Source organism: Nuphar pumila, chromosome 4, assembly GCF_984573655.1.
Source record: "Nuphar pumila chromosome 4, dmNupPumi1.hap1.1, whole genome shotgun sequence".
Lineage (NCBI taxonomy): Eukaryota > Viridiplantae > Streptophyta > Magnoliopsida > Nymphaeales > Nymphaeaceae > Nuphar > Nuphar pumila.
Genome location: NC_143252.1, coordinates 25,110,520 through 25,398,877, shown reverse-complemented (window position 1 = coordinate 25,398,877; position 288,358 = coordinate 25,110,520). Strand labels below are relative to the sequence as shown.

The 288,358-nt window shown below is 37.1% G+C and overlaps 5 protein-coding genes and 1 pseudogene across 9 annotated transcripts in view; 4 read left to right on the top strand and 2 right to left on the bottom strand.

Moving 5' to 3' along the window:
- Positions 1-15,862: 15,862 nt before the first annotated feature.
- On the top strand, positions 15,863-18,139 carry LOC149839688 (ABC transporter G family member 6 pseudogene; annotated as a pseudogene).
- Positions 18,140-37,610: 19,471 nt separating this feature from the next.
- On the bottom strand, positions 37,611-39,449 carry LOC149839687 (ABC transporter G family member 2-like). The gene is made up of 3 exons (XM_090004912.1): positions 39,327-39,449; positions 39,014-39,070; positions 37,611-38,449 (listed from the first exon to the last, which is right to left on the bottom strand). The coding sequence occupies exons 1-3, from the start codon at positions 39,447-39,449 to the stop codon at positions 37,661-37,663; spliced, it is 969 nt and encodes a 322-aa protein (XP_089861038.1). The 3' UTR covers positions 37,611-37,660.
- Positions 39,450-79,677: 40,228 nt separating this feature from the next.
- On the bottom strand, positions 79,678-80,338 carry LOC149839686 (histone H4). The gene has a single exon (XM_090002748.1). It carries the CDS (start codon positions 80,225-80,227, stop codon positions 79,916-79,918), a length of 312 nt encoding a protein of 103 aa, XP_089858874.1. The 5' UTR covers positions 80,228-80,338; the 3' UTR covers positions 79,678-79,915.
- Positions 80,339-91,993: 11,655 nt separating this feature from the next.
- Positions 91,994-199,566, top strand: LOC149839685 (SET domain-containing protein). 3 transcript variants are annotated; one of them, XM_090002746.1, is made up of 16 exons: positions 91,995-92,209; positions 92,323-92,432; positions 93,273-93,336; positions 93,420-93,530; positions 93,634-93,693; positions 101,370-101,477; positions 126,192-126,261; positions 152,942-152,983; positions 153,108-153,151; positions 153,245-153,325; positions 153,451-153,486; positions 159,214-159,297; positions 190,056-190,189; positions 198,614-198,696; positions 198,771-198,919; positions 199,213-199,566. In XM_090002746.1, exons 1-16 carry the CDS (start codon positions 92,123-92,125, stop codon positions 199,381-199,383), a joined length of 1,434 nt encoding a protein of 477 aa, XP_089858872.1. In that variant the 5' UTR covers positions 91,995-92,122; the 3' UTR covers positions 199,384-199,566. The 3 variants fall into 3 exon arrangements, 2 of the variants coding, with proteins under 2 accessions (XP_089858872.1, XP_089858873.1); XM_090002747.1 differs by lacking the exon at positions 152,942-152,983; XR_016431342.1 differs by lacking the exons at positions 190,056-190,189; positions 199,213-199,566 and having other exon boundaries at positions 91,994-92,209; positions 198,771-198,908.
- A 38,935-nt stretch (positions 199,567-238,501) lies between these two features.
- On the top strand, positions 238,502-259,727 carry LOC149839684 (uncharacterized). 3 transcript variants are annotated; one of them, XM_090002742.1, is made up of 8 exons: positions 238,502-238,576; positions 249,304-249,418; positions 250,586-250,625; positions 250,816-250,911; positions 254,553-254,749; positions 254,834-254,929; positions 257,161-257,613; positions 259,552-259,727. In XM_090002742.1, the coding sequence occupies exons 2-8, from the start codon at positions 249,309-249,311 to the stop codon at positions 259,583-259,585; spliced, it is 1,026 nt and encodes a 341-aa protein (XP_089858868.1). In that variant the 5' UTR covers positions 238,502-238,576; positions 249,304-249,308; the 3' UTR covers positions 259,586-259,727. The 3 variants fall into 3 exon arrangements, with proteins under 3 accessions (XP_089858868.1, XP_089858869.1, XP_089858867.1); XM_090002743.1 differs by lacking the exon at positions 238,502-238,576 and adding an exon at positions 238,577-238,691 and having other exon boundaries at positions 257,170-257,613; XM_090002741.1 differs by lacking the exon at positions 238,502-238,576 and adding an exon at positions 238,577-238,691.
- Positions 259,728-285,825: 26,098 nt separating this feature from the next.
- Positions 285,826-288,358, top strand: part of LOC149839683 (uncharacterized) — a 6,847-nt gene continuing 4,314 nt past the window's right edge. The window contains exon 1 of the mRNA XM_090004201.1: positions 285,826-285,998. The gene's annotated coding sequence lies outside the window, so the exon portion shown is untranslated. The remainder of the gene's footprint in view (positions 285,999-288,358) is intronic.

Here is a 288,358-nt window from a genome sequence, read left to right as displayed (position 1 = left end):
AGAAGAACATCAAAAAGTAAATGAGGAACTTCAAGAACATTTAGAAGGAGAAACACACATAATAGCTGATGATTCTATCAATATTTATGACCCTCAATAAAGTTACAAGATTTATTAGTTGAAAGAGACCCAATTAAAAAAAATAAAAGAAAATTTTCTCTTGATAAAGACTATAGACATTTTTCTATGTTCCATTATTACTCAGAATTACCAAACGGAGAAAAACATGATAGAAAATAGTTAATTTTTTTGAAAGATGTTGATAAAGTTTTTTATTTTTGTTGTAAGTTATTCACATTAAAACCTAATAAAATTCAATTAGCTAATAAAGGAAGTAAAGATTAGAAGAACCTTAGTAGAATATTAAAAGTCATGAAACATCAAGTGAACACATTACTAACATGAATGCTTAGGTTGAGTTAGACAAAAGATTATTACAAAAAAAGATAATTGACAAAAGTATTAAAGAAGAAATCAATAGAGAAAAAGAATATTGGAAAAAAGTTTTGGTAAGGATTATTGTCGTTGTTAAGACTCTTGTAAAAAATAATCTTGCATTTCGTGGACGTAATGAGAAGATATATAAAGAAATAAATAATTTTTTTTATGTTTAATTGAAATGATAGCAGAATTTGATCCAACAATGAAAGAACATATGAGGCATATTAAAAATAATGAAATACAAAATCATTATCTTTAACATAACATACAAAATGAATTAATATTATTGTAGCTAATAGTGTTAAAAATGTTATTATTTTAAAAATTAAAAAAGCAAAATATTTTCAATAATACTTGATTGTACACCCAATGTGAGTTATCACGAACAAATGATACTTATTTTAAGACGTGTTGATATTTTCACTATTTCAATACAAATAGAAGAGTTCTTTTAAGATTTTTTAGATGTTGATGACACATTTGGACAAGGTTTTTTTAATAAACTAATAAATATAATAAATAGTCATGGACATGATATTAATATTATACGAGGACAAAGTTATGACAATGGATCTAATAGGAAGGGAAAACACAAATTTAACTTAATACTTAATGATATGGATAATTCTTGTCTTAAAGCTATGTTTTTTTGTTTTTGAATTAGCCAACGTAGTTTTTTGCTTATTTTCTTCTTCTACAAAATGATGAAAACTTTTAAAAGATATATTCTTTCATTTGTAAGTCTTAAACCGTTGTCCACAACACGATGAAAAAGTTGGGTTGAAAGTGTTAAAGCAATAGTATACCAAACACCATACATAAGTGATGCATTATTTAAATTATTAGAAATTATTGAAGATACTAAAATAAGAAGTAAAGCAGAAAGTTTAGCTACACACATGATCATGCACATATTTTGTATTTTATTCATGCTATTTTATGCATGATTCAGTAAAAAATTGCATTAAACACTCATTCTTATCAATGTTTTCGAGAAATTGCTTTGAAATTAAAAATATGGTAAATTTGCATATTTCAAGTTGTTCCCTGCATTTTTCATAGTTTTAATTAGTTTAGGACTTTTGTTATTCATAGTTTAATTTGTTTAGGAGTTTCAAATGGTAGTTTACTGTATTTAGAAGTATCATTTTCTAAAACACATTTTTTCCTAAAAACGTGCTTATTTAAAATTTTTGAAAATTAATTAGCTTTTTAGAAAAATCGTGTGGCACCCTAATTTTAGAGTATAAAATAAAATTTTTAAGGAGAGAAGCACATTTTTCCCTGTTGAGAAAATGCAGGCCTCTTCTCCCTCTTCTATTCTCTTCCCCCTCCTCGTTCCAATCGGTTCTCCCTCGTTCTCTTCCTTGCTTCTAACCTTTTTCTGGTACCAGTTCTTCTTACCTCCTCTTGACGGAGGCACGTGTAGCTCAAAGGTAAGACCACTTTCTTTTTCTCAATTCCTTTATCGGAAACAGATCGTGAGGTACATTTTTTCTCTCACGTTTCTCCATAGTTTTTAGTTAGATTAACGTTTCATTGCATAAAGCATAGTATATTCATTGCATATTAGTTACATTTAGATAGTTGTAGAGTAGCTTTTTTTTATGATCTTCATGATTTTTAACTAGTTTAGATTCATATTTAATATAGATTTAATTTACATTAGGTTTTTGGTTATTCGTTATTTATTAGATTAGTTAATCAGTTTTTTTATTAGCCAATTTAGAGTTTTTGCAGTTTTTTTGAATCTTTTAATGTGCATCAAGTAGATCTTATTTTTCTTTGCTTAAATTCAGTCTTAAGTTAGTTTATTTATGGTTCCACACATGCATTTGATCCTTCATTAATGTTAAATTAGTTTTTAGTTAGATTAAGAAAAACTGATAGAAAATAGATTAGTGTTTTCATTCTTTTTTATTTATTTTAATTCACCTGCATGAATTAGATTTAGTTTCTGTCATCCTCTATCAGTTAGATGATTATTTTGTTTAATTCCTAAAGTTTTTAATTCATTAATTAGATTAGATTAAAATTTATATTAGTCGAATTCTATTTTTTGTGCATCGATATTCATTAATTAGTTTAGATAATTTACTTTAGTTATTTACTAAGTCTAGAATTAGATTAGTTAGTGCAAATTTATTTCGTTGTGTTAGTTCAGCCAGATAGCTTAATTTCAATCTTGACTTTTAATTTTGTTTAGATTAGAGAATTCGAAAGATATTAACCAGTTCTTTTCTATTCTTTTTAATTTATCATAGTTTAGATAATTGTTATGTTCATTGTCAATTTAAAGTGTTGTACAACATCTTTGTTATTTGTTTGTTAGTGAGTATATCAAGTAAATTCTAATACTTGTGAGTCAGTTATAGTTTTCTTGTCTTCTAGTTAGTTCATTATTTTCATGTTAGTAAGTTAGCAAAGTATTATTTCATTGATGCTTGTTATTTTAGTTAGCATTCTTTTAATTAACATTGACCATATAGTTTAGCTAGTTTTGCTTCAGATTTTTTTAATGAATTATTTAGATACCATACAGTAAGTTGTTAGTCAGTTATTTTATGTGCTTAGTCAATGTGTTAGTTTTAATTCAAATCTTGATTTTTGGGTGGTGTATTTTCCTGATTTCTTGGATAGATTAATATTAGTTGTTGCAAATTACTTTCTTAAATGTTAGTTAGTTAGTTTGTTATATTTTGTCATTTAATGATTTAGTTTGTTACATGTAATTAGTTAGTTATATTATCGGTGGAGCACTCTTTGTCATTGTCTGTTCGTGAGAAATTGTTGAAGTACCAAAAAAATTAGCATTCTGTCTATTGTTCATCATGATATGAGGGTAAAAACGTTGAATTAATTAGACAAAGAATAGTGATTTACAGCAGAGATAATGATGACAATGTCAAACTGAGTAGAATAACAATTTATAATAGAAATCAGATAAAAGAGTAACGATTTACAATAGAAATCAAATAAAAGAGTAGCAATTTATAGTAGAAATCAGATAAGAGAGTAGTGATTTAAAGTAAAAATCAATTCAAATAGTAACAATTTATAATAGAAATCAGATAAGAGAGTAACGATTTACAGTAGAAATCAGATAAGTGAGTAGCGATTTACAGTAGAAATCAAATCAAAGAGTAGTGATTTACAGTAAAAATTAAATCAAAGAGTACCAATTTACAGTATAAATTAAATTAGAGAGTAGCGATTTACAGTAAAAATCAGATAAGTAAATAGCGATTTACAGTAGAAATTAAATCAGAGAGTAGCGATTTATAATAAAAATCAGATAAAAGAATAACGATTTACAGTAAAAATCAGATCAGAGAGTAGCGATTTACAATAAAAATCAAATCAAAGAGTAACGATTTACAATAGAAATCAGATCAAAGAGTAGCGATTTACAGTAAAAATCAAATCAGTGAATAGAGATTTACAGTACAAATCAGATTTTTACTATAAATCGCTATTCTCTGATTTAATTTCTACTGTAAATCGCTACTTCTTGATCTGATTTCTCTGCAAATCGCTACTCTTTGATTTGATTTCTACTGTAAATCGCTACTCTTTGATTTGATTTCTACTGTAAATCGCTATTCTTATATTTGATTTTACTGTAAATCGCTACTCTCTGATTTGATTTCTACTGTAAATCACTTTTTTCAATAGAGAGAGAATAAAAAAAATCATGGCCGCTCAAAGAGAAATCTTATTACTCTTTTCAACAGTTACAAGAGAGAAAGAAAAGAAAGAATTTATACAAGGCAAGAGCGAGAACCCTAAACCTAAACAAGTTGGGTTTGATCCATAAGAAACCGAGTCTCAAACATAAGCCCAAAAAAAATTCTTCCGGGGGACCCGCGCCGAAGGGAACCCCCGGACCCCCCTTCCTGCAAGGGTTAAAACTTTGAATCAGGCTCCACAACTCATCAGGCAAGAATGAGAATGCGACCATGTGTTGTAACACAAGCTAAAAACAAAGGCAAAACATGCAAATCTATTTACGAGAAGCGGGAGAACATTTTCATCCAACACATATCTATCTTATCAGAGGACATTTTCGTCAAAAGCATATCTACCTTTTTTATATGTTATTTTATTATAAAGTCATCTTGGGCAACATTGGCATATGAATTATCGCGGGTCCCAAGATATTCCTCCGTACACACAGGAACACGTGAATTTGTGTTTCAGGGAGAACACACACCACCCTCCCCATTGTACCTGATTCAGGCTCTCACATGATGGGGCTGAACAAACCGGCCCATCATCTGGGCCCCCACGTTTTCACATGAAAACACGTTCTTAGGTCTCCTTAGAAAATCATTTTTGGAAAATGATGCGTGGGACTTTTTACATGCATGGGGATCATTTTTCACATGGTTAAAGTGTCTTTTCTTCTCGTATTCTCTCTAATCTCCTTAGACTTTGCTATATGGTTTACCATTTCTTTGAGTGATATGCATGACAATTGTAACTTATACGTAAGTGGTACAGATTAATCGTGGCGCCAACTTTCAAGATGGGATCGTGGAACTTTCCCATATAAAGATGACGATGGTGGTGATGATAAGAATCATCAGCTTGTAGTATTAGGGAGTTGGGCAGGCACCTTTATCACACCTTCTTTGAACAACAAAACATCTTATTAATAATTAAGATAGCAGCCACCTTACTTTTTCATATTAATTAGTTTCTTTGTTGGTTTCTCTGGTTTTTCTTGTTCAAACCATTAGAAAGAATTTAGTGGTGCAACGGAGAGGCCGATCCTGTCAAACGCTGGGTGAGATTAGCAATGTCATCCAGGGTTTACAACCACAAACCCACCCATCTTTACTGTAGCTCAGTATAAGTGGGACCCACAGATGGGTGGGGTTTGTGGTTGTGAACACTGAGTGACATTACTAATCTCATCCAACGATTCACAGGATCCGCTCTCATGTCCGGCCTTTGGTCCATGCATGATCGTTCCATGCTAGGTGACAAATCACGATCAACCCTAACTAAGAAGGCAGAGCCCCTGTGGGCCAGCATAACTTGCTTCTATTGTCACAACTCCCAAATTTTCCAAAGTCATGTGAGAAGTTATAACATCATCTGATAGGGTGGGAAGGTAGCACCTCCTTTCCACCAGACTATTGAATTATCCTTTTTTGGTTTCTTCTATTTGTCCATGAATGAGAAGTGTTTGAGATAAGCATGCACGTACATATGCACCCAAACATACAACTACTTGGCTCATTTAACAGAACTTTCAATTTTGATTGGCAGGCAAGAGGACCCCAGGAGAGGCATCCAAGAATTTGATTGGCATTGGCACAGTTTCTACATAATATAGAAAATTAAAGTTTTGCTTTTTCACATGATGTGATGAATATTTTAGCTCAACTAAGAAATTTTCACACCGAAGGGGGGTCATTGTGGGTGGGCCTTGGCTGCTAGACGGAAGAGAAGTTCAAATATCATAGGAGAGGAGGAAGAGAAGTTCTATTACGTGTTTCTTCCTTGACCAGATTGCATGGCCCATCCACACACATGATCTCACGGTTGAGATCATCCTGTACCAGACTGAAACTGTCACATGATATGAATGGTATCATGTGGGACAGGGTTTGTGGTTGTAAACGCTGGGTGACATTGCTAATCTCAGCCAGCGTTTGACAGGATACACTCTCCTGGACAGTGGTTAGTGATTGGTGTTTTTTTCTTGGCTTAGCAAAAAAAATCAAATTATGTTGCATCAATTATAATTATGCAAATGTTTCTTTCAAATTTTTTTGTGCAAATATGAACTCAATCATCCATGTTCAAATGGGAAAAGAAAATTTCAAGAGAAGAATCCTAACAGATCAAGTATATTTATATGACCAAGCAAATCTGCCAAAACAAAAGTTGTTTGATTGTCATATAATTTTAGAGATAAAAAAGGAGGAATTTGATTTTGGTTAAAAAAGACATAATTTAGACAATTGAACAAGCTTTCAAACACATTAAAAGTTATTGAATTCTGATATAAAGTTGCAAAGTTATAGTTTTTGCAAGCTAACTATGTGAAGTACTATATGAGTTCGTGTTAGAATCTGACCCAAATATATGTATAGGATTCAAGAACAAATTTGAATAAATAATATACATAAATTAATAATAATATCAATAGAAAGATAAAGAAATAACATATCTTTCACTAGCTAAAGCGCTTAAATATATGTTGATTGAAAAATAAATAAAGAAATAATGATTGGGGCTACATCAACTTATTTTAACTTGAACCACAATCAAAAGATAATCGAATTCAAACTTTTGTCTACCCTAGGTTTAGGAGTATGCTGAATGGGGCAAACTTAGGCTTACCTCTTGGCTAGATGGAACAAGGCTACCTAGAAAGATTTCTCAATTGCTCTTCATTAGAGTGAGACCCGCTATTTATGGAGTATGGGGGCTTCAGTCTCCCATTAGGAAAAAGAGTATTGGTTGATGCCAACCTCCAACTACACTTTCCCAAAATGTGGGAAAGGGGTCCAACTTAGGTAGTATTTTTTATTTTTTAAATTATGCTTTTAGTAAGTTTTAGATTTAGTTAGGATCTAGTTAAGGTGAAACTCCAGTCAATCCAATTGACCTCCTTCCTATTTTAGTTTTGATAATCAGTTGGGTCTTATTTTGGCAGTAAGAGAGTGTATGTGTTTCATAGTTTGAATTTTACTTTTTGGATTGGAGTTGAACCCAAACCCTTGCCAAGCACTATAAATAGTGGCATGGGTCCCTTTGTTTTGTTTTTATGCACTGAATTATGAAATAAAACTTATAACTTGCTTTCTCCTCTCTTTTCCTCTCTCTCTCTCTCTAGCTATATATATATATATATATATATATATATATATATATATATATATATATGATGTCCCTACCCCTTGATGTCATCTTTTATTCCGTTCTTTCTCCTAGGCCAGGGTTGAGGACCCAGTCCCAGTTGGTTCTGTCGTCCCACAGCTAGGCTTGCCACTGAGTGACATTTGTTTGATGTGAACACGCAAATTTGCATCCGTGTATAAGCAATGTAACCAGAACTAGTATAAGCACTTCACAACTTCTCACAGACAATTTGATCATGTGACGAGCAAATAAGGGTATGTGCATCCTGAGCTTAAATATTGTGTTTCCCATATCAGCCTAAATCTACCATAGCTGGGAATCTTCAGCCAAACTGAATCAGATCTTTCTGTGAAATTTCATGACTGGGTAAGAGTGCTACCTAAGGAGATTTTTGGATGCAGTAGCATCCAAGTACAGCGTTTATAAATAATTTATCCAACTACAATAATTTAAATGTTCTTTTACTCACAAATCCACAATACAGATCTATTTTTCAGTAATACATCAAACTCTGAAATGGACATGTGCCATTTCATGGGATAGGGTCAATTTTTTTTGGGGTGCAATGACGTTGCACCACTAAATTCTTTCTAATGGTTTAAACAAAAAAAAAATGAAGAAACCAACAAAGAAACTAATTAATAGGAAAAACTCTTTTTTTGAGGTAGTTAATACGAAAAAGTAAGGTGGCTGCTATCTTAATTATTAATAAGATATTCTGCTGTTCAAAGAAGGTGTGATAAAGGTGCCTGCCTAACTCCCTAATACTACACGCTGATTCTTATCAATACCACCAGATTTTTTTTTTTGAAAGAAAATTATAGGACTAGGTTTCAGAAGATATGGGAAAGTTCCACGTTCGTTCTGATTGACATGTAATATTTTTTAATTATTTTTTAACCGATTCAGAAATATTCACTTGATTCACTTGAGTATCGGGCCGAATTCACCTGAAAATCGTTGGCCAAACGATACAGGGCAGATACCGATACTGACAACATTGTGTATGAACGTTTTTCATGTGAAAAATCGTGGGGCCCACATGATGGAACGTTTGTTCGGCCCATCTAAGAGAGAACCCTTCAGGCGCAATGTGATTGCACTAAAAAAAAAAAGATGGGATAGGTATCCGTGGGATGGTGGGAAACTGATCATTTTCATATGGGAAAACAGGCCTTCTTTCCACGATTTGGGGTGAAACAAACGTGCCCTTAATTATTGATATTAAGGGCTTCTTGTTGCTCTTCCATTCAGCTATTGAGCCCACATGCTCATGGGCTTGGGCTAGTCGTGTCACTTGTGGGCTCGGTCTTTTCTGTCCACCAACACAGGCAAAAATGGCTTGTTTGGTCCATTATAACTAGTTATTCCGTCTCTGCTGCCGTTTAGTTGTTCCACAGTGGGTGAGTATATGGGGCCGTTTTTGGTACACCAGAGTCCGGACCCCAAGCAACTTCTGGGACAAAATGGGGACATGTTTTGCAAGCAGGTATATAAGTGAGGCTTGTTTGAGTCTCACTCTGTGTCGGCTGGCCTCTTTGAGATTTGAGGCCACAAACTAGGGCCTCCTATTTTAGAGGGGCCTCCAAATTTTGGAGTGCACTTAGGATAGACACCGACTCCTTAAACCCCATTCGCTTCCTCTCACTTAATTTTCGCCCAACACAGCCCTCCGACCTCCCCCCTCACAAACAAAACCGACGGCAGCCTTCCCACCCTCTATTTATTTCACACAGCTTGTGAAATACTTGTAAAAATTTTGACAATTATTTTAATAAATAAAGATAATGTTTATGTCTCATTTAATAATTTTTATTCATTCAATTATGCATTAGGATTAGAATTAATTGAGTATATTAATTTAAAGGTTTATCTGAATTGAATGATAATTTTAACTAGAGTTATATTGAGTTTTGAAATTAACTCAGAGTTAAATTCATGCAAATTAGAATTTAAATGAATTTTGATTTGGATTTAATTACAAATGAATTTGAAATTATATCCGAATTAGGTTTAAAAACCATTTGGATTAGGTATGAAATCCAAGATTTAAAATAAATCTAAAATTCAAATTGAAAATTAGGAAATTTATTAAATTCACTAAAACCTAATTAATTAACTATTTAAGGAAGTTTATTAAATTCACAAAAATAATATGTCATTTTGATAGTATTAGCCGTCTTGATTTAAGCATAGACAAATGTTGATTTAGGTATATCATAAGTCCTAATCTAAGTTTTCTTTTCTTTTCTTATTGAATCTAGAGTAGTTTAGGATTACATTTGGTTTAGACCAGGCCGTAGCAAGTTTTAAGTTTTTGATTTGCCATCGTTTTGTTTTGATCCATTAGCTAATGTTTTTAGTTTTTTGTTTTTTTCGCCGATATGCATCATTTTTCCTAGAATAGCCTAAATTAATTTCTGTTTAGTTTTTTTTTTGTTAGACAAGCAGTTAGTTTTATTCCAGAATTCATTTTGTTTAGATTAAACGGTAGTTGTGTGGTTTCTAGAATCTTTGTTTTGAATCAAATTAATTAATGTAGCCGATTTTGGCTGTTTGCATTAACCGCATAGTTCTGTGTGAATAACTAGTGACATCATGTTTTACATTTATCAGTTAAATAATAGTTCTTTTGTTCCAGAAAATTTTATTTTCAGAAGATAAGGTAGAAATAGTTGCTTTATACAATTATCGTTTTTCTTAGTGTCTTCATTCAAATTGCACCTCATACTGCCTCCTATTTTATGAGAAAAGTGACAATTATTTTAATGAGATATTAACGTGTTTTTACTTTAGACCATTTTTTAAAATGTCAAAGGAACCGACATTTTTGAACCACTGAACGCTTGGCTTGCATTTTGGGAGCTCCATTATAAAGATTTTCCTTTTTATATACCACTAAACTCTTGGCTTTGAATCGTAAGCCACGGTTGATAAACACCTGAATAAGTAATATTTACCATGCATTTTTATATTATTGATTAAAAAATTAAAAACGAAATCTCGTCCTCGTGTTCTATTTTCTGAAAACTTTTTTTATTTGAGACTCGAACTGGCGTCGCCTGTATTCTTTTGTGACAGGAAGGGGAGGTGTAGGGCCCCTCTCTTAATGGAGGGGCGGCTACTGCATGGCTTGGAGCTGAGCACGTGTTCTGCCCGATAATTGGATCTGGTCTCTTTCAAGAAAATGAATAAAACATGACCAAGTCATCTTTGAGCGATAATTGTCATATATATATCTTGTTCTTGAAAATTTGTGGACGGGAAAATTTTCACATTGTTTTCAACAGTCTAGTTTTTTGGGGAAAACATTGAAAATGTATACATATCAAGATATTTTCAGTAATAAATTCACTATATTTTTCAAAATCTAATGAATATCTGCTTGACTAGGCTATCCTTCGGCCCAGCCCTTTCTATACAACCAGCACTAGCAGCTTCTTCTTCTCCCTCCACAATTTTATTTACTGTTTTCAAATGGGTAGCTTTCACAACACAAATGGAAGTTTCAAGCCATTAGTGTTGGGAAACTATGTTTTGATGATATATGATAAATATGATATACTTTCATGATGTGTATATATGATGCATGATAAATACATGATATGCTTTCATGAGATATGATAAATATGATATGCTTTCATATGTGAAACTGAATATGTTATATTATGACTGGATATGATGTGCTATGTATTTAACGAGTATTTGATGCAAGGTTATTTCACTTAAGAAGAGTGAAGACAACTTGATCAAGTACAACTATTTGATGCAATCATACTACTTTGAAGAAAAAGCTTGAGCACGTGTTCTGCCCGATAATTGGATCTGATCTCTTTCAAGAAAATGAATAAAACATGACTAAGTCATCTTTGAGCGATAATTGTCATATATATATCTTGTTCTTGAAAATTTGTGGACGGGAAAATTTTCACATTGTTTTCAACAGTCTAGTTTTTTGGGGAAAACATTGAAAATGTATACATATCAAGATATTTTCGGTAATAAATTCACTATATTTTTCAAAATCTAATGAATATCTGCTTGACTAGGCTATCCTTCGCCCCCAGCCCTTTCTATACAACCAGCACTGGCAGCTTCTTCTTCTTCCTCCACAATTTTATTTACTGTTTTCAAATGGGCAGCTTTCACAACACAAATGAAAGTTTCAAGCCATTAGATGCAGAGAAATTTCGAGAACAAGCACGACAGATCGTGGATTTTATTGCAAACTATTACAAGGAGATTGAGAGCTATCCTGTGTGTAGCCAAGTTGAACCCGGCTACCTCCGCAGACGCTTGCCGGCGTCCTTAGCCTAATAAACTAATAGTTACTTTTGTACATGTTTGTTCACGTCCCATATATGAATGTTACAAGTATGATTGTGGAATATATGTCCTTTTGTATTTACAATACTTGGGATTAGGCGAACCAAAAAATGAGGGTTGAACTTGCAGCAATGAAAGCTGATAAAAAGTTTAAATCAGATAATGCACTTGTGCTTGTGGATGAAAGCTGATGAAGGAGACCATTGCACTTGTGGCAATGAAAGTTGATGAAGAGTTCTATCATGTATATGCATTTGTTTATGAATGAATTGTATGTATAATAGGGAATGAATTTATTTGATTCTTGTTTTAGAGGAAAAGAAATTGTATATATAACAAGAAATGAAGTTGTTTGATTCTTGTTTTTTAGTAAAATGAATTGTTTGTATAATAGATGATTGATTTCTTTACATGTTGTGTGTGTAATATGTGATTGTTTTATTTATAGAATAAATTATGTATATAATAGGGAATGAAGTAGTTTGATCTTGTTTTTCGTTTGATATGTATTTGAGAATGTAACAGGTAATTGCTTTGTTTATGAGAATGAACTGTGTATAATGTATATATAACAGAGAATGAACATGAGTTTCGCAAGGTATATGTGAATTTCACAACCGGTGATGTTTTGCATCAAAAAGGAATTTTGCAAGGTACATTCAAATGTTAGTTTATTTTTTTTAATCATAAAGGGATTTCGTAAGGTACGTGCAAAAATTTGTGAAAGTACAATATTGCAAAAAAAATTATTATCATCGAACGGGTATTGCTAAATTTCTTTTTTCTGGTGAAAATTCTTATTTGCTAGAAACATTCATGAGAGATTTGCCATAAAAATCGTTGGAAGGGGCTAAAATTTGAGATTTGCAAAAACAGAGCAGTTCGATGCAAAAAAGTAGTTGAGAAACGAAGCATCATTCTTTCATAAAATAGAGTCGTTTATACATTGGATTCATTCTTTCATAAAAGGAAGAACTGGTATAAGCACTTCACAACTTCTCATGGACAATTTGATCATGTGATGAGCAAATAAGTACGTGCATCCTTAAACATTGTGTTTCCCATATCAGCATAAATCTACCGCAGCTGGGAATCTTTAGCCAGCCAAACTGAAGCTGAATCGATCAGATCTTTATGTGAAATTTCAAGACAGGGTAAGACTGCTGCTAATCGAGAAGATTGTTGGATGCAGTAACATCCAAGTGCAAAGTTTATAAATAATTTATCCAACTACAATAGTTTAAATGTTTTTTTTACTTACAAATCCACTATACAGATCTAATTTCCTGTGGTTATAGCATCCATATCGATCAATATAACAACAAGAGTAATCCATCAAACTCTGAAATGGACATGTGCCATTTCATGGGATAGAGTCACAAATTTTTTTGGTGCAATGAGGTTGCACCACTAAATTCCTTCTAATGGTTTAAACAAAAATAAAAAACGGAGAAACCACCAAAGAAACTAATTAATAAGAAGAAGTCATTTTTTGAGGCAGTTGATTTGAAAAACCAAGGTGGTTCCTATCTTACTCATTAATAAGATGTTCCGTTGTTCAAAGAAAGCGTGATAAAGGTGCCTGCCTAACTCCCTAATACTACACGTTGATTTTTATCACTACCACCATCGTCATCCTTTGAACCTACGACTCGATATTTTTTTTTTTTTTTTGTGAAAGAAAATTATAGGACTAGGTTTCAGAAGATATGGGAAAGTTCCACGTTCGTTCTGATTGACATGTAATATTTTTTAATTATTTTTTAACCGATTCAGAAATATTCACTTGAGTATCGGGCAGAATTCACCTGAAAATCGTTGGCCAAACGATACAGGGCAGATACCGCCGATAATGACAACATTGTGTATGAACGTTTTTCATGTGAAAAATCGTGGGGCCCACATGATGGAACGTTTGTTCGGCCCATCTAAGAGAGAACCCTTCAGGAGCAATGTGATTGCACTAAAAAAAAAAGATGGGATAGGTATCCGTGGGGTGGTGGGAAACTGACCATTTTCATATGGGAAAACAGGCCTTCTTTCCACGATTTGGGGTGAAACAAACGTGCCCTTAATTATTGATATTAGAAACCCACCTCTGCTTCTGCATAGGATGTTGAGAGAATTCCAGGTCATGGTTCCTAATTTCTTGGTATCACCAACTCCTTTTTCTATTTTGTGGGGTTGAAATCATATTGGGGCCCTTCACTTTTAGGCTTTGGTTCAGGCTGACCCTTTGGTTGGTTACTATTGACTCCAACATTTACGACTACGGCTCCGTATAATTGGCTCCATGTTGCTTTTTTTTTTTAAAAGGGCAAGCTGGGTTTTTGCACCAGAACAACAGATGCCCCATGTGGCAGATGGATTCGATCCTGGGCATTCAGCTTCACACAGGACCCCGCTTACCACATGGATTCGATCGGTGGTGGCTTCTTGTTGCTCTTCCATTCAGCTATTGAGCCCACATGCTCATGGGCTTGGGCTAGTCGTGTCACGTGTGGGCTCGGTCTTGTCTATCCACCAACACAGGCAAAAATGGCTGGTTTGGTCCATTTTAACTAGTTATTCTGTCTCTGTTGTTCCACAGTGGGTGAGTATATGGGGCCATCTTCGGGACACCAGAGTCTCGACCCCAAGCAATTTCTTGGGACAAAATGGGGACTTGTTTTGCAAGCATGTATAAGTGAGGCTTGTTTGAGTCTCACTCAGTGCCGGATGGCCTCTTTGAGATTTGAGGCCACAAACTAGGGCCTCCAAATTTTGGAGTAGGATAGACACCAGACACCGACTCCTTAAACCCCATTCAATTCCTCTCACTTTTGGGCTCAAGAATATTGTATATCACTGCATCTTTGATGGAGAAAAAACAGTACACTCTATGTTGTTTTCCTAATTTTTCTTATCCTACTCATACCATGTAATCGATCGTGGATTATGAGATTCATCGACTTTATTTATGTTGATAGAGAGAAAACACATATATCCAGCTATCACATTTCATTAGAGTTCTTAGCCTTCATCATGGTTTTTGTTCTCTATGATGAGAATGGGTTGCGGATTTCATTTTCAATGCCACCTATACTATAAATGCTCTTATTGAAAAAACTCGTCATCCGTTGATTTTTTGTCGTTGAAGCACTATCGATTTTCTCATTGTCTATGCTTAGACTTGAAAAAATAGCCATAAGTTTAATTCACTCGTTTGGCGACTACAAAAACCTTAGATTTTTTGAAACCCTGGATTTGCTTTTATGCTATATGCTCGTAAGAAATTCTACAAGAAAAAGTAGTTTCACAATACCTTATGTGATACTCGTCCACAATTTCACAATTATCGGACCCACAAATTTTATGATTTTTGCATGTGACAGCATGAAACTCGTTATGAGTTTTGCAAATTATGTATTAAGTGGGTGTATTATTTTAGCATCATGACATGTGAAAATCAAAATTTGGCACGAGGAAGGTCGCGTGCAGTCACGTATAGCGCTCGTTCACTTAGGGCACGTTTGTTACATGCACTAGTGTGGAAAGACGTTTTGTGTGAAACGCATCAAGACAAAGGGGTGCAATATGGAAAACGTTGCGTATATCACCGATCACCAATCAAATTCTAAGCAATGCATTTAATCAAATAACTAATAAACATGCGGTTGTTATTATTATGAACGCCAAAAAAATAGAAAAGGAAAACGATTTGATCAATTTTCAAGAAAATTGGTGAAAGACTGATTCTATTCAAATCGACCAATATATACCTGAGATGATTGATATGGAAAAGTTGGATTCGTAATTTTTAAAGAGTTTTTTTTTTTTTTAAATATGATTTTGTGTGTTGTAATTGTTTCTTGGAAAAGGATGAGTTTTTTTTTTTACAAGAAAAGGGAGTTTCGTCTTTCCTTTTAGCTTTCAACTCAACACCACATTGAACGTGAACACCAATTTTTATTTTTTTGAAAAACCAAGGGAAGCCAAATTAGGAATGAATTTTGAAGAGTTTTCAACCGTAAGATTTTTTCGGTCGTCGATTGATGGCTAACGGGGTGACATCATCTTCGGTCGTCGTTGAATTGTTGAGTTTAACGGTGGTGGCTTGAAAGCTAAAAAGTTGGAAACTTCAAAGTGACGCCGCCGTTAGTTCCCGCCCCTTCTCTGTTGCAATCCCTCTCATGGATTAAGTATAAATACCACCCTTCCCCTCACTCCTCTCCCATCGCTACTACCTCCCACTGCTCTCTTCTGCTTCTACCATTTGCATATCCAGATGAATCCTTTGCCTTTCTCCGGCCAAAATGACGATGAAGACGGCGACCTCGAGGCTGCCACCGGCATCGGAAGCAGCCATCACGAGGGCCCGACGTTCGGCGAGCTCCTCCAGCACGTCGGGGACGCCCGCGCTGGCGAAACCCTAACGGAAAACTCGCCGGAGCAGCGTGTCCTCCAGATGGAGGAGCGCATGCAGGCTGTCCCTTTCGTTCTGTCCTTCGCCGATCTGACCTACAGCGTCCGCATCCGGCAGAGGATGTTCTCCGGAGGATTCCGCAAGACCCTTCCATCGACGACAGCGGAATCCTTCGAGGCGACGGACAAGTTCTCGGAGACGAGGACTCTCCTGAACGGGATTTCCGGTGAGGCGAGGGACGGGGAGATCCTGGCTGTGCTTGGGGCGAGCGGATCCGGAAAGTCGACGCTGATCGACGCCCTGGCGAACAGGATCGCGAGGGAAAGCCTGAAGGGCGCCGTGACTCTCAACGGCGAGGCGGTCGACGGGAGGCTCATGCGGTCCGTTTCGGCCTACGTGAGGCAGGACGACCTCCTTTTCCCGATGCTCACAGTCGAGGAGACGCTCAACTTCTCGGCTGAGTTCAGGCTCCCCAGGACCCTCTCCAAGGCCAAGAAGCGAGCCCGGGTACAGGCCCTCATTGATCAACTGGGCTTGCGCCGCGCAGCGAAGACGATCATCGGTGACGAGGGCCACCGGGGCGTCTCGGGAGGAGAGAGGCGTCGGGTCTCTATCGGTATCGACATCATTCACGACCCGATCCTCCTCTTCCTCGACGAGCCCACATCCGGCCTCGACTCCACCAGCGCCTTCATGGTCGTGAAGGTCCTCCAGAGGATAGCTCGCACCGGCAGCATCGTTATCATGTCCATCCACCAGCCGAGCTACCGGATCGTCGGCCTCCTCGACCGAATGATCTTCCTCTCCCGTGGGAGCACCGTCTACAGTGGCACTCCGGCCAACCTCCCGATCTTTTTGGAGGAGTTCGGCCACCCCGTGCCGGAAAAAGAGAACCAGACCGAGTTCGCCCTCGACCTCATCCGCGAGCTCGAGGTGACTCCCGGAGGGATCAAGGGCCTAGCTGGTTTTCACAACTCCTGGAAGGCCACCCGGTTCGTTCGATCGCCGCTCCCTGACCAGCAGGGCCTGACGCTCAAGGACGCCATCAGCGCGAGCATCTCTCGCGGGAAGCTCGTCTACGGAAGCGCCGCAGACGGCGGTGGGAGCTCGGATTCGATGCCGGAGTTCGCGAACCCGTTCTGGAAGGAGACGGCCATCCTCACGAAGCGGTCAGTGACGAACACTCGCCGGATGCCGGAACTCTTCTTCATACGCCTCGCGGTTGTGATGGTCACCGGGTTCATCCTCGGTACCATCTTCTGGCGACTCGACAACTCACCCAAGGGAGTCAAGGAGCGGCTCGGCTTCTTCGCATTCGCCATGTCTACGACATTCTACACCTGCGCGGACGCGCTCCCGGTGTTCCTGCAGGAAAGATACATCTTCATGAGGGAGACCTCCTACAACGCCTACCGCCGCTCCTCTTACGTCCTATCCAACGCCATCGCCACCACCCCTCCCTTGGTCCTCCTCTCCCTCGCCTTCGCGGTCATCACCTTCTGGTCCGTGGGGCTCGCCGGCGGCGCTGAGGCCTTTTTCTATTTCTTCTTCATAACATTCGCCTCCTTCTGGGCCGGCAGCGGGTTCGTCACCTTCATCTCCGGCGTAATCTCCCACGTCATGCTGGGCTACACTGTGGTGGTAGCCGTCCTAGCCTACTTTCTCCTCTTCAGCGGTTTCTTCATCAACCGGGATCGGATCCCGCCCTACTGGATATGGTTCCACTACCTCTCTCTGGTGAAGTATCCCTACGAGGGGGTACTGCAGAACGAGTTCAACCACCCGTCCAGGTGCTTCTCGACGGGGGCACAAATGTTTGATAACACGCCGCTGAAGGGACTGAGCGACGACATGAAGGCCGGGTTGCTCAAGGCACTCAATGGGTCGCTGGGTTTGAACGTGACGATGACGACGTGCGTGACGAAGGGGTCGGACATACTCAAGGACCAGAGCATCACGCAATTGAGCAAGTGGGACTGCTTCTGGGTAACCGTGGCATGGGGGTTCTTGTTCAGGCTCATGTTCTACGTCGCCTTGTTGCTTGGTAGCAAAAACAAGCGTAAGTGAGGAGCAGTGGAGCCCGCCCGATGCTAGCGGTGGTGGTGTTTAATTTTTTAATTTTTTAAATTTTCTTCATTTTTTCAAAGATAATTTTGGGTTTTTTCTTTTTTTATAATTTGAATTGTGTTGGGTTGGCGGGTGGAAGAAATGACACAAAATGTCTATGATCTTGATCTGCCCATTTCTTTATTAGTTTTGCAGCTTTGTGTAGAAATGCATTTGTTAATTCCGTCTGATCAGTTCTTGACAAAGTTATATACAAAGAATGTCTTTCCTCGACCTTGGAAAGCGATAGAGTGTGATGTCTGAGACTGTTGTCCTGTCACAATCTCGAATGTAGTATGTCCCGACGATTCACTTTTTTGAAGATTGTAACAGTATTGAGCGATAGCCAATAAATTCGTCCAATTTTTTTTATTTGCACTTACAAAGTACCTAAAATATTCTTCTAGCATCTAATTAATACGTTCAGTCTGACCGTCTGTCTGCGTGTGGAAACTGGTAGAAAAGTGTACTTCTGATCTTAGTAACTGAAAGACTTCTCTCCAAAATTTACCTGTGAACCGGGCATCCCGATCGCTGATAATGCTCTATGAAATGCCCCAATATTTTACGACATGATTTACAAAGAGTTGAGCTGTATCTTCTGCTGAACAATTGTTAGAACCAGGTACAAAAGTCACGTATTTTGAGAATCTATCAACTACAACAAAGATGATATTGTGCCCCTCAACTTTTGGCAGACTGACCACAAAATCCATAGAAATGCTCTCCCAAGGTCGGCTTGGGACGGGAAGAGGCTCTAATAGACCTGCAGTCTTCTGATTATTGGCAAATCAAACAAGTACGTACGTAACCATCTACGTCATCACGCATTTGAAGCCAGTAATAAACTCGCTCCATCAATGCCAATGTCCTTTCTTGCCCCGAATGTCCTGCCCAGGGAGAGTCATGACACTCCTTCAATATCTCCTGACGTAAGGATCCCCATCAGAGTACATATACTCGATTCCCAATTGTTATCAGCAATCCTTCTTGTTCCCAAAATCGTCTTGTCTTAATTCCTTCTTTTACCAAAGAGAAAAGATGTGCCATGGGGTCTTCTCGTAAGCTTTCTCGAATTATGTTGAGAGGGTTGCTCCGTGGTTCAGTACTCCCACTTTTATCTCTAATCAAAGCCGTCAATCCAACCTTCCTGCTCAATTCATCTGCTACTACATTGGACCTTTCCGACTTGTACTCTAGAATCGTATCAAATTCAGCTAAGAACTCTTGTCACCGAGCTTGTTTAGGACTGAGCTTTTTCTGTGTTTGAGTGTGTAACATTTTGTAGCAGATATATTTTTAATTTTTTGGTTGTTTATATTGAAAAACATTTCACTTTCACTTTTAATCTTGAAGGAAGCCTTACAAGTGATTGAGTTTTACAAGTACACGAACAGGGATGGCAGTGGACCGGGGCAGGGTGGGGAACAAGGTCTTCACCTGTGCTCTGTCTCAAAATCCTACCCTCTATCTTTGCACGGGTTTTTATTTTAACCTTCCTTCTCGGTCCAAACAAGGCAAGATGGGGGACTTCATTTCTCTTCAGTCCACAGCCATCTCTAAAGAAGGATCGTGGATGGGGGCGGAGTGGGGCAAGGAAGGGATCCCGGATGGAGGCGAGGTGGGAAAAAGCCTAAGTCCATCTCAGCAAAGATTTTTTATTTTTACTTTCATCCCCCATTTCATGTCCAAACCAGACAAGGCAATGCTTTCATTTCGTGGAATTTTGGGTGCAATGACATTGCACCACTAAATTCTTTCTAATAGTTTAAAAAAAAAAAAAACCGGAAAAACCAACAAAGAAACTAATTAATACGAAAAAGTCTGTTTTTTTTTTGAGGTAGTAGATATGAAAAAGTAAGGTGGCTCCTATCTTAACTCCCAAATACTACACGTTGATCCCCATCACCATCCTTCGGATGATAAGGGAAAGTTCCACCATCCCATCTTGAAAAATGGTAAACCAAATATCTGAACTTACGTGTAAGTTACAATTATCCTATATTGCATGTCACGCAAAGAAATCGTAAACCAAATAGCAAAATCTAAGGAGATTAGAGAGTATGACCAGACACTTTCACCATGTGAGAAATGATCCCATATCAGAATTGAATAGCATATCAGAATTTTATAGGTCCAATGTCAGAGGGGGTGGGTGGCATCCGGATCCATAATTCAGTCAAGTGTTTGGAGTAAGATCCGCATCCAAAATTAGATCCGCTTATTAAAATTTGGAGTCTGAACTGAATCAACCCAAACCCAAATACATATCTGCACAGATATAAAAGTGACATTCAATTGGGATTTAGTCGTTATTAAATCAACATAATAGATTCAAAATTGCATTCAAATTTCAGTTTTGGATGAAACATGGATAGCACTGGATCTAGATTTAGTTAGCATAAGATAGCTAAACAGATACATCTTTTACATATTTTTGGATTTCAATGTAGAATCTCAATTTTTAGATTATGACATATGATATACCTAAATCAAGATTTGTCTATGCTTAAATCAAGACGGCTAATACTATCAAAATGACATATTATTTTTTCTTTTTTTTTATTTTCAGATGCAAAACACAAAATAAACTAGATGAATATGTAGATGTTATGATGATCTACTAAAAATATATGCGATGCAATGTGTTATGCTATGCAAAACTTAAATCTACGGTGAAAAAAGGGAGAGAAATAAATGACCTATCACGGATCGTCTCTGACAGATAGATTGAGAAGAGAAGATGGTTGATCCAGCTGCATTCACGCTGCCCCGACGAAAAGGAAGAAGTTGCCGATAACAAAAGGGTTCGAAGCTTGAAGAAAAAGAAGAAGAAGAAGAAGGGGAAAACAAGGAGATAAAGAAATCGGTAAAAGAGCGAGAGAGAAAGAGAGGCAAGAAGCAAGAAAAGCTTGAGGCTGCTCCAAAAACGTGTTTTCAGCCCTCTTAATCCTATTTATAAGCCTAATTAGGCTAAAAACTAGATTTTCAAAAGAGATACGGTAAATTTCTAATAATTTCAAAAAGGTCTCTTATTGAAAAATGAGTTTTTCAAAAGGTTTTTTTTTCCTAAAACTAATTAGAAACAATTAATTAAGTTCTAATCTAATCTAATCTAAATTATGAATTAAAAAAGTTCTATCAAATAAAAATACCAAAAAACATAGGGCCGAAGCAAAAAATATAGTTTTTCCCAAAAAATGAGTTTCAAAGCAAATACTCCAAAATTTTACAAGTATTTCACAAGCTGTGTGAAATAAATAGAGGGTGGGAAGGCTGCCATCGGTTTTGTTTGTGACGGGGGAGGTCGGAGGGCTGTGTTGGGCAAAAAGTGAGAGGAAGTGAATGGGGTTTAAGGAGTCGGTGTCTATCGTAAGTGAACTCCAAAATTTGGAGGCTCCTCCAAAATATATAGGATGCCCTAGGCAGTAGCCTCAAATCTCAAAGAGGCCAGCCGGCATTGAGTGAGACTCAAACAAGCCTCGCTTATACCTGCTTGCAAAACATGCCCCCATTTTGTCCCAGAAGTTGCCTAGGGTTTGGACTCTGGTGTCCCGAAAACGGCCCCATATACTCACCCAGTGTGGAAGAACTAAACAGCAGAGACTGAATAACTAGATATAATGGACCAAACCAGCCATTTTTGCCTGTGTTGGTGGACAGAAAAGACCGAGCCTACATGTGACACGACTGGCCCAAGCCCAAGAGCATGTGGGCTCAATAGCTGAATGGAAGAGCAAGAAGAAGCCACCACCGAGATGGTATCCCATGTGGTAAGCGGGGTCCCGTGTGAAGCTGAAGGCCCAAGATCGAATCTCTCCGCCACATGGGGCAGCTGTTGTTCTGGTAGGGGGGTCCGCCTAAGCAACAAGAAGCCAATTAAACGGAGCCGTAATCGTGAATGTTGGAGTCAATAGTAACCAGCAAAAGGTCAGCCTGAACCAAAGCCTAAAAGTGAAGGGCCCCATATGATTTCAACCCCAAAAAATAGAAAAAGGAGTTGGTGATACCAAGAATTTGGGAACCATGACCTGGGAGAACATCCTATGCAGAAGCAGAGGTGGGTCACACCTCCTTTCTAATATCAATAATTAAGGGCACGTTTGTTTCACCCCAAATCGTGGAAAGAAGACCTGTTTTCCCATATGAAAATGGTCAGTTTCCCACCATCCGAACAAACGTTCCATCATGTGGGCCCCACCATTTTTCACATGAAAAACGTTCATACCCAATGTTGACAGTATCGGTATCTGCCCTGTATCGTTTGGCCAACGATTTTCAGGTGAATGGCCGATGTGATACTCAAGTGAATAGTTCTGAATCGGTCAAAAAAATAATTCAAAAATATTAAATGTCAATCAGAACACGACACATGTTAAAACTATTAAAATAAAAAAAAATTAAGTATTTTTTTTTTACATTTATTAAAAAATAGCTGATTCAGGGGGTGAAGCATATTGATTTTCTACCGATAAGATACGTACTAACAACATTGTTCGTACCTCTCCTCAGAAAATCATTTTTGGAAAATGCTGCGTAGGACTTTGGGGATCATTTTTCACATGGGGAAATTGTCTTTTCTTATCGTATTCTCTCTAATCTCCTTAGACTTTGCTATTTGGTTTACCATTTCTCTGCGTGACATGCGTAAGTGGTACAGATTAATCGCGGCGACAACTTTCCCATATCTTATGAAACCTAATCCTATATTTTTCTTTAAAAAAAGAAAGAAAGAAAAGAAACATAGTCGTAGGTTCAAAGGATGACATTGGTGGCAATGATAAGAATCAACGTGTAGTATTAGGGAGTTAGGCAGGCACTTTTATCACACCTTCTTTGAACAACGGAACATCTTATTAATAATTAAGATAGGAGCCACCTTACTTTTTCATATCTACTACGTTAAAAAATGACTTTTTCCTATTAATTAGTTTCTTTGTTGGTTTCTTCATTTTTTTTTTGTTTAAACCATTAGAAAGAATTTAGTGGTGCAACGTAATTACACCCAAAAAAAAATTTATCCACCCTCTTGGATTAGCTTACTTAATTAGTTAATTAATTAAGTTTTAGTGAATTTACTAAATTCCCTAATTTCCAATTTGGATTTTAGATTTATTTTAAATCTTGGATTTCAAACCTAATTTGGATCTAATTTCACATACTAAATCCAAATTCATTTATAATTAAATCAAAATCCAAATCCAAATTCTAATTTGCATAAATGTTGATAGCCCTAAGGCATAAAGGAAGCATTCAGGAATATGTGACGACATTTTCAGCAGTGATGCTTGAAATAGAAGACATGTCAAAAATGAATCACATTTACTTCTTTAAAAGAGGTCTAAAGGTTTGGTCTCAACAAGAGTTGACTCGGATGAAACCGACAGACCTTGTAAGTGCGATGGCGATAGCTGAACAAACAGTTGAGTTCCCTAATCGAAGGGGACCTCAAGCATGGCCACCCCCCAGGGAGGATCGGGGTAATGCTACAGGAGGCTGAGGGGGAAATCAATATCGACCCCCCCCCCCCCCCAAGTCCAAAGAAATCAGCCCCAAGCACGACAGGAGGGACTTTTGGGAAACAGACCAGTACATCTGAACCTTCGGTGCTGGTATTATAGTGGAAATCACTTTGCGAGGGATTGTCCCAACCAAAATCAAGGAAATGCGGGACGAAGGGCGGCTAATGTTATCAAGATTGAAGAGACCCCCGCGGAAGAGAAAGCCAAAATGGGGGCCTTACAGAGGGTAAATGCTCTAGAGGGGTCCACCTCTGTAGTACCCCTGGTTAAGATGGAATTAATGTACTTGACGGTGACTATCAATGGCAGGACTACTAATGCGATGGTTGATACAGGAGCCACACATAACTTCATGGCCCAAGAGGAAGCTCAAAGATTGAGCTTGCAATGAGATAAAAAAACCAGTCGTATGAAGGCCGTGAACTCAGAGGTGTGACCCATCTTCGAAGTAGCCTAGAACGTACAAGTTGGGGCTGAACAAAAGACTGGCAGAACGGATTTCTCTATTACTCCGTTGGACGATTTCAAAGTAATCTTGGGGATGGAGTTCCTACGGGCAAGTAAGGTTGTGCCCATGCCCCACTTGGACGTCCTCAGCTTTATGAGTGAAGAGTCAACTTGCATGATCTCTACTGCGACATCGAGAATGTCGAACATCCACATGGTCTCTGTATTGCAAATAAAACAGTGTCTCACTACAAGAAAATAGGTGATTAGCGACAGAATTATTCTGTCGCTAGTTAGCGACGGATTAACGAGAGAAACACATCCGTCGCTATAATCAATGAAATTTACGAAAATAGCGACAAAATATATCTCGTTGCAAAATCCGTCGATAATTAGCGACGGATTTTGCGAGGAAATATTTTGTCGTAATGGACGCACCATTTAGCGACGTCTTTTGCGGCGGAACATTTTCTGTCGCTATTTAGCGACGGAATTGGCGACAAAATATATTCTGTCGCTATGTTCGTAAATTTAATTTACGGTGACTTAGGGACGGAATTAATCCGTCGCTAAGCCGTCGTGAATTGTCGATAAACCTAATCTCAGACCTCTTTTCCTTTTCTTCTTTCACTGCTCCCGCTCCCGTCGTTCGCCCGCTCCCACCGTTCGCCACCGCCCAAAGACAGGTATTAAGGGGGTCCCCCCCCCCCCTCCCCCCCGCGCGTTTTTTGGCTGGGAGTCGACCCCCTGCCGGAACAGCAGGGGGTCAACCCCCTGCCTAAAAACGTATGTTTCACATTAAAAACTCTCATAACAACTGCAAATGCGTAAAATTTTTTAAAAATGGCATCATGGTATCAATGCTTTGAACTAAGACCATCCCTCCATAGAAACAATGACGGAATTCACATCTAATAACATGGTAATAGTTTCACATAAGGGTGTGAATTGAAAAGGGTAAACATATTAGGAAAAAAAAAAACATCATTTCCAATATGTTTAATCCACCTTGTCCATTTGGAGTTTATTGACCCAAGATTGGTCACTGGTGCAACCTGGAATCATCCCTTGGATAATTGAGCTAGCTTCATGGTTATCAAAAGACAGAGAAATGCAACCATCATTATCAAGAAAAATTAATTAGGAACATTTGCCTAAAGTAAAATCTATGAAAAATTTTCCACAATAACTGCTAAAAAAATTATTTAAAAAAAAGAGAGAAAGGAGGGACGGAAAAAGAAGTTCGACCACCAAGTCCTCAAGTTGGTGTACAGTCTGGATTGCCTAGAATGTGTTAGAGTGGAAATCTGTTGCCTGTATGCATAGTCTTGCGGCATCCAACTAATGAATGTAGAAAATATGCTTTCGTAAAGGAGTCGAGCTCGCGTTCGACCATTCAGGCTCGCATTCTCCAAAGATAGCCACAAACCCCTCAAAGTTCTTCGCCATGAAAACCACACAAAGCAGAGTCTCACACCACGAAGTCAATCGAAGCACACCCACATTTCCAACATGTTTGTGCCCAAGTAAAATGTGTGTGTCAAAGTGAAATAACCAATCTACACCATGGTACACACTACAGACACCAGCAAACAGAACCAAAAAATGTAAACAGTGTAATTCTGATCGAGCTATCCTCTCAATGTGTGCCAAAGTGAAGTACCATCAACGCTACTATAATGCCCAAAACACAAACTGAAATTTACAAAAACGTTGATTAACAGATTCAAAATCAACCATGTTACACCAATAGAAATCGTAAAAGCTATCTATCTCATACATCAACCCAAGAAGTAAGGAAATAGAAAAGATGGTAAACACACAATATTGAGCATAGGCTTGTTGAATTACATTCTCGAGCATCGGGAAAATTAAAGAACACGTTAAGACCCATTTACAAACCACATAAATTACTTGGGTCGGAAGATTTACATGAATTCTGATGATCGGCATTCTTGAAACGCCATCGAGAGAGACCCTTTCCCTATTCCAAGACAGGAAATTATGTTCAGAACTTGAATTAAAACCAATCATTTGAATGTATTGCAATACTAGATGCAAATTATTTGAATGTATTGTAATACTTGATGCAAATTATTTGAATGTATTGTATAACATATGTTATTTGTTAGAATATGGTTCATGGAGGTTATAGTGGTCGTTCATCCAGTAGTAGCCAGGCCCAACCTTCATCTTCACGGGCTCCTGTGATAGGTATATCATTTAACTAATTGGATGCTTGATTAGTTGAAATGCGCATTTTGAGAATTTCTAACATATTTTTTTACAGATGATGTTTCGCCTGTACACGACCCACCTACACCAGTTGATCACACAATGAGCCAACATAGGAAGCAGGGTCTTCTGAGTCTGGCACAAGAAGACTCATTCGAATAGTGTATATCGATAATCGCCCGTAAGTATTTCATTTTCAATTATTGCATATCTTATAAATATTTTATATTGATATTTACTGTGTACCAATTCATGTGCAACACAAGGTTTGAGCCACAAGAAGTAGTACGCGAGATTAGGAATTCACTTCTTCAACATCTACCAGGATCAGTTGCTCAATGGAAAGAGTATCCAAAAGAGGTGATAGATAGATTGTGGTTCTCATTCACGGTATACAATTGTTTTTTATAGTTAATGTGTTTCCTATTTAAATTTTTTTTAGTCATGTCTACTAACTTTTTAAAAATATTTGTAGGCTTCGAATCGCTTCACAACTACGGTGGAGGAAAATGATGCAAGGAAGGTGTGACAGAAGGTGACTGTCAATCGATTTACAGGCATGCTGCACAATATAAAGACTGCAGCAAAAAAAACATCTGGCGAAATAGATGATCCACTACAGTAGAAGGGCCATGGCCCTATTACTATCAGGAGAGATTATTGGGATGGAATGTGCGATAAGTAGGCGGGTGTTATCATCGCAAAATTTTTACTTTTTGTGAGTCAAACTGACCTTTGAAAAAGTTTTTGAAAATAACTCACCTCTGTTTTAAAATGCGGGATAATTCCGAAGAATGGGACTCGCCTGTCGGTACGAGGTTCAACCGTTCTTGGCGCCTTTACCAGGGGTAATTGAACCAAGGATCAATCTACTGCTTTGCTCTGTTCAACTTGTCTAAACCATATTCTAATTCCTAAATGCACAAAGAATCAGGCATGTGCTATGAATTTCTGAAAATGCATATTTGAAAACATGATGTTTGCTTTGAATAACTGAAGTACTTGGAAAGGATATCACATGGAAAATCGTGAATTAGGGTTGAGATGCTGTATTTGAGAAAAGTAAAAATCAATTTTTGAAGAAATGTAAGGATTTTGTGAAAATCGATTTTGAGAAATATGAAAAAAAACTTTGGAAAACTTGATTTCTTTGAATTCAAACTTTGAAATTGAAAATATAACTTAGAAAATCGAATTTGGAACTTGGGAAATACTTGAAATATCATTGGCAAATCCATATTTTGAGAAAATCGATTTTTGAGTAAGACTTAGGAAATTTTTAAGAAAATGAACTTCTTTGAATTGAGATTTGAATTGAAATTGGCAAATGCATGAAATGAATGAATATGGATTTGAGGAATTGAGAAATACTTTTAAGTATTTTTGAAAAATGCAGTGCATTTTGAAATTAGCCTAAGAGTGTAGGCTGAATGTGGCTAATATGAAGATCATAAATCTGGGTATGATTCATATTCTGACTATGGCCATGAATACGAATTCCACCAAGTTTATAAACTTCATAAAAGCTAGTGTATGTTCCATTCGTGTAGACCATAGTGAATTTATAGAATGTGCATGAATGATACATTCATCAGGCATTTAATATTGGCAGAATTAAACTATATGCAATGTATCCTATTCTATGCAGGAAATATAAATACTTATTCCAAAGTTAATTTAATTTACATCACTATTGAAATTTAAATACATAAAAGTAAAGTCTTCAATATCCCTGCAAAACTAGAAAACTTTGTTAGTGATGATATGTTGGCTTTTCTAGATTTATCCAGTAATATCTAGAAATTGCTGGATTTTGCTAGATATAAGCCTTTTTGTCATGATTCCCTTAAATCAAAATGATAAAGTATGAAATAAAATTGAATAAATTAGGAAGATAAGATATGAAATTTTGAAATTGGGGTCAAAATGACCAAAATACCCCTAATAACAAGACTATGGCCTTTAAATTAGGGTTTTCATAAAGATATTTGATAAAATGCAAGTTTTGAAATTCAAATGAGAATAAATCAAACTAGATATGATGTGAAAAGATTAAAAATATGAAAATTAGGGTTAGGGATTTCGAAATTTAGGTCAAATGACCAAATTGCCCCAGATAGCAAGACTATGGCCCTAAAATCAGGGTTTTCTGAAATAGATTTTGGTAAAAACTTGGGTTTTAAGGACTAAATGAAGTCAAATGAACATCATATTTAACCTAAAGTATCGTAATATGATTATGAATATTATTAAATCCTAAAAATATATGCTTATGCACGAAAATCCAAAAATATCACAAATTTTGTGATTTTTGCAGTGTTTTGGAATTCTTCTGGTGCCCTGTTTTGCAATTCAAGTCATTCAAGCATCAAACGGATTCTAAAAATCCTAAAAATTGGTACCTTCACTTGTGATAACCCTAATATCAAATTATAATTATAAAAATATTTTTTTGGCATTAAATTAATCCAAAAATAACATCAAACCCTAAAAATATGCTATTTTTGACCTAGTTCACCAACCAGTCTCAGTCCAAGACCCGAACCAGGGGTCAAACCTCCATGAAAATCTATGAACTTTTACAGAGAACAAATAGACAAGAAAACAAAACTTTTCCTTTTTACAGATCTGAAAAAGCCTTTAAAACCAGGGAGATACCTATTTGACAATCCAGACTTGAATATATTGATTTTAACTTTGGTCCTGACTGATACTTTCAATTGAAAATTCCAGGATAAATAGCAGTATTCATTAAAAATATCTGATATTTTGACAGTGAATAGCTAACAGAAAAATAACAATACTCACTTTTTACAGATCATGAATCGGATCTGTAGTTTGGGATTTATAAACAACACAAGTCTGGTTATGGTTTTGGTAAACCCTAACGAGTTTTAAATTGAAAATCAGAGTTTCTGACAGAAGAAAAATATTAACAGCAGTAAAAAATTTTGAAAATTTCACAGTAGATAGATCTAATCAATATGAATCCATGGCACTTTACAGATCTAAAATCGGATATAGGATGAGAAAAATATCATCACAACAAGTTACCTTCTTGATTTTAACAACGATTTTAAAGATTTAAAAATTCGACTTGATGTCTGATTTTTTTGACAGGGTTCCCGAAGTCCAAAATCTCTGATTTTTTTACAGTAGTTCAATAACATATGCATGCATCACATATAAAAAAATCAAAAATAAACAACAAGGATTTAAATCTGAAACAGCATGCTCTTTTCTGTTCTAAACTAAAAACACACAGAAATCTAAGAAACTTGAGAAAATATGCATTAACTAATGAAAAACAATAAAATAAACCATAAAACAGTAAATAAAAATTATTTCTATGCTGGAAAACGTAAAATAAATATGAATAAACAGATAAATAAATAAAAACTCAGGAATCAATGGCTGGAATTTGCTTTCACCTTTGAAATCATGGATTTAACCCATTTAACAGGTAAATCTCACGTTTCGTCGGTTAAGAACATGAAAAATGTACCTCTCATCGATTCTAATGGATTAGAATCCTTGAAATCACCCTCAAACTGAGTTAGATCATCTTCTTGGGTCGATTTTGGGGTTCTTGGATGAAATCCATGGTTAAATCCATGAACACAAGAGTTTCCATGGTGAAATCTATTGAAAAATCATAAAAACTAATAAAATAATAATAAAATAATATTAAATAAACTCACCTTGGGGCTGCAGCTGCAAAGGAGGAAGGTGGAGGTGCTGGAGAGGAGAGAGAGTCCACGAAAATTTGAGAGAAAAGGAGCCCTATTTGACCTCTTGAAGTCCCCTATTTATAGGTTTTCAAAAGTCACTTAATTAGGGTTAATTAAGGAGTTTTATTTTTTAGAACTCTTTCTAATAAATCCATTAAAGGTGGCAACGATTTTTTGGAGAATTATAGCCTAGGTGGGACTCTAATTAATCCCTAATTAAACCCTAGAAAGTCCAAATGTGTCACCACCTAGTATGGAGCCACATTTGGTTTTTAAAACTTGAATTTAAAACCTTTAAAAACCAATGGTTTAAAACTTAAATAAAATGGATTTTTAAAATTGATTTTGACTCCTCTAAACCCCTAACCTAACTAGGACAATGACTAACCCTAGTCTAACCTTGACTTCTTCAAATGTGGCGCCACCCCGAGTGGGGCCCACTTGAATTTTCAAAAACGATTTTAAAGCTTGAAATTGAAGGAGTTTTCAAAAGAGATTCAAAAGTAGACTTGAAATTAAAAGTTTTAAAATGGCACAGAGTTCCAACTGGGTCAGAATTCCTCTGGATATGGCGCCAACTGAGTGGACCCCACATCAGAGTTTTGAAAATTTGAAATAAATACTGAAAATGGCTTTGAAAAGGAGTTAAAATCAATAGTTGAAATTCAAAGATTTTTGAAAATAGAGTCTCAAGCGAACTGGACTTTGGGCTAGAGTCCTGGATTTTTAGGACTCTGTGATTTTGGTTTTTAAAAGGCAAATAAAGAAATTTTTGAAAAGATTTCATCGAAAATGGTGAAACAAGTCAGAAAATACAGTCAGGGTTAGACTCCTAACTCGATCAGAACTCTAAATTAGAGTCCTGGATTAACTGGACTCTACAAAATGACCTAAATTTTGAAAATAAATGGAAATAAATAAAAAATGGAAATGACAACGGACTTCAAAACAAACTCCTGACTGGACTAGTACTCTGGGACAGAGTCCTGATCGGACTGAAACTCTAGATTTTTTTTGGTATTTTTCTGAAAAACAAATGAAAGAACTTGTCAAAACAGTGAAAACAATAACGAATATTGAAATAAAACAGAGTTCTGATTCAACTGAGACTCTAAGGACAGAGTCCTGATTGAACTAGGACTTTTAATTTTTGGATTTTCTAAGAAATCAAATGAGAGAATTTTAAAAAACAGTTAAAAACAGGATGAAGTTGAAGTTTTGGTTCAGAGTTCTGATCTGATTAGGACTCTAAGAAAGAGTTCTGATTCGATCAGAACTCTAAGCATTTTGGTTTTTCTGGTAGGCAAATAATGAAATTTGGGCAAAGCTTTTGAAAACCAGTGAAAATGAAGCGAGAACATCAATTTTGGATAGAGTCCTACTTCGATCAGGACTCTGGAGTAGAGTCCTGATTTGATCAGGACTCTGGGCTAAAACCTCAGAATTTTGAAATTCTTTGATAAAAGTGTAATAGTTTTGGTAGATTGAAAGATTTTTAAAAGATTCTTTCGAAATTGAAATCAGGATCAGAGTCCTGATCCAACTAGGACTCTCTGAACAGAGTCCTGTTTTGACTAAAATTCTAAGTTTCTGACTCATTTTGAAAGATTTTAAAAGATTTGATTGAAAATAGATAAAATAATTGTAAAAGATTAGAGTCCCAATCCAATTGAAACTCCGAAGAAGAGTCTTGATCCGACTGGACTCTTGAAGAAGAGTCCTGATCAAACTAGGACTCTGAAATTTTGGCCAAAACAGAAGATTTTGAAAGGTTTTCTTCAAAAACGGGTAAAAAGGTAGTAAAAAGTAGAATTCTGATCCGACTGGACTCTGGAAAAAGAGTCTTAATCCAACTAGGACTCTAAAATTTTTGAGATTTTTGATAAGTAAAGGAATCCAGAAGCGACACCACCTAAATGGGCCTCATCTGAGAATTGAAATCAATTGAAATTGAGTTTGAAATGAATCCAGATTGTTTTCTGAGAAAATATTTCGAAATGTAAGGTCCCGAGGGTTGAAAAATGACAGAATGTTGAATAAAAACCCAGGTTTTGAAATTGATTTCGAAAGAAAAAGTTTTAAAACTCAAATCTGGATTAAATATTTTGAAAACATGAGTGTTGGATCTCGAAAATGAGATGGGATGACATGCAGTGATATGCAATGCGATGAAATGATATGCAAAATATATGCAGTGATATGCAATTACATATGAAATGGAGAAACACTGGATGAGGGTGAAAATTTGGGGTGTTTACAGCGGGGAATGCATTTCGAAATCGCTATACAAAGGCTGCACAAAATTGAGCAAAAATGCCAAAGCTCATCTACACACAGGTGGATTTAAGACATTTGGGAGTCACCTGAAGAAAATGGTAACTCATCAATATATAATATTAATTTTATAAGTATTGTTGCAAACTTGATAACTAAATCTTTTATCATTTAACTTCGCAAGAAGCAGAAAAAGGAGGCATTATACCATATAAGGATGTGTTTGTTGAAACACATAAACGGAAGACCACAGGAGACTTCGTATCAAAGAAGGCGAGAACGACAATGGTATGCATTTATTCTATTAATAATCATTGCAATATGCAAGTTATCATAATGTTATCATTAATTATTAATGCATACTTTAAACATTATTTTGTAGGAGGCATATGAGCAATAGATGGTAGAGCGATATGGCGATGACGCTACTCAGCATCTATCATTTGATCTTGCAGCTTAGGTGAGTGCATCAGATGAACCCAAAAAGGGTCGTGTGTTCGGGTTTGGGAGTAATATGAACACTTCACATGTTATTGCTTCTTCCAGTTACGGCTCACAGACTTCTTCCACCGACATAAGCTCCAAGCAGCAACCTATTCTTTCCGGTAAAGATGTACGCCAGATCGTTAATGACACAATGCATGACTACTTTCATGAAACCGCGTCGATGTTCTCCGAGCTGAGTTCAATAGTTTTTTGCTGAACAGAGGAACTTCGATTGCAGATCCCTCTCAGGTATGAAAGTTTCATATGCCTTAGAGCATAGTAGAATCACATATAGAGTTTTTTTTACTGCCTTAGAACACATATGAGCATGCTATAATCACATATTCAGTTTTTTGACTGCCATAGAACACATATGAGCATGATAGAATCACATATAAAGTTTTTTTGACTGCCTTAGAACACATATGAGCATGCTATAATCACGTATTCAATTTTTTAACTGCCTTAGAACACATATGAGCATGCTATAATCACACATTCAATTTTTTGACTGTCTTAAAACACATATGAGCATGCTAGAATCACATATAGAGTTTTTTTACTGCCTTAGAACACATATCATTCAGGATAGAATCACATATAAAGTTTTTTGCTTTGCCTGCCTTAGAGCACATATGAGCATGATAGAATCACATATAGAGTTTTTCTGACTGCCTTAGAACACATATGAGCATGCTATAATCACATATTCAATTTTTTGACTGCACAAGAAGACACATATGAGCATGATCGAATCACATATATAGCTTTTTTCCTGCCTTAAAGCACATATGAGCATGGTAGAATCACATATAGAGTTTTTCTAGCTGCCTTAGAACACATATGAGCATGATCGAATCACATATATAACTTTTTGCCTGCCTTAGAGCACATATAAGCATAGTAGAATCACATATAGAGTTTTTTGCCTGCCTTAGAGCACATATGAGCATGCTATAATCACATATAAAGTTTTTTGCCTGCCTTAGAGCACATATGAGCATAATAGAATCACATATAAAGTTTTTTTGACTGCCTTATAACACATATGAGCATGCTATAATCATGTATTCAGTTTTTTAACTGCCTTAGAACACATATGAGCATGCTATAATCACACATTCAGTTTTTTGACTGCCTTATCACACATATGAGCATGATAGAATCACATATAGAGTTTTTTTGACTGCCTTAGAACACATATGAGCATGCTATAATCACATATTCAATTTTTTGACTGCCTTAGAATACATATGAGCATGATCAAATCACATATTTAGCTTTTTGCCTGTCTTAGAGCACATATGAGCATGATAGAATCACATATAGAGTTTTTTTCTAGCTACCTTAGAAGACATATGAACATGATATAATCACATATAGAGTTTTTTTACTGTCTTAGAACACATATCATTCATGATAGAATCATATATAGAGTTTTTTGCCTGCCTTAGAGCACATATGAGCATGATAGAATCACATATAAATTTTTTTACTGCCTTAGAATACATATGAGCACATGATAGAATCACATATAGTGTATAATTTATTTCAATATATTTTGTTTATCAATACTGACTCTTCTTTTCTTGTGTAGGTTGCTAGCGATAATCAGCGTAGCAGAGCTGAAGGGACAGATCAAGGCAATGAATAAGAAGATGCACAAAATCTTGGCGATGATTAGATTAATGTGTTGAAGAAGTTCTATTTTTTTTGTTTCGAAATTGTAATTATTGAATTGTAAATAATTAAACTTGTTAATTTTAAAGTGGAACAATTAATTATTGTAGATTCCTTTTATATGAAATTTTATGTGTACTTTGTTTTTTATTTACAGGAAATATAAATTGTACAAGAAATATAAATTGTAGCATTCTCGATATTTAATTTTCAAATAAAATTTTTTTATTTTTTTTCTTATTCGCGACGGATTATTGACGGATATATCCGTCGCTATTCATATAATTTAGTGATGGATGTAAATCTATCGCCAAGCCGAGGTCGCAGTTTAGTACCAACGGATTTGCGACGGAATCCGTCGTTCGTTATTTCATCGCAATTAGCGATGAAACTGGCGACAAATTTATTCTGTCGGCAGTTAGCGTTGAAAAATTTGCGACGTAAGTTGTTCGTCGCCTCTTCGTCGCTAAGCCGGTTAGCGACATATTAACGACGAAATGAGGTTGTCGCTAATCCACTGCTTTGTTGTGGTGTCTCCAATGAGGCGATCAAACATTTCTAGTAGCAGTGCGAGAAGAAACAAAGGGGAAACCCCCCGAAGATATATCGTATCCTATTGTTACGATATTAAAAGAGTTCCAAGAAATTTTGCCCCAGGAGTTACCAAGAAAATTGCCATCACGAAGGGAAGTAGACCATCAAATAGAGTTGGTACCGACTGCAAAGCCTCTTGCAATGGTACCATATAGAATGGCCCCGCCCAAACTGATAGAGCTTATTAGACAACTGGATGATATGTTGGCTGCTGGCATTATCCAACCATCAAATGCTCCTTTCGGAGCTTCCATGCTCTTTCAGACCAAACATGATGGGTCCAAGAGACTATGTGTGGATTATAGGGGACTCAATAAACTGACTGTCAAGAATAAGTCTCCCTTGCCCCTAATTACTGATCTGTTTGACCAGTTAGGGGAAGCTCGAGTTTCTCAAAATTAGATCTGCGATCGGGATATTGGCATGTCAGAGTTGTGGAAGAAGACGAGGCCAAGACGACATGTGTTACTCGATATGGTGCTTTTAAATTTTTAGTGATGCCCTTGGGTTTAATGAATGCCCCTGCAACTTTCTCTATACTGATAAACCAGATATTCTATCCATATCTTGACCATTTTGGTGTCGTGTATTTGGATGATATTGTTGTTTATAGTCGAAACATGGAGGAACATATGCGACATTTGCGCATGGTATTTCAGATTCTAAAGGAAAAGAGAGAAGTGTATGTTTGGCCAAGAAGAAATCAATTTTTTGGGTCATGTGGTTGGAAAGGTCTATCTAAGGATGGATAGTCAGAAGGTAAAAGCAATTCAGGATTGGGAAATCCCAACCAAGGTTCTTGAGCTACGGTCCTTTTTGGGCCTAGCAAATTACTACCGTCGGCTTGTTGAGGGATATTCAACCATTGCGGTACCTCTAACAGAGTTGCTGAGGAAGGACAGAAGTTGAGATTGGCAAAAGGAATGTCAGAAGGCATTCAAGACTCTTAAGAATGCCATGACAAAAGAACCAGACTTACAACTACCAAACCAACAAAAACATTTGAAGTATATGCAGATGCGTCAGACTTTGCCATTGGAGGTGTATTGATGCAAGAGGGTCATCCAATCACCTTCGAGAGTCAAAATCTGAATAGCGTTGAACGACGATACACAGTCCACGAAAGAAAAATGACTGCCATCGTGCATTGCTTACGCACGTGGAGGCATTACTTAATGTGATCGATATTTGTTGTCTACACTGACAATGTTGCCGTGAGCTATTTTCAAACACAGAAAAAGCTCAGTCCTAAACAAGCTCGGTGACAAGAGTTCTTAGCTGAATTTGATACGATTCTAGAGTACAAGCCGGAAAGGTCCAATGTAGTAGCAGATGAATTGAGCAGGAAGGTTGGATTGGCGGCTTTGATTAGAGATAAAAGTGGGAGTACTGAACCACGGAGCAACCCTCTCAACATAATTCGAGAAAGCTTACGAGAAGACCCCATGGCACATCTTTTCTCTTTGGTAAAAGAAGGAATTAAGACAAGACGATTTTGGGAACAAGAAGGATTGCTGATAACAATTGGGAATCGAGTATATGTACTCTGATGGGGATGCTTACGTCAGGAGATATTGAAGGAGTGTCATGACTCTCTCTGGGCAGGACATTCGGGGCAAGAAAGGACATTGGCATTGATGGAGCGAGTTTATTACTGGCTTCAAATGCGTGATGACGTAGATGGTTACGTACGTACTTGTTTGATTTGCCAATAATCAGAAGACTGCAGGTCTATTAGAGCCTCTTCCCGTCCCAAGCCGACCTTGGGAGAGCATTTCTATGGATTTTGTGGTCAGTCTGCCAAAAGTTGAGGGGCACAATATCATCTTTGTTGTAGTTGATAGATTCTCAAAATACGTGACTTTTGTACCTGGTTCTAACAATTGTTCAGCAGAAGATACAGCTCAACTCTTTGTAAATCATGTCGTAAAATATTGGGGCGTTTCATAGAGCATTATCAGCGATCGGGATGCCCGGTTCACAGGTAAATTTTGGAGAGAAGTCTTTCAGTTACTAAGATCAGAAGTACACTTTTCTACCAGTTTTCACAAGCAGACAGACGGTCAGACTGAACGTATTAATTAGATGCTAGAAGAATATTTTAGGTACTTTGTAAGTACAAATAAAAAAAATTGGACGAATTTATTGGCTATCGCTCAATAGTGTTACAATCTTCAAAAGAGTGAATCGTCGGGACATACTACATTCGAGATTGTGACAGGACAACAGTCTCAGACATCACACTCTATCGCTTTCCAAGGTCGAGGAAGGACATTTTTTGTATATAACTTTGTCAAGAACTGATCAGACGGAATTAACAAAGGCATTTCTACACAAAGCTGCAAAACTAATAAAGAAATGGGCAGATCAAGATCATAGACATTTTGTGTCATTTCTTCCACCCGCCAACCCAACACAATTCAAATTATAAAAAAAGAAAAAACCCAAAATTATCTTTGAAAAAATGAAAAAAATTTAAAAAATGAAAAAATTAAACACCACCACCACTAGCATCGGGCGGGCTCCACTGCTCCTCACTTACGCTTGTTTTTGCTACCAAGCAACAAGGCGACGTAGAACATGAGCCTGAACAAGAACCCCCATGCCACGGTTACCCAGAAGCAGTCCCACTTGCTCAATTGCGTGATGCTCTGGTCCTTGAGTATGTCCGACCCCTTCGTCACGCACGTCGTCATCGTCACGTTCAAACCCAGCGACCCATTGAGTGCCTTGAGCAACCCGGCCTTCATGTCGTCGCTCAGTCCCTTCAGCGGCGTGTTATCAAACATTTGTGCCCCCGTCGAGAAGCACCTGGACGGGTGGTTGAACTCGTTCTGCAGTACCCCCTCGTAGGGATACTTCACCAGAGAGAGGTAGTGGAACCATATCCAGTAGGGCGGGATCCGATCCCGGTTGATGAAGAAACCGCTGAAGAGGAGAAAGTAGGCTAGGACGGCTACCACCACAGTGTAGCCCAGCATGACGTGGGAGATTACGCCGGAGATGAAGGTGACGAACCCGCTGCCGGCCCAGAAGGAGGCGAATGTTATGAAGAAGAAATAGAAAAAGGCCTCGGCGCCGCCGGCGAGCCCCACGGACCAGAAGGTGATGACCGCGAAGGCGAGGGAGAGGAGGACCAAGGGAGGGGTGGTGGCGATGGCGTTGGATAGGACGTAAGAGGAGCGGCGGTAGGCGTTGTAGGAGGTCTCCCTCATGATGCTTCGTTTCTCAACTACTTTTTTGCATCCAAATGCTCTGTTTTTGCAAATCTCAAATTTTAGCCCCTTCCAACTATTTTTATGGCAAATCTCTCGTGAATGTTTCTAGCAAATAAGAAATTTCACCAGAAAAAAGAAATTTAGCAATACCCGTTCGATGATAATAATTTTTTTTGCAATATTGTACTTTCACAAATTTTTGCACGTACCTTACGAAATCCCTTTATGATTAAAAAAAATAAACTAACATTTGAATGTACCTTGCGAAATTCCTTTTTGATGCAAAACATCACCGGTTGTGAAATTCACATATACCTTGCGAAACTCATGTTCATTCTCTGTTATATATACATTATACACAGTTCATTCTCATAAACAAAGCAATTACCTGTTACATTCTCAAATACATATCAAACGAAAAACAAGATCAAACTACTTCATTCCCTATTATATACATAATTTATTCTATAAATAAAACAATCACATATTACACACACAACATGTAAAGAAATCAATCATCTATTATACAAACAATTCATTTTACTAAAAAACAAGAATCAAACAACTTCATTTCTTGTTATATATACAATTTCTTTTCCTCTAAAACAAGAATCAAATAAATTCATTCCCTATTATACATACAATTCATTCATAAACAAATGCATATACATGATAGAACTCTTCATCAACTTTCATTGCCACAAGTGCAATGGTCTCCTTCATCAGCTTTCATCCACAAGCACAAGTGCATTATCTGATTTAAACTTTTTATCAGCTTTCATTGCTGCAAGTTCAACCCTCATTTTTTGGTTCGCCTAATCCCAAGTATTGTAAATACAAAAGGACATATATTCCACAATCATACTTGTAACATTCATATATGGGACGTGAACAAACATGTACAAAAGTAACTATTAGTTTATTAGGCTAAGGACGCCGGCAAGCGTCTGCGGAGGTAGCCGGGTTCAACTTGGCTACACACAGGATAGCTCTCAATCTCCTTGTAATAGTTTGCAATAAAATCCACGATCTGTCGTGCTTGTTCTCGGAATTTCTCTGCATCTAATGGCTTGAAACTTTCATTTGTGTTGTGAAAGCTGCCCATTTGAAAACAGTAAATAAAATTGTGGAGGAAGAAGAAGAAGCTGCCAGTGCTGGTTGTATAGAAAGGGCTGGGGGCGAAGGATAGCCTAGTCAAGCAGATATTCATTAGATTTTGAAAAATATAGTGAATTTATTACCGAAAATATCTTGATATGTATACATTTTCAATGTTTTCCCCAAAAAACTAGACTGTTGAAAACAATGTGAAAATTTTCCCGTCCACAAATTTTCAAGAACAAGATATATATATGACAATTATCGCACAAAGATGACTTAGTCATGTTTTATTCATTTTCTTGAAAGAGATCAGATCCAATTATCGGGCAGAACACGTGCTCAAGCTTTTTCTTCAAAGTAGTATGATTGCATCAAATAGTTGTACTTGATCAAGTTGTCTTCACTCTTCTTAAGTGAAATAACCTTGCATCAAATACTCGTTAAATACATAGCACATCATATCCAGTCATAATATAACATATTCAGTTTCACATATGAAAGCATATCATATTTATCATATCTCATGAAAGCATATCATGTATTTATCATGCATCATATATACACATCATGAAAGTATATCATATTTATCATATATCATCAAAACATAGTTTCCCAACACTAATGGCTTGAAACTTCCATTTGTGTTGTGAAAGCTACCCATTTGAAAACAGTAAATAAAATTGTGGAGGGAGAAGAAGAAGCTGCTAGTGCTGGTTGTATAGAAAGGGCTGGGCCGATGGATAGCCTAGTCAAGCAGATATTCATTAGATTTTGAAAAATATAGTGAATTTATTACTGAAAATATCTTGATATGTATACATTCTCAATGTTTTCCCCAAAAAACTAGACTGTTGAAAACAATGTGAAAATTTTCCCGTCCACAAATTTTCAAGAACAAGATATATATATGACAATTATCGCTCAAAGATGACTTGGTCATGTTTTATTCATTTTCTTGAAAGAGACCAGATCCAATTATCGGGCAGAACACGTGCTCAGCTCCAAGCCATGCAGTAGCCGCCCCTCCATTAAGAGAGGGGCCCTACACCTCCCCTTCCTGTCACAAAAGAATACAGGCGACGCCAGTTCGAGTCTCAAATAAAAAAAGTTTTCAGAAAATAGAACACGAGGACGAGATTTCGTTTTTAATTTTTTAATCAATAATATAAAAATGCATGGTAAATATTACTTATTCAGGTGTTTATCAACCGTGGCTTACGATTCAAAGCCAAGAGTTTAGTGGTATATAAAAAGGAAAATCTTTATAATGGAGCTCCCAAAATGCAAGCCAAGCGTTCAGTGGTTCAAAAATGTCGGTTCCTTTGACATTTTAAAAAATGGTCTAAAGTAAAAACACGTTAATATCTCATTAAAATAATTGTCACTTTTCTCATAAAATAGGAGGCAGTATGAGGTGCAATTTGAATGAAGACACTAAGAAAAACGATAATTGTATAAAGCAACTATTTCTACCTGAAAATAAAATTTTCTGAACTATTATTTAACTGATAAATGTAAAACATGATGTCACTAGCTATTCACACAGAACTATGCGGTTAATGCAAACAGCCAAAATCGGCTACATTTAAAACAAAGATTCTAGAAATCACACAACTACCGTTTAATCTAAACAAAATGAATTCTGGAATAAAACTAACTGCTTGTCTAACAAAAAAAAAAAAAACTAAACAGAAATTAATTTAGGCTATTCTAGGAAAAATGATGCATATCGGCGAAAAAAACAAAAAACATTAGCTAATGGATCAAAACAAAACGATGGCAAATCAAAAACTTAAAACTTGCTACGGCCTGAACCAAATCTAATCCTAAACTACTCTAGATTCAATAAGAAAAGAAAAAAAACTTAGAATAGGACTTATGATATACCTAAATCAAGATTTATCTATGCTTAAATCAAGACGGCTAATTAATACTATCAAAATGACATTATTTTTGTGAATTTAATAAACTTACTTAAATAGTTAATTAATTAGGTTTTAGTGAATTTAATAAATTTCCTAATTTTCAATTTGAATTTTAGATTTATTTTAAATCTTGGATTTCATACCTAATCCAAATGGTTTTTAAACCTAATTCAGATATAATTTCAAATTCATTTGTAATTAAATCCAAATCAAAATTCATTTAAATTCTAATTTGCATGAATTTAACTCCGAGTTAATTTCAAATCTCAATATAATTCTAGTTAAAATTATCATTCAATTGAGATAAACCTTTAAATTAATATACTCAATTAATTCTAATCCTAATGCATAATTGAATGAATAAAAATTATTAAATGAGACATAAACATTATCTTTATTTATTAAAATAGTTGTCAAAATTTTTACAAGTGTTTCACAAGCTGTGTGAAATAAATAGAGGGTGGGAAGGCTGACGTCGGTTTTGTTTGTGAGGGGGGAGGTCGGAGGGCTGTGTTGGGCGAAAATTAAGTGAGAGGAAGCGAATGGGGTTTAAGGAGTCGGTGTCTATCCTAAGTGCACTCCAAAATTTGGAGGCCCCTCTAAAATAGGAGGCCCTAGTTTGTGGCCTCAAATCTCAAAGAGGCCAGCCGGCACTGAGTGAGACTCAAACAAGCCTCACTTATATACTTGCTTGCAAAACATGTCCCCATTTTGTCCCAGAAATTGCTTGGGGTCCGGACTCTGGTGTACCGAAAACGGCCCCATATACTCACCCACTGTGGAACAACTAAACAGCAGCAGAGACGGAATAACTGGTTATAATGGACCAAACAAGCCATTTTTGCCTGTGTTGGTGGACAGAAAAGACCGAGCCCACAAGTGACACGACTAGCCCAAGCCCATGAGCATGTGGGCTCAATAGCTGAATGGAAGAGCAACAAGAAGCCCTTAATATCAATAATTAAGGGCACGTTTGTTTCACCCCAAATCGTGGAAAGAAGGCCTGTTTTCCCATATGAAAATGGTCAGTTTCCCACCATCCCACGGATACCTATCCCATCTTTTTTTTTTTAGTGCAATCACATTGCGCCTGAAGGGTTCTCTCTTAGATGGGCCGAACAAACTTTCCATCATGTGGGCCCCACGATTTTTCACATGAAAAACGTTCATACACAATGTTGTCAGTATCGGTATCTGCCCTGTATCGTTTGGCCAACGATTTTCAGGTGAATTCGGCCCGATACTCAAGTGAATCAAGTGAATATTTCTGAATCGGTTAAAAAATAATTAAAAAATATTACATGTCAATCAGAACGAACGTGGAACTTTCCCATATCTTCTGAAACCTAGTCCTATAATTTTCTTTCAAAAAAAAAAATCTGGTGGTATTGATAAGAATCAGCGTGTAGTATTAGGGAGTTAGGCAGGCACCTTTATCACACCTTCTTTGAACAGCAGAATATCTTATTAATAATTAAGATAGCAGCCACCTTACTTTTTCATATTAACTACCTCAAAAAAAGAGTTTTTCCTATTAATTAGTTTCTTTGTTGGTTTCTTCATTTTTTTTTTGTTTAAACCATTAGAAAGAATTTAGTGGTGCAACGTCATTGCACCCCAAAAAAAATTGACCCTATCCCATGAAATGGCACATGTCCATTTCAGAGTTTGATGTATTACTGAAAAATAGATCTGTATTGTGGATTTGTGAGTAAAAGAACATTTAAATTATTGTAGTTGGATAAATTATTTATAAACGCTGTACTTGGATGTTACTGCATCCAACAATCTCCTTAGGTAGCACTCTTACCCAGTCATGAAATTTCACAGAAAGATCTGATCGATTCAACTTCAGTTTGGCTGAAGATTCCCAGCTATGGTAGATTTAGGCTGATATGGGAAACACAATATTTAAGCTCAGGATGCACATACCCTTATTTGCTCGTCACATGATCAAATTGTCTGTGAGAAGTTGTGAAGTGCTTATACTAGTTCTGGTTACATTGCTTATACACGGATGCAAATTTGCGTGTTCACATCAAACAAATGTCACTCAGTGGCAAGCCTAGCTGTGGGACGACAGAACCAACTGGGACTGGGTCCTCAACCCTGGCCTAGGAGAAAGAACGGAATAAAAGATGACATCAAGGGGTAGGGACATCATATATATATATATATATATATAGCTAGAGAGAGAGAGAGAGGAAAAGAGAGGAGAAAGCAAGTTATAAGTTTTATTTCATAATTCAGTGCATAAAAACAAAACAAAGGGACCCATGCCACTATTTATAGTGCTTGGCAAGGGTTTGGGTTCAACTCCAATCCAAAAAGTAAAATTCAAACTATGAAACATATACACTCTCTTACTGCCAAAATAAGACCCAACTGATTATCAAAACTAGAATAGGAAGGAGGTCAATTGGATTGACTGGAGTTTCACCTTAACTAGATCCTAACTAAATCTAAAACTTACTAAAAGCATAATTTAAAAAATAAAAAATACTACCTAAGTTGGACCCCTTTCCCACATTTTGGGAAAGTGTAGTTGGAGGTTGGCATCAACCAATACTCTTTTTCCTAATGGGAGACTGAAGCCCCCATACTCCATAAATAGCGGGTCTCACTCTAATGAAGAGCAATTGAGAAATCTTTCTAGGTAGCCTTGTTCCATCTAGCCAAGAGGTAAGCCTAAGTTTGCCCCATTCAGCATACTCCTAAACCTAGGGTAGACAAAAGTTTGAATTCGATTATCTTTTGATTGTGGTTCAAGTTAAAATAAGTTGATGTAGCCCCAATCATTATTTCTTTATTTATTTTTCAATCAACATATATTTAAGCGCTTTAGCTAGTGAAAGATATGTTATTTCTTTATCTTTCTATTGATATTATTATTAATTTATGTATATTATTTATTCAAATTTGTTCTTGAATCCTATACATATATTTGGGTCAGATTCTAACACGAACTCATATAGTACTTCACATAGTTAGCTTGCAAAAACTATAACTTTGCAACTTTATATCAGAATTCAATAACTTTTAATGTGTTTGAAAGCTTGTTCAATTGTCTAAATTATGTCTTTTTTAACCAAAATCAAATTCCTCCTTTTTTATCTCTAAAATTATATGACAATCAAACAACTTTTGTTTTGGCAGATTTGCTTGGTCATATAAATATACTTGATCTTATTTCTGATCTTAACTAAAATCATGTCGATGATTTTTTATTATAATTATATTTTTTTTAATTGCATGTAATTTGATTCATCTAGACATGCTTAGATATTTTTATTGATTATTTATGATCTTATATACTAATTTAGAACATTGAATTGGTCATGAAGATTTTATTTACATATTTAAAATAACATATCATATAGATCATGTATAAAAGTATATAGATTCTCTCATTACCAGGGGCGGAGCCACGTAGTAGCCAGGGTGGGTCACTCTGACCCAAAAATTCTCAACAAGGGCTTCAGGCCAAGGTGAAAGTGCACTCCTTAACCCAAACAGTGTGCCCTATGTGCTTCTATACTGTACGGTAATAAAATGTGTTCACGTTCAATGTGGTGTTGAGTTGAAAGCTAAAAGGAAAGACGAAACTCCCTTTTCTTGTAAAAAAAAAAACTCATCCTTTTCCAAGAAACAATTACAACACACAAAATTATATTTAAAAAAAAAAAACTCTTTAAAAATTACGAATCCAACTTTTCCATATCAATCATCTCAGGTATATATTGGTCGATTTGAATAGAATCAGTCTTTCACCAATTTTCTTGAAAATTGATCAAATCGTTTTCCTTTTCTATTTTTTTGGCGTTCATAATAACAACAACCATGTTTATTAGTTATTTGATTAAATGCATTGTTTAGAATTTGATTGGACCTTGTAAGTCATGTTTTACTTTATCTATAAGCCCTAAATATCGGTGATATAGGCAACGTTTTCCATATTGCACCCCTGCCCCACTTCGCCCTTTGTCTTGATGCGTTTCACACAAAACGTCTTTCCACACTAGTGCATGTAACAAACGTGCCCCAAGTGAACGAGCGCTATACGTGACTGCATGAGACCTTCCTCGTGCTAAAGTTTGTGGCCTCAAATCTCAAAGAGGCCAGCCGGCACTGAGTGAGACTCAAACAAGCCTCACTTATTCCTGCTTGCAAAACATGTTCCCATTTTGTCCCAGAAATTGCTTGGAGTCGAGACTCTGGTGTCCCGATGATGGCCCCGTATACTCACCGGCCCACTGTGGAACAACAGAGACAGAATAACTAGTTATAATGGACCAAACCAGCCATTTTTGCCTGTGTTGGTGGACAGACAATACCGAAACCACACGTGACACGACTAGCCCAAGCCCATGAGCATGTGGGCTCAATAGTTGAATGGAAGAGCAACAAGAAGCCACCACCGAGGTGGTATCCCATGTGGTAAGCGGGGTCCTGTGTGAAGCTGAATGCCCAGTATCGAATCCATCTGCCACATGGGGCATCTGTTGTTCTGGTAAGGGTCCGCCTAACCCCAGCTTGCCCTTTTTTTTTTTTTAAAAAGCACCAAGAAGCCAATTATATGGAGCCGTAGTCGTAAATGTTGGAGTCAATAGTAACCAACCAAAAGGTCAGCCTGAACCAAAGCCTAAAAGTGAACGTTTTTTTTTTTAGTGCAATCACATTGCACCCGAAGGGTTCGCTCTTAGATGGGCCGAACAAACGTTCCATCATGTGGGCCCCACGATTTTCACATGAAAAACGTTCATACACAATGTTGTCAGTATCGGTATCTACCCTGTATCGTTTGGCCAACGATTTTCAGGTGAATTCGGCCCCATACTCAAGTGAATAGTTCTGAATCGGTTAAATAATAATTAAAAAATATTACATGTCAATCAGAACGTAGAACTTTCCCATATCTTCTGAAACCTAGTCCTATAATTTTCTTTCACAAAAAAAAAAATAAATATCTAGTCGTAGGTTCAAAGGATGACGATGGTGGTAGTGATAAGAATCAACGTGTAGTATTAGGGAGTTAGGCAGGCACCTTTTATCACACCTTCTTTGAACAGCAGAATATCTTATTAATAATTAAGATAGCAGCCACCTTACTTTTTCATATTAACTACCTCAAAAAAAGACTTTTTCCTATTAATTAGTTTCTTTGTTGGTTTCTCCATTTTTTTTTTGTTTAAACCATTAGAAAGAATTTAATGGTGCAACGTCAATGCACCCCAAAAAAAATTGTGACTCTATCCCATGAAATGGCACATGTCCATTTCAGAGTTTGATGGATTACTCTTGTTGTTATATTGATCGATATGGATGCTATAACCACAGGAAATTAGATCTGTATAGTGGATTTGTAAGTAAAAAAAACATTTAAACTATTGTAGTTGGATAAATTATTTATAAACTTTGCACTTGGATGTTACTGCATCCAACAATCTTCTCGAGTAGCAGCGGTCTTACCCTGTCTTGAAATTTCACATAAAGATCTGATCGATTCAGCTTCAGTTTGGCTGGCTAAAGATTCCCAGCTGTTGTAGATTTATGCTGATATGGGAAACACAATGTTTAAGGATGCACATACCCTTATTTGCTCATCACATGATCAAAATTGTCCATGAGAAGTTGTGAAGTGCTTATACCAGTTCTGGTTACATTGCTTATACACAGATGCAGATTTCCGTGTTCACATCAGACAGATGTCACTCAGTGGTAAGCCTGGCTGAGGGACGACCTGAACCAATTGGGGCTGGGTCATCAAGCCTAGCCTAGGAGAAAGAACAGAATAAAAGATGATGCCGGGGTTAGGTACGTTAGAGAGAAAAGAGAGGAGGAAGCAAGTTATAAGTTCTATTTCATAATTCAGTGGATAAAAACAAAACAAGGGAACCCCGTGCCACTATTTATAGTGCTTGGCATGGGTTTGGGTTCAACTACAATCCAAAAAGTAAAATTCAAACCATGAAATACATACACTCTCTAACTGTCAAAATAAGACCTAACTGACTGTCAAAACTAAAATATTCAGGAGGTCAGTTGGACTGACTAGAGTTCCTCCCTAACTAAATCTAAAACTTACCAAAAGCATAATATAAAAAATAAAAAATACTACCCAAGTTCGACCCCTTTCCCACATTTGGGGAGTGGGCTGTCCATGTCTTTTGTTGCACTTAATCAGCTCTCCCTCATGTGATTGTCAGGACCCAACTTCAAGGAGGGTCATTTCTGACATACCCAGACGTGAGGGAGGCCTGGGCAAGAGTCCTAGGAGGTACGACGACAGCAGGGAGGGAGAAAATTGTTCCCTAATGGCTAGCATCCTGCACAGGGTAGGGGTGTCTGGAGGAAGAATATTGAACCCTCAAAAATTGGAAAATCACAAGCAAGAATGAAGAATAGAGATTTCACTCACTAAACTTCATTAAAGAATAAAGCAAGAACAAACACATATAGTGTAGGCTATCTCACCGTCTAAAAAGAATTTAGAGTCTTAAGAAAGTAGAGAGTCTAAAAGAGAAATAGAGTCCAAGAAATAGGAATCCAGAAGAATGTGATGTCCTCCAATCCCTGTGTAGCTATGCTTCTGGGCAGATTTGCGTTTGGATTGTGGGAATCGGGTCTTCCTCTTGGATGAACTAGGGTTTAAACTCGCCTTGTCCTCAAAGCAAAAACCCTGAAAAGTGAGTCAAGATTCGGTCCTCTTCTTCCCACATTGCCCTAGGCTTCACGGCCCTTATAAGAGACTTGTGACTTGTTTATATATGTTTCCAAGAGTTACAATTTGTAGAGAATTCTGCAAATACAAGGAGTGTCATTTGCATAAAGAGTTATTTTGATTACAAACAAGCTTCGGTGTGAGTCTTTTTTGCAGTTTTCTCTAAGTGAAGGAGTCATTGTTTTAAACAACTACCAAGGTAATGATTTATTTATTTTTGCATTCCATTAAATCGTAGAACATGAGGTCTATGTTATTTTACTCTATTTTGTCAAATGATGCATTTATAAAGATATTATTGACTTTTGCATTAACTATAACAATTCAGTAATAAACATGTAGATTATTATTATTATTGATTGGGTTTGTGTTATATGTTCTTTTTCATTATACAAATGGATAATATAATATAACTATGCATATGTCTTTATGATCTATTCCTAAAATAAATTATTTATCAACTAGTTTAATTATTGATAAAAATTGTTTTGTATTTATATTGTGCACAAATAAGATACTCTGAGATTATCCATTTAGTAGCAATTGCAATTGGATCAACACCAATGAAAATTTTATATAAAGTAAATTAGATAATTGTCAAAATAGATTTTTCATCATTCAATTATACTTTATATGTTATGATGCCTTATAAATATACAAATCAATTATTTATTTAGATCAAACTTAATAATTAATTATTTATACTCTTACTTGATTTTGTTTCTCCTTTTTATCTTATTAGATATTTTGGAATTAAAAAATGATCTTTATGTAAATTTGGTTTCTTAGTTTCTTTTTTTATAACCCTCATTGGTGTTTCTACATATGTATGATGAGATAAAAATGGATCTTGTCTCGAATAATAAATTAATATATTTATTTGAGAAATAAATAACTCAAATATTAAATATTGCAAATTTACAATATTAAATTTGTATATCACTAAGAATCATGTTGGTTAGTTATAAATCATCAAATGATTATATTATATGAAAGTTTGTTAGTGCAGTTTTTTATGTGAATATGATAATATGATAAATTAAATTGTGTTATATAGTAACAAGATCCTCAATTATTTATATTTTTATCATGTTTCAATCCAACTTCTTATCAAGATGATGAGATAATTTAGATAATTTTATTTATCTCAAAATTTGAAATAATTTCTTGCATATAAAAATATGCACTAGTACTTTCTCTTAAATTATAAAATTATAAAAACCTCATGTTAAAATTTTTGAACGTTTATAGATGTCGTGATTATATTTGATATAATTTCAAGAAAAAAATAAGAGGTTTATAAATTTTACAAGTTTATTATGTAGAATATAATGAATTATTTGAATTTAGAGCTATCTATGTTTTAGTAAGAATTTGCATATACAATTCTATAAAATGTTTAGTTGCATGATTAATAATATGTACTTGAGATAATGAGAGCTTATATTGATCTACAAGTTATTTTTATGGCTATTCTTAAACTTAAATAAGAGTTTGTTAGTCTATATTTTTTACTTAATAACAAAGAGTAGTTGATGCAATGAAAGATGTTTGCAATCATATCAACAGAATCATATATGAGTATTTAATATGTTAAAAGGATGTATTTTGGCTTATATGTGTTAAAACATAAAAGTAATTATTACATTGACAAATATAAGTAAACTCGTTAATTAAGCCAATAATTATGATGAGACATTCTTCGAGAATAAATTTTATTTTTTCTTAAATTTTATCATTCAATGATCTCAAATTCTATACAATGCATATTGAAACTATTTTTTTAAGGTAATTAATATATATATATATATATATATATATATATATATATATATATATATATTTATTTATATATTATAACTAATAGTTGTTGAAACTATTCAACAAGCACACAAGGTATGCAACTTAATTCTTTTGGATAAAACAAACATTGGTATATAAATTTTTGTAGCGCTTTTGTTTTTTGTGGATTATTATATGAACCTATATAAATATTGTATATACCACAAAGTTAGTGCAAGTAATATCATATATTTTCTCTTTAATTAGATGCATTGTAATTGGTCATTTGAGTTCTACTAATGAGACAAAAGAATTGTTTTTAAATTATTACTTACTTTTATAAAAACTTTGATAAAGATTATTATTTCCTTGTGTTAAAATTTTTAATTTTTTTATCCCAAAGAAGCTACTTGAGTTGGGATGGAATAAATATGGCATGACAATTTTGAAATTCTCATAATGCATTAACAATAAAAGTTGTAATCTTAGTGATGAGATAAGGTAGAAAATCAAGAGGAAAGATAACTGCAAACATAAGTTTCATATGTCAATGTCACATGTTATATCATTTTTTTTAATGTTAGTGAGTACGGTTAGTCAGTAGATCTCATCAATTGATATTCAAGTAATGTATAGTCATAGCATTTGACTGCAATAAAGTTCTAATGCATTAAAGATATCATGTCATATATTTTGTATATAAGACCTAAAATCTTTTCTTATATGGCTATATAAATAACAATGGTAAAGTTATTGAGATAAGTCATTCAATTTTTTTATTATATATATTTTGTATAGTCAAGGCACATATCCTTGCAAAATGTAATATTGTTTTATCCACTATAAGAATAAAAAATCATGCATTCTTGAAATTATGAAATAATCTATTGCATGGATTGAGAACCACATGATTGGTATGAATATGGGATATATTTGTATGCATCATTTTTTTATGATGATTCATGTGGGATTTGCTTTGATAAGAAAAATATGTGAATATCATCAAGTTTAAAGAATGTCACAAGTTTGAAACTTGCAGGTGCATGTTCTTTATTGCAACAATAAAGTTGGGCACGTGCCTCAATGGACAACAAGATTTTGTAATTTTTTTCTAATAAATTTGTGAATCGGCAATGTGGTATTTATGAAAATTTGTGATTGCATATCAAAACATATGAGATTCCATTATTTATTAATTAGATTTATGAAGGACAAGTTGCCCTAATTTCTTTTAGTGTTAAAGTATTGATTACAACTTTATTGACTATATTAATTGGCACATGTTTTTTCACATGTATGTGAAATTATGCTTTTTTTAAAAAATTGTTTAAGCCAAATGGGAGATATTGGATATTTTATATAGCCTTGCATAAATTTTTAATGAAATCTATGGATAATCAAATATGGCCTTGATTATATTCATTGATGATGCATGAAATGCATATCATTTCTTTATAAAATTCATGCATTTTTATGTGTTTTTAAGGTTTATAACCCATGTTTTGATGTATTTAGATACAAAGAGGTCGCAGTTCGAATTTCACTCAAATCAGAGTTAAATTGAGGAAAATAATACATTTTTAGGGTTTTGGGTCAGTTTTCAAGGTAGACTGGATCCAGTTCTGACCCAAGAGCTTTAATTTGGATCTTGGACTGGACCCAAACCGTAAATATCCATAAACCCACGTGATCCAAAGAGTTTTCTATATTTTTTTCAGAAAAGCACCTCTTTCTAATGCATTTAGGTAGTTGTAGGTAAATAATACATAGTTTTAACTTGTAATTAGAATTAAGTTTACAATTAGGTAGTTTTTAGAAATAGGAACTAATTTAGCATATAAATAGTGTTAGAAAATTAGGGGTCAACATTTTTGGAATTTGGAAAACTCACCCCTCTCTCTCTCCTTTTCTCTCTCTCTTCTTTCTCACCATCTCTCACACGCCCCTCACTACGAGCATGTGTCTTTCCTTCTCCTTCTTTAATTCATCATTGTGTCTGTATTCTTTGATGCATGTTGTGTTTTCTCTTTTGCAGGGCTGCAGACAACGTGGGAGTTTCGCCTCGGTGGTGTGTTGTCTACACCAACGCGGTTGGTCGTCTCTCTCTCCATACGGCTCTCCTCATCTTCTTTGAACCATCTTCAAATCGGCTTCCAAGTGGGCGTAGCAACACAAAGAGGGGCTGCAATGCATCGAAGAATGTGCTGAGCATGCAGACCATCTCCATCAACCGCTCTTTCTCCCCCCTCACTCGTCGAACGGCCCTAGAGGTTAGACTTCTTCTTCCATGCTTCTTCTAGTTAGATTGAGTCTACCCCTAGTTGTGTCGAGTCATACCCCATGTCAACTTTTGATTTTCTGATTTTTTTTTTATAGCAGGTGAACATGTTAAAAATCATGATTTGTGTAGATTCTAAGATCAAGTCTCATGTGCATTTAGAGTGTCATGTATTAGATTGTTCATTTTTGGCCAACTTGCAAAATCGGCTACACATAGTCTAGCCGGTTTTGACATTTTTTAATTCTTAGGGTTCTGCTTTTTTTTCGCAGGTAACAGTAGGTTACATAGGTTATTTTAACAGTACAGAGTCATGTTTAGTCATGGGTCAGTTTAAATAAAATTATAATTTCGATTGGCTTGGTTTTGATAGTTAAAAATTAGTTTTTATTTGTACTTGTAAAAATCGTGTTTTAGGGGACTGACATCTTCTCCAAGAAGACGGCAGCCATTAGAGGTTCAACAAGGTCTGAGTATAGTTTTGGTAGGTATTTAGTTAGGGAAATTTACTTAGAGTAGTCTAGGTTCATTGCATTGTGATTAATAGGTTAGTCAAAGTTTGGTTAATTTAGAGTTAGGTTTTTAATTATAGCCATTGGCGATTTTTCTTTTTGGCATTCCAACTTTGCCCACATCTTAGTTAATATAGATATTCTATAGACTAGATTTAATGTAGTTAGTTTAGTATCCTTCTGGGATTTTCGAAATTACATGAAAAGCATATGTGTTAATGCATAAAAGTGACAATTTTGGTCACTTAGTGGGGTTTCTAAATTTTGGGAGTTTTGTTTTAGAAAGTCAAACTCATTTTTGAAAACCCAGCCAAGAGGATCTTCTCCTCTTTTCAATTTAGGCAATAGATTTGAATTTCAAATCTATTTCTAAAGTCTTCTTGAATTATTTTAGAAAGAATTTCAAACTTTTTTACCAAGTCAAATCATGTGGGCCCTCCAAGGCTAACGATTTTGGCACTAGAAGGTAAGTACCCCTTAGGCAAGAGTGTGTGAACCCCACCTCATTCTAATTTCACCATTTTGTATTAATGCCTTCCTTTGTTAAATAACTTAGCTTAGTATAGTGCTTACATATTTTCATTAACTATTTTAGGAAAAGTTTGACCCATGAATTAGGTTTTCAAAATTCGTGTAGTGTGCCTTTTTTTAGGTTTTTAATTTAGTTTCTAACTTTATATTAGGTTAGATTTGTATTTTGAATTACTTTTTTTAAATTTCCCTAGTCTAGTTGATCTACTTTTATTTATTGTTATGGGTTAACCAAAACCATGTAGGAGTCCAATTAGGTAAGTCTAATCTTTGTTATGTAGTGATTAACCCTAGTGGGGTCCACTAGGAGGCATGAATGCCAAGGTCAAAGTCAACTCAATAATTGCCCCCTTAGACCCTAAGTAGCGAAATTAACCTTCGTTAGTTGTAAATTAGTATTTAACTTTAAGTTAAATTAATTTTCATTTTCCTTTTCCAAGTTAAGTTAAATAGTTTGTTTACATGAAGTTAGGTATAATAGGTTAGTTAATTTCATTAATTTAGACATTCTAACTCATATTTGTGTTTTAGTTTAAGTTAGTTTAGTAATCGTGTGTATTTTAGCTTTGCTTAAAGTTAATTCCTTGATTCCTCAAAGTAACTTAGGTTGTATTTTATTTTGTTATAGATTTTTAGCTTAATTAAATTCTGTTTATGGTGTTTAGCAGAGGATCTTGACTGTTTAGTCTGTTATTGCATGTGTTTAAAGCTAATAGTGCTTAGATTGAATGCTTACATATGAATAGTGCATTGAAGTTTCAAACCGAATTTTGCAGCAACTTGCAGTGGTCATTTTATGTGCATTTTTTTTTAGTTTTTCTGAAAAACTGGTTCTATTCTCTTCATTGGTGTGTTTTGCAACAACTTTAGTTTTTCCAAACCGGGTCTGCTGCGTGTGCCTTTGCTCCACGGCTCTGAATGGTCGGTGGTGGAGTGGGTTCGTTTTTGGAAACCTTGAACCAGCTTGATAGAAGTCCTTTTTTTTTGCCGCACCCTTAGCATTCTTAGCAACCCTCGAGCTGTAGCCCATGGGGCTGCAAGCGCGCTTGAACGGGATCCAATATCCCAACGATTACATTAGTGTTTTTGACTATTTACAACTGGTGTGATATTGTGTACTTGCGACCCGGATTCCAATGACCCGGCAAAGTCATAAATGATGACTTATCACGACATAGACGAGGATCATGGGAATTGCTTAAAGTAATTATGTAGTTCGTACATGGTAGAGGTTATCCCCATCGATGCGACGTAACTGGACTCCCACTTGGATGGATGGGTCCAGTTTTGCATAGAACGCGAGGTGCCTATAAGTGGTAGCCTTTTAAATGTCTTAAATAAAGTAAGGTTGTCCTTGCATAAGTAAGAACCAATGGCGCTTGCCAAATGAAATAAATATAATGTTAGCAATTCCCTTGTCGTATGAAATTGACATTGTGACCCTTTGTTTAGGATTTTTGTAAAATTAAGGTCCTTACGATAGTGAGAAGTTGATAGCACTTCTCTTGTTGTATATGGCACGGCTCAACTACGTGTTTATATACGTAATCATCATAAGTTAAGGGTTGCAAAGTATGGTAACGAATTACATAATATATTGATAACCCATCAGTATGGGTAATGCGAATGTCTGCTCTTGTGCGTACGCTTGGGTGGCATAGAACACCATATATACATATATATTCGCAAAATGAATACCTTGTTAAATACCTTCAAGTGAATGAGGTTTTACTTAAGTATGAAACCCCTGGCATATGTCATCGAATTGATGCTATCATCATATTCATTGTATTTGGATGCATGATTCAGTTTGACAAAGGTTAGTGTACCTTTCCCTACGTATGAAGGGAGTTTGAGGCACCCTTATGTATAGTCGCAGTCTTATGAGACTTATGCGACTGTTAGAACTCCTTGGCTAGTCTTGTTGCAAGCAATGGCCCCACTTAGCGAGATGAGCTCGCGTGTAGTTGTGATGCATGGTTTATGGCCTAGCACAGCCTCTGAGTCACGCTTTACCATGACAAATGCTTCTAATTGTCTCATCATAGCGTGCAATGTTGGCATTGTCGCTTGACTAGTTCTCGCACTTGTGACACGGTGCACATACGTGTCCATGTGTATCTGTACACAATTCACGAAATTACATCAATAACTTTATGTTTTGTGATGCATACCTCTTCTTGTTGTTGTGACCGTCAGTGGTGGCTCTTTCTGGGCCAAACCTACCTGGCCGAAGGGATTCGGTCCCAGTAGTGTGCGGGATATGGGAAAGTACAGCTTGTTGTTCGTCTCTATCCTCTTCTTCAGTTGAACCCTTATGGGGTGTTACCACCTCATCGCGGGTGTTGCCGCAGTTCGGCAGCACAGCCCAAACCGGGCATGCGTGTGTACGCTTAGTGTCTTTTTCATCAGTGTGGTTGGTAAGGTTGCCGATCGGTTTGGAAAACTGCTCCAACCCAGTTGTTGGTTTTACCTCCCTTTAGTCTCGTTTCCATTTTATAGAGAGCTCCGGACTGCAGCCTATAGGGTTGTAGTAGTGTCTGCGAGATAGGTTCCGATGAACCTGCTACCTAGGTCTAAACCGTTATCCAGACCAGCGGGCCACTTGGATTGTAGCAGTATCACTTTTATAGTATTGGAGGCTTTGTTCCCGAGTTGTGCAGCTACAGTACTTGGGCTGCTTTCTAGCTGGATGGTGTTGCGGGTTTTAGGCAAGAGTTTGGCCTTGTTACAACCAGTATGGGTTGTTGCTGCTGCAGTTTCGCTGCAGCAAGTTTTCGGGCTTCGTCCTGGTAGTTTCGTAGTCCTCTGCACGAGAAAACTAGTTGCCTAGCTGTACCTTCCCCATTGCACGACATAGTTGCCACTTTACTCGTTTATAACGACTGTCTCTGTCGCCGCCTTGATAGCAATTATATGTAGTTAAATATGTATTTTGTCACGCGTGCAATGTCACACTAAATGCTTTGGAGTTAGTGCCCTCCTCTTGTGTGGTTAACCACTGGTTTAACCCGTTAACGCTTGTGTACGATGTGATTCAGTGTAAACCATGTGTTTTTCTGTCTCGCATGAGATTAGATCATCTGAATGCTTTGGTTCGATGATTCGAACAATGTGTCTTCTCCTATGTGTTCATGACACTTGGCTATTACACACTTTTCAAGGTACTTGTCCCTCATTGTGTAGTTATGGGATTCATGAGATTTGAGTGTTTGTACGACGATACCTTGTGTATCCATGTCGTAGATCTCCTTAGCTAGTTACTTTCGGGCTATAGACCCTCTTTGCGAGATGAGCTCGCTTATGTTAAAGATACATGTTTTGTATGCTTGTGCACACCACTTTATCTGTTCGAAAGTTGCTTTGCCATGGCCAAATGTTTCTAACTGTCTCGTCGCGAGGCACGTTGTTCTGCAACGTTGAATTAGTTGGTTTGTGTATTTGTCGTATTTTGCACATGCCTGACTACTCACACTTGAGATTTACTTGCTTAGTTCGTACTATTACATTAAACTATAATGCATGCTCACACTTGATTGTTCAGTACACACTCGTACTGTTTTGTCTTGCTTGTGGATATGCGAGTGCCATTGCTAATGTTTAGAGACAATGCTTTGTATAATGGAATTATGATGAAATATCATATGCATATGAATGTGTATTTGCTTGTACATTTAATTGTCTCTCAGAGATAATATATGCTTCTGTACTTATATTTGTGCAAATGATAGTAATCATGTGATACTTCTATACTTTTCACTCGGCACATTCTGACACGGTTATTGAGTAGTGTGTACCCTGTGGAGGTACATTGCTTGAGGCTTTGGTAGGCGCACCACGTGCCCTTACCTCATGAAATGAAGAGACTGAACACCATAGGGTATGAATAATGATATGACTTGATATGGGCTCAGTTGGAGTCCCCGGGCAGTGGCCCTTGTGTTGTGTGGACTCTTGTGTGATATACCCTAAATAAGAAATAAATAATATGGTGTTATGACTGCTTTCACGAGCAGTGTGCTTTGTTGGCCGCGTGAGGCTAAGCACGTGAATGGGCAGGCCAAGTCCTCATTTTGCGTACCCTGCGGGGACCACGAGGCAAATTCCTCGTTTTGAGGTATGATTGAACACGAGCCTTAAGAAAGATAAACCTGCTTCGCCCCATTCACAAAACGGTTCACCTTGGGAGAGGGTGGATGGTACATCCCTGAGTGACTTGTCATTACTACGACACGTGTTTTGACAGAAGCCGTAGCGCCCTTTGGCCTCCAGTCACTCAGAGTTAGGGAGGTCGATGTTACCTTTTTAGGACCTCACTACTGCAGTAGTATGGATTGCAATCATTGCCTATGTGAGTACTTCTCCTAGCCATGTGCTGCTCGCATGAGGTTGAACTCGGTCTGTAGCTCCTCCGGTTACCACACTAGAACGTGAATAACAGACACCGGGTGCATGTCTTACAGAATGCGAGGTTTCCTTCGCGTACCCGAAGGAGTAATCACAAGAACTTAAAGACTAACCAATCAGCTGACTTACTGTAGTTGATACTTACTTGTTCTGTAGTCTGTGTTTCAGTTGCCTTTCTTGTTAGGTTGTTACTTTGGTTTCCTTGTTGTTCAGTACTTGGTACAGTTTGTTACTGTTGTGAGTGCCTGTCTTACAGTTATTTCAGCTATTACTATAGTTCCTTCTTCTTAGTGTTCGTTACTGTTCAGTTTGATGTTCTAGTTACTCGTTGTACGGTTGCTCTAGTTGCTTGTTCGTTTCCAACACTCGTTACAATTACTACAGCTTGTTACCTTTCGTTTGGCTTGTACTTGCTTTTTCGCACTTACCTGACATCGTTCACAGTACATTGGTAATTTATGTTCTTTGATGCATACTTTACTAGTTGATATGGATTGTGAAATGCATTAGCGTAGTTACTGCTCATGAATTTCGGTTAGTTACTTCCACTTATAGTTTTATACTCTTGCTCATGTTGTAACTGCTTAATTATTGTAATGTGCATGTTATGTATTGTCATGAATAGCTCTGCTTCGTCTTCCACACTTTGGTATATTATGTTGGGTTTGTCTCACCAGCTCGAAAGAGTACTGACCCCGTTTCATGGGGATACATGTCGCTTAGGCGTGCAATGGAGCTCGATGTGCTGCAGCAAACTCTGGACCCACACTTCTGACACTTGCTGGATCTTGGCAGTTTTGGTTTTTGTATAAGAGAAATGAGATTTGTACACCTTGTAAATGTATTTAATAAAAAGGTTGTTTCCTTTTTTGTTGTTCTCTGTAGCCCGCCCAGAGTTTCCATTTGGTTTACGTATACTGTGTTTTTCGCTGTTCTCTGGTTAAACCTTTTTTTTAAAAAAAAAATCCCTAAAAAATCCAAAGGATTTTCCGAGTAGAAATTTTGGGGTGCCTCTCTCTCTCTCTTTCTCTCTCTCTCTCTCTCTCTCTCTCTCTCTAAGTCAGATTTTAACAGATTCTGATCCGATGGACACATATGTCAATTAAAATGAGGCCCATTTAACAAATGGGTCAAATTTAGAACAAGAAATGTTAGATTTTAGTCAAATCCAAGTTAGAATTGGGTAAATAAACTTATTCAAAACATGGTCTGATCCAACCCATTTTATATATTTTTGAAATGGCCAATATACTTGACCCATTTTTTTATAGGTCCAATGTCATAAGGGGGTGGGTCGCATCTGGATCCATAATTCTGTCATGTGTTCGGAGTAAGATCCACATCCAGAATTGGATCCACTTATTAAAATATGGAGTCAAAATTGAATTAACCCAAACCCAAATGGTCTGCAACTCTATTCGATATATTTGCACACATGTAAAAGGGACATTCAATTCGGATGTAGTCCTTATTAAATCTAACATAATTAATTCAAAATTACATTAAGATTTCATATTTGGATTAGAAACGGATAGCACTGGACCTAGATTCATTTGGCATAAGATAGATAAACAGATACATCTTCTACATATATTTGGATTCCAATGTGGAACCTCAAATTGAATTTGAATTTCATTATTAATCGAATGTTTCTTTTTTTACTAGATTTAAATTCAGTTACACACACAAACATATATAGTTAATATGATATTAAACTAGTTGTATTTAACATTAGATAGATTCAGCCTTTTAAAAATAACTAAAATACTCTTAAAATAATGATACTTTTATAAATGCATAGCTACTTTTTGGGCATTACAGGTCTTTTGAACTTGAAGGGAATTAAAAAGTCAAATACCATTTCTAAAAAAGTAACTTTATCAATCCATCAAAATCTACCTTTTTGAGCTAAAAAATTAACCACATATTTTAAAGAATATCACATTTTACTAATATTATAGTTATTTTAATATGGTTGAATTCATCTAATGTTAAATGCAACTAATTTAGTGTTAGATATATACACTGCAAAGGTTACTATGTGAAATTGCCGGCCCTAGCTTTGAATCATAGATTCATCCCTACTCATTACTATGATTATTTTAAATAAATAAAAATAAAAATGAGATGTGATTATTTATCATAAACAAAAAAATGAAATTCTAAACTTAGGGTATGTTTGGCTGATCTTTTCAAAAATAGAACAAAATCTCATGAGAATTGAAATCCCATGAGATTCAAAATCATATGATTTGGAATCTCATGTGATTTCTTTTTTCATGTTTGTTTAGTGCGAGAGGCGAATTTCATTTGCCTGAGATTCCACCTCTAAAAAATTGCACACACATACACACACACACACATTTCTTCCAATCAAAATATCGTCCATCGCTACTTGAGTCCACTCCCAAGTGTCGGAGCTCCTCTATCTACCTCTTGATCTCCTCTTTTACTAGCCCGAGATGAAATCCAGCTCCACTAAAAAACCCACTCTAGCTGATCTCACACCAAAGGAGGGCTCCCACACCTCTCGAACCTCCAGGTTTTTGTGATCGGCATATTTCATACTATATAGGATATACTATATCAAATGAGATGGTATGGGCTGGTTGACCCCCATGGGTTTCAACCTTTCCATAATTCAAGACATAAAACTTGCGTGCTTGGCAAGCAAGTTTGACTAGTTATGCTTAAATTTTATTTTATTTTTCTTTTTTTTTTGTCTTTCTTTCTTTCCTTTTCTCATTTCATCTTCCCTTCTCCTTAATTGTTTCATCCTTCACATCCTAGAAGTCTCTAGGATGGGACACCCCCTTCTCTTGGGAGGCATTCTTATAGATTAGGCAAGTTTTGACTTTATATTCTCACTTTGATTTTTGGTAACTTTTAAAACCTTCTGATTTTAAAGTGTTAAATTCATTTTTACCTTTTTAAAGTTGAAAAGAAGGTGCCACATAAGATGGGATGGCCTATCTATGGACTCCTACCTATTCATTCAATTGAATTGTATTTTTCATTACAAATAAATTAATTCTTTAATTAATTACATTTAGTATTTTAGATTTAAATTCTTTCAAAAACTAGAATTTAGATTTAAATGAAATGACTCTAAATGCAACTCAAATTATTTTCAAATGTTGGTGAATGTCTCTAAACCAAAAATTCAGCTAGTTTAAATTATATTTTTTTTTCTAACAAAATCCCAATTCTTCAAAAATGACTTTCGAAAGAAAATTTTCACTAGGGTCGATAGGACCCATTGGCGTTTGAGTGTATTTCCTTTATATATTTTTTTCCAAAGTATTACATAATATATAGTTTAATACTTAGTATGTATTAGCATTATTAATTTATCACATATAAAGACATTTGTGAAAATTAACAAAAAATTATGAGTATTACATTCTACTTTTCAAAAATTGTTTCACCCCAACCGCTCATCAGATCAAGATGATCTTGGTAGAGTTGAAAAGCTAACGTCGTGATCTATCTCTATCTGTTTTGTTATTTTTCTAGATTTTTGTCGCAGGTGGTTGTAAAATATCATAGAACGGACGAAAAAGGCATAGCCTCGCCTCTTCCTCTTGTTTTAGAAACGTTGTCGGGGTTGTATCTTAGTGATCGTTCATTGGTTTCCAGAGAATCTGATGTTATTGGAAAGATATTTATGTCTAGTTTCTTTGATGTTTTCTGTGTTTTTTCAGAATCTTTTATTTTTTAGGTTTAAACATTCTCTGGAAGATAGATTGTTCAATTATTTTGGTTTCTAATGCATGCTTCTATTCTGGTTTTGGAACTCTAGAGAGGTTTTCGGTTCTGACTCAAAATAGAAAATTTGGAGGCTTGTGTCTTAGCTTTCCAATGACTGCAAAAATGCAAGTTTTTAATATCGAATCGGAGAGATTCAAATCTACGAACAGAGATTAATTTGCAAAAAAGAGACATTTGAGAGAAATTTTGCATATATTTAGAAAGTCCGTATGTGCGAAGGGTAAAAAGGACTTTTTAAAATCAGATATTTATGATTTTGTACATGAAGAGAATAGTGAAAATTGTGGAGCATTTCGGGAAGCACGTATTTTTTGTCATACAATACGATAATTTTTCATTATTTTCTCCCCTTTTTACTCTCTTGAGGTTTTTAGTCGTTTAGTAGTAATTGCATCAAAAAAGAAAATTTTGCTTTTCCTCTTCTTTTATTAGATGCTATGGAAATAGTGATCCCTCTCTCTCTCTCTACTTTGTGTTTGGCGGAATTTGAATTCCCATTGAAATTGAGAGAAGAGTTGCTTTAAGCACCTAGCATATGTAACTAATTAATTTGGGCGCTTCATCAACCCTTTCTGGAATATGGAAATATTCAGCCATAACTAAACTAATTTTGTTAACGATAAAATGAGATGTATGTTTGGTAAAATCATGATAATTTACCATGATAAGAAGACTTGCCCCCGTGGGCATCAAACAAGTCCCCTATACAGGTGTTTTCAGAGCTAACCTCCAGCCGACAGGAGGAACACGAAAAACCCTTTCGCAGACCTATAATTTTGCCAACTTCATCGTAACTTCAATCCGACTTCACCGTTGTGTATGCCATGGTCCTTTGTGCCGACGAACTTTTGATCTCAGCCGTAAACGACTTCAAATACATGGTAGAATATCACATCAAAGATTTGTGCACACACTTTAAGCATCTTGTGCATGCAATTGCACATGATGTCGTTTGTGCCACTCACCACATCACACCGCATGTGCGCGCACGGTGCAGCATGCTATCCCACACTAAGCCTGAGACAACGTGCACCATGCCAAGTGCCTTACTCGCATCACGCATGGGTGCCATGTGTGTCGAACACATGCGGCAGTGGCATGCGCTATGTGCGGCACCTCGTGCAGGTGCCTTGTACGCCGGAAGTGTGCGGCAATGGCACACACTGCACATGTGCTGCACACGGACGCACCACCTGCGCGTGGTGCGTATGCCACGCAGTGCACAGTGCACATGTTGTGGGAATCTCTACAACGAGCAAGCGGATGACTCAGTAGACTGCCCAGGCCAGCATGGATGATATTGTCCCCTCCACTTGCTTATTTCTCTTCCAGTTAGTTTAGAAACTATTTCTGGTTTCCTGCTAGCAGTTGTAAAACCACTCTTGGTGTCTATATAAACCAAGAGTGGCACCATTTCTTGGATATAGAATTGAAATCAGAAATCGAATTTGGCTCTCTTTTCCTTTTTGGTTGATCTCTTTGATCAGAGGATTGTGATCACTTGATCACGTCCACATAGGCCTAGATAATCGATTTACACAGTTGGTCTGGTAAGGATTTGCAATTATTGACAGCTGACCATCGGATGTCGTGTAATAGGTGCACACCCGATGAGTGGAGAGAGGATTAGAGCTAAGCACAATAGTGTTCCTTGCTGTAGTAACTAGTTCGTTCCAAAGCAACATGTTGATCTGAAATTCACGATAAATCTGAGCAAGGAAGCGGTCAACCGAAGCTCACATTGCAACAACTGAGTTATTCTAACGGCTAGATCGATTCAATTGTTGTAGTATTGCATGCAAGATCAGTAGAATTTGCAATTTTAAGCATGCTAGAGGTTACTACAGTCGATCTATGTCTGTTACTGCCGTGAATGCAGATTGATCTAGTTGATCTACCTAATTCACAGCATTAGCTGTTAATTCTGGCCATTCAGTGGTACTCCAGTTCACAGGTGCTCATTTTCGACCAATTTTTGGTGTGCTAGGGAATATCAGACCCTTGATCATTCTCTTTGAGTGTCGGATCACACGGATCACGCTCTTGGATCTCATATTCGAGCGATCTGAAAATAGGCAAAAGATTGGGACCATTGTGCACAGGCTAATGGCCGGCCCATCCGGCCATCGTCGTGCCATTTCTAGTTTGCCTCCAGCAAATCTGTCGGCGCTATTGCTCTATCCATCGGCAACTAGGAATGCACATGAGTCGAGCTTGGCATGTTCAAAATCGGTTTGCCAACGTAAAATGGTTCTCAGGCTTGGCTCAAGCTTGGTCCAAGCCTGAACCACTGGGATTCAGGCTCGCTTGTGTCAAGCTCGGGCCGAGCTTTGCTCGAGTTCGGCCTGAGCGTGAACAGAGCTGGTCCGGGCCCATGTTATCATCGCAAAATTTTACTTTTACAAGTCAAACTGACCTTTGAAAAAGATTTTAAAAATAACTTACCTCCGTTTTAAAATGCGGGAAAATTCTGAAGAATGAGACTCGCCTGTCGGTACGAGATTCAACTGTTCCTGGCGCCATAACCAAGGGTAATCGAACCAATAATCAATCTTATGCTTTGCTTTGCTCAACTTGTCTAAATCGATGTTCTATTCCTAAATACACAAAGAATCAGGCATGTGCTATGACTTAGAAAAATTCAGATTGAAAACATGATGTGTGCTTCGAAGATTTGGAAAATATCAGAAAAAAGTGGACACTTTGAAAATCATGAATTATATTGAGAAAGTATTTTTAAGAGAAGAAATCTGATGTTTTGAGAAAATCAATTTCAGAATGAAACTTTGGGTAATTTTTGAGAAAATCGATTTCTTTGATTTTAACCTCTGAAATTAGAAAATAATGGAGCTTGGAAAATCATGGATTGGATTTAGAGAAGCATTTAAAAAGGGAAACTATTCTGAGAAAATCGATTTCTTAAGAAAACTTGGATAATTTTGAGAAAATCGATTTTGAGGAAAAACTGAAATAACTTTGTGAAAATCGATTTCTCTGAAATGGATTTGTGAAATAACCCAACAAGGAGAGGCGTGTGGCCCTATGAAATCTTTTTATGATGTCATCTAAACCAAAATGATTCACGAATGCAATTTGAGAAAATATGTTTTGAAGAATTTGAAGAAAATAATTGATAAAACAATTTGTGTCTTATAAAATTTAGATAAAATAAACTCAACACATATTTCTGACTATGGCCACGAATATGTATTGAATATAGTTCATTTGATAAGAGAAAAATACTTAGAAAAGTTTTGAAAATGTGTCATGATTTCTAAAAATAGCCTAAGAGTTTAGGTCATTTGTGGCTTAAAAGAAGATGATAAATTTGGATATTATTTGTATTCTGACTATGGCCACAAATACAAACTCAATCGAGTTTATTAACTCCTTAGAAGTGAGTGCACGTGACATTCGTGTAGACCATTGTAAATTCGAATATGCATTAATCATCATCCATCACACGATTAATATTATCGAAAATAAGTTATATGCAATGCAACCCTACTCTAAGTAGGAAAGTAAATTCTTATTCTAAATTTTTAATTTAATTTACATCAATAATTGAAAGAAAATAAAAAAATAAATTCTTAATCTTTGCTGTAAAATTAACAAATAAGTTAGTAGCAAAAATGTCAGCTTTTCAGGATTTATCCAACAATATCAGAAATTGAGAGATTTATCCAGATATAAGCCTTTTCCTATGCTTTTCTAAAATAAACATAATAAATGATGATGCATAACTAAATAAATAATAAAAATAAATAACTTTGAAATTCAGAATTTTGGAAAAAATAACTAAAATACCCTTAAATTTTGACTTTTATTATAAAACAAGATTTTTCAGAAAAGATTTTTGTAAAATGCTTAATCTGGGGATCAAACAGATTAAAAACAAATCCAAATCGGGTGGAGAGAACCCTTATATGATTATGAAGATGATCAAACCCTAAAAATATAAAATGTTTCATGAAAAAATCAAAATATTAGAAAAAAAATAAATTTTGCCCGTATTTTAGTTGAATCAGAACTCCACGGACATCATGTTTTTATAAAATAACTAAATAATGCATCAAATGAATTTCAAAATTTGTAAAAATGAAAATGGACACTTCTAATTACTCTAAAATTAAAATGTAATCAAAAAATATAATTTGGGGGATTATTTTGATATAAAAAATAAATAAAAAGATGAAAATATACGATTTTACCCGCGGTCACATACCTATCACAGTGTCAGTCCTGAATCATATATCAAACAGCTATTAAAATTTATGAAATTTTACACAAAAAAATTAGACAAATTAATGAAGATATCCTTTTATACAGATTTGGAATATGATCTTCGGTTAGGGAGATACGATTTCAGCAATACGTACCTGATTTTGATCTATGCTTACTGATGCAAAACAGACAGACCCAGTTTTGAGCTCAGAGAAACATAGAAAACTAATATCAAAATTTATAAAATTTTACAAAGGCAAACTAGAAATCATAAGGAGAAGAACCTTTTTACGGATCGAAAAAACGATCTTCGGTGAGGGAGAAATCATTTCGGCAAGTTGAACCATTATTCGAATCAAGATTTTTACTCAAGAAATATAGGTTCTGATTACGAGCTTCAAGAAAATAGAATTCGATGATGAAAATTTATAAAAATTACAGCATAGAAAATAGACAAACAGATAGATCAGTGGTTTTTTATGGATCGTTGATACGATCTTCGGTTAGGAAAAAATTATTTTGGCAAGTTGACCTAAGCCCTTAATCGGGTCTATCAGTCCAAGAAACACAAGTACTGTTGTTGGATCAAAGAAACAGAGAAATCATGAGGAGTACACTATTTTTTATGGATCATTGATCTGATCTTTGATGAGGGAGATATGACCTCAGAAAGATGCTCGTGGATTTTCATAGCGTTTTCCTGACTTAGAAAACAGGTTCCGACTTTGATTTTTAAAAATAGGGTTACAGAAATCTAAAAATCCCAATTTTTTTATTGAAAACCGTAGGAACATGCATGATTTCACCATAAATATTTCAGATTTTATTAACAAATATAAACTGGCAAAATATTTACATTAACAAATGACCAGATTTATAAATAGTGAATCTAAAACCTTAGAATAAAATAAAATTGATTATTCATGCTAAAAACATAAAAAAAATGTGTAAATAATGCAATGAATCATGATTTGATGCTTGAACAACTAAAATAAACATAAATACGATAAAATAAACAAAAAAATCAGAGAGGCATGGCTGAGATTTTGATTTAGCCATTAAAAGAGGGATTTGACCTATAATAAGGTTGAATCTCGATCTTTCAGGTATTTAACATAATAAACGAATTTCCAATGATTTTAACGGATCAAAAATGTAAAAATAATCATGGATGAACAGTAGATGATCATCTTGAATCGTGGAGCATGAGTCGTGAACGAAAAAAAAATATGCAACATATAGGGGGGCGGCAATGGTGGAAATACCTAAAAAATGAAAATAAAAATAAAAAAAAAGGAAGAGGGGAAGCTCACCTTGGTTGATGGAGGGAGAAGGAGGCTTGCTTGAGGGAGAGAGATGGCTGGAGAGAGGATAAGAGATGACTTGGTTGACCCCTCTTGTGCCCCTTTTATAAATTTTTTTGAACTCTTAATTAGAGAGTTCCATTTTGTCGGAACTCTACTAATTAACTAAGGGATAATTCAAAAGGGGGGGGGGCGATTTCTACATGGAAGAGTCCTAATTGAAATCCTAACTAATCAACCCTAATGGACTCCTAATTGACCTTGAAAAAACTCAAATGTGGCACCACCTCTGTGGGCCCACATTTGGTTTTTAAAACTTTAATTAAAAGTTAAAAACAAGGTTTAAAAATACTAAAGTGAAAATGGAGTTTTAAAATTGATTTTGACTTTTTCAAAACTTTTAATCTAACTTGAATACTAACTAAACCCTAAACTAACCTAAATATCCTCAAATGTGGCACCACCTACTGGAGCCCCATTTGATTTTTCAGAAAATGATTTTTAAAACTTGAAAATAAAGGAGTTAAAAATGATTTTCCAAAAAACTTCAGGACACCTAGACTTACTAATATTTTTGTACTTTTAAAATGTGCAACACATGAAAATAAAATGGAATTTGATAAGAAAAAAAATTAGGGTTTGCACCCCTGCAGGGTGGGCCCCACATGAAGAAAGTTGATAAAAATCAGAATTTGATTTAGAAATCTAGTTTAAAACAAATCCAGATCATTTTTCTAAGAAAAATATTTTTGAAATAAGGAATGTAAAGCCCTGGGGGTTGGACAAATGGCAAATGTCGGTTTAAAACCCAGGTTTTTTAAATTGATTTCAAAATAAGGTTTTAAAACTCGAGTGTGGATTTGAAATTTTGGAAAGCCGGAGTGTTGGATCTCGAGAATGACATGCAATAACATGCAATGCAATAAAATGACATGAAATGACAAGAAATAATATGAAATAACATGAAATGATATAAAATGATACAAAATGATTACAAAATGTAAACCTTGAGCGAGGGATTTGAAGTCCCGAACCCCTGGCAGAAACAAAGAATTGAACATTCTTGTTCGGGGATAAAACTTGAGGATTGAACATCAGACCTGATACTAGATTCGATCCAAATGGGAATTGAGTCTCGAATATAACTAAAATTTTTAAGAAGGGAACTGATCCGAGCTCCGATTAATTGTTATACTAGCTTAGGAAATGACAAAATGATATTTCAGACAAAATGATCTGAGAAATGATTTTGCCCCTGCAGGGCATGGAATGACACTGGAAACGAGGCTTGAACTGGTCTCGACTGGTTTACACTAAACCCTAGGGTTTCTAAACTCAGAGAAACTAAAATAACATTGACTCAACCAAATTTTTAGACTGAATGATTGAGAAATAGTACAATTCTCAGATAAATAATGAGAAATACACACTGGAGTGAAATGGACTAAAAAATTGCACTGGGTTTGAGCTAAAATAAAGGTCAATAATACTAAGATGAACTAAATCTGAAGCTCAAACACTAGCTCAACTAACTGGATTTAGCTCAATTTCAACTAAAATGGGCTAAAGTGGACTCTCACACTATGGAAAATGGATTTGAACTGAAAGCGAGTCACTTGAACTTCTCATGAGCTCAAGTTAGACTCAATAGAATAGAGTCGACTGACTCAGAAACAATTGGCTACAATTCAAGCAAAAAATGAACTCATTTCTTGGGAAATGGACTGATTTTAGCCAAAATGGTCAAAAATGAACAGTGTTTGCTCATCGTGAGTTCAAGGGAGCTAGAAATTATTGACATTCTAACTGTTCTGAACTTTAAATTGAGCTTGGTCGACTCTAACTGTGTGGGATCTAAGGTGTCCTAGAGGTAAAATAGTAGTTTTACTCACAAAAAGGGGTGAAATGGCACCTAAATGAGGACAGACTTAGTACTAGACTCCTAAGGAGACTGGCATCTGCTGAAAGGGGTGTATGAGGATGAATGAGGAAAATTTGGGTTGTTTACAGCTCAGTCCGGACTTGGAGAGAGAGCTTCTCTCTCATGGATGTTATGAAGAAAATGATTTTGCACTTATCGATAAAAAGGACCAAACGGTCATCACATTAGCTGGGAACCCCAAAGAGACACATATCAAAGAGAAAAGAAAAATGAAATTTGAAAACGAAAATTGATTCCCTAAATTGAAAAATGTAAGACAAGACACGAAATCAACCACTAAAACCAAAAAAAAAATGTGGGTTAAAGAAAATGAGAAGATACTCCAATTGCAGAAGTACATGGCAGGGATTGTAAGTGAAGCTATCATAATTATCGATTATGATGATTGGACTCGAGCTCTGCTTCTCATCTAATTCCCCCAACCCTAATTGCGTTCACTCTGGTGACGGAACCCGCACGCGCCACCAAAAAACCCCTCGCCTTGACATCGGTCGATCATAATGGCAAATTTGGAGAATGGATAAGCAAGAGAATAAGGCAAAAAATGATGACATCGTAAACAAAGACAAAAGCGGTGATCTGAGCCCAAGAGATAGGGAAACGGGGAGAGACAAAAAATAGAGAGAGAGTCGAGAGAAGGAAGGGGGTCTCAAAGTCGAGCCCAAGAGACGGGAGAGTCTTAGAGACTCAGAGAGAGAGAAGGAGGTCGAGGGCCTCGAGCCTCGAGGTGGGGCAGGGGCGTTAAGGCGGGGTGGGGGGCCAAGGTGGGACTGGGGTCTCAAGTTGAGACTGGGTGGACAATTTTTTTAAATATATAATATATTTTATATTTTATATTATATAAAATATATAAGCCAAGCCTTGTCGAGCTTACTGAGCCTTATCAAGCTTGGTAGTCCAATCAAGCTCAACACATTTACTCAATCGAGCCATAGAGCTCAATTCAAGCTCGGCTCATTTATGGGATGAACCAAGCCCGAGTTGAGCTTTACCGAGTTAAGTCCTAGTTAGCTCGGCTCGTTGTGCATCCCTACCAGCAACCTACCTGTTGCCAATATGTTGAAAGCAATTGCATTCAGAAGAGGTTTTCTGAGAGTAAGATCATTGATGCACCCCCCTTGTGCAGCATACATAGGCACATAGCAGGCACTCTGTGCGTGCACGACTTCCTATGCTCATGGCACATTCACAGACCACCTGTGGTAGTGGCCTTTGGAGGCTTCAATCCCTGTACAGTAGCTCATCAAAGTTTAATATATCATTGATAGCCTTCACACTGATGGTGATTCCACCTCCGTGTCACCATCATTAACGCCACAGTAGCGCACCATAGCCCAAGAGTACCTTTAGCTAGGCTGACAACTCGACGAGCCTGCAGCACACTGCTGCAGACATGGTGACAATACCACACATAGGGAGCCACCTCCTATGCACAGCAGAGGAGACACCAGAAGCAGGCATGCATCACACTACAACATGCAATCGAGCACAACACAACGTGCGAACACAAGAGCACACAACAAATCATTAGGTGGCATCATAGCGCATATGTGTGCGCACTTGGGCACAGCCCACCCACATGCTTAGGCGTGTAGCAAGATGACAGAACCACATTCTTGTGCGCACTGGAGGAGTTTTCCTCATGTGTTTGGATTCATTTTTGGTATTTTGTTGGATTGTTGTATATTTGGCATGTGTGTCTGTTTTAGGCCCAATAGAGGCTTCTAAGTAGGGTTTGAAGGCCTAAATTTTTATGCTTATACCCTAGTTCAAGTGCTAGACAAAACACCCCCTTTATATTTTGATTTTTGGGATGCCAAGCCTTGCAGCAAGGTTGAACCTATTCTGCACATACCCCATGTACCTAGGACATGAGCGCATGCATGGAAAGACTTTAGCCAAATTGGTTTTACTCTTACTGAGCAGTCTGCTAGCACGCGCTTAGAGCAGTCTGCTAGCACGCGCTTAGAGCCAATAAAAATTATGCACAGTCCTCGATGGCCCATACTAGGTGGTATCAAAGTCAATGATGGCTTGACCTCTCATTATGACAATGAGAGGGTGACACATGCTCAACTCGATGATTCAATTACCGAAATCCTAAGAAAAATGGCCCAAACGGACCAAGTGATGAATGGGCACATGGATAGATTAGAAACCCTCATGGCACAACTCACAAAAAATGTTAATAACTTAGTAGAGCAGGGCAATGAGAGGAATATGCCAAGGGGATCAAGGGAGACAGTCGTGTGGCACCCTAGGCAAGATGATGCCTCGGTGCAAAGGGAACCCACATGGAAATTTGAGGAAGAGCATAGAGTTTTCCATGGGAGAAAGATGAGAGTGAAACTCCCCACATTTAGAGGAGATGGGCCTAGGGAGTGGTTGTACAAGGCCCATCATTCTGTTGATGAGGTTATCTCCAAGCTCGAAGGGAGCGCCTTGAGATGGTTTCATTGGTTAGAACTAACGAGGGAGAAGCCAATATGGGTACAATTTCAAGAAAGGTTTATTGAAAGATTTGGACCCTCTACCACGGCATGACTCTTAACAATTAAAGCAAAAAAAGACTCTTGAAGACTACCAAACGGAGTTTGAGGAGTTTTGATTTATGTTTTATCATGTGGACCAAAACACCTTGTTTGGTTCTTATGTTGGTGGCCTCAAAGACGAGATGAGGACTCAGGTGTTAGCCTTAAGTGCACATACCCCAAGTGAGGCCTACAAAGTGGCCAAACTCTTTGAGGAGAAACAAAAGATAAGGTGGGTTATTCAAAAGAATTTTTGCTCCAAGAGAGCTTTCAAAAGTTAAAGGTTCCCTCCAATGTTTGAGAAGAATGTTGGGCCTCCCAGGCCCAAAATTGAATACATTTTTCAAGGGAAAATAGAAGAGAAAAAAAAGAAAGCAGAGTATTACAAAATCAGGGATAACTGGCATCTGGGCCACAAGTGTTAAGGCTTAAGAATCCTCTAAATTGTTGATGAGGATGAGTGTGAATAATTTGAATAAGAGAGTGAATTGGCTACTAAAAAAGAGAGTGAAGCATGTGTGGAATGCCATGCTATGTCGAAGATATTTGGTCTTCATTCCATGAAATTAGAATGCAAATTGAATGGGTATAAGGTATTCATACTAATTGATACTAGAGTTAATCATAACTTCATCCAAGGAGAAGTGGCTATATGCTTGAGTTGTAAAATCAAAGAACATCCTATGTCTAAAGTTGTCATCGGTGATGGTGGATGCCTTCAATGCATCCAAATATACCAAGATGCCCCCATATCCCTCCAAAAGGCCAAATTCCAAGTTGATCTTTACCTTCCCATCAAAGGCGTCGAGGTCATACTTAGGATGAGTTGGTTAAGAAGTTTGGCAAGGGTCTCGTGAGATTTCGATGCCATGGAAATGGCACTTCATAAAGAGGATGGGCTGGTCACTTTGAGAGCACATGGGTCCAAAATTGAGAATAAGGTTGACCAAAAAGAGGCTCTTAAGCTTTTAAGAGTACTCAATGCACAACCCTATGCATGATTCACAAGGTCAATGAACCTCATGAGGATGGCCACGGGAAAGACATCCATCCAGCTATGGCATAAGTCTTGGGCGAATTCGATGTGGTCTTTTAAGAACACAAGGGACTTCTTCCCCAATGGTCCTAAGACCATCACTTACCGTTGGCACCCAATGTCAAACCCGTAAACGAGCCATTGTACAGGTATGAGGTTCACAAAAAGTGGCTATAGAGAAAATGGCCAAGGAGATGCTAAAAAGTAGCATAATTAGACCAAGTTCGAGTCTCTCCTCACTGGTATTGCTTGTAAAAAAATGATAATTCTTGAAGATTCTACAGACTATCAGACACTCAATTCTTATAATAAAAGAATTGCTTGATGAATTACATGGGGCTAAGTACTTCACAAATTTAGACTTGTGGGCAAGTCATCACCAAATCCGCATGGCCGAAGAGGACATTTTCAAAACAACTTTTAATATACACGATGGACAATATGAGTTATTGGTTATGCCATTTGGACTTACAAATGCCCTAACAACTTTTCAACAGGCCATGTGATATTTTTAGGCCCTTACTGTAAAAAATTGTCATAGAAATAAGGAGTTATTCATCTTAAGATAGCACACTTTGTTTGCCAAAAGGTCCAAGTGCAACTTTGACCTTAGCCAAGTGATGTATTTGGGGACACATAGTCTCCCACAAGGGCGTGGAACCAGACCTAGATAAAATTCATTAAATTATGAAATGGCCTGAGCCCAAAACATTGAAGTCATTGAGAGGCTTCCTTGGTTTGACAGGATGTTACTGAAGGTTTATTCAAGATTATGGCACTATTGTTGCACCACTCACCACTCTCGTACAAAATGATGTCTTTACATGGACCCTCAAGGCACAAAAGGCCTTTGAAAGGCTTAAGCAATCTATAACAAGTGTTCCCGTGTTAGTTCGACCAGATTTTTTCAAGTCATTTATGATTGAGACAGATGTCAACGACTATGGAGTAAGGGTTGTCCTCATACAAGAGGAGCACCCAATCATCTTTACGAGCAATGCAATTACAAGAAGAGTGAACACCCTTAGTGTATGATAGGGAGATGTTAGTAATCATATTGGCCATTGAAAAATGAAGGCCATACATATTGGAGAGAAACTTTATAGTTCAAACTGACCACAAACTCCTAAATTATCTCCTAAAGCAAAGGGTGACTGTAACAAGCTAGCAAAGGTCGATTGTTAAAATTACAAAACTACTATTTTGACTTGCAGTACAAAAAGGGGGTTAGTAATCGTTGTCTATATTGGGGTTAGTGACAAATGAAAAGGTACCCAACGAGACCCTTGAAGGCAAAGGGTACAAAGGTGGTGAGTTGATGGATCCCCACTGGCTGCACACACAAGCATTGCTTGTGTGTGGCATGCATGCGCACACGCTATGCACAGCTCTAGAGTGAGTGGTCAAATGACTCAGCCGACCGCCCATGTAATGCCCCAAAATTGTAACCCAAAAATACAAGATTTTTTTTTTAAAAAAGAAGTGAATGAATGCCAGGACTGATTCACAGTCCTGCTCCAACCAGACTAAGCTGTAGGGAGTCACCTTGTGTACAAGCGCTAGTGTTTAATCATCCACTAGAACTGAGTTCACGAAGGAGACATCAAAGACAAAACTCTTTTGTCAAAAAGAAATACAAAAAATACAGTAGAAAACAATTTTCATATTGAACTTGGGTCCAAGTTCAACTCGTGATTCGGTTCCAACTTAAGAACCTGAATCTGAAACTCTCAAACATAAAAAATACATACAGTTCATAAGTCAATTTAAAATCATTTATCAATTTAAATAAATTATTTTTAAACAATTGTCAAGACCAATCAATAAGTTTTTTTATTCAACTAATCTTATATCGAAAATTGTTGGTTCTTCGTCACTACCCATAGCATTCCATTATCGCTCCAACTAATTCATTATCTAAAAAATTATAATATAGGAGTTGGACTCATCAAGTCTCAGTAGAAACACGATAACAACGCATGTATATACAAAGATATATATTTCAAAACATAAGTAATGTAGCATCGTATCTTAAAGCATTCTAATGAAAAAATTTAATCATTAAATTTATGCATTCTACTGGGCAATTAGTGTGACATGTTATAAAACATAAACATATCCATGATTAAGCATTTAAATTATTAAGGAATAAATCAAACAAACATCGACCTTAGAGAATATTAAAATACATAAACTCATTCAGATATGCTTGAAATCACCAATGCATAATGCATAAGGTAGCTTTTATCTTCCACACTACTACTGACTTTTAAATACATAAACATATTACTTGCAATCAATTTAAGTTTTCGCATGAATCCCTCTGTGGGTACTATCACGGGTAAATACTAAAGTTCAAGACAATACCAAAGGTATTTTCACCCACACACAATTTATATTTTATTAACCTGGTATGCACATGTTCCTCAGGACGACATCGAGCATCATCACTCAAATCAATCAAGGGCATCATCACTCAAATCAATCAAGGGCATCATCACCATACTTGGCATCATCAAGCATCATCGCCTTATTTAATCAAGAGCATCATCACCCAAAATCAGTCAAGGGCATCATCACCCAAGTCGTTCAAAGGGCATTATCACACAAGTATCATTATTCAGTTCAAACATGTACATCACCATGCATCATTATTCAGTTTAGAGCATATATATCACCATGCATCATTATTCATTTTAAAACATGCACATCATGCATCATTATTTATTTTAAAATATGCATAATTTGATTACCCTCGCTCGAACACGGCCATACTCATCATGTGCCAATATGTAAAATTATGCATATGCATCATAACAAATAATTTAAATAATACAATCACATAATTTTCACAAAAAATAATGCACTAGCACACAACCTCAATAGGCTCACATGTTGCTCCCCAACATGTCATATATCGCATTCGTGTATTCATGGCACCATATTGGTTCTTTTAAACTGCAACCTCATTCATGAGTATCAACTAGTATATGCAAGCATTTTATGTCTTATAGCACTACACAACAACATATAATATCAAGTTGTATATCATAACATCATGTTGCATACTAACATATCATATTGCATATCAACACATTATGTTGTATATTAACACAGCATACAACTCATTAAAGCATTATTATAGGATAACATTCATGATATGTTCACACGTGATGGGACTGCCACACAGCCTCAATAAGCTCACACACAGTATGTTAACAGGTTGTGTACCCATCTGGTTCACTTCTGGAACCAAACCATGTCCAATTAATTCACTTATGAAATCATGACATGCAAGAAAACATAAGTTCCAAATTCAAAATTGTCTAGACAGAATTTCTCAGTTAGTAGAAATTTTGTCATAACCTGAATAAAATGAATTAAATCTAAGATTTTTACTGTAGATGCACACATTTTAATTGTCTATAGGCCAAAACCTAAACCCAAATTCATTCTGGAAAAGAGAATAAAATTTTTGCAAGTGTAACTTGTTTTTTTTTTCACAAAACAATTTTGTTCGGTTCGGTCTTTCCGAAGAACCATCAACCATGCATTCCACAGAATGAAATAAATTCTAAAATTTTTATTGCAATTAGATTGGTGTGTCTGACACAAGTTAAAAAAAAAAATAGAACTAAACTTCTTACCAGCAGAGAATTAAAAACCACGCAATACAATCTATTTTTGTTCTTTGACACATTATATTTCAGAAATTTCATGTTCTTGGCCAAACTTCTTTGATTTTTAATTTTTAAATTGTAATGAATCAGTTTGTAAGATTTTTATCATGTGTTCTTCAATATACAAACTAATACACATAAAAATTTCAATCATAAATCTTTAATAATTTAGGTGTAATAAATTTTATAAAAACATGCAGCATACAAAGATTTTTTGTTGAGACAGAAAATTTGTGTAGAGTTGCAAAGGTCGTATCTTTCAACCCGCAACTCAATTGAACCCAAATTTTTTTCTAGGATTGCTTTCATATGTCAACATCTCCAAAAAAATTTAAGATTTATGGATTCACTGTTTTGGAGAACCAGATTTATTTTTAAGGCCGGTCAAAACAAAAATATAGGACAGCAAGCCGTTTTCAAGAAACACAAAGAAATTCATGTTCTTCATCAAAAATATCAAGAACATGCATCTTGCATGATAGATCGGTAGAATTCACAGTTGTAAGCATGCTACAGGTTACTGCAGTCGATCTATGTGTGTTACTTTCATGAATCTAGTTTGATCTAGCCAATCTATCAAATTCACAGACAGTCATAAATTCTGGTCATCAGGTGGTACTCCAACTCACACAAGCTCATTTTTGGCCAATTTTCATCATGCTAGGGATGACCAGACCCTTGATTGTTCCCTATGAGTGTCTGATCACAAGGATCACACTCTTGGATCTTAGATTCGAGCAATCTGAGAACATGCAGAAGATCGGAAACCCCATGCACAAGCCAACACCCATCCAGCTATTGTGACATTTTCGATCTGTCATCGACAAATACATCGGCAACGCCCTGAGGAGGTTTTCCTACAATGAGATCGTCAGTGCACCCCCTTGCACAACGTGCATAAAAAATGGGCATTCCAGTTTGAATCTCCATAGGTTTGTCGCTCACCCACTACAACAAAAAGTAGCTATAGCTGCTATAGCCTTGTGTAAATGCCACTGAAACAAACAATGGCAGTTCACCACTTGCTGTCGATGTTGGAAACAGTGGCAGTTTTACTATCTACAGCCGCAAGTACAACTGACAAGAATGATTACCTATGGGACATCATATGATGCAACAAAGGAAGCTACATCACAAGGACACAACTAAAAGAATATGGGACACACCATTTTTGTGTAAATTTTCACTAAAAAATAATATACAAGGTGACACGACATGGAGTATGATGAAGTATCCCTGTAACATAGAAAGTTTTCAAATGCTACATATCTTGATTTCAGATTGGGAGCCAGACCTCCGTATGGCAAAATCAGATTTAAGGTTTGGGCATTTGAAATTTCAGAGGGTATACAATAATCTTTTGGTTTAACATGCCAAACTCAAAGCCTGAGAAGTGGCACAATCTTAATATCAATTATGAGTTTTATAACAGCTGGTTATCAGGTTATGTAATTCTTACTTAGCCAACAATCAGGTGTAGAAGCCCATTGCAGCTGATGTCAGATATTTGCAAAACAACAAAAACAACCCAGTATATGTGACAAAACACACCTGCAAAATCATGTTTGTCTAAAGGTAAATCATTCACCAACAAAAAAATGACAAAATGTAAACTAATCCCAGCATATTTGCAACCAATAAGATTAAGAACATAAGTAGGCATAAGACAACGTTCATGCTGTAGTGGCCAAGGAAGCCAACAGAAGCGCAATATAATTCCTTGCCTGAGGAACGCTGGATAATTTAACACCAAGATTCAACAAAAAATGGAGAGAAGGCATTAAATCTAGCGGCCCTCTGCCTTCCAGACTATTACACGCTAATCTGATGATTCTGATGAGATCTCTAAGATAGGATTCCAGATGAATCTGGGAGTTAGAGAAAGCGAGTTGGATGATTCTTTCACAATTCTGCCATTCTTTGTCTCATGGTTGTTGAGCTATTAATCCATCCTGCCCAAAGGAGTCGTCCAGTATGGTCACGAACAGTGTAGCCAATCTGACAATGATGACAGTAAATGCTATATATATCTTGATCCAATCTCTGTTCAAAGGTATTCAAAGATCAAAATTTCTCCATTTACTAACAATAGGACTTTAGATATGCTGAACTCTAGGGAATATCTGTTTGCAGCAGACATTAGGGCAGAAACATTGTTGACCCCATTTTATAAGCTTTTCTGTGAAACTCAACCTGGGTATATGTGCTATTTCTCAAACAAGGCGCCGACTTTTATACAAATTTCTTGGGTGATCCAAGTAACAAAAATGTGATGGGACTTATGCTCTTTGCATAAACAACTTGGACTAGGGAATGAAAATCCTAGCCGATGCAATGATGTAATCAGTCATGCAGACTAGCCTTGCTATGTAATCAGTCATGCTCCCTATCTTTGCTATGTAATCAGTTCCTGAAGTGCAAAAAGAAGAGTGAAGGCAATGGCAATGGATAAAAGGAGAAGCAAAGCTCGGGAAATAAGACTGCAAATCTCAGCATGGCCCAACGCGTGGCATAAAACACCATTTTTCCCCATCCCTCATGGTGACGCATTTACGCAACATTTAACATCAAAATTTAAAAGGGAAATTGATCAACCCAATAGGACCAATAACGATGAACAAGAGTAGAACGGAAAGGGCCCTACGAGAACAGAACGGTGTTGCCCCTCAATGGCTTCTCAGGATATACATGAAAGCATATCATTCTTTTCCACGAAAAAGGCGAAAACGGGAGATACACAAATGATGACCAAGCAAGAGGTTAAATTATTGAGAAATATCTATTGAAGTCCAATCACCTCCAGTTTTCAATACAGATGCCTTCCGAGAGACCGTTTAGAAAAACCTGCACGCATAAAGATAAACTCTCCGAGAAGAAAGACAAAAGGACACTGAATTTCCTCCTAGAAAGCATAAGGGAATCAAATGATACCAATGCCATGAAGCAAAACCACATTCTAGCTTGTTTTTCCCACTTAAAGGTCAAAATAAACTTTTGTCCTTCATCTAAACAATCACGTGTTTGTTTATAGCAGGATATTCATCACAAATAAGCGCCCAATGATTTAATTATTATTATATTCCAATACAAAAAGCCAGCAAAAAGTATTAGAAAAGATTAACACATCAATGTTTTTATGATGTGAAACCCTAATCACTAAAAATTACATGCACAAAGGAGGCCAATGCCATCAACTGCAGTGAGAAATGCATCATTTGTATGCCGCATACTGCCATCCCTCTCTACAGCCATAAAGGTCACTACCTATGTAGATCAATCGCAATTTCTCAAAAAAGAAGCCTAAGGCAAACAATTTTGGATTGAAACAAGAACTCCAAGAACAAAAGGTGAGGTGGATTATCTGGACGAAAAGTTCCACAAGGTTAACAATGGAAATCCAATGTCATTTACATATTGCAGGAACAACCACCATTTTATATAAAATGCACATTCGGTTCATGGAAGTTAAAAAAGCAAACAATAAAAATCGTACATATTTGATAATCACGGTGTCCACGCCCCGCAATCCCACATCAACATATAACATGGAAACACGAAACCAATAGAAATGCAAACAAAAAAACAAGATTTTGTTTCATCAAAATGATGAAATGCCATATCAATTTCAAAGTACTCTGTGATGAAACAGAGCATCACCAAACCCAAACACCAAAAGCTTTACATTTAACTAAAAAATAAGGGAAAACCAGAGAGAGAAAAATCTAACCCCCAACATCAATTCCATCCCCGATGTCCAAAACCCCTAGATTCTCTACAAATAACATTTTTTTTCTTTCTTGATAGCAAGACTTTTGAGTCAGAAACATTAACCGCCAAACCCGTAGAGCGTCCTACCCTGCCTCTTGAGGGCATAGACGACGTCCATGGCGGTGACGGTCTTCCGACGTGCGTGCTCCGTATAGGTCACGGCGTCCCGGATGACGTTCTCCAGGAAGATCTTGAGCACGCCTCTGGTCTCCTCGTAGATGAGCCCGCTGATACGCTTAACGCCACCACGACGAGCAAGGCGACGGATGGCGGGCTTCGTGATCCCCTGGATGTTGTCGCGGAGCACCTTCCTGTGGCGCTTGGCGCCTCCCTTGCCGAGCCCCTTGCCTCCCTTGCCCCGGCCGGACATCCTCGAGACGAAGGAACCCTAGATTGCTGAAGAAAGCCCCAACAGAGAAGAAAGAAGAAGATAAGACTTTAGAAGACGATTGGCGATTTTTTCAAACGACGAATGCAAAGGGAAAATGGTGAGATGCTCGGTATTTTATACCTGTCTTGGGGGATATTGATCCGCGTCGAGGGTTTTGGAGAGACGGAGGCCGTCAATTAGCTAGCGATGGACGTTCCTTGTTACGTTTGAGTGACGAGGATCGATGACGTGGGATGTTGAAATGGTGTTGGTCGCTTGTGTGTTTGAAAGAAAAGTATTTGCCTTTGTTTCGATTGAATAATAAATTGTATTTTGGCTGTTGAATTTCATGGTCTCTAAGACCGGTATCTACGAGTGTTTTAGTTTATTATGAAAGTTAGCTTCAAATATCAATATCAAATTAAATCTAAAAAACAAAAATATTTTAAATTTAAATAATTTGAAAAAATAAAAATTAACATTTTTTATATATAAATACATTAATTGGTATCATAATTATGAAAGTTTAACAAAAAAGTGTCTTTTATACCAAAATATAAATCTCAAATTGAATCCTAAGTATGAAAAATGTTTTAAATTTTGGGTTATTTGAGAAAAAATAAGAATTTATATTTTTATAAAAAAATACAAAAATCATAAATAAATCATAAACTCTTAGAATGCAAGAAAATAAACCAAAAAAACTTAAACTACAAGAAAAATAAACTATAAAATTAAAAAGTTCATAAATAAATTATAAATTAAATATAAAAAACCTTAATTTAAATTCTAATCAAACAAAATAAAAGAAAAACAACCTTAATCAAATACAAGAATAGCCCTAATCAAATTAACTATAAGAAGCCCTAATAAAAAAATATGATTCAAAGACCTAATTAAAGAAAAAATATCTTAATCAAATTAAATATCAAAAACTCTAATTAAAAATATTTTATTTAAAACCCTAAACAATCAAATCAATGAACCCTAATTAAAAATAATTGATTCAAAGCTTTAATCAAAGAAGAAGAAGAAGAAGAAAAACCAATAGAAAGGGGAAGAGAGAGCAGGCCTTTCACTGTTGTCATCAGCTTCTTAGTCCTGCCACTTAGAGAGAGGGGGAGAATGGAGGGTCGGGTTAGACCCCCCTTTGCCCGATTTTTTTTAAAGTGGTGTTACTCTCGTTCCATTCTCAATGTAACATGGGGTCGTTCCAGTGTCCAAAGTTTGATTATCGCAACATCTCACACAAAGTGAGATCAAACACTCTTATAGGCAAGGTGAATGGAGTTACACAAACAAACATAACACAGGCTAAATGAGTTTTTCAAGTGTATTTTTTCTAAATTTGATCATATGAATGTGAACTTTGCACTTGGTTTTATAAGAATCAGCTTTTGGAACATTCAATTCCCCTACATGAATGGATTTTTATGAGGTTTCAAAGATCAACGATCTAAAATCTTTGTAAATTTTTGAGGTTCCAAATATCATCTTTTTCAGTGAAAACATATAATACCGGTCTTTCCTTGTAAATTAATCATGCTGAACACACCTACGAAATCAGAATCACAAAAAAAATAATGAAAATGTCGAAAACGTCGAAAATGTCGAAAATATGGGTTCCTCCCTTCCAAAATTGTTTGCAAACTAAGAAAAGTAGGAACTAGTATGACCTTTGCTAGTTTTAGTTTCACATTTTAGTTGCCACCAGGTGTGCTAATTACTAAATCTTGCATCATTAACACTTCCAATGGTTGAATTTCATTTCATTTACAATGGTAAAAACTACATCCCATGACCACAAAAGTGGAGAATCCTTAATGAATTATATGGTTTTAATCCATTGGAGCTCAACCAAGCTGCATCGTGGAATCCACGGCTCCCAATGAAATTGTCAAAACGTGGAATTAAGATGGGTTTTGGCAACACCAACACCCACCTTATTTCCTCAAATCAGAACAATCCTCAGGAGGAAGTTTTTGCCAAAACCAATTTGTGAAGCATCTCAAGTGCTTCTTTTGATACATCCAGCAGCCACGTTTAGGAAACACTTAACATGAATGATAAAAAGTGGAGTTAAAATGGGTTTAATAGTGAGCTAAGAAATAACTTTCTTAATGGTTGTGGGTTTGATAGAAGTGCTGGCAGTGACCGTGGGTGGGCTGGAGGTGGGTTTACATTAACAAGTGATTGAAGAGGTCATGTTTGAGTAATGTGTCTTTGTCTTGCAAAATAAGACATGGAACCACTTAGAGTTCAACTCCATGTAACTAAGGAAACCCCAAATAGAGTTATTCTCCTATTTTACCAAGGAAACCTCATCGAGGAATTTTCTCATTGTTTTGGAAACTTAGTGTGAAATATCTATATAAAGAGGTATAAAAGGGTAGTTTCAAGGTGTGACTTTTAAGAGAAGTTCTTTGAGGGTTCTTGTTCACAAGGGTGAAGGGTTGCTTGTTCACATTGCAACGAGGGGGTAGAAAGAAGGTGTGCAGACTTGTAGGGTCGAGGTAATCTGTATTGGCTGCATATTAGTGTATTTCTTCTTGTTCTTGAGAGCTATGTAACATCACATATTTGTTCATTTCAATAAAGATTTTTATCGCACTCTCTCCTTGGATACAAACAGTTTTGCCGGACCACATAAATTTGATGTCTTGTGTGTTTGATTATTTTTTTGTTCTTTCATTGCATCGTATATTTACATGCTTCTTGCACCCTCAAACTGATTTCAGAGCAAGTCCTGATCTTAGAGCTTGTTCATGATGGCAATGAAAGGATCAAGCATGAAGTATGATATTGAAAGTTTATTGGGAACATGAACTTTAGGTTATGGTAACATAAAATGAAAAAACTTTTGACTCAATAAGAGATGGTTCAATCTATCTACGAGAAAAGTAAGAAATCCAAGGTTATGTCTAGTGATGATTGGGATGACATGTGAAAGCACAGTTAGTGCTATTCAACTTAATCTTGTGAATGATGTCCTTTGTAATGTCATGAATAAAGACTTTGTTACAAACATATGGTTGAAATTAGAGAGCTTATACATGACAAAATTGTTGACTAATAAGCTTTATTTGAAAAAACAAATATATATTCTTCAGATGGTGGAAGGCTCAAAATTATAGACTCAAAATTGTAGAATCACTTCGAATGCCTTCAATAGGATCTTGACTCAGTTGTTTAGACTTGAAGTAAAGATTGAAGAAGAATATTAAGTTTTGTTACTTTTTGCCTTTATTCCTCCATCTTATAATTACTTGGTGATCACTCGCTTATTTGAGAAGGAGACTCTTGAGTTGAATTAGGTTATTGCAACTCTTTTATTGAATGAGATAATAAAAAAGTTTGGCACTAACTGACCTCAAAGAGAAGTGCTTCTAGTAAGAAGTAATTTAGGTTAAGAAAGAGATAGATCGAAGTCACGGGGTCCTGAAAATAGGAACCAGCCAGTAGCACTCTTACTATTACTACAAGAAAGAGTGATTGCAAGAAGTGCAAAGTGGACATCGAGAAGAAAGAAAAAAAGGCAAGAGATTAAAACAGGCAAGTGTGACAGTCGGCATAAATGAAGGTGATGGTACATATCTTCTTTCAATTTCTGGAGGTATGAATCAATTCTCATATCACTAAATTTTGGATTTTGGATGCTTATACCATATATGCCCGCATAGATATTGGTTTGATACCTATCAAGATTATGATGATGGTTTTGTTCTTATAAATAATGATGTTGTGTGTAAGATCACAATAATATGAACATTAAAAATCATGATATTTGGTGGGTGATAAGAACCTTGACTAATGTGAGATATGTGCCTGAACTTAAGAAAAGTTTAAACTATTTGGGTGCTTTAGATGTAAGTGATTGAAGGTTTTCATCAATAGATAACATTCTTAAGGTAACTAAAGGAGCTTTGACAGTTATAAAAGCCCAATTGACAAAGAACTTATACATGTTGATAGGGAACACGGTTTCAGGTAGAGCAGTTGTGACCATCAATAAAAAGGCTAGTGCAAATCAGACCACTCTTTGGCATATGCGGCTAGGGCCTAAGATCTGAGCCCTCAGAAGGCCATTTCATACTTACCTGATGTGAGATATGTGTTTGAACTTAAGAAAAGTTTAATCTCTTTGGGTGCTTTAGATGTAAGTGATTGTAGACTTGCAACAATAGATGGAATTCTTAAAGTAACTAAAGGATCTTTGACAGTCATGAAAGACCAGTTGACATGGAACTTGTACATATTGATAAAAAAAATAGTTTTCGTTGGAGCAATTGTGACCATCAATGATGAGGTCAATGCAAATTGAATCACATTTTGGCATATACAGCTAGGGCATATGAGTGAAAGAGGTATAATGGAACTTTATAAAAGAAACTTGTTGAAGGTGTTAAGTCATGCAAACTAGATTTCTAAAAATATTGTGTGTTGGGAAAGCAATATAGGGTGGCTTTCAAAATTGCAAATCATACAAGGCATGGTATCTTAGATTATGCATACAAATGCATAGAGGTATGCACCAATTAAATCTAATGATGGGGTTGCATATTTTAATACCTTTATAGATGACTACTCAAAAAAAGTTTGGGTCTACTTCATAAATAATAAAGCAAAGGCATTCTTAAAATTCAAGCAATGAAAGGCAAAGAGGTAGAAACACGGATAGAAAAAAAGATAAAATACTTGAGGTCAGATAATGGATGGGAGTATAAGTCTAATAAGTTTATGGAGTTATGTAGAAATGAGAGAATCACTCATCACTTTACCACACTAGAGACACCTCGACATAATGGTTTGACAAAATGGATGAACAAGACTCTTATAGAAAGGGCTCACAAAATTAAATTGAATGCAAGATTAGAGAAAAGCTGTTGGGCAAAGGCAGTTAACATGATTTACTTTATTATCAATAGGTCATCATCTAAAAGAATTGATTGCAAGACTTTAGAGGAGATATAGAGTGGTAAGACAACTGATTATTCTATTTTGAAAGTCTTTGGATGTTCTGCTTATGTTCATGTGCATAGTGGACAACGTTCCAACTAGGGATGGCAGTGGGGCGGGGCGGAGCGGGGGACAAGGTCTCCACCTCCGCCCCGCCTCAAGATTTTATCCTCCACCCCCGCCCCGCCTCTCTGGCGGGGATGGATTTTATCCTCCACCCCCGCTTTCATCCCCGTTTCATGTTCTCCATCCCCGGTTCAAATGGGGATGAGGCGGGGCGGGGCGGGGATATTGCGGGGAAAAGTGGTCGGGGCGGGGATGAGGCGAGGATCGTGGCGAGGACGGGGCGGGGCGGGGAAAAGTGCGTGTCCATCCCCGCCTCCACCCCCAGACGGGGATGGATTTTAACCTTCGTCCCTGCCTCCATCCCCATTTCATACCCTTCATCCCCGGTCCAAACAGGGCGAGGCGGGGCGGAGCCTCGCTTTCCCTCGGTCCACTGCCATCCCTAGTTCCAACTTAGATGCTAAGTCTAAACAATGCATCTTTCTTGGATATGAGAAAGGGGTGAAGGGTTACATGTTATGAGATCCTAATTCCCAAAAAAGTCTTATTAAGTAGTGATGTTGTGTTTAATGAGTAGCATATGGTGAAAGCAAATAAGAAGGATTACATGCAATAGAAAGATGCTGAAAAAAACTAGCAGTTGAGGTAAAGGTGGATGAGATTATTCCACCAACACGAAAATATGTGATTTCTTTTCAAGAAGCTCCTATCACGATTCAAGAGCAAGAACAACCCTATAGCTTGGCAAGGGATAGGAAAAGATGGATCCATAAAGTTTCAGTAATGTATGGTTTTGAAAATATTATTTCTTTTGCACTAACTATTGATGTAGGTGATCTATCATGCTATAAAGATGTTATCAACTCAAATGATAGTAATAAGTGAATGATAGTTATAATAGAAGAGCTGGAGTCACTCTATAGGAATAAAACTTATGACTTGGTGGAGTTACTCAATGGCAAAAAAGCTATAGATGCAAATGGGTGTTCAAAAAGAAAAATGTTGCATTAGAAAAATATGGTAAAAAGTTCAAACCTCGACCGGTAGTGAAGGGATTCTCACAGAGAGAAAGAATCAATTATAATGAAATCTTTTCACCAATTGTGAAACACATCGATTCAGATGTTGTTGACGATGATTGTCATGCATGATTTTGAGTCAGAGCAGCTTTATGTGAAGACTACATTTCTTCACAGATACCTAGATGAAAAAATCTATATGCAACAACCTGAGGGTTTTTAAGAGTTAGGCAAAAAGAGCCTTGTTTGCAAGTTAAAGAAATTACTTATGGGTTGAATAAATCTCATCGATAGTGGTATAAGCATTTTGACTCTTACATGATTAAGGTTGGGTATACTCTGAGTGATTATGACAATTGTGTTTATTTTTGAGTTATTGATGATGATTCATATACTATTCTGATGTTATATGTGAATGATATGCTAATTGCTGCCAAAAGCATGATTGAAGTTGATAGGTTAAAGTCCACCTTGAGTCAGGAGATTGATATAAAGGATCTTGGTACTGCAAAGAACATCCTTGGCATGAAGATTCATAGAGATAGAAAGGTCAACAAGTTATAGGTTTCACAAAAAAAGTGCGTTGAAAAGGTACTTGAAAGATTCAACATGGAAAAAGTGAAACATATAAGTACTCCTTTTGTTACACATTTCCGGTTAATGAACACTTGTGTCCTAGCATAAAGGAAGAAGCATACATGTCTAAGGTATCATACGCAAATAGTGTGTTGTATTATGTATGCCATGGTTTATAGTATGCCTAATATTGCACATGTTGTGAGTGTAGTTAGTAAGTATGCGAGGAATTCAGGAAATGAGCATTGTAATATTGTAAGACCTATAAATTTTTTATAATTATTTAAATCAATAAAGGAGAATTTTATTTTAATTTTTATTAAATATAATCGAAAGCAAAAGAGATTTTGAAATAATAAATTTGTATAAATTTCAAGGTTTTAATGTATTTCACTTGAAATTGAATCCCACGAGAAATTAAAATTTGAAGATAATTTAGAATTTATTCTAATTCAGATTTAGATCTAATTAAATCTATTTGGATTTGAACCTTGGATAGATATGAAATCTATTCTAAAATTGGATATGCATTTGTATCTAATTCAAATATAATTGAGTTCAATATGGATCTAAGAACAAATAGGAAACTTAGATTAAGGTTTTGATTAATATCTTATAATAAAATAATATATTTTATAAATATAGTAGGTAGGATCCCAAGGGTGGCTCCCCCCCTCCCTTGTGGGCCCTCCTACCAAAACAAAAATTTCTAAAAAACTAACCTAATATATTTACTTAGTACATTGCCATAAATTAAAGACTTTCTTTATGTGTTTCCATAACTTGAAAATAAAACAAATAAGGAAAAAAAATCAAACAAATATGGTATGTGAGGGTCGCCCCTACGGTGGACCACTCCCATCTAAAAGAGATAAGACTCTACCTTTTTAGGGTCTAGGTAAATGAAAAAGGGAAGATCAACCCTCTTTCTCTCTATGGAATGGAAAAAAAATATAAGAAGTAAGAAACTTGAATACCTACCTTATGGGAGGAGGGGGCACCAAAAGGGAAAGAAGGCACACCCCTCTCTCCCTTCCCATTTCATATGAGGCCCTACTTAGTAGGGAGACTCAAACGCCATTCTTTCTCTATCTCAATCTCTCTCACTCTGACTCTATCAATTCTCAGCCTCTCTCTCACTTCTCTTCTATTTTCGCTCTCAGTTACCTCCACACGACAAAGGTGAAAAAGAAAAACTCCATTGTCAGAGTTTGTTTTGGCTGGAGGAGAGTACACACTCGAGGGTCGACCAATTGTGCTTGGTGTTGCCAAACAACCGATCTGTTTACAAGGTAGGATCTTGGACCTTGGTATATGAATAATGGGCCAACATATAGGACTATGCTTGAACACATGTTATTATGCATATCGATCCACCTTAAATGGTGAGATTGATAGCATAACACATGTTGCCGATTCACGCAAATATGTGTGTACTACTGAACGAATAAAAATAAATAAATAAATAAGTCTAGATATTAGTTTATCATACATACATTGATGCAAACGATTATGTACGTGAATGAGTCATGTATCCTTGTTTAAATTAGATTTCTGAAGAAAAAAAAACATATACCTTATATAAAGTATTATGTAGATCTAGGATATTCCGGTTATGAGTTAGAGAAAGAAAAAATGTTCATGCATCCTACATGATTCATTCTTTGTATTTAGATTAAAAAAGATCCATGTATATGTGATTTCAGTTCCATGTAGTGTTCATGTCATTTTGACTACACAAACACTCATTCACAACTTGCACGATTCCGTAAGATTTTTCATGTATTAGTTGTTAAAAAATATATATAGATATTCATGGACTGATTATGCTCATTTATTTTCTGTTATGTTGAGAAGAAAAAAATGTTAGTGTGGTGTGTGGGTGTGTTTGGGAATAGGTAGGGGTCTCTCTAATCCTAATCCACACTCATCTGATTTTTTTTGGTGTGATGTCAATCAGTCTAGACCTGATTGGTCAGACTGATCTAATATGGCTAGGTTATGCTTGACCTCGACCTAAGTGCATCATGGCATGCCACACCCTGTTGGGAACTGTTGCTGCTCACTGCACTTTATAAGGCACAGGGGGCTCGGTTCGGCCGAACCCCCATCATGTTGCGCTCTTGTGTGCACTACAGGGCACCACAGTGCAAAACATGTCACATCGAACCCTGCTGGGCACTGATGGCTGGGGTCAGCTACTGCACCCCAAGCAGGTGCAACTAGCTGGGGTCAGCCCAACCCTAGCTTGCCGCTTCCTCTGATCGGGCCACCAACAACTGTTGTTATGCCACGAGCCATGACAAGTGGTGGGTTATGGGCCTGCTAGAGGTTTGTTGCATTCTAATTAAGGTTCATATATATATATATATATATATATATATATATATATATATATACACACACACACACACAAATAGATAAAAAAATATGTAATCGATAACGTGCATTACCCATTGTTGGCATAATACGCACATCCATGATGGGTGCACGGTAGGACCAAGGGTGGTTTGCCGCAAACAATTTAATATATATATGTTTGTGTGTGTGTGTGGAGTATATATTTTTTTATATCACTTATTTTTGTTGCAAGATTCTTGTAGAAAAATAAAATAATATATTTGAAATGGAATGCTCATTACATGTATGGATTGGTTGCATGATTGAATCCTTAAAAGAGTTTTCGTGCACTCAACCAGGTAGTTGTTTCATTTGGAAACTTGATAAAATGATAAAAGAATGTTTATTTCATTGTTATGGCCATTATGTTGTTGGAATAAGTGTGCATATGCATGTTTTCACAAAAATACAAATTGTATTGCATGCATATAAAAAGAATGCTACGCTATTATTGAGGTTTGCAAAAGAATGAGATATCAACAATGCTATTTTTTCACATGCAATTTTGGTATGTCATTAACATACGAATGTCATGACCATGTCTAATGTATGGACCGCCTCTTGTTCAATGAATGTTTTTGATATTTGCATAGTATAGAAATTGCAGGGTCATGATTATGCAAAAGCTTGAAACTGAGCATGTGGTTTCGCAGAACACTCGTGGTGCCACACAAGTACTTGTAAAATTTTGTATGTGTGACATACCATGAATGTATCATGATGTCATGGTGTGATACGTGCATCTGGTTGATTTCTCGATACTAGGCATGCGATTGAAAAAAAACAACATGGTACGATATGTATGCCCAAGTAATAAAATTTAATATTTGAATGCACACATAACCTAAATTAATGTTTGGTTGGTTTAAAGATACTCAGGCTTTCTTTCGATGTTCAATTGGTTTAAATGCACAATGAGTTTCACAATATGAGTTATCTTAATGTATCAAAAATAAATGATTTGACTACCACACTCATGTAGTTTGTTGCTTCTGCCATGGAGGCATGCATGTTGTGTACCCTGGAGAGGTACTTGAGCTCTCATAGTCTTGGATGCTTAATGGGGCAAGTACATGTGAGAATTCATATTGAAATTTATGTACAAAAAAAACCCTAAAAAGATTGATACCCATCAGCTACCTTAGACCGGATAAATGGTATAAACTTTGTTGAGATGTTATGTTTTTGTACTACGAGCGGCAATGACTCGATGGTCCTCAACTCGCAAAGTTAGAAGACCTAAACTACCAAATTTTATCATAGATGAGTATGTTTTGTGCCTTCGGCAGAAGTCAAATGCATCCTGTTTAGCTCAGCCTTTAGGGGTTTTCTCTCGATTATTATACCACCCATTTAGAAATCCATTTCAGATAGTCATTCGGGGTAATAAAACACTTGAGCATAATAAAATCTCATGTGGTATCATCTATCTCAACATAATTGAATTGTAGGTACCCACACAAGATTAATCAAGTGAAACATAAATTTTGTATGTACAACTTTACTTTACTGTAATTGGTTGTTTATGCATATTTTATTGCCCGTTCGGGTATGCTCTGAGACATGTTCTGTGTTTATTTTTCAAATATTGGTGAATGCTTAACATATAATTTTGTGATATTGCAAGAACTCATTTTTGAAATAAATATGATGTCTTAAATTGTTATAATTTTAAATATTGCATACTCTTGTGTGATGGCACATTATTTTTGTGACTTATGAAATGTTTCTTCTTGAGACTTGTGAAGCCTGGCTTATATTTACTATAAAATTTATAGGTCAAGAATGACAAAGCAGGAGCGGCTGCAGGATGTCACGTTTGGTGTCATGGAGTCTATATTTTCTTGAGATTTTGGGACACTACTCAATTATCATTTAAATAAAATTTAAATTCATTTTGATAAACTCAGTGTAAGGATTAATTTTAAATTTGTATGTTGAGTGACATTTAATTTCTATAAATTAATGTTTCGATGCTAACACCTGTAACTCGCCCAAGATTTAAATCTATTTAGTTAATATATTTTCGTTGTGCTTATTTCAAAAAACTAATTGCTGAAAATTTGGGTTAAAAAATTGAGGCATTACAAATGCAGTTAAATTAAATTCTCTATATTTAAGGGACATTACAGATGTTGGTATTCTTCAGATAAATGAATTTGTTCCAACACACATAAAAAGTACATAACTCAATACAGTGAACTGCTACTTAACTCTAGAATTCTGACAACATAGATAAGAACAATACAAATAAACAACAAACAACGTTCGTCTCAAGCACTAGAAAAATACGGTGAAAACTACAACAAATTTGTTGAACCACTATGTGGTAGAAGGCAGCGTGCGACTTGAATGACATGATCGGCTTTGGATTTTTGACATCCATCATCTTCAATGAAGATGCTCTTGGTTCGACTGGCTGTGTAAGCATTTTACCGTAAGAGGAGTAGTTATGAACCCTGTAGACCATCCCCACTAAGGTGGTGAAGGAAAGACCCCGATTGGTGAAAAAAAATCCACCTGTATGCCACCGGTATAGCCTGTCCAATTCGTAAAAAGTAATCTTGACCAGACTCAAGGGGTTTGGCGTAGTGAGATGGGGTCTAAGTCTTACCCGAACGAGACACTGTGGAAAAAAAAGTCTTACCCGCATGAGGATACCCGATCCGCCCTCGTCGTATCGTAACAGCACCAGCTTAGCGTTATCGTCGGGGGCAAACGGCCGCGTCTATCCGCCGGCCGTTCATCTTTAGGGCAAAATTCGAATGACTTTCCCTCGCTAAACTCTGGCCGGAATACACGGCGAAGACGCCGGAGGAAGTGATCGGAAAGAGAGCAACCGATCGATTAGCGAAGGCAAACCCAAGACTTCCCGGCTATGTGGCCGGTGGGAAAAATCTTCCTGTCCCTGCCCCGCCCTGCTTTTGTTTCTCTCAGAACCCTAAATTCGTTCTCGCTTGCTCACGTAGGGCTTCCCCTTATCTTCCCTTTCCCCGATTTCTAGAGTTTTTTTCCCGTTTTCTTTTTGGGTTTGTTTTCCATGGCATTGACGTGATGATGGCTGTTGCATAATTGTAGCAGGAATCGCCGTGCTCATCCATAGACGATGAGATCTTGCCGTGGTTGCGAAGGAAGTCGGGCTTCGAGATCTCCTCGTCGCTAAAGATCGGGCGTTCGGAATATGGAAGGTTTTTTCCCTCCCCACTTTTCTCATGTCACGAATTTTGTTAAATAAACTACTGTATACAGACTTTTTATAGTGCTTAACTGGATAAGGATCATTACAGACAGGATCGCTGTAATGTGATGTAGGGATCAGGAAGATTGTCCCCGAAACCCACAATTTGCTACCAGAACTCAATTGTCTAGAAATAGCTAAAACAACTAAAAATAACTAGAGATTCTATTGTATAAAAAAGCAAGAAGTAACAAGAAATAAAGAATATATGCAGATTATCTCACAACTCAGATTGAAGTCTTACACCTTTCATCTATTTGTAGCTGAGGAATTCTAATCTTAATGAGCTTAAACTTTCTATCTTTGATTAACATTTGAACCAAGGAAAACTTATCTTAATTTTAGGTATGGATCAGGGAATAGTTAAGTGTCCGTTGTGTGGAGCTTTGAAAAATTAGCTGCACAGTATAAGAATGAGGAAGAAAGGAAATATAAGAAAGAGGGTAACCGACCCCTTTTTTGTCATTATTTATTATTTTCGTTTTGTATATTTGAACTTGTTTAATTTACTTTCAGTGAGAAACTTAAGAGAATTGAAAGTTCTGAAAATATTCCAAGAAATTTACAATTGAAAAGATGCCATCTTTAAGTTGTCTGACCATGGTTGTTACCTAAAGCAGAAAAGTCAGTAACTTCATAAGACTTGCTATATTTATAGATATGATGGCATGGAACATTGATTAACACTCACATATTCATAAGGTTATTCTACTTGCGAGTGTGCATTTTCCTCCCTATCATTCGAGCAATATTTGATATGAGAATCTTATGTTTCAGGTCTTTCTTGCAGGTCACTGTTTGCTTCCAGGTTCATAGAAGAAGGAGAGTGCATCCTGAAGATTCCTTATAGTGCTGTAAGCTATCTTCCAAATTGTGAATGCTTCATTAACTAAGCTGAATGTGTAGAGGTTAATAGATGATCATTTGTTTTCTGCAGCAGATTATGCCCGATAAAGTATTTCCAGGGTTTGAATCTCTAGTGGGTGATGGTATTAGCAATATTGGAAGACTTGCTTTAATTCTTTTGGCTGAAGAAAAACTGGGTTGGGTATCTTATTCTTTTTCTCTCATGCCTGCAGTGGATATGTAAATTGTTTTTTTCCTGCTTGTGCTGATTTAAAGGCTCGAGCTCATATATTACTTTTTGACAGGCATCGGAATGGGCACCGTATATTGCTTGTCTCCCTCGAATGGGTGAGCTGCATTGCACGGTATGGTCGAAGCAAATCAAAGCTGAAATGTTATGCATTCTTATAAATGTCTAAGGGTTTATTACTTGGAGACGTGATATTAAGCGCCCGTCATTTTTCTGCACTTTTTTGTCGATGGCAGGTGGGATGGAAATTCCTCTTCTAGTGTTAGGGTTGTTAAAGAGATTGATTAGCTGGTCTAAATTCATTATGATTTATGGTCTCTATCTTTTATGCTTGACACCATGCATGTGTTTTATAAAACTGTGCATTCTAATCTTTGTGAACTAGGATAGCTTGTCATCTGTTCAGGCACCTTTCTAGTGCTATTAACCTCATCCCCTTGTGCTGCAACTCTTGAGAAGGAAACAAGAAAACATCATTACCATCTATAAATGATTAAGGATCACAAACTTGTGGAAGTAAGCTTGCTGAACATGTCATGAAAAATTCACCAAATATTGCTAACTTCACTAACCTAATCAGCACAACAGCAATTCTTTTAACGGTTTAACTAAATGAGATGTTAGTATGCCCCTTATTGCAGCATGCATGAGAATAACTGTGAGATTCATTGGTTGCAAACCTGGGTCTATGTGCTGATTAGATTAATGTTTTGGTTTGCTGATAAGTGGGTCAATAATTTATGACTTGAGAAATGTCAGTGAGTTGTATAAAATTTCTCTTGATGCCATTGTAATGAAACAATGAAGAATACAATGAAAGGCCACTAAGGGCATACAAGAATGAGAAACAATGTGCACAAGCTCTAGTCCACCAAGGGACAATACACAAGCCACTTAATGGCAAATACAAAGGTTTAAAATACACACTAAAGCCACCAATGGGCTAGCACAAGAGAGCACATCGATTAAAAATAAGTCTTTATTCATCATAAAATGCTTAAGAAAAGCATACATAAAATAGAGACAAGAGGTCCCTTTTATAGACAAAGCAAAAGGGCTAAGAGAGCCTGTTAAAATATATACATATTTATATATGTATATATATTGACTTGTTTATGTATATGTATACATTTATATGTACATATATTATGCTTACATGCTTTGTAATTAGTAATGTCCTATAGGGGCATTTTGTCATTCCCTTATTATGTAATAGGAGCTGTTCATTATGGGGCAGCATTTTACTTTTTATTTTTATTTTATTTTACTGTTATTTTTGTATTTTGGCCCTTTCACATTTGTGAAAGTGCATTCTTGTAAATGGCCCTTAGAGCAGCCTTGTAAAGGCCTATTTAAAGAGGCCTTTTGCCTCTCTTTGGTATTCTTGTCTCAAGCATTTTTAATATAAAATATTTTCTTATATTTTGTGTGTTCTCTCTCTCTAATACTCTTTGTGAGTTATTTGTGCTAGCCTTTGTGACTTATTGTATTTTGCCCATTAGAGCCTTTTGTGTTTGTGCACTCTTTGTAGCCCATTAGCGGCATTGTACTTGTGCAATTTGGTTTCATTACATGGTATTAGAGCACCTAGGTGCTTACCCCTTGGGCCTTATTGTTTGAAGTGCTTGTGAAGGTTGTTCTCCTCAAATAAATCTCTTTTCTTCATCTCTCTTCTCGATCTTTCTCATTATGGCCGACAAAGATGCAAAGATTGTTTTTCCATTTAAATTAAATGAAACCAACTATATGTTGTGGATGACCGCTATGGAGAACAACATCAAAGGAAAAAATCTTTGGGGCTATGTGAGTGACAATTTCCGAGCCACCATTAAAACTCACAAAAAAGGAAGGAGGTCAAGAGAGCTCTAAATGAAGAAGAGAAGGAAATGGCTATCCAAGAGTATCAATTCAAAATGGGAGATTGTGAAAGTAAACATGCTAAGATATTGGCCTGGTTTAATCTTACAAAACTTAGAAAAGCCAACAAAGCTTGGATTTTTATGAAAGATATGTTCACTCAAAAAGACCTTGCTAGGCATTTCTTCTTGCAAGAAAAAATAAGATCTACAAAGCAAGGCGATATGTATATTCGTGACTACTTTAGTACCTTATCCCTATTCTGGGATGAACTTGCTCTTCTTGAACCTCAATAGGAAGGAGGAGCTATTGAGATGAGGCAACATCAAATAGAGAGAGAACAATTCTTTCAATTTCTTCACAACTGCCATCCTCAATTTGAGCAAGATCTTTACTCCATAGAACCTCTCCTCCTCCTCTAAATGAAGCACTTGCAAAACTTTGCCCAAAAGAGACTCTTCTTTCAATGAAAAAGGAAGTTGATGAAGTATATGCGGTTTCTAGATCGGGGAACAACATAAAAGCATATATGCCTCCTTGCTTTGGGAGAAATAACTATGGTGGATGAAGAAAAATTATATGCCACTTTTGCAATGTGTCAGGACATATCAAACCCAATTGTCCCAAGCTTAAGAAGAAAGTTACTTCTGTTGGAGAGAAGCCATTCAAAGCAAATAAAGAATCAAAGATGGATAAAGAGATTAAAGAATTCATCACTCAACTTACAAAAGCTCTCGAACAATTTATAAAGAACAACTCCTCTTCCCCATCCACTTCTGGTGTTGCAGTCTCACCACTTTCAGGTATGTCTTCTTGGATACTTGATTCAAATGCTTCTTTTCATATGACTCTGAATGTCTCTCCTCTATCCAAACAAAGCACCAACTCTTTTAAATCCTTTATTTCTATCGCCGATGGTACATAAATCTTGAAAAAGTTTTGAGCAAATCAAAAGAATTTTTTGTTCAAAAACTTAGAATTATTTCAAAACTTAACTTAAACATTTTCTCGGTTTCTCAAATATTCGATCATGGTTGTAGAGTCTTTTTTTCACATACGGATTGCTTTGTGCAGGATCTCCTGTTCGAGAAGCTGATTGGGCAAGGCTATAAGAGAGAAGACCTCTATTATATGATTTTTTCGTCTTTACATTCCAAATCCTTTTGTAATCATGTTTAATCTAACGATGCTATCACTTGATACAAAAGACTTTATCATCCAAGTGCCTCTAAATTGTATATCTTTTTATTTTTGAAAAAAAAGTATAATGAAAAGAAATTTACTTGCAATGATTATATTCTTGGAAGAATGCATTCTTATCCTTTTCGTAATAGTAACTTTGTTTGTAAAAAACCTTTTGAATTGGTGCATTCAGATGTATGGGAAACGACACCGGTCATGTCAAAAGGAGGTTATTCCTACTATATTGTTTTTGTTGATGATTATATTAGGCATACTTGGGTGTACTTCCTTAGGTTCAAATCTGATGTCTTTTCCATCTTTAAAGAATTTCATATCCTTATCAAAAACCAATTTCAAACTAATATATCCATTTTTAGATCCGATTCGGGTGGTGAATATATGTAAAATGAGTTTCAAAATTATTTTAAACAAAATAGAATTATTCACCAAAGATTTTGTACAAAAACTTTCCAACAAAATGGTTTTGCGGAAAGAAAACATAGGCACATTGTTGAAACAATTAGGACCCTTCTCATTTCCAAAAATGTTCCTAAATGTTTTTGGGCCAAAGTTGCTCTTACCGCTAAATATCTTATCAATAGAATGCCTTCTTCTCTAAAATATTTTACCTTTTAAAAAATTGTTTAAGTTATCCCCACATTCAAAAGATTAAGGGTATTTCAGGGCAAATGTTTTGTTCTTTTCCAAAGGATAAACTTTCACCAAAAACTCTTGAATGTGCTTTCATAGGGTATGATGAAAATAAAAAAGGATATAGATATTATGATTTCAAAAATGACAAACTATACATTTTAAGAAATATGACATTTCTAAAAAATCAAAATGGATTTGATCAAAATGAGCCTAAGGAGAAAGTTGATTACTCTTTTATTTTTGACTTATTACTATTGAATCAAATGTAGAAGAAATCACAACAACAATGGAGGACAATAACTTGGAGAAAACTTCATTAGTTTGGATTTAGGTTGACAACTTATTAAAAAGGGGGGTCGACCCCCATAAAGCCCACCACAAGACAAAAGGTAATGGAGTAGTTGGCATATGCTAGTTTGCAGTATTACCCCTAATATGGAATATATGTACAAAAAGATACATTGGAGGGTATTACATATAATGGAAATATGGCATTTCCTCAATACTCCTTGAGGTGATGAGAACACAATCAACCCAAACTTGAACATGAATAATTGGAAAGCCTTCAACGGTAAATTTTTCGTAAAACAATCAGCTATCTAGTTCTGAGTTCCAATGTGTGCCAAGGATATAACTCCATCCAGATATGCCGATGAGTAAAGTGACAATCTATCTTAATGTGCTTAGTCCTCTTATGAAATTCTGGATTTTTGGCGATATAGATAGCACTCCGATTGTTGTAATGCAAAGTAGTTGTCGTGACTATGTTTACTCCCATGTCCTGCAAAAACTACCTCGACCAAACGATTTATGTAGTCACTTGAGCCATTGCATGATATTCTGCCTCAGTAGTGGATAAAACAATCCTTTGTTGCTTCCTGGTCCTCCATGATATTAATCAAGGTTGCTAAAGGAGTCGATGTGAGGTGAAGCGTTATAACCTCGATGAAGCGAGGCGTAAGTATCAAGGCGTTGAAGCTCAAGTATCACAACAATGAGTAGCGCAAGATAAGAAAAAACAACTATATAATAAACTAAAAAATAATTCTTTTTGAAATCGACATATCGCGCTTCAAATCCTTCGAAATTGAGTGCGCGACGATGACCACCTTACTGGTCACTCTATGAGCGATGCAAGTATGCACAAAGCTCTTCGAAATGAATATGCCCGATCAAAATAGCTCAAGTCTATCAATTGATTATAAGTAGGGGTGTCAATGGGTCAGGTTTGGTTCAGACTCAGGTGAAACCAGATTTGGACCAGATTTTCGGGTATGGTATCACATCCGGACTTGGGTCTACTATAAGAGAAACCATACCTGGATCCAATAAGAACTACATGAACCATACTTGGTAAAATAATATTTTTTTATCATTTTTATATTAAAAAATTATGGGTCTTAATCGGAACTCGGGTCGGGTCCGAGTTTGATATAAAATTTCACAAACTATACCCGGGTCCATGTATTAATCAGACCTTTGGGTTTGATCCTGGTGGTATATCTTGTAATTTTTTAAATTTTTTTTAAGCTCAAAAATATAATTTTAAATTAAATATTTATATTTAATATGATAAAATTATGGAAAATACTTAAACATTGGCTGGCGTCAACATGGGTCAGGGCATGGTCCAGCGCCCATCAACAAGATCTCTATATGATATGATTTTTTTTGAATTTATTTACTTTTAACGATTAAATTTGAGCGAAATAGATCTAAGACCATAGTTAGATCCGTTTTGCAACATAGATCTCGTAGGAGATCTGTTTTATCGAAATCGGATATCAGTTGGTTCAAAAAATGCATTTTGCTAAATTCACCGACTTCTATTTTTGGGTCTTTTTCAGTTTGGATCAGACTCGACTCGCTCCATTAGACCAATGCTAATATGGATCTGGACCCAGTCTAGGATCCATATTGATTAGTATCTGGTCTAGGTTGAGATCCAATTGGAATTAGATATGGATTTGGATCATGGGTCCAACCCATCCATACACTTTTTAAAAACTAATATGAATTTAAAACTTTAAAAACATGAATTTAAAGATAAAGGTGTAAAAGTCTCTATAAAAAGAGACTTTGTGTATAAACACAAAGCTTGAAAGTTTGAAACACAAAGAGTGCACGAAGGCACAAAGGAGAACACTCACAAGTGCACAAAAGCACGAATACACATGCACAAAGGCATGAAAAAACATAATCTTCACTATATGAAATCCCAAAAGGGGCTTTACAAAAGCATGAGAAAAGCTCAAGGGGGTCACCCCTATTTATACTACAATGGAGCAATGGGGGGGGCTCCAATACATATGTTGGAGCCCCTCCAACGGTTAGAAAAGTAACCGTTGGAGGGTGATCCTACCTATGTGTTGGAGGCCCCCCATGTGACATCTCATTAAATGAGAAGAAAAGGACAAAAAAAAGGAGAAATACAAAAAGTAAATAAAAAAACAAATACAACATATTCTCAAATTAGAATATGCGTAAAACATATGAATTTACATAAATACCTTTATCGGGTTTGAGATATATATTTATATATATATACCTAGATAGATACATATACATATATATTATATATATATATGTATATGTATCTTTCTATATATATATGAATATATATATAAAAGAGACAATATTTTAACACCCTCCCTCAAACTTGCCTCCTCCATTGAGCAGGGATCTGCTAGGTCAAGGACTTTCGATCGTCGTTGTAGGAGTTGCATTGTGAAAATGGAGCGTACCTCGAACACCAAATCCTTGAAAAAAAAGAGTTTGGTGGTGGGAACCACTGAAACTTGAAAAGACACAAAATACTAACAATATGTCACCGTTAGTCAAATCCAAACGTATAAAATACAGAAATAAACAAAATATGTATAAGAAAAAATGTTGCACAAGCACTAGTCCACCAAGGGACAATACACAAGCCACTTAATGGCAAATACACAAGTTCAAAGTACACACTAAAGCCACCAATGGGCTAGCATGATAGCACAACAATTAAAAATAAGTCCTTATTCACCATGAAATGCTTAGGAAAAACATATATAAAGTAGGGACAAGAGATCCCTTTTATAGACAAAGCAAAACGGCTAAGAGAGCCTAATAGAGCCTAATAGAGCCAGAGCTCTCAACAACTATATGGTCTTTTGACCATAAAACCCCTTATCTTAAAATGAATGACAAAAGGGGAAAAATTAAAGAAAAATAAAAAAGTCAAATCTGCCCCTAATGGGCTGGACCTGTTACAATTATACAAAAAGAACAAAATGCCCCTAGATGGCATAACCTATTACAAAACATGATATACATACTTATATATATGTATATGCTCATATATATAACATATCTATACATCTTAACAGTTATATGCCATATTTAATTGGTTATGCTCTTGGATTATCTGCTCTAATCAATTTTATGTGCATGTTGAGAGAATTTGAAGATGAGGCATATAGCTTCTGGCTGCAGGACACATAAGTTTTTGTTTACATCACTTGCTACCAGGCATTTGAGATTTTGCATCCTCCTATTTCTTGAAAGTTGAAAAGACTGTTTTAGTTGCACTTATTTCTTTTTCACTTCTTTTTTGCATGTTATTAGACAAAACTGCTCTCTGAAATGAGTGAGAAGGCTGCAAATGATATAGTTCATGAATTCAAGGCTTTGGCTGTTGATATGAAATTTCCTTTGTATTATTTCTTTTATCTGTTACAGTGTTTTCTTGCTGAAGGTTTTCCAACCCCTTGAACTCATATATATTCTTGATTTTGTTCTATTCTCTTGTTAAAGTTTTTTTATTTTTTTATTTTACAAGTTTGCTGCACATGTAAAACCTCCTAATGCTGATGCATAGAACTTGTCTTTGGTGTCCATCCAGTTCTTTCATCTTTGATGCGAAGTAACACCAATTTTATCTTAGTTACATTTGGGCTTTCTGAACAAGTGCTTTTTGTGTGTACGTGTGAATTTATGTTAGATAATGAATTGTGCTTGAACTTTTTTTTTTTTTTCGATTGGCAGCTGTACATGAAATTAAATCAATTAACTCAGCATTCCAGTTAATATTTTCATTGAGATGTGTAATTCTTTCAGATCTTTTGGAATAAGCAAGAACTGGAGTTGCTTCAACCAAGTTCCATATTTCACGAAAGTGTACAGCATCAAGATTCCATTAAGAAGGAATTTTTAGCACTGGCATCGGTATGTACTTGTGGATGGATCTATACATTTGTGTCCTTTATAACTATAGTTATGCACTTGTAAATATTCACAGTTATTCTATCAGAATTAATAGTTACCACACCATTGTGGTTTCTGTGAGCAGTTGATCACCACAAAATATAGAATCTTCTAACTAAAGATTTGAAAAGTTATCTAAGGTGTATTAAGTTCACGGTAGGAGATTGTTAATCTATTCAACCCTTGAGTTTGGATGGACTGTTGTTATGCAGGGAAAATATGCTTCCATGCTTTAGACTAAAACATTAAATAGTTTAACTTATTACCTCAATAAGTCATTTGCAAATAGCTCATCATTTTTTGTTGGTTGGAGTTGAACATGTAGAGGATATTTAGCTTGTTCATATATATATATATATATATATATATATATATCTGTGTGTGTGTGTGTATACACTGTTGGAATATTAGAAAGATGTTGGGTTAATCAAGTCCTTTTATCCTTTTGTTTTGTTCCTTGTCTTTTGTATGACTTTTTCTTTAAGAGGTTTTTTGTCTTTTGTATATAAGTTATTTTTATTTTTTTCCTTTTGTTGTGCTGCTACCCACTAAAGGCATTTTCATGCTAGCAATTAGAGCTACCTAACGGTTAATCGTCTTCACTCATTTGTATTTATATGGGACTTAGTCCCTTTTGTACATTATGCATTTATCATTAATAAAATCATTATTTTTTATGTGTCTGCCCTTGTGTGTGTCCTTAGTGGCTTGCTCATTGCCTTTGTTGGCTTGTGAGTTTTCCCTTTTGTGGGTTTGTGATGTTTTGTATTCTTAAGCCTATTTCATTATATGGTATCAGTTCCATTGGATCTTGATCCTTGGTGGACTAGCTCGTGATAGGTGGCATTATTTTCCCTTCCATTGTTAATCGAGTGCTCGTGGTGACAAATATTGTGTTCATGCATCTTTCTGTTAAGATGTATGTAACCTTTCCCTATGTTATTGTATTTGGCTTGTATATACCAAAGTACACCTAAGTGTACTCTAGGCATTTTCTTTCTTTCTTTTTATGTGTATTATTCTACATTTAATTTGAGTTGCATTCAAGGTATACTTTGGGTATACCTTTTAGGTATTCTAGGATAAGTATACTTATTGTACACTTATAGGCTAGATTAAGGTTCTTTTTCTACATTTTTATTTTTTGTATTTTTGCTTTTTTACATTTATTATTTTATTGGTTTTTGTAAGCTGGCCCAGCTAGATGTTGGGTCAAACTAGCCTTTAGACTTTTCTAACGGTTAGTATGTGGCTGTTTGTATATATATGAGGCTTATGCCTCATTATGCTTCTTGAGAGAGGATGAATGTACATATTGTGTGTGTATGGGAGTGTTTTTTAGTGAGGTTCATGTGTAATTGTTTATTTTATTATATATAAACAAATATTTATTTTATTTGATGGTATTCTTGTGAATGTCTAAATATGTTATTTCTTTTCCATGGTTAAATGAATTATGATTATGCTTCTGTTCCTCTTTATTTGTCTTTCATTTGTGTTTGGGGTTCCATGCCACTTCGCGACATGGTATATGTAACGCCCCCAAAATCCCAGACTTGTAACTTTTTAAATTTTTTTTGAAAGCCTTGTAATCATTCTTTTATTAGAGTTTTAAATAATAATTCAGCAGAAAATGATATTTTTGAAATAACAAGTCAACAGACCTTGGGGCGCATTACTTGCGAAACCTTTTCTTTACACAACAGATTTGAAACTCCATACCAGTGTTGTGAAAAGCGTTGAGGCGTAGCGAGACGCTCCACCAAAATCTGAGGCGAGGCGTAAGCCTCGAGGCGCAAAGCGTAAGCCTCAAATTTTTTTTTAAACTTAAAAAAACTATAAAAAATTATCAAAGTTTTGGTGGGGAATATAAAAACTTGTCAACATAATACCATATACCACTGTTTTTTGATATTTTTGATTTTTTTAATAACTGGGAAAACCCGCCTTATTAACTGTGTTCTTTCAACGTTAGCATAAAACCCTGGGTCCCCCTTGCCCACCTGGATGTGCACCCAGCTTCAGCTTTGCTGGGGGCATCCTTTGCCTCAAGGTCGAAATTGGGTGTACTGCTCGATGGGCAAGGGGGACCTCAAGGGTTTTACCAAGTGGAGAGCTGCAAATGTGCAGTCGGTGATTTGGAAAGGGGGGAGGGGGGTGTGGTTTCCTGTGGCCTAGCCAAAAAGAAAAATGCCTTTGGTGCATATTAACAAGGAGAATGCTAGCAGACATCTCGGATCTTGTTGGTTGTTGATTTAAAATGAATGTTGGCTCTGAAAACCAGCCATCTTCTTTTGGCAATTTGGTCACGATATTGAAGCCTTCAAGCCTCTTTATGTGGTTTCTGCTTACCACTGTATATGTTTTCTCCGCAAGCTAGATTTTAGGCCAAGAAACACCAATGGGGACAAAGTTTGCTTACCACTGTATATGCCTGTGACAAAGTCTGCTTTATTGTACAGAAGCGTCCATTTAAACCCAGGTTTTCCTCGGGTGTGAAGCAACAATTCCACAGTCCTTTTAGCAAGTTTTAAATTCTGCCTACTGTTGTAGGCTGAGTATTGTCACCTGAGCTGCGTGTGCTATCGTTGTTAACAAAAAAAAAGAAAAAGAAAAGAACATCTCTAAGATGATTGAGGACATGTATTGCATTAAAGCTTTTTCGTGTCTGCTGGAGAGATTGAAGAGAGGGGTCGGGGTTACCTGGTGTCTGGCAAGGGTTGCTGGCGTCGCAGCTACTTCTGGCGAGAAGGAGGCCGAGAAGGGAGAGTGTGAGAGACAAGAGAGAGGGACTGTGAGAGACAAGAGAGAGGGAGAGACTGACAGAGAGAGGGCGAGAGGGGATGCGAGAGAGAAATTAGGGCTCCCGACCCTTATTAGGGCCGGGGGTGACATGTTAATGTTGGTCAAATGAGGGCTTTGACCCTCATTTGACCAACAAAATAAGGCGTGCACGCCTCACGGTGAGGTGCGCCTCGCCTCAAGGCGCATGAGGCGTACGCCTCCATGCTTTTACGTTTTACAACCGTGCTTCAAGGCACAAAGGCCCTTGCCTTGAGGTGAGGCGCGCTTTTTGCACCTTGAGGCGCGTTTTTAACAATACTGGTATCGACCTAATCATCACTTGTACCCATAAAAAATAGGTAGATGCACAAGTAACAATTTAGAACAAAACTAACAGATGCTTTATTTCATACATGATATGCAATTTAACATAAGTAAAAATAAGCATGTTAATCTTGTTTCTGTATCGTTCCAATATTATCAGATGTCTCTGAAGAGTGTGCAAAATGCGCATAATTCAGAACCCAAACTAATACATGCATCGTTCCTTTCATGGTGTGCAAGTCAAAATAAGTCAAATGAACATGATAACTTTGTTTTGATATTAGTTGTTCTGAGGGTACGCGAAGGAGCGAAACATAGAAACAACTGAGATTTTTCAGGGTTTTGTTATGCTATGTATTTTTTATACCCCAAACAGCTAGTTGAGTCCGTTCCTAAGCATGGGTTTCGTGTTCGAGTATGTCTATTCTGATTTTTTCTGTTTTTATATATTATGTTTCAGTAAAAGCATGAATACATGTTCTATTAAGGTCTGTAATGAATTTTATGTTTGTAACTTAGTATATGACTGTAATATGTTTTTTCTGTTTTTACATGTCATTTTTCTCTAAGTGCATGTTTCAATAAAAGGATGATTCTATTAAGATTGACATATGAGACTTTAGTAAAATGTGATGATTTAGTTACGCTGAACTATTATTCCTGTCAGATATGACATTTTAGTATGACTTGGATGTGAACTTAATGTTAAGACTTTAATTAATTTTAAATTATTTAGCTTTTATCTATATTGACAATTGTGTGGTTTGTTTATTCAATTCTTAATTTTTTGAGTAGGTTATGCAATATAACAATTTTACAGTGTTCGATGACATGTTATTTTTTATCTATTGCTTATTGTTGATTGATTTTATATTGCATATATGTTTGTTATTAATTTTAGCAATTTATTTGCATATTTTGCATATTTTTTAATTTTTTAAATTGGGGTCCCATCTAGTCCTTGACTAGTCTTTTTAGGGGCTCACTGCCTAGGCACTGCCTACCCATTTTGACTACTTAGATTTCATCATATAGCTGTAATGGAATCAAAGAACAAAAAAATGCAACCACCACCAAGGGCAAAGTACACAAGCCCCTAAGGTTAAATAAAAAAGAATCACAATATTACAAAACCCACAAAGGGCAAGATCACATTGACCACTAAGGGTACACACCAAGAGCATAAAAATATAAATTTTATTAATGAAAATGCTTAAGAGAAGCATACTAAAAAGAGGGTGGAAACCCCATATATATACACAAGAGATTAGAGGAGAGAGCGAGCTCAACTAGCCAGCGGTTGGGCTAGTTGGGACTAGCCCAAGGCTAGAACATAAATGACAAAATGCCCTTCTATGGCATGTTTGTCCTAGGAGATAAAATACATATCTTATCCCTAAAATACAGTCTAACTTAAAAATACATGTATATATATACATGTAAATGTATATATACACATTACAAATAAAGTATATATATATATATATATATATATATATATATATATATATTTAACACCCCCTTTAAACTGACGTGAAAATCACTAACCGTTTGCTAAAAAGAAAGAAAAAATGAGGCGATGACAATGCTTTGGTGAAGAAGTTAACAAGTTTATATTCGGATGTCACATAAAGTAGCTCAATAGTCCCTTTGATAAATTCTTCCCGAACATGCTTTGTAGGCTTGTGGAAGGTGTGATTGCTCACAATGTAAATGATACTCTTGTTGTCGCAACACATCTTCAATAGAGTAGAGATGTTTACACCCGTATCTTTTAAAAGACTTCTTAACCATACGATCTCCATGGTCATGGTCTCTATTGCTCGAGAAAAGCAACACCTTTTGTTGCTTTTTATACCTCTAAGAAAGACACAATAACTTGTAGAAATACAATAATTAAGATTTTCCTCCAAATCAAAATCAGTATAAGCAATTAAATTCAAGGATGAAGAAGATGATAGAAAAAGCCCTTTAGTTATAGTGCCCTTTCAGTATCTGACAATTCTCATTACAATACTCATGTGCACCGTTGTGGGCGAATGCTGGAATTGACTTGCATTGTGAACAACATGGGCTATGTATAGTCTAGTGATCAATAATTACGTGAGAGATCCAATCAACTAATGATAAGGAGTAGGGTGTTCTAAAAGAGTGCCATCAATGGCCTTCATCTTGTCATTGATGACTTCAGGAATATCTACAATCTTATCATTTGACAAACCTCACTTAATAATAATATTAAATGCCAACTTCATTTGAGATAACACATATTCTCTTGGGGAATAGACAACCTCAATTCCTAGAAAATATCTTAGAAAACCAAGATCAGACATATCAAATGCCCTTTTTATCATTTCCAATGATAATCATATCATCTGCATATAACAATAAAATTATTATACCAGCGTTTACATTCTTAACAAAAAGAGTAGTGTCAGTATAGCAAGAAACAAGTCCAATATCAATCATTACCTTGCTAAAGCGATCATACCAAACCTTGGGAGCCTCTTTAAGACCATACAAAGCTTTCTGAAGCTTAAAGACCTTATCTTTCTCAATGTCATACCCGGGAGGAGGATCCGTAAACACTTCTTCACTAAGGTCATCATTGAGAAATGCATTCTTAACATCTAACTGATAAATGAGCCATTGTTTAATAGAAAATGGCTATAAGGGTCCTAACACTAGTCATCCTAGCAACTAGGGCAAAGGTTTCATAGTCAATCCCATATTCTTGTGAGTAGCCTTTGGCAAAACCTAGCTTTATACCTTTCTAGTAAGTTATCACTTTTGATTTTAACTTTAAATACCCACCTACAACCTATGACCTTTTTTCCAAATGACAAAGTTACAATTTCCAAGGTGTTAGCTTTATGAAAGACATCTAGCTCTAATTTCATTGCATCTATCCAATGATGATGGTTCTTTGCTTCACTATAGTTTGAGGGTTTATGGTAAGCATGGGTGGCCATTAAATAATCTCGAAAAAAGACTTCTAGGATATAAACCTAAGAGGTGGTCTAGGAGTTCATTGTGATTTTCTAAGGTGACCTTTCTAAAGGAGTAGGTTCTTCTATGGGAGAAGGTTCTTCTAATGATTGACCTTGTCAATATTTTTCAAGAGCACATGGATGATCCTTATTCTCATGCCAGGTGTAGACACAAAGATCATGAGATGTCTCATAATTGAAGTTATCAAGAGAATCATTGCTAACCATATCATTAAAAATATCATTATCAAGGCTTTCATCATTATCAAAATCATTTAAAGTAGATACTTCACTTCTTTCCTTAGGTAAGAGATTAAATAAGAAAGAATAATCTACTTCCTCCTTAGGTTTATTTATATCCAATCCATTTTCCTCTTCCAAAAAAGTGACATTTCTAGAAACCTATAATTTATCATTTTTCAAGTCATAACATCTATATCCTTTTTTATTTTCTCCATAACCGATAAAAGCACATTCAATCACTTTTGGTGAGATTTTATTATTCCCTTGAAAAAAAAAACAAGGCACTTACACAAAAAACTCTTAATCTTTTAAAACGAGGGGTTATGTTAAACAATTTTTTCATAGGTGTGAAATGTTCTTGAGTGAAGAGGAAGTCATCCTATTTATTAAGGAGATAGCAGTAAGCACGACTTCGACCCCAAAAAAATTCGAGACATTTTTTGAACTAAGGTTCTAGTTGTTTCAATTATGTGATTGTTTTCTTTCTGCAAGGCCGTTTTGTTGGAACATTTTTTGACAAGATCTTTAATACAAAAATTCGTTTTGTTTTAAATAGTTTTAAAAATCATGACATATATTCTCCACCCGAATTAGAACGAAGGATAGAAATATTGGTTTGAAATTGATTTTTAACTAACATGTGAAATTCTTTAAAATGAGAGAAAATATCTGATTTAAATCTAAGTATATCAATACATATCTAGAATAATCATCAATAAAAATAACATAATATAAATGCCCTCCTTTTGACATGACGGGAGAGGGTCCCCATACGTCTAAGTGCACTAACTTAAAGGGTCTTTTGGAAATAAAAATGCTATTTGTAAAGGAAAGACTGTATTTTTTCAAGAATGCAATCATTACAAATAAATCTTTTTTCATTATAATTTTTTTTCAAAGAAGGAAAGAAATACAACTTTCAAGAATGTAATCATTACAAATAAATCCTTTTTCAAGAATGCAATCATTACAACTTTGAAGTTACAAAAGGATTTATAAGAGACAAAAAATTCATGTAATAGAGATTTCCTTTCCTATGGTCTTCCCCGATCAGCTTTCCTGACTGGATATCATGCACAGAGCAACCCTTAGATGAGAAGGAGATTTTACAACCATGGTTTGAAATTTGAGAAACTGAAAAAAAAATTAAACTTAATTTTGGGAACAAAAAAATCTTTAGTGTCCTTCAAAACCTTTTCTAAATTTTCAATGCCTTTGATTTTTAAAGAAGTTCCATCCGTGGTTGAAACAAAAGATGAGTAGGAGTTGGTGTACTTTTTAGATAGAAGAGATGCATTAGGTGTCATATGAAAGGAAACACCTGAGTCAAGTATCCAAGAATACATACCGAGAGGAGAAGAGGATGAAACCATGACACCGGATGTAGAAGAAGTGTTCGACTTCAAAAATTGTTGTAGAGCCTCTGCCAATTGAGCGATGGATAGGTCCTCAAGATAACCTCCTTTCGAGTTTGCATCATCACTCAGTTTGGTAGGTTTCTCTCTAACTAAATCCACTTTTCTCTTTAGCTTAGGGCAATCCGGTTTGATATGCCCCAACTCATTGCAAAAATGGCAAATGATTTTCGTCACTCCATTGTTTTGCCTTCCAAAGTGTGGAGATTTGGAGGTCTTCAAGTTGTTCCCTGATCTTGACATTGCGTGCACTTCATCCCCTTCCTTAGTCATGACAAGTCGAGTTTTTTCTCAGCAAATTTTTGTAAGTTCCTCATTTAGAGGAGGCATAAAAGATCTATGAAGGATGCCCGAACTTGCTTAAATTTTTGGGCGAAGACCATGAAGAAATTGAAAAAAGTATTCTTTTACATTTGTCTTGACTCCTTGCCTTAGTTCAATAGTGTCTCCTTCCCATTGAGGTTCAAAAAGAGCAAGCTCATCCCACAAAGGGGATAAGGCACTATAGTAATCACATATACTCATGTCTCCTTGATTAGTTTTTCCAAATCCTCTCTTGCAAAAAATATTGGCGGGCAAGGTCCTTTTTAGTGTACATACCCTTCAAGAATATCCATGCTTCACTTGCCTTTTTAAATTTGGCAAGGTTAACATAAATCTTTAGTTCTACATTATTCACGAACCATGCCAAGATTTTAGCATGTTCACTTTCCCAATCCTCTATTTTTTATTGATATTCACGAATCAATGGTTTTGACTTGGTCACCTTCCATTTATGTGGGCTTCAGTTGGGGTTCGGGAGTAGTTCCACTTCCATATCCCCATAACTTGCCCTTAAGGTGGTTTTTCATTGTCGTGGCCCACATCAAGTAGTTTGAGCCATTTAACTTGAAGGAAAGCTCGATCTTTGATTCTCCTTCGGCCATGGTGATGATGGACACAAGAATATTTCACACGAACCGAGAAAGAATAGTCAAGAACAAAGTTACCATACTAGGAAGCGGAAGCGGGAAACAAAACGAGAAGCGGAAGTAAAAAGCAAGATATTTTAAAATTTATAAGCTGGAAGCGAGGAATCAATTTAAAAGCAAAATAAGAATAAAAGAGAAAGTGATATGAGATCAAATGGGAAGCAAAATACAAATCAAAGGAGAAAGAAATAAAAACTAAAATAAAAATGATTATTCTTAAACTTTGTGATTTCTTAGTGTAAGAATTAAATTCTTCTCAAAATCTAAAAATGGTGGTTGGCAATTTAAAGAAAGTACATGAGAAGTGAGGGGGAAGTGTGAAAGGAAGCACATGGAAAACATAAAAAGAAGCATGAGAGAAGTGTATAGGAATCATGTAGGGAAGTAGGGAAGAAACGTGTGGAAAACATAGGAGAAGGGTGGGAGAATCGAGATTCCTATCAAGTTTCGAACGCGGGGAGTTTCATGCTTCCAAAGCGAGTTTTGGGGTAGTGCACTTCCCACCTATCTATGAAGCTTCCGGTAACTCTGGTCAAGAGCACACACCAAGATGAGTCACTCTTTAAAAAACAAAGCAAATAGGACCAAAAAATCCTATTGGCGCTGATACCATGTAATGGAATCAAAGAGCACAAAAATACAGCAGCCTCCAGGGGCACAAGCCACTAAGGCTAAATAAAAAAGAATCACAATATTTCAAAATCCACAAAGGGCAGGCGCACATAGGCCACTAAGGGCACACATCAAGAGCATAAAAAATATAAATTTTATTAATAAAAATGCTTAAGAGAAGCATACTAAAAAGAGGGGGGAAACCCCATATATATACACAAGCAAGTAGAGGAGAGAGTGAGCTCAACTAGCCCGTTGGACTAGCCCAACGGCTAGAACATAAAGGACACAAATGCCTTTCTATGACATTTTGTTTTCTAAAAGATAAAATACATTTAAAAGAAAAAAATAAAATAAAAATACATTTTATCCCTAAAATACAATCTAACATGATAGCACCTTGATGAATATCTTTCTCAAACATAACAAGGCCACCAGGGAATGATTTCCATAAATCCACTATGAATGCATTGATGGAGAACTTATTTTTCATTATTAATTAGCATCATTGGGTTGTTTCAGTAGTAATTTGATATAATTGAATGCACCATTTATAAGTAGTCACTCTTACTGGTTTAGCATATGTTGTGTCTATGGAACTGATGTTCAAAATTCATTTTAATATGTAATTGTTTGGTACAAGTGATGTAAATCCATACACATACATATATGTACCGTCTGAAATGTTACAGATTTGGACACAGAAATCAGCTTTTTCTAGTTAAGAGGAGAGCGGAAGCACCCCCCTACTGTAGTCCTTGTTCAGATATGTGATATCTGTCTTTTGGCTTGATGTATAATGCTTCACCTATCGTCTAACTAATTTTTCGTTATTGCCGAATGCTTGAGCATATGAAATGCAGTAGTCCCCAAGAATGATATTTTTAGTTTAGGGTTTCTGTCTGAGATATCTGATTTTTCTAGTATCTTTAAAATATCTAGGCTAGCTTTTAAGTAATCATTGTATTCCAAGGCTCATCAGGTATTCACATGATTGGTTATATCACTTCATGTTGAAGTAAAAGCCCTGACTCCTAAAGTTGGATTCAGTTGACCGTCAGTCCTCCATTCTTGCTGTGGACTTGACTACATCTTTGTGTCATGAACTGACTGATAATGCTTTAGAGAGCCACTTATGGGGCAAGAGAATACTTGAGAATATGACCTCTTATGGGTTAACACAAGTAAACACAAGAATAAGCCACTTAAGGGCTGAAAACACTCATAAAAAATAAACAATGTTATTAGGGAACAACTCTTTTGAGTTACATACGTAGGGAGAGGGGGCAGACCCCTTTATATACATGTGAAAGCTCATAGAGAGCCGTTGGGCAGGGTCCAATGACTCCCTACCTAATTCTCAAAAATCCCATCTAGGCTGGGAATAATTACAATAAAAAAATAAAAAAAGAAATGAAAATACACTTATTTTGAATATATATGTGAAAAGACACAGTTACCCCCAAACTATATATGTATAAAAATACATATATGTTTACATTAACACTCCTCCTCAAACTTACGGTGGGATCACCGAAAGTTTATCTAATAAGAAATAAAACCTTGGGGAAGACAAGGATTTTGTGAAGAAGTCTGCAAGCTTTGACAGTGAAATGGTCTTCAAAAATTATTCTCTAACGTACTGACAATCCATCTCTATGTGTTTAGTGCGCTCATGAAAAATATGATTTCAGCAATATAAATGACACTCTTATTGTCACAGCATAGTTTCAATGGTCCTGTCACAATCACTCCCATATCCTTAAGCAAACACTTCAACCATACAATTTCAGTTATAGTAGTAGCCATGACTCAATATTCGGTTTTTGTAGAGGATAGAGATACCTTATGTTGCTTCTTACATTTTCAAGATACCAAAGAATCTCTTGCAAAAACACAGAAACCAGTAATTGAGAGTCGTTCATTAGGGTCTCCCCCCCAATCAGAGTCAAAGTATGCAATTAAATTAAGAGCAGAAGAAGAAGATAAGAATAATCCTTTAGAAGTTGAATTTTTCAAGTATCTACCAATATGCATCAGAACACTTATGTAAGACTCAAGTTTTTGTTTAAAAAAAAAAGTATTTATTTGGATCCATGTTAGATCTGGGTCACAGACCCCCCCCCCCCCCCCCGTATTCTATTTAAAACACCCAAAATCCCCCGACTCCCTTTCCCTCGTCAGAACCCCGACACCCTCCTCGGACCCCGACACCCCTTGCCAGAGACCTCAACCCTGAACCCTCCCTCGCCTGGAACTCTCGCACGCCGACTCACCCGAGCCTCCTGCTCCTCGACTCTCTCTTTCACCCCCTTGCCTTTTTCTTCCTCTCGTCGGCGCACCCTGTCCCAACGACGTCTCTCTCCCTCGTCAGAGGAGGTATGTTCCCTCCCCCCCTCATATTCTTCTTCCTCTCTCCTTTTTGGCAGTAGCGACACCGCCTCAATGCTGCTACCCTGCCTGAGCGGTGGCACCACTCGGGTGTTTAGTGAGCATGGTAATGATACATGAATCTGATCCGTGGATTGTACTTGTCGATACATGTACATAATTCTGAGTATGTATATGAACCAGACCAACAATGGTAAATTTACTTCATAGTTGATTTGAGTATATGAAATTGATTATGTACATACATCTGATTAGATTATGTATTCTTTTTAAGATGATACATAAATATGATCCTAAATGGATCCGTTTGCAATTGTGCATGTCATACACATGAACCCGAAACTAATTTAATGTTTGCATGACTGATCATATGCATGTTTAGTTGGTTATATACATGGAATTGATCATGAATGGTATGGCCTGCAAGCATCTATTTGAATGCGTATGTACTTGGCTTAATGTGCATTTATTTTGTGTGTTTTGAATATATATTGTGAACATGTTTAAAAATCATGTGTTGCATGTTCACTGAAATTTTACAACTTTGTATAAATCACTGTTGAGATATGTTGGTGGTCAGATGTGAACCACTACGGGCCGTGTAGACTAGGAGCATGTGTTGCTCCAGTGTTGTTGATTTTATTTATGCATTGCAAAATTTATTTTTGAAAATTATTGGTTTTCCAAATTTAATTACACAGTTAAATTGTAAGGGTCGGGACCCAAAATTGTATGTTTTGCATGTAAATTTGCAAAATGGTTCTTGCCTAAAAAACTTGAAATTTGTTTTGAAATGGTAAAAGAGATCAAACAATGTAATTAATCTCTTCCTTGATGTCCATTCAACAATGTGAGAATCTTAAATAATGATCATCGAGACCGTAAAAATACTAAAACTTCATGTGTGATTGTGCCCATGAATCCGATATGGTGGTTCACCTCCCGACTACAGTTTTAAGGAGATTCAGATACTTTACTTAGGGGTGTTGTTGTTGACTCAGCAGTAGTTATTGGTATATCAAGAAAGTGACGTTAATGGTTGAGGATTTTCATTCATGTTCCGACATTAAGTGAGGATTGCTAATGTTTTGATGGAAGGTGAGGATTCCTGATATCGGTTGATGAAAAAGTTTGGAACCCAGTTATAAAATATAAATTGTGTGTTAAGCTACAATTGAGAACCTAACTTGGACTTCAGGATTTGTGCTTGTTTTGAATATCCATGAGTTTAAAGAAAAGTAAAAATTAAATTTGTGTACATTTAAGTAGGTATATGCATGCAAAAACAACTTTGATAAATAACTTAATAAGGTATTCATGCACGTGTATTGAATCATGCATATTTTACTGGTCAACATTAGTTCGTGCATCTATGTATTTTTGGCTTTGCATAATATTTTAACTCTTCATGATATTTGGTTAAATGCTTGAATGGTAAAATGATTATGATTAGTTATATAGCTTGTGATATTTCTCTAAAACTTATGCATGAATTTGTTTATGCTATTTCTTTTACTGTTTGGATTTTTAGAGGAATTCGTATGAGGACTTCAGTTCTTACCCGCTAACTTAAAACTGATTTACAGACGTAGATGCTCAATGATGTCCTGTACTCGCTAGCTGGAGACTACGAGTGTTGTGACCAGTGGCTTTGTTATGATAGGATGGCATGATTTGATATAGACGATTTTGATATTTCAGACCTTTGACTTAATATTTATTTAATTAATAAAGTGTGATTTATTATTTCAGTTGATTCAATGCACGGTATGGTTTGTGGTTTGGTATATTAAATCTGTGATGTGCCCTGGATCCTTGGGAGTGTTTTCTGCACTTGTTTAAAAAACAATTTCCACTATTTTTGCAAAGATCGGTTGGGGTCGTTATATTCATTGCAAGTTATTTTATCAATATATTCATTTTGTAAAACATTGTTTTCAAGAAAAAATTCTAAAAACTTGTATTCATTTTCATCTTTTGGTGTAGTAATGTCAAAATCATTTTCTTGTTTTAAAAATGTTTTGGTGTGGTAATGTCGTTATATTCATTGCAAAATTTTTCCTCTTCCCTTTTTTAAGGGGAATAAAAGATAAAAAAGAAGAGAGAAAAGAAAAGAAAGAAGAGAGAAAAACTCTTTTGCAAGGTCTCATTTGACCAAAGAAACGTTTTGAAAATCACTCGCCTCTGTTTTAAAATATTTGCGGGAAAATGGAGATACGAGATTCGCTCGTCGGTACGAGATTTAATCGTTCGTGACGCCTTTACCAGGGGTAATCGAACCAATGATCGAATTTATGCCTTTTGCTTTGCTAAAATATTATTTAGGAATTTATTCTAAGTCTAAAATGCACAAAGAATCATGTTTGTGTGAATGCAAATGCATAAATATATGCTTTGAGAAAGTATTGAGCTAACTATTGTAGCCCCTTTCCCCTTAACTCCAATGACTGGTGAGGCTGGATCATTGCCCGTGGGGTGGTTGTTAACAACCTGTCCATTGGAGTTTTGTACCGCTCTGTCCTCTCCCTTGATAGACAACCAGAAGCGAATGGGTGCGTTAGGGGTTACTTAACTAACGACCCATCCTATGCTGTGGTCTTTAAACCACTCGAGCATCTTGCCTGTAAAGGCGAATGTGAGGCCATTTATGTGACTACAACATTGTGCATTCACTATTCGAGGTCGCACGACCGTCTCATCCGATCATCGCAGTACTAGACGTGTCGTGCACGACTACAAGTACTCTAGGATGAAGGAGGTATAGCTCCTCAATAGAAGTCTCAACAGGAGTGTTTCACAAAGATGTAAAGTTTATCAACTTTACTTTATCTTTTGAAACAGCAGTACCTTATGCCAACATTATTCATATGATTATCTTGAATCTCATCCGCTATCGGGGTATCTACATGTCTCGCATGACTCGATACCGGCCTCGATAGACAGGATATAAGTTTCTCAATAGAACACCCGCTAAGAAGTTCGCTCGAACCCCCAATTCAGGATCACCCAAGATATGCCAAAAAGGCGAGCAGAACCAACCAGTCACATCCTTCCAAATGCTTCGATTTGGAGCAGTCTTTGATGCTTTTGCGCAACTCCCTAAAATCTCAAGTCGACTCTGCAGGACTGCGCACACAAAGAGCTAGGATCCTTGCGAGGTATCCCTCTCCTTAGACGAAGGTGCATCACCAGCTTCCAACTGAACTCTTGTTGCAAGAGGGAGTGATAGATGTCTCTTGCATCCTCCACGAGGATGCCTCAAACACGTATGCAATGAGCGAAAACCTGAGCGTCATCTGCAATAGCAAGGCAGTAACAACACATGCAAAAGCAAGAGCCTGGCGCAAAGCGCGACGACAAAGTAAAGACTGTAAGCAGGAGTGCAACGCAGAACCTTTACGCAATGCGCGACGACAAGTAAAGACTGTAAGCAGGAGTGCAACGTAAAACCTTTGCGCGGTGCACGACGGCAAAGTAAAGGACAAGGATTGCGAAACCGCATCCTTGAGTTAAATGCGTACTCGTATAAATATATATGATATATATATATATATATGCATATATATATATTTAATTATCCTTTTTAGTTAATTGAACTCAATTCACTTGTTCAAGTCTTCTGTGCAATCTTCCCCTACCTTTGAGAGTTGCAAGCTTGCTGGCGTCTGCGAGTGTAAGCGATGGACGGCTCGGGTTGTAGAGCGCGAGCAAGATCCATCGTACGAACTGCAAAAGTGACGATCTTAGCAAGCTAACACCAAAATAGATGGTCAGGGTCACCGTCACCGTCCTGACGTAAGGGAAGCAGAGGCAGGGGCATCGTGCCCTTGTGCACCTGCCATAAGTGCAAGAAGCAGGGGCTACGAGCCCCTACTGACCTGCTGTCAGCGAGAAGCATGGAGGCAGGGTGTTGCACCCTTGCCTGAAGAAAACAACGAGGGAGGCTTCGCCCTGCCTGCCAAGAGAGCAAGGAGGCGAGGCCCTTCCCTGCAAGCCACTAAGGGGGAGGCAGGGGGCTTCGCCCCTGCCTTCCAAGAATGCAAAGAGGGGGTAGGGGACTCCGTCCTCCGCCATCTCTGAAAAAGGGCAGCGGCGACGACCCTGTTCTATCCTGCAAAAAGAAACAAAGACAGGGGATGAGCCCCTGTTTGCCAAGCAGAAACAAAACACAGGGAGGGCTCGGCCCTCCCCTGAACAATAGAGGGAGGAAGGGGGGTCTCAGCCCCTTCCCAACGAAACACAGACACAGGGAGGGGGTTGACCCCTTTCCTGCGCAAAAAAAAACAAGCAGTGAGGGGCTTAAATACTCCCTGCCAACCAAAAACGCAGGGAGATGGCAGGGACTAGCCCCTGTTGACCTGTCCGAACACCGGGAGGTGGAAGGGGTTCTACCCTTGTCCACCAAACAGAAAAAGAAGGGGAGATGGCGACAGGGCTCGACCCCTGTCGTGGTTCCCAGACTCAGGGAGGTGACAGGGCTCAACCCCTGCCGACGACTTGCCTGAACAAGCGGCAGGTAGGGGGCCTTGCCACCCTGCCGACCAAGGCACAAGGGCCACCCAGGGGCCCTCCCCTGGGAGCCCTATGCTAGACAGAGGAGGTGATGCAGGCGGCAACCTTGCCGCCTGCCAAAAGGGGAAAACAACCGAGGGGAGGTGCTCAACACCTCCCTCCCTAGCAGATCCAGAGTCACCACGATGGTGGCTCTAGTCCACCGACCCGAGAGCAGGAGGGTCGAGGGAGACAAAGAGGAGAGGAGACGGCGAGGGGTGCTTGGCAACACCCTTTGGGGAGACCCAAAGCGAGAGGCAAGGGGGAAGTCCCCCTGCAGACGAGTGGCGATGACAGGGGGCTCAGCCCCCTGTCGGTCGATCCCAAAGAGAGAAGCAGGGGGGAAGTCCCCCTGCCGACAACAAGCGACGACAAGGGGCTCAACCCCCCTGTCAGCCAATCCCGAGAAAGAGAGAAGCAGGGGGGAGTCCCCCTGCCGACGACAGGGGTCTCAGCGCCCCCTGTCGGCCGATCCCGACAAAGGCAAGGGTAACCCCCTGCCGATGAGAGGCGACGGCAGGGGGCTCTGCCCCCCTGACGGTCGGCCCCTCACAGAGAAGAAGAGGCGGCAGAAGGAAAAAAGAAGAGGGGAGGTGGGTGCGTACCTGGGCGTCGCCGGCGCCTTCGCAGCAGAGAGAAGGAAGGAGGTGGCCGGCAACAGGGCGAGACTGAGGGTGCCGGTCGAGAGGCCATCGACAAGCCCTCGGGAACTAGGGCTGCAAAAGTTGGCGAGGCTCAGCCGACAACGAGTCTGGGGGGTCGTCGGGTAGAAAGGCATCGCCAGCGAGGTTGCAGAGGGGAGGCTGTCGTCGGCGAGGGTGGGCTCTGGTGGTGCTGTCGCCGGCGGCATCGGCTTGACAGGATTTTTCGGCAAATCACAGAAGACGAGGGAGAGTCGGGGGGTATCAGGGAGAGAGAACGAGAGAGGAAGAAGGGGGCACGGGTTCTCTTTGAAACCCCTCCCTCGCTGTCTTCAAAACACGGGAGGCGGTGCCTCCATTTGGGTCCGGGTCGGGTCCGGATCCGGATCCGACCCGAATCCAAACTTAATTTTTTTTTCGGTTTATTACATCCTACCCTCCTTAAAAGAATTTCGTCCGCGAAATTACCTTGGCCTAAATTAGTACAAATACAAATCAGGGTAATTTTTCTTAATATTTGACCATTCGTCAGCCGAATCTTGGTTCTAGTTCTTTACCATCCTTGATGTAAACAAGGGATACCAAAGATCAAAATCTGAGGAAACTCGAAAAAGAAGCAAAAAACATTTGTACTATTCATGCGTAACATGAGTAGTTTAAAAAAAACCCAACAATGCTGGTACATAAGCATAACATGTCTAGCCATTTAGCTTAACAACGCTAAAAACATCCATAAAGCAAGAAAAATCGTATACTCACAGTGCGATGCGGATGCTCAATGGTCAAGAATCCTTACTTCCCTTAGCTCTGATACCAAGTTGTAACGCCCCAAATTTCAAACTTGCGAACTTTTTTAGAAAAACAGACAAGAGACTAGAAATATCTCTTGCCTTCAGAGTTTGTTTATGAAATCAGCAGAATAATTTTCTCTTGTTAAATCAGAAGCCAAGCTGACAACTTTGGGCACGTTAGCTAAAAGAACCAAAACTCACAAAATTAGGATATCCTAAGGAAAATTCATTACAAACCCCTAGCGTTCAGGATGCGAGCTAAGAGCGGGAAGAAGAAGTCTTGAATCCATCTTGCAATCGCGTCATCGCCCGTAGTGTACTTAATCATTACCTGTACCTATAGAATGGGTTAGTTTCGCGAAAAACTAGTAGGTGCATAAGAGAGACTACAAAAAACTTAATTAAGTATATTTAATTCAGTAGGTTACGCAATTTAAAACATATATGCAGTTAAACAGGTAAGCAGTGCAAATGCGTAAGTAATGCAAGCGAGTAAGTAAGCAGTGCAGATGCGTAAGTAGTTCAAAGCAAGGAAGCAGTGCAACTGACAAACGCAACATACGATCCATTTGATCGTAAGCTGTAAACCACCACGCAACAAGCTTGGTCTCGTTCCTAGAACGGGGTCTCTACATTGAATCAGTATCAGGACATCGTTTGTCACTCTCACGACTTCTAACAAACGCTTTGTCCTGAACAACCTTAATCTATTCCCATCTCTCAAGGCCTTACGCGGCCAACTGTCACCGGTTATGACTCACTAAGGCGTCATACTTTCACAGAAAAGCCCACCATTCCGTAGGAGGTCCAAAACATAATCACTAACTCAAATTGCTAACGATCTGATTCTCACATCTGAGTACTGCATGTAATCATGCTAAAACAGAAAGCCGAAGCTATAAATTTATAACTGGCTATCTCAAACAATCTCAGAAGAACATCACAGCTCACCATAACTTTTTATGGTAAGCAAAAACACAAGATCCACGTCGGATGGCTCGGTCCGGGAGATATACGACCTGACAAGGAATTAACGCCCTAGAGGGTATACCTGGTATTGGATCATACACTTCCTCACGGGAGTTCACCGTCTTTGCGGCTACTCGTTCGTGGACAGTGTACATTCTCACAGTGATTCTACCGCTCTAGCCGGATTACCCGATCTGGAAAATGTACAACCTCAAAAGGAATTACCGCCCTAGATGGTATACCTGGTCTTGGATCATACACTTCCTCACAGGAGTTCACCGTCTTTGCGGCTACCCGTTCGTGGACAGTGTATGTCCTCACAGAGAATCTCCCACTCTAGCCGGGTCACCTGATCTTGATCATACATACCCCCACAGTGAAACCTTTGGGAAATTGGTCCCAAACAAATGCCATATCCAATGAAAATCATTGTGATACACGCATCAACACAAATGACCGCTCTCAGGGTCGATAGCTACTATTACAATCAACAAGATCAATGCCGGATCACCTGGTCTAGAAAATGTATAACCTCACAAGGAATTCCGCCCTGATGGTCTACCTGGTCTTGGACCATACACTTCCTCACAGGAGTTCGCCGTCTTTGCGGCTACCTGTTCGCGGACAATGTACATCCTCACAGAGAATCTACCACTAGCGGGTTACCTGGTCTTGATCATACACGCCCTCACAGATAATCCTTTGGAGATCAGGTCCTCAACAGACACCCTACTCAGTGATACATGCATCTATACAATCGACTGCTCTGAACAATTGACCGCTCTTGGGGTCAGTAGCCACAATATGAGCACAAACATGTATATCAGCAATATGCATCGTATCACTTCACATAGTAAAACAAAACACACGATCACCCATTCCTCCACTAAGGTTCCATGAACCCTCAACATATTATCGCATACTTCCAACATTTCATATCACGTGGCATATCAATCACATCACACAGAAGCATATAATACTACGCATCGTGTTATTGCCACAAGGAACATTGCAATCCTCAAATAGGACCTCAAAGCATGCGTAAACGACACATGAAAACACGCAGATATGGCAATCAAGTTGATTCTTTGGGCGAAGAGTAACTAACTCTACCCGTCGGCCAAACAAAACATCTGAATAAGACGAGCACTCATAACAATGCTCGTAAAACATATAATTACCATAAAATGGTTCAGTCCATAAACAAATAATTAAATTAATCGTAAGACATAAACCATTGCATCACAAGCCATTCATAAGCACTCATACGGCATCAGTTATATCACAAAATGTAAGCAGCTTATAAGACAAACGGCCACATCAATCCTAATTGCCACCAGTTCGTAGATTACGAGTTGTATGCAATCACATCAATCATAAGAGGTGCAAGCCAACAAGTGCTACGCTACAATAAGCACCAAACAGTTTGACCAAGGGATAAAGCAAGTCACATGCTAATATGTAGCAACTGGCTTAATGCTATTATTATAAGCATTTAACTAGTATGAGAAACTCCTTATTACTCCGCAAAGAACTGCGTAAGCAGTTTAACCAACTAGAGTAACGCCTTAACAGACGTGCACAACTCAACAAGTAGCATACTGAACTACCGAGCAAGCAAGCGATCGACTAGTGCGAACATACTTTATGTTTCGATATTACTGGCTTGCGGGTACGCGCAGGCAAAACGTAGAAACAATTGAGACTAGTTCGGGCATCTGTTATTCTATGTATTTTCAATAACCCGAATAGCTAGTTGAGTCCGCTCCAAAGGGGACGGCTTTAGCCGAGAGAGGATTCCCCAGAGGCTGAAAAGCAGTGCCACGGATGCATCCAACTTCTGCAGAAGTATTGAGCTAACTATTGTAGCCCCTTTCCCCTTAACTCCAATGACTGGGGAGGCTGGATCATTGCCCGTGGGGTGGTTGTTAACAACCTGTCCATTGGAGTTTTGTACCGCTCTGTCATCTCCCTTGACAGACAACCAAAAGCGAATGGGTGCGTTAGGGGTTGCTTAACTAACGACCCATCCTATGCTGTGGTCTTTAAACCACTCGAGCATCTTGCCTATAAAGGCGAATGTGAGGCCATTTATGTGACTACAACATTGTGCATTCACTATTCGAGGTCACACGACCGTCTCATCCGATCATCGCAGTACTAGACGTGTCGTGCACGACTACAAGTACTCTAGGATAAAGGGGGTATAACTCCTCAATAGAAGCCTGAACATGAGTGTTTCACAAAGATGTAAAGTTTATCAACTTTATTTTATCTTTTGAAACAGCAGTACCTTGTGCCAACATTATGCATGTGATTATCTTGAATCTCATCCGCTATCGGGGTATCTACATGTCTCGCATGACTTGATACCGGCCTCGATAGATGGGATACATGTTTCTCAATAGAACACCCGCTAAGAAGTTCGCTCGAACCCCCAATTCGGGATCACCTGAGATATGCCAAAAAGGCGAGCAAAACCAGCCAGTCACATCCTTCCAAATGCTTCGATTTGGAGCAGTCTTTGATGCTTTTGCACAACTCCCTAAAATCTCAAGTCGACTCTGCAGGACTGCGCACACGAAGAGCCAGGATCCTTGCGAGGTATCCCTTTCTTTAGACGAAGGTGCATCACCAGCTCCCGACTGAACTCTTGTTGCAAGAGGGAGTGATAGATGTCTCTTGCATCCTCCACGAGGATGCCTCAAACGCGTATGCAGTGAGCGAAAACCTGAGCGTCATCTGCAATAGCAAGGCAGTAACAACACATGCAAAAGCAAGAGCCTGACGTAAAGCGCGACGACAAAGTAAAGACTGTAAGCAGGAGTGCAACGCAGAACCTTTACGTGATGCGCGACGACAAGTAAAGACTGTAAGCAGGAGTGCAACACAAAACCTTTGCGCGGTGCGCGACGACAAAGTAAAGGACAAAACCCCTCTCTCGCTGTCTTCAAAACACGGGAGGCGGTGCCTCCATTTGGGTCCGGGTCGGGTCCGGATCCAACCTGAATCCAAACTTATTTTTTTTCGGTTTATTACAGTTCTTACCTGGGTTTTTGCAGGAATCTTGATGATAGGAGGGAAGGGAAGGGAAGGGAAGATCGTGAAGTGGCTAACCGTAGATGCCCCTCTCATTTCTCGTTGCTTTGTTTATGTAGAGAGGGAAGAAGCATCGAGAAAAAGGGGGAGGTTAGGGATCGACGGACGATCCGTGGAGGAGGATGATCCGAGGGTTGAGGAAGGAGGAAGCGGGCGGTTGGCGATGGGCGGACGAGGCCCGTGGGGAAGAAGATCGATGGAGGGTGGATCCATCGAGAGCTTTCGGGGGAGAGAGAGAGAGGGTTGGAAGAAAACCCTAACTCGACCTTCTGAAACCGAGTGTTATAAGGGGCTTTTTCCAAAATTTTCCATAAACTGGGTCTTTTTAAAAGTTTTTCTCAAAAAGGGTTTTTAAAACCATTTTTTTGTAATTTTCTTTGTGTTTTCTGCATTTTTTTGGCATTTTCTGATTTTTTTGTTATTTTTGAAATAAAACTCTAAAGCTATGGGTTTTTAAACAAATTTTGAGGAATTTAAGAATATTTTACAAAAGAAGTATTTTTCTGAGAATTCGGGTTTGATCTGTGGAAATTTCTTCAGAAAACGGGTTTGGGTTCGGATTTTTAGGAGATATTCGAGTTTTGGATCTCGAATCCAGAAATATGAGACAGCGGATCCAAATGGATACCGGATGGATCAATCTGAGCCTGTCAAAATTTATTTTTGATATTTTTGTAAATTTTGGTTTAAAACTTAGATAACGAGGCTCAGATTTAGATTTTGACACTAGACTCGGATCCGAAATTGAGTTAAATGTAGAAAATTGATTTGATTCAAGTAAATCCGAGAAATAATCTGGAATTTGGATAAAAATCGATTCAATTAACCAGAAAATGGGGGCCAGGGGCAAAAGGGGGACATTTACAAAATTTTGAAAAATTTGGGGTGTTCACACATTCCTAGAAATATATAACTTATTATTTTTAAGATCATAACACCTAAATCCTTTTTGGCTCCGTATCCTAAAAATATACATGGGATGACTTTAGGAGATAATTTATCATTTTTATGAGTGGTCACAAAACATCTACACCCAAAGACCCTTAGTCTAGGATAATCAAGTGAGACTTTATAAATCTTTTCAGATGGTTAAAATTTTTGAATTTTTGAGGAGTGCAACCTATTTATAAGATATATTGCATTAAGAGTTTCTTTAGCCTAAAAATATTTTGGAACGCTCTTAGATATGAGAAGAGTTCTAGTGGTTTCTATTATGTGCTGATGCTTTCTTTCGGCTAAACCATTTTGTTGTGGTGTATTAACACATGACCGTTGATGAAGTATTTCATTTTCTCTTAGATGTTGTTGAAAGCCATTAGACATGTATTCACTCATTGAGTCAAAACGAAAAATAGATATATTGGTCTTCAAGAAAAGCTAAAGATAATGTATTGGCCGTTTCAAAGTCGGGAGTGAGTACTCATACATACAAACCACCGGACTTTTATAAGAACAATAACTATGGAAGAATCGTGTGTATGAAGGAAAAGGAGATGAAAAAAGAAGAAGAGATATCTACTTTTATAGGAACAATAACTATGGAAGAATCGTGTGTATGAGGGAAAAGGGAGTAAAAAGAAAAGAAGAGATATTTTTTGTCATAATTGTGGAGAACCAGGACATATTAAACCATTTTGTCCAGAATTCAAGAAAGTTGGTAGGCACACTTTCCAAGGTAAGACCCGATCTTCACACTACAAATATGCTTGAGGAAGAGTTAAATATCACCAAAGCAATGATTTAGCTCTAATACCATGTCACAAACTGATTGATAATGCTTTAGAGAGCCACTTATGGGAAAGAGAACACTTTGAGAATATGACCTCTTATGGGTCAATAGACTCTCTATACAAGAAAAAGCCACTTAAGGGCTGAAAACACTCATAAAAAAAAACTATGTTATTAGGAAACAACCCTTTTCAGTTACATACGTAAGGAGAGGGGCAGACCCCTTTATATACATGTGAACATTGTGAAGGCTCATAGAGAGCGCTTGGGACCTTCCAACGATTCCCTACCTAATTCCCAAAAAGCCCATCTAGGCTGGGAATAATTACAATAAAAGAAATAATAAAAATAAAAAAGGAAAAGGTGAAAATACACTTATTTTGAATGTACACTTGAAAAGACACAAATACCCCTAAACTATATATGTATAAAAATACATATGTAAACATATAGATACATATATGTTTACATTAACACTTTGCAGTCTAGACATTCTGGAGGCAGTTGAGTTTGGGAGTCACTTGATCAAAATCTCAGGTTTGCTTACGTAAACCTTGGTTAGGATTGGATTACCTTAGATAAAATCTTAACTTGGTTAGCCACTAGCCGTTCATGTCCCTCACACACCAATGCCCAAACACGCACACGTGGAGGACTGATGAAGAAATGTAACGACAACTTTAATGAAAAGTAAAATCTAATTGATCCTATCTTTCTGAGACAAGAAGATTTTGTGCTTTCAATGGTTATTTTTTGAGGCGTGCTTTTCATTTTTATAAATTAAAAGCTGTTTTGAAATTTCAAAGAGCGTGTATGTGTATTATATATATATATATATATATATATATATATATATATATATATATATATATATATATATATATATATATATATATATATATATATATATATGTGTGTGTGTGTGTGTGTGTGTGTACATGTATTATGTATAGTATAAATGTAGATTTCATTTATTAAAACACGTTACTTTTGAGCACAAGCCAAAGTATTGTCATGTTATATTTCGTGTTTGGTTTGTGTGATGGCATGCTCTCTCTCATAATCGTAATATCTTTCTTTACTTTTCCCAATTTGGTCTTTATGATAGTTTAGCTGATTGCTAGCTTGCTGATAAGTTTATGACTTTACTTCTTGCACTGTTTCAGGCTCTGAAAGTCTTCCCTCAAATTATTGGACCTCTTGAGCTTGAAAAGTTTATGCATGCATATGCAGTGGGTATGCAACTTCACCTAAAATCTGGTTTACCTTTGGTTTTCATCAACCTGTAGCATGGTAACTTTATGAACTTCAGACCATGGTTCACTCAAAAGAGGTGTGGAAACTTCAGTTAACTTTATAGAAGTCTCATAATTCAGCATTTCTCTTAATAATGGGGTACATTGTAGTGTTTGAAACCCGGCAAGTCAACCCAGTGTCTTGCCTAAGTCAACCAGGTTTAGCAGCCTGACTTGGTCAATCCAGTTGGTAGGCCAGGTTTCTGCCACTTAGATTAAGAATGAGTTGACATGGCTGTTACAGGTTGACCCATCAGGTAATTGGTTCTCTAAGTGTATATAGAGTATAAATGTTTTCCTTTTGTACAAGAGTAAGGTGTGGATATAATAAAAAGTAATGTCCCAGCCTAGTCATGAGTCAATCGAGAGCTGCGTTGTCCTGGGTCTCTAGATTTTTTGAACTTGTGTACACTAGAAATCTCCATAAAGTTGGATATTGTTGAACTTTGGCCTTTAGAAAAGATGTGAAGCCTGACTTTAGTAAGTTACATAATCATTTAACATTGTTGATGCTTTATTGTGATTTATGGTGGTTCTTTGCGAATGTGGACTTTTCACAAAATCATAGAAGAATGTTGTTTTGTTGTTCAAATTTCAAATGCCACTAGAAGCTCAAGATGAGCTTCAGTTTCTGGTCTTTGAAACACCAATATTGTGGTGCATGGTATGTGACTTTATCTTTGTTCTTCAAGAGGGAAAGCAATTCATTAGTGAGGTTGGGCCTGTTCGCTGGGTTTGTGGATTAAACATGACCCTTCTCTCTCTCAGAGGAAAAGTGGGGAATAATCCGATGACATTGGAAGCCAAACCCCTCATTATGATAATGCTGCCTAACTGTCAAGCTGTCTCATTTGACACATCTCCAGGATGCTAGTTGAAACAGTATGACATTATGTGTAAATTAACTGCTGCTAAAAAGTGCATTTATAATAGGCAAGTATCATCTGATATTAGATTACTACTGGTGGTATATGAGACATAGATCATGGGCATCATCTGTTGTGTTTGAAATACACTGCTAAACAGATATTGGAAAAAACATTGACCTCATTGGATAAGTTCCATTGTAATAGTGCGTGGACTTTGTCCCCATTAAGTCATTTGTCATAGGACTTCCCTGCATAGTTGCCATGTGATGTGGCTTTTACAGTTCGTGCTCATGACCTGCATTACCTAAGGAAACAAAAAGCTGTGTCATGGTTAGGGTGGAGATTTGGCTATGCATGTGAATGAACATGCAAACACTTTTTTTTCTTTATAAAAAAGCTAGGGTACTAGTATATATGCCCACATATTACCTATATGACATATTCCTTTGTTGGATTGTAGCTATATCTGACGTTTGTGGAAGAGGATGAGAAAACAGGGAGACGGAAATATCTGTGGGTTGTTTTCTATGGAGAAGCTTAAAAAATGACTTGTTTTTGGGATTGGAGTGGTCATATTGGAGTAAAGTCTAGTTTTGGGGCATAATATGGCTGGCGGTAGCTCTATTTTGCTGCATTCACTTTTTAGCTGGTTTGGAGGTCTAATTTGTACTTTGCTGATGAGTGAAGATTAAAGGTATATTGGTTGTACGTCTGAGTGATTGAGGGGTACTGGGAATTGGACAAGGAGGATTCTGTTCAATTGATCCCTGTCAAACTTAATGGGGCTAATTATACTTTTTGGCACAATTTATGCTAATGGTAATCATTGGAGAGGGGCTTGGCTAGTAGTTTGATGGAATCAAGAATAAACACAAAAGTGGTGATAAGTGTTAAAGTTGGTGTATATACATAGATATACACCTATATAATGTGTATGTATATGTATATATACATATAAATATGTGTATATATATTTCTATAATGTTGTATTAGGTAATACCCATTAGGGGTATTTTGGTTTTTTCAGTCTATGTAATAGGTTGTGCCCATTAGGGTCAGTTTAGTCTTTTTGTATAGATTTCTTTTTATTTTTTATGTCTTTTTGTTATTGCTTAAAGGTTTTTTGGTCAAAGACCATTAGAGCTGTTGGGAGCATCCCAATGGCCCTAAGGGCTCTCTTAAGCCTATATAAAGGGGTTCCCTCCCCTTGTTTATGTATGCTTGTCTTAAGCACTTCACTCAATAATATTTATATTTTTTATGTTTTGTTCTTGCCTTTTAGTGGATTTGTGATTGTGTTTTGTATTGGCCCATAAGTGGTCCTTTGTGTATGAACATTCTTTGTATGTTTGTAAGCCTATAAGAGGCATTTAGTTGTGCATTTTTTGTTTTATTACAATGAGGACTATGATAACAAGATCAAAGTGTAACGACCCCAAATTGACCCTAAAAAATTTTACGGATTTTTTTTGAAACGAATAAATCATTTTAAAACATTGCGAAATGATATCTCAGAGATTCGGGGCACATTACATATTTGGCACATTACATATTTAATATACACAACTCAACAAGCATTTTACGCATAGAATAAATCAAACCATGAATTTATATTGAATTGAATTTAATAAAATAATCCCCATTTAGGGTTCAACATATTTTCCTAAAAATAAAAACTCTCAACTCTGTCAGAATTAGGGCCACCGTATTATAACCCTCACTCCTAGTAAGTTGGTCCCTTCATCACCGAGTCTCAGTACTTGAAAAAAAAGTTTTAAAAAAGGGGTAAGAACTGAAGTTCTCGTACGAGTCCCTCTTGAAATCCAACAATAAGAAAATTAGCATAAATCAAATCAAACATAAGTTTAAGAAGACTCTATAAACATCACAAATTAAGAACAAACTTACAATATTAACAATTCAATTCAAATAACTAACAATCTCATGTTAAATTGACCATTTTAGGGATGCATGAATCAATGTAACATGCATGAATGACCTTTTAACTTTAATTAATTATCAGTATTTCTTTTTAATGAATATCTCTACTTAATGCATAAAATTAAATTCTCACTCTTATAAAACCCTTATATACTCAAAACAGGCCAATTTCTCGAGGTTGAATGTAACACCCCAAAATTTCAAACTTGCAAACCTTTCAGAAAAACGGACAAGAGACTAAAAAGGAATCTCTTCATCTCAGAGATGTTTTACGAAATCAACGGAAGACTATACTTTTGCTAAGTTCAGAAAGGCAAGCTGACAACTTTGGGCGCGTTAGCTAAAAGAACCAAAACGCACAACCCATGCCACTTGCAAACACTTGGAAAAGCCACTTTCATTTAAGAAATTCTCCAAATAGCACAAAATTCGGATATCCCAAGGAAAATCCGTTACAAAACCCCAAACAACAGGACGCGAGCTAAGAGCAGGAAGAAGAGCGTCTTGAAGCCATCTTGCCATCGCACCATCGCCTGTGGTGTACCTAATCATCACCTGTACCCATAGAATGGGTTAGTTTCGCGAAAAACTAGTAGGTACACAAGAGAGACTACCAGGAACTGAATTATGTAGATTTAATTCAGTAGGTTACACAGTTTAAAGCAGATATGCAGTTAAACAGGTAAGCAATGCACACAGGTAACTAGTGCAAACGCATAAGTAGTGCAAGCGAACAAGTAGTGCAAGCGAGTCAGTAATGCAAGCGAATCAGTAGTGCAAGCAAATCAGTAGTGCAAGCGAGTCAGTAGTGCAAGCGAATCAGTAGTGCAAGCGAATCAGTAGTGCAAGCGAGTCAGTAGTGCAAGCGAATCAGTAGTGCAAGCGAGTCAAACGACCCAACGACCAGTGTAGACAGACCTTATGTTTCGATAATTACTAACCCGCGGGTACGCGCAGGCAAAATATAGAAACAACTGAAACTAGTTCGGGCGTCTGTTATTTTATGTATTTTCAATAACCCGAATAGCTAGTTGAGTCCGCTCCAAAGGGACGACTTTAGCCGAGAGAGGATTCCCCAAAAGAGGCAGTGCCACAGATGCATCCAACTTCTGCAGAAGTGTTGAGCTAACTATTGTAGCCCCTTTCCCCTAACTCCAATGACTGGGGAAGCCGGATCGTTGCCCGTAGGGTGGTTGTTAACAACCTGTCCATTGGAGTTTGTACCACTCTGTCCTCTCCCTTGACAGACACATGGAAGCGAATAGGTACGTTAGGGGTTGCTTAACTAACGACCCATTCTATGCTGTGGTCTTTAAACCACTCGAGCATCTTGCCTGTGAAGGCGAATGTGAGGCCATTTATGTGATTACAACATTGTGCATTTAGCACTGATCGAGGTCGCACGACCGTCTCATCCGATCATCGCAGTACTAGACGTGTCGTGCACGACTACAAGTACTTTAGGATGAAGGGGGTATAGTTCCTCAACAGAAGCTTCAACAGGAGTGTTTCACAAAGATGTAAAGTTTATCTACTTTACTTTATCCTTTGAAACAGCAGTACCTTGTGCCAACATTATGCATGTGATTATCTCGAATCACATCCGCTATCGGGGTATCTACATGTCTCGCATGACTCGATACCGGCCTCGATAGACGGGATACGGGTTTCTCAACAGAACACCCGCTAAGAAGTTCGCTCGCTCCCGACAAAACTCTTGTCCCAAGAGGGAGAGTGGTAAATGCCCCTTGCATCCTCCACGAGGATGCCTTTAAGGCATCCGCAAAGAGCAAGAACCTGCACGTCATCTGCAATAGCAAGAGTCTAGGCGCAAAGCGCGACGACAAGTAAAAGTTGTAAGCAGGAGTGCAACGCGAAACCTCGACGCGATGCACGACGGCAAGTAAAGACTGACAGGAGGTAAAGGGCAAGGATCGCGAAACAACGTCCTTGAGTTAAATGCGTACTAGTATAAATATATATATATATATTTATTTAATGGTCCCTTTTTAGTTAATTGAACTTAATTCAATTGTCCAAGTCTTCTGTGCAATCTTCCCCTAGCTTGGAGGGTTACGAGCTTGCTGACGTCTGCGGACGTACACGATTGACGGCTCGGGTCGCGGAGCGCGAGTGGGATCCGTCGTAGCTGCAAATATGCGATATTAACATGCAAACCCAGACAAAAGCAAAAGCAAGGCAAAGACTCGACTTCTCCGATACATAGGGTTGGGGCCAACCATCCCAAATGACCCGAAAAAAAGGATAAAGCAGGACCAAAATGAGCCTTGCCGCCTAAAGGAGAATGTAGTCAATGCGAGCAGATGACTCACGTTTACTAGAAATTCCTCGTTGGAGACCAACAATTGTAATGATCTGTCCCCATCACGATGTAGCTTCTAAAGATTTCCCGGGCCTGTTGGCCAAGGGTATAGGCCCGCGCGCAAAGGGCAGGGGGCCATCGGCCCCTGCTGGCAAACAAAAAGGCAGGGGCCAATGGCCACTGCTGGCAAACAAAAAGGCAGGGGCCAATGGCCCCTGCTGGCAAACAGCAAGGCAGGGGCCTATGGCCCCTGCTGGCAGACAAAAAAGGGCAGGGGCCATCGGCCCTTGCTGGCACAACAGAAAGGCAGGGGCCATCGGCCCCTGCTGGCGCATCAAAAAGGCAGGGGCCATCGGCCCCTGCTAGCACAACTAAAAGGCAGGGGCCATCGGCCCCTGCTGGCATATCAAAAAGGCAGGGGCCATCGGCCCCTGCTGGTATATCAAAAAGGCAGGGGCCATCGGCCCCTGCTAGCACAATAAAAAAGGCAGGGGCCATCGGCCCCTGCTGGCATATCAAGAAGGGGGCAGGGAGGAGGGGCTCGGCCCCTCCCCTGCCGTAGCAGAGAACAGGGAGGAGGGGCTCGGCCCCTCCCCTACCGTAGCAGAGAACAGGGAGGAGGGGCTCGGCCCCTCCCCTACCGTAACAGACGCAAAGAGGGGGGTGTCATGCACCACCCCTGCTAAAAGGGGGCACAGGGAGGGGGTTTGTCCCCTCCCGTGGCCACACAGAGAAGTGAGGGAGAGAGAGAGAAGAAACTGAGAGGGAAAAGGGGAAACAGTGGCATACCAGGTGGTTTTCGGGGGAAGCTCGCCGGAGAGAAAGGAGGGGTCGCCGACGTCGGTGGCGGCGGCTATCGAGAGTCGCCGGCGGTGGATGAGCGAGAGAGGGAGTCGGGAAGAGACGAGAGGGCGAGAGGCGGTGAGGGGGTTTCGTAACCCTCCTCCCGCCTGCCTCGCTGTCTTAAGAGACAGCGAGTGGCGGTGGTTTGGGTCGGGTCCGGATCCGGCCCGAACCAAAACAATTTTTTTTTGTTACATTGAAGGCAGTTCCCAATGATATCTTAACACACAATTTGTATTTTATTAACTAGGTCCTATATATGTTGTAATGTCGTGCATTTTCACATTTAGTTAAATTTGAGATTTTAAAAAAATTGGATAAGTATAGAAGAAAAATCGGTAGAACCTCGATATTAGGTCGATGTTCTTTGAGTCTGGGCTTGGCCCAGGTCTCATAGATAAGGTCTAGATGAGCCAATCAAAATGTGATAAAGGTTTTGCTTTTTGACCTTTAAATTCAAGCGAAATTCGTGTTAAATTCAGAAAAATTTCAGAGGCAAAATTCAAGTTATATATCATTGGACACGTCTCAAAATTCTGAGCGTAATGATATTTTACTTTTTCGAATTCGGGCATCGGTTAGCCCGAAAATCTTAGTTTTTCAAAAAAGGACCGCCTCGATAGGCTAGGTCCGAATTTGGATCGGACTGGATCTAATGTATTTGATCCAAATTAATATAGATCTAGACTCTATCCAAGACCCATATTAATTAGGAATTGATTCAGCTCAAGATCCAATTGGAATTTGGATATGGATTTGGATCTTGGATCCATATCCAAATCCATACCCAATGAAAATACAACTTTAAATTTAATTTTTTATATTTAAATTGAAGTTAACTAGAGTTAAAAAGACTCCCAGAGAGATAAGGTACCCTCTGAAAGTTTCTGTATATTTAATTATTAATAAATAAATAATAATTAATTATTTTATTATTAAATTAAAATTATTTCCGAATTTCAGTTTTTTGGTTAACTAAATAGACTCCCTAAATTGCTAAGAGATAGGAATACAAAGAGTTGTTAAAAAGAAGAAAGACTTCTTTAGGAAAGAAATTTAGAAAAGTCAAAATTTAGAATTTTAATAAAATTGGAAAGTAAGAGAGCGAGACTCCCAAAAGAGGGGGGGGGGGCGTCAACCTCTATCCCCTCTATATATTGTTCAAAAAAAAAGAGAAGGAAAAGAGAGAAAGAAAAAGAGAGAGAAAGAGAGAAGGGAAGAAGGAAAAGAGAAGAAGGAGATGAACGATCCATCCTCTTATCCGATCATCCGGAGTTTCTTTCATCTTTTTTGAATAAAAAGGTACGTGTGTTTTTTCTTGTCTCAGATGAAAAAAAGAGCTTAAATAGGCTTTAGGTAACGTTTTTGTAGGGAACCATGGATTTTATCTTAATTTTTCATCATCTAATCCATGAGAATCGATGTAGGTAAGTCTAGATTATATGAGGTTTGTTTTCTTATGATTTTATGTATGTTTTTGTGTTCTTTTCATATATATATATATGCCCCATGGACACTTTGGACAGATCTGTTCTATGTGATTAGCGGGCAGATTTGGCCAGATTTGAGCCTCCTATCCATTTTGTCCGCCCTGGACAGAACTGTCCCTTGGACAAATGTGTATGTACGAACAGATGGACATGGGACTGTAGTCCATGAAAACAAATCAGATCCGTGGAAATAGGAATATGTGCATATTATGTTAAAATGAAAAATTTGGATTTTTGGTGATTTTTTGTCCGAAACAAGATGGACAGCTGTCCAGTGTCAGAAATCGATGTGGCACCACAAATTTATTCAGCAGGAGAATGTGAGAAAGGAGAGAAAGAGGAACCGAAACTTGACGGCATCCACACCTCTTGTTTGGCGTGCCCTAATGATTTTATATTACTTTATGTTACAAAAGACATAAAGTTCCTTTGGTAAAAGGACTAAATTACAAAGTATATCCTACACCTACGCAGTACATAAGTTTACACGATAACATGGATTTGGATCTATTTCAGACCCGATCCAATACAAGAATAAATCACGTGTTTTCACCCTCCCTCAAGTTGTGCATGATCTTGAATCATGGACAACTTGTTCTTTAAGAACCAATAATGGTGTTTTGTTAGACCTTTTGTAAACAAGTCAGCTACTTGATTTTCAGTCCTAACGTGCTGAGGCATGATTTCTTTTTCCTCCACCTTTTGCCGGATGAAATGCTGATCAATCTCAATGTGCTTCGTGCAGCTGTGGTGAATCGGATTAAAAGAGATATTGATGGCACTCTGGTTGTCACATAACAATAATGAGCCTGTGATAACTTCTCCTAGATCATGTAGTAAGTGCCTCACCCAAGTTGCTTCTGCTGTTCCAGCTGCCATGGACCGATACTCTGCTTCTGTGCTAGATCTGGCAACAGTCTTTTGTTTCTTACTACTCCATGATACTAGGTTATTTCCTATGAAGATGCAATGACCAGAAACAAACCTTCTTTCATCTGGATCACCTGCCCAGTCTGCATCAGTATAAGTATTTCATGACCCTTCTTGCTTGACCAACTCCTTTGATAAGCAAGTCCATCTCCAATGGTTCCCTTCAAGTACCTCAAGATTCTCTTCACAACTTCAACATGTCCAGTTCTCGGCTCATGCATGAACTGAGATACTTGATTCACAGCATATACAATGTTTGGTATGATGAATGTTAGATATTGTAATATTCCAACAATGCTTCAATATCTAGTGGGGTCATGGTATATTTCTCCATCTTGCGAACTTAACCTTTGGTTTATAGCACTGGGAGTAGTCAAGGGTTTGCAATCTGTCATCCCAGCTTTACTCAATAAGTCAAGGGTGTACTTGTGTTGTATAAGAGTCAAAACATCGCTCTTCTTATCCACTTCAACACCAAGAAAATATCTTAATTCCCCTAGATCTTTCATCTTAAAATCTTGCATTAGCAAACCTTTCACCACCTGTATGTGATCTTCAGAATTTCCAGTGATGACTATATCATCAACATATATGAGCAACAAAGTAGTCACATCTTCATTTCTGTAAATGAACAAAGAACGGTCAAGAAAACACCTACGAAAACCATGATTTTGTATTTTGAATGAGAAGCTTTCAAACCAAGATCTAGATGGCTGCTTTAACCCATAGAGGGCTCTTTTTAGCCTGCACACATATGCTTGTGGATCTCCTTCAGCATAGCCGGGAGGTTGCTCTATATATACCTCTTCCTTCAAATCTCCATGCAAAAATGCATTCTTTACATCTAACTGACTCAACGTCCATCTATGTTCAACTGCTAGGGAAAGGATGATACGAATAATTCCCATCTTAACAATAGGACTAAAAGTCTCATCATAGTCTTGTCCATACTCTTGAGTAAAGCCTCGAGCAACGAGCCTTGCTTTATAACGTTCTATACTTCCATCCGGCTTGTATTTAATTTTGTAAACCCACTTTGATCCTACAACATTTTTGCCTTCAGGTCTAGGAACAATCACCCAAGTTTGGCACTCATGTAGGGCTTCCATTTCTTCATTCATTGCTTCAATCCACTTACGTGGCTTGATGGCTTGATGAAATGCAATAGGTTCGTCTTGCTTCTCAACCTGTGACATGAATAACTGGAAATCCAGAGAAAAGTTGTCATAGCTAACCCATCTCTGGCTTGGATGGCGATTCCTTACAGACCTTCTTATAGTGGGTTGGTTCATGCTCTCTTCTACATTGTTGAAAGAAGGATTCTTATCTCTTTTAGTATATACTTGGCCTGATTTTTTTTTAAAACCTTCAGATGCAGCAGGCACCACTTCTTCTTATATGAGCTTTTCTTGATGATTTTCCTCTCTTATCTCAGTTCTGTCACAAGAAGATTGGCTAAACTCTCTTTCACTGGCAAATAAATCTGCACTCATCCAGGGATCGTAGACTTCTATATTGCAAGGCTGACTTTGCTGAGATGAAAACTCACCTTCAAAATCCTGTTCATCAAAAATAACATTTCTGGAGATTTTAACACGTTTGGTAATGGGATCATAGCATCTATAGCCCTTGTAGTCTTCTGCATACCCCATAAATCTGCATTTGGAGGCCTTATCCTCGAATTTGTTTCTTAGAGATTTATCAATGTGCACATAGCAAACACAACCAAAGACTCGCAAATCATTATAGTCAGGATGATGCTAAAAAAGAACATAATAAGGAGATTTATCTGCAAGAATTGTCATAGGCAGGCGATTGATAACATGTACAACAGTGTGAAAGGCTTATGTCCAAAGACTAGTAGAAACATTGCTGTCATGGAGCATGCTCATGGCACTCTCAACAATATGACGATGTTTCCGTTCAGCCACTCCATTTTGTTGAGGTGTATGGGGGCAAGATACTCACCGACTTATCCTATTATTTTGAAGAAAGTCAATAAAGTCGGTTGAGGAATACTCACCCCCCCCCCCATCGTATTGGAAATGCATGATATTGGTGGAAAATTGATTTCTAACCATTGCACAAAAATGTTGGAATAACTTAAAGACTTCAGATTTGTGTTTCATGAAGTGTATCCAAGTATAACGGGAAAAACTATCTATAAAAAGAACATAATATCGACTTCCAGAAGAGGAACATACAGGAGAAGGTCCCCATACATCAGAGTACACAATTTCAAAAAGTCTTGAAGCTCTTTTATTTATAGAAGAAAATGGAAGAACATGACTCTGACAACTGTAACACTTCTTAACATCGGACTCAGAAAGTAGACTAGACTCTGTAATAAGATTATTCGGCACAAGCTTTTCAATGAAAGTACGACTACAATAACCAAGACGACCATGCCATATATATGGCTTATTGCATTGACTTATACTCAAAACATTCGAAGAACTCGATTGTGGAAGTTGTGACGACGACTTTGAGACAAAAGATGGCTTCAAGATAGCAGTAGAAGGATCTTCGTTGAAGACGTACATATTCCCTCGTCGCTCCCCTCTAGCGAACGTTTTCTTCGTTTGAAGATCCTTGACATGCACAAAAGAGGGAGTAAATTCGACTGAAGAATTTGTATTATCAACAAGTTTAGATACAAAAATAATATTCTTTTTTATATTAGGAGCAAGAAGAACATGAGACAAATTAAGGTTAGAAGATGACAATGGAATTTGTGCATTTTCAGTGTGAGTAATAGGGTGATGTGTTCCATCGTCAGTAACAATACTGCCTTTTCCAAAATAAGGAGATAAGTTAGTGAGCTTACCCAAATTACCTGTCACGTGGGTGGCTGCTCCATAGTCTATATACCACTCTCCCTGATCATTATGCTTAATATTCATCTGTGAAAAGGCTGTAAGTAAGAGTTGTTGTATATCTCCAGAAAGCTTCGATCCCTCAGTTTCCATCTGCTCTGTTATTTCTGCCTTTGTTTTGAGGGTTGAGCCAATAATTTGCTTTGATATGCCCCTTTTTGTTGCAGAGAAAGCATGTAGGAATATTTTGATTTCCCACTGTAGAGTTTTCTGACATATTTGGAGTAGGAAGAAGCCCACGACCTCCTTGTCCATGACGACCATGACCTCTTCCACCTCGAAAATTATTCCCACCACGAGCATCACCTTGATATATATCTGTAACCAAAACATTTTGTGTATTGGACTGTTCTTTCCTGGTAGTCAATCTGTTCAGACTCATCTCATATTGTAAAAGCTTAGCTCGAAAGTCTTCAAAACATGGTAATTCTGGCCGTCACAACAACTATGTGGTAAGAGCGTGATATTCTTCCCCGAGGCCATTCAAAGTTAGTTGTACTATCTCCTTGTCTGATACTATACTTCCAACAATCGCAAATTGATCCGTTATTGTCTTCATTTTGTTCAAGTACTCCATAATGGACATGGTGCCCTTTTGGAGAGTTTGGAATTCCTGCTTCAAGAACAAGACTCTAGCCTCTGATATTTGGGAATATGTTTGAACAAGCTTATTCCATAACTCCGCGGCAGTGCAATCATCAGGAATCAATATCAAGACCTCTTGTGACAAGGTCGAAGTAATGTAGGCCACTAAGGCCTGATCCCGCTTCATCCAAGCCGTGAACTCCGGATTTCGTGTTGACTGAATTGATGCATTCCCTTTGTCATCCTTTGTTTCCTGTGAAATAAATTATGGTGGGGTAGGAATTGATCCATCCAGATGCCCAGACAGATCTTGACTCCTTATAAAAGGAACGATTTATCTTTTCCAAGTCAGAAAATTAAAATGGTTTAATTTTTCAGACACAAGCTGACTGAGGAAATTTGAAAAAAGACCAGTATGGGAAGAAGAAAAATCCATATTAAGAACGGAAACGAAAGGAAAGATGAATGAGAAACTTGCCCCGCAGTTCAGCCAAATCACCAACTGCATATGCGTTTTTTTTTTTGATATCAAACGGTTCCCAACAGATTAGTCTGATGCACGATATTAGACGTTCCCAAACAGTGTAAGCTGTTCCCAAACAGCGTGAGCTGTTCCAATCGAGTATACAAGTGGTGGCTTTAGGATTTATAATGAAAGTTGCCTGAAACAAAGGCTCTTGTTCCAGATATGATCCAAAAGAAGAACAGAAGAAATCTTACCAGATTTGATGTAGTCTAGATCTGATCCAAAAGAAGGACAGAAAGAAAATGAAATTTAAGGCGCAGAAAGAAGATTTAAAATGAATTAAGATGTTAATCAGGTGTAAGAACAAAGTGCAGATCTGTTGTAGAGACGAAATCGGACGCATATCTGATCTATTAAACAGGAAGACCGCTAGATCTGTTTTAGGGTTCGTAAAACGCAGATCTGACTTGAAAGATGTGAAGAGATAATTTTAATATTATAAACCGCAGATAAGAGATAGTAAAAACGACACAGATATGAGAGAGAATATTCAAAACAGAGAGAAGGTCTTCTAACTTGGAATTCAAACCGTAGATTTATTTAGGCATACCTTTTGGAAGAATACGCTATCCTTTGCTCTGATACCATGTCAGAAATCGATATGGCACCACAGATTTATTCAGCAGGAGAATATGGGAAAGGAGAGAAAGAGGAACAAAAACTTGACGACAGCCACACCTCTTGTTTGGCGTGCCCTAATGATTTTATATTACTTTATGTTACAAAAGACATAAAGGCCCTTTGGTAAAAAGACTAAATTACAAAGTATATCCTACACCTACGCAGTACATAAGTTTACATGATAACATGGATTTGGATCTATTTCAGACCCGATCCAATACAAGAATAAATCACGTGTTTTCATCCAGTCCCAGCCCGGACAGTTGGCTGGGACCGGACAATCTGTTGTCCAGTCCCAGACAACTGTCTAGATTTGGACTGGACTGTTGTCCAAGAAAAAAAAAGATTTAAATAAGGTATATATATACTTGCCAGGTCTACCATGCCCAGCCGAATAGGTTCAGCTGGGCAGGCATACACCTGTTAAAAAGAAAAAAAAGAGAGAAGTATAATATTTTCTTTTTTGTGATGCTGGGCTATTGCCGACCCAGCCGAACCAGGTTCAGCTGGGCGACAGCATGGCCTGTCAGGCCCAGTCGGCTGGGTTCAGTTGGTCAAGAAAAGAAAAAAAATGTATATTTGTGCATAACAGAAATAATTTTTCTGTTTCACATAGAGTCCCAGTCAACCCACTATCGGCTGAGTATTGGACCCTGATCGGGCCCAGCCAACTGGCTGGCTGGGCGGAGTTTGAGCCCCAACCGACTGGGTCGGCTGGGCTTGGTGTGGCCCGATTTGAAAGACAAAACAAAACTGGGCAATGTATCTCCTCTGAATTTCAGCCTGTATATGACATTAACGGACTGTTTAAATGCATATTCATGTGACTGTTTATGAATGTCAAAATAAGACTTCATGTTTCGAATTTCGTTGTTTATGTTCAGATTTATGTATAGTTGGGATTTAGATTTGAGTATGACAAATGTCCATATTTTTGCACATTAAATGCATTGATTTGAGCATAAATAAAATTTCAGTATGGTGTACTAAATTTCCAAATTTGCTTATTGTAATAGATTTGGCTTTATGCATGTTAGGAATGAGATTTTCACATGCTTAGAATTGATTATTTATGCTTGTTCAATGCCCTCATGCAAAATTACTTACATGTGCATATGTAAACTTGAAAATTTATGTATTTCGGTATGTACATATCACATGTTTTAGTTTGAGATGATTCATGAATGAAAGCATGTATTTGGCATGATCATGTGAACATATGCATGAGTATTGATATTCATGTACATCCTTGATTAGCATATATAAATGTGCATTGAAAAGCATGTGAAATGAATGCATAAGTGGTATGTTCTTTATAAATTTTGCTTTGAATGCATCGATAATCAAAAGTGGATCATCGTAGGCCGTGTGAGCCTTGAGCACATGTTGCTCCTTGTTTAGTTTTCTTATGCATCACAAAACTCAACTTAATATTTATTGAATTAATTGCACTGTTCCATGTTGTCACGGGCTGTGGTCCTGTGATGAGTTCTGCATGTTGAGTTGTGAAATGTATGCTGTTGGTTTTGCATGTTGATTTGCAAAATAAAGAAATTGAAATAATAAATAAATAAAAGAAGGGAACAATGTAATTCACGCTTTCTGGATGTCCCTTCTTTTGTGTGGGAATCCTGGACTTGCGGTTTTGGGGGACCGTAATGATACTAAAACTTCGTGTGCATGTTATGCTCCTGAACCCAATTAGGTGGTTCACCTCCCAACCACGGTTTTAGGGAGATTCCGCCACTTTACCTAAGGGTGGTGTGTAGACACAACTGTTATTTTCGGTATACTAAGAAAGTGACATTAGTAGATGTTGATTTCCATAATGTCCCGGCATTAGATGTTGATTTCTAATATTCTGATGAATGATGTTGATTCTTGATATTGGTCGAGGGCTAAGTATGAAAACTAGTAATAAAATACAAATTGTGTGTTAAGCTACAACTGAGAACCTAACTTGACTTCGAAAATTGTTTACCCGTTTTGAGTATCCGCGGACAACGATAATAAAAAGAGGAACTAAAGTTTGTGTGCATTTAATAGAGACATGCATATAAAAGAACTCTCTGATAAAAGATAATAATTTACTAATGCATGTGCATTAAAATCATGCATATTCCTGTTATGCATTAGATCATTCATATTTACTTGTTCTCTTTTGCTAAATTAATGATTGCATGATATTTGCTCTCTAATGCATGACAAATGTTTTCTATTGCTTAATTGATGGTCCCTATTGTTTAATAATTGTTTTCTATTGTTTAGTAATAATTTCCTATTGATTAATGAAATTATGAATTTGTTATAATTGCATCCCTCTAAAATATTGCATGAATCTTATTTATGTTATTTTTATTTATTTGATTTATTAGAGGGACCCATACACAGGATCTTTGATTCTGCCACCTTTACTTTTGTGTTTTTCACAGCTTCCGAGGCCTAGTGAGAGGACTTGTAATTACGAGGCACTATGAGGGCTACACGACCACTTGACAAATTCTTTTACGGACAGAGTGACTCTATATTTTAATTTATATATATATATTTTTGCATATGTCTTCAGACTATATGATTTTAATTAATGAAGTTGGTTTGCGTTCGTTGATGGTAATGTAAAATCCCCTGTGGTTGTGGATTGGTTACGACTGTAAACGCCTCGGGTCTCTGAGAATGTTTCCATAATTGTTAAATTTTTTTTTGCCACTTTTTAACGGGTATGAGTTGGGGTCGCTACACATGTTTTTCGACCGACGTCAAAAATCAATATCATCAATCAGAACATTAGAAATCAACACCTAATGTCAGGACGACAAGGAAATCAACATCCGTTGACGCTACTTTCTCGATATGCCAATTGTTGAGAATAAGTGGTTTTTAGGTTAAAGTTCTTTTATATTAGAGGTGTTTTGAATTTTTGTTTTCATAAGGACTTAGTTGTAATTTTTTCTTTTAGCCTCTCTCTATTTAATATAGAGAGAAGCCCTACTCTAATGTAACAAAACTAGTTTCTGTGCAGCCGACTCTCTTTCTCTTTCTCTCTCTCTCTCTCTACACAGGTGGCTGCTTCCTTCTACATGGTATCAAAACACTCGATCTCGGGAGCGTGATCACGAGAGGCTCATCATCACCCACAAGAGGCTCATCATCACCAACGAAGAAAGAAAAACCCCGACTGCGTGAAATCAGGTTTGCTGTTCAACGATTGTGGAAGATCTGATTACAGATCTGGGATGTTACCCAGATTTGTCGTCAGATCTAAGGATGGAGCTCCCAACGAGGATTTCCTGGAGCCGTAACCTCTTTTTTTATTTTGGAATCTGGAGTTTTGTTTCTTCGTGATCTCCTGTCGTGATTTCCTGGACATTGACGAGTTGCGTTCCTGCTGTTGAGTGCCTGCTGTGACTGCTGTGCTGTTTATGCTGTTGGTTGTTCCTGCTGTGCTGTTTGTGCTGTTGGCTGTTTGGGTCACGCAGCAAGTCTATGTGCTGTTGCGTGCCAGTCGTGATTTTTCATGTTTTTCTGTGCTGATTGAGTGCCTGCTGTGATTCTGAAATTTATTTCCTATACTTGTTGCGTGTGATCGAGATATGTTTGATCTCTTTAATTGTCCTATGAAGTCTTATTGGCTGTTATGCCTTATATGGTTTGGGCACAACAGCTGGCGTGATCATCTATGTTGCAATTGAATATTATCGTGGTGTGTTTGGGTACAACACTGGTCGTGACTCCCTGTTGTGTCAAGTTTTGTTTCGTGCTGTGTTAGTTCAAGCTATCCCTCTGTCGTGAAAGCAGCTGGAGTGATTCCCTGCTGGTTGTGGGTTGTTTTTTAACAGCAAGACTGATTTCTTACAGTGTTGGAAAAGTTCCACTTGAATACTTGCTGTTCAAATGAGCAGTATGGCTGAAAATTCGAAATGTGATTCTAAAATGGAACATATTGAGGAGTATAAGGCTTTTGCCGACCCATTCTCGCATGACTCTTCCGTAAGGTTGAATGAAACCAACTATGCCAGATGGTCCACAACTTTTATGATGTCGGTATCTGGACATCGTCGAAAACATATTCTGTTGGAAGGCGAACCTACTGAGAAATTGGGAAAATATGTTACTTGGGATGAAGATAATGACATAGTTATGTCATGGATCATGAATAGTGTCGAACCCCATATTGCATATGGATTGATCTACTATAATACTGCCAAACTGATGTGGGACAATCTTCGTGATACATACTCACAAGAAACGAATGTGAGTCGTATCCTGCAAGTCGAACAGGAAATATATAATTTGCAACAGGGAGATCAGACCTTGGCCCAGTACTATGCCTCTGTCAAAGCTGCGTTTGAAAGACTTAATGCTCACAGGCCTCTTTGTTGCTCGAAGCAAAAGGATCATCAAGAACAAACCATGGTTGCTCGTTTTCTTACAGGTCTTTCTTCAGATTTTTCTGTTGCAAAAGTTCAAATGTTGACTGGATCAGATGTTCCCACTCTTGCTGATGCTTACAATCGTCTAAGTAGACTTGCGATCTCTCTGCCATAATCTCAGCCTGTGACTCAGTCATCTGCTCTTGTTGTCTCATCTGGTTATGGGCGTGAAAATATTCAGAATATCAAAGGACGAGGACGTGGGCGTGGTATGGGAGGCAGAGGAAAGCTTCAATGTACATTCTTTGGAAAATCTGGACATTTAGAAGATCGTTGCTGGGATAAGCATGGTCGGCCAACCTCTTCTTCATCAAAGTCATATACTCCTAAAGCAAATGTTACTACTATCGAGGCAACAAATGTACAAGAGAATATCTCTGCAAATGAAAGTAGTATCACCCTTAGTCGTGCGGAATATGATGAGCTGATAGCTCTTCGACCTTTGAGTTCCACCCCTCCTGTAGCTGGTGTTGCATATTCAACTGGAAATCATCTTCATCTGACTGATAGTAAGTGGGTTATTGACTCTGGTGCATCCAGACATTTGTGTGGAAATTCACGTGTTTTTTTTAGATCTAAAGGATATTAAGGCTCAACTTGGAGTCTCATTAGCCGATGGGAGCTCCTCCCCGGTTGTTGGTCAGAGAAATATTTCTATATCCTCCTCATTATAGTTGAAAAATGCTCTTCATGCTCCAAACTTTCCTCATTACTCTCTGTTAGTTGCCTTATAAAAGAACAAAACTGTAGAGTAATATTTGATCCAATGAGTTGTCATTTTCAGGATTTGCTGACGGGGAAGAAGATTGGTGGAGGCTATGAAGAAAATGGAATTTACTACCTACATCATCCAATGGGTACTGTTCATGCTGCAGTGGAACATTCATTCAGTCCTATTCAGTGGTATCGTCGTCTTGGTCATCTTTCATTGTCAAAGCTTCGGTCGGTCTTTCCTCAGATTCCTTCCACCACATCATTTCAGTGTGAAGCATGTCAATTGGGCAAGCATCACCGAAGTTCGTTCCCTTCGAGTCAGAGTCAGTCTAGTAATAAAGTTTTTGAACTTCTTCATGCAGATGTATGGGGTCCTAGTAAGATTCCTACTAGGACTCAGTGTCGTTATTATCTTGTTATTGTTGATGATTTCTCTAAGTTGTCATGAGTATTTTTAATAAAGGAACGATCTGAAGTTCCAAGTATTATCAAATCCTTAATTCTTGAAATAAAAACTCAGTTTGAATCTATTGTCAAGATTGTTCGCACTGATAATGCTCTCGAGTTTAAATCAAAATGTCTGTTACAATTTTACCAAGATCATGGCATCCAACCCCAAACTTCCTGTGCCTATTCATCTCAACAAAATGGGGTGGCTGAGCGAAAACATCGGCACCTGCTTGATGTTGCCAGGACCATTATGATTCAATCCAATGTTCCTGCGTTATACTGGGGTGATGCGATTACCACTACTTGCTATCTGATCAACCGCATGCCTTCGTCTTCTCTGGGTGATCAAATTCCATTACATATACTAAAACCTAATGCCCCACTTTTTTCTTTCTCACCAAAAATATTTGGATGTGTTTGTTTTGTACACAAACTTGGCCCTGACCGTGATAAATTAGCCGCTCAAGCTACAAAATGCATATTTATAGGTTATCCAAAAATCAAAAGGGTTATCGATGTTATGATCCTATTTCTCGCCGAGAGTATGTCAGTGCGGATGTATCTTTCTTGGAATCCTCTCCATATTACTCTATTTTCGGTTCTCCGCTGCAGGTTGATCCAGCTGAGTCTTTTCCATTACCTATACCTTCTTTTCCTTTGGAATCTGTGCCCTTATTACCGAACCAAACTTCATCCTCTTCCAGATTTAATAATCCTCCATTGCTATATGTGCGTAGAGCTTCACTTCCGCAAGAGCCTTCATCTTCTTCTTCTCTTGAGGTAAGTTCTACTGACAATAGTGATCTTCAGGATGATGATAACAGGCCTATTGCTCTACGAAAGGGGACACGACAATGTACCGTATATCCCATATCTCATTTTGTCTCCGATGCCAGAATTGGAAATCAGATGAAGTCTTTTATTTCAGCCTTATCTGCTGAAACCATTCCTCTGAACTATCAACAGGCAAAACTTGATAATCGCTGGAAGCTGGCTATGCAAAAAGAAATGAATGCTTTAGTATCTCAGCATACATGAGATCTGGTTGATTCCCCAGCAGATGCTGGCATTGTTGGATGTAAATGGGTGTATACAATAAAATACAAATCTGATGGTTATATTGAAAGGTACAAGGCCAGATTAGTAGCGAAAGGATATACTCAGACATATGGTATTGACTTCTTTGAAACTTTTTCTCCGGTTGCACGGATGGGTACCATCCGTCTTGTTCTCTCAGTTGCTGTTCAGCATGGTTGGAGCCTGTGCCAATTAGATGTGAAAAATGTATTTATATGTGGTGATCTATCTGAGACCGTTTACATGCAACAACCTCCAGGTTTTGAGGTTGAGGGGGAGTGTCAGAAGGTGTGCAGATTGAGAAAGGCGATTTATGGCTTGAAACAAAGTCCTCGTGCATGGTTTCAAAAGTTGTTTGAAGTGATGTCAAGCTTTGGCTTCAATAGATCGGCAGCATATCATACACTTTTTATAAAGAAAACTAGCTCTGGCATAGTTGTTATGGTGGTATATGTGGATGACATCATTCTTACAGGAGATGATGTGAAAGCTATTGAAGCCACAAAGACTCATCTTCAAAAACACTTTGTTACAAAAGACCTTGGTTCACTCAGGTATTTTCTGGGTATAGAAGTTGCTAGGAGCTGTGAAGGGATGGTTTTGTCTCAACGAAAGTATGTTCTTGACTTATTAAAGGAAACAGGCATGTTGGGAGCTAAACCAGCAAATATTCCCATGGACCATAAAGTTCAGTTTGAAGAAGGGTCAAAACCAGTTGATAGCAAAAGCTATCGCTCCCTAGTAGGGAAGCTATTATATGTAACTGTGACCAGGCCAGATATTGCTTTAGCAGTAAGCAAAGTTAGCCAATTTTTGGACAAACCAACTGAGGTACACTGGAATGCAGCCATAATGATTCTTAGATATCTAAAATCCTCTCCTGAAAAGGGGTTATTGTTTAGGAAATGTGGAACTCTGGAGATAGTAGCCTATTCTGATGCTGACTATGCTGGATCTGTAGTAGATAGAAAATCTACCACAGGATTCTGTGTGTTTTTGGGAGACAACTTGATTTCGTGGAGAAGTAAGAAACAAAATGTGGTTTCTAAGTCGAGTGCAGAATCAGAATATCGGGCTATGGCCCAAACAACTGCTGAATTGATGTGGGTTCGCACTGTTCTTCATGATCTCCAGGTGAAGTTTTCCTCTCCAATGTTCATGATGTGCGATAACAAAGCGGTGACATATATAGCAAACAATCATGTCTTTCATGAGAGAACAAAGCACATTGAGGTTGATTGCCACTATGTAAGAGATATGATTCAAGCTGGTCATATCACTACCAAATACCTAAAGTCGGAAGACCAAGTTGCAGATATGTTTACAAAGCCTCTTGCTAGGCCAAATTTCTCAAAATGTTGTGACAAGCTGAGCATGATTGATATCTATGCTCCAGCTTGAGGGGGAGTGTTGAGAATAAGTGGTTTTTAGGTTAAAGTTCTTTTATATTAGAGGTGTTTTGAATTTTTGTTTTCATAAAGACTTAGTTGTAATTTTTCCTATTAGCCTCTCTCTATTTAATATAGAGAGAAGCCCTACTCTAATGTAACAAAATTAGTTTCTGTGCAGCCGACTCTCTTTCTTTCTCTCTCTCTCTCTACACACAGGTGGCTGCTTCCTTCTACACTAATAACTGCAGTCGAGTCTAACAACACCACCCAAAGCAAAGTAGCGGGAGTTCCCTACAACAATGACTGAGAACACGAAACACTCATCGGGTTTTTGGAAAAAATAATGCACACGGCGTTTAGTATCTTCATGATTCCCCATGACCGCCATCCGAGGTTTCTATCCTTTCAGAGGGCCACCAAGGAAGCAAAATTATTACACAGTTTGATCTCTTTTACCATCCTTAATCAATTAAAGGTTCTTTACACAAGAACAATTATGCAAATCAACATGCATTAACAAATTTTGCCTTGTTAGTTTCAACAATATAATTAATTCAAAAGTACTACAAAACAATTTTGCAATGCATTTAAAACTTACTATTTCATGAGCAACATATGCACATGGCTTTCAAAAGCCATCCGTAGTTCATAGATAATCACTCAACAATTTAATGTCATTGCAAATTTTTCAGTGAACAACAATCATACATAAATATTCAAAGTTGTGTTCACGGTATCACATAAACGCATAATCATAGCACATGAACCACTGCATATTGTAAGACAATTTAGATTTATTATAATAGCAAAAATCCATTTTTTTTTCTAATTGATCAAATTCAGCTTCTATAGATTTCAGGTTTGGCTAAATATTCAAAACAAATCAGCATTGAGCCCTTTTTAATGGAAATCAGTTTTTTAGGCAATTTAAAAAAAAATTCAGATTCCAATTCAATTTTTAAACCAAATTTGTAATACGTTTAACAGACTAGATTTAACGATTATAACAGTGTCTATTAAGCCCCAATGCTCAATGCCAATATATATCTAACCAAGATCTGATATGCTGACCAACATGGTTCAGTGTCAGCCCCCATGCAGAGGGCATGATAGGACACAAAACCAAAGAGACTCTACAACCTCAAAGGATGGTATAGTCTGTGTAATGTTTAGTCATACAAGGTTTAATCTGAATCCAAGTAAAGAAGGCTAATTTCAGGAGAAACTAAATTTGTATATGGTCAACCTGTGCATCTACTTATTTCTCAAAACAACACAAGCTAAACTTAGTTTCCTGAACACATGATAGGCTAAAATTGGAAAAGGTTCAAACCATGTGATAAATCAAGGTATATATGTTAATATAAGCACACAAAAAACAATCTGTCTATATCAGATCATTGTCAAACTGATTTGGTTAAGCAAACTGATTCATGCTGATAAAAACCCAAACACAGGAAAATTTCCAGATTGAACACTACGATCCGATCATGCTTGAATAAGAGGGTAAAACGTGACAGCAAAAATCGGTACAGAAATTCTGATTTAACATAATCCAAGCAATCGATATATTTGTCCCTGCTGGAACGCCGGATACAGGATTTTCAAAGTAAAATACATATCATGAATTCAGATTAATGAACACAGTTTTAACCACAAAATATGTATTGATTCTGACTGTATAACAAAATCTGTTTTATGAACAGAAGCACCGATCCAACAGATCGGGCTGCGTGAACTTTATTCAAGGAAGGAGACAAATTATATTCTATAAATCTAACGTGAACTTAGTCCAAGAAACACACAGGCCAATATATACATGCATACCCAATTTAAATTCTAAACAGATTTAATCACAACAATAACAATTAAATCTTTTTAGATTCATCAAACCTAATCAAGATAGATGGTCAATGTAAACTCCGTAAAAAAAAGAAAGGGATTTGGATCTAGGTTGGATCGAATCCAACCCGGATTTGGGTGCCCTATCCCTCTCTCTCATGCTGGAGCCTTCCCCCCCCTTCCCCCCCCCCCCCCCCCCTTCCTCTTTTTCTCAGTGGTGGTGGCATGCTCGATGCCACCAAAAGCGGCATCACCACTCAGGTGCCGCCCTTTTTCCTTTTTTTTTTCTCTTGGTGGTGGCGGCATTACTCGATGCCGCCACCCTACTTGAAGCTGCCGCACCACTCAGGTGCCGCCCTTCCCCCTTTTTTCTTAGGGTTACCATAGAACAAGAGCCACCAACAGTGGTGGCTCTTGTTCATGAAGGGAGAGGGGGTGTCAAACACCCTCTTCTCCTTCCTGTTTTGTTCAGGCAAAGGCAGAACACACAACTCTTCACCCCCTCTCCTTGATTGGCTGGTCTGGCAGCTGCTCACCCCCTTACCACTATTGGAGGACCGAGCAAGTCTCAGTCCTTTCACGGGTTGGGACCAGGCCGGGCTCGGCCTGACCACCGAGCCCACCCCCTCCCTTTGTGTGCTTAACCCTGCCGAGGGAACCGAGCTCAACTTAGTCCATGCTTTCAAATCGAGCTGGCTCAGTTAGTAAATTGAGCCTGGCTAGGTCGTGTCTTGACCCCCTTGGCCCGAGCTCAGCTTGGTCAAGAGGCAGCCTCAGACAACCTCTTACTTGGCTCAACCAACTAGGTCGAACTCAGCTCAATCCATTTTTTTGGTACCAGTCCAATTAGGCCAAACCGAGTTTGGCTCGGTCAAACCTAGTCAACTCAGTTCCCTGCTGAACCAACTTCTTATGGCTCGTTACGCTCGACTCGGGTTGCTAACAAAGCCAACTTGATTTCTTGTACCAAGCCCGGCTCGGTCAGGTCGGCTCGAACTGGGTTTGGGTTTGACCCCAACGACACAATCGTCGCCTCATTCGCTAAAATAAGGTTTTAACATCATTCTTTATGCAACACAATAGAATCCTTTTTGCGCTACACATCAGCACAATGGACGAGACATGCTTACTAAGGCGAGCCTTTAGGAACCTACGTTCGGAATCGTTAGAGATTCGGGCCATCTCCAAGGTAGGGGAAAGTTGCATACGAGAACAATGTCGGAATACTTCTAACTTATATGTATTATATTTACATTATATATATATTTATTTATTTATGCTTTGAACTCAAGAACGCAGTTTTGCGTATTCTTGTCCATATTAAATTACGTCATTTACTTTGCCGTCGTACTATAATGTGTATATGCTCCAACTTTCTGTAATTTATTTAGCTCGATGTGTGGTTTCACATATCAAGCCCTGCTTTATGTCATTTACTTCGCCGCCACGCTATAATGTGCACAGGCTCTTGCTTATGCAATTTACTTCGCTCGATGTACGGTTTTGTACACCAGGCATCGCTTATGCAATTTATTTAGCTCGATGTATGGTTTCACACATCGGGCCTTGCTTTGTCATTTACTATATATGTATTCTATATACATATATAATTTTACTATATATGTAGTCTATATACATATATAATTTTACAAAGTACACAGGTTTGTGTACTCCTACTTTAGATTACGCTAGTATATAGATGTAAATTTGCGCATTCTCATCGAATCTTGATTTTTAAAAGATTTCGCATACGGGATTTCAAGCTTGCATTCTCTGATGTCTCAAAGACAAAAAAAGTGTTTTGCGTTTGCATATTCTCAACTGAGTTTTTTTCTCGAACCAACATAACAAAAGGGCATCTACTATGTAGCCCTCAGCGGTACATACATCTAGTTCTTATTTTCGGTATCCGAAATGACTCGGATATTCTCCGGCCTAAGGCACATGATATTGAAATTTCTAAATAATGTATGGGTTTCATTATGAGAAACCAATATTTTTCTCATCGTAGTAGTACTATCACACATGCACATGTTAGTACTACGATGATTGGATTGGAGGTTTATAGTAACCTCGTAGTGCGACATTGCACCATGATTAAAAGAAAATCATAGAAGTGGAAATGATCGCCTTCACAGGCAAGATGCTCGATTTGGTTTAAAAGACTAGAGCACATAGAATGCATTGTCAGTTAAAATAAGACCTGACATACTCATTCGTCTCTTTGGTTTCGTCAAGAGAGATAATGGGATGATACAAAAGCTTCGATGAATAAGTTGTTAATAACTATGCTCTTCAAGTAGCAATGACTTGGTGTCCCCTGTTATCGGAGTTAGGAGACTGAGCTACCAAATATTATCCTAGGTGGTAGATTCCAATGACTTTTGCAGAAGTTCGGATGCATCCCCCTATAACAAATGGCCTCTGGAGAATTCTCTCTCGGTCATTTGGCTGTCCCATTAGGAGCAGAACTAGTTGTTTGGGGTATCAAAATACATAGGATAACAAACCCCCTGGCAGTCTTAGTTGTTTGTACGTTTATCTTATACCCTCTGGTCAGTTAATTATCGAAACAAGATTACCATGCTCACTAAAAGCATTGAGATATGGGGGTCGTCATCTCCAAATCTTCGAAGATGTGTTGCGATAATAAAAATGCAAATTACATTGCCAACAACCACACCTTCTATGAGCGTACTAAACACATTGAGATGGACTATCATTACGTTCATGATTAATTCTTGAGCGGAACTATTGAGTTGCCGTATGTTACATCATAATATCAGTTTGCAGATTTTTTTATCAAAGCTCTTGCTGCACCTCGTTTCTTTTCAACAAACTTTCAGTGATCATATTGTAAGTTTGAGGGAGGTTGTTAAAATAGGTTATATATATAATTTGTATTGCCTTTCATGGGCATTTTGGTATTTTTACTATAGGTAATTGGTAGGAACAATTTTTTAATTTTTTGTGTATTTATTGTACTGAGCATGGGCTCTATGGTCAAAAGACCATAGAGTCATTGGGAGCTACCCAATGGTCATATTTATGACCGTTGGGAGCTCCCCAATGGAGCCCAATGCTCCCTAATGTGTATAAATAGGGGCTGATCCCCTCTCTTGAATTCAATGCTTCTCTTAAGCATTTTGTGTCTAATAAAGACTGTTTTTTATGTTGTGTTCTTTTTGACTCTTGAAGTCTTGTATTTGCACTTTGTGCTTGTGTAGCGCCTTAGTGCTTTTGTATTGTCCTTTATTGGACTTGTGTTAGTGCTTGTGCACTTTGTATTTATTTTCTGCACATTTTATTACAATGCCTATATATATTTGTAACTGTGCAATCAGACCAGCTATAGTGGCATGTAGCCCACCACTATTTGTTGTGTTAATATGAGCTAGGTTCATTTTTTTTGGCTCTTTTAGTTCTTATGGAAAATCATTTCTATTCAAAATTCTGGATCTCAAACAAATATTCTAAATTATGTTGGTTCTCGTACTCTAGGAATTTGGTCAATTAGTTGATAAGCAGGGGCTTAAATGTTTTGATTTGGTCAATTAGTCATAATTGGTTTTGTGTACTGGGATTCTTTTTGCGTACTGGGATTCAGATATGGATTTGAAATCCTCAATGGAAAGAATTGCACAAATATGCAACTGATTAGCCTTTATGCTTAACTGGTCTGATACATTTTGGATGATTTCAATATGAATCAGGCTTGGATTATTTCACATTTGGTTACAAAAGCTGCAAACCAGGTGTGACCATTAGCTAGTTGTCTCTGGAAGGGGCTTATTGAATTGTGATGAACTGTAAATACTCAGTGCAATATGCGACCTAGAATTGTCAGTCCTATTGACAAGTGTTCCTTGAATGTTACAGTTGGATCTCGTGCATGGGGTGCAACAAAACAGGGCCTCTCATTGGTATTTGTTTCTCTCTTGATCTATTTTTTGATGATTAATTTAAAGAATTCTAGAAAGTGTTCAAATTTTAAAAATTTCAAAGAAAATTTTCAGATTCCATTTGCAGATTTCTTTAATCATGATGGTTGTTCTGAAGCAGTCTTACTCAGTGACGATGACAAAGAGATCTCAGAGGTATTTCTGCACTGGTTTTTACAAGGAGTGAACACCTTTAATTCAGGCTGACATGGTTCTTCAAGAGTCAATCGCCTTTGCAATGCTCAGCTGTTATTGTTTGTTTGTTGTGATATTTTATGTAGGTTATTGCTGATCGGAACTACTCTTCTGGTGAGCAGGTCAGAACAGTAGTGAGAATCAACCTGTACTGAATATATTATTTCAAAAGTGATATATGTGTGTGTAGTATCTTACCCCAAAAGTGTTCACAGCTCTTTGGATCTGCATATTCATGTTTCTGATGTTACCAACCAAATAGGCTGGGTTAGGAGATGCTTTTCCATAGTCTTATCCTGGCATTGTCACCATCCGTCAAACTATTACATTGTGGATGAAGTTCGTTTAGATGGAATAGTATGATCTGAGCAAATCAAAATAGTCTTTGTGCTTCCCATCGTGGTCACTTCTCATTTATTGGTTGTTTCTTTTTTCTGGCCTCAAAAGAAAAGGATTGTGAGTTTTGGTTGCTAAGCTTTTATGAAAGCCTCATTTTCAACCTATGTCACATAGGTGCGGGTGCGGATGCGGATGCGGCACTTTAAAAAAACTTGGGTGCGGGGGTGCGGGGGTGCGGGGAGGGTATATATATATATATATATATAAGTTTTTTAACAGTTTTAAGTTAACACTACATGTATGTGTGTGCATTTATGTATTTATATATATAATATAGATAAAAATGGACTTGATTAGGGTTAACTGAATCTGCTTTTGGATAGAAATGAACCTCAATGTGGTTGACTTCACCTAACACAAAGGAAGTTGTGTCCAAGTGTCGCACCCGGCTGGGTGCTTGTAATACCTGACAATTTTTCAAAGATTTTTGTTTGAATATTAATATCTAAGATAATGAATATTTTTGGCAACATATTTTATGATTTTTTAATACACATTTGCGACCACATCGAAATTCTGAAAAGAATGCAAGTGATTTTGCCGAAATCGGAGCTCGTAAGCTCGCAAAACATGCCCGACAACCTCAAGGGAAAAATTATAATTTTAAAGGTCGATTTTATGAGTTTTGGACACTTGGTTGCATTCGTATCGAAAAACCAAGAAGAACGGTTTTGATTTCATCGAAATTAGAGTTAAAACGCATTCGAAACATGCTCGGCAAGTGCCAAGGGTAAAATGGTTATTTTTGTAAATATTGCAGGACATTTATGACCAGTAAGGTCATTTTCGTCCATTCCCTAGTTGACTGAGTTAGTCAACCAGGTTTTGTGAATTAAGAAGGGGCATTAATGTACATATAATATATATATATATATATATATATATATATACACACTATATATATATTACTTAAGTATAACCAGAGGTATCGAAAATGCCAACGCTTCCCCGAAACGTGTTTCGGAAGTGCGAAACGTTGTGCTTCCGAAACGCGCTGGGAAGGGCAAATTTTTTTTGGGAAGCACGTTTCCCCCTTGCTTTCCCTTTTTTTTTCTATTTTTATTTTTATTTTTTTGCTTCCCCCTCACTTCCGGTTCGCTCCTAGGTCGCTTCTGAGACGATTTATGATTCACTTCTAAGTCGTCCCACGCTTCCTGCTTTCTAAAATTTTGAAAGTGCTTCGCTTCCCGCTTTCGCTTCTCGCTCTTGCTTCCTCGATTGACAACTCTGAGGCTTAGTTACACTAACTATATTCTCACTTAGTTAGTGTAACTAAGTAGCTGACAAACCAGTTCGGTCAATTGAACTGGCTGGGCCAACTGGACCTAGGGTTGGATCATCAAGATCCAACCCAAAGACCCAAGGCCCATTTTAGGTCAAATAAGAGGAGCCCACTGTTTTGGGCCTCTTGTTTTTAAGAACTTCACCTAGTGTAACATAATGTTACACTTGGAGGGCTGTGGCAACACCACAACCCCTCCCCAAGCCTATATAAGGCCCTCTTCTCCCTTCCTCATTCATCAACTCCCTCTCCCACTCTCTCTTACTCTCCCATTCACCCTCTCCCTACTTAGCCACTCTCTCCCTCCTCTAACCACCATTAACTGGTGGCTATTCTAGCCACCAACCACCCTCTTCTTTTTTCTATCACCACCATTGGTGGTAGCTGAACCACCACCACCTAACCCAGCCACCTTCAACTATACCTTCTCTCTGTTCACCCGGTCTCACCCCTACTCCCTGCACACACACCTTACCCTCACTCGATTCATACCCCAGCTGACCTGGTTGCTTCAAAACAAAACCCGATTCAATCGTTATCATCATCACACGTGAGAAATTTGTTAGAGGAAAATTCTGCCAGGATTTTTGGGAATTTTCGGTTTTTTATCATCAACGCATTTCTAAGGTAAGCTCTATCCAAATGCGTGTGGATTCCGAATATGTAAATATATTTTTGAAGCATACATGTTCGCTTATATTACACATGATGTATTCATTTTGTCTCATGAATATAATATATATACACATTGAATTTCGAATAAAGTAGTTTTGATGTGTGTCATACTTCGAATAAAACAAATATATTTTAAATAAAATAATAAGTTTTGGTACGTATCTTACTTGAAATAAAATAATCATACTTCAAATAAAATAATAGTTTTTGTACGTACCATACTTTGAGAAAAATGATTATATCTTAAATAAAATAATAAAATAATAGTTTTTGGTATGCATCATACTTTAAATAAAATATTATAAAGATGCATGCATATATTTTGAATAAAATAATACTTTTCGCTTTGCGAAGATAAAATATTGAAAGCATGTATAGAACGTGCATCTCTTCTTAGCTCAAGAATAAAGCTCTGGGTTCAGAGAACCCTACTGACAATAGAATAGTCCACTCCAAATAAAAAAAAGGGAAAAGGCCAAGGTCCTGGAGACCTTCTGGTACACAGTAGTGTGTAGGGCATACTTTCGTTCTGGGATTGACTCGTGTATGAGCTTGAAATAAATTAACTCTCAAAGTGCGAAACAAAGCATTATCTTATAAATAAAACATGCCTACACAAAAAACTTAAGATATTGAACTGCCACATTGGCGAAGTGCTCGTTTATACTGAGCAAATACTGATTGGGTCGGGTACACGAACAAGACTCTGGTTATTATCCTAAAGACGAATACTTGGATTACTGAACCCCCATTCTAGCCTACACAATGTAAGGCACTTAAAATAATCCATGTAATAAAGATAACCCTTTTGACCTATTCTATTCTGTTCTCTACCTTGGAGAAGGTAGATGATACAACCTTGAGTGATTTTGTTCTGATTTTTGGGAGCGAGGCGTCCCAGTGGTCTCCACTCACTCGTAAGTCTACGGAGGCTGGGGCTATCCACGTATCCTAGGTGATAGATCCCCAACTACTGCAGTAGTCTAGGATGCATTCTACTTTCTGGTCTGCCTTAACGGTGATTCTCCCTGTCACGGATCACCCGCTTTGGGTCTGCTACAGTCAGGTACCCATTATTAAAACATTTGAGAATAATACACCCCCGGAATGCCTCGACTGTTTGCGATGGTCTTCCCCCACATTAATTATCGAAATAAAGACCCTTTCTATTCACAGTTTAATATGAAAATATACCCTAATTATGCAAACAATTATGTTCTGTATTCTGTCTTACTTTTCAGTAAAAATGTGTTATCTGAATTGACTGAATATGTTTAATATTCTGAATTACCGAAATTTGTATAGATTTACCAAACTGTCAGAAGTCTGACCCTTTAATGAGTTTTTGTTCAGATACAGGTCAGTGAATGCAACGAGGCAGGAGCCACATCGAGAAACTAGTACTCTCCGGAGGATCCAAGGACCAACTTGGGACTTTTGTTCATAATATTTTGTATTTCAAAGTTTTGAACTATCTGTACATTTTGTCAAAAATGATGTAAATAATATTTTGGTTTTTCACTCTGATAATAGCTTTGTCTTATTTCACCCCCTGTGGCTCGCTCGAAATTTTCAAAACCGTACTCAATATTAAATTGTTTTTCGCTGCCAATATTTAAAAAGAAAAGAATTCAAAATTTTTGGTAAAATTTCGGGGCGTCACAATGCAGGTGCGACACGAGTGCGATGCCCTGTTAGAAGAGTCCGTGTTACATAGTTTTCAACGGTATTGGACCACCATTTTTCATCTTTAGTTATATTTCTATTTGAGATTTTTATGCTACTATTATAACATTGGATATTTACGTTATTTTATTATTTTTTTCTATAAGCTGCCTATATCACCCCCTTCTATGAGAGCTTGTTTGATCCTCTCCGCATCTGCCATGTCCAAAAGACATTGTAATTTTCGTAACACCCCCTTGTTACGTTTAGAACATGGACATGGAGAATGGGGGGCTGTAACAAAAAAAAAAGTCAGGGGAAGGGGGTCCCTATCTCTCTCTCACACGCACACACACACCACTGTGCAGGCTGTGCGAGGCCACCAACGACCGGCGACCTGCCACTGTTTTTTCTCTCTCTCTTTCCCCCTTTCTTCCCCTTCTTCGTTCCTCTCTCAAAGTCTCTCCCCCTGCTTCTTTGTTCTTTTTCATTTTTCTTCTTCGTTTTTCTTTGTTCTTCTTCTTCTTTGTATTGATTTCTATTATTTAAGGTTTTTTTTTCATTGATTAGATTTTTTGAATCAAAAATTTTAAATTAGGGCTTTTTATAGTTAATTTGATTAGGGTTTTCTTTGATTTGATTAGAGTTTTCTTTGATTTTTTATGATTAAGGCTTTGAATCAAATTTTTTAAAGCTTTTTATAGTTAATTTGATTTGAGCTTTTATTGTATTTGATTAGGGATTTTTTGTATTTGATTAGGGATTTTCTTGTATTTGGTTAGGGTTTGAATTAAGGGTTTTTAATTTAATTTTATGGTTTTTTCTTATAGTTTAAGGTTTTTTAGTTTATTTATGATTTATTTTATTGCATTTTAAGATTAGTTAATTTGATTAGGGCTTTTCTTGTATTTGATTAAGGATTTTTTTTATTTTCTTTGGTTAGTGTTTGAATTGAGAGTTTTTATTTATTTTTATAGTTTTTTTCTTATGGTTTAGTTTTTTTTGGTTTATTTATGATTTATTTTATTATATTTTAAGGTTTTATAATTTGATTAGTGAGTTTTTTTTATATTTTCTTTGGTTAGGGTTTGAATCAGGGATTTTTTATATTATTACATTTTAAGCATTTATGATTTAATAGGATTTGATAATTTGATGTTTTATAGTTAATTTGCTTTTAGGGTTTGATATTTTTATGATAAACTTTCATAATTAGATATGATATGACATTGATTAAATCATTTATATATAAAAAAATACCATTTCTTATTTTTTCTCAAAATACTCAAATTTTAAACATTTTTAGTTCTTAGATCCAATCCGAAACTTTAGATTTTAAACATTTTTTTATTTTATGGTATTTGGATCCAATTCGATATCCATATTCAGGGCAAAAATCCATAATAAACTTGTTAAAACATGTAAAATGGTGAGTGAATCAGGTCATACTATCCAAAACGAAGTAATCCTACTCATTATCCATGTCTGTCCAAGTTGTTCGCACATCATCATCAAACGGACATTTAAAACACAACATCCGTGTGTGGTCGAAACAAAAGTTGGACTTGGTACAGTTGTTACGGAACGAACAAAACGAGTGTTCTGTCCATTTTGTGTGTTCATTTCGTCCAATCCTGGACAAGCCATCAAACAAGCCCCAAATGGCCTTTTCTCCTTGATAAAGAGTTCCTTTCATTCTTTTACAAGGGTCAGTTCTTTCTATTTCCTTTTTTTCCACATTCTGTCATGAATATATCTGTGGTTGTGAATGGCTCCTATTATGTGTTTTTTTTTATCTGATTTCTGTCTTCTGCTGCTGTTGGTGCAGGTTCAAATAAGCTACGGAAAGTTCTCAAATGCTGCACTCTTGTTAGACTTCGGTTTCACACTTCCTTATAATCCTTATGACCAGGTTAGTTTATCACTTTTTTACTGCTAAAGCAAACTGATGGATATCATAGTGTTTGTGTGAAACTCTTGGTTATCTTATTTGGACTGTTTTATATGACAAAAATTTTATTATATTAAAATCAGTAATTTTTTTGGTCATTCCGTGGATCAATTTATTCAATCTTTGTGCTCAGGTTCGCGTAATTGAACATAAAATGGAGCTGGAATTTGATATTTTGGATTACAATTTTTTATTTTTAACATGACAAATGAAAATTTTAAAGTAGAAAATTAGATAAAAAATGTCTTCAAACTAGGATTGTGTATTACCCAAGTTAAACTATCGGATACTCAATAATAGCTGCCATCAAAGTGAGCTGGGTCCATATGTTTCTGGAAAAGAAAAAAGGAAGAGTAAAAGTGAGCTGAATGATTCCACATGATACTAGGAAATGTGATCTAATGCTGACACTATTTTATATTGTCAAACGTTGTGATGCCAGTCTAGGTTTGCTTTATGTCACCTAGACTTACTATGATGCTGCCCAGTTTCATGTCACAAGACTCACAACTGATCTATAACTTGATTGTTTCCTAAGCAGGGGCTCTGGTACTGTTACATTGCTAAACCTATGGGTGCGTTTGATGGCACCAAAAGTTTCTCCCTTGGGAAGAAGCATCTTCTTTTTGAGTGGGACCCACGCACCGCATAAAACACGGAAGAAAAACCTTGCCGCTTTCTGCATTGGCGGGAAGTTAGTCTTCCCATTTTTTTTGAGGATTACCCCAACGACTTTTCCCCCTTGATAAAGTTATCTCCAAGATAACTTTTACCCTCAATCAAACACGCCCTATGTGACAATATATTTTGGGGATTTTGTTCATGCCTTGGTTGCTCGGAGTAGGTCTAATAGGGTGGATTTGTTCTATGCTTTCAGTAGACATCCTAGCCAAACACATTTTTCCTATGGCATATTTGGAAGGAATTCTATAGATGTTATTTTTAGGAGAGTGTTGTTTCGTCACTAAAGTTATTTAAGAAGAAATTTATCACAGGATGTCATTATAAATTTTGAGAGCAGGAGAGTTGCCGGGTCAAGAGTGGGAGCATGGAAGGCCAAAAGAAAAGATTCATTCAAGGAGCAACAGCTGATGATCCTGAATAAAGTTAACTATAAAATTTTATATATATATATATATATATATATACTTAATGATGGGCATGGGAATTCATCTAGGTGTCTCAGGGTCCATATTATCTCTGTTAATTGTGTCTTCATTCTTTAATATTCGAGACAGGGTTTTTTTATGAAAAGAGCCTTGTGTTTTTCCAATAATGATTATGTAATGAAAATACAAAAGAGTACAAGTGGGTGCCTCTTATGGGCATACAAGAACACAAGAACATACACAATCAAGACCACTTATGGGTCAATACAAGAGCACAACTAGACAAGCAACTTAGAAGCTAAAACACAAGTAAAAAATATAGGAATATTATTAAGAGAATGCTTGTGAACAAGCTTAACATATAAGAGGGGTTACACCCCCTATTTATACACAAATGGAAGCAAAGAAGTGCCATTGGGAAGTGCTCTCAACAGCTCTATTCCAATGGCATTATAAGGACTATAATGCCCTTGAGGAAAAGAATAAAGTGCATTAAAAAGAAAACCCTAAAGTGCCCTTTAGAAACACCACTAATTACATAATGTGTAATGGTCAAAATACCCCTAATGAGTTTCACTTATTACATAAAGAAAAAAAATTATAAATATCTGTATCTATCTATCTATATCTATATCTATATCTATATCTATATCTATATCTATATCTATATATATATATATATATATATATATATATATATATATATATATATATATATATATTAACACTCCCCCCTCAAACTTACGGTGCAATCACCGAAAGTTTGTCAAGCAAAAAATGAAACCAGGGAGAAGAACTTTTGTAAAGAAGTCGGCCAACTGAAATTCCAATGCTACATAAGGCAGGATGATGGTCTTCTTCAGATACTCCTCACGAACATAATGGCAGTCAATTTCAATATGTTTGGTGCACTCATGAAACGTGTGATTGCCGGCTATGTAGATGGCGCTTCTCCTTGTAGATTTCATCTCAGTTGTCTTCTTATTTTTTTCTTGGTGTTTTGATTAGATCTTGAAACCCAAAGCTTAGGTTAGATCTTGAAACCCAAACAAAAAGAAAAAAGAAAAATCCTCTGATCAGATCTGATTAGATCTGACGTTACATCAGGTCTAGTTGTTTTTGTTTCTCTTGTTTCTTTTGTCTTAACCCAAGTTTGTTTTGATTTTCCCTCTTTGTTCACCCTTATATCTTAGATCTGATCAATATTGGATCAGACCTTGAAACCCAAGTACTTCTGATCAGATCTGAGGTTACAATAGATCTGTTCCCACCCTCTTCTTTTCCCTAGATCTCAAAAAAAAAAAAGGAAAAGGGATTCAAGGGGAAGAACAACTTTTCTTTACCATAGCTTGTTAAGGCAGATCTGTGAAAAAGAATCAGATCTCGTTACCATCTTTGTAGCCCAAAAAAACATGGGCGCGTTATTCCATGTCTCTTGTGACATGCAGCTTTCCTGTGTTTGTTTTATTCCTCTTCTTGAAATCTCCCTATGGCATCATCCAATCCTCTCACTCCTTTCTTAAACTAATTGGTAACCGATAAGTTGAATGAAAACAATTTTGATACTTGGAAGAAACAAATTGTTCCATTCATCAACATCCACGATTTGATGGGGGCACCTTGACGGGACTGAATCTGTGCCTCGCGAGCTTATCATTGCACCCAAAGAGAGCAAGGAAGATGAGCAGTCCACAGTACCTTCACTAGTCAATAATCCAGATTTTACAGCCCGGCGAAAGAGTGATCAAGCTGTAGTGGCCGTTATTACAAGCACTCTATCTCGAGAGTTACGTCTGCATATTCCCACAGGTGTATCTGCATGTGAGTGTCAATGTATATACATAGGGGTATTTGTCTTTTTGTACATAAGGGTATTATTGTCATTGTACACCCTTTTTCCTTTTTTATTTTATTTTATTTTCTTTAATTTTTACTTTTGTAATTGGTAGATTAGGGAAGGGCTTAATGGTCTTTAGACCATAGAGGCATTGGGATCTCCCCAATGACTACTTTTCTAGCCGTTGGGGAGGTCCCAACGGCTCCCTCTTGTTTTCTTTGTGTATATAAAGGGGTTGAAACCCCAATCCATGTATGATTTTTCTTAGAGCATTTTATCAATAACATTTTATATTTTTTATGTGTTGTGTGCCCTTAAGTGGCTGATTTGTGTGACTCTTGTGTTCATGTAATTGACCCATAAGTGGTCGTTGTGATTGTGTATGTCAATAAGTGATATTTGAATATCTTTTGTATTTCGTTACATGGTATCAGAGCCTTGGTGCTCTATTGATGTTATTGAGGCATTCAAGAGACTCGTGAGGAGATCAATAAGACCGAGGAGAGGTTCAGGAAGCATGCCTATAGCCTCATTTCAAGGTTGATGCTCGTGTGGCTAATTCTTTGAAGATTGGAAGAGTTTTATATCAAAGTGTGGAGCATTGCCAAACTAAGTGTCTCTTACTCTTCTTGGCCCTATTTTTTGTTTCCTCTCTTCTTTCTTCAATGGCCGATAAGGAGGTAGTGACGGCGGTCCCTATTAAATTTGATAAAATTAATTATAATTTATGGGTCACCGCCATCAAAAGAATCCTAATCGGAAAAAGCTTGTGGGAATATGTTGATGGTTCCTTAATGGAACCTCATCTTACTCTTACAAAAACCTCAACCGAAAAGGATGAAACTATTAAAGAAGAGGTCAAGGAAAAAAGAAAGAAAAAACTCTCTTAAACTATAAGAAAGCTATGAAAGAATGAGAAATCGGGCATGTTAAGGTACTTTTCTTGTTTATGCGAAGTATGAGTGAGGACACGTGAGAACATATTGGAATTTGAAAGAGCCAATGAAGCTTGGCTCTTTATTAAACAAACTTATACTCAAAATGATGCTGCGTATAGATGGGTGGGAGTTGCAAGACAAAATACACACTTGCAAACATGGAGAACAGAGTGTAAGAGAGTACTATGGGACTCTAAAAAGGTTATGGGATCAAATGGAAAAAATGGAACCTATTTGGGTAACCCCAAATGATGCTCAACAAAGAAAGAAGCAAATCCTGAATGAGCAATTTTTTCAATTTATGAGGGGTCTACGACTCGAATTTGAGCAAATGAGGAGGAATATTCTCTATAGAAAGCAAGAAGAACTTTCACCTATTCATGAAATTTTAGCCCAAGTATACATGGAAGAAACGAGGTTAAAAACCCAAATTGAGGCAAAGGAGTCCAAGGATAATGTTTTAGCCGTTTCAAGATCGGGTGCTAATTCTCATTGTAATGCCCCCAAAATCCTGAACTTGTAACTTTTTAAGAAAATTTTGAAAGCCTTGTAATAATTCATTTATCAGAGTTTTAAATAGTAATTCAGTGAAAATAGTATTTTTAAATAACAAGTCTGTTAAAATATGTATATAAATATATATATATATATATACATATACTTATATATATACATACGTATTTATATAAGTATATATATATATAGATATATGTATATACATACATATTTTATTTCTTTTTATTTTTCTGTACAACCAAAACCCCAATAGGGGTGTTTTGGTAAAATATCATGTATCTTTTTTCTTTTTGTATTTTTCTCTTTTCTTTCTTTTTACCTTTTTCTTTTTCTTTTTTCTTTTTTTATTTTTCTATTATGAAGGACCATAAGGGGCCCCACCCATCTAGTCGTTGGGGCCCCAACAGTCATATTTATGACCGTTGGGGCTCCCAACGACTAGAAGGGAGCTCCCCTTGTGGTCCCTCTTTTTAGCTCTCCTCCTCTATAAATAGAGGAGGCTCACACTTGTAAATGTATGGGGTTTTCACCCACCTTCTCTCTTGAATAATATCAATCTTATGCCTTATAGGCACTTTACTCCTTAGTGGGTTACGTATGCACTCTTAGTGCTTGTGTTCTTGGCTTCTTCAAAGTATGTTTTGCATTATTAGTGTTTCCGCCTTTTTCATTACATGGTATCAAAGCGAGGAAGGTGATTGGGATTCTAAGCAAGGAAGGTGATCGGGATTCTCTTCTTGTTGGTGTCTTGGGACGTGTGCCTCTCAATTTTTTTAAAGAAAAGAAGGTTATTCGGTACCTATGGAGCACGAATCTAAAGTGGAGTTCTCTTTTAAGCTCAATGGGTCCAATTACCTTATGTGGGCCTCCGCTATGGAAAATCATCTAAGAGGTAAGAAACTTTTGGGTTTTGTTATGGGAACTACTCCCGAACCCTCTCTTGTTCTCACTAAAATTGAAAGTGGGATTGAAAAAGCTTTAGATGGCGATGAGCACATCAAAGCTATCAATGATCATTAATCCAAAATTAAGGATTGGGAAAGTAATCATGCCAAAATCTTGGCATGGTTCATGAATAATGTTGACCTCAAAAATTTTGCCAACATTGCTAAGTTTAGAAGAGCCAATGAAGTATGGTTCTTTCTTAAGGGTATGTATACACAAAAGGATCTAGCTAGCCAATTTTTTTGTCAAGAAAAAATTAGATCTACTAGACAAGCAGATATGAGTGTCCGTGACTACTTTAGTACTTTAACTCCCCTTTGGGATGAGCTTGTTCTTCTTGAGCCCAAGTGGGTAGCTCCGGAAGATGTTGAGATAAGAAGAGAACAAATTAAAAAGGAGCATTTCTTCAAATTCCTCCATGGTCTTCGGCAGGAATTTGAACAAGTTAGGGCATCCCTTCTTCATAGAAGTAAAGCCTTACCTATTGAAGACGCTCTTGCCGAAGTATGCCAAAAAGAAACTCGTCTTGGCATAAATATTAAGAGTGATGAAATTTTGGCCGTTACTAGGCCCAGATCAAATGTAAAAGCATATAGACCTCCCCACTTTAACAAAAATAATGAATATAGAAAGGGAGTGATTTGTCACTATTGCAACGAATCGGGACATATCAAGCCGGTTTGCCCAAAGCTTAAAGGAAAAGTGGCCGCGGTTGGAGAAAATTTTCCAAAGAAGAAGAAAGTGTCAAAGAAAGAGATATCAAAGAAACTCTCAACCATATTTCCGAAGTTCTCCAACATCTTCTCAAGACTTCTTCTCCTTCAACATCAGGAGCCGCCATCGCCTATTCTTCATCACCTCCAGGTATGTGGATACTAGACTTCGGTGATTCTTTTCATATGACATCTCATAAAAACTCTCTTTCTAATGTTTTTTCCGAACCCATATTTTCTTATGTTTCAACGACCTATGGGACATCTTTAAAAATTGAAAGTGTTGGAACACTTGATTTTAAAACCTCTCAAAACTTTTTTTCTCCTAAAGTAAGAGTCGTTCCAAAAATCAATCTAAATCTTTTTTCCGTTTCCCAAATCACCAATCATGGATGTCAAGTCTCTTTCTCACCTAAAGATTGCACCGTGCAGGATTTCCAATCAAGGAAGCTGATTGGGCAAGGCCATAGAAGGGACGATCTTTATTTTATGGACTTTTTGACGCTTCCATCAAAGTCTTTTTGTAATCTTGTAAACGACAAAAGTATTGAAGTTTGGCATGAGAGACTTGGTCACCCAAATTTTGTAAAGATGTCTATTTATTCTTTTTTGAACAATACTTGTAAAGTCAAACACATAACTTGTAAAGATTGCATTTTTGGGAAATCTAAAGCTATTTCATTTCCTCAAAGAAGTTATGTCACCACTCGACCTTTTGAACTTGTTCATTCCGATGTATGGAGACCTTCCCCTATTTTATCTAAAAGAGGCTTTTCATACTACGTGGTCTTTATTGATGATTTCACTCAATTTACATAGATTTACTTCTTAAGTCGCAAATCTGAAGTTTTCTCTTTTTTTAAAGAATTCCATGCAATGGTTAAAAATCAATTTTTAGGAAACCTATCCATTCTTAGATCCGATTCGGGTGGCGAATATATGTCCAATGAATTTCAAATCTACTTGAAAGAAAATGAAATTTGTCATCAACGTTCTTTTCCAAACACTCCGCAACAAAATGGTCTTGCGAAAAGAAAGCATAAACACATAATAGAGACTACAAGAACTTTACTTGTTTCGAAGAATATTCCTAAATACTTTTGGGCCGAAGCGGTTCTAACCTCAACATATTTAATCAATAGAACACCATCTTCTGCTTTGAAAAATATTTCTCCATTTGAAAAACTTTATAACATGTCTCCTGACTACAAAAGACTAAGAATTTTTGGATGTAAATGTTATGTCCTAACTCACAAAAATGATAAACTTTCTTCAAGGGCAATTGAATGCATTTTCTTAGGATATGGCGGAAAACAAAAAGGCTATCGATGTTTTGATCTATTAAATAACAAACTTTATATCTCAAAAGATATTACTTTCTTAGAAAAAGAAAATGGTTTTTCGCATAAACTAAATGAACATGTTAATTATTCATTTTTTTTTGACTTATTGCCTCAAGAAAAGGATATAGATAATCATGTTAATATTGAACCTTGTGAGGAATATATTGACCTACGGTTAATGAGCAACATGTCCTTCAAAACTTAAATGAAAATATACCAAGTCACACACAAGTCTATTCTAGGAGAAATGAAAGTAATTCTCCTTGTGCTCTTGAGAAATTCTCTCAAAATGAGTCAATAGAAGAATCCTCTCAAAGAAGATCAAATCGTATTTCTAAAATACCTAATAGATTTGTATCTTATGATTCTTTTTCTCCAAATTTTCGAGCTTGTTTATTAGCTATTCACTCTTTCCATGAACCATCTCGTTACAATGATGCTAAACAATATGCTCATTGGAATGAAGCAATGTAACTTGAACTTAATGCACTTTAAAGAGAACAAACATGAGAAATCATTGATCCCCCAAATGGTAAGAAACCCATAGGATGTAGATGGGTTTTCAAAGTGAAAACTAGAAGTGATGGTTCGTTAGAAAGATTTAAGGCTCGTTTAGTAGCCAAAGGATATGCCCAAGAATATAGGGTGGATTATGATAAGACATTTGCCCCTGTTGCTCGTATGACTAGTGTACGAGCACTTATTGCAATAGCATCTATTAAAAAATAGCCTATCTTTTAACTTGACGTTAAGAATGCCTTTTTAAATGGAAATTTGAGTGAAGAAGTTTATATGGAACCACCTCCAGGTATGAATTTAAATGGTAAGATTTTAAAATTAAAAAAGATTTTATATGGACTTAAGAAAGCTCCTAAAGCTTGGTATGACAAGTTTAGTAATGTATTAATCAATCTGGGATTTATTTCTTGTTATACTGACATTGCTCTTTTTGTTAAGAAAATAGGTGACTCCATTGTTATTTTACTTCTGTATGTTGATGATATGATCATCACTAGGAGTGACAAAAAAGGAGTAAATGATGTTAAGTCCACGTTAAAGAAAACTTTTGATATGTCTGACCTTGGATTTTTAAGATATTTTTTAGGTATTGAAGTGACATACTCTTTCCGAAGATACATTCTATCTCAAATGAAATTAGCAACAGACATTTGTACCAAGTCAGGAGTATCCGATGAAAAGAATGTCGAAACTCCTGAAGTTATCAATGCAAAACTGAGACTTGAAGATGGTGTTCTACGTGAGGATCCAACCCCCTATCGTCAATTAATTGGATCTCTTACTTATCCATCACCCGTCCAGATATAGCTCATGCGGTTCATGCTGCAAGCCAGTTTCAACATGCACCTACTTCAGTTCACATGGCGGCCGTGATGCGAATTGTGCGATACATCAAAAATACCATCTCCAAAGGGCTTTTCTTATCCTCTTCCTCATCTCTTGAATTAACCGCTTTTACTGATGCTGATTGGGGAGGAAATCCCAATGATTGTATTTCAACCACTGGTTTTTGCATCTTTTTAGGTGGATATTGTTAAAATGTACCTATTATATATATATATATATATATATTCTGTTTATTACATCAATACCCGATAGGGGTATTTTTGTAATTTCACAGTTGTTTTAGAAAACAACTATTTTTTCCTTTTTGACCAAATGTAATTTTTATTATTTATTTTATTATTTTTCTTTTTATTATTTTTGAGGACCAAAAGGGGCTCCAACATAGAAGTCGTTGGAGCCCCCAACGGTCACAAATGTGACCGTTGGGGGCTCCCAACGACTCTATGGGAGCCCCCTTTTGGCTCTCCTTTTGAGGCCCTTTGGCCCTCCTTTTTCCTCCTCCTTCTCTTGTATAAATAGGGGTGTTCCCCTTGTGTATTTTTATCTTGGAGAGCTCCTCTCTCTTTTCAATAAGAGGCTTTGTATATTGTTGCCTTCTTAAAGGCTTGTGCTTGTATTGTCCCTTCGTGGACTTGTGATATTTTCTCTTTTATTCATTGTTGTATGTGCTTGTATGCACTCTTTATATTTCCGCAATATCTCATTACATGGTATCAGAGCCACTCGATTTTTGAAGGAAAGGTGTGGTTCGTGTATCTCTTATTTTGGTGGACATCTTCTCACTTCTTGGCAACATCATGGAGACAAAGATTGATCTTTCTTTCAAACTCAATGGAAAGAACTATATGATGTGGGCATCGGCAATGGAGAATAATCTCAAAGGGAAGAAGCTTTGGGGTTATGTCATGGGGACCGTTCCGGAACCGAAACTTATGCTCACAAAAATGGAAGAAGATCAAGAAAAAGCTCTTGAGGGAGATGCTCGTCTCAAGGCCATTGAAAATCATCAAAAGGAAGTAGAAGATTGGGAAAGCAATCACGCAAAAATCCTTGCGTGGTTTATGAACAATGTGGAGCTTAAGGTATGTGCTAATATAGCTAAATTTCGTCGAGCCAATGAGGCTTGGTCCTTTATGAGGGGTATGTATACCCAAAAGGATCTTGCAAGAGCATACTTCTTGCAAGAAAAAGTTAGAACCACCAAGCAAGGTGATTCTAGCATTCAAGACTACTATAGTGCCCTTAACCCACTATGGGATGAATTGGCTCTTTTAGAGCCAAAGTGGGTTTCTATGGAAGATGTTGATTTAAGACAAAAACAAATGGAACAAGAGCGATTGTTTCAATTTCTTTTTGGGCTACGCCCCGAATTTGAGCAAGTGAGATCCTCACTTCTCCATAGATCTATTTTTCCTCCTATTGAGGATGCTATTGCCGAAATCACTCAAGAGGAGACAAGGCTTGGCATGAGTAAGCATGTTGATGAAGTCCTTGCCGTATCCAAACCGGGTAACAATGTTAGAACCTATAAGCCTCCTCATTTTGGGAAACAAGGGAACTACAATGGAGGAAGAAAAATGATTGTTTGTCATTATTGCAATGAGCCGGGTCACATTAGACCCGTTTGTCCAAAGCTTATGGGAGCCTTCAAGCCTAAAGTAGCCTCTCTTGAAGAAACCACCTCCAAAGAAGATGAAGGCAAAAACAATGACATTAAAGAAACTCTTGGACAAATATCTATGGCTCTCCAACAAATGCTTAAAGTTTCTTCCTCCACATCGGGTGCGGCCATTGCTTCGACATCATCACCCGGTACGTATTCTTGGATCCTTGATTCCGGAGCTTCTTTTCATATGACCCCTCATGAGAATGCACTTAGTGATGTTTGCATCAATTCAAAGGACTCTTGTGTCTCAACGGCCGATGGAACTTTTTTGAAAATTTAAAGTATTGGCTCTTTTAAAGATTCTCAAAATTTTTGTGTTCCAAAAGTAAGAGTTGTTCCCAAATTAAATTTAAACCTTTTTTCAGTTTCTCGAATTGCCGACCATGGATGTGAAATATCTTTCTCATCTAATGGTTGCTTTGTGCAGGATCTCCGGTCCGGGAAGCGGATTGGGCAAGGCCATAGAAAGGGAGACCTCTATTATATGGACCATCTTGATCTCCCTACAATTTTTTTTTGTTCTTATGTCCAAGAAAAAAATATGGAAACTTGGCATAAAAGACTTGGTCATCCAAGTTATTCCAAAATGTATCTCTTTCTTTTTGGAAACAAATTTTGTAAGGAAAAAGAAATTAATTGCAAAGATTGCATTTTTGGAAAAATGAAGTCTATTCCTTTTCCAACTAGATCTTTTTTCTCATCAAGGCCTTTTGAATTGGTGCATTCGGATGTTTGGGGTCCTTCTCCGGTTATGTCTAAAGGGGGTTATTCATATTATGTTACGTTTGTTGATGACTTTACTCGATATGTTTGGATTTATTTCCTTAGTCATAAGTCGGAAGTATTTACTTTCTTTAAAGATTTTCATAAAAAGGTTCAAAATCAATTTCAAAGTAACATATCTATTTTAAGATCCGATTCCGGTGGTGAATACTTATCTCACGAATTCCAAAACTATTTAAGCCAAAATGGCATTTGTCATCAAAAGTCATGTCCTAGGACTCCTCAACAAAATGGCCTAGCGGAAAGGAAACATAGGCACATTATAGAAACCGCTAGAACATTGCTTGTGTCTAGAAATATTCCAAAATTTTTTTGGGCGGAAGCCGTTCTTACCTCAACCTATCTAATCAATAGAATGCCCTCTTCTAAGTTAAAAAATGCTTCTCCCTATGAGAAACTCTTTAAGTTTTCACCCGATTTTAATCGACTTCGTATTTTTGGTTGCAAATGTTTTGTCCTACTACATAAAAGGGATAAGTTATCTCCCAAAGCAATTGAATGTGTATTTTTTGGATATGGTGAAAATAAAAAAGGGTATAGATGTTATGATTTTAAGAATGATAAACTATATGTTTCAAAAGATGTAACATTTCTCGAAGACGAAAACGGTTTTGATAAAATAGAAGAGACAAATGAAATTGATTATGTATTCTTATATGATTTTATTGATGACATACAAGAAGATTCTCTTGAAAACATAGATGACACTCACAAGGTATCCCCTCTTGACATAACACTCTCAAATGATAATAATTCAAATACAAATGTTCATGATAGCAATGCCAATATAAATGTTTACTCAAGAAGAAATCAAGAAAAACCTATTAGTGCCCTCGAAAAATACTCTCAAATTTCCGAATCCATTGAGGAACCACAAGTTAGGCATTCTTCTAGAATATCAATACCCCCAAATAGGTTTGTCTCCTATGACTCTTTAACTCCCAACTATCGGGCATGTTTGATAACTCTACACTCTTATTTTGAACCAACCCATTATAATCAAGCTAAATCTATACCTCATTGGGTTGAAGCAATGCAAGTTGAACTAAATGCTTTAAAAAAGGCCAATACTTGGGAAGTAGTTGATCTACCCTCACACAAAAAACCTATTGGTTGTCGTTGGGTCTTCAAAGTTAAAACTAAAAGCGATGGCTCGTTGGAACGATATAAAGCAAGATTGGTTGCTAAGGGATACTCCCAAGAATATGGTATTGATTACGAAGAAACATTCGCCCCCGTAGCTCGTATGACAAGTGTCAGAACCTTAATAGCTGTCGCATCAACCAAAAAATGGCCTATTTATCAACTTGACGTAAAAAATGCTTTTTTAAATGGAAGTTTAAGTGAAGAAGTTTATATGGATCCACCACCCGGAATAAATATTAAGCAAGGTCAAACACTTCGACTTTTAAAGGCATTATATGGTCTTAAACAAGCTCCTAAGGCTTGGTATGATCGTTTTAGTGATATCATGATAAAATTAGGATTTCATTCTTGTTATACTGACACTGCTCTTTTTGTTAAAAATGCAGGTTCTAGTATCGTAATTTTGTTGCTTTATGTTGATGATATGATTATCACTGGAAATGATCAAAGTAGTATTATTAATGTTAAAAATATGTTAAAAGATAATTTTGATATGTCTGATTTAGGTTTTCTCAGATATTTTCTTGGAATTGAGGTTGCATATTCTCCTAGAGGATATATTTTGTCACAGATGAAGCTTGCTGCAGATATATGTTCTAAGTCTGGGATTTCTGATGATAAGAAGGTAGAGACTCCCGAGGTTATTAATGCCAAGTTACGGTTAGAAGATGGGGTTCTTCTGGAAGATCCTACACCGTACCGACAACTCATTGGGTCTCTTACATATTTAACCATCACCAGACCAGATATCACTCATGCGGTTCACTCAGTCAGTCAATTTCAGCATGCTCCTACAACCGTGCATATGAGTGCGGTTCTCCGAATCATTCGCTACATTCGGAATACCATCAATAAAGGGCTATTTCTATCCTCCTCTTCCCCTTTGAATCTTCTTGCTTATACTGATGCAGATTGGGGAGGTAATCCCAATGATTGAATCTCAACTACTGGTTTTTGTGTCTTTTTAGGGGACTCATTGATTGCCTGGCGATGCAAGAAGCAGCAGAAAGTTTCACTCTCATCTACTGAAGCTGAGTACCGGGCAATGGCAACCACAACAATGGAACTTGTATGGCTTCGCAGTTTGCTTAAAGATATGGGAGTTGATATTACTGAAGCCTCCAAGCTGTGTTGCGACAATAAGAGTGCCATCTATATCGCAAGCAATCATACTTTTCATGAACGTACGAAGCATATCGAAATGGATTGCCACTATGTTCGTGACGAATTTTTACGAGGAACTATTGCTCTGCCATATGTCACTTCAGAATATCAGTTGGCAGACTTCTTCACCAAAGCTCTTCCAGCTCCTCGGTTCATGTTTCTTCTAGGCAAACTTTCCGTCCTTCCCCCGTAAAGTTTGAGGGGGGGTGTTAAAATGTACCTATTATATATATATATACATATATATATATATATACATATATATATATATATATTCTGTTTATTACATCAATACCCGATAGGGGTATTTTTGTAATTTCACAGTTGTTTTAGAAAACAACTATTTTTTCCTTTTTGACCAAATGTAATTTTTATTATTTATTTTTTTATTTTTCTTTTTATTATTTTTGAGGACCAAAAGGGGCTCCAACATAGAAGTCGTTGGAGCCCCCAACGGTCACAAATGTGACCGTTGGGGGCTCCCAACGACTCTATGGGAGCCCCCTTTTGGCTCTCCTTTTGAGGCCCTTTGGCCCTCCTTTTTCCTCCTCCTTCTCTTGTATAAATAGGGGTGATCCCCTTGTGTATTTTTATCTTGGAGAGCTCCTCTCTCTTTTCAATAAGAGGCTTTGTATATTGTTGCCTTCTTAAAGGCTTGTGCTTGTATTGTCCCTTCGTGGACTTGTGATATTTTCTCTTTTATTCATTGTTGTATGTGCTTGTATGCACTCTTTATATTTCCGCAATATCTCATTACAGATATCTCATTTCGTGGAGATGCAAGAAGCAACAAAAGGTCTCACTATCATCCACTGAAGCTGAATATCGGGCCATGACAATGACAACTATGGAAATCATATGGCTTAGAAGTCTCCTCTGTGATATAGGCGTCCTCGTTTCTTCTTCCACCAAGTTGTGCTGTGATAACAAAAGTGCGATCTACATCGCAAGCAATCATACTTTTCACGAGCGGACCAAGCATATCGAAATGGACTGCCACTATGTTTGCGATGAATATCCCAGAGGAACTATCACATTACCATATATTACTTCAGAAAATCAGTTGGCTGGCTTCTTCACCAAAGCACTCCCAACTCCACGATTTATGTTTCTTCTTAGCAAACTTTCGGTCTTCTCCCCGTAAAGTTTGAGGAGGCGTGTTAAAATATGTATATATAAATATATATATATACATATACTTATACATATATACATACGTATATATAAGTATATATATACATATATGTATATACATACATATTTTATTTCTTTTTATTTTTCTGTACAACCAAAAACCCGATAGGGGTGTTTTGGTAAAATACCATGTATCTTTTTTCTTTTTGTATTTTTTTCTTTTCTTTCTTTTTACCTTTTTCTTTTTTGTTTTTTTATTTTTCCATTATGAAGGACCATAAGGGGCCCCACCCATCTAGTCGTTGGGGCCCCAACAGTCATATTTATGACCGTTGGGGCTCCCAACGACTAGAAGGGAGCCCCCCTTGTGGTCCCTCTTTTTAGCTCGCCTCCTCTATAAATAGAGGAGGCTCACACTTGTAAATGTATGGGTTTTCACCCACCTTCTCTCTTGAATAATATCAATCTTATGCCTTATAGGCACTTTACCCCTTAGTGGGTTACATATCCACTCTTAGTGCTTGTGTTCTTGGCTTCTTCAAAGTGTGTTTTGCATTATTAGTGTTTCCGTCTTTTTCATTACAAAGTCAACGGACCTTGGGCGCATTATTTATGAACCTTTCCTTTACACAACGGATTTGTAACTCCATACATTTATTGAAACCAAATAGATTCAAAATGAGGTTTTAGTGTTTATACGAAAAGCGGAATTTCAAAGAAAACCTTTGCACCAAATTACAAGAAAATATCCTCAAGAGCGAAACGTCTAAAAAAAAGTCTCATCTTGATATCATCACATCATCGTGCCATCGCTTGCTGTACTGACGTAATCATCGTCTGTACCCATGAAACAGGGTCAGATTGATGATAATCTGATGGGTGCATAGATATAACAATTCAGAATAAGACTAACACATGTGTAGTTCCATTCGTGATATGCTATTCAGAATAAGCAAAATAAGCATGCTAATCTTGTTTTTGTATCGTTCTAATTTTATCAGATGTATCTGAACAGTGAACAAAATGAGCATGTTAACAAAATTCAGAACCAAACTAACATATATGTTGTTCCTTTTGCGGTGTGCAAGTTAAAATAAGTAAAATAGACATGTTAACTTTGTTTCGATATTAGCTGTCCTGAGGGTACACACAGGAGAAACATAAAAACAACTGAGATTGCTCGAGGTTTGTTATGCTATGTATTTTGATACTTCAGACAACTAGCCGAGTCTGTTCCTAGGGGGACGGCCAATGACTGAGAGAGAATTCCCTAGAGGCATTCGTGACAAGGGATGCATCCAACTTCTGCAGAAGTCCATGTGAACTACCATCTAGGATAATTTTTGGTTGCCCTGTCCCCTAACTCCAATGACTGGGGACACCGAGTCATTTGCTCGAGGAGTAGTTAACAACCTGTTCATTAGAGTTTTTGCACCATCTCATCCTCTCTCTTGACGGAACCAAAAGACGAATGGGTATACCAGGTTCTATTTTAATTGATGATCCATTCTATATGCTCTGGTTTTTCAAACCAAATCGAGCATCTTACCTATGAAGGCGATGAACACCATTTATGTGATTTTCCTTTTTATCATTGTGTATTTGCATGCCATGAGGTTACCATAAACCTCTCATTCAATCATCGTAGTACTAATATGACACACATATCTGATAGTACCATTACGATGAGAGGGTATCAGTTTCTCTAAAAGAAACCCCAACATTATTTTGAATTTTCAAAGTCCCGACTATCATCATTTATGTGATTTCATTTTATCATTGTACAATTGCACGCTACGAGGTCACCATAAACCTCTCATCCGATCAGTGTAGTACTAACATGTCGCGTATGTCTGATAGTACCGCTACGATGAAAGGGGTATTGGTTTCTCAGAAAGAAACCTCAACTTCCCATGCTCTTGGCTGAGGAGATCCGAGTCATTTTCAAATATCAAACAAAAGACCGTACGTACCTCTTAGGGCTACGCAGGTTTGAGGAAAAGACTTAGTTGTGAATAAGAAACCATCACTTTTTCGTTTTTGCTTTTCAAAACCATGCATATTCAAATACTGCAATCTCGCAAGAAATCTCTTTTTCTTTAAAGCTTTGGCGGATATGCGCGAATCCGCGTCTTTAAAAAGAACAAGCGCGTACCTTACAAGGTTGTATATATGTATGTTTAATATATATATCACAAAGCGCAGGCTTGTGCTCATTACAGCGCAACAACAATGAATAGAGTAAGACTCGATGTGTGAAATCACACATCGAGTTAAATAAATTGCGTAAGCAGTGCATGAGGTACAAAATCATACCTCGACTAAATAAATGCATAAGCAGTGCATGAGGTACGAAACCGTACCTCAGCTAAATAAATGCGTAAGCAGTGCACGAGGTACAAAACTGCACCTCGGCTAAACAAATGCTTAAGCAGTAACCTGTGCACGTAACAACACTGCGGCAAAGTAAATGACATAAAGCAAGACTCGATGTGCGAAACCACATATTGAGTTAAATAAATTACGTAAGCAGTGCACGAGGTATGAAACTGCACCTCGACTAAATAAATGCGTAAGCAGTGTTAAAATGTAAAACTGTACATATATATAATATTATTATATTATTATTATATATATATATATATAAATACATTTTTCATTTCTTTCTTTTATGTAATTTTTTCCCTTATTTTTATTTTTTGTCTTTATGTCATCTAGTTCAGTTTGAACTAGAATGACTGTTTTTAGTCAAGTCTTGTCCAGACTTGACTAGCAATAGAGCTGTTGGACTGACACATTCCAACATCTCTAAATAGAGTTGTTGGACTGTGTCCAACAGCTCTATTGAGTCCTCTTTCAGTTGTGTATATAAAAGGGTGCAGCCCCTCTTGTATTTCATTCCAATGCTTCTTAAGTAATTGGTTTTTCATATCAATAAAGAATACATTTTTATTTTTATTTTGTTTTCAATTATACCCTTTTTAAGGGTTGTGCTTTAGTGTCATTCTTGACACTTGCCCTTGTGAATCTAAGCTCGTATTTCGAAGATCCCTATTTCATTTCATGGTATCAGAGCCACAGAAGTACTAAATCTTGAGGAAAAGTTGCCTCGGTTTCAATGCTCGTTTGCAAAAGTGTTTGCCACTTGAAGAGAAGTGTTTTATCACTTCATTGGGGAAGATTTCACATCTTGTTGTATTGTTTTTTTTTTCTTTCTTTTTCATTTTCCTTCTTGTTTCTCTTCTATCCCTATTCTTTCTCTCCTTGTAATCGATGGATGACAATGATAAAGTCACCATCATGCCTATGAAACTAAGCGATACGAACTATGTAACATGGGTTTCAATCATGAAGCACCATATATGGGGAAAAGGTCTATGGGGGATTGTGGATAGTTCTGATTCGGAACCTAAGTTATCTCTTACTAAAAAGGAGGGAGATAAAGAGGTCCCTCTATTGGAAGAAGAGAAAATCAAGGCTATTGGCTCATACGAGAAGAAATGGAAAGAATGAAGAATATCTCATGCGAAGATAATGTCATGGTTTATCAATAGTGTTGACATTAAAAAATGTTCAAGTCTTGCCAAATTTGATTATGCCGATAAGGCATGGGAATACCTTAAGAATATGTATTCCCTTAAAGATATTGCACACGTGTGCAACCTCCAAGAAAAAGTTCGAATGATGACACAAGGGACAAAACTATTCGTGAATATTACAATGGGTTGTCCGAACTTTGGGAAGAACTTTCCCTTTTAGAACCAAAGTGGTATTGTGCCGAAGACATCGAGCTTCGTCAAAAACAACTCGATGCTGAACATTTTTACCAGTTTATCACTAGATTAAGGCCGGAATTTGAAACCACTAAATCGGCCCTACTTCACCGGGGAAAAATTCCTTCTATTGTTGAAACTATTGAAGAGTTAACAATGGAAGAAAATCGTATCCGGAAAGGTTCTTTGAAAATTGAAGATGATTCCGTTTTAGCCGTGTCTAGACTAAGGAATCATGTTCGATCATATAGGCCTCCTCACTTTAACCGACAAAATGGTGACTATGATAAGAAGAAAGTTATTTGTCATCACTGTCATGAACCGGGACACTACAGGCCACAATGTCCCAAACTTAAGGAGCTGAGAGAAAAAAAAGTTGCAATTGATGGATCGGAGCCTAAAGATCAGGATGCACCAGTTTCCCTGGCCCAACTAATGAAGATTCTTCAGCCTCTCATCAAAGGTGCCTCTTCCTCATCTGAAGCTTCAACCGGCGCAGCAGCCTCATCTTTTTCTGATCTAGGTAAAATTTCTTGGCTTCTTGACTCTGGTGCATCTTTTCATATGACCCCAAATAATCAAAGTCTATCCAAATGTGTTAAAAATAAAACAAGTGTATCAAAGGTCTTTACTGCTGATGAGACTTCTCTTGAAATAGAAGAAATAGGAAATTTTGAAAAAAATTATAAAACAAAGAAATTTTCTATTCCAGAAATTAGACATGTTCTCAAATTAAATTTAAATCTTTTATCTGTATCTCAAATTTCTGATTATGGGTGTAATATTTCTTTTTCTTCTCATGGTTGTTGGGTACATGATCGTTAGTCAGACAAGCTGATTGGGGAAGGCCACAAAGAAGGACTCTATTACATGGATTTTTTGGAAATGCCGAAGAAAGCTTTTTGTTATAATATTCAAAAAATAGAGTTGAAACTGTGGCATAAGAGACTTGGTCACCCACATATAGCCAAAATTCAACATTTTCCAAATCTAGGAAAATTTTGTAACTCTAAATCATTTGATTGTAAAGATTGTATTCTCGGCAAAATGAAAAGATTACCATTTCAGAACAAAATCTTTTTCTCTTTAAGACCACTTGAATTAATACACTCGGATGTTTGGGGTCCTGCACTAGTAATTTCTAAAGGAGGATTTGTTTACTATGTTATTTTTGTCGATGATTTCTCCCGACATACGTGGATGTACTTTCTCAAACATAAGTCTAAAGTATTTTCATACTTTCAAAATTTTCATAATATGGTTAAAAACAAGTTTTAAAATGATATTACTTTTTTTCGCACAGATTCAGGGGGAGAGTTTTTATCCACAGATTTTCAAAATTATCTTAAATTGCATGACATCACACATCAAAGATCTTGTCCTTATACACCTCAAAAAATGGACTGGCAGAAAGAAAACATCGCCATATTATAGAAACCACTAGGACTTTATTAATAGCAAATCAAGTCCCGAATGACTTTTGGGTAGAAGTTGCCTTAACTGCCACCTATCTCATTAATATGATGTCATCTTCTTCGTTACAAAATATCACTCCCATTGAAAAACTTATGAACATTTCTCCAGACTATTCTGGACTAAGAATATTTGGGTGCAAATGTTTCATATTTACTGACAAAAATGATAAACTTTTCCCTCGTGCGATTCCCTGTGCCTTTTTAGGATATGCTGAAAACCAGAAAGGTTATAGATGTTTTGACTTCAAAAATAATAAACTATGTGTCTAGAAATGTTTCCTTTCTTGAAAAGGAGAGCTTCTTTGATTTTAGAAAATTAAAAGACGTCACTGAGTACTCCTTTTTGCTAGATCTAACATCAACATCTGATGAATATGACATTGACTGTAACTTTAATGATGATCAAAGAATTATTGATCTTAATGTTGAAAATGAAGTTCATAGAGATACTAGTATTCAATATTACAGGCGACAAGAGTCTAATCCTCCATGTGCACTTGAAAAATATTCTAACATTTCAACTAGACAATCATCCGGAGTCTCGAGGCCTCCAGGAAAGTCTGTATCATACGAGTCTTTCTCACCCACATATAGGGCAGTTATTGCATTAATTCACTCATATGAAGAACCATCAACATATTTTCAAGCAAAAAATGATATCAAATGGATAGAAGTCATGAAAGTTGAATTAGATGCACTTGAAAATGCTTCTACATGGAATATTCAAAATCTTCCTACATGGAAGAAAACTATAGGATGTCGATGGGTTTATAAAATTAAAACCAAGAGTAATGGTTCTCTTGAAAGATATAAAGCCCGTTTAGTAGCCAAAGGTTATGCCCAAGAATATGATATTGATTATGAAGAAACCTTTGCTTCGGTGGCTCGTATGACTATTGTCCGAACCTTAATTGCCTTAGCTTCTATAAAAAAATGGTCTATTTTTCAAATGGATGTCAAAAATGCTTTTTTAAATGGAAAGCTAGTTGAAGAAGTATACATGGAACCCCCTCCTAGTCTAAGTATTCCTAAGGGTAAAGTCCTTCGCTTAGAAAAAACTCTTTACGGACTTAAACAAGCACCAAAAGCTTGGTATGATAGGTTTAGTCGTGTTATGATTGATATTGGTTTTCAATTCTGTTTAACTGACACTGCTTTGTTTATTAAGAATTCTGATGTAGGGATCATTGTGCTTCTCTATGTGGATGATATGATCATCACCGGAAGCGATAAACAGGGAGTTAAAACAATCAAAACACTTCTTAAATCTCATTTTGAAATGACTGATTTGGGCTTGTTGAGATATTTTTTAGGCATTGAAGTTGCTTATTCTCTTAGAGGATATTTATTATCTCAGACTAAATTTGCTTTTGATATTGTTTTCAGGTCTGGTATTACTGATGATAAGAAAGTTGACACTTCAGAAGTTGTTAATGTTAAAATGAAGATTGATGATGGAGAACTTCTTGCAGACCCTACTCCTTACAGACAGCTTGTCGGGGCACTTTCCTATCTATCCATTACCAGACCAGATATAACAGGAGAAAAAGGGGAAGGGGGGGTGGGCTCGGCTGCCAGTTCGAGCCTGGCCCCATCCCTGGACGGGACCGAGCTCGAGCTCGGTCCCCTTGAGACCGCGGACCGGGTTGGGCTCAGCCTGGCTGCCAAGCCCGACCCAGTCATTGAATGGGATCGAGCCTAGGCTCAGTCCTCAGAGACAGAGGATTGGGCTTGGCTCGATCCTGCTGGAACCTTATACGAGCTGGGCTCGGTTTGGACTGAGCCCAACTGTAGGAGGCTGGGGCATCGCCCATGCCTATTGATCGGAAGAAGAGGTCGAAAAACAACAGGGAAGATAGGGGGCGATGCCCTTGCCTTTAGGCCGAAAAAGGAAAAGGCAGGGGGCGTCGCCCCCTCGCCTGTTGGCCGAAAAACAGGGGAAGGCAGGGGGCGACATTCCTGTCCTCTGGCTGAAAACAGAAACAGGCAGGGGGGCGTTTCCCCCCTCCTATTGGACGAAAACAAGGGAAGGCAGGGGGCGACACTCCTATCCTCTGGCTGATAATATTGTGATATTTTCAAAATATCAGTGATATCAGTGCCTATGGTTTATATTTGGTACTGATGAAGGTATGAAGCTATTGAACTGGAAATCATAAGTGCATATTGTATCAGTTCAATCTGACCGAATAGATATACTTAACATGGTTTATTTATTAAGGGTTGGACCTTGGATAATGTTTTTTTGACGTAAAAATAGGTTTTTTTGAGATGAAATTATGCTACATTGTGGGGCGTTGATTTTTTGAAGCCCTTAAAAGTCCTGCTTACATGTCACAGTCACATGATTCCAAACCCAATTCTTACTAAACAAACCTTGTAGATCAAATCCATGGGTCCGATCTACAAAATTATCTAAAAAATATAAAGAAAAAATTGTTTTTACTTAATAGTTCCATACCTTCATTAGTACCAAATATTTACCCCATACATATAAGATCTTCTGATGCTAGTAGTCTTGATTTTTTGGTACAGGACGAGTATTCACAATGGATCATCACCAACCAGAGAAGTCTTCTGGAACAAATGTCAGAATTTCCATCAGCAAGGCCTCCTCTTGGTGTTTTCTTTGCAGTAATTGCTCCTCGATTACAACCTAGATATTGAAAAAGGTAAATAGTGTTTCGGGTCTGGATCCTGTACCAGACCCGAATTCACTCATGCATTAGCCCATACCTGAGTTCATTCCTGTACAAGTGTATAAGCCTGTTTCTTTTATTTTTTTTTTGTATCCGGGTTCGGATATTACACCAGACCCGACCCGACCCACTGTGTACACTTAAGTGTATTAATATAGGCATTAGGTCACGATTTCTGTAATGAAGAAATCGTGACAGCCGCAATCGACCTTTGGATTCCTCTTCTCGTTTCTCTCTCTCTCTCCCTCTCTTTCTTTGTTTTCTCTCTCTCAATGCAGGTACAGATAAAAATCTAACATGGTATCAGAGCGTAGATCCATCTAGAGGCAAAAATTCTGGCCCGTGACAACGATCAGGAATTTGAGGTTTTCGTTTCTCTCTTTCTTTCTGTTCTCCTTCGTCTCTTTTTTTTGTCCCTCTTTCTGAAACTTCCTTTGTACTCACACCTCACGTGAGCTTTACCTTTGTGAATCTGTGATTCACGTGAACCCTATTCACGTGAATCCAAATCGTGGATTGACAGCCTTTCACGTGAACTGGTTCACGTGAAGCATCAAATTTCTCCCAGATCGTGGATTGACAACTTTTTTGTGAACTCGTGAATTGATTCACGTGAGACATCAAATTTATCTCTATTAATTATTTGATTCCCTTTTATTCTACCTCCTAAGTTTATCGCTGGATATTCGAATGTTATAGTGTTTCCCTTGATTTCTTGTGTTTTGCTGTGCATTATAATCCTTGATTATTCTTTACTGTACCAGTAAAAAAAAAGGGGGAAAGGAATACTTAACGTGTGATTTTTTCTTCTTTTTGGTGCATAAAAAAAAGGTTCAAGTTCCTTCATTCTCTGAATTTAACAGTCTGTGATCCTTTGTCAGCCAAAAAAAAAAGGGGTGTTGGACGAGGGTTGAACATTTCTGTTGATTCTTATTCTCTATGGATCCCTATCACTCTCAATCAAATCTTTCTTCAAGTTTTCTCAACCAGCTTGTTTCCGAGAAGTTGAATACCTCAAATTTCTTGATATAGAAGAGGCAAATTATTCCTTTCATAAGGAGTCAAGGTCTCTTAGGTCATCTGGATGAAACCACTCCAGTTCCACCAGAATTTATTCTGCGAGAAGAAAAAGATGATAAAGGGGCGAGTTCAATCGTGTATGTCAAAAATGTTGAATTTCTCAATTGGGAAAGAAAAGACCAATCAGTTGTTGCGTACATCACATCAACCCTGTCTCAAGAGATTCTTCTTGCCATTCCTGACAATTGTACAACTCTACAACTCTGGGAACGACTGGTTCAGACATATTCGCAGGTTTCTCAAGCAATAGTAGTTTTTCTAAAAAGAGAATTTCAGTTGTTAAGAAAAGATTCCATGACCATCATGGAGTATTTGAACAAGATAAAGGTCATCACAGATCAGCTTGCAGTTATAGGGTGTGCCATTAGTGACAATGACATGGTGCAACAAACCCTGTGTGGATTGGGATCTGACTACAATATGATAGTCACTTCACTATTGTGCCTACCTGTTCTTCCTACATTTGATGAGCTACAATCCAAATTGATCCAGTATGAAATGACTCTGAAGGGATTCTCTGAAGAAACTCATAATCATCCAAATTCTCAAGAAGTTTTTGCTACAGGAGTGACTTATGGTAGAGGACGGGGACGAGGAGGACAAAGGCGAAGTGGACACGGAGGGCGTGGTTTACTTCCCACTCCAAACATGTTTACTCATGCGCAGGGAACAAGATTCATCCCTACTTGCTTCCTTTGTAACAAAAAGGGGCACATCAAGGCGAATTGTTGCATAATCCAGAGAATAAAGGAAAGAGTCCACAGATAAAAACCAAGAGAAAGTTCACAAATACCAGAGACAGTGGAGAGATTAAAGATTTGCTGATATCTGCCTTGTTAGAGTTAAAATTAAAGCAGAGTGATGAAGGCACTTGGTTTGTTGATTTCGGGGCAACGACTCATGTGACAGGCGATGCAGGTAAATTTTTTAATCCTATTCCTTATTTTGGAAAAAGTAAGATTGTCACTTGAGATGGATCCCACCATCCTGTTTCCCATGTTGGAAAGAGTGTCATTCCCATGTCACATTCCACTCTTACTTTTTCTGACGTTCTTCATGCTCCTCACATTAAGAAAAATATTGTCTCTGTCTCTAAACTTATTGATGATAATAATGCTTCAGTTGAATTCACTCCCTTCTCTGTGCAGGTCAAGGACCTACGCACGAGGGAAACATTCGCTGAAGGAAAGAGACGAGGCAACATGTATGTCTTTGAAGAAGCTCCATGTCATGATGTTCACCCTTCTCACCTGATTTTGAAGCTTTCATCAAAGTCATGTTCATCCTCTTCTGCCAGTGTTTTTAGTATCTCTGAATGTAATAAGTCATTCTTATGGCATAGTAGGTTAGGACATTGTGGGAGTCATTTTATTGAGAAACTTGTTTCTAATAATCTCATTCCAAAAGAAAGTTTTAATGGGGATGAGAGGAGTAAAAAATATTTCAGTTGTCTTTTATGCAAGAGTCATGTATTGCCTTTCCATTTCATTAATAAGAGCTTTAAAATCTTTTGAGATTATTTGTTCTGATGTGTGGGGACCCGCCCCAATTGTCTCTGGGTCTGGAAGCAGATATTATCTAATCTTTGTTGATAGTTATTCTCGATACACTTGGATATATTTCATAAAAAATAGGTCAGAAGTCTTCTCTTTGTTTCAAATTTTCCTTTCCTTGGTCAAAAACCAATTTTCTGAGTCCATTCAGTTTTTCCAATATGATGGAGGTGGGGAATTTTCATCCCGTGATTTTATTTCTTTTCTTCGAAATAACAGAATAGGAAGAAGGGTGTCCTGCCCTCACACTCTTCAACAAAATGGGATTGCTGAACGAAAACATAGACATATCATTGAAAGTGCCATGAGTATGCTTCATGACAGCAATCTTCTCATCAACCTATGGACAAAAGCTTTTCATTCTGCCGTGCATGTGATAAATAGATTGTCGATGGTCGTTCTGGAAAATAAGTCTCCTTATCACTGCCTTTTTGGAGTTCATCCTAGTTATCATGATCTGCGTGTTTTTGGATGTGTTTGCTATGTGCATATTGATCTGTCTCTAAGAAACAAGTTTCAAGACAAGACCCAGAAGTGTAGGTTTGTGGGATACGCAGATGACTACAAAAGATATAGGTGTTATGATCCCACCAACAAACGTATCAGAATCTCAAGAAATGTTGTTTTTGATGAACAAAATTTTGATGACAAAGCTGGTGCAACGAATATACCAATTGAAGTTTACTATCCTTGGTTGAGTTCAGAACTTTTTGCTAGCTCCAGTGAAGCATGTTCATCAGATTGCGTGCAGCAAGAAGAAGAGATGTCTGAAAACACTGAGACGTCGAGGCCACAAAATTCAGAAAAAGTACCGGGCAAATACAAAGGCATTGTTTATTCTCGACAGAGATCGACAACATCAAGCCATTCAGATCATGTCTCAGACAACAATCCGACTCCTTCTCACACTCTCGAGGTCAGAAAATCGAGCCGCATATGACATCCCATTGACAGGTAGGTTAGCTATAACAACTTCTCCTTGGATCTTCAACTTTTTTTAACTGCTCTCAAAGGAAGACGAGCCCACTATGTACTAACAGGCAGCCACTTCTACCAAATGGGTAGAAGCCATGAATGATGAAATGCAAGCTTTGCATGAATGTGGAACTTGGGAAGTTGTTCCCAAACCGCCTGACAAAAATGTTGTCGGATGTAAATGAGTCTACAAGATAAAGTACAAGCCAGATGGAACCATTGAACGATACAAGGCAAGGCTCGTGGCAAAAGGATTCACTCAAGAAGCAGGGCAAGACTATGATGAGACTTTTAGTCCGGTTGTAAGAATGAGAACAATTCGGATTATTATCTCTCTGGCTGTTAAACATGGATGAAAGTTGAGTCAGCTTGATGTAAAAAATGCTTTCTTGCATGGGGACTTGAAGGAGGAAGTGTATATGGAGCAACCCCCTGGATATCAAGAACAAAATTGTAAAACCCATGTGTGCAGGTTAAAGAGAGCTATCTATGGTCTGAAGCAAACATCTCGCTCCTGGTTTGATAGCTTCTCACTAGAGATTCAGAAACATGGATTTTCATGTTCCATGTTGGATCACTCATTGTTCATTTTCAGAAGTCAGACTGTGACCACTCTGTTATTAATTTATGTTGATGATATTGTTATCACTGGAAACTCTGCGGCCCACATCCAAGAACTAAAAGACTTACTAGGTCAGAGGTTCAAAATGAAAGATCTTGGAGCTCTACGCTATTTTCTTGGTGTAGAAGTTGATAATCAGGCTCATGGCTTGACACTTACTCAGCACAAGTACACCGTTGATGTTCTCCACAAGGCAGGCATGAAAGACTGCAAACCTCTGGGAACTCCGAGTGTGCTTCATCAAAAACTTAGTGTTCATGATGGAGATCTGTGTGATGACCCCACCAGGTATCGAAGCATAATAGGAATGTTACAGTACCTCACATTCACTAGACATGATATTGTTTATTCAGTCAATCAAGTGTCTCAATTTATACATGCACCACGTACTGGACATATGGAAGCTGTCAAGAGGATCCTTAGATATTTGAAATGGACTATTGGGGATGGATTGACATACTCACCACAACCATATGGCAAAGATGAACATAGACTCACTGTATATTGTGATGCAGACTGGGCAGGAGATCCTGATGAACGAAGATCTAGATCAGGATATTGTGTCTTCATTGGAAGAAATTTAGTCTCTTGGAGCAGTAAAAAACAAAAGGCTATCGCTAGATCAAGTACTGAGGCTGAGTATAGATCTATGGCTGCTGTTACTGTCGAAGTCACATGGATCAGACATCTACTAACTAAAGTAGGAGAAAAGATCTCCCACACTATCTTGCTATGTGGCAACCAAAGTGCTATAAACATGTCATTCAATCCAGTACATCATAGTCGTGCTAAGCACATTGAGATTGACCGACACTTTGTGAGACAAAAAGTTGAAGAAAAAGAGATTGAGCCTGAGTTCGTCAATACTGAAAGACAAGTTGCGGACCTATTTACGAAAGGGTTAACAAAGGATCGTTTTTGGACGCTTAAAGGCAAGTTGTGCATGGTCCATAACCATGATCAACTTGAGGGGGGGTGAAAAGGTAAATAGTGTTTCAGGTCTGGATCTTGTACCAGACCCGAATTCACTCATGCATTAGCCCAGACCCGAGTTCATTCCTGTACAAGTGTATAAGCCTGTTTCTTTTATTTTTTTTGTATCCGGGTTCGGATATTACACCAGACCCGACCCGACCCGACCCACTGTGTACACTTAAGTGTATTAATACAAGTATTAGGTCACGATTTTTGTAATAAAGAAATCGTGACAGCCGCAGTCGGCCTTTGGATTCCTCTTCTCGTTTCTCTCTCTCTCCCTCTCTTTCTCTGTTTTCTCTCTCTCAATGCAGGTACAGATGAAAATCTAACAGATATTACTTAATCTCATCTTCACCAAGGTGATAGATTAAAGCAGATGGAGCCCATGATATATATTTTTTTATCTGGTTGAGAATAATTGTTTGTTTTTGTCTTTGTACAGTATGGCGCCATCAAGGATTCATGTAACTTGTGCACTAGTGTCCTAATTCCTTTAATTTTAAAAGAGGATCCATTCGCAGTAAAAACATTAGATCTACTTAAATTAATACTATAGTCGAAGAGTTTTCATTAAGGGTCATATGAAATAAAGCACCAGAATCTAGGAGCCAAGAGATCTTATCGAAAGGTGAGGAAGAGGAGACCACGACACCAGTTAAGGAGGATGAGCCTTTGATGAGCGGTTGTAGAGCTTTTGCGATTTAAGACAAAGACATGTTTTTGTAACTGGAGTTGATGGTATCTTTGTCTTCTTGAGGAGCTTCTAAGGTAGCTGCTCTTTTATCATTCTTTTTGAATTTCGGGCAAAAAGGTTTGATGTGCCCCGGTTCTCTACTGTTATGACAAGATTTTTCCTTTTATATTATCATTTTTTCAATCATATCTCCCATAATTTTTCCTTGGCTTTCAATTATTTTTGTTGAAATAAGGAGGCCTATAAGGATGAGTATTGGCATCGGGTCTAGAAATCACCAATATATTATCATTGGACTCCCTAAATTCGGTCATGAATTTTATCCTTGTTTCTTCCATGCAAACTTGGGCTAAAATCTCATGTAAATGTGGAAGCTCCTCTTGGTTTTTGTTCTGGTGCATGATAAATACTCAAACATGTTCAAACTCGGGCCTAAGCCCTCTCATAAATTGAAAAAATTACTCACCAAGGATTTGATTTTTTTTCTACGGTGAGCATCATCAATGGTATCCCAAATTGGCTCCATTTTGGCCATTTGGTCCCAAAGTCTTTTAAGAGTACCATAGTACTCTCTAACACCTTTTTTACCTTGCTTGCAATTGTGAATCTTATCTTGCAAGTTCCATTTATGGGCACCATCATGTTGGGTGTAGGTTTGTTTGATATAAACACATGCTTCATCGGCCCTCTCAAATTTCAATATATAAGGTTCTTCACACATACTCCCCATAAATAGGGATAGAACCTTGGCATGACCAACATCACATATGCTTTAATTGCTTTTTTGTAGTTTAAGAGAGTTTTTTTCTCTCTTTTTGTCTTTAAGAGTTTCCTCTTTGATTTCACCATCTTCCCTACAAATAGATTTTGTGAAAATAGGTTAAGGTTCCGATATGGAGCCATCAACATAGTCCCAAAAGTTTTTTCCAACTAAGATTTTTTTCATGACGGTGACCCACATATTATAGTTTTTCCCATTAAATTTGATAGGAAAAACCATAAAAAAAAATTTTGGACATTGTACCAAGAAAATAAAGAGTAGAGGAAGATAAAAGATAGAGAGAAAAGAAGAGAAGAGGAAGGCAAGAAATGTCTTGAAGAAGTTTGATGACACGCTTCTCGAGGCAACGAAACAACAAACCAAAACTTTATCGCTCTTCATGATCTTCCTCTTGATCTTCACGTATGAAATACAACCCAAGAGCACCAACGCTATGATATCATGTAATGAAAATACAAAAAGAGTACAAGTGGGTGCTTCTTATGGGCATACAAGAATACAAGAACATACACAATCAAGACCACTTATGGGTCAATACAAGAGCACAACCAAACAAGCTATAGGGGCTAAAACACAAGTAAAAAATATAAAAATATTATTAAGAGAATGCTTGTGAACAAGCTTAACATACAAGAGGAGTTACACCCCCTATTTATACACAAAAGGAAGCAAAGAAGTCATTGGGAAGTGCTCCCAACAACTAGAAATATAGCTGTCGGGAGCACTTCCCAACAGTCATAAATATAGTTGTTGGAGCACTTCCCAACAGCTAGAAATATAGCTGATCGGAGCACTCCGAACAACTCTATTCCAAGGGCATTATAATGACTATAATTCCTTAAGGAAAAAAATAAAATACATTAAAAAGAAAAACCCTAACATGCCCTCTAGGAACACCACTAATTACATAATGTGTAATGACCAAAATACCCCTAATGGTTTTTTCTTATTACATAAAGAAATATATATACACATATTAATGTGTGTGTATATATATATATATATATGTACATACACAAACACTAAGTATATATATATATATATATATATATATATATATACTTTTAACATATTCTAGTTCTAATACATAATTTTCTCACTCCTGCTCTCTTAGGTCTTCCATTTACAATTGCCAAAAGAGACTTCTTCTGCTGCTTGTGCATGCCATGTTGACTATTGAAGGCCAAAAATTTTCTAAACCTGTTCTTGTACTTGGTAGATCACATGTTGCCTTGCTTAACTATAGTTTGTTTTTGCTTTCATACTTTTCATGGCTTGTTTGCTTGAGCAACTTGATTGAACTTGTTTTCCTTAACATTCTTGGGGCACAATATCTGCACTGAGTAAGCACATCTAGAAAACTCCAATTTGGAGCTTTCTATTATGTATCTCATATCCTCTAGAGGTAATATATTTTAGACCAATCTCAGGTTCAGATCTGGATGGGTGTACCACAACATGATCCATTGTTTGACATGAAGCTAGAGCTGTTGCACAGAGATCGCATGCCAACCACTTCAGTGTCCAATGGCCCTGATGGTGCCAGGAGTTCATTCACGATCAAGTAAGTGTTAGTTAAGTGCTCTTCACAGATGGATGGATAGGCCTGCACTGCTGTAGCATATGGATTTTGAATCCCATGGGAGCTATCCCCCAGTTTGGCTATGAAGGAAATGCCCTCTTGTGCACAATCATTGTGGATATGGCTTATAGCTTAGTAAAATGGCATTGGCCTTCTTGTGGATTTTCCAATAATTTATGCAGAAAATGAAAGGAGACATTTCATCCTTAGGTTTCATAAAATAAACTGTGGTCATTTGTGAGCAATCATCGACAACGACAAGGGATACAATGTAGTTTTGACTGTACAATGACATAATTGGAGCTGGTCCACCTGCATTTGATTCTTCTCAAAAGGTTTATAATTTCTGGTAGGACTACTATCGGAGGTTGGATTTGGCAATCCTGTTTGTTCACCTAGATTCCTGGTAAAAAGAGCAGAGTGATGTTTCACATACATCATTGTAATGAAATATGCGGAAAAGCAAAGAGTGCACTAAGCACTTACAACATCCACTAATGAGCAAACAAAAAGGGCTAATACTCAAACCCACAAGAGACAACACAACATAAAAATATAAATGTCTCTTATTGAAAGAGAGAGAGCTCTCAAGAGTGAAGAATACAAGAGGGGTTCACCCCTATTTATACACAAGAGAGGGAGAGGGAGAGTGGCCAAAAGGCCTTAAAAGGAGAGCCACCTAGGGGCTCCCCATGTAGTCGTTGGGAGCCCCCAACGGTCACAAATGTGACCGTTGGGAGCCCCATCGACTACATGGTGGGGCCCCTTTTGTGTGAGCAAAAAACATAAAAATAAAAAATATGTTTTACAAAAAATAAAAGGGAAAATAAAAGAGGAAAAACAAGTACCCCTATCGGGTACTTGTGAAATGACTAAAATACCCCTATTAGGTATCACATATATATATATATATATATGTGAATTACATGTATTTTAACATCCTCCCTCAAGCTTTACGGGGATATAACCGAAAGCTTGTTAAGGAGAAACAAAAACCGAGGAGCCGCAAGAGCCTTAGTGAAGAAGTCCGCCAACTGGTATTCTGAAGTGACGTAAGGTAGTGCTATGGTTCCTCTTAGGTATTCATCACGAACGTAATGGCAGTCCATCTCAATATGCTTAGTACGCTCATGGAAGGTGTGGTTGCTTGCAATATAGATTGTGCTTTTGTTGTCGCAACACATCTTCGAAGGAGTAGAGATGACAATGCCCATATCACTGAGGAGGCTTCTTAGCCACACAAGTTCCATGGTTGTAGTGGCCATAGCACGATATTCTGCTTCCGTCGAGGACAATGATACTTTGTGTTGCTTTTTGCATCTCCAAGAAATCATAGAGTCACCTAAGAAAACACAAAATCCGGTAGTTGAGACTCGGTCATTGGGATTTCCTCCCCAATCAGCGTCAGTATACGCAATTAAATCAAGTGACGAGGCAGAGGAAAGAAAAACTCCCTTAGTTATGGTATTTTTGATATATTTGACGATCCTTAAGACTGCACTCATGTGCACGGTTGTAGGTGCATGTTGAAACTGACTGACAGAGTGAACGGCATGAGCAATGTCTGGCCGTGTGATGGATAAGTAGGTTAGAGACCCAACAAGTTGCCGGTAGGGAGTAGGATCCTCGAGAGGTGTTCCATCTTCCAACCTTAATTTTGCATTGATGACTTCTGGGGTTTCTGTCTTCTTATCATCGGAGATACCAGATTTGGAACAGATGTCAGCAGCAAGTTTCATCTGAGAGAGAATGTACCCTCGAGGAGAGTACGCCACTTCAATTCCTAAAAAATATCTTAAGAAACCAAGGTCAGACATATCAAAATTTTCTTTCAAAACCTTTTTAATATCATTAATGCCTTGCTCATCACTTCCTGTGATGATCATATCATCAACATAAAGTAGTAAAATAACTACTGAAGACCCTGCATTTTTCACAAACAAAGCAGTGTCAGTATAACATGAACGAAAATTCAACCTTGTCATTACATTACTAAATCTATCATGCCAGGCCTTTGGGGCTTGTTTTAAACCATATAATGCCTTTTTAAGTTTAAGAATCTTATTTTTACCAATACATACTCCTGGTGGGGGATCCATGTAACTTCTTCATTTAATTCGCCATTTAAAAATGCATTCTTAACATCGAGTTGATAGATAGGCCATTTTTTCACTGACGCAATAGCAATAAGAGTCCTAACACTAGTCATTCTAGCAACAGGTGCGAAGGTTTCTTCATAATCTATACCATATTCCTGAGCATATCCTTTAGCAATTAACCGTGCTTTATAACGTTCTAATGAACCATCACTCTTGGTTTTAATTTTGAAGACCCATCTACATCCTATTGATTTCTTTCCAGTGGGTAACGAAGTTATTTCCCAAGTTTTTGCTTTTTCAAGGGCACTAAGCTCTAAGTTCATGGCTTCAACCCATTGGGGAATATCTTTGGCCTCATTATAGTGTGAGGGTTCATGAAATGAATGCAACACAATTAGACATGCTCTATATCTTGGAGTTAGGGACTCATAGGAAACAAACCTATTAGGAGGATTGGAGATCCGACTGGATCTCCTTAAAGAGGTTTCTTCTATGTTGGATCCTTGAGAGTATTTTTCTAAGGCGCTCATCTGAGTTTGTTGACCACGCCTAACATATGTTTGGATTGGTCTATTATTCTCATCTATAACATTATCAAGAGGAATTTCCTCTAGGTCATTCAAAGACTCATTAGATATTTCCTCTTCTTGAGGAGTCTCATCTTCTTGAGATAGAAGATCAAACAAAAAAGTATATTCACTTTCGTCAATATCTTTAGTTTTCACAAAACCATTTTCATTTTTCAAAAATGTTACATCTTTGGATACATAGAGTTTGTTATTTTTCAAGTCAAAACATCTAAAACCCTTTTGATTTTCTCCATAACCCAAGAAAACGCATTCAATAACTTTAGGAGATAATTTGTCCCGTTTATGAGTAAGGACAAAACATTTACATCCAAAAACTCTTAATCTATTGAAGTCGAGTGTTCTTTCAAATAGTTTCTCGTATGGAGATGTATTTTGTAAGGATGAAGATATCATTCTATTTATTAAGTAAGTTGAGGTTAAGGCCGCTTCGGCCCAAAAATTCTTTGGAATTTCTTTAGAAATAAGGAGTGTCCTAGTGGTTTCCATGATGTGTCTATGCTTTCTTTCGGCCAAGCCGTTTTGTTGGGGAGTCCTAGGGCACGATCTTTGATTACAAATTCCATTTACTTCTAAATAGTTTTGAAATTCATTTGATAAATATTCTCCACCCGAATTGGATCTAAGAGTAGAGATATTACTTGAAATTTGATTTTTAACTATCATATGAAATTTTTTGAAAAAATCAAAGACTTCGGATTTTAAATTGAGAAAGTAGATCCATACATACCTAGTGTAGTCATCGATGAAAGTGACGTAATAGGAGTACCCTCCTTTAGACATGACGGGGGAAGGACCCCAAACATCCGAATGGACTAACTCAAAAGGTCTTTTGGACACAAAAGTTCGGTTTGGAAAAGGAGTAGATTTCATTTTGTCAAAAATACAATTCTTGCAAACAAAATGTTTCTCATTACAAAATTTCTTTCCAAATGGAAAGGAGTACATTTTTGAGAAACTTGGATGTCCAAGTCTTTGATGCCAAATATCAATATTTTTATCTTGGACATGGTTACAAAAAGAGTTAGTGGGGAGTTTCAAGTTGCTCATGTAATAGAGATCTCCCCTCCTATGGCCTTTCCCAATCAGCTTCCCGGACCGGAGATCCTGTATAGAGCAATCCTTAGTTGAGAAGGAGATTTTACATCCATGATCACATATTTGAGCAACAGAGAGGAGATTTAAATTAAGTTGAGGTACAACTCTCACGTTTGGCACAAAGAAATCTTTTGAAAAGTTTAAGGTTCCAAAACTTTTTACTTGTAAAGATGTACCATCGGCAGTTGAAACATAGGAATTTTTATAATTATTACATAAATCGGAAAGCTCATTTTCAAGGGGGGTCATATGAAAGGAAGCTCCAGAGTCAAGGATCCAAGATGACATACCTGGAGGTGAGGAGGAAGCTACGGCGGCACCCGAAGTTGATGGAATCTTGAGTAGAGTTTGTAGTGCTTCCGAAAGTTGAGCAAGAGAAAATGAGTCCTTTCCTTTGATTGCTTCCTCTTTCTTTTGAGTAGCTTCTTCAACGGAAGCAACCTTATTTTTTGGTGCTTCATTCAACTTAGGGCAATTATGTCTTATATGACCCGGTTCTTGACAATGATGGCAAATGGCTTTTCTATAGTTGCCATTATAGTTATTTTGTCTTCCAAAATGTGGAGGTTTGTAAGTTTTCATATGGTTGCCGGGTTTTGACACGGCCAGGACATCATCTCCTCCCTTAATCATGCCAAGACGGGTTTCTTCTTGGCATATTTCGGCTATGGCATCTTCCAAGGGAAGAGGCTTTGATGTATGTAGGAGGGAGGATCTAACTTGTTCATATTCGGGCCTAAGCCCATGTAAAAATTGGAAAAAAGTGTTCTTTTTCCATTTGTTCTCTCCTTAACTCCACATCTATACTAGAAACCCATTTTGGTTCTAGTAAAGATAGCTCATCCCATAGAGGGCCAAGAGTGCTAAAGTAGTCCCTAACACTCATTTCTCCTTGCTTGATAGTCCGGATTTTTTCTTGAAGAAAGAATTGACGAGCAAGGTCTTTTTGGGTAAGCATACCTTTCATGAAGAACCATGCTTCATTTGCCATTCGAAATTTGGCAATGTTGGCGCAAATCTTGAGCTCCACATTGTTCATGAACCAAGCAAGAATCTTGGCATGCTTACTTTCCCAATCTTCTATTTTAGATTGGTGATCTTCAATGGCCTTCATATGGGCATCTCCTTCAAGAGCTTTTTCTTGATCACCTTCCATCTTAGTTAGTTGGAGTTGTGGTTCCGGAATGGTGCCCATAACGTATCCCCAAAGCTTTTTCCCTTTGAGGTTGTTTTCCATGGCGACGGCCCACATCATGTAGTTGGAGCCATTGAGCTTGAAGGAGAGATCAATCTTTTGTTCTCCTTCCATAATAATCACTCACAAGAGGATAAAAGAAGAGAGATACAACACGAAAAAAATATAGCTACACAACTAGCTATATTAAGAAGAAGAGCATACACAAGGCTCTGATACCATGTAATGAAATATGCGGAAAAGCAAAGAGTGCACTAAGCACTTACAACATCCACTAATGAGCAAACAAAAAGGGCTAATACCCAGACCCACAAGAGACAACACAACATAAAAGTATAAGTGTCTCTTATTGAAAGAGAGAGAGTTCTCAAGAGTGAAGAATACAAGAAGGGTTCACCCCTATTTATACACAAGAGAGGGAGAGGGAGAGTGGCCAAAAGGCCTTAAAAGGAGAGCCACCTAGGGGCTCCCCATGTAGTCGTTGGGAGCCCCCAACGGTCACAAATGTGACCGTTGGGAGCCCCATCGACTACATGGTGGGGCCCCTTTTGTGTGAGCAAAAAACATAAAAATAAAAAATATGTTTTACAAAAAATAAAAGGGAAAATAAAAGAGGAAAAACAAGTACCCCTATCGGGTACTTGTGAAATGACTAAAATACCCCTATCGGGTATTACATATATATATATATATATATATATATATATATGAATTACATGTATTTTAACAATCATACTGCAGAACAACATCATTTTGTGTTTTAACTACATGGGAGAAAGATTATGAATTTTGGGCACAAGGAGATTTCTTAAGAGAAGGTGTTGTAACTGAACATCTTCAGCCTTGGGTTCAAGGTGGACTCTCCTTGAAGACAAGGCATGAGGATCACTAAGAAAATATGATCCTCTTGTTTCACCACCACGACCAAAATATCAGATTTGTATGTGTATCTTGCTGTCTTCTATGGTTGTGTATGAGATTACAAGGAAAAGAAGAGAAGGCAAAATAGTCTGAGGAAGTCCCAAAAATCTGAGTCATTAGGGACATCTATTATTTATAATTAGGACTAACATCTAATGGGGCAAAAGAGAAGAATGCTCCTGTTGTATGTCAATACTACAAGAATGATATTACATGCATTATGGCTAATATACATATGAAAAACAAAAAAATCCCATAGAATTCCTTAAGCACGACTTCTCACCCTCCCCCCCCCCCCCCCCCCACACTTGTCAAACCAAGCATGGTCTATGACCATCTAAAGTTTGCTCTTTATGATGATGTTATGTTAGATAGATGTTAACAGTTTAATAATGATGTTTGAATCTTGTAATTCAGTCCCAACTAACCTCAACTCAAATATTTATCTATCCCAATTTGTCACATGGATTCGTCCAACAGGGTGCCGCACCGGCATCGACGCGGGTGCGGGTGTGGCACCCAGTGTGGTCAAGATGACCCTAGGTGCGTTCATATCTGTCCGAAATGGACTCAGTTAACTCTGACCGAGTCCATTTTGGACAAAAAAAATAATAATAACTAAGAGGGGGGGCGGGGGATGTTAAAATACTTTGTATATATCTGATATATGTATATTTATACAATATACGTATATCAGGGTCATTTTTGGTTTTTTTATGTCCTGTAATAAATACAGTCCAATAGGGACTATATTATTTTTTTTATGTTTTCTGTTTTTTGTATTAGTCAAAGATGACTGTTAGAATGTAGTCTGACGATCGTTGGAGGCAGTCCAACGACTGTTGGACTGCCTCCCTCAATTGTATGTGTGGCTCTAGCATATGTGTGGTGCTATAAAATATTTATTTTTCCATTGAGCTCTTGTGAGATTGTATTTGACCCAATAGTGGTCTTTGTGTGTTTGTGATCTCTTGTAGCCCCTTGGTGACATTTCATTGTGATTGTTATTCACTTTATTTTATGGTATCAGAGCCTTGGGCTCTTGTAGTGGTGAAAATCATCTTGAGTGTGTTATCTTTGCGGTGGCGGTCATCAAGCTTGGTTCTTCAACCTCAAGCTTATTTGTTCAACATGGGTGAAAGAGAATCCGCTTCTGTCATCTCCTACATACTCAACGAAAGCAACTACTTGATGTGGGCTACCGCAATGGAAAACCATATCAAGGAAAAAAACTTTGGGGTTTTGTTAATGAAACCACTAATGAACCTCAAATAAAGCTAACGAGAAGAAAAGGAGATTAAATCGATGTTCTCTTCAAAGAAGAAAAGGACAAAGCTTTGCAAGAATATCAAGACAAAATGAAAGATGGGGAGGCTAATAATACTCAAATACTCTCATGGTTTATGAATATCATAGAGTTCAATATTGCCACTAATATCATTAAATTCAAAAAGGCATGTGATACATGAATTTTCTTAAAGAGCAAATTCATTCAAAAAGATATAGCTAGGCTTTATTATCTCCAAAACAATGTATCGTACTACTAAATAAGGGGATAAGAGTGTAAGAGATTTTTATGGTCTCTTATCTCCTATTTGGGATGAGTTGGCTATATGAACCAAAATGGGAAGGTTCGGCTATTGAGATAAAAAAACAAGTTGAACGAGAGTCTTTTCTCTTTCCTATATGGCCTTCAATCGGAATTTGAGTAGGTTAGGTTCTCTTTACTTCATAGGACCTCAGCTCCTATAACATATGTGTGTGTGTTAACATCAATAACTTCTTCTCATACCCTAGCTTACCTGAGAGCTAACTTTGCCTCAATTACTTCTCTTGCTTTTCACTTTTCATAGGTTAGCTTCAGCTATTTCAAGAGTTCACTTAGCTTCTTAAGTATCTTTTTCATTTGCTAATATGCCGATTGCTTCATTGTCTGTTGTGGCAAACACTCCCATTGAAGGAGAAAGAAAGAAACAATAAAAAGTATATAATAGATGTACAGATGAATGCACAAGCACATGTACATGGATGGATGTGACTAACAGGCCAAAATAACTGTCTATCTTTTAACACTAACAAATTTCAGTGCATGTAATAACTTATATACATGTTACCTACACACATGCACACAAATTCTTACGAGTCCTGCATAACTGAACTGATTAGCAGTCGCTGAAGCCCTGCCTTTGTTTTCAAAAAATACCTGAGCTTAAAAAACAAGCCCAAGCACAACCTACCATGCTTGTTTTTTCGACCTGTTTGTCTTGTTTTCAGCACCTTAAGTGAAAATTATAGTTATTTTCTGTAGTGAACATTGTATTTAATTATGCAAAGAGGGCTTTACATTTCATATACTGCAAGTCGTACAGTACAGAAGTGGCAAATTAAAAGGCACAAAGAAGTGAAGGTTATGGCCTGCTTGTACAGACTTTCCCTTCCACACCCTCTCTCTCTCTCTCTCTCCACTTTGTCTTGGTTCCTTTTCTAAATGCTTTACTTAAATCAGGGAAGTGAGATCTACTGAAGGACGTGGGCTTCCTCCCTCTCTCCGAGCTTTTGCTCGTGTTTTATCAGCCACCACACATGAAGGTCTTTCCTATCTGTGTTCCCTTTTTATCCTTTGTGTTTGTTTTACCCTCTGATCATGGTATTTTCGTATCCAGAGTTGGAGAATATGGCCTTAGAGGCTGTTAAGGGAGATGGTCGGCTAGCCCGATTTCCTCTTCAGAATAAGAGCAAGGAGATTCAAGCACACTGCCTCTTGCTAGCGCATATTAAAGCTCTCATTGAGGAGCGCTCATCATCAGTTTTGGTAACTAGTCTATTATTTCTGATGTTTCTAGAATGTCTGGTGGTTCTGAAATAATCATTCATTAGCTAAATTACAAAGTTTGGAAAAAATGGAATAAGTTTTTATAAAAGAGGAAACTGTATATATATTAATTATCTATATGGATAGCTTTTGCAATTTAATAAACTTGTATGGATATTGTTGAATTTATTTTAATGCGCTTAGATTCTGCAATTCTTTATCTGTGCTTAAGTTTTTATTCGAAATAACTTTCCAGCTTCTGCTATATCATGGATCCTTCTATATTTTTTCAGTTGTTGGAGTCAACGCATGCATGTAGCAGTTGTCAATCTACACATCGAAGGAGGCTTGCTAGAGATCTTCTCAATGGTGAGCTTCGGATTCTGCAATCAGCAGCTTCATGGCTGACACATTACTGCAGTACTTTATCTTCTGGCGATGAATTCTTTAATTTTTGTCCGTAAACATACTTTTTTTTGCATTATCTTGTAAAATCAATACTTGCCTCATTGCATGAAGTTCCATGAAAATCATCTATTCATTTATTTGTTAAGCTATATATCAGAATTGACAAGGTGTAGATCAACTGATACTCTGCATTATCTGTATATGCAATATGCTATGCACATGCACTTAGTTATGCATAATTTGAGTCGTGCATGTGCACAGAGTGGATAACTTTCAGAAGGCAAGCTGCTAGGTTATGCTATCATATAGAGATGTGTTTGAGACAGTTCTAATGCACTTAGAACTATCGATATTTATCAATACTCAATGTTGGAGAGGGATGTATGGAGCTTGCTTTTAAGGGATTTTTTGAGATGTAAGACAACTTTTTTTTTGAGGAAAGGCGACAATTTTTTTCATATATTTTATCTCGCGTTTGTATGCATTATTGTGAAGCTCAGAGTTTCGTACATAACTAATGTTCTGTAAGTTGGAAGCAAGATTCCTGTTTGAAGTATTACGTGAGTACATTTTTTTTTATAACTTGGAGAAATCACTGGTTTGGTTTGAACCTGCTGTTATCGGCCAAGATATACAACCTTGCCATGGCCATGTTTGGGTATCCGTGGTGTATAAAACTCCCCTGCCCAGCGGGGATGGTTGCCTGTTGGCTTCAGCCTTGTGGCAAGGGGTGTGAAGTATTACGTGAGTACACGTTTTTTTTTAAAACTTGGAGAAATCACTGGTTTGGTTTGAACCTCCTGTTCTCGGCCAAGATATACAACCTTGCCATGGCCATGTTTGGGTATCCGTGGTGTATAAAACTCCCCTGCCCAGCGGGGATGGTTGCTTGTTGGCTTCAGCCTTGTGGCAAGGGGCACATGCTCTGGGTATTGAACTCTCAACATCCTTCAACTTATTGCCTTAAGCTAAACCACCTAGCCAGGTGTGCGGAGCCTTCTTTGACACATTTTTCAAAATGCCCTACAATTTTTGCTAGTTTTCTCATGCCCAAAATTGTAAATACCCAACTTCATTAGGACCTTTTTACCTTTCTCAATTGTGAATAGATGGGTTATTGCAATAAAATTGTACCATTTGTCGGTTAGTGCAAGCTCACTTAAATCCAGAATCACATGTTTTCTTATGTGGATTTCACAAACTCACGTAAATTTATTTGCGGACATTTAGTAAACTGAAATCCCTAACATTTAAATATCTTACATGATTTTCATATATAATATAAGCCTTGCATAAATTTATTTGTGCACGTTCTGGTTAGACTGGAACCACTAAGATCATAAATATTTTATTGATTCGCTTATACTTCACGAATTCATATAAATACATGTGTAAACTTTCACTTAAACTAAACGTCGCAACATCATAAATATCTTATTTAAATATTTATGAATTTATGACAAATATGTGAATTTTTATACATATATGCAGACTTTTTAACAAATATACGAAATTTTGTGAGTTTTCTTATTATTTGCGGAGTTCTCGAATCAAATATAAACTAATTTTTGTACCTAGGGTTGCTTTTTTTTTGTTTGTATCTATAAAGAACTTCCCTATAGAACCCTCTGCATTGTTCCTCTTCTTTTCCAACGTTTTCTATGTAATTTGGTGTTGCATTTCGAGGAGGTTGCAATATCATCTTTGTCATTGACTTCTCCATCTACATGTTTGAAAGATGAGTTTCATATAATAAATATATTGTTTGTTTTTCATTATGAACTTTTTCTTTTTTTATAGATATGATCATTTAATAGCCTCATGTGTACTTTTGTTTGATTGTTGCTATGGATGTTTTTTGTATGTTTTCCTGTGTTGTCATTAACTTTCACAGCCACCAGATTTACTGTTTAGGGTTTAGTATGTTTAGAGTATTTTCAATAATGTATATATTTATTTTTTTTGTAAATAATTTATGATTGTTTATTTATCTTTTAATTAATATTTGTTCTTATGTTGGTATAATGGGGCTAGGGTTCACAGTGCACCAGCATTAAAGATTTATAGTGATTGTTGTAGGCGGTCAATGATGGTGTTTGAAATGGCTAAACTACACTATCGTAAGTCTTATTACTCTAATTGAAAATTTATAGTGGTCTCCAAAAATAATAGTTTTAAGAAATTTATAGCTTTCATATCTTGTAAAATCAGATATGTCATAAACTTATTGAGCCTTCGGTATAGTTATTCTTCAAATATAAACAACCAATAAATATGGATAGATGTTTTGGATGATTATGATGCAGAATTAATGTTATTTAGTGGTGATGTTTACTTGAATGTATGCAAAGTTAATCAAGGGGCAGTTAAATAGTGAGTAGTTGATGAGTGAAATGATGTAAATCATGTAGAATGTGCATCTATTTTAGGGATCATCTATCAAGCTAAGTCTTTTGTCGATCATCCAATTGTCTCAAACTGTAAACAATATTGATGTTGTACATGATCAAAATATCATTGCAAAGGATGTAGAATAACATACATATGCATTTAGATAAAATTAATATACATCTACATTTAGATGAAACTAATATGCATATGCATTTAGATGAAACTATTATGCATCTACATTTAGATGATACTAACGTACATATGCTTTTAGATAAAACTAACATACATATGCATTTAGATGAAATTAACATACATATGCTTCTAAATGAACTAAAATTTATATAAGCATCTAGATGAACTAACATTCATATGAACAATTAGATAAACTATCATCCATATGTGCATCTAATTGTACTAACATATATAAGCACCTAGATGAGCATACATCCATATAAGCATCTAGATGAACATGCATCCGTATAAGCATCTAGATCTAGAGAGAGACATAGAATGAGAGATACAAATCATTAACTCCATAAACATTTTTAGTTTACACAAAAATAAACCATTGAAAGCTTTTAAAGACATTAGTATGACTTTTTCATACATATCAACATTCATATATATTGCATGAAAATACATAACATTAAACATAAACATTAATATAAACATATCAACATTCATATATAGACATAGAATATATATATATTACATGAAAATACATAAACATATGATGGATAAATGTCATAACATTAGCAACCAAAATGTTAGTGATTTTTAATTACATTGAGGAGATGAACACAAATACCAACAAGAGAACAAAGAAATCTCTTATCCAAAATGTGTAGGGTGAAATCCCAATAGGTACCTAAGGGGGAGAGAGAAAAAGGGAGAGATGAGAGAGGTGGTGATGTGTGGTTGAGAGGAAATGAGGGGAGATGGAGGGTGGAGCATGAGTCAAGCCCCTCCTCCCAAAAACCAATTTTTAAGTAGATTTATCCTTTTTCATAATTTCACCAAAATGGAAACATGCTAAAAGAAAGTTCAAAAAAATTGCTCATTTGGGATTAACATAGGGATTGGGTTTGGTCATTGTTTTGAAATGCGAGGGATTTTTTGGGATAGATAGAAGAGAGTGAGAGGTCCCCATCAAGTGGGCCCCACTCCTCTTCTCCTCATCTATGTGATTTACAAGGAGCATTTTCTTGAAAATTGTCCCATCCCATTGGAATGGGTTGGTTTAAACCCAACTCTAACCATCCTTAGTCCGATTAGATGCTAAATATTATTTTTATGTTTATTTTCTTTAATTCTTTTATTCTTTAAATTTTTTTTAAACTCCCAACACAAAGTCACTACATATTAGATCAAATCCAAATCCAAATCCATTTGGATCTGATCCAAATTCAATTGGATTTGATCCAAATCTAATTGGATCTGATCCAAATTCAATAAGTCTAAATAATTTTATTTATTCAATACTTAGCATTAATTTTTCACTAACTATAGTTTAATTAACTTGCATAATTATTTATGATTTAACAGGGTCATTAGACATCCATTTAATTTATTCAATCAATAAATTAATAATTATATTTAGTTACTAATTAATTAAATTTCTTAATTTATTTGTCAATTAGCCATTAATTGTCAATTGTACCAAAGTTGAACAAGGAATATAGTAGTTTACGCAAATCAATCACACAAGTTAATTAAACATGGAAATAATTTTTTTTTTCATTGATTAAAAAAATTGCCATATAAATTCCTAAAATTTTATGGGTCTTACATTTTAGGAGTTATTTGACTTTTGTTATAGGTAGAGTTTGGAGAGTTTGACACAATATGGTGACTTAAAAGTCTGTGTCTAAGGGGCCCATACCCACACATTGTCTGCTATTGTTAGAGCACAACGAGAATTGCCAAAGAAGAAAAACTTAGTATTGGGTTATTCTATGTACTATGATGTATGTAAGAAGCATGAAATGTGGATAAAGAGGGAGCATGCTTCATGGCCAAGATACTAATTGTTTGACATTTACTATAAAAAATGCAGGCTTATTTATCAGTCACTCACAAAGGAGCAGCAAAAAACACTTAAAATGTTGGTCAAATTACAATTAACAACTCCTGTATAGTGCAAAACTAAAGTAAAGTGTGCAAAATGGGATAAAGAGTTTGTTTTTACAATCATGTCACTCATACCATAAACATCTAAGGAGGGAGAGATGGAGGGGAACTCAGCAAACAAGAAGCTTGACCCATATGCTCCCTCTGAGGTTGTTGTTAACTTCAATGATCAGATAGATAAAGCTGGATATGCGACCATAGAGAATGTGGATGATAGTGGGGAAGCTGAGGCACCTCAACAAGGAGAGGAGTTACCTCAAAAAAGGGAGGATGCGGAGAAGAAAGTACAAGCTCCGAGAAAGATATCGAAGCGGGGAAGAAGGTTTGGTGCTCCTAGACATGTACTTTGGTCAATTGTTATATATATATATATATATATATATATATATATATATATATATATATATATATATATATATATATATATTGTAGGAGTAGCAAGGCGAGAAGAGTGATCCAACAGTTCATATGCATCGGTTCAACTGGTTCTAAGCACACCAGTGACTTCTATTTTTATGAGAGGATGTGAAGGACAAGCTTGATTGTATGCATTTTTGAAAATTCTTAGAGATCACACTATGAAACATTAATCACCCCTTCTTAGAGGTCATTGTGCAATTCTAAAATGTGGCAACCAACATATTCTAATTTAGAGATATTGAAATGACCATTGGTGTAAGTTTTATGAAATAGATTTTTAAAACAATATTTTAAATAAAAAAAACAGTGTGAAAGCCAGACACCAACTACTAAAAACCTACTCTCACGAGTGGTGGAGTCCGGTTCGATCTTAGGGAACAGGAGAAACACTTTGTATTCTACAGAAAACTAATATACTCTTTATTACCTTGAAAAATAAAAAATTTAATTAATTAATTAACTAAGTGTGTGGCCCTCTGCAGAGGCCTTAAATAAATAAAAATAATTAAGTGGCCTTATTACAAACCCAAATGAATTAAATAAAATAAATCCTAATCTAAAAAGAAAAGAAAAAGGTCTTCAATGTTTGAGCTTCTAGTCCCTTTTGATGAATTTGATGTATGTTTTTCTTGCTTATTTGATTCATAAAGAGGCCCTTGAGGGCTCAAAGAGCCTTTTGAGGGGACCTTTTGGGGACCTCATAGGGCTCTTTAAGGGCTCGTTCGAGGGTTCACCGCATGTCTAACTACTTTCCTGTAAAAACACAAATATGAAACAAAACAAAAGTAGACAAACACAAAAACTATAATCTAACTAGCTAATAACAAACTACTAAAAGATGAAATAGCAAAACTAACTATAAAGCTAAGTAACAACTATATAATCACGTGTAAAGAAATCTAAACTAAGCTAAACAAATATAAACTAATGAATTTAAAACAAATGACACATAGAGAATAAGTTGATAACTTGGAAACAACTTAAAACAAGCTAAATGGACTAAATCAATAAAAACATAAATTTAAGTAATGTCGTCAAAACAAGAAAGGAACGATTTACTCTAATCTATTTGATCTAAAGAAAATAAATGGAACTGTAATAGTGTTGAATTAGATTACATAAAAGAATATATCACTAATTACTTAGCTATTCTAGATTAAATAAACTAAAGCTATAAACAAATTTAATTAACTAAGACTGCATGCATATTGGGCTTAATTAATTCTAACAATATAATGCGTAAACTCACGATGTTGAACACCCAAACCCAAGATCAAAACATGCAATCTGTTCACGTCAGTCACATTGATGCGTGAACTAAGTTATTCAATTGACCCATCGTGAATCGTTCAACATAGTGGACGGTGTAGATCATGCGGTTTGCTGGAGATACAACGTTGGATGTGTATTATGATGACCGAACTTAACGTTGATTCCAACATCCACGTGATCCAAACAATCAACACAGATCAGTTGGGTACATTGATTGAAAAAGTCTTATTGTGTGATATGATGATCATGCTTCTGGCACGCCTGGATGCCTACGTTGCTCGGTGACCCCTCGGTGTCACTTGAACCAGCGGTCAGGAAGAATATAAAATATCAATTGGATGTTTTTTTCCACACAGGCTTTCACACACGGTCACACCTCTCAACGGTTCTGCGTGAATCAATGGAACACGCAGGACCGTCCAAAGTATTGGATGATTTCATGCTATGCTTATTTTTATGAAGAAACCAATCTAGATTACTAAAGCAAAGATTCAATTAACTAATCTATTCTATTGTACAAGAAAAATAGCAAGTAGATCTAGGCTAAACAAAATATAGTTGGATCTAACTAGATGCAAAAACACATAAAGAGATCTATGCGATGAAGATGCAAAAATCAAATATGATGCATGTAATGATTCTAAATAACTACGGAGATGGGGGAGAAGAAGCAAACAGTGTGATTTACCTTCGATGGAGGGGTTGAGAAGAAGATGGTCTTTCCTTCGGGCTGCACGTACCTCTGACGATGGAGACAAGGAGAAGCCAACGATATCAGAGATTAGAAGCAAGATGAAACAAAAGGAAAAGAAGAAATGCGAGAGGAACCAACCATGAGTGAAACATGGGGAAGAAGAGAAGAGAAGGAGGGAGGCAAAGGACATGTTTTTCAAAAGAGAAGACACCTCTCATGGCTGAAAAAATAAAATTTATAATGAGACATTGGGTCACACGATTTTTCAGAAGAGGTCTGATTAATTTTCAAAATTTTCAAAAGACCACCTCTAGAAAAACATGTTTCAAAGAGAGGACACTTCTAAACTAATGAAAATAATTATTTCAACTTCTAATCTAATTAAACTATAAATTAAAAAGTCTTAAACTAATCTAAACCATGAAAAACGCAGGGAAGAGCTTGAAATGTGCATTTTTTCTTTATTTTCAATTTAAAGCAGTTTCTCAAAAATATTGACAAGAATGGGTTTTTAATGTAATTTTTTAATGGATGATGCATAAAAATGTATGAATAAAATACAAAATATTATGCATGATCAAATTCTCCAATGCTTATTGTTTACTAGTCCTCAAGCAAACTAACCCTGAATAAAAAGAAAAATACAAACTAAACAAAGCAAAAACCTAACTCACTTTCGTAAGAATCACGGTTGCATTTAGCGTATGTAACAAGCCATTTAAACCCCTAGGTTACCCCAGTGGACGAGTAAGGTCTCGTGAGGGTTTGTAGTGATGCTCCCCACAGACATCTCTATCATGTATGAATAAAAATTCAACTTAAAAAAGCATTAGGCAATTGAGGAGTTGGTTTTCATGAATATTTCATGTCATTACACTATCAAAACATAATTAGAGTCTTTTATATGCCACCATAAAATAAAATCTTTTATTTTACTTTTCTAAATATCATAATCATTTATGTTTTATTCTCATAAAATTAAATATATACATGTCATTATTTACTTATCCTCACTCATATATTTTCTGCACAAGTTTTCTCAATACTTATTCCTAAGCAGTGAACTTTTTCTTTCTTGCTCTTATTTTTTTTTTCAGATTTTCAAATTTTTTACACTTTTTTTTTCTTTTTGTTGAGTACTATATCAAATTTTCAATTTTTGTGACCCATGTAACAAGCTTTGGGTCAGTGACTCCCAGGCCAGACGACCTTAGTGCACCAGATACAAAGTATCCCTCAGACTTAATTGCTCGAATCACTAGACCTTCCATTTTCATAGTTTTACGTATAACTTGCTTCTTGTCATGTGCAATGTCAACATCTATTAGGCTCTCTATAAAGTTCATGTAATGGCTTTTTGAGCCAGTGGCTCTCAAACCAGATGGCTTTAGGGCACCAGGTGTAAACACCCCTCCGGCTCTACTTGCTCAAACCAAATAGGTCATAGATATCAACTTAGACAAAGAACTGACTTCCTTCATTATCCTTTTCGATATGAGAATCAAACACTTTAACTTGTGTTTGAGCCCAACTACTGGTGAATATGAAGAGATCAAACTACTAAACGTATGTGTTTTTTCACTTTTGAGCTCTTATTTTCAATATTGTTCATTTGCTTAGTTTTTCAAAAATAAACCATGCATATTCATACTTATGATTCAAAATAAACTCTAGCATGCATCTATCGTCATTTCTTTGAAATCCACATAAATAAATACATTCTTCTAGATCAATATCAATTTTTTTTTGTGTGGGGCTTAAAAATTCTCTAAAAACATTAGATTATGTAAAGCATTTATATAAGGTCAAACTCATTCTTTAAAAACCCAATTTTTATGAGTTTTTATCAATATACAAATACATAGACAAAAACAATTTGGGTGTGCAAACTATACCCTCTCTCATGCTTGAATGACACTGTCCTCAGTGACACTCCCCCATGCTTGCATGAAACTATGAATGCACATGAGAAATAGAAGAAATATGAGAAAAGTAGTAGAAGTCACCTGATCTGAATTGTGGAATCTTAGCTGATGTTGCCCTGTAATGGCTCTGCAGAGATTTACCTGTCTCATTGCTTATAACTTATAAAAACGCAATGCATACATGATCTATCATTCATGCTTATGAACAAAAAAATGACAGAAAAATAGCAAAACTACTAATATCACAATACTAATATGGGTTGTCTCTCATAGAGCGCTAAATTTTATATCTTCGGCCAGACAGATCTCTGGTGACCCTTCATCATCCATGAGATCAATGAATGTGAAGTTATGCTCAATCAGGAGGTCTGAGAAATACGATTTCATCTATAACCCTACCTACATCATTTCCTCCAACTCTACCCCTCTAGGCTCTGCAATGGCTATCTGGTCTGCTAAGAACGAATTTAGTCTCCATGTGAAGACCATTCTCACATGATGGTGAGCTATAAACCGAATTTTTATCCAAGCAAGCATCCAACATCGGATCAGATTGCTTCTATTTCACGTCCATCACATGAAAGCATTCATCATTTCCTCTCGCTCTCGTGGCAACATAAAAAATATTTATGCACAAACTCTTGTTGCCAAAAAAAATATTTATCTCTCCAGTATGACAATCAATACGAGTTTTGGTAGTGGCCAAGAATGATGGAGGTCTGGTGAGCGACATTAGTGCCCTCCATGTCCAGAATGAGAAAATCAATGGAAAAATAAAAGTCATCAACCTTGATTAACACGTCTTCCAAGATTTCCTGGGGGAGATTGGTAGACCTGTCGGCCAACTATAAGATGGTCGTCGTGGGCGTTAAATCCTCAATCCCAAAAACGTCATAAAGAGAACCTGACGGTATATTCACACTTGCCCCAATATCGAGCAATGCACGCTCGATGATCTTGTTCCCTATGACACAAGAGATGATTGGTGCCCCAAGATCCTTCAGTTTAGGTAGGGCTTGGTGTCAAAACACAGAGCTCACCTGCTCAATCAGGAAGATCTTCTTGGGCAACAATCTTGACTTTCTTTTCTTCGTGCAAAGTTCCTTAAGAAACTTTGCATAGGCGGTCACTTGTTGAATGACATCAAGCAGAAGGAGGTTTATGTGAATATACTTGAATATGTCAAGTATTTCGTGCATTCTTGGCCCTTGCTTACCAAAAGCATTCAGTTTTTTCAAAGCCTGCAAAAAAGGGGCTCTAGGAATATACAAAGGAGAAGGCATAGGCCTTGGGACCTTCCCGCTTTCCTTGGGCCTATTAGGGGAGATCGACTGGTCAATAGGTTTGTTACTAGGCTCTCCAGTCTTCTCCTAAGTAGGGTGGAGTTCCTTCCCACTCTGAAAGGTCATAACAGAGTTGGCCTGCTCTTAATGAGACTATGTGAGATGTAGGTCATGGTGCATGAGTTCTTTACCCCTTGGGTTGACAACACACTGACTTGGGAGGCTTCCCTTGCTTCGCCTGCTGAAGACCTCGACCAACTATCCTATCTGGGTTTCTAATTTCGCTATCGGTTGCGTATGGAAACTGAGGTTAGCCTTAATGCCAAAGAAGGCCTCGAGAAGCTTCTCCTGAAAAGATTGACTCGATGTGGGCTCCTGGGGAGAAATCAAGCTAAGCTGGGGAGGGGTCTATGGGAATGTGGATGGCGGGTAACCTTGTGGGAGGTTACCCAATCTAGCCTGCATCTGTGAAGACATATGAGATGGGGCTTGTGGATTGGTCCATGCAAAGTTAGGGTAGTTTTGTCATCCCGGGTTATAGGTGGGTGCATATGGATCATGCACCGGTCTGACGAAACCTTGGGCAACACTCACTTGCTTCTTAACGAATTCAAGATAGAGTGGCGTTACCGGACAGTCCAAAACATAGTGTGTTGGGCTAGCACATAGCTCACACACTTTTCCTACATGATTTAATAAAGTTGGGTTGGCCAGTAATTAATCAACTTTCCTAGTCAATTGGTTCACTTTGATTTGCAATTCATGTTCGGACACAACTTCATAAATCACTTCATTTTTAGGACCACTAGGAACAGATATGGTCATATCAAGTCTCGATGATAGGGCATGGTGCATAGCATTTTCACTCAACGTTTTGAGTAGGGCCCATGCCTCATCCTCGCTCTTGAGCATGAACATATCCCCACATGAAGAATCAATCATCTACTTTTCCTTCTCGGCCAGGCCATCATAAATGTACTGCACCAGTTGCCAATGAGGCACCTGGTGGGGGCACTTCCAAAGAAAATCTTTTATCCTCTCCCAAGTCTCATAGAAAATTTTTCCTTGAATCTGAGAAAAGCTCGTGATGCTTTTTGAAACTGGTTCGTCTTACCAATTGATAAGTATTTCTTGAGAAATTCTCGTCGCATACATTCCCAAGTGATAATTTGAACCGTATCTAAGGCCTTCAGCCAGTGCTTGACTTTGTCCTTAAGAAAGAACGAGAACAACATCAACCTCAATGCGTCATCCCCAAAATTATTAATCTGCACCATAGAGCAGATCTTGAGAAACTCATCGAGATGGTGGTAGGGGTCTTCGTTGTTAAGGCCATAAAAGGATGGCAACATTTGGATGATACTGGTCTTGATCTCGAATTGTGGTGCTCCTACAATGGGTCTAGCAATGCAGGAGGCAGGAGTATATTCATTGAGAATGAAATACTCCCTCAGGGGATGGGTCAACTCCTGATTCTCAGCCATGGGGTCGGGTCTACGGGCTTTCCTACTGATGGACTCAGGGTCCTCTACGGGGTCTACAAGCTCAGGGTCAAGTGAGTGACACCCTTTCATACACCGCAGGTAGAGACCAGTGTAACAACTGTCCTAAAGCAGGGCTTTCTATCTACCTAACATGCAGTGTGATCAAACCACAATAAACCATGAAGCGGGTAAAATAATAAAGCAAGAAAGTAGTAAACAAACACCACACACTTGCACCCAATATATATTTTGCGAAAAGCAAACTATGAGCACGGTACCAATCGTGCGCAGTCACCTCTTAGGGGTAGCCTAATAGATGGGTCGTGCAGAAAAAGTAAACTGGTCTCTAGGGCTCACAAGCAACATGGTTATACAATCCTAAGTATTGAAATAAACAAACAATCCTAAATAATGTGCAGAAAAATAAACTAGCAGCCCTGATAAAGCATGAATTGTGTATCAAGATAACACAATATTCATGCATTAAAGCATCATTTTTAGGTTTAGAACTCATATTTAGATGCATTTGAACATGAATGAGCTACAATTAAAATTTCGTTCGAATCAGAGTTAATTTGAGAAAGTTATTGTATTTTTAGTGCACGAATTCAGACTTCGAGGTGAATCGGGTCAAGATCCGATCCAAACGGCCAATTTGGGCCTTGGATCAATGCACAAACACTAAGATCCAACCCAAAACATGACCCAAACCCATTTCAAAATTTATTTGCTAAAACCCCCCTCAAAATAGGTGCCTAGCAATAAATCTCATTTTAATCCTCTTTTTTGGAATTTCCAAAAAGTGATTTTTTACTATAAATAGTAGCACAAAACCCTAGGCAATCATTTTTGCCTAGGGATTTGCACCAAAGGCTCTGATTCTCACTCCTTCACGTCTCCTATTTCAGCCACCATGCTTCATCTTCTTCTTCCTCTTGGTTTTGCATGAGTTTTCATTGCATTTCCATCTAGCCGCCCCCTTTTCTTCTCCATTTCTTCTTGTTCTTCTTCCACTTCTTCTCATCCTTGTTGTTTGTTGATGCTTCTTTGTTGTGTTTTGCAAGTATAGCAACTTGTGGAGTGCGCCATTCCTTGTTGAGGTGTCGTCTGCACCAACAAGGATCAACCGACTCTACCTCCCCGATCCTCTTCTCCACTCGAGCTAGGCTCGATCCTCATTCCAAGCATCTCCACCCTACTTACCGCAGCAAGGTGCAACATCTGGGCAGAGTAGCAGCACCATTGAAGACCTTTGGATGCATTTTCCTTGGCTTAATCTGCTCACCATCTATCCCCCCATTCGTCGGGCAGCCCTATACACGGTTTGTCTTCTTCCCCTACTTCTTTTAGCTAAAACCGAGTGCATGATTGTTTATTTTTCATTGTCTGCGTTTTTGAATTAAGTTCAGTCTTAGTGTGTTAGTTGGTGCTCAGACCAGCACCCTAGATCGAGTTTAAGTCATAGGGTATTTTGCTATTTTTGTGGTTTTGCATAGGGATGGCAGTGGACCGGGGGAAAGCGAGGCCCCGCCCCGCCCCGCCTCGCCCCGTTTGGACCGGGGATGGACGGCATGAAACATGGATGGAGGCGGGGATGGACTGGCACGTTCCCCCGTCCCACCCCGCCCCATCCCCGTCCTGGCCCCATCCCCGCCCCCGCCCCATCCCCATCCCGGCCCCGCCCCGCCCCATCCCCGCCCCCACCCCATCCCCGCCCCATCCCTTTATATTTTCTCTTACTGTTTACTAACCCTAACTCCCTAAGTTCCTAACCCTGGAGTCGGGCCGTCGCCTCTTTCCCTCCCCCATTTGCATTATCGTTGGAGTCGGGCTATCGCCGACCACCGTTGGCAGACACTGACCACCGTTTGCCGACACCGACCACCGTTGGCCGACACCATCTCTCCCTCCTTCCATCTCTGTCGTTGCCTTGTGCCACTGTCGTGAGCCTCCTCTGTGGTGCCATCTCCTCCCTCTTTTCTTTTTCCTTTCCCCATCTATGGCCTTGCATCGTCGGAGCAGCGTCGTCGCCGACCCCTCTCCTCACCTTCTTCTCTTTTCCTTTCGTCCGAACGTCGCCATTGCCGACGCCCCTCCTCTTCCCATCTTTTGCACCTTCTTTTTCTTCTTCCCCTTCTTTCTTCTTCTCCCCATCTTCAAGTATTCAAATGGATCAGCATGGAAGAAGGCATCACTTCTCTTGTAGTACAAAAGCCTAGCTTCACCTGTGTACATGAGTGATAAATGGTGGAGCTTGTCATGAAATCTTGCAGGCTGCTATAAGTGGTGGTGGAAGCTTACCTTTGCATGTGGACAAGTTTTTTGAGGTTAGCATAATTTGAGTTCATATAGAAATTATACTGAACTTTATCTTTTATTTGATTATTTATCGCACTGTTGACAGGCAATTGGGATTAAGTTGCAGAATGGTTATGGTCTGACAGAGACATCGCCTGTTGTCGCTGCACGTCGACCCAAGTGTAATGTATGTGTGTCTCTTAAAAATAAAGACAAATAATCTTACAATAATTATTATGTTCAAATACTTTATGGCTTATATTTCCTAGATATGCATGAATCCTATAGAGTCACTATTAGGTGTTAAAATTATTTACTTCACATTACCGCATGTGTTTTCTATCTATGAGCGATGTAGCTTGTAATGCTGTCTTCTTACAAAAAAAATTAAACTGGTAACTTTTGCAGTAAATAAAATATCTTTACAGTACTGCCAGAAATCATGCTCTTTAGAGCTGATCTTTTGTGACAGATGGCCCTCATTCCATTCATCATAGTTTCATATGCAATGGAAATCTGATGACTTCGTATGCATTGTGATGCTGTGCAAAAATAGATATTCTGTAATGTCACCATATGTACTTCATGTATGCAATCTCACAGTTGATTGCACATGAAGTAAGTTTGGTTCTTTTAGTTTGTTATCCTCACATTGAGAATGCAGGAACTTTGTGCACTCCATGATATCGAGATCCTGCTGCCATAACATTTCAGTATATTTCTCTCTCGATATTTCAATGGCCTTTTGCCCTTTTCTTCTTTTGCCATTGTGTAATCAAATATTACCAGTTTACCACAGAAGAGACAATTCACTGGCACGGAGCTTTCAGCTATTGATTCTGATGAAGCCATTGCAAGGTTGTATCTTTTTCATCTAGAAATACTTTTAGGAATTAATTAAAATGAAAAATTTAGGGAGGACCAGCTAGCAAGAGAATGAAAAAGGTTTCAAGCATGACGCCTAAAGATGTCTTGAGGAGGTTTAATTTTCTAGTTCAATTAATTTTTGGATATCCAAAGTGTAGAGTTTTTATGTTGTGTTGAAATGTCATTACTAGGCATTGTAGATTTGATTCTCATTTGTTTAGTGTCGTCATGGGTAGAGACACTATTGCCGATATAATAACTTATATAAGAAATGCTGACATGGATAAAAAAGGAACGGTTCGAATAGCATCCACAAATATTACCGAAAACATTGTTAAAATACTTCTACGAGAGGGTTTTATCGAAAATGTTAAGAAGCATCGGGAAAACAACAAATATTTCTTGGTTTTAACCCTACGACATAGAAGAAATAGGAAAGGAGCATATAGAAATATTTTAAAGCGTATCAGCAGACCAGGTCTGCGAATCTATTCCAACTCTCAACGAATTCATAGGATTTCAGGCGGGATAGGGGTTGTAGTTCTTTCTACTTCTAGAGGTATAATGACAGATCGAGAAGCTCGACTAGAAGGATTTCAGAGTTGTTATGTTTCCAACACCACTGGATTTCAGAGTTGTTGGTGGACTTTTAAGCACATATAACCTATCGAGCGACAAGATATTTCTTCAAAAAGCCAAAGACATTGTCGATAGGTTGCTTCCTGCTTGGACTACTCTTTCAGGAATTCCTTATAACAAGATTAATTTTGCAAGCAGACATGCATATAATTCAATGTCATATTGATGTCTAACAGTGCCATATTGGTTTATCAAATTAGTATTTTCTTTTCCATATTGGTCATATTTATTCAAATTATTAATGTTTTTGTTTGTTTCTTGCATTTCAATTTTGGTTGGTTTCGGTTGGTTCAAGTTGTTTCTGTTTATGTATGAAATTTTAATTGTGGAGAAATCAATTAAAGTTCATATCTGATAAGCAGTCTGGAAATTTGTTGATAGTCTCTTTTTTGTGAATGTTTTGTAGATCTATAAGTTGGTGGCCAGTAATTTGATATGGAAGAGGAAGAACCAATAACCAATAAATTAAGTTCTCAACCTTTCAGTTCACATAGTATGTCTCAAGCTCTGGTTACACCAATTGATAGCAACCATGTTTCAATGGAAGATAATGAAGATCAATCAACTAATTCAGGTAGATTTGCACTTGAACAGACAAGTATGCATAAATCAGTTGTATGGAAACATTTCACTAGGAAAAAGATTGGTGGAAAGGATAAGTCAGAGTGCAATCATTGGCATAAATGTCTTGCTGGTGGTGTCAAGGCTGGAACTACTCATTTGCATGATCATATTAAGATCTGTCCTAGGCTTAAGCATAATAATATGAAGCAGTATATTTTGGCTACAAACAAAGCTATAGTGAATGTCGAAAAAACAATAGCGAATTAGCAATTTGTTCAAGATGCTGGAAGAAGGGATCTTGCTATGATGATTATTCTACATGAATATTCTCTTAGTATGGTTGATCATTATGGGTTTAGAAAATATTCTAATACTCTTCAACCCTTGTTCAAAATGATTACTCGAAACACTGTAAAGAAAGATATTCACAAAATTTATAATGTGGAACGAGACAAGACAATAAAGTTGTTGGAAAAAACTATGAGTAGAGTTGCCATCACTACAGACATGTGAACATCTTCCAATCAAATACATGGCTATCACTGCACACTTCATTGATAATTCTTGGAGATTGCAAAGTCGAATCATAAGGTACTTGTCAAATGTCAATCATTTTTTTTTCAATTCTTACTAACATGTTTTTTCAATATCAATATTTAATCACCTTATTAAATTATGTTCAGGTTTTTATATGTACCTTATCGACATACCAAAGAAGTTCTTGCTGAGTGTTTGATGGATTGTTTGTTCGAGTGGAACCTTGATAGAAAGTTGATAAGTTTGACGATGGATAATTGCACCACTAATGCTGCAGTTGTAGATATTTTATTGGATAAACTTCCATTTGGTTCATTAATATTACATGAACGGTTGTTTCATATGCGTTGTTGTGCCCATATTCTCAACTTGATTGTCCAAGATGGTTTGACTGTGATTGGGGAAAGAATTGAAAGAATTTGTGATAGTGTTGCTTATTGAACATCATCTCCCATGAGAATACAAAGATTTGAAGAGTATGCTCATCAAATGCATATTTCAATTACCAAAAAACTTGCTCTTAATGTCAAAACTTGATGGAACTCAACTTTTATCATGCTTCAAACTGCTTTGCTTTATAAAGATGTTTTTACTCGTTTGACATATCGAGATCCCCACTACAAGCGTTGTCCGATGAAAGAGGATTGGGAGGTGGCACAAGACAATTGTGAGAAATTAGAGTTATTTCATCGTGCAACAAAATTATTTTCAGGTACAAAGTATCATATAGCAAATGCCTACTTTCCAACTATTTATGGGATTAGAGTTGAGATGACTAAGTGGCTAATTGATCCAAAAGATATGGTGAAAAATATGGCGCTTAGAATGCTAGAAAAATTTAATAAGTATTGGAGTGTGATCCATGGTATTATGGGAGTGACCACTGTTTTAGATCCAAGATACAAGTTGAGCATGTTGGAATATTATTACAAGAAGATTTATGGAGACAATGAGGCTTTAAATGAAATTATGAGGATTAAGAATCTTTGTGTGGAGTTGATTAGTGAATATGAAAAACAAGAAAACAACTCCAATGAACCTGAACTTTTCCCTCCTCCTCCTCAATCAAGTATTGGATCCAAATGTCAACTAATTGATGATCTTTCTGACTTTGATAAGTTTATACAATCTAAAGATATTGAAAAACATGTGGAAGATCAGAATTGGAACATTACTTAGAAGATGGGATGATGCCAAGAACTCCAGATTTTGATATACTATCATTTTGGAAGTCAAGTGGTCCCAAGTATCCTCTTCTACAAATGATTGCAAAGGATATATTTTCCATTCATGTCTTCTCAATTGCTTCAGAGTCTGCTTTTAGTACAGGCGGAAGGGTGATCAGTCCACATCGTAGTAAACTTCTTCCAACTGCAGTAGAGGCTTTGATGTGCTCTCAAAATTGGTTGTGGGCTGAAGCACGAGGTAATGAAAGTTCATTTTTTTATAATTAGTGACTGCTTATGTTATAATGTATAACTAATGCATTATTTTTTTATTTATAGGTTCATCATCATCGAAGGATCCACAATGTTACACATTCTTAGAAGATATGGATGTGGTAAATTTTATTCTTTTACTCACTTCTTTTATCTGCTACTATTACTTGTTAACAAAATCTATTTTGTTTGGTTCATAGGAAAGTGAAGTAGAAGATACAAATGCTATCAATGCTGATGATATTTAGAGTTTAATGAGCTAATGATAATTCTTTGATGTTCAACAAAATCACTTAATGTTGTATTGCAGCTAATGATATAGTGCATTTGACTATTCCATAGGTCTTGGTTGTAAGAAATGACTTGAAGATGGGGAAAGGGAAGATTGTTGCTCAATGCAGGTAATGTAATACTTGATCACACTCGTTCATGTAATTTTGTTGCAACATTCTAATAAATTGAAAATATATTTATTACAAGAATCATTCTATCTACTGTTATATTCAAGAATCACATTTATATTCATCAAACTTTCTCACTTATATTCATAAATATGGGAACATTTTCAAACATTCATAAAATTATTTTTGACATAGCTTTCCAAGATTGTTTGGATATCTTCTAAGAACTCTGAAAATGTCCACATCACAAGCTTTGCTACCATTATTCAAACTCTGACTGACTAGGCATAATTGCACATGATCACAATAGGATACCTCCAACATATCATGCTCACATGACATTGGCATTATCAAGCACAAAACCTCTCTGTAGTCTCTGCTAAAGCCTCTTGGGCATGAAATTCTCAAATAACTTCAAAAGTTACACCAATCATGTTTTACAGTAGATAATGAAGATTAGGATATATATTAAGTCTCAGATACTAACTTAGAATATATGGTTTGCTTTTTATTCTATTGACATTTTTTATAATAAATTAACCCACATGTAACATTTATGACAACCCTATAACTCTGCCCTGTAATGGGGTTGATTCACATACTATAGGAATTTATTTTTCACTAAGCAATTTGATTTATCAAGATTCAAAAGTATTGATTCAATAAATTTCTAATGCTCGATTAGCAAAAGGCAATCCATTTTAGAAGGTTGTATAGTTTATATCTATTCCTGCTTATTATGTCATACTTGGAGCCATGGTCTCAACTTTTTCAATGAGGGTTCACTATTTTCTTTTCACTCGTTCAAGCTGTCCAAACAATTTCTGTATAGGTTTTTGTTTTTTCTTTCTTTCTTTCAGTTTGAATGAGAGGAAGACACTATGTTTGGAACAAATACATTGCTAGTGCAATTTATTTGGTCTATTTTCTTTCTTGTTGACTTTATTAGTCTGCTTTCATTTAAACAAGTTATAAAATGGCTTCATTGTGCATTATGAATATCTTGGGCATGACAAAATGGTACTTGCAGCATCTGTAGAACATGCTAGGCTTGCTTTACTTGTATGTTGATTCACATCCAGCTCATCCCGAGATTTCATGGATGACTCAATGTTTCTCATCATGTAATCTAAAATAACTTTCACTGATGATATGATTGGGTAGAGTTGAGTCAGTATCTAGACGAGTTTGGTCCTTGTGGTCATAGTTAGAATTAGCATAAATACATCCAAAGGCCTCTATGGTGATAGCGGATGACTGATTGTAGGTTGTCTTTGTTGTCATGGAACTGATCATTCTAATACCTGTAATTACTGATTTTGTTCTGCATTTCAGGAGGTGTCAAACTTGCATTGATAGCCCAGTACTCTTGGCAGGCTAGGCCTTACCGGCAGGTTAGGCTTGTGCGTTGTGTTGAAAGCTTAGAGCTTAACAAAATGTATCAGCTTGCTTTGTGTAACTTTTGTAATGTGTTTGGACACAGATATTATCACACCAAACCTTTTGACTGTGGAATGATATTGGCTTAGCTTCGACTAAGTGATATCCTATTCATTTCTGTATGTTAAAAATTATGAATGACACTGGTCAGATTTCCAATTAATGTTGAATAGTTGTGATAACAAAGCTTTGCTTGATGAATTGTTGGGGAAAGAAATCCTCATATGGATTTTTCGCAGGGTGCATTTGGATTTTGAGATGAGCATTCTTGTAAATGAGAATTCTCACTGGCCCCCACAATTTTATTTTGTTTGAGAACTCACGAGAATCCCAATTTCATCGGTTTCTCATGAATTCCCCAAATCAAGGACAAAAGTATACCTTCACCATTATAATTTAATTTACCATCTAAAGGTGTCTATTGTATTTTTGAAGCTTCAGGTGTCATTAATTTTATCTTTTCTTAAAAATTATAGGAATACTTTGTTTTGGAGAATTGGTTTTCTTATACGGGGGGCGGGGCGGGGGCGGGGCGGGGACGGGGACGGGGACAGGGCGGGGCGGGGATTAGAATGTTGAGACGGGGCGAGGGTGGAGGTCCAAAGTCTCCCCCGTCACGGGGGTGGACCGGGGATGAAGGTTACATTTTAGAGACTGGGCGGGGGTGGTGACCTTGTCCCCCGCCCTACCCTGGTTCACTGCCATCCCTAGTTTTGCATATTTGGATATAGCTATTTCCCTATTTGCCCCAAAATCGGCTAGAGTGCTTCTAGCCGGTGGTGGTTGTTTCGCATTAGGCGCTCATTTACTTTGATTTACATAGTTTAGCATAGTTTCCGATAGATAAATTTAGTCTGAATATCTGTAGCTACTTTGAGTTTAAATCATGTTTTAGTTGTTATTTTTACGTAGTAGTGTTCATTGGAGTAAAACCCAAGCATGCGCCAAGATCGACTAGAGTTCTTCTAGCCGGTCTTGGGCCTCATTTCAAGCGGAATACTGCTTAGCTATTTGGTGTATTTTAGCATAGATTCACATTATTTATAATCAGTTTAGATTTCTGTAGTTTTACTGCATTTTAAGTAGGTTTTCAAGCACATGTGCATTATCACTCAAATGCCAAAAATCAGATAGGGTTCTTCTACCCGATTGAGGCATTTTTCAAGTGATTGTGTGCGTTGTCATTTTCCTGTTTTCCAGCATGTTTGCAATGTTATTTAGTTAGTATTTAGACTGATTAACAGTGTAGTTATGTTAGAATAGGTTTCATTTATGTTTTATACTTTCATCGCAATAGTTTTAGCCTCGCACGCCAAAATCGGCTAGAGCTTTGTATCTAGTCGGATTTGTCGATCTTTACGAGGAAAATTGATAGTATAGTTGCTGTTTTTCTGTAGTTTAGCAGTGTAATTAGGGTATTGATTCGTATATGCTTGTGTTAGAGGTGTAAGTAGCATTTTAGGTTTAATTTCTTCGTTCTTCTAGCCCTTGCATTATTAGTTCTTTTTGATAGGCCAATCACAGAATTTTAACCGAATTTGTGATGACTATATCCAGAGTTCTCGGAGTAATATTCACAATCCGAAAGTTGTGTTGGATTCCTGATCGAGTCAGAAATCCAACAGAACAAAAATCACTCCAATCAGACCCCGTTTGAGCCGTCTACTGTTCAGTTTCTAAAAGTCTGTCAAAAATTAGGGTTTAGTGTTGCACGGGGGCATAGTGGTCATTTTTTGTTTTACGTAGTTTTTATAAATTTGTTTCTAAGTATGTTAGCAGAATATTAGGATAGGTACACAGTTATTTTTAGCTTAGGTTAGTTGGTTTAGTATAATTACTCTTTGTTATTTTCGTTTTAAGCATAGTTAGCCTTAATAGTTAATTTTAGTATTAGTGTAGGTTTATTTTGGTTGATTGTTCTTTATTATCCATACTAACTTTGTTTTCATGTTTTGTAGGTGACATAAAGCTGCAGTTTAAGTGCAATTCGTCCAATTGGTAGCATACTTCATCATCAAAATAACGAAAATGCCCTTAGAAACTAGGGCTTGAGTCACTTTGTAGTTTTCCTTGTTCAATTTGATTTTGTTGTATTATTCCTTGTAATTGAATAATTTTAATATCAATAAAGTACAAATTTTAGATCTAATGGAGTGTACTCCGTTTCCTGAGGATCGATGCGAACTCACCACGAAAGTGGAAAGTCGGTTTTATTACTTGATTGACAATTTTCCAAAGTATTTCAATGAAAAATATGTTTTAAAACAACGATTACAAAAGTTTGATCAAGCCCTAAATAAATAACATAAAGAAAACTAGCAATCCTAAGTAAAACGAGAACACACAAAGGGCAATAAAGTGAATACTCATCTTTCTATCACCGTTCCCCAACAATGATGCCAAAATTTGGTGTAATTTTTATGAAATAGATTTTTAAAATATTTTTTTTAATAAAAATAGTGTAAAATCCATACACCAAATACTAAAAATTGGCTCGCACGAGTGGTGGAGTCCGAGCCAATCTCAGGGAATGGAAGAAACACTTTGTATTTCAGAGAAAACTAATTTACTCTTTATTGCTTTAAAAAATAAAAGAATTAATTAATTAATTAACTATGAGTGCGGCCCTCTACGGAGGGCTTAAACAAATAAAAATAATTAAGTTGCCTTATTACAAACCCAAATGAATTAAATAAAATAAATCTTAAGCTAAAAAGAAAAGAAAAGGGTCTTCAATGCTTGAGCTTCTAGTTCCTTTTGATGAATGTGATGTATGTTCTTCTTGCTTATTTGATTCTTAAAGGGGCCCTTGAGGGCTCAATGGGCCTTTTGAGGAGACCTTTTGGGAACCTCAGAGGGCTCGTTTGAGGGCTCACTGCATGTCTAACTGCTTTCCTGCAAAAACGTAAATACAAAACAAAACAAAAGCAAAACAAAAGTAGACAAACACTCAGGGTTAGTTGAATTAAAGATCAATCAAAAACCATAATCTAACTAGCTAATAACAAACTACTAAAAGACGAAATAGGAAAACTAACTACAAAGCTAAGTAGCAACTATATAATCATGTGCGGAGAAATCTAAACTAAGCTAAACAAATATAAACTAATGAATTTAAAACAAATGAAACATAGAGAATAAATTGATAACTGGAAAATAACTTAAAACAAGCTAAATGGAGTAAATTAATAAAAACATAAATTTAAGTAATGACACCAAAACAAGAAAGGAATGATACTCTAATCTATTTGATCTAAAGAAAATATATGGAACTGTAATAGTGCTAAATTAGATTACATAAAAGAACATGTCACTAATTACTTTGCTATTCTGGATCAAATAAACTAAAACTATAAACATATTTAATTAACTAAGACTGCATGCACATTGGGCTTAATTAATTATAAAAATTTAATACGGAAACTCATGAGACTTAATCTAGACTACATGGTGTTGAACACCCAAGATCAAAACACGCAACCTGTTCATGTCAGTCATGCTGATGCATGAACTGAGTTATTCAATTGACCCATTGTGAATCGTTCAACATAGTAGACTGTGAAGATCGTGTGGCTTGCTAGAGATACAACGTTGGATGTGTATTATGATGACCGAACTTAACATTGATTCCAACAACAACGTGATCCAAACAATCAACATAGATCAGCTGGGTAGATCGATTGAAAAAGACTTATTATTGTGTGATATGAGGATCACGCTCTTGGCACGCCCGGATGCCTATGTCGCTCGGTGACCCCTCAGTGTCACTTGAAACAACAGTTAGGAAGAATATAAAATATCAATTGGATGTTCTGCTCCACATAGGCCTGCACACACGGTCACACCTCTCAACGGTTCTGCGTGAATCAATGCATCACGCAGAACCGTCCAGAGTATTGGATGATTTCATGCTATGCGTATTTTTACGAAGAAACCAATCTAGATTACTAAAGCAAAGATTCAATTAACTAATATATTCTATTCTACAAGAAAAACAACAAGTAGATCTAGGCTAAACAAAATATAGCTAGATCTAACTAGATGCAAAAACACATAAATAGATCTATGCGATGAAGATGTAGAAATCAAATATGATGCATGCAATGATTCTAAACAACTACGGAGATGAGGGAGAAGAAGCAAACCGTGTGATTTACCTTCAATGGAGGGGTTGAGAAGAAGAAAATGAACTTTCCTCCAGGTTGCACGTACCTCCGACGATGAAGACAAGGAGAAGCCAACGATAGCAGGGATTAAAAGCAAGATGAAGCAAGAGAGAAAGAAGAAATGGGAGAGAAACCAACTATTAGTGAAACGGGGGAAGAAGATAAGAGAGAGAGAGAGAGGCAGAGGATGTGTTTTCTAAAAGAGAAGACACCTCTCATGTCTGGAAAAATAGAATTTATAATGAGACATTAGGTCACATAATTTTTCAGAAGAGGTCTAATCAATTTTTAAAAGACCACCTCTAGAAAAATGTGTTTTCAAAGAGAGGGCACTTCTACAACAACAACAACTACGCCTTCATCCCAAAACAATTGGGGTCGGCGATATGAACCAACAAAGAAAATCATTATGGGTCTTCCACATGAATCCTTCTTCTCCATTCATTTCTATCCAATGCCATGTCCTCGGTGAGGTTCAAAGCATTCATATCCTTTCTTATCACCTCCATCCATGTCTTCCTAGGCCTACCCCGACCTCTTTTAACTAATATATTTTCCCATTTCTCTATCCTTCTAACTGGAGCATCATTAGGCCTTCGTCAAATATGTCCAAACCACCGTAAACGATTCTCTCTCATCTTATTTTCAATGGGTGCAATGCCTACCTTCTTATGTATCTCCTCATTCCGAATCTTATCTTTTATTGTATTTCCACACATCCATCTCAGCATACGCATCTCAGCTACACTAATTTTTTGAATATGATGTCTCTTGGCAGCCCAACATTCCGTACTATATAGTAAAGCGGGCCTAATAGTCGTCCTATAAAACTTTCCCTTCAACCGCAATGGCATTTTACGATCGCACAACACTCCAGTTGCACTCTTCCATTTCATCCACCCAACCTTTATCCTATGATTTACATCTCCATCAATTTCTCCATACTTTTGAATGATAGATCCCAAATATTTGAAACAATCATCCACCGGTATTTCGTGCTCACCAAGCTTCGCTACACTCCCATCACTACTTCGTTGCTTACTAAATCGACATTCCATGTATTCTGTCTTACTCTTACTCAACTTAAAACGTATTGCTTCCAATGTCTGTCTCCATAATTCTAACTTAGCATTAACCCCAGCTCTAGACTCATCAATCAAAACAATATCATCAGCAAACAACATACACCACGGCACATTTTCTTGAATTGATCTCGTAAGCTCATCCATCACTATAGCAAATAGGAAAGGGCTTAAAGCAGATCTTTGATGTAACCCAACCATTATAGGAAAATTGGTTGTCACCCCTCCACAAGTGTGGACATTGGTTACTACTTCTTCAGACATATCTTTAATTATACTAATGTACTTGAAAGAAACACCTTTCTTCATCATTGTCCACCAGAGAACGTCCCTAGGTACTCTATCGTAAGCCTTCTCCAAATCAATAAAAACCATATGCAAATCTTTGTTCCTCTCTCTATTTCTCTCAATAAGTTGTCTAAGAAGATGTATAGCTTCCATAGTTGATCTTTCAGGCATAAAACCAAATTGATTCTCCGATATCATGACAATCTTCCTCAACCTAGACTCAATCACCCTCTCCCAAAGTTTCATAGTATGACTCATGAGTTTTATACCACGATAGTTTGTGCAATCTTGTATATCACCCTTATTCTTATATAGAGGCACCAAAGTACTCTTCCTCCACTCATTAGGCATCTTATTTGTCCTCCAAATCTTGTTAAAAAGATTTGTCAACCATTCTAAACCTTTCTCTCCCAAGCATTTCCAAGCCTCGATAGGTATACCATCTGGGCCAACTGCCCTTCTTGATTTCATTTTCTTCAAAGCCTCTGCAATTTCTTTCTTTTGAATCTTGCGCATGAAGCCACGATTCATCTCATGAAAAGGAATTGAAAAGTCTTCAATATCCTGAGCATGACTTTCATTAAATAACTTATCAAAATAATCTTTCCATCTCTCCTTAATCTCCTTATCTTTGACTAAAACCCTTTGCGTTTCATCTTTGATACATCTAACCATACCCAGATCCCTCGATTTCCTAACTCTCATCTTTGCAAGCCTATAAATATCCTTCTCACCCTCGATATCCAACTTGTCATAAACCTCCTTATATACCTTATCCCTCGCGTTCCGAACTACTTTTTTAGCTTCCTTCTTTGCTATCATATACTTCTCCAAATTCTCATTATCACGATTTTTACTTAGATTTCTATAACACTCTCTTTTAACCTTAATAGCTAATTTGACATCCTCATTCCACCACGATGTATCCTTACCTAGCGGTGCACCGCCTTTAGACTCACCCAATACCTCCTTAGCCACCTTTCTCATGCCACCTGCTATCTTATTCCACATAGATTCTGAATCCTCCTCGAGACACCAATCAACTTCCTTAACTACCCGCTCTACAAACATTCCTTGTTTAGCTTCTTTCAGTGCCCACCACTTAATTCTAGGATCTATCATATGTCTATCCCTTTTGCGGTATTGTCTAATTTTAAGATCTAAAATTAAGACTCTATGTTGTGTAGCTACACTTTCTTCTGGTATAACCTTACAATTAATGCAACAACCCCTATCTCTCTTTCTAAGTAGGAGAAAATCTATCTGACTCGTATTAACCCCACTTTTAAATGTTACTAGGTGAGACTCCCTCTTCCTAAACCAAGTGTTTGCTAAGATCATATCATAGGACAAACCAAAATCTAAAATCCTTTCTCCACTTTCGTTTCTTTCTCCTATACCATAGCTTCCATGGATACTCTCAAATCCATCCCTACTAATGCCTACATGCCTATTAAGGTCACCGCCGATGAAAAGCCTTTCTCCATAAGATATTCCTTGTACTACTCCATCTAAATCTTCCCAAAATTGACGCTTAATGGAATCATCTAAACCTACTTGAGGTGCATAAACGCTAATAATATTAATAATATTCGTACCTAATACTAATTTAATAAGTAAAATCCTATCACCCTTCCTACGGACCTCAACTACATTATCTATAAACTCACGACTCATAACAATCCCTACTTCATTCCTATTCCTATTTATTCCTGTATACCAAATCTTATATCCCCAAGGTTCTATCACTTTTGCTTTCTCACCTACCCATTTGGTCTCTTGTAGACATAAAATATCAATCTTTCTCCTACACATAACATCTACTAACTCTACCAACTTACCAGTTAAAGATCCTATGTTCCAAGTGGCTAACCTAATTTTATGGTCTTGGACTAACTTATTTACCCCCATCCGTCCAACAAAGTGAAGGAACACTTGCCTATTTGACACCACACTCGGGTGCCGGTGTGACGCGTCGCTTCCGGGCGACGACCTAGCAACCCTTGCCCATTTATCACTGCCTCCGGGCCTATAGAGTACAGTGCGTCGCTCAGTAGGGAACACCCCAACGAAATTCTCATATTGGTTCATATTCATAGGGTATGACTAAGTTTTTATGTTGGCTGTCAGAGGCCTACCACAACCCTCCTCCTTTATCCGGGCTTGGGACCGGCAATGTATAACTAAACAGTTATACACATGCGGAGTTCTAAATTAATTAAAATAATTATTTCAACTCCTAATCTAATTAAACTACAAATTTAAAAGTCTTAAACTAATCTAAACACCGAAAAATGCAGGGAAGAGCTTGAAATATGCATTTTTTCTTTATTTTCAATTTAAAGTTGTTTCTTAAAAATATTGACAAGAATGGATTTTTAATGCATTTTTTTGACAGATCATGCATAAAAATGTATGAATAAAATACAAAATATTATGCTTGATCAACCATCACATTAGAGGATGTGGCAGAAATCACCAGATTTAAGTGTCATGAGGAACTAGTAAGTGGATATCGGTGGAAAGATTTCAAAAACATGTGTGATTTTTATTTGAAAGCAAAGGATGATGCATTCTTAGGAGAAAGGCTGAGGTTATCATGGTTGAGGAATCACTTTGACCCTAACAAGATGGGGAGAATTAAGGAGAAACTATCGTGTGTTGGAAGAAAGACTGATAATATCTAAGATAAGAAAATAAGAACACTCTTGATCTACTTTTTGGGTGCATGCGTATTCATTGATAGTGGTGGGAAGTCGATCCATAGTTCATATATTGAATTGGTGGAAGACTTGGATCGCATCGACCAATTTGCATGGCGAGTAGCCACACTTCCACACCTCTATGCAAATCTGAGTAGCATGAGGACTAGAATAATATACATTACTAACATGTTGTTGTAGTTGAAGATAGTTATTCCTTCATTTGTAAATAAACTGTTGATTTAAACTAAAATATTATTTAACATGGGTGATGTAATATATTGTGTATTAATATGTATTAGTCCTTGTATAAATTCTTTTAGGTCTGAATATGATATCACATATTTATTGGAAGACTCCTGAGAGGTTAAATTCTCCTTGATTTTTCATGTGTTGCAATGTGGAGTCAGTCAAGCAATGAAGAAGGGACTGATCAAAGAGTGTTTGGTCATCACATTCTCTATAATGCCCATTACTTAAAATTGTGAAGGTTGGCTAGGGCAAATGTAACTATTGTTTATAATATTTTATTCTTGTTTATAAGTAATACAATATAGAACTAACCATTAATGAAACTTCATTATATAGGTAAAGTAGTGCTCCTACGAAGATGCAGAGGAGGAGGAGAATCGGGATGTGGTTATACAATCAAAGGCCATTGCGAAGACAAATATTTGGTTGTACAATATAAATAGAGTTGAGTGTCAAATGGCTAATCAAATGGTCCGACAATTTGGCTATGATCAGCAACCAACCAATCATCCTGGCACAGTAAGCAAAACCATCTCACTAACAATAATGGATAGGTTAAATGATTACCTAATCATATTCTTCTTCGAACTTGAAAACTTATGCGACAATGATAAAGACATCGACTTATCCTCCATGATACTTGTTGACGATGATGAGGATGTAGCTGCTCAATCTTAGCATTTTGCAAGCAATCCCTCCAGAAAGAGGGTCATTAAGGAGGAGGGTCCCTCGAGGAGTCAAAAGCACAAAAGAACTACAAGTGGAGTGATGCAGAGTTGGCTCTTCCACAGGATGAAATCCGCATGTTGAAGGATATGTTTGCTGCAAAGGAGTCCATTATACAGAATCAAGTTGAGCTTATCGATAACTATGTTAAGGTCAACGAGGAGCTACTAGAGCACCTGTGGCATCTACAAAAGTGAACAATGTTTTTTAATTGTAAATTATTGTAATTAAGTAAACAATATTTTATAAATATCTATAAATGCAATTGTAATTGAATTTATGTTTCACGGTTTAACTTTAAATACCTATAATAGTTTAAATGTATCTTGAGAATGAATGTATGTAGTTTTGAATATTATAGTTGAATTGTATATAATTTTAAAACATTTTGTAAATATATGCTGAATTATAATAAAAAATGTCTGCTAAATTATAAAATGTTTGTTGAATTATAATAGAAAATAATGAAATTGTGATTTTAGGGAACTCCACAAATAATCGTTACGAACAATAATCAAGAGTTGTAATTTTTTTTTAATTCCACAACAAATAATAAGAAAATATATGATCTTATAAAAAATGTGATTTTACTTCGTAGTTAGTAATATATTTGTGTCTCTCCGCATAATTATATATGTGATTTTCTTATACAATATGTGATTTTGTTTCCTTAACTGTGAAGTTATGATTAAAAGGGGTTCATAATTGTTATATTTACGCTCTTCATGAGGACCGCAAAAAACAAGGTATGAATATATATTTAAGTGAGGGTTATAAAAAAGGAGGTTAGCATGGGATACAATAACTTTGGTATAAACCTGTGATTTTACTAAGGTATTTGTGAAGTTATGACCAAAAGAATGTTCGCAAAACAAGCCTATACATAATTGTTAGCCACTAATAAAGGGTAAATATTTGGTCAAGTTTAATTGACCATCCTATCTATATGAAAATCATAAGTGCAAGCTTTTCTTTATTGACACTTGACTTTATATGTGTTCAATATGATTTGTTATAGATTGAATTTTGAATCTTGTTTTGCATGTTCTTATGAATTGCAAAATTTTGGTGCATTATCAGTAGTTAACTTAGAAAGCCTTCTCACATGTCACGAGAATATAAATCAAAATATATTTTATACTTAAATAAATAAAAAATTAACCGTACTGTACAAAAAAAGTGACGTGTAAATTTTTTGAAATGTGCATGCTGTCCAAAACTCCAAATAGATAATTTTTTAGGACCTTTTTACCCTTTGCACAAGCAAACATCACAAAATTCGTGTGATATATTGTTCTTCTTGTTGGCTAAGGCAAAATCTTACTTAAACGTATATTCATACATATGTTTTTACGATCCTCAAGAAGCATGCAAAAATTATGTTATTTATGTGGTCTTCTTTGTTAATCATAAAATCATAAATACATTTGTAAAATCACATATTTTATACCAAAGTCATGGAAAATCATGTAAACTTTCTTTATTCTTTCTTTAATTGTCACTTAAATGTATGTTTGCACCTTTTTTTATACTCTTCATGAGGCACACAAAAACAAGTTTTGTCAACCTCCTTATGATCATAACTTCTCAAATAACTTAGTAAAATCACATATTTTATACCAAAGTCATTAGAGACCGTGCAAAACTTCTTTCTTTCTCCTTTTTGTAACCCTCACTTAAATGTATATTCATACCTTGCTTTTTGTGGTCCTAATTAAGCGCACAAATATAGCTTATGTGAACTTTATGATCGTAACTTCGTAAATACCTTAGTAAAATCACATATTTTATACCAAAGTTGTGGGAGACCATGCAAACCTCCTTTCTTCTTTTCATAACCCTTACTTGTATATTCACACCTTATTTTTTGTGATCCTCACGAAGCACACAAATATAACTTATGTGAACTTTCTTTAATCGTAACTTAGCAAATAACGCAATAAAATCACATATTTTATAAGAAAATCACATATCTAATTATGCAAAGAGAAGCAAATATGTTACTAACTACACATATATCCAGTACCTATAGAATATGATATGCTTTCATGTTTGCAGTTTTTTATGGTATAAAAAGTGAATATTCACACTTAGTGCTATTTCTTATTTTCTAGGGTTTATTTGTGGTCCCCAACTTGCTTGATCTTTTACAAAAAAAAGCTACTACTTTTTTAATTTTTGATGTTTTTGTATTGGTGTAATGGGGCTAGGGTTGATTGTGTTGGTGTAATGCATATTTATTTTCTGCCTAGGTAGTTAATGATGGCCCTGGTATTTTCTAAACTACATTACCGTCTCGCTGATGATTGTAGTTGGAGAGCTTTAGTGGTCCCCAAAAATATTATCTTTAAAGAATTCGTGGATATGTTGTCTCATAAAACCATATATAGTAAAGAGTTAATCAATCACTAATATACTTATTCTCCAACGACAGGTGTCAAATATATGTTTTGTAATTTTTTGTTACAATAATGATGTAAAGGGGATGGTATTTAGTGACAATGTTTATATAATGATTTGTATAGTGCAACAAAAAGCACTTGGAAGTGATGTAGAAGTTGTTAATGAATGCAATAATGGGAATCTTATGGAGAATGTGTGTCCATCTCATGCACAATCTATCGAGCTCAGTGTGTTGTTGAATATCAAACTGCCCCAAATAACGAACAATGTTGATGCCCCAAACATGCAACTATTACAAACAATAAATGATAGTAATGTTGTACACGTGGAGGTCATGCAGTTGCCCGAACTGATTAAAAATATAGATGTTTGACATGCAGATAATAAAGAACTTTTACAAACAATTGATGGTGTACATGATCAGACAAGATGTTGGACATTGCAGTCCAGTGCTAATGATCATGATCACAACAATGTGAATGACGTTCAACCCTTCAGAGCTAAAGACAAAGCTATGTACAAGTTGTTGGACATTGAAATTTACATTTTAGATATAAGTGTGATGATGAATGTGACATTTTAATGGTTAATCTTGAAAGTTGAAAATGCAAGATTGTTGCATGCATAAAAGCAAATGATGGGACAATGGATTTTGATTTATTTTGTGCAACCAAACAATCAATCAGTAGCAACAACAATGACATAGATGGTGGAGAATATGATGATAGCAATGCTGATATAAATAGTGGCAACAACGCTGACGATGACTATACTATTTCTATTCAGCCAAACTCAGAAATAATAGGAGATGACCAAGACACTAATGACATGGGACAAATAATTGCTTCTGAAAATGATGCACTAATGACATATAAAAAGTTCAAACCTTGGTATGTTATATAAGCATTTGTTGGGCATTTGAATTATTTTATGTTTTTACGCTAATGTTTAGGTTTTACTAAGTTCTCACTCAATGGATTCTCTTTCAATGAATAGCAATTGACAATCAATAATGTAGCGGCAACTCAATTATGTGAGCAGCTGCATAACGAAAGGTTTAATGATTATGAACAATTCTAGTGGCTATCAACAGAGTCAAACGATCGAGAAGTTGCTATAGGCAAAAAGTTTAATAATATTGAGTATTGCCATAAATTTTTGAAAGATCATATGATCATAAATAACTATAAAGCAAAATTCACGAAGACCTGCAATAACATAGTCACTGTGGTATGCACGAGAAAGAACCTACATACTATGGTTGATTACAGTTGGAGGATCTATTGCACAAAGGTGTAATGAGCAATGTTCTTACAAGAAGTATCAAAGTGTATATAGATGTGGTGGATCATTGAGAAACCTTGTAGCGAAAAAGTATCTTCCAAGTGAATTTTAAGTGTTATTCATGGACGCTTGCATAATAACATGAAAATGACTCTAAGAGAAATCATAAATAATATTAGTCGTGAGGAAGGTATGGAGGTTACACAAACAAGCATAGCGTGAACGTGAATTGACCAGGGTGACACTATATGGTTCATTCGAAAAATCCTTCAGGATGCTTCTTATTTATTATCATCATTTGATGAGGACTAATCAAGGATTGATGACATACATTGAGACTAATAGGTGACATCGATTTATGTACCGATTCATATCATTCTGTGCATGCATCAATGAGTTTTTGAAAGGGTGCCCTCAACTTCTTATGGTGGTTGACACATTCCTAAAAGAAAAATACATGAGTATATTGTTGTCAGTTCATGATAGTGATACTTGCGGTCAGATATTTTTGGTTGCATTTATAGATATGAATAATGAGTCAAACAAATCACGGGCATGGTTTTTGGTGCATGTAAATATACAATTGAGACACTACGATGATGACATACCCAGAGCTAAAGCAAGTTGATAGTTATCTTAGATAGACACACATGGCTACAATATGCAACCCTCCATACATGACCAAATTGCCATGTTGGATTTTGTATGAAATACTTGACAATTTAAATATAAATTTAAGATACCACTGGGTCAACTTTGGTGGAGCACAACTGAACCACCCATGAGACAAAAGTGTAATTATTTTTTAAAAAGATCTAGGAGAAAAGGGAAGATACATACAAGTATATAATCAAGGACGCAAAAGAAAAACATTGGGCTAACAATCACTTTTCAGCTATAAAGTACATGTGCTTAATCTCTAATATAGTAAAGAGCTTCAATGTATGGATTCTCATAATATTTGATAAAATCTTATTTCTTCTTATTGAAAAGTTTCATCTCATGGTGATGAAACTTTTTTAAAATCGAAGAAATAATGGGCAAAACATGTCAGAAATTGTGGTGCCTTGGAGGATGGTAAGTAAGAAGCACAAAAGTTACACATGCAAGTAGTGCATTGCCTCTATTGTCAGTACAAAACCCGTGATTGATCTTACAATTAAAGTGTTGATCTTGAGAAATAAACATGCTCTTGCAGAGTCTGGCAGGTTAGCAGGATTACATGCGAACATGCGATCACATGCATTTTGTATGAAGGCAAGCTATTAGAGGATTACTGCAACAAGTTCTACATTGTTGAATCATATCGAGATGCATATAATAATTATTCATTCTTTCGATGATAGATAATGTCCAACACATCGCTTCTCTGAACCTTATTCCTATCTTACCACTAAAATTGTCCTAAACGGAGGTGCTTAAGAAGAAGATGCAATGAACAAAATATAAGAATATTGTGCCATAAAAGTGCAGTCATTGTGGTGAGGTTGGCTACAACATGCGGAAGCAAAAATAATAGTATGTTAGAGTACTGATGGTTTGCGAAATCTATATTCGTCAGAAGTTGTTTAATGAATTTCTTATTTATATTTATATAGTCTTTTTTAAGGAATTGCTTCAATATCTTGTCTTCTATGTATATCTTAGATAATTCTCGATGGATACTTATAAACTAAAAGAACAACATGGCAACAGAAAGCGGTTTAAACCCCCATCCTCAACCCCAAGCAAGAAGACAATTGTGGTACCCAAGGTACTTATAAATGTCTTGAGTCATGTTTATGTGTTTATATTCAATTTTATGTAGCGGTCCTCACATGTATGCGTTTATATTTAGTTTTAAAAAGTTGGTCAGAAAAGTTAAAATGTGCACAAGGGAGAAAATGAGCTGAAAGAGTATGAATTTTACAAAGACACTTTGATGGCAAGTGACCTAAGTTTTAGGTTTGCATGTTGTTTTTTTGTTATATTTGTATGTATACTCAAATAAATCTCGTAATAATGTATCACATATGTAGCATTTAGCAAAATTCATAGAAAGGCTCAAAAAAAGCTCACAACTAAGACATGAAAAAAGAGATAATCTGCTAAGGATCGTTTATCTTACCCCTTATTTCTTTGTAAGTTTGAAAACCAACATTTATGTTTTACTACTGATTAACAAAAACTAAGTTGTAAACATTGACTCATCATAACAAATGCTCATAACTAAAAGACAACAAGAGGGAGTTATTAGATGCTTGGATGTTGACATCATGCCCTATGTTTGGTTTGAAGCTAACAAGGTATTCATTGGACAATATTTTGTATATAGCAAACATAAATTTGAGGTGCCTAAAGCGACCTTAAACTCGATTTATGTTGCAGATCTTATTTCTTGTCAATTGAGGCAATAAGCATTGAGTTCTTTGGAAAATAGACCTAAAGGCGAAAGAGTTCAAACTGTATAATTCAATTAATAGCACAATTTGTGCATATAACAATGTTTGTAGCATAGTAAGTTAAGATTACTTATTTAAAAATGATCTTATTGCTCTCTCATACTCGATAGATTTAATGTTTTTTTGCAGGTTGGTTTTTTGCTGCGTGGATAAGCTACAACTGTTACTTAGAGTGGATGATCTCACTTGTGGATGGTATTCCTCAACCATAAAATGAGTAATTATTTTGCTTATATGTTTGTTAATTTAATTACTGTTTTGTACATGTTATTGACTGGAAATATGATTGTTATAGGTACAACTATGATATATTTGTCCTTTTATACATGCAAACAGAAACAAGGAATTAACCTTCACCTAGGTAAGTGTTTATATGTCCTTATTTGTGATGTTTATGAGAGGTAAACTATATTAGTTGTTTGCTAATAAATTTTTTTTAGAATGATGTCACAAATTGCAGGAATCGTATAATCTCATTTTATAAGAAAATAAGGAAGGATGCCAAAAAAGGCAAAAAACAAAAAAAACTGCAATAAAAAACAATAAAAACTAAAAAGGCGGAGGCTACAAAGACGGACACTGTGAAGACGAATGCTGCAGAGATAGATGCTACGACGACGGAGGTAGAGGCTACGAAGACAAATGTTATGGAATTGTGGGCAATTATTGATACTATATGTTGATGAAAAATTATAATTTATAAATTGTCAAACTTTAAGGACGTAAATTATGAGTTTAAATTTGTTCTTCTAAATATTTGATGTTGATGAGTTGCCAAAACTTATAGTTGATTAAAATTTTCATGTTTAATGAGTTTAAATTTGTCAAACTTTAAGAATGTAAATTATGAGTTTGGTTATTGCTCCGCCGATATTTCAAGTTTAATGTTCTATAAATTAAACTTGAAATTGAAATGTCGATTCTAATTTGTACTGGTAAACGAGCTGAGCCCAAGCATGTCCTGTTCGATTCGTTTGCCCCACTTACCAGCCCTACCCTTCATCTTTTGTTGTAAAGCCTATCAAAGTGAGGCCATTTTATTTCCCCTTGTTTTCTTTCTTCACCCTTATTTTTTTTTTATTATCCCGCATTTGGAAGCTAGAAAAGACCTTGTGAGGAGGAAAACAAGTTGCCTGCGAAAGCGTTTTATATGAAAGCTTTTTTATATGAAATATTTTTGTTTGTTTATATGACATGAGAAAATCAGGTTGAAAAAATGTTTTTTATGACAAGAAACCCTCACCAAAGCAAGAAAAAACCCAGGTGGGGCCCCCACGACTACCCTGCCTTACTTGGCCCACCTCTGAAAGCTATGGACACACCCTTACGCCAGCGGTTTTGATCTGATTCGTTTATCTCAGCACCCTCTCAACAACCTAGCTGGTGATGCAGGCCCTGCAGTGGTCAGGTTGGAAAATGTTAGAAACAAATTTTCCTTGTTTCAGTGTACAAAAGAAATCTCTCTCTCTCTCTCTCTCTCTACATATATATTACATGTTCATGTATGACAAGGTAATACATAAAACAATCATGTCCTAGTTTATACATGTTTTTAGTTTGAGAAGTTATAGATAAAAAAAATCAAGACATACATCAGATGAACTGTATGTACTCTTATTGAGATAATGCATTCTCCTTGGTAACAATTAACCCATAGATAATTTCCAGTTCCCACCATGCAAATTAGAACCGACTCATTTTGGCATAGCTTTGACCCATTAACAGGACCAGTTATTAATGTGATATTTTAGCCAAGTGTGTCATGGATTTTTTTTTTTCAAAATCATTTTTTCTCCCTGAGGTCCCTACGGGGCGGTTGTAGTTTGTCACTTGACATTACTGTCGGCCTTATAATGACTACCTCAATCTTTGGCTTCCAACCCTAATACCTAAGGTCGTCGTGCCAGCAACATAAAACTCCGAAGCTAGGACTCCTGCCCTTGGGCCTATGCTACGCATTGGCTTGCTCAGCGAAGCCCATGAGAATCGAACCTTGACTGCCCGTCTAGCAGTCAAGGCCCCCACCTGACTACGCCAAAATCCTTGGGGCAATCAACGCCCACTTGTTCTCTCAATGCCCAGCATTCCTCTGGCTGCTACATCAAACCTTGCCTGATCACAACTTCCTGAACAACCACAATCAGATTCTTAATCAAAGATCCCCTTAACAAATTCAGAGCACAATCACAAATATACTCGATGTAACGTGGTTTAGCAATGACTGCATACGGTCTTCAAATTACTCTCTTCCTCTCTCAACATTAATGTGAAGGAGAGGTTCCCTTAAGAAATTTGTTTATAATTCTTATATTGTGTTTCTTTCTTAGATTCCTATTTGATTTTGGATACAAGTTTCAATATTTTGAGAAATCTTATCTTCAAGTGATAATAGTTTCCTTGTTTTCAATGTTTGCTTCCTTGAGCCTCAATCAATACAACCTTCTAGAGTGTTTATTGAGATGTATTGAGAAAACATACCTATATATCGTACGAATCTAATGAGGTTTGAAAACATACCTATATATCGTACGAATCTAATGAGGTTTGTTCATGGTTCTTTAAAAAAAGTAGGCATTTGTGAATTTGAACATGGGGCAAATTTTAAAAAATGTAAGGCATTTCAAGAAACAAGTCATTTTTTTTATTCTATCATTTTTTGAAAATAAAATCCCATCTATAGCTTACAAGCCTTACTTTAATAAAATTACAAATGACAGGGGTTGGGGCTAGGGGTGGCAAAACCTGACACGACCTGCCAACCCGCCTCTTACGCGGGTTCGGGTTGGGCTTAAGCCAACCCGTTTAATAAATGGGTCAACCCGCCTAACCCGTTTATTAAACGAGTCAGGTTCGGGTTGGGGGTATGCCAACCCGCCAACCCGGCTGACCCATTTAATAAACGGGTTAGGCGGGCGGGTCAACCCGCCAACAAGTTGACTCGCCAACCCGACCCATCAACCCGACCCGCGAACCTGAGAACCCGTTTACCCGACCCAACCCATTTATTAAATGGGTTGGCGGGTCGTGTCGGGTTACTCATTTATTAAACGGGCCGGGTTCGTGTTTGCCACAGTCGACCCGTTTAATAAACGGGTCAAGTTCGGGTTGAGGTATACTGACCCGCCAAGCCGTCGGGTTGACCCGCCAACCCGACACGATTGCCACCCCTAGTTTGGGCAGGATATTTCACAAAATAACTGAGCTGCGTCAAATACCAACAAAAAACATAACCGAAAGCCAGCAAGCATATTACTCGGATCAAATTGGACTTAACCCGAATATTATTCGGGTTGGCATTTTGTATGCCGATACCCAAAAATTTGGGTCCGTGGGTGACATGATACAAACCTAACTCATTGAGAGCCCCATTTCTTTTTTTTTTTTTTTTATTTTTGAAAGGCAAGCTGGGGTTAGGCATACCACCAATTATAAAACCGTACCATTGGGTTTTGAACTTGCCACGTGTAACAACTGCTCCTAACCTATCAGACAAGTGTGGAACCCCAGTATTGAAGAGGGGTGTTGTCAATGGGTCGGGTTTACATGGATCCGACCCAAACCAAACCCTATAGGGGTTTGGGTACGGTGATAAATAATAAGACCCAATTAATACCTGGGTCCGGGCCCAAGGTCCGATTCATATATGGATTCGGGTATAGTTTGTGAAATTTTATACCTGACCCGAGTTCGATTAAGACCCACAAATTTTTAAAATAAAAATGTTAAAAAATATTGTTTGACCGGGTATGATCCGGGTCTGATTCATGTAGTGCTTATCGGGTCCGGTTATGATTTTTCTTATAATGGACCCGATTAGACTCGGATCCGAACCCAATACCATACCCGAAAACAGGATCCAAGTCTGGTTTTACCTGGGTCCGAACCAAACCCGACCCGTTGACGCACATAGTATTGAGCCCAAGTTGTTTTTACCAACTTTACATCAACTTAACCGCACCTAAACCATGGTTTGACCTGGGTTGGGTTTAGTTTAACCACACCCTCGAGGAAGGCAAGGGTTTTGGGCGATAAAGTCCATCGCGACCTTCCCTCCTCTCTAGTCTCTACGCAGACAGAGAGAGAGAGAAAGAGAAAGAGATCGTTTTTTCTTGTCGTTTTTGGTAGGGGTTTCTTATTTCATCTCCAATTTCCTGTTCTCATTTTTTCCTTTTTTTCGGCTTCAATATCGTGGATCTTTTTCATTTGTTTCTTCACCCGTTTTGGGTTTCCGATCTGGTCAGTATTCCGTTCTTCGGCGTTATTTATTTTTTTGCGTCCTCTGAGATTTCTTGATGGATTTCGTTTGATTATATTTGGTTTTCGTTGTTGGATTGTTTCGAGCTATTGATGCGTTAGGGTTTTAGATGTCTTGGGATCTCGTTGAGTTTTGTTGGTTTGTGGAGTTGTGGTAGGTGGGGTTTCATATACTATCAATTTTGTTTTGTTTTGTTTTTCGTCTAGCTTTTTTTGGTTGTCAGAAAAACCCAGCGGTTTTGGTGGTGTTTGGATGTGTCTTCTTATCCAGAAAACTTGGATAACTTGTGATACTGTGTCGCAATACCCGATCTGTTCCATTTGTTTCATAATAAATGTGTTCATTTAAACTTCATCCTGACCTGAAATTTTGATTGCATGTGAGTTTTGTTTATTTTTCTGCTTGTTATATGTAGCTGCTCTGTGTTCTTTCTTTGTGATATACGTTTCCTTGAATATTCTTTAAACGTCCGGGTATAGGGTTTTTCTCTGGTCGTCGGTCTGTTTTTCTTGCAGTCAATTTACTTTTGCATGATGTTCCTGTCTATTATCTTTTCCCACCTTTTTTTTTGTTATTGGTGGTGATATTATGATATAATCAATCGACATGCATGATCATAGAAGCTATGTGGATGATGTTTTTCCTCCTCCTTGGTAACTATCCCCAGCTTTCCTATCACAGAAAAAGCTTGTGGGCTTAGGATTTACAAATCCTGATCACAGGGCTGTGACAAAAGCAGAAACGGACAACAGAAAACCTTATATCTTGATACAAAAGCAGAAATGGTCGTCGTCCATTTCTGCTTTTGTTACAGACCTGTGATCAGGATTTGTGGTTCTTTTTGTTATCTTTTCGCACATTTTTTTCCTGATGGTGATTATGCTGTGCTTAATTATCATGCGTGATCGTGGAAACTACATGTACAATTTATCTACCTTCTTGCTGATGTTAGAATTGGAACAGTTTAATTGTGTTAAACTTGCATGTTTTTAGGATTGCCACCTATGCCTGTCCTATAATTCTATGCATATGGCTATGCACATGCATATCTTGTAATTTTGTGACTCAGATGTTTTATTTATAGCTGTTCTTGATGGTTTTGGTAATCTGCAACCTTTTGCATTTGTGGTCAACATGAATGCCTGAAGCTGGTGTCTTTTAATGACTGGTATTTTTTTGCTTCTGTTAGGTGATTTATGTAGCTTATTTGTGTTGAATGCTGTTGCTTTTGATCAGAAGTTAGTCAATCAACTTTTGAGTTAGACTGGGTTTTCCATTTTTTTATCTTTTTGAGTGCCTTTATGCTGCTTAATAGAATTGAATCATTCATCCGCATATGAATGTCTATTTGTATAACATAACCATAGTTGCAGTACTGGGACTTGTGGCTAGGTTTGGCTTGCTGGTGGTTTTCAGTTCTAATCTTTAACCTGTAGGCTGTTTGCTTGTTCCGTGCAGGCACACACTGCACTGCTGTCCTCTTTGTTGTTCAATAATATCATTTATTTTTGTAGTAGAAATACGTTTTTAATAGCTTTTGTAGTGGACACACCACTTGTAAATTGCTGTGGACCAAGTAGAAAGGTCCGATTCTCCAACCAGTACCAAAAATATGGGCAGTATCTGTGTTTATTTGTTTCAGGAATTCCAAGTTTATGCTGCAAAACACATTTTTTCCTATGTCACATGGGTACAGGGTGCAGGTTCAAAGGTATGACACTGCAAATTCAGAAAATGTGGGTATGTGGTACAGCTATATATTATATACATTCATAACTATAATATAATATAAACATCTTATATATGTATATAAAACATCGATGCCGGCAAATTTAGTAAGTGGACAGCAGTGCAGGCATACACTGCACTGCTGTCCTCTTTGTTGTTCAGGAATATTGTCAAATTATTTATTATTGTGGTAGAAATATGATTTTAATAGCTTTTGTAGTGGATACACCAAATTAGTACTTATAAATAGCTGTGGACGAAACAGAAAGGGCGGACTTTGCAACCAGTACTGGGCATATGGGCAGTATTTGTGTTTATTTGGTTTAGGATTTCTAAAATTTATGCTGAAGAACGCATTTCTTCCTATGTCACATGGGTACAGGGTGTGGGTTTGGAGTTATGACATGGAAAACTTGAAAAATATGTGTAATGCCCCAAAATTTAACCCAAAAATGCGGTAAAAAATTTAGGGGTATTACAAAATTGATATCAGAGCCCAGGACAGTAAAAGGGTTGGTTCATAGCACATCCAACATCGTCTGGAAGTTAGTTTTCAACTTAGCCAATGGAATATTTTTATCTTGTGTTGTTATTCTCAGATTTTTTTTGTGAACTTGAGAACCTTGAAATGAATACTAGGAACATCACACATCGGTCTTGACTGAAAGACCTAGGAATTATCTTGATTTTTATCCGGATAGATGTCATGGGCAGCCAAATTCAGCAATGTTATGGATGCTCTTAACGACCTAATCAGGGTCGTACAACAGCATGTGGCTGCAATGCGTGGGAACAACTTGCAACAATTGGTTCAAGGGAATTTTAACAAAAGGAAGTTTGGCGGTCCAATGAGTATGTATAAGAACTTCGGTGGAAAGTTCTCATCACCTGCTAATAAGCGGAAGCATAATGGAGGGCACATGCTACTGCCAAACTGAATCAATGGTGTCAGAAGTGCTATCATTTTTATAATGGACAGGCGTGCCCTCGTGACACGGGTGCATGCTTCTATTGCGGGAAAATACGTCATTTTGTTCGTGAGTGTCAGAGGAAACATGTTGATGTTAAGAATCAGACAACGACAAAAATCCTCACCAACAAAATGGTAATTTTTGAGCTGCCCAAAAAGGAAGTGTCTCAGCACTTTTGTTGCTGAAGATGGAAAACCAATGACAAGCGAACAACCGGGGAAGGTCAGCCCCAGCAGCAGCTGCGGCAACAGCCACAACAATAAGTCAAGCTGAACTAGATTAAGAAGGGACAAAATTCTTTTAAGAGTGGAAAAAAATGTAATATCTAAGATTTTTTCAATACATTTTTTTGAAAATAAAGATGAAGATTCTAGATTTGGGTTTCAATTGGGTGGTTATAATTCTTAACACCTGGATTTGAATAACTTAAAATCTTACGGTTATATGTATTCATATTCAGGCTTTTGTCAGATTCAAGCCCTACTCATTCAGATTCAGATCCAAAAATCCAATTTTTAATTGGATCCTACTTTGGATACAAGATTCGAGATCCAGGATAGATGTGAGATAATACATGACCCAATTGATATCCCTAGGTTCATGTTTAAATTCTTGTTGGATTCTAAAAGTAAGTCTTGAATATTCTAATAGGTGGATGTAGTATTGAATTGGGATTGACCCAAGAATGTCGGAGACATCAGAAGTTTTCTTGGATTGGCAGGTTATTATAGGCGATTCATACAAAAAGAAATCAAGTTTGAATGGACCGACAAGTCTGAGGAGAGCCTCATGACTGCACCTATCTTGATGTTGCCACTGGTCTAGGTAGATTTGTTGTATATACTGATGCCTCAGGCATTGGCCTGAAATGTGTCTTGATGCAGAACAAGAAGGTTATAGCCTATGTATCATGACAATTGAAAATTCATGAGAGGAATTATTTGACCTTTTTCAACATTGGATGAAGACTAGTAGAAGATTTTATAGCTTGGAAGCTCTTCTTCGACGATGATGACACTGTCAGATTGTTGAGTTTGATTGTCCAACCTGAGATTATCAGCAAAAATCTTCACATAGCAATTGAAAGATCCATATTTTGGAAAGCCCAAGTACCTCTTTAGGGGAAGTATACCTCTATGCAGGTAAAGTGGACTTCCGGTTTAAAGGTACCATTGGCATTAATGTGTTATTGTTTTCTTGAGCTTGTGTAAATGTAAATCTACTAAAGAGTAGGTAGTATTTGGCTCATAGTAGTATTGTACCCTAAAAAGGTACTTGGGCTAATCTGCCCTCTTTTTGTGCTGAGTGACATGTCCCTTGTGTTTTAAAACACTGAATTTGTTGTACAACATGCAGTTTTTGTCCCAGGACAAAACAAAATTCAAGACAAAATTGTTCTTGGGCCAACTTGCCTAATATTTAATTCACAAAATACAATGAACTATAACACAAGGTTTTTATTTCAGGTTCTCAGTCATGTCAACTACCATTCATAAAAAGATTGGACCAAAACAACACACTATCGCTGGGATATGATTTTCTAATATAGGTTTGCCAAAACAAGTTCACTATTCTAGAGAGAATCTCAGATCTCACTTGCAGAGGGCATATCTCCCTCATCCAAACTCAGATGAATGCAAGGTTCGGACTGAAGTCTTCTTCTACGTGCGTAGTGTCCCCATAAATTTTTAGTTTTTTCTTATGGATAGATTTAGAGAAATCGAATTTACAAAAACATTGGTCTGATCTAAAAACTCAAAAAACAATTTTGATCTATTAAATCATCATTAAGTAATGCATAAACACCTATGAACATGTTTCTAATACATATCTAAACATCATATCATGAAACACATCAAGAAACCATAGAGAACTTGGATCTCCAGAAAACCTATTTTGGGTTTTGAAGCCGTAAAAATACTCTAGAATATGTCAATTCTCAGATCCTACTTAGATCTGGACTGTTTTTTGGTCTAGGATGCGTAGGAGATTCGTCCCCATGCATGGATCACGTACCCTAGGCAGTACACACATCAGATGTTAGAGAAACCCTACCTCGAATCGGTTGGGTCTATGTATCCTTCATCTTACGATTGTCAATTTATAAATTTTCAAAATACCCTAGCCTCATCTCTTTCTACCATAGCCGTTCATCTCTAGATTGACCCTATAATCTAATGAGGCCTCATATTTAGGTGTATTATTTTCTTAAATTATTTTTCATGTAGTAGTGATGTGCCACATGACACCCTCTCATCAAACCCCATATGGGTCCCACTCCCAAAATTGTGTGGGAGTTCTTGCTACATCAAAACCCCTTTTGCTAAAAGCCCTATTCTTAGGAATATTCTCTTAAATTAACTATAATTAATTAATATATTATCTTTAAAATAGGAGGGAGGCCACTTGGCACCCCCACATTGTTTTACAATGTGCTAGGGCTCCTCTCCCAAAATCGTGTGGGAGGAGATAGAGTCCAAATCAAGCCCCAAATCCTAATCTCCTAATTTGGTTGGTGACTAGGGGGTTGCCTGATGCTTTTTTGTGCCTATCGCGTGCCTACAACACTTTGCATATATTTCTATTTTTTATAAAATTTGACCATACAGATGTGATCTACATGCTTGATTTTGTGGGAATCGACTTTTGGATCGTTTGATTCCAACACCCAGTTAGGTTTTTATAAGATTAAAAAATCAATGGTCTACAATTTCAAAAATTAATCAATGCTTAAAAATTCATTTTTTTCCTTAAAAAACATGATTCAAGTGTGATTTCCTAGTAAATCGATCATGGAGAACACATCTATAGGGTCAGATTTTTAAAAAACAACTCAAAAACCCCTATCCAAGCAGTAGGCATGTGGTAGACACAAAAAGGGTTAGGCAGCTACCCTTTTTCCTTAGGTTAGTTATCTAATTAAACATATATTAAATAATATATAATATAAGATAAGATAAGGGGGGATGCCACTTGGCCACCCCAAATCAGCTTCCAATTGGTTATGGACTCCTCTCCCAAAATCATGTGGGATGAGATTAGGGATGGCAGTGGATTGGGGCGGGGGACAAGGTCTCCACCCCGCCCCGTTTCAAAATCCGAACCTTCATCCCCGCCTCCATCCCCGCACGGGGATGGATTTTAACCTCCACCCCCGCCTCCATCCCCGTTTCATGTCCTCCACCCCCAACCCAAACGGGGGCGAGGCGGGGCGGGGCTAGGCGGGGACGGGGACGGGGCGGAGCGGAGCAAGGAAAAGTGTAAGTCCATCCCCGCACGGGGATAGATTTTAACCTTCATCCCCACCTCCATCCCCGTTTTATGCCCTTCATCCCCGGTCTGAACGGGGCGAGGCGGGGCAGAGCCCTATTGTCCCCCGGTCCACTGCAATCCCTAGAGGAGATAGAGTCCAAACTAATTCCCTAACCGAATTAGTTAGGGGATTGGATTAGTTTTCTAGCTTAGCCATTAAGCTAAGCCTAATCCATCTCACCAATTATTTATTAAATACTTAATTTCCAACTAGGAGAGAGAGTGGAGGACGCCCCACCCTTGCTGGAGCTTTAATTAAAATATTAATTTAATCCCATGTGTTGCCATTTGGCAATTTGGATCCAAGTGGGGCCCAATAGAGGGGCGCCCCACCCTATGAACTCCAAGTTCCTTGTTAAACCTTATTTAATCACCTAAATTAAATTCAAATTTATTCAAGCTTAGATCTAATTAAATTCTACATGACATCTAAGTTAAATTCACTTTGAAACTCAATTTACATTTGGATTGCAAAATCAAATAGAACTTTGCTTTCACTTTAAATTCGACTTGGGTATAAATTCAACCTAAAATTGAACATTAAATTAAACAAGATTATTGGATTAAATCCATCAAGATTAATCCAAAACTAAATTCAAGTCATAAATGCACATAAAATTCATATTTATTTTATTTATAATTGTAAAAAATTTATGGGTATTACAATATGGGTACATGGTTACAAATATATATAGGTAACTAAAAGCTAAAAAAATTAAATCATACTTAGAGGTAAATCAATTATATACAACAACAACACAACAACAACAACAACTACGCCTTCATCCCAAAACAATTGGGGTCAGCGATATGAACCAAAAAAGAAATTCATTTTGGGTCTTCCACATGAATCCTTTTCCTCCAATCATTTCTATCCAACGCCATGTCCTCGGTGAGGTTCAAAGCATTCATATCCTTTCCTATCATCTCCATCCAAGTCTTCCTAGGCCTACCCCGACCTCTTTTAACTAATATATTTTCCCATTTCTCCAACCTTCTAACTGGAGCATCATTAGGCCTTCGCCGAATATGTCCAAACCACCGTAAACGATTCTCTCGCATCTTATTTTCAATGGGTGCAACACCTACCTTCTTACGTATCTCTTCGTTCCGAATCTTATCTTTTATTGTATTTCCACACATCCATCTAAGCATCCGCATCTCAGCTACACTCATTTTTTGAATATGATGTCTCTTGGCAGCCCAACATTCCGTACCATATAGTAAAGCGGGTCTAATAGTCGTCCTATAAAACTTTCCCTTCAACCGCAATGGCATTCTACGATCGCACAGCACTCCAGTAGCACTTTTCCATTTCATCCACCCAACCTTTATCCTATGATTTACATCTCCATCAATTTCTCCATACTTTTGAATGATGGATCCCAAATATTTGAAATAATCATTCACCGGTATATCTTGCTCACCAAGCTTCACTACACTCCCATCACTACTTCGTTGCTTACTAAACCGACATTCCATATATTCAGTCTTACTCTTACTCAACTTAAAACCTCTAGCTTCCAATGTCTGTCTCCATAATTCTAACTTAGCATTAACCCCAGCTCTAGACTCATCAATCAAAACAATATCATCAGCAAACAACATACACCACGGTACATTTTCTTGAATTGATCTCGTAAGCTCATCCATCACTATCGCAAATAGGAAAGGGCTTAAAGCAGATCCTTGATGTAACCCAACCGTTATCGGAAAATTGGTTGTCACCCCTCCACAAGTGCGGACATTGGTTACTACTCCTTCATACATATCTTTAATTATACTAATGTACTTGAGAGAAACACCTTTCTTCATCATTGTCCACCAGAGAACGTCCCTAGGTACTCTATCGTATGCCTTCTCTAAATCAATAAAAACCATATGCAAATCTTTGTTCCTCTCTCTATATCTTTCAATAAGTTGTCTAAGAAGATGTATAGCTTCCATAGTTGATCTTCCAGGCATAAAACCAAATTGATTCTCCGATATCATGACAACCTTCCTCAACCTAGACTCAATCACCCTCTCCCAAAGTTTCATAGTATGACTCATGAGTTTTATACCACGATAGTTTGTGCAATCTTGTATATCACCCTTATTCTTATATAAAGGCACCAAAGTACTCTTCCTCCACTCATTAGGCATCTTATTTGTTCGCCAAATCAAGTTAAAAAGATTTGTCAACCATTCTAAACCTTTCTCTCCCAAGCATTTCCAAGCCTCGATAGGTATACCATCTGGGCCAACTGCCCTTCTTGATTTATATACAAACAATAAAAATTGTGAGGAATGCAAATATGAAATACAATAAAATGAAAGTATAAAACCTAGCAATAGTCACCTATATCGTTCAAGGTAATTTCTTTTCGAGGGTTTTTCACAAAGAGATTTTCAAAAGTTTAAAAAATTGAAAAAATACAAATAATAATAATAAAATAAGAAAATAATAAGTTTTGCATGATTTTTCTTCCAAAAATCTAAAGAAACAAATATTAAAACTTTTTAAAAATGTAAAAGAAACAAAAAAAAAGGAAATGCAAACTTCAAATATAAAAGAGTTTTTCCCAAAAATATCTTGATATTATAGTGATAATTTCGTGATATTTTGACTTCTGGCCATATTTTGAAAATATCTCGAGATATTCCCGATATTCGAATCAACATATTTGTGTTTTACTCCCTGTAACTCTTCCTCGGCCATGTTTAGGTAGAATAGTAGAGCAAGTAACCAAGAGGCACTAGATTCTCTTTCGGATAGGCCCTCTTTCCCTGAAAGGGGAAGGAAGCTTGGAATGTATCAACTACCTTGAAATAGTCGATATTAAAGCAATATTTTCAAAATATCATCAATATAGGTGACATTGATACATACAATAATGAAACGAAGGAAATAATAAAAACAAGTAAAAAACCTTAAGAAACTTAAAAGAAAAAAGGTTTGGGTTGTGTCGGGACTGGACTCTGGCCCACCCTGCACCTGCGCCAGCCCCACCCGACACGTCTGCCTCAACCCCTCTGAGACACCCATGTGACATAGGTTTCTTCTATGTTGGCATTGTTATGCCCTATATTTTGAGTACTAATGTTTCATGGTTTATACCAAGGTTTCGGAGCTAGGAAGCGGGAGCAGGAAACGATACGGGAAGCGAGAAGCGAGGCATCCTAAAATTTATAGGAAGCAGAAAACGAAGTATCAATTTGAGAGCAAAATAGGAATAAAAATGAAGCAATATGGTAACTGAATAGGAATCAAACAAGAAGCAAATAAAAACTAAAATAAAATTTATTATTCTTATATTTCATGATTTTCAGTAGAAGGGTTAAATTTTTGTTAAAATCTAACTGATGGTTACTAATTTAGAGAAAGTACATGGGTAGTGAGTGGAAGCGTGAGAGGAAAATCATGAAAAGAAACATGAGAAAAGAATATAGGAAGCATAAACCATGCGTGTGGGAAGCATAGAAGAAGCGTTGGGGAATCGAGATTCCCATGAAGTTTTGGAAATGAGGATTGTTGCACTTTCGAAGCGAGTTTTCAGGAAGTGCGCTTCCCACCTACCTAAGAAGCTTCTGGTAACTCTGGTTTATATCATAATTCCCTATATTGTTCAAGGTAATTTCTTGCCAAGGGTTTTTCTTGGCGAGATTTTCTAAAGCTGTTTTTTCTCGGAAAAATCTTGGGAGTTTAAAATGAAAAAAATATACATAATAATAAAAAAGATAAGAAAAAAATAAATCTTTTATAATTTTTCTTGCAAAAATTTAAAGGAACTAGATTTAAAAGGTTTTGAAATATAAAAGAAAAAAAAATAGAAAATGTAAGGTTAAAATATAAAAAATGAGTTTTTCTCAAAAATATTGCGATATTATCACTTTTTTTGGAGTTTGGGTAAGGCAATATATTGCCAATAATATCGTCTGACCCGATATTATCATGATATTATCAGAATATCGGTGACACTGGTTCATACCTAAGGATACTGGTTTATCAGTAATTTCAGAGAATATGGAAACCTCTTTTCCTCAGTCAACTTTTGAAAATCTTGCTGTCAACCTGTTGGCGTAGATTTTGATGTCCATATGCTAACCTGATATTTTTTCAGTTAGAACTGTTTGAATTTTTTTTTGTTGGGTGGTTATTTATGAACCTGGGGTTGTGTAATTTTTCTGGTTGAGATTGTTAGATCTATAAGATTGGATCCCTTATTTGGTCCTGCCATTGTAGATTGTAGAATGTGTTGCCCTTACCACAGTAGAGTTGAAAATTTCAACTGTATCCCATTTTTTTAGGTGCACTGGTTGAATTTTTGTCTGGATGTTTTTCTTTATTTCTTTTTTCTCCCCTTTGAAGGATGTTGTTGGTGCTTTTACAAAAAGAATGTGACTTTCATGGAGGACAATGCATTGTCTTTATGGATTGGCTTTTCTTTTTCCAAATGTTGTAGCATATCATTGTGACTAAGATCTGTAAAAAACTGTGCTTACACCATATCTGTCTAATATATCTGGGATACTTGGTGCAATAGTTATTTTGTTTATTAGTGAAAGACATCATTGAAAGTGCTTTCTGATGTTTGTACAGTGACAATGCCTCGCTATAATGATGACCGTCATGGTAACACACGCCTTTATGTTGGTCGCCTTTCCTCCCGCACACGCTCACGCGATCTTGAAGACGTTTTTAGCAGATATGGCAGGTAATTAAGTTTTCAATGGTATATAATATTGCGAATATTGAGATGTGATTGGCTTTGCTTGTTTTACGTGGTTTGAAAAAAAATCCTTGATTTTCACAACAAAGTTTGTCATAATGCAGCTGAGCATCTGCAAGTATCTATATTGGTAGCCTCTGCTTCCACATATATCTTTATCTAGGTCCTGCTATCAATGATCGGGTGATCTGTGATCATCTACATTTGATATGTCTTCAGTTTGGGTCCTGCTTTAGGAAGGTGTTTTGGTTACTGCTTGAGGAAATTTGGTTTAGTAATCTTTTCTAAAGTTTTTTGTTTGTCTTTTCAATTTTATGCCGTACAAAATCGAGGGGTGTTAATCTACTGTTGCAACAGGTCTGTTGATAATCTCACACACCTTACAAAATCGAGGGTGTTAATCTCCTGTTGCAACAGGTCTGTTGATAATCTTACACATTGTGTGTCCATCTTTGGGGTTTCAGCCTCTTATCTTATTTATGTCCTTCCTTTGGCTTGGCATACCATTGAGTGTCTTCTGCAAGAAACATTACCAATAATTTGCGTTCACATTCTATGTGTGGTGGCCTTGGTCATCATACATGAGCCAATGCTCCTTTTCGCTTTTGGATTGATTTTATCAGCCTTGCCCACTATTTGTTCTGTTCCCTTTTCTCTAGTATGTCTCGTAAACATGTGGATCCTTAATTTCTGGCCAGCTGTGATCATTTGCTTGATCATGTACCTTAGTGGGTGGTGGGGTTAGCACCTTCATCATGTCTTTTTAAGACATTTGGCCTTAAACCAAGCCAGCCTTTGTGCTTGGGTTTTGGTTCTCTACTCTCTGTTACCTTATGATCCTTATCTATGTGAGAAGGTTGCACCCTCAGGTGGTCTTGTTTTTTTAACTTGAATGATCTTGTTGAAGGTTACTGGGCTTTTGCCTAACCTGGAGGTCTATGGTGAGAGGGTGCCCTTGGTGGAATTGGTGGCTATTCTTGCAGAATTAATAGGAGGATTTGGCGCATTCTTTCTGAAATGATGTTATTGCGTGTTTTTATGATGGCAACGGTCACAAAGTGGTGTTTTGTTCATCTTCTGAGGGGCGAAGTATCATACCCTCCGGTAGTTAAGTCATGATGGACTTACTGTTTCTGGCAAACGTTTCCGCAGAGTGCGAGATGTGGACTTGAAGCATGACTTCGCCTTCATTGTAAGTGTATCTGCTGCTCATGTTATTTTTCTTGTTTCTTTCATCACATTGATAGGATGAGTTCTATTTATGCTGCAAAGTTACTTATCCACATCACAGACTGTATCTGCTTTACCTTATACCAGTTTTCCACCGTAATCCAAATGTGGGCCTCTATATGTGTATCTTTTGTTCATCTTTCATTTTCCAGGAATTTAGTGATCCTCGAGACGCTGATGATGCTAGATACAGATTGAATGGAAGAGAAATTGATGGAAGTAGAATCATTGTAGAATTTGCAAGAGGGGTAAACTTCTGATTCCTTCTTTCTGCAAAGTGTGTTTGACATTTTTTCCTGAAGCGTGGACATGTTTGTGCGTATTCATATTTGAGAGTATTCTACCTGACTGTCTTTTGACTAAGAGTGCATTGGGCTGTGCTGCCTGTGGGTCACAGCCAGGCCTTTTAATCCTCAAAGCAGCCTGTTCCCTGTCGATGGGTAGTTAACCTGATTAAAAATAGAAACAGGCCATTCCAGCCCGATCTGTTTTCCTTTTCAAAAAAGGATATTCCATGGTTTTGGCACCGACGCCGGTGTGGACCAGCCTGTTGACTTGGCTAGCCCTGGCCCTTCAATGGGCTGGTTGCCACCTGGCTCTGTCAGCCTGCTGCCTACCCACCCCTATTTTGAGATTCTGTTTCTGGCTTTTCACATTGCCGTGCCATTGAGCTTAATTTTAGTTAGTTATCCACCAAATATGAACTCAAGTCAATGGATGGCTTCTTCTCATAGATATTTGATGTACTGCTCGAATCATTTATAGTTTCCGAGAATCCCTGTGTGCTATGACTATGAAGACATTTGGTACTGCAAATGAAAAGGAAATGTGTTTGCATGAACTTTAAGATGCCAAGCACAGCTGTGTAGACGCTTGAACTTTTGGGTGCTAGGCGTGACACAATTCTGTTAGGATATATAGGAAATATTATACCAAGTAGTCATGTGTTAGGAATAGAAAAAACCCACTTCTGGCATGCTTTTCTGATCTATAAATATTCTATACTTTCTCTAATTGCAGTGTGTGTGTGTGTGTATATATATATATATATATATATATATATATATATATATATATATATATATATATATATATATATATACATGCACACAATAGTACAACCCAGCTGTACCCTCACATTCATTTGTTTGGTTAGTTGTACCAGGCCTTTCTGTGTTGTGCCGTTTATGAGTGCACAGAGCAAGTGTTGCTGGCAAAATTTGCAGATAGTTTGGGCTGTTTTTGAAATTTTATGATGCATGAGGTTTTTAGTATTTCTTCTTGCTTAAGAAGATTATGTCTTTGCTTGATGCTTGTTGATGTTATGTTTTGTCCATTAATAGGATTTATGCAGAAACTTCTTTAGTTCATAGTTTATTTGTTAAGATGACTAAATTCATGTTGTTGTCATATTGTCAAGCCTTGTAATGTTTTTATTTTGTTGCTTATAACTAATTATGGCAAATTTCTGTCTGCTCTCTCTTTATAATGTTGTGCTGACGTTTGCTATTAGATCTACAGTCATTGCCAACTGAATATGACATGACATGCAATTGTCACCACTTTTTTTTTTTTGATAGGCAAGCTGAGGGATAAAACCATGTGGGATTTGAACTTGGGATCATGTTATCAGTATTGTATTGTATCATGTTATCAGTATTGTATTGCATCTTACGATACAATATGCTATATCACTTTATCGGCACACAGACTGATGCGCCACTGCATCAAGTATCACCAGGTTCCGATTATTGGGCCTTGTCTTAGGATATGGTGATGTATCGTACGACACACCCATTTTATTATCACTTTTGACACAATTGACAAATTTAGGTAGATCTGAATTTTTTTCTTTTCTTTTTTTAATTTAATGTGACTCTTAGTAATAAATATTTATTTTGTTAGTCATTACATATTGTTTTTCATGTTATAGTAGTTTCTATTTATGTTTAATTGATCATAATGCTTAAATTTGATTTCTTTTTTTCTATTGCATTCTATTTTTTCCCTAGTTTTTCTGATTTTTTGAGGTTCTTTTTAATTTTTTTGCAATATTGAAAAAATACTATGATAGTATGATATTATTGGCATTTTCAGCTAGGCTGATAATATTGGCAAAATATCATGTTATTTTCAAAATATGGCAATATTATTATGATATTTTTGTGATATTTAAAAAAGACTTATTTTATATATTTTAAGTTCAGTTTTTCTATTTTGGTTTCTTTTGTATTTTAAAAACTTTAAAAACTTGTTTCTTTATATTTTTTGCATGACATATTTTTTAATATTATCTATATTTTTAAATTTTTTAAAGCTTCCAAGATTTTCTCAAGAAAAATCACTTTATGAAAATATCTTCAAGAAAAACCCTCTCAAGAAATTTCCTTGAATGATACAGGTGACTATGATATATATACTTTATGAAAATATATGCAAGAAAAACCCTCTCTAGAAATTTCCTTGAATGATACATGAAAACATGCTAAATATATATGTATGTTAGTCCCTGAAAACATGCTAAATGGGTTTTTCATGGATTTTAGGTGCATTTTTTTGCTATTCTCACCCCATAGATGTGTTTTGCATGGTCGATTTACCAGTAATCGACACCTGGATCATGTGTTTTTGATGAAAATTATAAAGATACTTGGAGCCTTCAAAATTTACACAGATTTTGGACTCTTGATTTTCCGAACCTTATGAAAACCTATCGCTTGTGTTGGAATCAAGCGCTCCAAGAGCTGGTCCCTATAAAATCAAGATCACTTCTGTGGAGTCAAAATTTTAAAAATAAAACAAGAGCCCAAAAAACCAATTTAGCATGTTTTCGTCTCTCCATCTATGCTAAATTATTTTTTTTTGGAGAGGGAGAAAGCCACATTTAATCTTCTGAGTTCCAACTGTCCTAACCTGTTTCAGAAAACATAGTTACTGGTGTTCACTTGATCCGAATTGTAGATGTATTTTCTATAGCTTACTCGTGTAGATCAAGTATTTTTCATGTCCAAATATGATTTTGTTGCACTAAAACTTTATGTTGGAAAAAGGTCATGTTTTTTTGTTAAATTAGTGCAATCATGTTATTTTTAAAAAAGCAATAATAAACACAGATTCATATTGAGCAAGAAAGACCTGGAAGGCTGCAAGGATGATTTTCTCTAAGTGGTTAGGACAATGAGGTGTATAAATTGGTTCGGGCCTTCCAAATCTCATACCACCACGCTTGCCTTTTGAACTATCTCAAACTAGGACCTTTAACTGATGTCAAAAGCTTTCCTTAGAGCATGTTTGCAATACCTGTGGTTTGGTTACTTTCACAGGTATATTGTGATTTTAAATCACATTTTAGAACTTTCACAGGGGCATTGCAAACATACAAAAATGCAACCCGTGGAAGCCTCAAAACTTGTGTTAACACAAGTCCAACCCTGTGTAAAACTTTCAGTCTTTAAATGCTTAGCTGTGAAGGTGATAAAGCAGTGACATGACATGACACATTCTCACATCGATTTTCACACAAGTCAAATTCACAACCTAAAAGCAAACATGAGAAAGCTAATGCCTGAGAATTTGAATCATATAAATCACTTTCTCAGGGGCAAATCACTAGCTGAATAACCTGTGATCAAAACAAACATGCCCTTAATGTACACGAGGAAGAAAAGTTGTGTTGTATGACTGAATTTAAAAGTTCTCTTTTGATGTCTCTGAAAGTTTCTCTGTGAAAATTGCATTTCTTTTAATTGGCTTTGAGGTTGTGCATGATACCTCTTTGGAGCTCAACCAGTAGATAATGGAATTGATCCCAAAGCAAAGAGAAGCAAGGACTGTCTTCTAGCATTTACTTTTTCCAACTTTTCTTGAGTAACCATTGCTTTTTGTGTAGGGACCTCGAGGCCCAGGAGGTTCTCGAGAGTATTTAGGTAGAGGCCCTCCTCCTGGGTCTGGTCGCTGCTTTAATTGTGGCATTGATGGCCACTGGGCTAGAGATTGCAAAGCTGGAGATTGGAAGAACAAATGTTACCGCTGTGGTGAAAAAGGTCACATAGAAAGGAATTGCCAGAACAGTCCAAAGAACGTCAGGTATTAAGAACTATCTCACCTGTAGCCTTGTATGTTCTTTGGCTTACAAGTTCAGCTGGTTGATGATGGGGAATGTCATTGTAGGCATGGCCGGAGCTATTCCCGTTCCCCTTCTAGGTCACCAACTTTACGTCGTGGTAGAAGCCGTAGTCGCAGCTACAGCAGAAGCCGTAGCTACCGGTATTCTTCTATGCCTTCTTCAGTCTTAATTTTGAATAGTTTCATTGATGAATCATTTTTTATCAATTCTGTTCCTTGGTTGGTAGCAATAAACAATAAGGGTGCATTTCTAATCACTCTCTTGCACATCATCTATTTGTGCTCATTACCATAAAAATGTTCTATGTTCACAAAATCAATCTACTCAAAGCACAGCGAGGTGCAGATACGATTGAAATTTCTTAATTTCCTGTAATCATTGGAGGAATCTCATTACATTTTTTGAATCATTCCTGATGGGAATGTAGGTCCTTTACTGCTAACCTCCTAAATGCATCCATCACAGTGAATGGTCTTCCCTCTATATTAGTTGGCAGCCTTGGTTCCGATGGTGCTAATGTGCCAAAAATGGGTTTATAAGATTAAATATAAACCGGATGGTAGCATTTAACGATACAAAGCGCATCTTGTTGCCAGAGGTTTTACTCAAGAATACGGTCAAGATTATGAGGAAACCTTTATAGCTCAGTGGTGAAAATGGGAACTATTCGTATTATTCTTGGCCTGGCTATTGAACATGGGTGGACTTTTAGTCAGCTTGACATTAAAAATGCATTCCTGCATGGGAATTTAAAGGAAGAAGTTTACATGGAGCAGCCTCCAGGTTATGCAGAAGAGACCCAAAGAAATATGTATGCAAATTAACCAGCGCATTGTATGGATTAAAGCAAGCGTTCGGATCATGGTTTGAAAGTTTTTCCTTAGAAATTCAAAACCATGGTTTCATCCATTCTCAACTTGATTATTCTCTATTCATTTATAAGGATGGGACCACTGTGGTTTTCTTACTTATATATGTTGATGATATCGTGATCACTGGCAATGCCCCGGATCACATTCAGCGAATCAAGGTGCTACTAAGTATACGGTTCAAGATGAAAGACCTTGGGGAACTGAGATATTTTCTTGGTGTAGAAGTGGACAGACTGGATAGAAAAATGTCATTAACTCAACACAAATACACTCTTGATCTTCTGGGCAAAGCAGGAATGGCAGATTGCAAACCTCTAGCTACACCCAATGTTGTCAATCAAAAGCTCAACATTTGTGATGGTGAGTTGTATTCAGATGCGAGCAAATATCGCAGTATAGTGGGCATGTTACAGTACCTCACTCTTACCCAACCAGACATTGTATATTCTGTAAATAAGTATCTCAGTTCATGCACGAACCAAAAACTGGTCATATGGATGCCGTCAAACGTATTCTTCGTTATTTAAAAGGCACGGTAGGTGATGGACTTATATCTGTTCAGTCTTCATGGGGGACATCCAAACATGATATATTGGCATACACAGATGCAGATGCAGACTGGTTAGGGGACCCAGATGAGCGGAGATATGTTTCAGGATACTGTGTTTTTATTGAAAAAAATCTTGTCTCATGGAGTAGCAGAAAACAGAAGGTTGTGACAAGATCTAGAACAGAGACAAAGTATAGAGCTATGGCAGCTGCCAGAACTGAGGTGACCTGGATTAGGCATCTACTTACAGAAATGGGAGAGAATGTCTCAAGTTCGACACTCGTGTGATAATAGAAGTGCTATACAAATTGCAATCAACCTTGTTCATCACAGTTAGACTAAGCATATTGAGATTGACCAACATTTCATCCGACAAAAGATAGCGGACAAGGAGATTGAACTAGTATATGTGTCTTCAGAAGATCAGGTCGCTGATGCGTTCACAAAAGGTCTCACAAGTAACCGCTTGTGGTATCACATGGCTTACTCCCATGCACAACTTGAGGGAGGGTATTAGAATATGGATCAGATATGGATCCAGTCGAATCCATATCCGATACAGCCTCTTATATGTCTATGTGTAATATGTAATACTTGTACAGGGCAGTTTTGTCCATGTATTTTATTTGTAACCCTGTTAGTATTAATACAGGATTAGCGCAGCCATCAATGCATTGGAGTGGCTGCTGATTCCCAAATACCGAGTTCTCTCTTTTCTCTCTCTCACCGATTCTTTGATTCATTTAGGAGTTGTTTCAAAAATGTGGGTTCAGCGAGTCACCACATGCTCTTTTCTCCCATTATAACTGAAAGTTCTTTTCTTTCTTTCCCTGAAATCTGTGTTCATCAGGTTGCACATTTATTATGCGATGATTTATTGCTTTGCAGTTTATCATGTGATTGTTTTCCAGAAAAAAAGAAAGTTGAAACTTTTGTCTGATTGTGGCAGTCGGTCCAGGTCTAGGTCCCCTCAGAGGGATGGGCGCAATGCAATGGGTGAGGACAAATCACGAAGTCCTCGGTCTGGCAGGAGCCCCAAGCCAAACACAAGTCCACCTCCTACCAAAGGGAGGAGGCAGAGCCCTTCCCCTGACAGGCAGCGGAGTGTGAGCCCAGCTGGCAGCAGCCCGCGTGACAGGAGCCCACCACCAAGAGAGAGGAGGGAGACAGGTTGCCACCGTGGTTCTGATTACAGTGGCAGTCCAAGAAACAGCAGGAGCCCTGTAAGCCCAGACAGAGAAAGTCCAGTGGGGGGTAGGTACAGGAGCCCAGGCGCTAATGGGAGGAATGGCAGGAGCTCTTCGCCCATGCATGATGATGATGGGAGCCCGTTGGATGATGATCGCCACCGATCTCCTGCAAGACACAGTCTCTCCGGCCAGTGCCGAGGATTGAATGTCTGGTAATTGGATCTTGCAAACTCATAGTTATAACTGGTTCTTTTTATGGATGAAAAAAATATTTTGCCTTTTATTTAAAACTGTGTACTGGCAAGAAATTCTGAATTTAGATACGTGGTAATGGTGGTGTGTTCTCTTTTTCTATAATGTTCTGTTCAAAAGCAGCCGCAGTTATTGGATCCATGAATTAGCGGTAGAAAATCTGATGGCAGTTGGCTTCACACCGTGTCTCCATTCTGGTATAGGGAAATGAAGGCTTGTGGATGTGTGGCATGGCTGGCTTCTTTTTTTCGGAGATGGATTTCTCATGCTTGTTGCACCGGCGAAATGAGAAAAGCTATTGGGAGAAGAAACTTACCCGGGGATGTGGGAGGCGTTCATCGAGCTTTAAATTGAAATTTAGCCTGTTTGACTTGAAATAAGGCACCAATTGGCCTTTGTTTAAGTAATTCTATTTTTTGGGTTATTTAAAAAAATATCGAGTTTTTTCTTTTATTTTTTTTTAATTTAGATTCATATACAAAAAAAACTTATAATTCAGACCTATTGCAACCCCTTTTTAATAAGTTATAATAATTAATAACTTTAAAAATTACCATTTTTATTCACACTAAATATAAATATTTTTTTTGATAGGCAAATATAATTATTTTTGTTTTACCCAATTTTTGCTAAATATAAATATTTTATTCTCTCTCTCTCTCTCTATTTGTTTAGGAGGTTTCAAAATCACCATCTTTAATGGGTTCTTGCCATTGGGTTCAACGCAAAGTCACCATCTTTGGGTGGGAGATTGTCCAACCACAAAATTTCAGTTAGGGATGTCAACTGGTCGGATGTAACCTGGCATTTGATCTGAATCCAAATCCAATTAGTTGGATTCTTTAGCCATATCCGGATCTGATTAAAAATCAGATTCGGACATGGTATTAATTTTGCATTGAATTTTGAATCTTAGTCCAATTAAAACCTGAATCATATTATGGAAAATGATTGTAGGGCAAAAAACGATGTGTTTTTTAAAAAGCCTTCTAATTTTTAAATCTGTTCAAAGTTCAAAATTGTAACTTTTTGTGTTGTAGGACCTTTTCACCCTTTGTACATTCATTTTTTTTCTTAAATATTCAAATATATGAATTTTATCTCATGTTTGTGAGTGTCCCCTTGTTTTCACATTTGCGACTTCACACGTAAATGTCTTCATACATTAGCGAACACCAGTCCTTTATACCAGTTTTTTGTAAAAGGGAGTTAAAAAAAACTGACACTTTTAAGTTTTAACTTTTAATGACACTTTAAAAGCATCGCTAGAGCTTTTAGTGATTATTTAAAAGTGCAGTGGCCCTTTAGCGATACTTCAAAAGTGTCACTAAAGCTTTTTTTGGAGGAAATTCATATATTTGGAAGGACATATGCCTGCAAATTTCATCATATATTTGTGACATTCGCTTCGTGCCCCTACAAATTTCCTTCCACATGCCTTCAAATATGTGAATTTCCTGCCTGCTTCCGCGTGCAAATTTTCTTTTGTATCTGTGACATTCACATATTTGGTAGGACATTTCAAAAGCGACACTTCAAAAGTTCTGCTCCCAAATATACGAATGCCCTATCACATTCACATATTTTGGGAAGACATCGCATATTCTTATATTTTGAAATTTTTTTTACAAGTGGTAGAAAATTCACATATTTAGGAGAAAATTCACAAAGAAGAAATTTGCATATTTGAATATTTGAGAGGGAAGTTCTAATATCAAAATAAAATTCACGTGTGAAGGGCGAAAGGATCTTTTATAGCAAAAAAGTTGCAGTTTTGGACATTGGGAGGATTTTCAAAATTGTAGGCTTTTTTTGGGTAACACATCATTTTTTTCAGTTTTATCTTTTTTCCATCCAACTTCAACCCGAATCTGACCAGTTGACATTTCTAATTTCAGGTTTTTCTCCTATTTTCACATGGTGTCAACTTGATTTGAGGTTCCTCTGCACCATAAAACCATTATAAGATCACCCAATTTGAGAAGCATCATGAAGGCTTAAAGAGACCCTTTTCTTGAACGTCTGATCTTGGTTGTGGAAGGAGACTCATGCATGATGAATAGAGAAGAGGGGATACGTGGTGTGAAGTTTGAATCAGGAGAAAAAAAGAAAGGAGATTGAAAAGAGGGGAGGAGTTGTGAAGGGTAAAACCAAGATTTAAAGTGAGAATTGCCTAAGAAACCAACAGTGTTTACCTACAAAGGGAAAACATAAGGTGATTCTGTACCATGACACCATACATTTGTATCAATGTAGTTTTTAAATGATAGATCTAACTGTACAAATGTGTTAAGCATGATTTGTTTACTATGTTAAAGGGTTTTATCATGTCTAATGCATTATAAGATACTATTTTTGAGACAATGAAAATCAGTGACTTACGATTCATGAAAATAAGGGTGGTTTAGAATGATATAAAACTTCATATTTCAGTCAACTAACATATGAAAATAATAAAATAGAACATGTTGAACGTGATTCAAAGGTTAGATTTTGCATTTGGAGCATAGATCTATGTAAATCAAGTGTGTTCCACCATAAGTATCACAATATTGTTAGGAAAGTTTTAAAATTGGTGATTTCTTTCCACCAAAAGTGCTTTAAAAAGTTTAGTCCCATATCTAAGAGAAATTAGTTTTTCTAGTGGTTTAAATACATGCTTTGTTCTCTATTTTTTACTTTGGTAAGCCTTCTGTCTTTGGGTGGCTTGCGAACATTGCTGCGCATCGTGCAACAACGAATGCGCCATTCGCGCGCACACGCGCGTGCGCAAGGGTGCTTGAGGCACAATCTGACGTTTTAATGATGCACTTTGCACTTCGCACGCTCGCAGCGGTGCGAGGTGCAAATGTCCGTTTTGAGTTTTCGGTTTTGAGTTATTTGGTCGTTTGAAAGGCTTTAAGTTGCATGTATATCGAGTTAATGTTCCATTGTGACTGTTGGACGGTTTTGAAGGCTTTTGATTGACAGTCAAAGGTGGGTGACCGTTCAGGTACCTTTTCATCATATTTTCAAACCGTCAGATTTATGGCCATTAATCTCATTTATCGCAAAACGTTTTGGCCTCTCTAAAAGTCTATAAATATCTTCTATTTTCGTCTTTTGTAAAACAGAAGAATTTTCTGACTCTCCAATCTTCTTCTTCCTTCTTCTCGATTTGGCTTGCTGAGTACAAGTGTGGTAGAGATCATCTGTCCTTGCAAAGCAGTGACTCTCTTGAGGTTCAAGCCTAGTTGTATCCTGGGATCTCAGTCGCAACAAACCCCTTTTCGCTTCTTCGAACTTCCCGGAGTGGGGCGATTGAAGTTCTAAAGACAACGATCTTAAGAACGTGCCTCTAGGCTTGAGATCTCTTTTTTGAAATCCATTTTTCACAAGGTTGGACTAACCATTTTAGAACTTCAATATGGCCTCTGGTTCGACATCCAACTCCATCAATCTGCTTAGCCGTGACCTTGAAAAACTCGATCGATTTGATGGGTCAAACTTCAAGCGGTGGCAATCAATGGTCTCTTTCTTGTTGTCTGAGCTGCATATCGACTATGTTCTCAAAAAGCCCTGTCCCACTGTTGTTGTTGGAGAAGTTGAGACAAAAGAACAGAAGAAAGAACGAGAGAAGTGTTATACTGACAATTATCGATGCAAAGGGCATATCCTGAACACTTTAGCCGATTCTGTCTTTGACTTGTATTCACCATTGGAGTCGGCTGGAGAGTTGTGGAATGGTCTCGAGATCAAGTACAATGCAGAAGATGCTGGTAACAAAAGGTTTATCGTAGATCAATATGTTAATTTTTTTATTGTTGATGATAAGCCTATACTTGCTCAAATTTCTGAGATGCAAATACTGGCCTATAAGATCAAAGGAGAAGGTATGTATCTTGAGGATGACTTCCAAGTTGCTGTCATCATTGGAAAACTACTGGATTCCTGGAAAGAATATAGGAATCACCTAAAACATAAAAATGAAAAAATCACTTTAGATGGTCTTCTTAAGGACATCCGAATTGAGGAGAAGACTCGTCTTTGTGACAAAAAGAATTCGAGTCCTAAAGAAAGTTATCCTAAAGTGAATTTTGTTAGTAATAAGGGTAGCAAAATCATGAAAACCCAAAAAATCAAAAAGAATTTCGTGAAAGGGAAAAAGTCAACTGCTAAAAAGAAAATTAGTTGCTATGTTTGTGGCAAGTTTGACCATTTTGCTAGAGAATGCAGAGAACAGAAGAGGACTGGTCCTAAGACAAATGAGTCAGAAGAGAGGCTTGTTGCTGTAATCTCTGAAACCTTTATGGTGGCTGCAAATAAGGACTGATACCTGGATACTGGAAGCACTGTTCATGCGGCAAACGACAGGAACTTGTTCAAGTTGTATGAAGTAGTGGGGGAGGGATGCAATCTCTTTATGGGAAACTCTTCCTCAACTAAAGTGCTGGGAAAAGGGAGTGTGGACATTAAGTTCACCTCCAGGAAAGTCCTAACACTTGAGAATGTCCACTATGCTCCAGAAGTTCAAACAAATTTAATCTCTGCAGATCTCCTGTCACGAAATGGTTTTAAGATTGTTATTGAGTCTGAGATTGTAACTGTGACCAAAGGAAAAATCTTTATAGGAAAAGGGTTTGCCACTGGTGGTATGTTCAAGATGAACATAAATGAAGCTACTACTTCTATTTATATGGTTGACTCATATTTGTTTTAGCATTCTCGATTAGGACATATAAATTCTCGTTGCATTCATAATATGAATAACTTTGGTCTTCTTCCTTGTTATGTTAGAATAGAACACAAACATAAGTGTGAGACATGTATTCAAACTAAGCTAACTAGACTCCCGTTTTCTAGTGTAGAAAAGAATTATAAATTGCTTGAATTAGTGCATTCTGATGTGTGTACGATGGATAATGTTTTGAGTCGTGGTGGCAATAGGTACTTTATTACCTTTATAGATGATTACTCGAAATTCTGTTATGTTTATTTATTGAAACATAAATATGAAGCATTTTCCAAATTTCTTCTTTATCTAACTGAAGTACAAAATATGTTTAAAATAAAGATTATACATTTAAGAACAGATAGAGGAGGTGAATACTTAGGTGGATAATTTGATAAATTCTGTGAAGATAATGGTATTATCCATCAAACGTCAGCTCCTAGAACTCCTGAACAGAATGGAGTATCAGAAAGGAAAAACAAAACACTTGTAGAAATGATGAATGTTATGCTTCTTAATACAGGTTTGCATTCCAATTTATGGGGAGAGGCTATACTTTCTGCTTGTTATATTCTTAACCGAGTTTCTTATTCCAAATCTGAAAAATCACCTTATGAATTGTGTTTTGGTAAGAAACCTAATCTTAGTTATTTTCGTGTTTGGGGTTGGTTGTTTAGCATATGTTAAAATTTCATAAAATAAAAGGAAGAAGGTTTGACCTAAAGCATTTAAATGTGCTTTTGTTGGGTATGCTGAACATAGTAAAGCATATAGATTTTTGGACATTGTTAATGATGTTATTATAGAATCTAGAGATGCATCTTTCATAGAACATAAAAATGCATTTGATTCTCTTCTTGATGGCAATCACATTATAGTAGATGAACATCCTGTTAATGACATGATTGAATATTCTAATGATTGTGCTGATGAACCAGAAACAGAAGTTAGACACAGTAAACACATTAAAAAACCAACTAATTTTGGTTCTGACTTTTATACATTTCTAATTGAAAATGATCTTGTGTCTTTTCACGAGGCAATGTCTTCTCAAGATGCTGCCTTTTGGAGAGAAGCTATTAATGATGAAATAGAATCAATTATATCTAACAATGTTTGAAAATTAGTGGATTTACTTGTTGGTTGCAAAACTATTGGCTGCAAATGGATTTTCAAAAAGAAATTAAAAGCTGATGGTACAATTGATAAATTTAAAGCTCGTTTGGTTGCAAAAGGTTTTAAACAAAAAGAAAGTATTGATTATTTTGATACTTTTGCTTCTGTAACCAGAATATCTACTATTAGAATTCTGATTGCCATGGCTGCCATATATAAGCTTTAAATCCATCAAATGGACGTGAAAATAACCTTTTTGAATGAAGAATTAGATGAAGAGATATATATGGAGCAACCTGAAGGTTTTGTAGTGCTAGGGCAGGAGCGCAAAGTTTGCAAACTTGAGAAATCCTTATATAGATTAAAGCGAGTCCCTAAGCAATGGCATGAAAAATTTGATAGTGCTCTGGTACATAATGGTTTTAAAATTCATGATGCTGACAAATGTGTTTACAGTAAAGTAGATTGCAACTCAATTATCATTATTTGTTTATATGTTGATGATATGCTTATTTTGGGTTCCAATAGTGAATGCATAAATCAAACAAAAAGATTTTTATCTTTAGTGTTTTGTATGAAAGATTTAGGTGTGGCAGATGTTATTTTAGGAATCAAAATTGTAAGAAATAATAATAGCATTACACTATGTCAATCACATTACATTGAGAAAATTCTTGCAAAGTATGGATATATGAATAGTTCACCGGCATGCACACCATATGATCCAAATATGAAACTGACTCCTAATGTTGGTGCAAGTGTTCAACAATTAAAATATGTCAGTGTTGTTGGTAGTCTTATGTATGCAATGAACTGCACAAGGCCTGATATTGCCTATGCAATGAGTAAAGTGTGTAGATACACTAATAATCCTGGTCATCAACACTGGAATGCAGTGAACATGATTCTTAGATATCTTAAGCATACTTTAGACTATGAAATTCACTATACCGAGTTTCCTGCTATTATTGAAGGGTATAGTGATGCAAGTTGGAATACCGACTTTGAAGATTCCAAGTCTACGAGTTGTTGGGTTTTTACCCTTGGTGGAGGAGCAGTTGCATGGGGGTCTAAGAAACAAACCTGTATAACTCATTCTACAATGGAATCTGAGTTTATTGCTTTGGCATCTACTTGTAGAGAAGCTGAATGGCTTAAGAATATGCTAGTGGATATTCCACTAGGTGAGAAGCCTATACCTGCTATATCAATTTTTTGTGATAGCCAATCAGCTATATGTAAAGCAGGTAATATGAAATACAATGGAAAGTCTAGACATATTAGTCTAAGACACAGTTTTGTAAGACAAATGATTAATGACAATATTATATCATTGAAATATATGAAGTCATTTCAAAATTTGGCAGACCCATTTACGAAAGGGCTTTCGAGAGATGTCATCAATAAAACATCGAGGGGAATGGGAATTAAGCCAATTAAGTCATCACCTAAGGATACCCAACCTAGAGCGCTGGAGATCCCACATGCATAGGTTCAATGGAAAACGAATTGGTGAATGATAGATATTGAGCATATTTATGTAAGCCCGTTACTGATGTGTGCTCATGAGTTGTAACTAATATGAGGGTTGAGCTAATAGCTCTTAATGAGTGTGTAGGCCTTAAGGCTAGGGTGTGTGTTACAGTACACCTAGACAAACTCACCTATATGGGTGTAGAAATCTAAGCCGTTTCTTATGAGAATTGATAATTCTCTAGAGCACTCATGAATCTAGAAAAACACAAGGCTCTAAATGTGCCAACATGAAATCCACACAGTCAAACTCTTTTGGAAACCTATGTATGATTGAAAACTCTGTTAACAATATAAGGAGCTAAGTTCGAGGTAAGTTCACTTAGCACCTTGGTTAATTTAGGTTTTCTTTCAAATAGTGGGGGTTCAAGTCATGCAAACACTCTCACTGATGCATAAGTTTCTATGCAAGCCAAATATATTTTAAAACTAGTGGGGGATTGTTAGGAAAGTTTTAAAATTGCTGATTTCTTTCCACCAAAATTGCTTTAAAAAGTTTAGTCCCATATCTAAGAGAAATCAGTTTTTCTAGTGGTTTAAATACAAGCTTTGTTCTCTATTCTTTACTTTGGTAAGCCGTGTGTCTTTGGGTGGCTTGTGAACGTTGCTGCGCATCATGCAACAACGGACACGCCATTTGCGCGCACGCGCGCGCGTGCGTATGTGCGCAAGGGCGCTTGAGGCGCGATATGATGCTTGGATGGCGCACTTTGCACTTCGCACGCTCGCAGCGTTGCGAGGTGCAAATGTCCGTTTTGACTTTTCGGTTTTGAGTTATTTGGCTGTTTGAAAGGCTTTAGGTTGCATGTATATCGAGTTAATGTTGCATTGTGACTGTTGGACGGTTTTGAAGGCTTTTGATTGACAGTCAAAGGTGGGTGACCGTTCAGGTACCTTTTCGTCCTATTTTCAAAACATTAGATTTATGGCCATTAATCTCATTTATCGCAAAACGTTTTGGCCTCTCTAAAAGTCTATAAATATCTTCTATTTTCGTCTTTTGTAAAACAGAAGAATTTTCCGACTCTCCAATCTTCTTCTTCCTTCTTCTCGATTTGGCTTGCTGAGTACAAGTGTGATAGAGATCATCTGTCCTTGCGAAGCAGTGACTCTCTTGAGGTTCAAGCCTAGTTGTATACTGGGAACTCGTTCGCAACAAACCCTTTTTCGCTTCTTCGGACTTCCCGGAGTGGGGTGATTGAAGTTCTAAAGACAACGATCTTAAAAACGTGCCTCTAGGCTTGAGATCTCTTTTCTGAAATCCATTTTTCACAAGGTTGGACTAACACATAGAAGCACTCATAAATAAATGAGTATATATTTGCATTACTATCTTTTTTAGTATGTATCTGAATTATAAAAATGGGTATATTTTTGTAACCCTCAAACTATTTTCCACAGCCAAAAGTGTCCTTTAAGTTTTTTTTTAATGAATAACGCCAAGGGGTTACCCCAAATTTCTATTTAAGTGTAAATAAAGCAATTACAAATGATCTCCCACAGATGGGAGCCAATCCGGATGTTTGTCCTTCCAAGATAAATTATTACATGAACGTAGGAAAAAAAGGACAGCCCATGCCCATAAGGGCCCTTTGCAGGACACCTTCTCTAAAGCAGCTGAAACAACCTTGCACCAAGGCTTAGAATTGGAAATCATCATCACCTTTCAACGCTGGAAATTAGCAAGGAACCCACAACATTCTAGCTCAATAAAAGATGATCTTCTAAGACGCTTAAACTCTCCAATCACATGGAAAGCACTGCTATCATAAACTGCATAAGATACTAGATCATAGCCTCTATATTGGACTGAAGCAAAGCCAACCACTGTTTCTGCATCTCCCGTCTTACCAAACAAGTAAACTTGATCTTTGATATCAGCCGGCCAAATTAACTGTGAAGTTTTTTTTTTTGTTGAAAGGCAAGCTGCGGTTAGGCGGACCCCTACTAGTCATACAACTATACCATTGAGTTTTGAACCTACAACGTCCCAACACAAGGTGACGTGCACTAGCTGCTCCTTGTTCCCAAACAATTTTCAGGATGAGATTTCTACCCAAAATACTTCATGATAAGATGAGTTTCGTATCAACCACACACGCCAACACACAATATGGAATATAACATCCCAGCAGATCTTCAACTACGTCACCTTAAAGCTGACTGATCCACCATTTAAGCTCCTCAATAAAACTCAAATGAGGAACTCTTCTTTTACCGAATATGGTGCAAATAGAATTCCATATGTTGTTTGAAACAGTGCATTGAAACAAAAGATGACTGGTTTTCCTCCTGCCTGAAAAACAAAGGGCAACAACGATTAGGAAGAGATATTCCAAAACCTTGGAGTCTGTCCTGCATCAAAAGCCTTCCACGACAAGCTAAATAAACCACTCATGACTCTCTGGGTGGGACTCTTTGCCCACACCAGATTGTACCAATCCTGAGGAGTGGCCTGTTGGCGTATTGAGTTCCATAAATCACCTTGCGAAAGCCCCTCAACGTTGCACGAACCATTCCACCGCAGCTGATCACACTCTGTAGGAACTGACAAAACAGCAGGACATACTGCTTCCAAACTAGGGCAAGGCGCACGGCTGGAGCGTCCAAAAATATGCAAGCCCTCCACCATCAATTTTTTAAAATTAGAGAACTGTCCTCTTTCCAGAAGTTGATACGAGGGAGACAAAAGTAGCACCAACCCAAGGATCTGTCCAGAATCTTGTAGTTTCACCATCCCTCACATACAAGACAAAAAACATCTGAATATGCTTCCAGCCCCAGTATATACCTTTCCATGCTCCAGATTCACACTCCAGAAACTTCTATTAAGCGTCATGAACTGCACCCACCAAGAATCAGAACAAAACACATCTATTGCCAACTTAGCCAAATATGCAACATTCATTTCCTCAATTCTAAAGGACAACGTAATTTGTATAAGAATCCCCCCAACATAGTAAAGCAACTTAGCTTTTCAAGACTCGATCCGTTGCTGCACTTTTGCAATAACTGGCTGATACATCAAGGTATTAAGCATGCCCATACAAAGAGGTATACCAAGATACTTTAAAGGAAGATAAAGAACAAACCAATCTACAATCATCATCCAGCACATTTAAAGGGATAATAACAGTTTCGGAGTTGTTAACTTTCATACCTGCTGCACACTCAAACTCATGAAGGCACACCTTTGGAGTCCTAATCTGATCTTCCGAAGGCTTACAAAACATAAGCACATCATCTGCAAAGAATAAGTGTGACACATTTTGGTCCATGGCCGAAATTTAGATGGCACTTAGGTGTTGCTGCTCAACGTTTAACACCCCAAAATTTATCTCATTTTTAGGTAATTTTTCTTTTAAAAGGAAACGCACACTGAAAATAATAAAAGTGATTGAAAAATCTTAGGCAATTACAAATGATTTCACATTAAAAAGTTGTTGAAAATAAATATCAACCAACCGAGTTTGAAGAGTTAAGGATAATGGTTGCTCAAATAAAATAACCTGAGATTGGCAAGGAAAATATGGTCTTTATGATTCAAGATGAAGCATCATGCAATACCTCCCGCTCAATCATCCCGACCTGTAAAATGTTAATATCGGGGGTCAGACTTCACAAGTCTCGGTAGGAAATCTCTTTTCAAAGCATGCAAATAAAGTCTCAGCGTACAAGAACATGATGGAACTTAACAATCTAAGTAACATATTTAATTCCAGACAAGTAATATCTAACACAGTCATAACAAAAACTATATTCAAACATATATGCATATCTAATTGCAGAAAATAAAGATGTACAAATAAAATTATGTTTTACTTGTTTAATCCCGTACGGGTATGCACAATTTGAATACGTCAAAACAGATGAGATCATCTAGAGATCTATTATTCTTGGATAATTTAATACCCTGCTTGACTCTAAATTAGATTCCAAAATGGGCAGTGTAATGACCGAGAGATAACTCCTAAAAGTCAAGATAAACAGGATGCATGCAACTTCTGCAGACATTATAGGACTTACCCACCCAGGACAAAATTGGATAGTTCGGGTCTCTGAACTCTGTGGAAAGAGAATCATCGAACTATTGTCACTCATAGCATGGTTTCAACATCGTATGTTCTAACAACAATCCAATAAAGTTTATACCATCTACTTTCTCTAAGTTAGCCTATCATTGGATGAGTATCCATTTCTTTTCTTTTTAATTTGATTTATTCAGGCTATCTATACCTGTCTCTCTTAAGAAAACTAAAGTTTTGAGAACACAAGTACGACTCTTGGGTACACACCAAACCTGCCTGGAAGGCAAGAATGCAAACTACACTAAAAAGGTAGTAAAAAATATTTATATTTTTACTTGGTATGTTCGGATCACTCATCCAACATGATCATAGTGCATTTAAACCAACAAGTGCCAAAATCAAGTCTCGTTACATTTAAACCAGTCATGCATTAGTTTAGGTCATGTGTGCATGCAAATTATTAAAATTCCATAACTTGGGTGTATGTATTGTACCCCATTAGTCTTTCACAATCACATGCCTAGTCATAGGGCAACACACATGTATACGAAGAACACCACTGAACCATAATACAAAGTCTGCAATGCACACATAAAATATCCTAAGTGCTCGTGTGGCACCACAAAAGGTTTTGTGGAACCTCCTACAAATTTTTAAGTCCTCGCACTCTCATGCCCCTATAAATATACATCCTAGTGCATTTCATTAAAATCATATGTTTAGTAGAACATAGTCCTAGAATGAGACCTGGTTATGTCATTCTAATGTGAAGCATATTTCATTCACAAGAGAAATAATACGCACAAATGTCATTTTTATGCATTTCGTAAAACTTTGCAAAAAAGATGAAACATTCATTTTCACATTTTGCAAAAGTGTGTCTATGTACACTATTTCACATGAATTGATGGTAAAAAACTATCTAAATCTACTGTTTGGATTGCCACATAAAACAAGTATTTCTAATATGTATTAGATTGCGGATTTCAGCATATATGTAATAATTATCACACACACACACACACACACACACACACACACATATATATATATATATATATATATATAGAGAGAGAGAGAGTAATGTGAACATGTTAAATGAAACATGCTAAATGGTTTTTTTTTGCTCTTGTTATTTTTGAAGTTTTGACCCCATAAATGTGTTGGGCATGGTTGATTTAGGAGGAATCCACACCTGGATCATGTGTTTTTGATGAAAATTTGATAATTTACAAAGATTTTAGATTGTTATATAAAATAAAGTACATAGATCACATCTGTACAGTTAGAATTAAAAAAAAAACAAAAAATCTAGAAAACTTATTTAGCACGTTTCATTTAGCACTTATATATATATATATATATATATATATATATATATATATATTTCTTTTTTTTCTCAACAGGTACAATAACGGTTGATGCCCTGCTCAATGCAACAGAGTCGATCTGTTGTGTTCAGCAGCGTGCAGAAGACACCGAGCTACCACATAGGGCAGCTGGGCAGGCGTGAAGAACCCCAACTGTTCAGACGTTTGCCCTTGTGCTGGCACTAGGGCAGCAACAAACCAGGGGGCTGCAAACCCTGGTCTGCCACGCCCGAAGCTGCAAGCAACAACGGCACCAGGCAAAGGTGCAATGCGCCTTGCCACGCAACTGCACCTGGGCGGTCTAGCAAACTTAGGTCCAGACGATCAGACCGACCACTAAGCTGGTTTGACCCGCAGGCCGTGAGACTGAGGAGGAATGAACTAATGGTGCGTACATGCGAGTGAATGAGCACATACCTAATGCTTACATAATTAAACATGAATCATCGCACATGAATGATGCTATTTTTTTTTTAAGAATAACAAAACAACTTAATAATCAGCATGAAGGAAACTATGATGTTCATTGATCGCCGACACATACATATTTTTTCTCGAATAATGATTAGATCAAAATGAGGAAAATATATACCTATGTATATGGGTATGATGTATTTTTTCCCAAATAACATGATATATTTAGTACGAGATCATGAGGAAGTAATATATAAAAACAATATAAAAACAATAGTGAGATCCTCTTTAGGGTTCCCTCTATTCATCCACTCAAATCAAATACCCATGATTCTATTTTTGTGCCTAATATGCCATCAATTCATCGAGAGATGGGAGTTGATTTGCATATTAGAATGGAGCCAGTATGAGCTTACATGATAGCCCAATACTCATGCACCTTATTCCGAGAATCTTACCTCGCAAGTTGGTTGGTTTGGCAAAAGATTGGATGCGGTTTTTGGTCAAGCCTCAGACTCGAGTACCCTCCTTCAAAGCCTCTTTCCTCAGCCGAGTGGTGCATGAGAGATAGAGAGGAGAATAGTGAGTGAGAGAGAAGAGAAGTGAGAGAGAGATAGGTAGAGGGAGAGATAGGGAGAGAGAGGCTTCCATTCCTTCTAGTTTTTTTTGTAGGGTCCTTCGGGGTTTTCCTCTGGCGGGCTGGTGCGCCGGCAGCGGTGCATCATAGGATCCGGCAAAAGCCCCTGTAAAAACAAAACATACAGAGCACGCGTACCTAATGCCGCCATTGATGGAGCTGTTGTGCTTGCCGAAGAGGGTCGATCTTCAACTCAGCCGGTCTGCAGCCACAACAAGCGCAGTCCTCCGAATGCTACCGGTGAGTCGACCTCTTCCCTCCTAAAATTTCTGTATTTGCGCTCTCTCAAAGGGTCACTCATGAAACCCTTTTATAAGCTAAAAATGGGAACGGTTGAGTAATTGTTCCCTCTGATTGCAGGTTTAACGGAAGGAGCACATTCATGTGGGGAAGCGTAACCCACATCGTGGGTAACCACCACCAACGTGGTGGTTTAACCCAACATTCTCCTACTTGTTTCGACGATAAACCCTTTAACTAGAAAACTTTATGGGAATAACTTGATGAATAGAATGGCCTTTTTATTCTATTCTAAAGGTTCTTAGTTGAATCTCTAATCCTTAGGAGATTGACAACAACCATAATGAGAATCAAAAATTGAAAGTGATCACTTTATTTATATGCATATGTCAAAAAGAGTTTAACAATCCCATCCTCATTACATGTTCGGAATATAATCTCGGTGCTAGCCCTTTAGTAAGAGGATCAACAATCATCTCTTTGGTACCAATATTGACAATATGCACTAAATGATTCTCTGTCCTTTCTTTAACAACAAAATACTTTAATTTCATATGCTTGCATGACATAGTACTTTTGTTGTTGTTCGAAAAGGACACTGCAACTTCATTATCACAGTAGACCTTCAGTGGCTTCCCAATGGAATCGACCACCTTTAACTGTGATATGAAGTTCTTTAACCATATAGCCTGCGAAGTAGTCTCGTACAATGCTATGAATTCAGCCTCCATGGTGTGGGCAGCAGTGGTCGTCTGCTTTCCACTCCTCCAAGAGATCGTGCCCCCAGCAAGTAAGAAGACGTACCCAGTAGTAGACTTTCTACTATCAAGGCATCCTCCTAAATTCGCATTTGAGTAGCCAATAACCTCGAGGTGATCAATTTTATGATACGTTAACATATAGTCTTTTGTCTCTTGCAAGTACCGCAAGACTTTCTTGGCAGCCTTCCAATGGGGTAAACCTGGATTACACTGAAATCTGCCAAGTACCTCTACTGCAAAAGAACTATCTGGTCGAGAACATGTCTGCGCGTACTGCAAGCTGCCAACAACTGATGCATATGGATAAGCACTCATCTGTGCTTTGTCAATATCGTTCTGTGGACAATCCTTTAGGCTCAACTTATCACCTTTTGATATGGGTGTAGAACTAGGAGAACAATTCACCATCCCATATCGTTTTAACACCTTTTCTATATAGGATATTTGGGAGAAGCCTAGTAAACCTTTTGCTCGGTCTTGACGGATCTCAATGCCAAGAACGTAAGCAGCCTCACCCATATCTTTCATATCAAAATGTGATGCAAGAAACTGTTTTGTCTCTTAAAGTAACTTTATATCGTTGGTTGCAAGTAAGATGTCATCTAGATACAACATCATTATAATGAACTTACTCCCACTTTCCTTAAGGTATATACATTGATCAATAATGTTTTCTGTAAACCCAAAAGTCACAATGACTTGGGAAAATTTAATATACCACTGTCGGGAGGCCTGTTTAAGTCCATAAATTGATTTGTTAAGCTTGCAAACCAAATGATCATTTTCAGAGAAACCAAGAGGTTGTTCCATGTATACCTCTTCATTCAGATCCCCGTTGAGGAATGTTGTTTTCACATCCATCTGATGTAGCTCTAAGTCATAATGAGCTACGAGGGCCAAAATATTCCTCATTGACTCCTTAGTTGAGATGAGAGAAAATGTCTTATTATAGTCAATGCCCTCCATTTGGGTGAATCCTTTAGCAACCAATCTTGCTTTATGTCTCTCTATGTTACCTTTGGAGTTCTTCTTGGTCTTAAAGACCCATTTACACCCTACGGGCTTTACTCCTTTAGGTAACGTGACAAGATCCCACACTTGATTTTTAGCCATAGAGTCTAACTCTTCTTTCATGGCTTCTATCCAGTGCGAAGATTGTTTGTTTTAAACAACTTCCATAAAAGTCAACAAGTCATCATTCATATCTATGGAATCATCAGGCTTCTGAAGGTACACCACATAATCAGGATGTATGACAGATCTCCTAATCCTTATAGATATCCAAACAGATCGTTCCTCAGGCTCAGATTGAACCTGATCATCCTGTTTGTGCTCTTCCATATTGTCCACAATAGGTTCACTTTGGATTTGTGCATTAACAATCGAATGATCAACCACACCATCATTAGGAATAATAATGTGGTATCTTTCAATGTTTTTCTTAACAAGTGACGAAACTGAATTCTGTACTTCCTCAAAAATAAGACTTTGAAGTGCACTCAATCCTACTGAACCATCTTCTAGGAATTTTGCCTTATCCGTTTCAACAATCTGTGGTGAATGAGATGGGCAATAAAACCTGTACCCTTTTGATCTTTCTGGATAACCAATGAAATATCCATTGGTTGTTCTTGGATCAAAGGCTTTAATGTGGGGGTTATACAGTTTAGCCTCTACAGGACATCCCCATATGTGCATATAAGACAATGATGGTTTCCTATCTGTCCACAGCTCGTAAGGAGTTTTAGGCACAGATTTCGTAGGAACCTTATTCAATATATGCACAACAGTCCTTAAGGCTTCACCCCACAACTTTATGGGAAGTGTTGAATAATTCAACATGGCCCTGACCATTTCTTTAAGCGTACGATTTCTTCTTTCAGCTACACCATTCTGATAAGCACTATCAGACATGGTATATTGAGGCACAATGCCTTCATCTTTGAAAAATTGCACTAATGGTCATTTCCTTTGCCCCATCTCAGTAAATCTACCATAATATTTGCCACCTCTATCAGACCTGACTATCTTAATAACCTTATCGATTTGTTTCTCTACTTCTTTCTTAAATTCTTTAAACATTTGAAAAACATCAGATTTTTCGAAAATCAAATAGAGATACATATACCGGTTATAGTCATCAATAAAGGTAACAAAATATTTTTCGCCTGTGTAACAGGGGGAAAACGGTCCACATACAACCATATGGACTATTTCTAATATCTCACTACTGCGTTTGTCACCCTCTTTATATGTGTTTGTATGCTTAGCCTTTATGCAATCAACAGATGGGTCATTGTCAGTAAAATCTAGAGATTGCAAGATCCCTTCATTTACAAGTCTCTTTATTCTCTTTTCAGAGATATGACCCAACCTTCGATGCCAAAGCATATAAGATTTATCATTCGTCATGCTACGTTTATTTTCAACCAATACGTATTCAGAAGTCAGAGACTCCTGAGTTTGGGTCTTCACATTCAATCTATATAAATCATCATAAACTGATGCAGAACCAATTTTAATTGAATTTCTGAATATGAATAATTTGGAATTTTCAAACTTAAAACAATATCCAAATTTATCCAACTTTGAAATTGAAATTAAGTTTCTACTATACGATGGAATATAAAAGACATCATGAATATCTAAAACTACGCTTGTATTCAGAGTAATCCTGCAGGTTCCAACACCCTTCACATGTGAACGCATCTTGTTTCCCGAATAGATGCTTTTCTCATGCATTGTTGGTTCACTTATGCTCAGGAACAACAGTAGACAGTTGAAAATATGAACAGTAGCACCAGAATCAATCCACCAACTATTTTCAGGAATTTGTAATAAATTACATTCATGAGAAACAAATGACAAATTACCTCTCTTTTCCAACCACTTCTTGTACTTTATGCAATCTGCCTTTATGTGTCCCTTCTTGCAAAAGAAGCACTTTAGGGGGCATAGTTGGATTGCTTGTCTTGGGATGACTTATCCTCAATTGGTTTCTTCCTAGCATTTTTCTTAAATGCATTCTTCCTTGGTCCTACCTTGGACGTATGAGAAGCCATATGTGCACTCTGCACCTTCTCACCTTTCATCCTCTCTTCTTTTTCTTCAACACATTTGGACATGAGTTCATTAAATATCCATTCATCATTATGTGTGTTGTACGAGATTTTGAAAGGTCTGTATTCCAAGGGTAAGGATGTTAGGACTAAATGCACTAGGAAAGAATCAGAGATGGTGAGCTTCATATCATTCAGCTGAGACACTATGTTTCTCATCTCCAAAATGTGCTAGCGAATGTTTTCCCCTCCAGTGTATTTTATAGATATGAGTTTTGACATCAGGGTACTGGCTCTGGCCTTGTTTGAACTCACAAACTGCGCCTCAATGGCAATCATAAATTCCCTCACTGTTTTGCATTGTTGGATAGCACTACAAATGTTCTTAGCTACTTTAGATTGCAAAAGCAACAAGCTAAGCCTATTCGAGCGCTCCCACTTCTCTAAAGCAATCTTTTGATCAGCAGTGCTCTAATAAGTGAGGGCAGCGAGTTTATCTATCCTTAGGGCCAGATCTAGATCCATATACCCTAATGCAAAAAGAACAATTTCTTTACAATCACTAAAATTAGATCCATCTAGAAAATGTATAGAGCTAGAGCCATCTAAAATCACAGAACCAGAAACTGCATGACAAAAAATACGTATCAGAAAGCATTCGTACGAGACTAAAACTTTAGTGGAAAAAGCAAAATAATAAAGGCCCTTGATATGCTTCTTTCCAGGCGCGTGAAGGGGGTCATCAGAGTCCTACTTTGGTAAGAGCTCTGACACGCGAAACCACTTCGCCTACCGACCATATTTGGTAAAACTAAGGTTCTTGTGAAGATAGACCATCAACACAAGGTACCTTTGGATACTCATGTATGATGTATCTCGACACATTTACCTTATTCTACCTTACTTAAATTTCAAACACAATAAAACTACATTTGTGTCATCTATCGTTTCATGAATCTAAGTACAATGTGCATATCAGCTTAAATTGTATGATAGTATAAAAATCATTGATGACTTGCGTGTATTCAGTCACTTTGGTGACATGAAAACACTGAGTCATCTAACTCTCCTTAATGTCAATATGCAAAATAATATCTTAAAATGGTCCGTAAACCGAATTGACCAGACATATGACCCTCGAAATGGTTCTAAAACTGAATGAACTTGTCATTTATTTCATGAACCGGTCTTAAAGCACTCTGAACCGGCCCCGAACCGGTCATCCAAGGGTCCGAACCGGTTTTGAACTTTATGAACCGGGTCAAGTATGAACAAAAGTTCATAAAACCTTATAACCACATGTCAAAATTCCTGTATTTTCTTATATTTAAGAAAACAGGGTCTTAGCATCTCGGAACCGGTGAGAAACTGGAAGGAACCGGTCAAAAACGGCTCTGAACCGGTCCCGAAAGGTGGCTAAATCAGTCCCTGGTCCGGTTCAGGCCAAATAGTGCATGGACCCTACTGGATCTGGGTCAAACTCGGTATGATCTGGATCCGGGTCGAACCCAGCTGTATCCGGATCCAGGCCAGACCCAAAATAATCTAGATCCGGGTCGGCCCTGGTACTAACCGGATCCGGGTCGGACCCGATACAAACCGGATCCGGGTCAGACCTGGTAGGGACTGGATCCGAGTCAGACCCGATACAAGCCGGATCCGGGTCGGACCCGGTACAAACTGGATCCGGGTCGGACCTGGTAATAACCGGATCCGAGTCGGACCCAGTATTTACCTTATCCGGGTCGGACCCGGTACTTACTATATCCGGGTCTGACCCGGGGTTTACCTTACCCGGGTCGGACCCGGTTCAGACCAGAGCGGGTCCCCACCCGAATTCCAGATCCGATCTATAGGAGTAGCGGAAGCGTTGTGGTCCCATAACCCATTATAGGGCCGTTCGGGGTTTTCCTCCGGCGGGCTGGTGCGCCGGCGGTGGTGCATCATAGGATCCAGCAAAATCCCTTGTAAAAACAAAACATACAGAGCACGCGTACCTGATGCCGCCATTGATGGAGCTGCTGTGCTTGCCGGAGAGGGTCGATCTTCAACTCAGCCGGTCTGCAGCCACCACAAGCGCAAGCCTCTGAATGCTACCGGTGAGTCGACCTCTTCCCTCCTAAAATTTCTGTATTTGCGCTCTTTCAAAGGGTCTTTCATGAAACCCTTTTATAAGCTCAAAATGGGAAGTAATCGTTCCCTCTGATTGCAGGTTTAACGGAAGGAGCACATTCATGTGGGGAAGCGTTACCCACATCATGGGTAACCACCACCAACGTGGTGGTTTAACCCAACTTTTTTTTCTTTTTTTAGAGAACTATTATCTTTGGGGCACGAAGAAAAAAGAAAAATGCCTAGTGGGAACAAATAGAAGACCAACAAACCTCATTGAGCATGAAGAACAAATCAACAACACAAAACTGAATAAAGAGAAACAACACCTCAACTAAGACCAGATCCACCATATTACTGCTTTTAAAAGACAATAAAAAAATAGTCTAACTATATGTTATATGTAACAATAGATGAACATAAGAGCATGCACTAATAAAAAAAATGATATACAATATAACTATTAAAGCTTGACAAGAGGAATGTAGAGACGACAACATTAGTCACATTTTGAACCTGCACCAAAAGAGGTCAAATCCATGCCAAGGTTAAAAAATATTGAAACTCAGGATTCAGTCACGGTGATGCTTGTGTATATGTGTTTCCAAGGTCGAATCCATGCAAATCATTCCACTCATATATTGATTTTATGGTTCATAGAGAAAGTAGGTGAAGGAAAACATGATGCAGTTCACATCCTAGATCTTAAGGTTCAAACAAAGTCCAACAAATAAGGGAAAATAGAAGATGAAATAGCAACATATAACCTATTTTCATTCCTATATAATTTTTAAGGTATTCACGTACCTGAAAATATGAGATGATGCTTCCTGGCATATCACAAATATCCACTTGAGAGAGAGAGAGAGAGGAGTGTTGGATCATATTTCGGATCACACAGTTTCACAATCGTCATCATGATATAAAACACGACATAAATCAAGAAATATAATAGTATAATTAGCATGATTATCAGACGACCGAAACAATAACAGGGAGCAGGCATGTCGGTTTCCGCACACAACCAAAATCCAGATGACAGCATAAGAGCAAACAGAAGCAAAGAACATAAAGAAAACAACATAAATATGTTTAGATTATGTAACAGGCTAAGGCGTACTGAAGTACTCCCCTTAGAGAAGATTCGCCCCCACCCCCCACATACAGTGCAAGTCAGGGTCCGGCGTCCTTCCCCCAGGATACAATAGCCATGACGAACCGAAAGGTACTTTGTCTTGATTAGATATGGCCCTAAAGGGCCAATTACCTGAACCCGAACCGGCTCGGCATGGCAGGCAAGCGCACACGCGCGCGTGTGTGTGGTGGTCATCCCACTCTCTTGTTCTCAGGAACAAGTGTATGAGTTCACTAGTTGCTTATAAAGCCCACAGAAAACTCAAGCAAAAGCAATATGGGACTATTCCACCTCATCAAGACCACTTCTTCTAAACAACCCAGTTTTTCCTTTGAATTTTCTCTCCCTTCCTTCTTACACCTAACAAGGAGGAGGTGGTGGAGGGTATTAGTCCGGCTGAAAAAGGGTTTTTTTTAGGGAACGAAAAGAAAAAGGGACGAAGCCTTCCCGCGAAATTGCTAATATCAAACCTAAAAAATACACTTTTACTGGCGCAGATGCACCAAAAAAGACATTTTCACTGGGGCTGGGCTTTCCTTTGCCAGTAAAACCATTTTTTTGATGCAACAGGGAATGTGCGCTAGTAAACCTCATTTTACAGTGGCGCTATTGTCAGTCTGCACCAGTAAAATGCAGATTTCTTGTAGTGTAGGCTAATCTTGATTAAGACCTGAGTTTTGCCAGATCTTCATGATCCAAGTAGCAGATGGATCCAGGTCTGGTTTATAAATCTTTGAATCAGCCTTGGGTTTGATCCTAGTTTCAAGGTCCAGTTTTTGCTATTTGAAAATGGACTTGGATCTTGTCTTGCTTAAGCAAAACACAGTTGGACGTAGACCCAGTATTAGCACCTCAAAGTCAGATCAGGACTCGATGAATCTGGTTCAGATCTGACCCGTTGACAGCTTTCTCCCTTTTTTATAGCTCTCCAAACATACCCTTGATAAAACTGTCAGCGCCACAATGATGAAATTTAAGGCAGGATTGGTTGTATTCTGTTTGAATCTAATCCACTTCTAAAATTCCACATGGGTATACCCATGATGGCTAGAATTTTGCAATCTCCCTGGGATCGAACTAGGGATGTGAATGGGTCGGACTCGGTCAGGATCTACACATTACCAGTCTGACCCAATCGGATTCAAAGTCGGGCAGGGATCAGTTAAAACTGGATCTGACTGTCTTGAAAACTGACATTTACATGCATTCGGATGTGGATTTACTCGGGTCTGAGACTTAAAATCAAGTCAGATTTGGATGCAAAAGTCAGTACCAAGTTCGGATCAGATCCAACTTTGGCTACCCAATCTGACTAGTTGGATTTGGATTTGGACAGATATCTGACCTCAATCCGAACCATTTACATCCCTAGGCCAAACCATCCATCTGAAAATGGAAAATCATGATCGTGTAGTATTTTTTATGATGTTAGCTAATCTCAATATGTGTCGAGTACAGTGAATGGGGAACCATTTGACATTTGTAATCCCCCATATAAAAAAGCAAGACTATACTAATAAGGCTTTAGGTATTGATAATCGTAGGAGATGGCTCTTATGACTTGTTTTCAAACTCACCTGTGAATCAAATGCCATTTTCTTCTTGAGGAATAGAAGTATTGCAGGAAATTAAGACTGTATTTTTTTAGAGGGTGAAATTACGATGATTAACCATCCCTTAGAACTTCAGATGCAAAATAATTTGATGTCTCACAAATTTAAGGGTATAATATATTGAACGAGTTTGAATTATGCAGTGGTGAATTTTTTCTCTTCTATGCGGTAGGATACTTTCAAGGTGACGCTTTCGAGACATAGGCCTACATTCAGCATTATTGCAAAAGCCACTAATGATGTTATGGAGACGTGACACAGATAGATGCTTGTATCAGACCTAGCATTCTTCCTGTATGTTGGTCACTTTTCCCTAGTAAAGTAAAATATTCTTGATGCATTTTTTCATCAGAACTAGAGATTTGAATTGTCGAGCTCTAGAGATAAATGGTCGAAGAGAAATGTTAAACTAAAAATGGTCAAGAGTTTTTTGGTGCATATTGTTTTAGCGAAGAGGCAAGCTTTATTCACACTACTAGTTTTGCTCCTGAACTTAGAATAAGCACAAACTTTACTCGTGACTCGAGATTCGCAATTTAAGTTCACTTTATTCTTGAGCAGCCTAGTGCGTATTGTTTTAGCTAAGATGCAATCTTAATTCATTCTTTTTGGTTTGAGCCTAAACTTGGGCCTTGTTTGGGCGACACAAGGCAAGTATGGGTTTCAAAAACTTAGGTTTTGCTTTAAAACCGAGTTTCCGAGAAAATGAGCTTACCATAAACCTTGTTTTTAGGGGCGTTTAGATGACAAACATGAAAAATCCATGTTTTTTCCAAGTTAAAAAAAAAAAGAAATATGACCAACTAGTTGCTGACCAAAGAAGAAACCTTACTGGTTAATCGTTCATTATCTTGCCAACTATTAGTCTAAAATTGTTGTGGCTGGCAGAAAAATGGCTAGGCTGGTGCCACCGTCGGGATGGAAACAGTCCGACCATTTTTTAGCCAGTGATTGGCCAGTAATGACTGAAAACTATTTTTTTTTTTTTTGCAAAACAAAATAAAAAAAATTCTAATCATACTCCAGCCGGAAAATGATAGGACCATAGGAAGTTGCTTGGCCAATGAGGGGTGGAGTTTGAGCGATGGGGTTAGCCATGATGTGAAAAACCCACTCGAGGGTGAGTTTCCAAAACCCATTTTTGGAGCAAAACCAAGTTTTTCAAAACTAAGTTTGGTGTCATACAAATAAATATCAGACCTAGTTTTATCTTCTAAACTTGGTTTTTACCGAAGACTAGGTTTTCATCCAAATAGCATCTTAGAATAAACACAAATCTCGAGATCACTTTACTCATGGCACTAGATTTGCAATTCGAGCTCACTTTATTTTTATTCTGTGATTTCCATAGGTTATTTTAATATCCCAGACCACTATGCTTTCCAACAGAATATTCTTATAGTAAAGAATTAATATTTATGTAGGTAGAGCTGATAAATAAGCCATTAGCAAGCAACTTTCCTTCAACTTAATCACCAATTGCTTAGATCCAATAAAAAAAGGTTGGTGTGTTGTAAAAGAGTTTGAAATGTTAGCTTGTTATGGTTCTCAAGCGAGTTTGAACATGGCTTGTTGTACTCAGCTCAGCTGTTGTAGGTTCATGAAAATAAAAAAACAAAATGAGAAATAAGTAAATACATGTTTCGGTAACTAAAAAATATCTGCTATCAAAAAAATGTTGATTGCAATGGTTGTTGCACAGGAGGAATGTCTTTTAAGTCGGTGGTGGTTTCTATTGGAAGGTATGGTATACTCGAGGGTAGCCAATTCTCTCGTGACCCCACATAGGATTTCTTGATTGTGCCACTTTACCTTCCCTTCCTATCCACGTTGGTTGAGCCCCCAACCAAACCACTACAACTACTCTGACCTTTATTCAATGGTCCCGTGATCTTCACTTATATGTTAAGAAAAACTTTTTTGAGATATTGCACCTGAATTAAAAAACAAGATTAAAAAACTGACTGGTTAAAAAACCTAGCATGCCTACAATTCAAACTCAACAGTTTACTCTTCTCCAGCCTTTGGTAAGTAGTCCACGTCTGGGAATGCTTCCATGCAGTGGTAGTCGGTCGACAGCCACTGTAACTTGCATATCCCTGGAAAAGGTTTATATATATATATATATATATATATATATATATATATATATATATATAGAGAGAGAGAGAGAGAGAGAGAGCAGACTACCACATTCTGAGATAAACAACGATGGACTGTGTGCGACCGTCAGATCGCATAGTGAAAAGTAGCGGAAACAGCTTTTAGTGGCAGTTGTTGAACGACCAATAAAGACCAAAAGGGCTTTAGCGAAGGTTTAAAAAAAAAAGGATGCGTGGGATGCACATTGCAAAAATATATATATATATATATATATATATATATATATATATGTGTGTGTGTGGTTTTGTACTATGACACCTTATAGTGGTACACACTCTTGTTTGCATAGATCTAGTAATCAAATGGCGGATCTAAACATATAGATGTGTTTAGCATTTATTTACAATGTTAGAAGGTTTTATTATATCCAATAAGTTCCTACTTTTGAGACTGAAAATCAATGGCTCGTAATTCATGAAAATAAGGATGGTTTAAAAATGGTATAAAACATCATATTTCAATCAACTTTAACACATGAAAATACTAAATAGAACATGTTAAACATTATCCAAATGTTTAGAGAATAGATCTATTACTGTTATGGTACCACCATGAACTGAGTTAATTTTCTAAAATCTGACCATGCAGATGTGTTACGGTCAATTTGCTAGGAAATAATACTTGGATCATTTTTTTTTAATAATAAAAACAAGATTTTTTTATGATATTTATAAAAATTTTACACCATTGGTTTTCAAACCTTACAAAACCCTACCTGAGTGTTGATGATGCAAAAATCCATTCCTATAAAATAAAAAATCAAACATGTAGAACACATATGTACCGTCAAATTCAAGAAAAAAATTTCTTCAAAGGTGCAGTAGAATATATATATATATATATATATATATATATATATATATATATATATATATATATATATATATATATATATATAAAAAGTGGTAGCTGTCTACCACTCTTTGTGCTGACAGAAGTGGAACAGAACGCCATCTATCGCATGTGCTAAAGGTGAAAAGACCTTTAGTGGTGCTTTCGAAGAATGCTCAGTGCGCGATCATTGGCGTCTAGCCAGTTCCGTGGTAGGCAGCTACCACCTACTATATATAGAGAGAGATATTGTAAGAGTACCCATGTTATTCTACATTTTATAAAATGACAGAGTGACAGTCTCTTATTGTCGTTTGCTAAATTGATTGTGGTTTAAATTTATTTTAGTGAATAGAGAAATTGGAAAAGCTACTAGCATGAGATCCTATGAGAAAAAAAATTATTAGAAAAGTTATTTTCCATAAGATCTTATGAAGAAAAAAATTAGGAGAGAGAGACTTAGGTGGGTTGTCATCTTATTTTGAAAGAAAGAACAACGGTGAAGAGTCGGGACAGACACAAGGATGCAAACAAGAAGACGACATATAAGGTCCATAATCTAATGGACTACTCTTTTCCCCATTTGGTACCTTGACAAGTTGTTGGCCTTTACTGTCGATATATCTATGTAATGTCTTTGTAAATTCCCCCCCCTTCCCCAGTTTATGAGACTCATCGAGTCCGATTCGGGACCCATTTTGTTTGGTTGAAGAGTTGGGGGCTGGAGTTCGCCAATAGGCATCTCAACCATACATGACCAGCAGGAGCCACATGAAGATTGTTTTTTCTGCGAGGAACGGTGAAACCACCCCCGGAGTAAGAGACCTAGTTGTGCTTGTTATTGCCTGCCAACCTAAGGTCGCTTCTCTGACAGCATAAAACTGTGGCACACCCCCTTGCTCTAGGGATGGCAGTGGACCAGGGGACAACGGGGCTCCGCCCCCACCTCGCCCCTTTTGGACTGGGTATGAAGGGCATGAAATGAAGATGGAGGCGGGAATGAAGGTTAAAATCTATTCCCGTGCAGGGATGGACTAATGCTTTCCTCCACCTTGCCCCGTCCCAATCCCCGCCTTGCCCCGCCCCGCTCTGTCAACAATCCTTCAAGAGATGACTATAGATCGAGGAGAAACGGGGCCTCACCCGCCTCGCCCCCGTTTGAACCGGGGATGGAGGACATGAAACATGGATGGAGGTGGGGGTGGAGGCTAAAATCCATCCTCGTGCCGGGATGGAGGTTCAGATTTTGAGACGGGGTGAGGGTGGAGAGATTGTCCTCCGCCCAGGTCCACTGCCATCCCTACCTTGCCCTTAGGGAGTTGCGTTGTTTCGGCTACAATGCAAGGGTTTGACGCCCATAGGAGTGGAACCTTGACTGCCCGTCTAGCGGCTTAAGCCCTATCCCACAGAACCAAACCCTTTGCGGCAAGCCAAATGAACATTTACTTGAGGAATAGCGGATTGCATCTTATGGACCCTAGTTTATGAGTTAACCGCAGAAAACATTGACGCAGATCCATGTCGTAAATATCACCAATATTTTAAAAATATCAAAATTGTGATATCCTTAAAGGCCGATATAATGCCAAGAAAATGATATTTTTAACGTATCGCTTACTTTAAGTCGCTGTGTTTTTATCTCGATATTGACACAATAAAAAACACTTTTTTGTCGTATCTTTTGTATTATTCATGTTTACATTGGTATACTTATATATTCTGAGATTTTTCAAGAAAACCCAAGTTTTTTTTTTTAAAACATTGCATGATTTTCCTGGTAATGAGATTTACCTAAATAGCTAGGTTGAGTCTTTCTAATCTTTAGTAGGCATTGGATACGTCCACTTTCCATAAGGGTTAATTGAAAAATTGCATTACGGAGAAACAAACAAATTTCAATTTACCAAAGGGTTTGTGCATTGAGCATCTGATCACCCTCCATCTTGAGGACAGGGACTGGCAGGTGTGGGACCTAAGACCTGATTGAGGGCCTCAGGTGTTTAATGCACAAATATTTGTGCCATCATATTGCACCCGATCCAGATCTGTTATATTAATCTTGAGTAAGTGGAGCAGGATATCAGACAAAAATAGTGGATCAAAACCATACCCAAACAATATTTGAATCAGCAATTTTGTGCCCGTACTCAAAAATTTGGTTTAGATGATGTCAGTCACCCGACACATATCTGACCCATTGAACATCCTCAAGTCCAAACCAAATCCAAATATCCAAAAAATTGGTTCATGGACCCCGTGTTTCTACAAAGACTCGGGTATCCAACGAACCTCCGATACGGCTCCTAATGAACCCGAAGCCGAGTCATCAGAGCAGAAGCAACACGTGGCATTTCCCTGGTGACACACGTGGCGCGTGGGAAGCACGCGTATAGTGAAAGCTATAAATATGGGCAGTACAAGCGTTTCGTGGTGGACAGGGATTTTCGGTTGTGAAGGGTTTGCCCTTCTATCTTCCTCTCTGTAAATTCATCTTCTTCTCGATATTTTATGCTTTTCTTTTTCGTATTCTGGGTCTCTAGTTGACGTTCGAGATCACGATATTCTATCTTCCCACTTTTTCTGGATCTTGGAAAGTCTTGGTACGAAGAACACGAACTGTTTGTAAGTTCTTGCTTGGATGACGCGTCGTTTCTTTGGCTTTGTTGCATCTCATCTTTGGAAGATTTCATTGTTTTTTCGGATTTCTTCTAACAGAGTTGGGTATGGATTTTGTTTTTTATGAAGATCTTGAAACAAAAAAAAACGTGTTCTTGAATTGGAATTTCCGGTATGTGTATGCGAAATTGCTTGCCTTGTCTTGTTTATTTCCTTTTTTTTTCAAAATTGGGATCAATTTTGCATTTGGGAGCAGGTATGGCATGGAATCTGCCTAGATTTTTTTAGGTTTTTAGATTTTTTTAATCTAGTGTTTGTTGGGTCTACATTAAGATTTCCCTTAGTTTTCCTTTTTAAATTTCTTTTCGTTTATTTCAGGAATTCATATTTGATTATATTGATGCGTCGCATGCGATAACTCTATTGAATGAGTGCTTCTTCGTACGGGGTATTTGTTGCTATTTTCAAAGGCTGATATAATACCATTTTTTTTTTTATTACTTTCAAGATATCACATTCTTGTTTATTAGTGTTTGTGGTGTGTCCACAAAAAAGCGTTCAACTTTTTAGCGTTAACAAAAATATGGGGTGCATGCGGACACATGAATAGGGCTGCCAAACGAACTGTACAGGACATGTTTGGGTTCAGATAGTTTACCAGTGGACCGAGCTTGTGACTGGGCTAGTACTCATGTTTAGCCGAGCTCAGCTTGGCTTGTCGAACAATACGAGCCGAACATGAGCTTGCTCTTGTAAAAAATTCATACATGGAATATATATATTTTCCATATATTACACCTGAAATATATATGTATATTTTAAACTTAACAGTTCATCCTTTACATGTATATTTTTCATGCATCACTCACGCTCTCTCTCAATCTCTCTCTCTATATATAGAGAGAGAATGCTAAATGGGCTTTTCTGGCTTTTTAGTGGCATTCTTAAATTCTCACCGTGCAGATGCGATCAGCATACTCGATTTTACAGGGATCAGCTCTTGGAACGTTCAATTCTGACACATGGGTGGAGGTTTGAAAAAATCAACGGTCCAAAATCTTCATAAAAATTTCAGCCTCGAAATATCATTTTTTTCATTGAAAACACATGGTCCGTGCATCAATTCTTAGTAATTCGACCACGCAGAACGCATCTATGGGTCAGAATAGCAAAAGAAGTACCAGAAAAGCCTAAAAACCCATTTTGCACGTTTCATTCAGCATATTTCATTTAGCATCTGTCTCATTCAGCATATATAGAGTGCGGGAAACATGCTAAATTAGTTTTTTCAGTTTTTTTTCATTTTATTTTTAAATTTTGACCATACAGATGTGATCTACTTACTCGATTTTATAGGGAACAGCTCTTGGAGTGTTCAATTCCCATGCATGAGTGGGTTTTTATAAGGTTCGAAAAATCAATAGTCCAAATCTTTGCAAATTTTCAAGTCTCCAAATATCATTTTTCATAAAAAATACATAGTCCTGACACCAATTCCTTGTAAATCGACCATGCTGGTTGAACACATCTATGGGGCTGGAATCGCGAAAAAAACACCGAAGAAACCCAAAAACCCATTTAGCACATTTCTCTCTCTCTCTCTCTCTCTTATATATATATATATATATATATATATATATATATATATATATATATATATATATATATATATATGAGTTCACCCAAGCCTCGAGCCGGGCCGAACACCCTGTGTTCGGGCTCAACTCTTCTAAGCTAAATGAGCTGCTCATGGCTCGGCTTGCCAGCTATACAAGCCAATCACGAATGAGTTTGTGATAAGCCGAACCTGGCTGAGTCACAAGCTGTTAGGTTCATTTACCAGCCATTCACATGGATGTGTGTTGTATAGGCGGCCTAGTACCTTGAAGGGTGCTTTTGATTTGGGGGACAAATCCTGCATGAAGGGACACCATGGTCCCTCAATGGGATTGTCTGTGCGTTTTTAATGCTGGGCACTACAGGACAAAGACATGTTTGTGGATGTGTTTGCTATTGAACTCCTGAATTTTGGACAAACACTGTCTTGTGCGGTGTTTGTCTTGCGATTTTCAAATGCTCCTGAAAGGTATTCAGCCACTGATTAGCGGATCACCTCTCTTTAAATTGGTGCGTGGTAGTTGTCCATGTGATGTGATGCGATGCTATTTTAACTGAGGATGATTAATTTAGATGTTTAAGATACAAACAAATGCACTGATGCTTGCATTAAGATAACATCCTCACAATATGGTGACATATTTGATGGCCTCAAAAATAATCAGAGTTCTGTCTTCTTAATATGCTCTCTGTTGATGCTAATCTTGAGTGAAATAGGATCATGAAAAACTGATTGAAATCTCTTTTTA

Bases quoted from the DNA above. Each gene is read 5' to 3' on its own strand.
- LOC149839687 (XM_090004912.1), bottom strand. From the start codon at position 39,449: ATGGGCAGCTTTCACAACACAAATGAAAGTTTCAAGCCATTAGATGCA. The intron at 39,071-39,326 runs GTGTGTAGCCAA...TGTGGATGAAAG, and splicing joins AGGAGATTGAGAGCTATCCT to CTGATGAAGGAGACCATTGC. The intron at 38,450-39,013 runs GTATATGCATTT...CTTATTTGCTAG, and splicing joins TTGATGAAGAGTTCTATCAT to AAACATTCACGAGAGATTTG.
- LOC149839686 (XM_090002748.1), bottom strand. From the start codon at position 80,227: ATGTCCGGCCGGGGCAAGGGAGGCAAGGGGCTCGGCAAGGGAGGCGCC.
- LOC149839685 (XM_090002746.1), top strand. From the start codon at position 92,123: ATGTGGCCGGTGGGAAAAATCTTCCTGTCCCTGCCCCGCCCTGCTTTT. The intron at 93,337-93,419 runs GTAAGCTATCTT...TGTTTTCTGCAG, and splicing joins TGAAGATTCCTTATAGTGCT to CAGATTATGCCCGATAAAGT. The intron at 159,298-190,055 runs GTTAGTTTATCA...GACCAATCTCAG, and splicing joins CTTATAATCCTTATGACCAG to GTTCAGATCTGGATGGGTGT.
- LOC149839684 (XM_090002742.1), top strand. From the start codon at position 249,309: ATGCCTCGCTATAATGATGACCGTCATGGTAACACACGCCTTTATGTT. The intron at 249,419-250,585 runs GTAATTAAGTTT...ACGTTTCCGCAG, and splicing joins GTTTTTAGCAGATATGGCAG to AGTGCGAGATGTGGACTTGA. The intron at 257,614-259,551 runs GTAATTGGATCT...TTCTAATTTCAG, and splicing joins TGCCGAGGATTGAATGTCTG to GTTTTTCTCCTATTTTCACA.